The sequence below is a fragment of the Nomascus leucogenys genome, chromosome 3 (assembly GCF_006542625.1).
Source record: "Nomascus leucogenys isolate Asia chromosome 3, Asia_NLE_v1, whole genome shotgun sequence".
Lineage (NCBI taxonomy): Eukaryota > Metazoa > Chordata > Mammalia > Primates > Hylobatidae > Nomascus > Nomascus leucogenys.
This window is the reverse complement of record NC_044383.1, coordinates 134348696-134637053: the sequence shown is the minus strand read 5'-3', so window position 1 is coordinate 134637053 and position 288358 is coordinate 134348696. Positions and strand designations below refer to the sequence as shown.

General features: G+C 43.1%; 1 protein-coding gene and 1 pseudogene across 3 annotated transcripts; one reads left to right on the top strand and one right to left on the bottom strand.

Annotated features, from left to right (window-relative positions):
* Positions 1–33283: 33283 nt before the first annotated feature.
* LOC100593713 lies at positions 33284–33702 on the top strand (annotated as a pseudogene).
* Positions 33703–50403: 16701 nt separating this feature from the next.
* On the bottom strand, positions 50404–262833 carry SASH1 (SAM and SH3 domain containing 1). Of its 3 annotated transcripts, none has more exons than XM_003255856.3 (20): positions 262203–262833; positions 211714–211842; positions 161530–161580; positions 161353–161402; positions 133356–133396; positions 130429–130515; positions 127693–127805; positions 114195–114296; positions 87669–87801; positions 82287–82633; positions 76796–76870; positions 74565–74708; positions 70501–70636; positions 69196–69365; positions 68182–68391; positions 67269–67419; positions 61794–61907; positions 57614–58752; positions 56291–56422; positions 50404–54139 (listed from the first exon to the last, which is right to left on the bottom strand). In XM_003255856.3, exons 1-20 carry the CDS (start codon positions 262356–262358, stop codon positions 53876–53878), a joined length of 3744 nt encoding a protein of 1247 aa, XP_003255904.1. In that variant the 5' UTR covers positions 262359–262833; the 3' UTR covers positions 50404–53875. The 3 variants fall into 3 exon arrangements, with proteins under 3 accessions (XP_003255904.1, XP_030665670.1, XP_030665671.1); XM_030809810.1 differs by having other exon boundaries at positions 81798–82633; positions 262203–262648; XM_030809811.1 differs by lacking the exon at positions 161530–161580 and having other exon boundaries at positions 81798–82633; positions 262203–262648.
* Positions 262834–288358: the final 25525 nt, after the last annotated feature.

Below are 288358 nucleotides of genomic sequence, written 5' to 3'. Positions count from 1 at the left end.
GCTACAGGGTGCGGTCCTGGCTCTTGTGTAAGAATTCTGACCGCACTAACCATGCCTAGGAAGGAAAGGAGTTGTTGTTTTGTAAGGGATTGAGGTTTGGGAGATTAATCGGACACGATCAGCAGGGAAAGCACGTGTGTTTTTATGAGAATTATGCCGAGATAGGTAACAGATGAGGATGAAATTTGGGCTTGACTGAAGTAATGGGGGCTGTCTGTGAAGCCCTGCGGCAGTACAGCCCAGGTAGTTTGCTGAGCCTAATGGGTGTCGGGGTCAGTCTAAGTGAAAGCGAAGAGAGGCTGGGATGACGGGTGCAAAGGAATAGTAAAGAAAGCATGTTTGAGATCCAGAACAGAATAATGGATTGTGTAGGGAGGTACTGAGGATAGGAGAGTATATGGATTTGGCACCATGGGGTGGATAGGCAAAACAATTTGGTTGATAAGGCATAGATCCTGAACTAACTTGTAAGGCTTGTCTGGTTTTAGGAAAGGTAAAATGGGGGAATTGTTAGGAGAGTTTATAGGCTTTAAAAGGCCATGCTGTAGCAGGCGAGTGATAGCAGGCTTTAATCCTTTCAAAGCATGCTGTGGGATGGGATATTGGCATTGAGCGGGGTAAGGGTGATTAGGTTTTAATGAGATGGTAAGGGGTGCATGATCGGTTGCCAAGGAGGGAGTAGAGGTACCTTATAGTTGTGGGGTAAGGTGGGGGAATACAAGAGGAGGACGCAAAGGAGGCTTTGGATTGGGAAGAAGGGCAGCAATGAGATGCAGCTGTAATCCAGGAATAGTCAGGGAAGCAGATAATTTAGTTAAAGTGTCTCGGCCTAATAAGGGAACTGGGCAGGTGGGGATAATTAAAAGGAGTGCTTAAAAGAGTATTGTCTCAGTCGGCACCAGAGTCGGGGAGTTTTAAGAGGTTTAGAAAGCCTGGCTGTCAATACCCACAACAGTTATGGAGGCAAAGGAAACAGGCCCTTGAAAAGAAGGTAATGTGGAGTGGGTAGCCTCCGTATTGATTAAGAAGGGGACGGACTTACCTTCCACTGTGAGAGTTACTTGAAGCTCGGCGTCTGTGATGATCTAGGGGGCTTCCGAGGCGAACGGGCAGCGTCAGTCTTCAGCTGCTAAGCCAAGAAGATCTGGGAAGGAGTCAGAGAGCCTTGGGCCAGAGTTCCAGGGGCTCTGGGAGTGGCTGCCAGGTGAGTTGGACAGTCCGATTTCCAGTGGGGTCCCGCACAGATGGGACATGGCTTAGGAGGAATCCTGGGCTGCAGGCATTCCTTGGCCTGGTGGCCAGATTTCTGGCACTTGCAGCAAGCTCCTGGGGGAGGAGGTTCTGGAGGAACGCCTGGCCACTTCGGTTCAGGTGTTTGGAAGTTCTTGTGTGCTGGAGATGTGGCTGGGGTTTGTCTCACAGTGGAGGCAAGGAATTGCAACTTTTTTCTATTATTGTACACCTTGAAGGCGAGGTTAATTAAATCCTGTTGTGGGGTTTGAGGGCCGGAATTTAATTTTTGGAGTTTTATTTAATGACGGGAGCAGATTGGGTAATAAAATGTATTTTGAGAATAAGACGGCCTTCTGACCTTTTAGGATCTAGGGCTGTAAAGCGTCTCAGGGTTGCTGCTGAACGAGCCATGAACTGGGCTGGGTTTTTCATATTTGATGAAAGAGCCTAAACACTCACTGATTTGGGAGAGGTCTGATAAAGAAAAAGGAGCGTTAACCTTGACTATGCCTTTAGCTTCAGCCACCTTTTTAAGAGGAAATTGCTGGGCAGGTGGGGGAGGGCTGCTCACGGAATGAAACTGTAAACCAGACCCGGTGTGAGGAGGGGAGGTGATAAAAAGATTACAGGATGGAGGAGCGGAGGCTGAGGAAGAATTGGGACCTAGCTCGGCCTGGAGAGGAGCAGCCTGGGGAGGAGGGGAGAGGTCAGATGGGTCTGTAGAAAAGGAAGATAAGAAAGACTCAGCGATGCTTGGGGTTGGGACTGAGGGGACAGGTGGGAGGGAAAGAAGATTTGGGACGAGTTGCGCTGGGCACAGAGACTAGTGAGGGACTGATGTGTAAAAGAATGCCTGGACGTCAGGCACCTCAGACCGTTTGCCCATTTTACGACAAGAATTATTTAGATATTGTAGGATGGAAAAATTGAAAGTGCCATTTTCCGGCTATTTGGAACTACTGTCGAGTTTGTATTGGGGTCAAGCAGCATTGCAGAAGAAAATAAGATGCTTAGATTTTAGGTCAGGTGATAGTTGAAGAGGTTTTAAGTTCTTAAGAACACAGGCTAAGGGAGAAGGAGGAGGAATGGAGGGTGGAAGGTTGCCCATAGTGAAGGAGGCAAGCCCAAAGAAAAGAGGGAGTAGAGACACAGAGGGAAGGGGTTCGGGGGTTCTTACCCTCCAGAAAAGCGGGAAAGGGGTCGAGGCACAGAGAAACGAGGTTGGGGCATGGAAATATGAGATTGGGGTGCAGAGAGATAAGAGGTTGGGGCGCAGAAATAAGGGATCGGGGTGCAGAGATATAAGGCGTTGGGGTATTTTCCCCTCCCCCAGAAAAGCGGGACTTGCCGCTAAGGGGGAAGGAGAAGGGGTTGGGGGTTTCTTGCCCCCCAGAAAGGCGGAGAAGGGGTAGAAACACGGAGAGAAGGGGTTGGGGTACTTGCGCCTGCCCCAGAAGAGCGGGACTTGCCGCTAAGGGTGAAGGACCAAGGCAGGCGTCCCTGCGTGGTCTGACACCTCTGAAACCTGGGTGAATAATCAGAGAGGCGTCCCTGCAATGATTAAACACCAAGGGAAAGCTGCCTTCCCAGTCCGTGACCGGCGCCGGAGTTTTGGGTCCACGGAAAAAATGTGTCTCCTTTGTCTCTACCAGAAAATGAAAGGAATTGAAATTAAGAGAAGGGAGAGATTGAAGTGTGGCACCAAGATTGAAAGGAGAAAGAGGTTGAGGGATAGTGAGGGAGGTTGGAGAAGAGAGTAAAAAGAGGCCACTTACTGGATTTGAAATTGGTGAGATGTTTCTTGGGCTGGTGGGTCTGAGGACCTGAGGTCGTAGGTGGATCTGGGATTGATCTCCCCAGGGAGGTCCCCCGATCCGAGTCATGGCACCAAATTTCATGCGCGTCTGTGTGAAGAGACCACCAAACAGGCTTTGCGTGAGCAGCAAGGCTATTTCACCTGGGTGCAGGCGGGCTGAGTCTGAAAAGTGAGTCAGCAAAGGGAGATAGGGGTGGGGCCGTTTTATAGGATTTGGGTAGGTAAAGAAAAATTACAGTCAAAGGGGGCTTGTTCTCTGGCGGGCAGAGTGGGGGGTCACAAGGTGCTCAGTAGGGGAGCTTTTGAGCCAGGATGAGCCAGGAGAAGGAATTTCACAAGACAATGTCATCAGTTAAGGCAGGAACTGGCCATCTGGATGTGTACGTGCAGGTCACAGGGGATATGATGGCTTAGCTTGGGCTCAGAGGCCTGACAATTATTATACTTTAAATTTTGGGATACATGTGCAGAATGTGCAGGTTTGTTACATAGGTATACACATGCCATGGTGGTTTGCCGCACCCACCAACCTGTCATCTACATTAGGTATTTCTCCTAATGCTATCCCTCCCCTAGTCCCCCACCCCCCGACAGGCCCCGGTGTGTGATGTTCCCTGTGTCCATGTGTTCTCATGGTTCAACTCCCACTTATGAGTGAGAACATGCAGTGTTTGGTTTTCTGTTCCTGTGTTTGCTGAGAATGGTGGTTTCCAGCTTCATCCATGTCCCTGTCTGTTTTAACTGACTGTTACAGAGAATGTTTGCCTTCGTGGACCACTTGCTAGAGATAACAGTCTAACTTCCTACAAATCTGACTTGTAGATAACTGGCTGGTTTCCTGGGCTTGTTACTATAGATAATGAATTGATTTCTGAGGCTGGTTGCTCCAAGTTGTGGGTCAGAGTTCTATTTTTGTATATGGTCTGGCCATTGTCTGTATATTCAGTCTGTCGTGTTTCTATGACCTTATCCTGAATGTAAGCCCTAAGTCATCATCAGATATCTCAATCTCTTCTCCAGTTCTATCACCTTAATCTTCATAAGAAAAATTACTGGGGATCTTTTAGTCTGTCTCCATCTAAATGCCTGTGTCCTGGGGAGCACCCTGCCCTGTCCTCTGGGGGATGTCTTTCTCCCCTTTCCTGTGTGGGATCTCTTCATTCCTACTCTCCATGCCTTCCTCTATCTTGGTTCATTCTCCTATTTTGGTGGTACATATTAACTTTCGAGAAAAATTGCATGAGTGGTAAAACTGTGGGGAGTTTGCACTCCCAAAACTCACCTTAGCCCAACTTTGCTTATAAATAACATGGATAGGTAGAAATTCTTTTAGAAAATGTTTTTCTTCAGAAGATTTTCCTTCAGAATTTTAGGCATTGCTCCATTGCTTTTTTTTTTTTTTTTTTTTTTTTTTTTTTTTTTTTTTTTTTTTTTTTTACCTTCAAATGCTGCTGTCTTTTTATTTATTTATTTATTTTTGAGATAGAGTCTCGCTCTGTCACCAGGCTGGAGTACAGTGGCATGATCTCAGCTCACTGCAGCCTCCGCCTCCCAGATTCAAGCAATTCTCCTGCCTCAGCCTTCCGAGTAGCTGGGACTACAGGTGTGTGCCAGCATACCCTGCTAATTTTTGTATTTTTAGTAGAGATGAGGTTTCACCATGTTGGCTAGGATGGTCTTGATCTCCTGACCTTGTGATTCGCCTGCCTTGGCCCCCCAAAATGCTGGGATTACAGGCGTGAGCCACCGCACGGGCCCTGACTTTCCTTTTCTTAGAGCGCCTAGTTTAGAAAACTTGCAATTGTAAATTCTTTCTCTGCCCCCTTTGAGATGTAAATCTTCTCCCAGATCCTTGCCAGTTTTACAACCCAGGAATGTCTTTCTCAAGGACCTGTGAACCATCCCTTTGAAATGTAATCACTGAGAAAGATGGCCCTCTCTGTGGATGGGTAAGAGCCTGGCTTTGATAAACACAGGCTAGCAAACACAGATGCCCAATCACATTGACCCACCTCTCTCCACCCTCTAGTACTTTTCCACTGGCTCATTCCAGAGTTTAAAAACTCTCCCACCGTTTGTTTTTGTGGAATTGAGTTCAATCTCTTTCCCCTATTGCAACAATCTTGAATAAAGTCTTCCTTGACTGTTTAACTCTGGCTGGTGCAATTTTTCTTTTATGATATGTTTACATTTTTTGTTTTAAAAATTATTTGGATCAGTAACTAATAAAAGCAAATATTTTATCTGAAAAGAGATCACATTTTTGACACATCATCTAACTTAGTAAATGTTTCTTGAGCAGTTGTATTGTAATTGCATTATGCCAGGCATTGAAGACACAAAAATAAGCAATAAATTCAGAAAAAGGACAACTGCCTCCCAAAACATCTACTTACATCATTGAATTTGATTTGTTTACTTACAACTGAGACAAAGACTAGCTTTGAGACTTCAGACAAATCCAGACTCCTCACTGTACCTCTGTCCTGTTCTCAAAAAGCAATATTGGACTACATGGTTTCTAAATTTCCTGTTTGACTCCTGGATTCTGAGAAAGTTTTGAAATAACAACTTGTTTTTGGCAATAAAATTGCTAAAATAATTTAAAATTTTTTACTTTAAACAATTTTAAAGATGTTAATAGCTTATTTAAAATGTTGGTAGAATTGGATAAGAATAACATGGAATTAAACTAAGCATAGCTGAATACTGTGAGAGGTATTTACAAATCAATACCAGAGGCTTATCTGAAATCCTACCAATTTTTTTTTCATTGCAGGAGGTAGTTTCAAGGTCCAAAAATGTATCTCTGGAGAATATTACATTTTGGAGCCTGCTAAAAGTTTTTCTATAAATACTCCACCAAATGAAAGAAAACAAGCCATCAGCAATCACTCTGACAGATTTATCGAGCGGCACAGAGTGCCAGACTCAGTCCCAACTGTTGACAAGTTATAAAGGCAGCAGAGTCATCATTCAAATGGATTTAAGTGCCCGTTGTGTGTAAAGACCTTCCTTACCTCTCAAGGCTAACAAGTTAAGATGGATAACAGGAGTCTTTTAGCCTTAAAGGGTGCTTGGCATAGCAAAATACAAACATAAAAAAGATAACTTCACTCCAACTCCTGGCTGGGCTTATCCCAACAGTGCTGGTGAGGCTTTGGAGAACTAGAAGTAATCTGCAGGCTTAAATTCGTTTTTCAGTCTTTTCCCACTTACTGTTCGTGTGACCATGGGAAGGCTTACTTAACCCCTTTGAGTCTCATGGAGTTGTTGAAAGAACGAAATGACATAGATTATGTGACATGCTTAGCACAGTGCCTGGGATATAAAATGTGTTCCAAAAGTATTAGCTGAAATTGTTAATATTAAGTAAGAGCCAATATGAGAGATAGCAATAATATTAAAGTTGGGAGTGTAGTTCACTGTGTATTTATTGTAGGGAATCAGAATATGCCACCCCAAAATATGCCATTGGCATAAGGATTATTTTGAGCTCAAGACACTTGAAAAACAGCAGATGCAGGAAGAGCTTTCTGACCTTCCCCTTTCTATCTAAAAGTAGGACATAAAATTTCCCATGAGAAAGGTGCCCTTCCTGTACCAGGAAGAGCAGAATAACTTAATAATCAGATTCTTATCAGCCCAGAGATGAAATCTATATAACAAACCTTAGAAAAACAACTTGTCTTTCCCCGTATATTTACCTTCCCACCCCTGAAAGCCTAAGCCCCTTTTCCTTGTCACTTCTCTACAAGCTTATCATTCTTTGTTAACATGCTCTATAAGCTCCAAGTTCTAATCGCCCCTTTGAGAGACCAGTCACCAGATTTCTCTTGAATGTATTCATGCTGCATGTGTGAATAAACTGTGTTTTTCTCTTAGTCATCTGTCTTTTTTCAGTTTAATTTCCAGTGTCCCAGCCATAGAAGCTAAGTGAGGAGAGGAAGAGTTTTTTTAATCTCCCCTACATACGTGTGTATATGATAACTGTCTATTTAGAGGAATATTGATCTTATCTATTGATTCAGGAAGGCTCTATGGAGGAGGTAAAAAAAAAAAAAAGTCACAGGATTGATGGCTTACTAGATGAGGGTTAGTGGGCATGGGAGTGTAATTAAGTACTCTATTTTTACTTTTTTTTTTTCCTTTTCTTTCTGTGGCCCTTTGTCTTAACTTTTTACTAATGAAATAGTAACCTTTACTCTCCTTTCCACTAGGCACTTCCTTGCATTGCTGGTTTGTCTAATTATGTTTGCTTAGAAGTTCTGGAGACTGAATCTTGAGACAATCCAGGTGCCTATGGACTTCTCCTTGACCAGGAGATTACACTGCTGGCTTCAGAAAATAAAATCACTTTCCTTCTACAGCACCCCATCCTTGTTATGGTTTTGCAGGTGTCAAACAGCCAAACCTGTGTTCAGTTACATAGGAACTGTGAAATCTGGGGGCTCCTCTGGCAGGAGAGGGTTGAGCATCCAATGCTGTGTTGTGTTGAGATCTAGTCTTGCTCAAGTGAGGTTTCTCACCTGAACCACAGAACACAGAAAGTGATCCCAGTGACTATCTCCTGACTTTTCCAAGGATGTTGCATTCTAGTAACATTCTAGAGACCTAGGAAGGAAGTTAATTCATGACATACAATGAATGCCTTAGGACACTGGGGCTTAATGCAGGTCTTGGACTTGATGTAATCGCATGGAAAGTGGTTCAATGGCCTTTAGGAGTCATTTTCAAACACAGCATTGTAAAATTCTATGCATCTGTTAAAAAAGATGAGGTGAGCTTGTACATAACATGGAAGAATATCCATGATTCATTGATAAATGCAAAAGGTAAAGTCTTGACTAACAAGCATAGAATACCCCATTTTATTTTTTAAAAATCCTACATGCAAATACGTAAATAAAAAACAAATCCTAGAAGATTCTATATCAAATTGGGGAAAAGATTGCCCCAATCTCTAAAATAAAATAAAATTACCTAAAATAAAATTTAAGTAAAAGTAGTGGGTGAGCAAAGATAAACTAGCACATTTTATTTTTATTGTTCAAATTTATTCAATGATCATCTACTTCTTTTTAAATTAGGAACAGTTTCTTTAATCCCCAGTTCAGATATGGTTTAAAAAAATTAACAATGTGAAAAGTGAAGGTTAACTTTAACAATGCGAATTGTGAGTGGCAGGGGAGTAGGGTGGTAAGAGACAGAAGTGGTGGAAATAAGTTTATAAGTGATTGCAGATGTGTGGGGCAGCAGTGGGTAATTGGGGCATTTGCAGGCTGAAATATTAGGGGCTGGCAAGGCTCCAAGGAGAGGCTGGGACTGGACGGGTCATCTGGGAGGATGAGCCGAGCGTCTTCAAAGGTTGCCCAGCACTGCACACGTAGAGCACCCATCTGCCTCTGTAGCTCTGTCCTCTGGAGGAGGTGCCACAACCAAGGTCTCCTGCCTCCCAAATCAGAGCTTATCTCACATTGGTGACTGTATCCAAGTTCCCCAAATACCAGTCATTCTCATAGTATCTTTATACTATCCTCTAATTTACTTATTTCTTTTAGCTGCATAAATTTGGCTGTTTTGACTTATTCATGAAATAATGAGTTTCAGTGTTAATTATATTTTCTACTTCACAGTATGGTCATGCATCACTTAGTAATGGGGATACATTCTGAGAAATGCATCATTGGGCGATTTCATTCTCATGCAATTTCCTCATCATGTGAACATCATAGAGTGTACTTAAGTGTACTTATGCAAACCTAGAAGGTAGAACCTAGTACACACCTAGCCTATTGCTCCATCCATGGTCATGTAGGCAGTCCGTCATTGACCAAAACATCATATAGGACACATGACTGTTTTGAATAATTTTAAGAAGCTTTAGTCTGTATCTCATCTAAAAGCATCAAAGCATATTTTGGGAAATAACAAATTACATTATATATTAGATAATTATTGAGATCATGCTATAAAGTAGAGGAAGGCAAGTGTATTAAGTATTTAGAAAGAAAGTATCCATATTTAAAATGCTGCTGATAATGCTGGAGAAATGATTATTAATTGGCAGGCTGAGTACAGGATACTTTTCATGTGTATGAATAAAAGTTCAATCAGGGAAGAGGAATGACAATGAGGATGATGGAAGGGGACTTTCTTACAGGGATTAAACCTTACACAAGTGTGGGAGGAGCTGGAAGTAAAGGTCTGACATGAGAGCTGGAGGTTCTGCGAAAATGCCTTATGCAGCACTCCTGAAGTACTGGGACAGATGGGCAAGTCAGGACTTGCAGGGATTCCAGGAAGCCAGCAGGTCCAGATGCCGGAGAGGAAGGACAGTGGAGTGCTGGTGGGGAAGTCCAGGCAAGATGTTGCTCCTACACCTGGTGGTGGACCACAGTCAATGCTGGTTAGCAGGGCCAGCTGGCAGGAGGAGGGGCTGAATGCAGAGCAAGGAAGCATGATGACCACTGGCAGTAACTGGCATCTCAGCATCTTTTCGTTGAGCATGCTTTGGCCAACTTTCTTTTGGCCAATTCTAACTCAGAACCATACTGGGAAGGGAATTCTGTGAAACATAATTCTAACCAGCCTAAGTTAACACAGTATAAAGCCACTGTAGCATAAGATAAAGTTAAGAAATAGGAATAAGATGGGAACTACTCTCCTCAAGCAAGAATAATGGCCAGAGGTATAACTGTCACTCCACGGTTGAAACAATTAACGCAGATATGAACTCTCCTGCTAAGGCGAGTCAGGCTTATTTGGACCTTTTTGTTGGGCCTACATGGGTTTTTTAAAGGCCACAAATCCAGGCATCAGTAGGCCTGGCCACAATACAAACAGCTGAGAGCCAATACCTTCCACCACTTCTCTGCATGCCTCTGCAAGCTTGCGAGTTTGTAACTGTGCAGATGCACGAGTAACAGTTAAGGTCACCTAGTCATTCGTTCAGCGTGGATTCATGGAGTATCAATGTGCCAAGCACTGTTCCAGAACCTGCAGATATGGTAGTGAACGCAGTAGACCCGGTTTCTGCTCCATGTCTGTGAAGGGGATGGGAGACAGGCAATCGTCGATATTTGTCCATATTCTATGTGGGATGAAGGTAAGAGCCATAAATACAAAGAAAGGCTCATGTTGATTTTTTATTATTTGTGCAAATTTATGGGGTACATGTGAAATTTTGTTACATGTATATAATGTATAGTGATCAAATTAGGGTGTCCATCTCCTGGGTGCAATACATTTTTGTTTAACTATAGTCACCCTGTTCTGCCATCAAACATTGAATTTATTCCTTCTACGTAACTGTATGTTGGCAGGGCACAATTTTAGAAAGGGATCGGTGATGCTGTTTTAGACACGGCAATCAAGGAAGGCCTTTTTGAGGAGGCAGTTGATGAAGAATGGAGCTCCATGGCTCTCTGGGAGGAAGGTCACAGGAACAGATGTGCAAAGGCTCAGACAGTGGAAAATACTTCACATGCCTGAGGAACTCCAGACAAGAGTGACTGGAGCAGCAAGGGTCAGGAGGAGACGGACAGGATATGAGGTCAGAGACCATGGTTAAGACTTAAAATTTCATCTCAGCGCAAGTGAAAGTCCCCTAGGCATTTCAGCAGCCACGTGGCCTCCTCTGGATGCAAGGGAAATGGAGCCACTCCTGCCCAGTCAGAGTTAACTGGAGTTTTATGTACAGCTTACACTTGTACCGCTAAGTAGAGGTACAGAGGGAGAATTTGGGCGATAATTTAACTTTTGACTGGATGAAGGCACGGGGGTGTCAGAATGGCTCATTTTTTCCCTAGATAATTTAGTTTCACAACCATGCCTTGTAACTGGCTGAGGGCCTTATCTGTCAGAAACTTAGCCATTCGACTTTACAAATGAAATCTCATGAGCTCTCACTCCTCATCTGGAGCCTGGACCCCTCAATGGGGCCCGAGGCAGCAGGGCAACAGCATCATGTCAGCATCATGTCAGCGTCCTGCCACCTCCCTCCATGCAGCAGAAGCAGATGGGAGAAAGGGCGGCGACTCCTGTAGAGAGGGGGCTTAACCCGTGAGCATGAGAGGCAGTGGTGGAAGTCACTTGCTAACTCAGAAGAGGCCCAAACATAGAGAAAAGATCATGTGAGTATAATTTCAACTTTCACTTCCATTTCACGGCTACTTGCCACTTCTGGTAGTCATAACAATGTTAAAACTGGAACAAAATAATCGTTTAGGGAACTTCAAGTCCTATAAATGATCAAACTGTGCTGAGCAGTGCTAGGATTCCACAGAGGTGACTCAGGGACACTCTGGAGAATGTCACTGGATGTGAGGAGAAGCCCGTGGGTGGACAGAGGGTCTCCTCCCTTCAAAGCCCTACCCTCTGCTTCCATCTTTGCTGGATTGCCTATTTATCTAAGATTTTGCTTCAAGGAAGAGTTTTGGCGCCAAAAGAAAACAACAACAACAACAACAAAAAAAAAACAGGTTCAGAGATTAATTAGGACTAACTATGTGCCAGGCACTCCACTGAAGTTTTTTACAAACATTATGTCATTAATCCTCCAATAACCCTATGAAGTAGCTATTATAGTCTTATTAATGAGAAAATTAAGACTTAATGGAGTTAAGTAAATTTTTCATGTCTCACAGCTACTGCAAAGCCAAGATTTGAACCCAGGCCAACTTAATCTGACACCTCAACCTCAACTCCTAACTTCTATGCCATCCTGAAAAAAGAAAACCTATCAACCAAGGTTATTCTCATTATCATTCACGGAAATGTCTTAAAATGTTTAGAATAGCCATTGTGTTCATCTGCTTGGGCTGCCAGAACAAAGTATCACAGACTGCATGTCTTAAACAACAGAAATTTATTTTCTCACAGTTGTAGAGGCTAAGAAGTCCAAGATCAAGGTGCTGACAGATTTCATGTCTGGTGAGGACTCTCCTCCTGGATTGCAGACGGCACCTTCTTGCAATGTCCTTTCATGACCTTCCTTGGCGCACACGTGTGCAGAGAAAGAGTGCTGGTATATTTTCCTCTTCTTAAAAGAGTACCAGGCCGGGCGCGGTGGCTCACGCCTGTAATCCCAGTACTCTGGGAGGCCAATGCGGGAGGATCACGAGGTCAGGAGATGGAGACCATCCTGGCTAACATGGTGAAACCCTGTCTCTACAAAAAATACAAAAAATTAGCTGGGTGTGGTGGCACGTGCCTGTAGTCCCAGCTACTTGGGAGGCTGAGGCAGGAGAATCGCTTGAGCCTGGGAGGCAGAGGTTGCAGTGAGCCGAGATCATGTCCTTGCACTCCAGCCTGGGCAACAGAGCGAGACTCCATCAAAAAAAATTAATATAAAAAAAAAAAAGAAAAAAAAAAGGTACCAGACCTATCAGATTAGGGACCCATATGTGTGACCTCATTTAATTTTATTACCTTCTCATAGTTGCTTCTCCAAGTATTGTCACATTGAGGATTAAGATTTCAACATAAGAATTTTGAGGATACACAAATATTCAATCCTTAACAGCCATAAAGGCTAATATAATACTGACACTTATAGAGCTTTCCCTATTTAATATATCCTTAGGTAGTGCTTACTCTAAGCAGAGCCCTATTCTAAGTGTGAAAATATTGACTCATTTAGTACTTCCAATAGCCCCAAGAGGTAGTTGCTATCAATATTTTCAGATAAGGAAAAAACTGAGGCACAGAAAAAATGATTAACTTGTTCCCTAGTGGTGAGCAGTGATGTAAACCTGTCAGATACTTCACAGAAAAAAAAAAAAAGTATAATCATCCCTCAGCCTCCCTGAGGGATTGGTTCCAGAACTCTGCAGATACCAAAATCCCTGGATGCTCAAGTCCCTGATACAAAATGGCATAGTATTTGCATATAACCTATGCACATCCTTCTGTATACTTTAAATCATCTCTAGATTACTTATAATACTTAACACAGGCCAGTGCAATGGCTCACACCTGTAATCCTAACATGTTGGGAGGCTGAGGTGGGAAGATGGCCTGAGCCCCAGAGTTTGAGGTGACAGTAAGCTATGATTGTGCTACTGCACTCCAGCCTGGGCAACATAGTGAGACCCCAACTCTAAAAAAAAAATTTAAAGTAAATAATATAATGTAAATGATGTGTAAATAGCTGTTACTCTATACTGTTTCCTATTTGTATTATTTTTTATTGTTATATTGTTATTTTTGTTGTTGTTGTTTCAAATATTTTCAAGTCAGCATTGGTTGGATCCGAGGATGTGGAACCCACAGATTTGGAGGGCTGACTGTAACTGAGGGATCAGGCTCCTTTCCCACCCATGGCTCCACCTTCTTCAATGGATGCTTCCAATGTCACCGTGGCAGGGAAAATAACGTGAGAGGTTCTATGCGTCAGCTCTGGCTTCCTCTCACATTCCATTGGCTAGAACTCAGTCATGTGACCACACCTACCTGTGAGAGAGGCTGGGAAATGCAATCCAGTTGTGTGCCCATGACGAAAAGGAAAACGTTAGGTGAACAACTCACAATGCCTTCTACTATAAAGACACAATAAGTAATATAAAATATTCTTAATTTATTTGGAGGAAATAACCCAATTTCTGTATTTGATTTTTTTAAATTACATATCCAGGAGGGCTAAATGGCAATAGATGATAGATATATATATATTTTTTCTTTTTTAGCAAATGAAATTTTCAGAATAGAGTAGCCGCATGTCCCAAGACAGAATCCACATCATTTACTGCCTGTTCCAGTGCCATGGCTAGGCAATCTGTGAAAGTTTCCCCTTTGTTTTTCTTCTTTTTCCTGTGTGCACCCCTATTCTTTCCCTCTGAACCTCATTTTCTCCACCCCACCAGTTTCATTTTCACTTTTGTGTGGTTCCATTCTCACCTGTTTTGGGCGTGAATGGACAGGGGCACCACAGACATCACCAGCCCCCCTCACTTTGGTGGCTCTTGAGCTGAAGGAGGAAAAAAAGCTGTTTAGTGGAGCTGAGAGGGGGCTGGGCCCAGATAGTGCCTGGTTTGTCCCAGCCCCAACACTTTCCAGCTCTAGTTGACCCAGGACAACTTTGCTGCTCATTTTTCCCACTGGTTAAGGTCCAGGTGTATACAGGAATACGCTGGAGATATTGTGGGTCCTGTTCAAACCACTGCAATAAAGGGAATGTCACAAAAATGCACGTCACAAAAATTTTTTGGTTTTCCCAGTATATCTAAAAGTTATGTTTACACTATACTGCAGTTTATTGTGTGCAAAATCATTATGTCTAAGAAAACAATTTACATACCTTAATTTAAAAATACTTGATTGCTAAAAAATGCAATCATCTGAGCCTTTGACACATTGTAAGCTTTGCCAGAGGAGGTTCTTGCCACAGTGTTGATGGTGGTAATTGTTGCTGAAGTTTAGGTGGCTGTGAGGCAATTTCTTTTTTTTTTTTATTTTTTATTTTATTATTATTATACTTTAAGTTTTAGGGTACATGTGCACAATGTACAGGTTTGTTACATATGTATGCATGTGCCACGTTGGTGTGCTGCACCCATTAACTCATCATTTAGCATTAGGTATATCTCCTAATGCTATCCCTCCCCTCTCCCCCGCCCCACAACAGTACCTGGAGTGTGATGTTGCCCTTCCTGTGTCCCTGTGTTCTCATTGTTCAATTCCCACCTATGAGTGAGAACATGCGGTGTTTGGTTTTTTGTCTTTGCGATAGTTTACTGAGAATGATGATTTCCAGTTTCATCCATGTCCCTACAAAGGACATGAACTCATCATTTTTCATGGCTGCATAGTATTCCACGGTGTGTATGTGCCACATTTTCTTAATCCAGTCTATTGTTGTTGGACATTTGGGTTGGTTCCAAGTCTTTGCTATTGTGAATAGTGCCACAGTAAATATACATGTGCATGTGTCTTTATAGCAGCATGATTTATAGTCCTTTGGGTATATACCCAGTAATGGGATGGCTGGGTCAAATGGTATTTCTAGTTCTAGATCCCTGAGGAATCACCACACTGACTTCCACAATGGTTGAACTAGTTTACAGTCCCACCAACAGTGTAAAAGTGTTCCTATTTCTCCACATCCTGTCCAGCACCTGTTGTTTCGTGACTTTTTAATGATGGCCATTCTAACAGGTGTGAAATGGTATCTCGTTGTGGTTTTGATTTGCATTTCTCTGATGGCCAGTGATGATGAGCACTTTTTCATGTGTTTTTTGGCTGCATAAATGTCTTCTTTTGAGAAGTGTCTGTTCATGTCCTTCGCCCACTTTTCGATGGGGTTGTTTGTTTTTTTCTTGTAAATTTGAGTTCATTGTAGATTCTGGATATTAGCCCTTTGTCAGATGGGTAGATAGTAAAAATTTTCTCCCATTTTGTAGGTTGCCTGTTCAGTCTGATGGTAGTTTCTTTTGCTGTGCAGAAGCTCTTGAGTTTAATTAGATCCCATTTGTCAATTTTGGCTTTTGTTGCCATTGCTTTTGGTGTTTTAGACATGAAGTCCTTGCCCATGCCTGTGTCCTGAATGGTAATGCCTAGGCTTTCTTCTAGGGTTTTTATGGTTTTGGGTCTAACATGTAAGTCTTTAATCCATCTTGAATTAATTGTTGTATAAGGTGTAAGGAAGGGATCCAGTTTCAGTTTTCTACATATGGCTAGCCAGTTTTCCCAGCACCATTTATTAAATAGGGAATCCTTTCCCCATTTCTTGTTTTTGTCAGGTTTGTCAAAGATCAGATAGTTGTAGATATGTGGCATTATTTCTGAGGGCTCTGTTCTGTTCCATTGATCTATATCTCTGTTTTGGTACCAGTACCATGCTGTTTTGGCTACTGTAGACTTGTAGTATAGTTTGAAGTCAGGTAGCATGATGCCTCCAGCTTTGTTCTTTTGGCTTAGGATTGACTTGGCGATGTGGGCTCTTTTTTGCTTCTATATGAACTTTAAAGTAGTTTTTTCCAATTCTGTGAAGAAAGTCATTGGTAGCTTGATGGGGATGGCATTGAATCTATAAATTACCTTGGGCAGTATGGCCATTTTCCCGATATTGATTCTTCCAACCCATGAGCATGGAATGTTCTTCCATGTGTTTGTATCCTCTTTTATTTCATTGAACAGTGGTTTGTAGTTCTCCTTGAAGAGGTCCTTCACATCCCTTGTAAGTTGGATTCCTAGGTATTTAATTGTCTTTGAAGCAATTGTGAATGGGAGTTCACTCATGATTTGGCTCTTTGTTTGTCTGTGATTGGTGTACAAGAATGCTTGTGATTTTTGTACATTGATTTTGTATCCTGAGACTTTGCTGAAGTTGCTTATCAGCTTAAGGAGATTTTGGGCTGAGACAATGGGGTTTTCTAGATATACAATCATGCCATCTGCAAACAGGGACAATTTGACTTCCTCTTTTCCTAATTGAATACCCTTTACTTCCTTCTCCCGCCGGATTGCCCTGGCCACAACTTCCAACACTATGTTGAATAGGAGTGGTGAGAGAGGGCATCCCTGTCTTGTGCCCATTTTCAAAGGGAATGCTTCCAGTTTTTTGCCCATTCAGTATGATATTGGCTGTGGGTTTGTCATAGATAGCTCTTATTATTTTGAGATACACCCCATCAATAATTTATTGAGAGTTTTTAGCATGAGGGGTTGTTGAATTTTGTCAAAGGCCTTTTCTGCATCTATTGATATAATCATGTGGTTTTTGTCTTTGGTTCTGTTTATATGCTGGATTACATTTATTGATTTGCATATGTTGAACCAGCCTTGCATCCCAGGGATGAAGCCCACTTCGTTATGGTGGATAAGCTCTTTGATGTGCTGCTGGATTTGGTTTGCCAGTATTTTATTGAGGATTTTTGCATCAATGTTCACCAAGGATATTGGTCTAAAATTCTCTTTTTTGGTTGTGTCTCTGCCAGGCTTTGGTATCAGGACGATGCTGGCCTCATAAAATGAGTTAGGGAGGATTCCCTCTTTTTCTATTGATTGGAGTAGTTTCAGAAGGAATGGTACCAGTTCCCCCTTGTGCCCCTGGTAGAATTCGGCTGTGAATCCATCTGGTCCTGGACTCGTTTTGCTTGGTAAGCTATTGATTATTGCCACAATTTCAGAGCCTGTTATTGGTCTATTCAGAGATTCAACTTCTTCCTGGTTTAGTCTTGGGAGGGTGTATGTGTCGAGGAATGTATCCATTTCTTCTAGATTTTCTAGTTTATTTGCATAGAGGTGTTTGTAGTATTCTCTGATGGTAGTTTGTATTTCTGTGGGATCAGTGGTGATATCCCCTTTATCATTTTTTATTGCGTCTATTTGATTCTTCTCTCTTTTCTTCTTTATTAGTCTTGCTAGCAGTCTATCAATTTTGTTGATCATTTCAAAAAACCAGCTTCTGGATTCATTAATTTTTTGAAGGGTTTTTTGTGCCTCTATTTCCTTCAGTTCTGCTCTGATCTTAGTTATTTCCTGCCTTCTGCTAGCTTTTGAATGTGTTTGCTCTTGCTTTTCTAGTTCTTTTAATTGTGATGTTAGGGTGTCAATTTTGGATCTTTCCTACTTTCTCTTGTGGGCATTTAGCGCTATAAATTTCCCTCTACACACTGCTTTGAATGTGTCCCAGAGATTCTGGTATGTTGTGTGTTTGTTCTCGTTGGTTTCAAAGAACATCTTTATTTCTGCCTTCATTTCATTATGTACCCAGTAGTCATTCAGGAGCAGGTTGTTCAGTTTCCATGTAGTTTAGCAGTTTTGAGTGAGTTTCTTAATCCTGAGTTCTAGTTTGATTGCACTGTGGTCTGAGAGACAGTTTGTTATAATTTCTGTTCTTTTACATTTGCTGAGGAGAGCTTTACTTCCAACTATGTGGTCAGTTTTGGAATAGGTGTGGTGTGGTACTGAAAAGAATGTATATTCTGTTGATTTGGGGGGGAGAGTTCTGTAGATGTCTGCACCACTTGGTGCAGAGCTGAGTTCAATTCCTGAGTATCCTTTATAACTTTCTGTCTCGTTGGTCTGTCTAATGTTGACAGTGGGGTGTTAAAGTCTCCCATTATTATTGTGTGGGAGTCTAAGTCTCTTTGTAGGTCACTCAGGACTTGCTTTATGAATCTGGGTGCTCCTGTATTGGGTGCATATATATTCAGGATAGTTAGCTCTTCTTGTTGAATTGATCCCTTTACCATTATGTAATGGCCTTCTTTGTCTCTTTTGATCTTTGTTGGTTTAAAGTCTGTTTTATCAGAGACTAGGATTGAAACCCATGCCTTTTTTTGTTTTCCATTTGCTTGGTAGATCTTCCTCCATCCTTTTATTTTGAGCCTATGTGTGTCTCTGCACATGAGATGGGTTTCCTGAATACAGCACACTGATGGGTCCTGACTCCTTATCCAGTTTGCCAGTCTGTGTCTTTTAATTGGAGCATTTAGTCCATTTACATTTAAAGTTAATATTGTTATGTGAGAATTTGATCCTGTCATTATGATGTTAGCTGGTTATTTTGCTCGTTAGTTGATGCAGTTTCTTCCTAGCCTCGATGGTCTTTACAATTTGGCATGATTTTGCAGTGGCTGTTACCGTGTTTTAGTACTAGTGCATGGCTGGTACCATGGTACTGGTTTCCATGTTTAGTGCTTCCTTCAGGAGCTCTTTAAGGGCAGGCCTGGTGGTGACAAAATCTCTCAGCATTTGCTTGTCTGTAAAGTATTTTATTTCTCCTTCACTTATGAAGCTTAGTTTGGCTGGATATGAAATTCTGGGTTGAAAATTCTTTTATTTAAGAATGTTGAATATTGGCCCTCACTGTCTTGTGGTTTGTAGAGTTTCTGCCGAGAGATCCGCTGTTAGTCTGATGGGCTTCCCTTTGTGGGTAACCCGACCTTTCTCTCTGGCTGCTCTTAACATTTTTTCCTTCATTTCAACTTTGGTGAATCTGACAATTATGTGTCTTGGAGTTGCTCTTCTCGAGGAGTATCTTTGTGGCATTCTCTGTATTTCCTGAATCTGAATGTTGGCCTGCCTTGCTAGATTGGGGAAGTTCTCCTGGATAATATCCTGCAGAGTGTTTTCCAACTTGGTTCCATTCTCCCCATCACTTTCAGGTACACCAATCAGGCGTAGATTTGGTCTTTTCACATAGTCCCATATTTCTTGGAGGCTTTGTTCGTTTCTTTTTATTCTTTTTTCTCTAAACTTCCCTTCTCGCTTCATTTCATTCATTTCATCTTCCATCACTGATACCCTTTCTTCCAGTTGATCGCATCGGCTCCTGAGGCTTCTGCATTCTTCATGTAGTTCTTGAGCCTTGGCTTTCAGCTCCATCAACTCCTTTAAGCACTTCTCTGTATTGGTTATTCTAGTTATACATTCGTCTAAATTTTTTTCAAAGGTTTTAACTTCTTTGCCTTTGGTTTGAATTTCCTCCTGTAGCTTGGAGTAGTTTGATCATCTGAAGCCTTCTTCTCTCAACTCGTCAAAGTCGTTCTCCGTCCAGCTTTGTTCTGTTGCTGGTGAGGAACTCTGTTCCTTTGGAGGAAGAGAGGCGCTCTGCTTTTTAGAATTTCCAGTTTTTCTGCTCTGTTTTTTCCCCATCTTTGTGGTTTTATCTACTTTTGGTCTTTGATGATGGTGATATACAGATGGGTTTTTGGTGTGGATGTCCTTTCTGTTTGTTAGTTTTCCTTCTAACAGACAGGACCCTCAGCTGCAGGTCTGTTGGAGTTTGCCAGAGGTCCACTCCAGACCCTGTTTGCCTGGGTATCAGCAGCGGAGGCTGCAGAACAGCAGATTTTTGTGAACCACGAATGCTGCTGCCTGATTGTTCCTCTGGAAGTTTTGTCTCAGAGGAGTACCTGGCCATGTGAGGTGTCAGTCTGCCCCTACTTGGGGGTGCCTCCCAGTTAGGCTGCTCGGGGGTCAGGAGTCAGGGACCCACTTGTGGAGGCAGTCTGCCCATTCTCAGATCTCCAGCTGCGTGCAGGGAGAACCACTACTCTCTTCAAAGCTGTCAGACAGGGACATTTAAGTCTACAGAGGTTCCTGCTGTCTTTTTGTTTGTCTGTGCCCTGCCTCCAGAGGTGGAGCCTATAGAGGCAGGCAGGCCTCTTTGAGCTGTGGTGGGCTCCACCCACTTCGAGCTTCCCAGCTGCTTTGTTTACCTAAGCAAGCCTTCAATTGGTGAAAAATGCAGTATGTGTGAAGTGCAACAAAGCACACAGCAATAAAATGAGGTGTGCCTGTCCTTGATGATCTTATCAAGTTTGAGGAGTAAGCTCCCTGGCTTAGTCAGGGAACCACACGTGGAGGGTTACAAGCTATTTCAAAGGACTAGGGGATAAAAACCAAGCACAGTACACATGGTTTTTAAGAGCTTGCCTCATTCAGGAAGTTGCCAGAGGAAGTGAGGACTTAAGGATAAGGAAATATTAATGGGGCTGGCATAAAAACAGACACACAGACCAGTAGAACAGAATAGAGAGGCCAGAAATCAATCCAACGTATATGGTCTACTAATTTTCCACAAGGGCACCAAGAGGATATTTGCCTCTTCAATAAATGGTGCTAAGGAAACTGGATTTCTACATGCAAATAAATAAAATTGGGACTTTATCTTACACCATACATATAAATTAACTCAAAACATATAAAACACCTGCATGTAAGACCTGAAACCATAAAATTTTTAGAAAAAAACATAGGAGACAAGCTCCTAGACATTGGTTTTAGAAATGATTTTTTTTTTTTTGAGATGGAGTCTTGCACTGTTGCCCAGGCTGGAGTGCAGTGGTGCGATCTTGGCTCACTGCAAGCTCTGCCTCCCGGGTTCACGCCATTCTTCTGCGTCAGCCTCCCGAGTACCTGGGACTATAGGAGCCGACCACCACTCCCAGCTAATTTTTTGTACTTTTTTAGTAGAGATGGGGTTTCACCGTGTTAGCCAGGATGGTCTCGATCTCCTGACCTCATGATCCGCCCGCCTCAGCCTCCCATGATTTTTTAAATATTACACCAAAAGCTCAGGCTACTAAAGCAAAAATAAATAAATAAATGGGACTACATCAAACTAAAAGGCTCCTGCACAACAAAGGAAACAACCAACAAAATGAAAAGGCAACCTACAGACTGGGAAAAAATATTTGCCAACCACGTATCTAATAAGGGGTTAATGCCCAAAATGTATAAGGAACTCTTACAACTCAATAGCAGAAAAACAAGTAATCCAATTAAAAATGGGCAAAAGACTTGAACAGAATTTTCTCCAAAGAAGACATAAAAATGGCCAACAGGTATATGAAAAAGTGCTCAACATCACAAACTATGAGGGAAATGCAAATTAAAACCACTATGAGAATGTCTCACACCTGTTAGGGTGGCTGTTATCAAGTAGATGACAGACAACAAATGTTGATGGGAGTGTGGAGAAAACAAAACCCTCGTACATTGCTGGTGGGAATGAAGATTGGAACATCATAAAAAACAGCATGGAAGTTCCTAAAAACATTAAAAATAAAACTATGACATGATCCAGCAGTTCCTCTTCTGGGGATATACCCAAAAGAGATGAAATCACCGCCTTGTAAAGATATCTACACTCCCATGTTAATTGCAGCATTATTCATCATAATTAAGAGATGGAAACAACTTAAGTGTCCATTGGAGGATAAATGGATAAAGAAAATGTGGCATATGTGTATCAGTGGAGAGTAACCACTATACTATCTATACGTGTCTCATAACATCATGTTGTAAACCTCAAATATACCAAATACAATTTATTTTTACTAAAAGGATAAGCAAATCATAGAGAAGTGGTTGAATTCCTCCCCCAAAAAGCACACGTACAGACACTCCAAGGCAGACCAAAGCACACAGCCTGGGCAGAGAAAGGGACGGGGTCCCTAAGGGAAGACGTTGGGACAAGAGCCACTTACTCTAATCCTGTGGTGTCCAAGCAGAACCCACATATGCCAGGCTGGCCAGTGGGGTCCACAGAAACTGAGGAGCACACGTCTAGTCCAGCCCCACAGCTGCCCTGCAAGAATTTGGGGTGGCTGTTGCCAGATTTACCTATTTTTCAATAGAAATGGAAACACTGGACTCTTTTCATTCTAGAATGTTGGTATTTAATGTTTACAGAACGTAACACTACAAGTGAAACAAAACATGTGCATGGGGCCAAATTGACTTCAGGTGGACAATCTATGACTCGGGACTATGTCCACATGGCACAGTCGCCTTCAGAGAATTGTCTGTGTCAAATCAGAGTCCAGCAGCTGCCACTCAGGACACTTTTCTATGCATGTACAGATATTCTTTACTTGTGAGCTGGGAGGGCTGATGCCCTGGATCTCAACAAACATTAACCAAAACAGATGAAGGTGACATGGTGATGGATTACTGCTGGGACTGTCTTCATCATGAGATGACGTCCTCATTCTTCCCTAAGGCAGGCAGAGCTCAAACAAAGTCGCTGCCTCATTTCCACAGAACTCCTTGCTGCTTGGAGGGCCGCTGCCTCCTTCACACTGTCCCCAGGAGCAGTGCTGTGGAGCTGCCCCGTGTCACTCGAAGGGCGTCAGCACCACGGTGTGGTTCAGGCTTCATAGCTCCGCACAGGCTGCTGGAATAAACCAGAACCCAGAAAATGTGATTTTCTTAAGTTGCATTGATGACAACTGAATTGAATTGGATTAAAAATACAATTAGCTTGATATGTATACAAATTTGGTGGGAAACCCTTTTGTAGATTCAAAGAATCTTTTGGGGAAGTAGGTAACCCATGCCCCAGCCTGAATTTCTAAATTCTTGTATACATTCAGAATGATGAGTACCAGGTTTTCTGAATCACAAAGCTGAACGTGGGAGCAGGAGGTCCGAGGGCACCCATTTATACTTTGCTTCAGGAGTGGGAATTCCCCTCACCAATAACTGCAGGAATCTCAGGGCAGAGTTGGGGGAAGAAAGTTAAGAACCATATACAAATAAAAAGAATGAGCTTATTAAGGAAAAAAATTTACTTTACTTTAAAAATTATTATTTTAAATTATTAATTATTTAAAATTATTTGATTAAAATTATTAAATATTACATATATTAAAAATATAAATATGAAATATCAATTTCTGTTTAAATTAATTAAAACATTAAATGTAATATGTATCAATTTTCATAATTATTAAAATATTCTTTAATTGTTTAAAATGAATAATTAACAACAGAAAAAACTTCATAAATATCAAAGACAACAGATTTCTTCTATAATAATATAGATCATTGTATAGATGTGTTCAAGAAGAAGGGGAACAAAAGAACTGGGGGTGAAATGAGAAAGAAAGACAAGGAGTTTTGGGGGACAAAGATAAAACTGTCTATGGTTAAAGACTCCACTCCTCCAAGCTGTTGAAGCTGCCAACCAGATGGAATTCTCAGTGAGCCATTAAGCCTCTTTTAGTCCCAGCTTTTCTACAAAAATGGGAATTACAGAGCTGACCCTATCTATCTACCAAATATGCTGTCAAAAGGCTTAATAGGATTTTTGTGAAAGCATTGGAAAATTATAAAGTATATAAGGCAGTACGGTATTTACGATAATATAACTTTAGTAATATACATGGAAAAAAGCATAGAAGAGGACAAAAGTAGGTTGAGGGGGCCAAAGAGTGGCATGGGTGGCTCTTCTGGTTTTGCCTGCTGTGATGTGGCCATCAGATCAAGTTTTCTCCAGCTATCTCTTGCCTTTAAAATTCAAGTTGTCTCAGTAGTCTTTTAAATGGTCCTGATCAGCTTTATTTCCGACTTTATAGTTTACATTTTACTTTTATTTTTCTGAGTCTCACTGTTGCCCAGGCTGGAGTACAGTGATGTGATCACAGCTCACTGCAGCCTCCACCTGCTGGGCTTAAGTGATCCTCCCACCTCAGCCTCCCAAGTAGCTGGGACTACAGGCACACGCCACCACGCTTGGCTAATTTATTAATTTTTTTGTAGAGATGAGGTCTCACTATGTTTTCCAGGCTGTTTTCAAAATCAAGCTCAAATGATCCACCTGCTTCAGCCCTCCAAAGTGCTGGGATTACAGGTGTGCGCCACTGCCCCTGGTCCAAAGTTGACATTTTAAATAATGCTTATTCTGACATGGAGTGTTGAAAAGTGTTACATGTATGAAGAAATTTAGACATTTACATTGACTTGAACTTTGAATTTCTGTAACATTGAAGAGTCCTTATCCATTATTTTTTATCAGAGATTGTTTTTCTCCCATTATAAGTGCCTAAGAGTTAGATTCAGGATCAGCATTTGCTTAGTTACTCTACCTCATTGCTTGTATAGCTTAAACGTATGTATGGCGGTTCTAAGGAAGAACAGTGCGTAGGTAAAAGCAGCCTGAAACCATGAACTTCAGGATAGACACAGCCTCCTTGACCCACAGTTACTCTGGTACAATGACACCGTCAAACACTAATTTCATCTTATCACTTCTTATGGTTCTCCAGTGACTTAAAGGAATCCAAACTCTTTGTGGCAAACCAACCTCTCGACGGTCTTGCTCCAACCCACTTTTCCATCTAGTTCTGCAATCAGCCTAGGATAATACAGGATAACACTGTGTAGCAGCCTAGAAAGCAAATGGTTTAGACTGTATGTGGAGAATGGGCACGACAGGGGGTTCTTTAGAGAAATATAAACAATAAAAAAAGATAGACCATCTGATATTCTTCAGCATTTAAAAAAAATCCATTGATAAATAATCCAAAGCAGAAAAAAAAATTAAGTCTCAGTATGTAGAAAGGAAAACCATGATAATTTCAGGAAAACAAAACATTTTGCAAGAATGAAAACATGATAATAGTAGATTACTTAGGTTTTGCAATGAATGTTATTTACAGGAACATACTAATGTGAATTACCTGTACCTTTATTGATTTGGCTGAAAGTGGGATATAACTACTGTGGGGATGGCAAGAAAGGAAGAAAAGGTAGGGAACAGAGAAGTACTAAATTTCCATCTAGCATAACAGAAAATCAATAGATAATGTTCCAGTTAACAAAAATAGTTCTGTAAGTATACTATTTAGAAATCTAGAAATAAATGTCATCTCCTTCATTATACCAATTATAAAGGTCTATTTTCATATTCTAGATACTCAATTTGAAAATGTCTTGCTTTTCCAGGAAGTTTTACACAGCCAATAGCCAATTTCTCAAGGCACCCTATACACTTAGATTAAGGTTCTTTGTTTCAGAAAATGGATCTGAGTGCCTATTTTGAGTCTTTTCTTGATACTTTTGAATTCTTTAGACCAACTTCTTATAAAATATAAATGGTCTTTTTTCTACCATATCATTATAGAGTTGACAAATCACTGTGGGACCACTTGTCCATGGTGTCACTTTCTGGTTGGTTGGTCATTGGGCTTGCATGATTAGTGTTGACTTGTGTATTCCATGAGGATCTTTTCAGTGAAATTCGGCAATATAATCTTGAAAACCACTTCCGTGTTCACACAGAAACAGCAATGCCTTGGAAACTCACCAGAGAACAAATGAATGAGGGACATTTTCACCCCCCGCCCTGCGATGTCGTGGAACTCTTTCCTTGGGGTTGGCAGTGACATGAGGCAACTGACCTAATGATAGTGTCAGTGGTGACCCCTACATATAACAGTAGTCACGATTCGTTTATTTTTAATATAAAGATTAAATATGCACGGAAGTTCTCTATTTTCACCCTTCATTCTAGTGAATTGCCTTTCATACCCCACTCTGGCTTGCAAGGTGTGCCTTTAAAGGGCCAACCTCCATGCTCTGCTTCTCAGCATTTTCCAAAATGTCCCTGAGTCAGAAGGGAGGGAGCATGGGCCACTGAGGTCTCTAAAGGAAAAAAGGAGCTTTGGCCAGGGTGGAGCAAGGGAGTCATTTCCTTGAGTTCTTTTGCTTTACCTTAAGATTTTATGCAGTTTGTTTTCTATTTATGAACGTTATACCTATGTATGCATTAAGCAAACACACTTGCATTAAACTCAAAGTGATAATTCAGGCAGAAGCCTGCTTGTTGTTCTAGTATCTCATTTTTGAAGCGTATCTGTAGGATAAAGGAATAAGGGTGATTTGAAATTATCACTAAGGAAAGCCAGCTATTGACCAAATTCATTCAAATGTTCTCCAGGAAATAGTTTTTATTTGAATCACAGTGGCAGTTTCTTACATTTGCTTCGCCCTCAGCCTATTCCCCCATTTTTCTGGCACCTTTATCAGGAGCTTCCTGTGGTAGTCAGCCTCCCATGGCCCCCAAAGATCCTCAATCCTGGATGTCTGTGCCTTGCTCAGACCCCTGCCATACTGAGCCAGGGCTGCACTGGGTGGTGCATTGAATACAGGGAAGGTGATGATGCGTAACTGCAGAGGTGAGGCCATGGGGGCACCGCAGCACCTGCCTGCTTCTTCCAATAACTTGCTTGCTCTGTGGAAGTGAAACAGAATATTTGATGGCTAAGGGAGTACAAAGGTTCATATGTCCGTATACGTCAATCTATTTGGGAGATGCAAAGACACCCACCAGAGAAGTTTTAATTTCCATTTTGCACTGAGTTAATACCATTAGATTGGATGAACATTGAACACATGAATGCACCCTAATTTTCTATGTATTTATTCATTTCTTGGCGAGTCTAGGGACATAGGAAGTCATTGTATTGCCCTCAGGCACCATTTGGCCCTGCTAAGCCCTTGTGATCGTAATGTAGGAAGCCCAGCCAATGGTGTGCTTCTATTTGCATCTTTGTGAGGGATCAACTTCTGCCACTAATGCCATTGAAACCAAGCACACAAATAAACCCTTGATCACAGAATCACAAAATGTAAATCAAGATTTTCAGAAACAATGCATCTATATATAATTAGAGCCCTTTCAAGAAAAATGGCATTTTTATTTGGTAATACATCAAGGGCTTTTGGTACCATTAATAAAGTAAAACAATATATTTTCATTATTGTTTATTTTGTCTTCATCTCATACTTTCAAATCTTGTTTGTTTCATAACAGGTATTAGTATAGTAATACACTTAAACAAAATTTGTCAATAAATAAATGCACCTATATCTGTGGTATGTATTCAAAGCTTTGTAATGCATGTAAGGTCAAAAAAGTTTGGGGAGCACTGACAAAAGCTATCATTGTTTCGGGGTTTTTTTTTAGACAGTGCCTCACTCTGTTGCCGATGCTAAAATGCAGTGGTGCAGTCATAGCTCACTGCAGCCTCAAACTCCCAAACTCAAGCGACCCTTCTGCCACAGCTTCTCAAGTAGCTGGGACTACAGGCACACACCACCATACCCAGCTATTTAATTTTTTTTCTTTTTAGTAGAGATGAGGACTACATTACTGAGATGAGGTCTCACCATGTTGTCTAGGCTGGTCTCCAACTCCAGAGCTCAAGTGATCCTCCTGCCTCAAGCCTTGCAAAGTGCTGGGATTACAATTGTGAGCCACCACGCCCAGCCACTTTTCAGTGTTTTCATAGGAAATTCTTGGACTAGGGATTGCTCTGTCTAGGATGGCCTAGAAGGAGCCACATTGTACCTTAATTCTCTTTGTTCACAGTTACGGTCTTAGTATCAAACGTGAACTTTACACAGTTTATCTCCTATAGTTCCATGAGGTAATAATTAGCCCTGTTTTAGAGATGAGGAAATTGAGAGTCTCTAGGTTTAGTAACTGGGGCTATATTTAACTGTAAGTGAACCCAGGTCATACTGACTCCAAAGCACATGTTCTTAATATTACCCTGCCTTGAGTTTCCATTAGAGTAGGCCTTCTTACAATCAATTTTTCATTCCATGCATATTCTGCTTTACTATCCCTAAGATGTATAGTTTTTTGACACTTGAAAATCTCAGAAGTCAGGCCGCATCTTATAACTGAGGGGGTCCCAGCCCTGCTCCTGCCCGAGTGGCAGTCCTAATGCAGGAGTCGCTGTCTGTACACATGACCTGTGCACACTTTCTGACATTCTGGGAGCGTGAACGGTCTACTGTAACTGCACATGGTTTCAGCCCACAGGCAATTTAAGGACATGGGAATCCTGCATGTTGAGAAACATGATCTTTTTTCTAGGTTTAACACCGTTGCTTCCTTTAACCATTTCTAATGGGGTTTTCCTAGCAAACCATGCCCAGTTTATTTCATGTCTTTGTTCCATTTCTTTCATCTGTATAGAATGTTCTTCCCTCATTCTCTTCCTGGTTTGTTCTCCTCCAAGACTCAGAGTTCAAGAGTCAGATTTAAGAGTTACCTTCACACTGGGCATGGTGGTTCATGAGCTTGAATCCAGGAGTTTGAGACCACCCTGGGCAATACAATGAGACCTTGTCTTTACAAACTTTTTTTTTTTTTTGAGACAGGGTCTCGCTGTGTCGCCCAGGCTGGAGTGCAGTGGTGCAATCATGGCTCACTGTGGCTTCAACCCCGCTGGGCTCAAGCAATCCTCCTATCTCAGCCTCTGGAGTAGCTGGGATCACAGGCGCATGTCACCACATTCAGCTAATTTTTTAAATTTGTAGTAGAGACAAGGTCTCACCATGTTGCCCAGGCTGCTCTCAAACTCCCAGACTCAAGCAATCTACCCACCTCAGCCTCCCAAAGTGCTGGGGTTACAGGTGTGAGACATCACATCTGGCCCCCCAAAAATTAAAAAATCAGCTGAGTGTGGTGCTGTGAGCCTGTAGTCCCAGTTACTGGGGAGGCTGATGTGGGAGGATTTCTTGAGACTTCAAGGCAGAGGCTGCAGTGAGTCGAGACTGTGCCACTGCACTACAGCTTGGGCGACAGAGTGAGACTGTCTCAAAAAAAAAAGAGTCACCTTCTCGGTAAAGCAGTCCCACAGCACTTAACTAACACATGTTTCTCCCCTCTCAGTGTCCACTATCACACTTTCAGCTCTTAGAGAGGGGGCCTCAGCCATCGCTATGCCCCTGAACATATAGAACATGTGTAGGTACCACCCTGGACCCTCATAAAGCCTTCATCCCACACATCCCAATCTCTCTCTCTCGTGCCCCACCCACTGGTTGAGCTTGCATGTCATGGACGGAACCCCTTTCTTCCTGTTGGCCTTGCAGTATGCCCTTCAGTGTGCCCTGCAGGGCAGCGTGCCACTGCCCTGTTTTGTCTGGGATCTGTATGTGATGAACTGCTTCTGTTTCTTCATGGGCTCTGTGCAACTGCCTCTTCTGTGTCTCCCCTGACTTGTCTCCTGCTCAGGGCTCTCCCAGAGCGCGGCCATCTTGGTGGGAATAAACTGCACACAGGTCAGACAAGAGCCACAAGGGGACCTGCCAGTATCAGCAGGTGTTCTGTGAGGGGGACTCCTGGCCATGGGTCACACATTTAAGCATTAGGCTGTCTGCCAGAATAAAGAGGTACTCCACGAAAGGCTCACTATAAACATCCATGATGAAGTTCCCTGGAGTGCCTCAAGGGCAGGGCTAAAGTTTGTGGCCACTCTCCTGAGAGAGACCGCAAGACCAAACTAGAGTAAAACACAACACCTACTGACCACCGTGTCAGTGGTGAAGGGGTCAAAAACACCGCTAAAGAATAGCCTAAGGCTGAGAGTCCTGAAGGAAGAAACACACTTCAAAGGGGGGCCGATTTGTGTCCCCCAGAATACATGCACTGAAGTTCTACTGAGAAGGTGACCTTATTTGGAAGTGAAGCCATCACAGATATAATTAAGTTAGGATAAGGTCATGTGGGAACAGAGTGTGCCCCTAATCCAATATGATTCGTGTCCCCCTAATCCAATATGATTCGTGTCCCCTATGGAAGAAGGAAATGTGGACACAGACGTGCACACAGGGAGAAGAACACCATGTGCAGATGAAGGCAGTGATCAGGATGTTTCTACAAGCCAAGGAATGCAAAGATTGCCAGCAAAGCCCCAGAAGCAGGAGCAGAATCTCTCCCCCAGTCCTCTGAAGGAACCAACGCTGCCCATACCTCCTCCTTAGTTATGCGGCCTCCAGAATGGGAAGACAATGCATTTTTGTTGTTTAAGCCACCCAGTCCGTGGTACTTTGTTACACCAGCCCTACAAAACAACTGCAGAAGCCTCCTTCCCCAAAACTGCTAGTCAGGCCTCACTGGGAAGGTGTGGCTGCTACCTGATGGATGATACATTAGTTTCCTGAACTGGCCCAGGTCAGAATTGGTCCAAGCCACAGGGCTGATCTGGCAGAGGAAGCTTCCTAAAGCCTCCTGCTGGTGCCTGTGGGCTGTGGCTGGTGGGCAGGAAAGGGCAACATGGAACTAAGAACTGTAGGGTGCCACTGAAGCTTGGTTGGGGGAATACCGGTGGATGCCCCCCTCCTATATCACTGGTAGCCACGCAGGAGGAGCGATGAGAAAGGAAAGGAAGCGTGCTGGGTGCTAGGAAGAGAAGCCCCTTTCTCCTCCATTGGTCCCCCCAGTGCCTTATGCACACGCAAAGGAGAAACTCACAGTGCTCGGCTTCAGGGTGGGTAAGCGACAAACAGTCCATTTAGAGCAGAGGGGCCATAAATTGGTAGCCAGCTCACCCCTTCTTCCCTTCAATGTATTTAAAGAATATAAAATAGAATATACGATTTTGAGAAGGATTTGTTTCCACCAAGGAAGTGGCCAAACAAGGGCTGGGGGGCCACATGGCAAAGCTGTTCTCCATGGGGGTTCTTAAGATTTTTTTGGTGCCATGAGCTTCTTTGTCTGATGAAGCCTGTGTATCTTTTCTCAAAATAATGTTTTTAATATGCATAATCTAAAATACATAGAATTACAAAGAAACCAATGAAATCAAAACAAAGTAATATATTTTTTTAAAAAAACAAATTTGTGGCCAGTTGCTTTGGCTCACGCCTGTTATCTCAGCACTTTGGGAAGCCATGGCAGGAGGATCACTTGAGGCCAGGAGTTCAAGACCGTCCTCGACAACATTGCAAGACCTCGTCTCTACAAATTTTTTTAAAAAATTAGCCAGGCATGGTGTGCACACATATAGTCCTAGCTGCTTGGGAGGCTGAGACGGTAGGATCACTTCAGCCCAGAAGTTTGAGGCTGCAGTGAGCTATGATTATGCCACTGCACTCCAGCCTGGGTGGCAGACTGAGAGACCCTGTCTCAAAAAAACAAAACAAAACAAAACAAACAAAAAGCAAAACCAAATTTGTGATATAGTTTGATGATTAATTCTGTGTGTGAACTTTATGGCATCATGGGGAGCCCAGAGAGCTGGCTAAACATGATTTCTGGGTATGTCTGTGAGGGTGTTTCCAGATGAGGTTAGAATTGAATGGTATCCTCAGTAAAGCATTGTGGATGGGCATCAGCCAATCTATTGAGGGACTGAATACAACAAAAAGCTGGAGGAAAGGGGAATTTGCTCGCTGTGCCTGACTGTTTAGCACTGACATTCGTCTTCACCCTTCAGTGGAAACTTATAGCATTGGTCCCCTGGTTCTCAGAACTGTACCACCAGGCTCCCCAAGTCTCTAGCTTGAAGATGGCAGGTTGTGGGACTTCTTGACCTCCACGATTCTGATAGACAATACCTTATTTTTTATATACAGACACAGACACACACAAACACAAATACACACGCACATATATATGTGTATAGGATAAAATTCCTGAAAAGGAAAGTAGCCTAAAGTTTAGACAGGGTTTCATTTTAATATTAAAGCATTTTGCGTGTTTTTTTTTAAGTGGAGTCCTTATTTAATGGGAGGAATGGGCCCTCCTAGCTCCCTGCTTCCACAGCCCCGGGATAGACTTCGCCGCCTGTGGAGTCATCACACCACGCTGTCATTACTGCCCACGTCAATGTTCTCCTCCCTGGACTGAGCTCCCAGGGAGCGAGAATGGGCATGCTGCATCATTTCTACCCCACCAACCAGCGCAGCGCCTCCTCCGTGCCAGGGCTCCACAGGTATTTGTTGGATGAAGAGTACACAACAAGAAAGTTAACGCCAGCACCTTTTTTTTTTTTCCTTTTTCAGGAGGCTACCCCAAAGGAGAGTGGAACTGAACAAAAAAGGAATGTGTAGCCTGGGGGCTTTAGGTCTGTGCTCCAGCCTGTGCCTGCCAGCCTTGGCCACTCTGCCCTAACTTCTAGTTCTGCCTTCTGGGATGTTGCTTTACATAAGCAGGATAGGGCAGGTATATATATATACACATATATATTATATTTATAGTAATATTATATGTTATATAATATATATTATATATGTTATATTATATGTTATATAATATATAAATGTTATATTAATTATTATATAATATAATATATAATAAAATTATATAATATATAACATAATCATATAATTAATATGTTTACATTGTATATATTATATATGCACACATGCATATAAAATATAAAATATAAGTATATTATAGGTAATATAATTATATATAACATAAAATTTTATATATATAAAATATGTGTGTATATATGCATATATGCATATATATGTATATATTATACGTATGTTGTATATATGCACATATGTATACGTATATATATACACACATATATGTATATATGTATATATACATATATATACGTATATATACATATATATACACACACATATATATATATGTATATATACACACAGATTTTTTTACCCCCTCTGGAGAACTGTAATACACAAGTGCTTCTTTATTACCACGCTAAAAACCAAGATCTAGCAGTGGGTTCAATAGCTACATCATTTCTAAGTAGTGATAAGTACAAATAACATCGTGAGCTATCTGTAGCCACTCTGAAATGATATGAAAATTTCAGTGTTTTGAACACTTCCGCTTCTGGTTTATTTATTTATTTTTGAGACAGAGTCTCACTCTGTTGCTCAGGTTGGAGTGCCATGGCATGATCTCAGCTCACTGCAGACTCTGCCTCCTGGGTTCAAACTATCCTCCCATCTCAGCCTCTCAAGTAGCTGTGTAGCTGGGATTACAGGCATGAACCATCACAACCAGCTATTTTTTGTATTTTAGTAGAGAGGGGGTTTTGCCATGTTGGCCAGGCAGGTCTCGAACCCCTGGCCTCAAGCCATCTGCCTGCCTCGGCCTCCTATAGTGCTGAGATTACAGGTGTGAGCCACCATGCCCAGCCCATTTTCGGTTCTTTATTCCAGAAGTTGCTGGCTGAGGTAGCGTGTGGGTCAGTGTGCTTTCTGTGGGATTCCACCATGGTGTACCACGGCCAGGGCCAGAAAGTGCAGAAGGTTATGGTGCAGCCCATCAACCTCATCTTCAGATACTTACAAAATAGACCCTGGATTCAGGTGTGGGTCTATGAGCAAGTGAATCTGTGGACAGGAAGCTTTATCATTGGTTTTGATGAGTGTAAGAACCTTGTATTAGATGATGCAGAAGAGATTCATTCTAAAACAAAGTCAAGGAAACAACTGGGTCGGATCATGCTAAAAGGAGATACTATTACTCTGCTACAAAGTGTCTCCAACTTGAGATGATCAATTAAGTGAGAAATTGTTGAGAAAGATACACTTTGTTTTTTAGATATCCTTTATCTGATATGAACATTTATTCCCATTGTTTTGATTACCCTTTTATCATTACAAGATGACAATAAATGCTGTAGGATTGTTTGAATTGAAAAGAAAGAAAGAGAGAAAGAAGGAAAGGAAGAAAGGAGGAAAGAAGAAAGAAGAAAGAAAGGAAGGAAGAGAAAGAGGGAGGAAAGAAAGAAAGAAAGAAAAGAAAGGAAAGAAAGAAAAACCTGTGGTTTGTATGGGTGATGTCACAGATAGTGCTAATACTGGCAATTGTTGCTTACATTCAGAATTAAAGAAAATGCTAAATTGCAGTCAGAAGTTAGTTGGAAGGAAAAAACATGATAAAATTCTTCTATTCACGTTTGTGGACCCCTGAGTTAAGAATCTCTGTGCAAGAGGCAGTTCCAGCATTAGCAAAGAGGTTGACCAAGATTTCACCACATATCAGGCTGGTATTTTTGAGGTTCGCACCAGGGAAACTAATTACCTAAACACAAGTGTCAGCCATTTCTATGTCCTTTATATGCATCAAATACTGTTCTGGAACAGAGGCACCTTTAGATGCCTCTCTAGATGACCCACTGAAAGGCCTCTGCCACTCCTCTTGTTTCTCCCCTGCCATAATTGCTGCCTCCTGCATGAGGAAGCAAACAAAACACAAATGCATGTGGTCTGAAATGTGAGGAAGAGGAAGGTTCCTGGCTTTACAATGCTTGCTCACATGAAAACACAATCATGTACTTCATAATTCTTGGTGGAAGGGTCGTGTGGTTCTGCCCACGCCTTCGCCAAGTGAGTCAGTCAAAGAGGAAATGCTTGTGCATTTGCATGGGTGGTGCTGGGCAGGATAACTGACCCACTGACCACTGGTGAGGATAAAGACATGGCTGACTTCCTTCACTGTGTTGCACAGCTTGTAAAGCAACGTCCCAGAAGACAGAACTAGAAGTTAGGGCAGAGTGGCCAAGGCTGGCAGACACAGGCTGGAGCACACACCTGAAGTCCCCAGGCTGCACATTCCTTTTTTGCTCAATTCCGCTCTCCTTTGGGGTAGCCTCCTGGAAAAGGAAAAAAAAAAAAGAAAAAAGGTGCTGGCTTACTTTCTTGTTGTGTACTCTTCATCCAACAAATACCTGTGGAGCCCTGGCACGGAGGAGGCGCTGCGCTGGTTTGTGGGGTAGAAATGATGCAGCATGCTAATTCTCCCTCCCTGGGAGCTCAGTCCAGTGGGGAGAACATCGACATGGGTAGTAATGACAGTGTGGTGTGATGACTCCATAGATTGCAAAGTCTATCCCGGGGCTGTGGAAGCAGGGAGCTAGGAGGGCCCATTCCTCCCATTAAATAAGGACTCTGCTTTTTAAAAAATGACATGCAAAATGCTTTAATATTAAAATGAAACCCTGTCTAAACTTTGAGTTATTTTTCTTTTTAGGAATTTTATCTTGTACAGAAACATAACCAACAAATACTTAGCCAGGAAGAAAGAAAGGAGACACAGAATGACCTGTCATCACCCTGGAGAAAGCACTCAGTTTCCACCGCCTCTCACTTCCAAGACACCTTTTTGTCCAGCCCCACTCCCTGCCAAAGTCAATAAAAACACCAAGAAGTCAAAAATAAGGATAAAACAGTCTATAAAATTCCATAAAGCAACTAAATTTGAAGACAAATTCTGGTTGCCATCCCTTAGAAGTGAGTGAGTTAGTATCTGGCGATGAATGAAGGAAACCGTGACAGAAGCTCAGACCTCTGAGACGGCACTCAGCACAGCCTCTGCCCGCATGGTTTAGCAAGTGCTAGAAGCAGGGCCAAGGCCAGTGTGGCTTAGCATTCTGCTCCCTGGGGAAAGAAATCAGGCCGAGAGAGATCGCAGGGCTCAGCGTTTGGGTGAAATGTGGAGATCTTTCCACTAAGGTTGATGGAGGGACAGCCTCTTACATGTCTTCTCCATGACCACCCATTGTTTTTTCTGGGTGGAAAAATAGGGGAGGGAAGCTTGAGTTGATAACCTGGACGCTAGCACAAGTGGCCACCTGCATGGCAACCAAGTAGTTATCACATTTCTGAGAGCAGCTTTGGGAAAGTAACGGGTGCTAGCAACGCCACCTCTCTTTTTCTCTGCCAAATATGAGAGTAAATTAATTGTCCAATTTGTACATTTTTAGAGTGTTATGATAGAAACCAGTCCATCCAGTTTTCCACCATTGGGCATATATTTGGCCTCATCTGGCTGTGCCTGAAGAAAAAGTTTGATTTCTTGGTTTGTGAAAATCATTCTTTACATACCTTTTGAAAAGATTCCCACAAGGAACGCTATGCATTTTCTCCAATTTTGGAGGGGAAAAATATCTGCAAGGAAAATTTGAGTATTTGTAACATCCTCCACGATCTGACCAGCATGAACCCCTCATCAAACATTCTTTTGTGGGCTACTCCCTTAAACCTCAAAGCCAGCAGGGGAGGAACCCTAGGGAGGGAGAATGGGAGGTCCCCAATGGCTCGGGCAACCACAGTCTCCATCTGTCCTGACAGCGCAGAGAAATACTACCATGGGCCTCAGCAAAGCCCAATTCCATACGTTTGGATCTGGGACTAACTAGGAAGTGCCTAGGTGCCAGAGTAAATGAGCTTCCTCCCTGGGGTGGTGCCAAGGCCTGAATTTAGACCACAGCTGAAAGGGCCCTTGGAAAACTTGTGGAAAGCTCCCCTAGGAAGATGGAAGAACGCACACACTGTCTCTGTGTCCAGCACTGAATCTGCTCTGCAAATCACTGCCGGGCATTGCAAGAGCTGCAGCCGTCTCATGTGGAGCCTTCTTCTGGTCCCTAGGTGGACTCTGGCAGCCACTGGGGCCCTTGCAGAGGTAGTGAACCGTTCTGCAGAGACGAACTCAAACCAAGAGAAAGGATAACTTGTTTTTGGTCCAAGCTTCAGGTCCCAGATCTGGGGCAACTTAGAATGTCTCCCTCTTTATCCACCTTTCCTCCAAACCTACCATTACCCACTGCTTTTTTTTCCTTCACCTTTTAAGTTCAGGGGTACATGTGCAGGATGTGCAGTTCTGTTACACAGGTAAATGTGTGTCATGCGTGTTTCCTGCACAGGTCGCCCTTCACCTCGGTATTAAGCCCAGCGTCCATTAGTTATTCTTCCTGATGCTCTCCCTCCCCCCATTCCCCACTCTGACGGGCCTCAGTGTGTGTTCCTCCCCACCATGTGTCCATGTGTTCTCATCATTCAGCTCCCACTTTTAAGCGAGAAACACGTGGTGTTTGGTTTTCTGTTCCTGCATTAGTTTGCTGAGGATGATAATAGTTTTCAACTCCATCCGTGTCCCTGCAAAGGACATGATCTCATTCCTTTTTATGGCTGCATAGTATTCCATGGCGTACATGTATCGTATTTTCTTTACTCAGTCTATCATTGATGAGCATTGGGTTGATTCCACATCTTTTCTATTGTGAATAGTGCTGCCATGAACATACGCATGCATGTATCTTTATAACAGAATGATGTATATTCCTTTGGGTATATGCTCAGTAATGGGATTGCTTGGTCAAATGGTGTTTCTACCTCTAGATCTTTGAGGAATTGCCACAGCGTCTTCCACAATAGTTGAACTAATTACACTCCTGCCAATACCCACTGCTTCTAAAACAATCCCTTGAAATAGATTTTCACCTTGGCACATGGGATAGAAGCCAAGAGGAGCCTTATTGAGCTAGAAGAGGACTGGAATTAGCCAATGGGGAAGTGGGTGAAATGAATCTCAGAAGAGCTATTCCAGAGGACAAAGGGACAGTGAGGTCCCATCTTCTGATGTGTCCTAATGACCTTGGTGTGGAAACGCCAAACCCTATCCCTCTACCTGTCAAGAAGTGGGAGAGGTCAGCCTCCAGCCTGCCTCAGCTGTCCTGGGCTTGCCCAGGTGCCTACATGGTCTTCAGAGAGAGAGGCCTTGTCTTTCTGAGGAAGACATTCCCAGGTCTGCCGTCCCAGGCAGCTGCATGAGACAGATGGCATCCAGGCTACGATGGAAGGGAGGGGAGAGGCCAGGACCAGCGCAAAGTCCCTGACTTCCCCTGCATGGCTTCACTGAGTTCTGACCAGAGTTCCCACGGTGGGGGGAGCTTGAGCCCTTTCCGAGCTTAGAGTGTGAACTCCAACCAGCCTGGCTAAGCAGGACTTGAAGAAGCTGCCAAATGAAAAAGATCTGCTAGTTCTCCGCCTAGGTGGACACCCAGTCACCCCTGTGTAGTTTCAGGGGACCCTCCCAGTGACTCCCTTTTAAGGCAAGTAGTCACTAATTACCTGGGGACATTGTTGGTCAAGCAGATCAAAGAGGTTAGTTGTTTTCAGAGATGGGACAAACTGGAAGCTCTCAGCATTCTCTTACCTCTATTACAGGACCTTTAGACTAATGACATATTTAATTAAACAGGAGCATGTATGAGAGATAGCAACATGTCCTCCAACAGAATTTCAGCCAATCTGTCACTTTCAAATGTGGTTTTACATTGATTTGTTAGGAATGGATGGTTTAGGAAAAGGCAAAGGAAGAAATGAGATGCTTTGCAGGTTTAAACTGCTGGATGGGCCCCCCTCCTCTGGGATCTTCTGTGATTCTGAGATCCGATGCCTTAGCTAAGGGCGTTCTGGGCTGTCAGGAAGGGGTGGTGTTGACTGGAGTTACTTGACTCTTGCTGAAGGAGGCTTGACTTCAGATGGTAAAATTCAGACAGACAGAGAAAGAAGAATGTGGGGAGGACTCTAGGATGGGAAGAAAATTCAAGCACAGATGAAATAGGAGTCACCATGCGATATTCAGGAGACCTTGAGGCGACAGGGCACATTTGGTTGGGATGGGGCATGGCTGCACCATGGAAGGCCTTGAATGCTCCTTTCAGGATGAATTGTTATTTACTGAAGGAGCCTGTGGTAAATAAGAGGTTTTTCTCTATGCAGAGGCACTAGAGCCAGGGGAATCCACATTCAGCTAGATCACTGAGTTCTGAATCGTCCCTTTCCAAAATCCCTGTTAGCTCCACACATTCCAAAGCTCTGAAATGAGACAGCTACAGAATCTTTCTCTCCCTTTCCGTGCCTTGACTACTGCCAATCAGGGCAGGCATTCTTGCAAATACTTTATAATTGCAGGAGGAAAACGGTGCCCTGGCTCCAAAGTGGCATCAAGGACCCAAACTATGTCTAGTTTCTGATTTTCCTCCCTGGTGGGTGGGTGTGTGTTATTGATGTGGTCCATGTGGCTGCTGCCCCACCCTCATCTTACTGCTGCCTGGGAGGTGGCAGGAGAGTCTTCTATGAGTGAGGGAAATATCACCCTTTGCCTGTGCCTCATTGGATACAATTGGGTCCTGTGGCCACTGCTGGCTGCAAGGGAAGCTGGCAAAGGGGGCTCGGGAGGGAGGGGCCGACGTTGCTGCGACTGGTTTGAGCCAATTACGATTCATGCCCTGAGACTGGAAATAATGAGCCCAAACAGAGCAGAGATTCTGCCATCAGACAGCAGAGGGGTGGCTTTTGGAGAAAGGTCAGTGGGGCAGGCAGGTCTTTTCCCAGCACCCGCTATTTGCACAAATAATGACAATGAGGCTGAGCAGTGAAAGGACCTGCCTGGGGTCACAGAGCAAGCACAACTCCAGAGCACACTGCCTTCAGGCTGGGCACTGTCTTTTCTCCTGTGACCCCAGCACAGTAGACAAAGTGCTGGTGGCTCAATGTAAATTTCAAGGCCCCAGGAACACTTCACTGAAGATACTCATAGTTTTTAACCCTTACTACGCATTAGAATAACCTGTGGAACTTGCAAAAACTCATGAATGTCCAGACTTCATTCCCTGAAGTTCAGATTCAGTTGGTCTGCAGTAGGTCTCAGGCAGCCTCCTTTGCAAAGCTTCCCAGGTATAATGGTGTTCTACTCTCCCCAGTTATTCAATGAAACACAAACTTAGGTGTTTCTATGAAGGTATTTTGTAGATGAGATTAAAGCCCCAAATCAGCTGTGACTTTAAGTAAGGGAGAGTATCCTAGACCAGCAGTCCCCAACCGTTTTGGCACCGGTCACCAGTTCCATGCAAGAAAATTTTTCCATAGATGGGGCGGGGTGTGGTGGGATGGTTTCAGGATGATTCAAGCACATTTCATTTATTGTGCATCTTTCTGTTATTATTACATACTCACCATAATGTAGAATCAGTGGGAGCCCTGAGCTTGTCTTCCTGCAACTAGATGGTCCCTTCTGGGGGTGATAGGAGGCAGCGACAGATCATCAGGCATTAGATTCTCATAAGGAGCATGATCCCTCGCATGTGTAGTTCACAGTAGGGTTTGCGCTTCTGTGAGAATCCAATGCCACTGATCTGATAGGCAATCAGATCCTAACAGACCATGGACTGGTACCAGTCTGTGGCCCAGGGGCTGGGGACCCTGTCCTAGACAATCTAGATGGGCTTGATTCAATGTATCAGAAGGCCTTAGAAGCAAAGCTGAGGCGTCCTTGATGAAGAAGAAATGTCAGGACAGCAGCGTCAGCTGGTGTCCATGAGTTCGAGCCTGTCCTTCCTGATGATCAGCCTGCCCTATGGATTTCAGACTTGCCTCGTCACACCTCGCAATTAAGCCAATTCCATGCAAAAAATCTCTAATTATACATCTCTCACGGGTTCTGCTGAGAACCAGAGAATTATTCAGTAGTTGTTAAGCCAAAGGGCATCAGAATAAAATAACCCAAGGTCAAATCTCATCTCTTCTCCCTGCGACCTTCGTGGCTGCAGTTCCTTCAGCTATTAAGTGGGGTTCTCGGTGTTCAGTGCACAGGCATCCTGTGAAGGGTAACTGCTCTCAGGCATGTGTACGTACACTGCACATCAGGACTGAGTGATGGCCGCTGCTCTTATACTGCTGGGCTTTTCTGGGCCACGAGCAAATAAATGTTCAGACAAAAAATGCGGCTGGTGTTCCCTCACCATTGCTTGACATCTAAAGTTTAGGGCCTTGGAGTGACCTAATTCGGCTTCCGCCAGCTTGCTCCCGCAGTAGGCAAGAGGGCGCCTGCGCACACACAGACACGTGGACGCTGCACCCCAGCAGGTGCAGGACACCGAGGCGGCCATCCAGCTCCGGTCATGAAAGCAGCCAGGAGTTCCATCGGTCACCCATCATCACTCACGGGAGTTTTAATAGGTGTTTTGGTTACAGGACTCCAGGTCTCGCTGCTCACTTGGTGAGTCGTGGCGGTCCTGCCGGCCCTGCTGCCGCCGCACTCGATTTCAGGGCTGCCTCTCCGCTCCGCACAGCGCGGCGTGGACGCGCTCCTCCCGGGGGCTCCGGCCCCTCCCACCCACGCCTCCAGGCGGGCCGTCTAGGCCTCCAGCCTGATGAAGCAGTGCCCTCTGGCGGCCACGCACTGCAGCAGCGGCTCGCTCGGCAAGACGGAGGCCGAAACCTGAAACCGGCTCTGGGCCCTGATTTCTTTCTAAGCCACTGTTTTTTGACTTGGAAATCCATAAGAAATCCAAAATTGTATGTTTTTCTCTTTTTTTATGAAAGAATTTTTGTATTTTCCACAGACAATAAATTAGATGTTTCTATTCCTGGTAGTGCACAATGTGAGGATGGATACATTTAGCACCTGCACATGTGAAGGTGACCCGACATGAAAAGTAGGGAAACTCCGTGTGGATTTCGGTGATGAGCTCCACGTGCACAAAACCACCCTTCTTAGTCATTTCCACAACTTCCAGTCGTGAGAACTGGTCACTCCAGCAGGTTTAAGGTAATAATCTGTGGATCAAATTTAAGCCTTGGATGGGCAGAGAGGAGCCGCCTCTTTGTCTATTTACCCTGTCACTAGCCATCCGCGTATGGACCTCAGCCCCTCGTGTCACTCCTCTGGGTCTCCGTCTCCTAACCTAGGAAAGAAGAGCGTTAAAATAGAGCCTTTTCAGCTTTCGCATTTAGGATCCAAGGGCTAGTCATTCTGGGATAGTCTTTCATTCAGCAAATACCATGTGTCAAGTGGAGAGGGTTCAGGTTCACTAGGGAGCAAACCTGTGCATTCCTGGATCTTAAATCGTAGCAAGGGAGAAAGGTACTAAGCAATAAACCTAAAGATGACACAGTGTGTTAGAAGGTGAGAATGAAGGCCAGGTGGAAACTGGCACAGGTGTGGGACTTGAGAGTGGTCGCCCAGGGAAAGGCTGAAGGAGGGGCAGTTTCAGATGACGGAGTCAGGCCAGGACTCTGAAAAGTGTCCTTTGAGCAAAGACCTGTAGGAGAAGGGCATGAGAAAACCATAGGGTCTTTCTGAAGAAGAGCCTTCCAGGCGGAGGGAAGCCTGCAGAGGCCCGAGAGGAGAGCGGTCCGATAAACTTGCGGACCAAGGAGAGAGCCTGTGTGGCTGAATCAGAGTGGCTGAAGAGTAGCGATGGCCGGGGAGGCTAGGAGGTCACAAGAGATGGTTACACAGAACCTGCTGGGCCACTGCAAAGGATTTGCCCTTGACTCTGAAAGAAACCGGGCCATTGGAGGTTTTGAAAAGAGGAGCGGCACGATCTGCCTGATGTTTTCACAGGGTCTGTCTTGGACTGCTCAGGCTGCCATACATAACAAAATGCCATAGACTGGGTAACTTACACAGCAGACATTTCCTCACAGCTCTGGAGGCTAGAAAGTCCAAGAAAGTCTGGTGAGGAGGCTGGGCGCTGTGACTCACGCCTGTAACCCCAGCACTTTGGGAGGCTGGGGCAGGCGGATCACTAGGTCAGGAGTTCGAGACCAGCCTGGCCAATATAGTGAAACCCTATGTCTACTAAAAATACAATAATTAGCCAGGTGTGGTGGCACGTGCCTGTAGTCCCAGCTACTCGGGAGGCTGAGGCAGGAAAATCGCTTGAACCCAGGAGGTGGAGGTTGCAGTGAGCCGAGATCGCGCCATTGCATTCTAGCCTGGCGACAGACTGAGACTCCATCTCAAAAAAAAAAAAAAAAAAAAAAAAAAATCAAAAAGGCCTCCATCTCAAAAGCAACAACAAAAAAACAAAAGAAAGTCTGGTGAGGGTCCTCTTTCTGGCTTGCACACAGCTGGCCACCTGCCCACTGTGTCTTCACATGGTAGAGAGAGGAAGCAATGCCTGGTGTCTTCTTCCTCTTCCCATAAGAGCACTAATCCCATCATGCGCTCCACCTGTGTGACCTCATCCAAATCTAAAAATCTCCCACAGGCCCCACCTGCAAATACCATCACACTGGAGGTTGGGGCTTCAACATACGAATTTGGGGGCGATTCAAGTGTTCAGCCCTTAACAAGGTCACCCAGGCTACTGTATGAGCTAGATCACAAGGGTGGGCGGAGATGGGGGCAGGAAAAGCAGGAAACCATAGTGAACATCGAGGTAAGGGTGGTGGCTGTGGCTTGGGCTGGTTTGGTAGTTGTGGAGACGGTGAGGAATAGTCAGATTCTGGAGAGACTTTGAAAGCAGAGCCCACAGGATTTCCTAACAGGTTGAATGCAGAATGTGAAAGGAAAAAGAAGTAAAGGATGATTAAGTACTGAAAGAAGTAACTGGAAGCTGTTATTAAGAGAGGGGAAATTGACATGGCTTGGGCAGAGATCTGCAGCGGGGCCAGACATTTCATTTGGGACGGTTGATAAAGTTTAAGACATCTGTTTGTGAAGAGAGAGAAGTGAATGTGCAAAGTTCAGGAGGTTCGGGGGAGAGTTGTTGCTGGAGATAATTATCAGCCTATAAAGAACATGGGTTCTAGAGTCAGATGGATTTGTGTTCAAATATCAGTCCTGTTACTGGCTATGTCAGTGTGAAACAATGTCTTAGCTTCTCTGAACCTTGTTATTCAATATTTATTTTTTCAGCTCCTCATGTGTCAGGAACTGTACCAGGTACTGGGATTGAAAAAATAAACAAAGCAAAGTCCCTGTGCTCATGGACTCTACACTGGTCAAACAGGGATGAGAATAAATGTCCACTTAGTGTTCATTGAATGAATAAAGTGTATAAGTTGCCTCAGGCACTCAGTATAGTGATTTGCCCAGTAAATAGCTGATCTCACCACCCTTTCCTTGCTTTCTACCCATTGGAGGACAATTTGTGTTGCATACTTGGACTGACCAGTAAAGGTCTAGAGGACATTTTGGGCGGCAACTTTCAGTGCCACGGAAACTATAGAACTGATTCCCCAAGACTAGAAGGTGGTCCTGAATACCAGGAATTATAGAATAATATGTTGCCTGCACAGCAGAATACAGCCTCTGATTTTTCTTGTTTGGAATTATTCTGGAGACCAGATACTAAACCCAGCTCAGGGACACTGCAACAATGACCAAAATTGAGCTGGTGCTTGAGGATGCATGGCTAGTCTAACAAGCAAATAGCTGGGGCAGCATCTTACCACGAGGGTTGTTCTCATTGTAATCAGCATCCTCTTAGATAGAAGCACTACATTTCTTCTTAAGTGGCAAATTTCTGGGATTGCGTCTTTTACTCTAAGCTAACTCTTGGAGATAAAAAGTCAGCCACAGAGAGGAGATCACCAAGGGCGAGAAGAGGCCCTGGGATGGAAGTCTGAGGCCCCTGAACATTCAAAGGGTGGTCAGAGAAAGAGGCTGCCAAGGGTGCTGAGAGGCAGTGGCTGTTGAGATGGTAGAGGGCAAGAGGGGAGCGGGGAAGATCAAGAATGAGAGGTGGGAGCAAAGGGCAGCCGCATGCAATGCTGCAGGGAAGACAAGGAAGTGGAAGCTGGGGAGGCCGCACTGGATTTAGCAATGTTGCTTCCGTCTGTGGCCTTAGTTGCATCCAGGGAGCAGTGGGCTGAGGAATATATGGAGGATAAGGAAGAAGAGACAATGGACGGAAACATCATTCAAGATATTTGGCTGTGAAAAGCAAGAGATGGGATTATCTAGGCAAGGAAAATGTGAGTTTGAGAGAGAGTTTTTCAAAGGAAAGAATGGTGAACACTGTTCTAGCCTGGCATGCGTTGTGCTCTGCTTGGAGGAGGATGGGGACACATGGTGGGAAAGTGGTGCCAGGAACAACTTGAGATGTGGAGAGTGCAGTCTTCCCCAAGGGAGAGTGCAAATATCAAAATAGAGGACTACGGGCTGGCCTGAAGAGCACAGCACCACCTGCCGCAAGCATGTTCCAGGGGAAGGTACAGAGAAACGAGGGAGTGAATGAGGGGCTGGGAGTCCCAGGACAGCATCCTGAGCTCAGGTAGGGTTAGATGAATGGAGAAACACCTCCTTGGTCATGGCAGGAGCCATGAGGAAAGACGAGAAGAGGATGCCGGGGAGTTTGCAAGTAAGGCCCAGTAGATGATTTCCATTGTTCTATGAAGTGGGAAGAGACTCAGTCAGGCTGAGGGCCAGGTGGATCAGGAGTTTGGAGACACAGAGGATATTAGTTAATTATTTTCTTGTTGTTTCCAAGACTTTTGTATTTCTAATCAAGTCTGATGCTTAGAACATGGCACACTGTTATCCATAGAACCACCTCCTCTGGCCCTCTGTCTCCCCAGGCTGAATCCATCCTCCCTCTAGTTCCCACAGCCCTTTGTACACATCTCTCTTATGGTTCCAACCGTATTCATTACCCAAGTTTTGGGGAAAGTCCATTGAGGATGAATGGGGATGGTAGTAAAATCCAACCAGATTAGTCTTAACTGCTGTGGCTCTCACACAAGTACCCTGGGATCCTTCCAGATTGAACTCAAACTCAGTTTGGTTGGGGTCTTCCGGTGTTTTTGTTACAGTGTGCAGGTGACAGCTAATACCCTTTTCAGAGCATTCTTCTCTGAGGTCGTGTGGGAGGGGTGCTGTATTGGAAATTGGAATATTTCCAAATAATGGTTCCCATGGTTCTCTGATGAGTGGTCCAGACCTAGACCTGAATGAGCATTCATCTTCTCTTCCTCTCTCCCTCCTCCCTTTCTCTCTCTCTCACAGACACAGACACACTCACACTCTAAGTTCTAGGAAGTACAGTGTACATAGTTTGCTCTGAGAGGGTCCTCATAGCTAAGAGTAAAGACAGCCACAATTCTAAGGGTTCCAAAACGAATTGTGTGGTTGAACAGTGACAACCAACCCCCTCTCTTTTCTTCTTTCCCTAATCAACTTAATGTTCTTTATAAGTGAATGTATCATAGGTGTCTACACACGAAGAGAGATTACAGGAAACACCAAGACTCTGGCAAGGGTTTCCTAGAAATCATGAGAAAAAGAGCATCTTCTTTGAACTATTGAATCTTAGGAGTTAGCAGGGGATTGGGAAGATTTGAGGTTTATGGTTAGTTCTTTAAAATGATGCAGCAGTCAGGAGAACACCCACTCCTAGGAGACATGAAATATCCCCGTTCACAAAATGGACTGGAGGAGTTGGGAGTAAGATGATTTAAAAGTGGGCCAGGCGCGGTGGCTCATGCCTGTAATCCCAGCACTTTGGGAGGCCCAAGGCAGGCGGATCACCTGAAGTCGGGAGTTCGAGACCAGCCTGACTAACACGGAGAAACCCCGTCTCTACTAAAAATACAAAAAAAAAAAAAAAAAATTAGCTGGGTGTGGTGGTGCATGCCTGTAATACCAGCTACTCAGGAGGCTGAGGCAGGAGGATTGCTTGAACCCGGGAGGCGGAGGTTGCGGTGAGCTGAGATCATGCCATTGCACTCCAGCCTGGGCAACAAGAGCAAAATTCCACCTCAAGGAAAGAAAAAAAAAAAAAAAAAGTGAAACCTACATTAAGCTTCAATGAAATCCACCTTATTCTATCAAGATTTAAAACACACACATAACTTTAATACAGCAATTCCATATGCTAAGTGATATGGGTATAGGGATATCCACAATAGTTTTTTCTTCTATGACACCAGAAGGTTGCACTTTCATAGAGTACTGGTTAAACCTGCATAACAGAATACTATACAGCCTTTAAGGAAATGGGAGAATGTTGACATGGGAGGACTTCCGAGATGTGTTAATTTAAAAGTATGGTGAATAGCATGAAAAATCTGCTGTCATTTCTGTATGGAGAAATACATATGCAATTACATTTATAAATACAGAAGAGTTTCTCTGAAAAGATGGACCAACACTGGTTATAGCAGCTCACCTGTAGTGAGGAATGAGATGGCTAGGGGGAAGGAGGGTAATTTTTTTTTTTTTTGCAGTTTTTTCTAAATTTTATTATTATACTTTAAGTTTTAGGGTACATGTGCACAACATGCAGGTTTGTTACATATGTATACATGTGCCATGTTGGTGTGCTGCACCCATTAACTCGTCATTTAGCATTAGGTATATCTCCTAATGCTGTCCCTCCCCCCTCCCCCCACCCCACAACAGTCCCCGGTGTGTGATGTTCCCCTTCCTGTGTCCATGTATTCTCATTGTTCAATTCTCACCTATGAGTGAGAACATGCAGTATTTGGTTTTTTGTTCTTGTGATAGTTTACTGATAATGATGGTTTCCAGTTTCATCCATGTCCCTACAAAGGACATGAACTCATCATTTTTTATGGCTGCATAGTATTCCATGGTGTATATATGTGCCACATTTTCTTAATCCAGTCTATCGTTGTTGGACATTTGGGTTGGTTCCAAGTCTTTGCTATTGTGAATAGTGCCCCAATAAACATACATGTGCATGTGTGATTTATAATCCTTTGGGTATATACCCAGTAATGGGATGGCTGGGTCAAATGGTATTTCTAGTTCTAGATCCCTGAGGAAATCACCACACTGACTTCCACAATGGATGAACTAGTTTACAGTCCCACCAACAGTGTAAAAGTGTTCCTATTTCTCCACATCCTCTCCAGCACCTGTTGTTTCCTGACTTTTTAATGATGGCCATTCTAACTGGTGTGAGATGGTATCTCACTGTGGTTTTGATTTGCATTTCTCTGATGGCCAGTGATGATGAGCATTTTTTCATGTGTTGTTTGGCTGCAAAAATGTCTTCTTTTGAGAATTGTCTGTTCATGTCCTTTGCCCACTTTTTGATGGGGTTGTTTGTTTTTTTCTTGTAAATTTGTTTGAGTTCATTGTAGATTCTGGATATTAGCCCTTTGTCAGATGAGTAGGTTGCAAAAATTTTCTCCCATTTTGTAGGTTGCCTGTTCACTCTGATGACAGTTTCTTTTGCTGTGCAGAAGCTCTTTAGTTTAATTAGATCCCATTTGTCAATTTTGGCTTTTGTTGCCATTGCTTTTGGTGTTTTAGACATGAAGTCCTTGCCCATGTCTATTTCCTGAATGGTATTGCCTAGGTTTTCTTCTAGGGTTTTTATGGTTTTAGGTCTAACATTTAAGTCTTTAATCTATCTTGAATTAATTTTTGTATAAGGTGTAAGGAAGGGATCCAGTTTCAGCTTTCTACATATGGCTAGCCAATTTTCCCAGCACCATTTATTAAATAGGGAATCCTTTCCTCATTGCTTGTTTTTGTCAGGTTTGTCTAAGGTCAGATGGTTTTAGATATGCAGCATTATTTCTGAGGGCTCTGTTGTGTTCCATTGATCTATATCTCTGTTTTGGTACCAGTACCATGCTGTTTTGGTTACTGTAGACTTGTAGTATAGTTTGAAGTCAGGTAGCATGATGCCTCCGGCTTTGTTCTTTTGGCTTAGGACTGACTTGGCGATGTGGGCTCTTTTTTTGGTTCCATATGAACTTTAAAGTAGTTTTTTCCAATTCTGTGAAGAAAGTCATCAGTAGCTTGATGGGGATGGCATTGAATCTATAAATTACCTTGGGCAGTATGGCCATTTTCCCAATATTGATTCTTCCAACCCATGAGCATGGAATGTTCTTCCATTTGTTTGTATCCTCTTTTGTTTTGTTGAGCAGTGGTTTGTAGTTCTCCTTGAAGAGGTCCTTCACATCCCTTGTAAGTTGGATTCCTAGGTATTTTATTCTCTTTGAAGCAATTGTGAATGGGAGTTCACTCATGATTTGGATCTCTGTTTGTCTGTTATTGGTGTATAAGAATGCTTGTGATTTTTGTACATTGATTTTGTATCCTGAGACTTTGCTGAAGTTGCTTATCAGCTTAAGGAGATTTTGGGCTGAGACAATGGGGTTTTCTAAATATACAATCATGTCATCTGCAAACAGGGACAATTTGACTTCCTCTTTTCCTAATTGAATACCCTTTATTTCCTTCTCCTGCCTGATTGCCCTGGCCAGAACTTCCAACACTATGTTGAATAGGAGTGGTGAGAGAGGGCATCCCTGTCTCGTGCCCGTTTTCAAAGGGAATGCTTCCAGTTTTTGCCCATTCAGTATGATATTGGCTGTGGGTTTGTCATAGATAGCTCTTATTTTGAGATACGTCCCATCAATACCTAATTTATTGAAAGTTTTTAGCATGAAGGGTTGTTGAATTTTGTCAAAGGCCTTTTCTGCATCTATTGAGATAATCATGTGGTTTTCGTCTTTGGTTCTGTTTATATGTTGGATTACATTTATTGATTTGCATATGTTGAACCAGCCTTGCATCCCAGGGATGAAACCCACTTGATCATGGTGGATAAGCTTTTTGATGTGCTGCTGGATTCAGTTTGCCAGTATTTTATTGAAGGTTTTTGCATCAATGTTCATCAAGGATATTGGTCTAAAATTCTCTTTTTTGGTTGTGTCTCTGCCAGGCTTTAGTGTCAGGATGATGCTGGCCTCATAAAATGAGTTAGGGAGGATTCCCTCTTTTTCTATTGATTGGAATAGTTTCAGAAGGAATGGTACCAGCTCCTCCTTGTACCTCTGGTAGAATTCGGCTGTGAATCCATCTGGTCTTGGACTTTTTTTGCTTGGTAAGCTATTGATTATTGCCACAATTTCAGGGCCTGTTATTGGTCTATTCAGAGATTCAGCTTCTTCCTGGTTTAGTCTTGGGAGGGTGTATGTGTCGAGGAATGTATCCATTTCTTCTAGATTTTCTAGTTTATTTGCATAGAGGTGTTTGTAGTATTCTCTGATGGTAGTTTGTATTTCTGTGGGATCAGTGGTGATATCCCCTTTATCATTTTTTATTGCGTCTATTTGATTCTTCTCTCTTTTCTTATTAGTCTTGCTAGTGGTCTATCAATTTTGTTGATCTTTTCAAAAAACCAGCTCCTGGATTCATTAATTTTTTGAAGGGTTTTTTTGTGTCTCTATTTCCTTCAGTTCTGCTCTGATTTTAGTTATTTCTTGCCTTCTGCTAGCTTTTCAATGTGTTAATTTTTTTAACAGTTTCTCAAATGCATACATTACCTCAAAATTTTTTATTACAAACAAACACCCTCTTCTCCCTATTAAAAATGTGTCTTTGTATCTATTGTGGTACACTGAAATTAAAAACCTGTTATTGTCAAATTGATTAATTTCTAGACTATCCAGATCTAGATTTGTTTTTTCTCTCTTTCTCAGTAGAAGATATGGGTGGTGGTGTCATTTAGCTGTATAATACTGAGCAAGTCAATCATCCATGTGGACTCAGATTCTTCATTTGAAAATGATGATCTTAGACTCAAGATGACTTCCAAAAAATATCTTGCTGGTCTAAGGTGCTATATGACTCGATTATGCATATCTGAAAATAAAGCTGTAAAGTGGCAAAGGGAATCTGGGTGGATGTCAGAGGGTGAGTTCTGGTGATGGCAGAATTGCAGACAACTACAATTTTCCCAATATAGTTCATTATTTGACCACTTTATAAATTCCTTTTCATTTCTACTCCATTCATCTTTAAAATACCCAAGAAACAACAAAAGAGGCATATTCAACTGAAGAAATTTATTTACTTTTTTTCTAGGTACATAGATGACATAATTATAGACAAGTTTTGATACATAGGAAAACCCTTCTGTCCACCTCTCTTTATGCTAAATGAATCATCACAATAATTTTTACAATTTTTAAAACAATACACAGCTTTCTTGGGCTGAAGCAATTGCAAGAACATATTGGTACTGGTATATTACAGCTACTTACAATGTTTTTAACAACAGCAATGGAGAAAAATAAGTTATTTAAATATTGATTTCATATACAGAAAGTGCAATGTTGTTAGTTGTTATATAACTTGCTCGACAGTTTCTTTTCTCTATCAATTTTAAATCAAGATAACTTGGACTCAGACTATTATATTTTTTTCTGAAAATAATACAGTACACACATGGCAGCGGTGGCTTGGCAAGTTGACCTTTTTTGCTGCAGTTATGAAAGCAAACTTTACTATGTCAGGAACTGATTTCCAATAGATTAGTAATTTCCAATTTCACCCATACCTGGGGGTTCAGGACAGAGAAAAGGGCCTCTAAGGCAAGGCCATGAAACAATATCTTAGTTATCTGGGTACATAAATAGTACTAGTTGGAGCTGACTGCATTTCCTTCCAGACAGCTTTGAAGTGAAAATCATACACAATGTTATGTGTAGCTACCTGAGCCGAACTGCCTTTCCAGGTTTCTTTTGTGCTTTCCAAAGACAACAATTTTCACCATTACTCAAAATTCTGTACCAAATGCAACTGATTAAAACTGGATATTGCTGAAGCCTACCACCTGTTCACTAATGTCCACGGGCAGCCCCAATCCACCTCAGTGAAACATCACACCCAAACATTCAGCTTTTCTCAGACCAAATCAAATGTTTAAAGAAAAAAAAAAAAAGACCAAACAAACACTAAAGATATTTTTAAAATATTTAAACAACACAATAAAGTAAAAACAACCTCAGACCCCTCAGACCAGACATTCCCACTGAAAGTTCTTTGTGATCCCTGAATTTGATTTTCTATGCAAAGGCATTGATTTCCAAAGAAGTGTGATAAAAATATGGTTTGGCATTCTCAAAAACTCCAGAAAGTTCCCTCTTCTGCTGCGACTTTCACTTAAATGAAAATCCTTCATGGAGAACGAATTAAAACAACTTGGAAATTCACATGAGATTTCTCTCTCTCCTTTGTTATCTCTTACACAAATTTTGTGTGGTTTTTTGCTCAGCTTAAACAATGACAGGATCTGTCCGAATGTCAAGCCGAGGTATTTTGAGAGCAGGAAGAGAAGAAGCCTGTCTACAGCACCCACATCCACCACAGCAAGTGAAAAGCATTGAACGCTTTAGCTATACAAGAACCCTGCAGCTTCATTACATTGCAAATAGGCTAGGCCACAACCCCAGAGGACAAACATGAGCTGTTGTCTTTAAGAGTTCAATAGAAATTTGGCAGCTTTAGCTTTTTATTCTACATTTCCACAACTTCTTCACATGGCATCTTATAGAAGATGAAAATTATTAAAGAAACATGCATTATTTTTTAAAAATGCACACTAATGCATGAAAAAAATACATCACCTGAGAATGTCTTTTTCCTCAGAAACATGGATCCAGACATAAGCGATATGCTAAAGATGGCTTTCTAATTTATGAAATCACTTCCCCTCCAACCCAAGGGAAATTATTTGTTTTAATAAGTAGATGAAATATTATAAAACTTTCAATCAAGGGCTTGTGGTCAAGGTGTTTCTATTATAAATGATTGCCCTTTATATTTTAGATGATTGCATTTGATGCTTATAATAGTGTTCATGATAAGAATGTAAAGGAAAATCATTTTGTAAGCAATGGAAACCATAATAGTTTACTTGTTTAAATTTACTGTTTGCTAGAAAACCAGACCAAAGAGGATAGAGGCCAGGTGCGGTGGCTGACACCTGTAATCCCAGCACTTTGGGAGGCTGAGGCGGGTGGACCACCTGAGGTCAGGAGTTTGAGACCAGCCTGGCCAACATGGTGAAACCCCATCTCTACTAATAATACAAAAATTAGCTGGGCGTGGTGGTGGGTGCCTATAATCCCAGCTACTCGGGAGGCTAAGGCAGGAGAATCACTTGAACATGGGAGACTGAGGTTGCAGTGAGCCAAGATCGTGCCATTGCACTCCAGTCTGGGTGACAAGAGTGAAACTCCATTTCAAAAAAAATAAATAAAGAGGATAGAATGTACTGAAATCAGTTGTAAAACAATTTAAAGTAGCAAATACTTAAAACATGGCTAATGTGGTTTGTCTGGCTCCACACTGAACCTTTGTTTAAATTAAAAGAATTATCTAAATAAAAAAAAGAAGGATAATAGTATTAGTTGTAATACTGAAAAGACTTTTAGAAAACATCTTATACATGACTTCCCTTTTTAAGGACATCTTTCTGAAATATGCAACCTCACAGTGACCTTTTGTAAAGATGATCCGTTTACTGAGGACTGAATTTTGGGATGGACATGGTCAGGATTCCAAGTCAAGTCAATACTGCAGTGCGACGACCCACACAGTAACGATCCTAAACTGGTTAAAACCAAAAGCACTTACTATGAATACAGACACACACGCACGCACGCACACACACACGATATCTTTGTGAATTTCAGATAGCTTTTCACTAGATTTGTAGTTAGCTTAAAAACCAAAAACCAACATGAAGTATGTGGCTGATGAATACCTCTACAAAATAAGCCATGTTACAATGAGACGATTAGAAAAGCCCACTTTTGCTGAAAACCTCCCAGAGAGGTTAGATGTCCGCCTAAGCTGAAGATGTGGAACTATGGTTACAGGGTTGTGGACGCTAGTTAGATAACTGCTTAAAAGCTTATATTAAGGCAAATAAAAGCTGATTGCTAGAAAGCAATTATGAAAATGTCTCTTGTTTATCTAAAGAAGAACAGGACTTTTTTTTTTTTTCTTTTTCCTGGTGCAGCCAGATGTTCTAACTAACTTTTGAACAAATGAGCATGGTCAGTAATGTACAATAACTTTTGAGTCTGTTACTTTGGCCTAGCTAAGCCCGTCTGGCCCTTGGGCATCCTGCAAGATGACAGACAGAAGGGCAAGGGCACTATCAGAAATGGAACAGGCTGCCCCCTACTCCTCCCAGCCTCTACCAGTACACAGAGACAGACTGGAGACAGAGCATTCGCAGCCAGTTGGCATCTTGGTTCGTCTTCTGAAAATAAAAATAAGTGCTTGTCTTGTCTTTGGAGGTCAAAGAGAACCGCACTAATTTCCTCAAGGGGGCTTTTCTGGAGGAGAGGATCCTCAGTCCTGTGCCAAGGTTTCACGCTGTTTGGGCACACGCCAGGCCTTTCTTCTGGATCTGGTCTGCACGTCCAGAGATGGAGAAATTGCATCAGCATCATATGCACAGTGAAAGGGTGGCTCTTGTCCAGAGAGGCCCATTCCGGGCCTGGCTACATGGCCTCAGGGCCTGGTGGCAGTTTGAAGAGTCTGGCTGCAGATAGGAGCTTTCTTATGTGTCTCTCCTCTGTGATGCCGGCCTCCTGAAGGCAAGTGTGGGACAGAGAAGGCACTTGGCTCAGTGTGCTGAAGCCCGCGGTGGAGAGGGTGCTGGCATACATGGGCAGACCGATGGAAATGAGCCAATCTGACACAGACGAAATGCATCCAGGAGAGACGGGCTTTCGGCAGATTTCTGTGAGTCCACCACTTGGAATCTGGATAAATTAAGAAAGCGATATGATGATAGAAACGCTCCCTGTGTCAAAGAGGACTACTTCGCGTATGTCTAAAAGGAACAGCACTGAAATACTGCATTGCTAGACTATTATCAGAAAGCGACAATGCAATGAGTGTCAGAGATCAAGACTAGCAGGAAAAATTCTTCTCTAAGATGAAACAAATCTTTAAGGAAGTGTTCCACAAGGTTCTCGAAGGTGTTTGGAATGAGGTCAAATCCATTTATGTGTCCAGGTCTCCAAACTATAAGCATTTACATATTCTGCTATTTTGTTTCACTGTGGATATGCTCTTGACAAGAGCCCTAAGGTAGTTTGAAGGGACAAATCTGGGTGATCGTGTGAAAAGTAGCACTCAGTGGGTAGGGTTTTTTATAAAAGAGACTTTCCACTGTATTTTGAATCTATGTTAACAACCAGAAAATTATATATTTAGTCAATACAGTTATGAAGAATTTAAAATACAATAATATCAAGGGTTGGCTGGAACAGGGAAATGGGTGTTTAACCTTGACTACTGGGTATATAAAGGGCCTGCACCTTTCAGAAAGGTGATTTGCTAACGAGTGTGAAAATCTTTGGGATTTTGTACAGTTTTGATGATGGTATATATTTCCTCTTCCAGGAATATATACTCAGAAATCAACCTTTAAAGTCTACAAAGATTTATTAACAAGGATGTTCTTCATTACATTATTTAAAATAAAAGGTTGGAAAAATCTAAATGTTTTAACTATGAGACTCACTACTGGAGTAGATTGACCTACTAGAATACTTTGAAATACAATAGCCACCCCCCCTTATCCACGGTTTTGCTTTCTACAGCCTGAAAATATTAAATGGGAAATTCCAGAAATAAACAATTCATAAGGCTTATATTGCATGCCATTCTGAGTAGTCTGAAGAAATCTCACACCACCCAGCTCTGTCCCACCTGACAATCATCCCTTTGCCTAACAAATCCATACTGTCTACACTACCAGTCCCGCAGTCACTTAGTAGCCCGTAGTCATCAGATCAACTGTTGCAGTACTGCAGTACTTGCATTCAAGTCACTCTTATTTGACCTTATAATGGCCCCCAAGTGCAAGAGTAATGATGCTGGCCATTTGGACATGGCAAAGAGAAGCCATTAAGTGCTTCCTTTAAGTAAAAAGGTGAGAGTTCTTGACTTAATAAGAAAAGAAAAAAAATTGTATGCTGAGGTTCCTAAGATCTACAGTGAAAACGAATCTTCTATCCATGAAATTGTGAAGGAAAAAGAAATTTGTGTATAATATATACAGGGTTTGGTACTCAGCAAGCTTTCAAGAGATCCACTTGGAGGTCTTGGACCGTATCCCTCATGGATACAGGGAGACTACTGTATTGATAATATCAATTTTTTTTTTTTTTTTTAAGTAACAGGGAAACAGATTCATGATCTGATAATAGCCAACAATCAGGTTTCGGTACTATACCTTTACTATTATGCATGTGCAGACAAATGATTAGACAGAGTTTTAATGGACAAGTAAAACTTGTGTATATTTATGGTGTAAAACGTGGTGTTTTGATAAATGTACACATTGTGGAATGGCTAAATCAAGCTATTTAACATATGCATTACCTCACATACTATATTTTGTGGTGAGAACACTCAAGATCTGCTGTCCTAGCAATTTTCAAATATACATTGTTATTAACCGTAGTCACCATGTTGAACAATAGATCTCCTGAAGTTATGCTTGTAACTGAAACTGTGTCATTCAGACGGATTTTATTTTATTTCTTAAGAGATGGGGTCTCACTATGTTGCCCAGGCCGGCATCAAAATTCTGGGCTCAAGCAATCCTCCTGCTTCTGCCTCCCAAGTAACTAGGATTACAGGTGTGCACCATCACACCCAGCACTAGACAGATCTTTAAGAAGTTTTTCACAGTGTTGGGATTACGGATAATTTTCATTTGTTTTTCTTTCTGAAAGTGTATTTTTAAACATTTCTAGGCTGACCATGTATTACTTTCTCCCCAGCTGTCTCCTTTCCATAGCTATGGAAGCCCTTGCCTATTTGGCAGTTGTTAGTATGCTCATCACTAAGCGTGATCACTAAATGTGCCTCAGGAAGCTGGAAAACTGTGGGCTGCTCACCGCCATGCGGTGCTGCTTCCGAAGCTGCTTCACCCGGATCTGGTCCATGTTGGTGGCGACGTCCCTCTCGGGCTGATCCAAGTCCTCTGCATATCTCTGCACCAGGGCTTCAGGAATCCCACAGCGGCCATGCTGCCAGGGAGAACAGGAATGTGACATCAAGAGTTGTAAGGATTTTTTCTTTCCCTAAGATACACCACATATAATGTAGGGTCTCACTGTCACTTAGACTGGAGTGCAGTGGTGTGATTGATCATGGCTCACTGCAGCCTCAAACTCCTGGGCTCAAGCGATCTTCTTGCCTTGGCCTCCCAAAGCGTTGGGATTCCAGGCGTAAGCCACCGCGCCCGACCCAAAAGTTTTACTTTGAAGTGAATATATTTTCTTTACTGGTCAGGAATGAATGCTTCAGAGAGAATACTTTTACATCTTTATCTTTAAGTACTGATGAGCTCTAGGAAAATGGTCTGAAGCATAGTTAAGGCAGAACACAATTATTCTACATTTTTCAGGCCAATGCCTTCACCTCAATCGGATCATTTTGCAAAATACAACTCCTCTAATGTTATTGAAGAGAGTCTTCTAAACTGCAGGAGAGAAGGGCTAGTTTTAAAGATATTCAACTGTTTGCGCTTCATCTGCTACAAAAGTTATACCACCAGCTCGCTAGGCCAGCATTTACTGTATGGTCATTCTCACTACTTTTTATTTAAAGATATGCACTCAGGAAATATCGAGGAGGGTCAGGGAGGTGGAGGAGGATCTTATTCTAAGGCATTCCTTGTCATGAGAATTTTATAATAAAGGACTCTCAGGAATGCATCCTAATAGGACCTTATTTCCAGGAGTAAAGTACTGCCGTATCTGTTAGCGTTGCTTTGTCTTTGGAGTCACTTAGTATTGGTAGATCTCATTTTTTTGAATGAGAAATAATTTTTCATTATAGAGCTAAATGTTTTTGGTACAATGGGGGATTTTATATTATCTTTTTCCCATTACCCGTACAGATAACTGTATAATACAATTATCACATCTGAGTAGGGTTCTTTTGTCCACATTTATTTTATTTGCTCCTAGTAAGCCCTCTAAGAGGTCTTCATGCAGGTTATTTTTAACCTCGGTTTACCTACGGAGAAATGAAATGGGGAGGTGTCAATATCTGAACACATGCACGTCAAGTAAGCTGTGGACATGTGGATTCAGGTGTCTCCTGTCCACTGGGCTGGCTACCGGGCTGGCTTCAGATGTGGGTTCATCTCACCTGGCTGCCTGACTTCTACAAACAAAGGCCTGTGAACGCGGTGGGCCCAGGACCTTTGATACCTTATCAGAATACGGCTCCTCCGTGAGATCGATGCCTTCGGCGTGCAGCTTGTTTTCAGTGAGCGTTTCTAGATCCACTCCCCGGGCACAGGAGACCTTCCTGGTCAAAGCTGGGCCCAGCTTCACACCGTGCTCCTGGAGGCTTGTGTTCTCGGGGAGCTCTGAGAGCCAGGGGGGCGGCCTTGTGCTTGGTGGGCTGCCAGGCGCCTGCCCTGAGAGAGGCCTGGGAGCCAGTGCTGGGGGACAGTTGCTAGGGCTGGTGGGGCTGGCAGGGCTGCCCTTTTTCGCTGGCAGGCATGGCGCATCGGGGCTGGGGAGGGTCCCACTGGGGCCCATGGGAACAGGGTGGAGTCCGTTAGCAAGGCGTTCTCTGCTCTTTTTGGCAGGAACAGGTGGAGGCTGTGATGGAATTTTGGGCTGCATTCTCTGCTCAGCATCTACCCCTTCTTTGGTGCCCAGGGGATGGTGTGTTCCTTCAAACTCGTGTCCTTTTCTGTGGCCCTCCAGAGGTGTCCTTGCTAAACCGTGTTTAGCTCCAGGAGGCTGAGCATCATAGTTTCTGGGCAGACACTGAAGGGGTGACAGGCCGCGACCAGAGGCTGCGATTGAGCCCTCCAGTTTCTTAGTTGTCAATTTCTGAGGTTCAGAAAATCTCTTGCTTTGGGTCAGTAGCAATGCATTGTCGACAGCAGAGTCTCGCTCCAGGGGCTGGGCCTTCGTGGAAGAGGCAGTCGTCTTCTGTGGCACTTCGGGTACAATCTGAGGGGGCGGTTCTGTCACCTCAGGAGGCACGTCTTGCTCAGCACCAGGCTCCGCTTGAAGGTCATCCAGGGAATGGGATCGGGGCCAGGTGTCCACAGTCTGGGGGCCCTCCAGGGTCTCACAGCTCCGGCAGATGGAAACTGGGAGGCTTCTTCGGTTTTTATTCAAACCAGTCACACCAGGTGGGTCACAGCTCTTGGGCGTGTCTGGGGCGAGGCCACCACCCAGCCTGCCCTCCTCCTGTCCCTGCTTCAGTGCATCCCCTGATTTCATTAAAGGCAATGTTGGGTAATTGCCCAACTGGTTTCTGCTAAAAGATTTCAAGCTGGGCTCGGTGGATGACTTGGCAGATAGGAGGCTAGCTTTCCGAGTCTTGCCTGTGAGACAAGGGAACACTTTACAATCACATTTTAAAAGCAAGTCAATCAAACGGATGCATAAAGTTGTGCTAACATAATTGAAATTTCCAACTCCCACATCCTATTGTTCAATTACATTAAAAACATAAAATCACCATTTATGACATTGGGTGATAGAGGGTTATTATGGTTCCATTTTTATTTTTAGAAAGAATTCTTAGTCTTATTAAAGGAGTCATGAAGACTGAAATTAATTGGGTTACATGGGAAAGAAATATGCTGTGTCAAGCAGTAAAATAAATCTTGGCTTAAGTCTGTGCCCCGCTGCAATCAATGTGGAAAGAGGCTGATCATCATACCCGCATATTGATGGGATTTGTTGGGTGAGTACAATTTCTCAAGGTCATGATGGAAAAGGAGAGCTGGACTGAATTTCAGAACAGGTTCTATAAATGGTATCCCCTACAGAGTGATCAGTGAATACTCAAATCGCACCTTCCTTGAAGCCCCTCCTTCTAATAAATTTATCCTAGAAACAATCAACCGACCTGGACACAGACCGGTAGACTTATGTGAGTACTTTGCCAAAGAAAATCTACAAAATACTGATAAAGTTTTAGGTCCCAGCAAAGCAACCGTCCTAGTTACAACTGTCAGACTGATAACTGAACTATCAACCAGACAAAATCTACTTATCTGACGACTGGTAATTGATACTAAACTGCTGCTGTTGAATAAGCTTTGCCAAGAACTTACAATTCATGGGCCAGGCAATGTGCTGAATGCTTTGTTCTCATCAGTATTTACATACACACACACACACACACACACACACACGGATTAACTGTCCCTTGTTACATTTTTGTCCACCTGTATGTTCCACACTGATAAACACCAACATGCTATGCATTTGTAGGATATTATTGTTGTTACATAAAGATCATCAGCCTAGTGCTACTACTGAAGATACTGACCATGGTCTACTTTTCATTATTAGAAAAATCATCACAACTTTAGGAGGCCAAGGCAGGCGGATCACGAGGTCAGATCGAGACCATCCTGGCTAACACGGTGAAACCCCGTCTCTACTAAAAAATACAAAAAATTAGCCGGGCATGGTGGCAGGTGCCTGTAGTCCCAGCTACTCGGGAGGCTGAGGCAGGAGAATGGCGTGAACCCAGGAGGTGCAGCTTGCAGTGAGCCAAGATTGCGCCACTGCACTCTGCCTCAAAAAAAAAAAGAAAAGAAAAATCATCACAGATAAATGAAGAAATACCTCTTCAGAAAAAAAAAAAAAAACGCATCAAATTTTAAAAGTAGATTGAAATAGAAAATTATTAGAACCTCTTTAGCATAAATTTTAGAAATATGACTTTCTTTTCCCTTAACTCCCAATATAAAACTATACATAAAAGTTCCATTTTTGCATTCTGCATTATATTAGAAAGATCCCTGAACTTACTTTGAGTTCAAAGTATGGTTCGCTAGCAATCTAGTTCTTCAGCAGGTACACCTGAATTCGTTTGGGCATGAAAAATTCTGCCAGTGATATCTGTGAGATCCTTACCAATCACCAACAGTTGGGGGAATTAATTTCCTGAAAAGTTTTGGATATGAAAAGGTTATTAAGAGAAAAAAAAATTCTTCAGAACCTACATGAGCTACATAAGGATTCTGATGCTTACTGAAACTGAGGATGTACTGGGATGCTAGGTGGGTTTTGCATCCTGTCTTGACCGAGGCTGTCTGAATATTATATATAGTTTGGGGAGAACTATTATCTTCCCAAGTTGATAGAAAACCTTGAGTAGCAGGGGGTCATGGCTCAAATTCTGAGGTCCCCAAGATGCTTCTTAGAATTGGAATTAGAGTGAGGCAAACAAGGTGCCCAGAGGACAAACTCTAAGGAGGTGAATGCCCAGAGTCTGGTACCCGAGAGTGAGCACCTGCTTAGGGTTTGCATCCTGGACACCCACTTTCCTGTCCTTAGCCCTAGTTTTGGTGCCCACAATGGCGCTCAAACTATTTTTTCCCATGACTCCCAGTAAGAAATACATTTTACATTCGACATGTAGTACACAGAGACACACATGCACGTACACAAGCGCAAACACACAGACATAACTGAAACAAGGATTACAAGTGACAGTGCTAACAATGCTAACCTTTATCTTAGGGGATGCTCTCTGATATTTTGTATTCTATTTTGTCTTACAAAACTGCTGTCCATGACCCACTAAACTGCTTTCATGACCCACTAATAAAGTACAACCTGTAGTTTCAAAAAAGTTTGCTTTAGTAGGTGCTCAGTAAATATCTTAACACATGGGCTACTAGATAGTATTCCAATGGCTGCTAAAAACTATCAAACCTGGGCATTTTTTATGATGGCCTTCGAGAGTTTGACAGAGATTTACGTCACTGTGGCAGTGTGAGCCTCTTACTACTGTTTCTCATCTCGCTACAAGGGAATTCTGGGGTCACAACAGGAAACCACAAAGCCATCCATGGAACGTTTAGCCCACCTGACCCCATACCACTTAAGACTACTCTTCTGTTTGAGACAAGCACGTTTTCTGAAATTTCATACGGATTACTTCCTGACTGGCTGTACAGAGAAGCCACAAACAAGACATGTGGCCATCCAATCCTTCTCTCCTGCAGTAACTGCGTCGACACTCAGGCCATGCAGCCGAGGCATTTAAGACACTGCTGCTGGTGTGACCCTGATGGATGGTCTACCTAGTAAATTGTTTTCCTTATGGACCTAATAGCTCCCAACACTCAAATGTTGGTTTTTATTGCATAAAGAAAAGGGCATAGGAGACACACAATTTAGGTTTTACAGCTGCAGGTATTTTACACGGAATTTATTAACTTCACCCAGCAGCTAGGAGAATAGCTAGGGAGGCTAACTTGGACTAGAAGGGTGTAGAGGTCAGAAAGGAAACGATGATTGCTGAGTTCATGATAGGAATAGAATCGTCCTTTTGCAGAAAACTCTGCTTTGAAATCAGTACTTGTCAAAGCAGTTTCCCAGCGACTCATGCTGACATTACCGTTTTCCAGGTTCTCACTGCTTTCGTAGCATCCTGAGTCTCGGGGTGAGCATCCACTCAGGCCCTGGCTGTCAACGAGCAGCTTCTCCTGGGATCCTGACTGGTCACTGTTACCTAGAGGAGAGAACACACCATGAAATCAACAAGGGGAATGAAAAGCACAGGTTTCAGAGTCAACAGAGCTCGACTTTATCCTCAGTTACTGCCCTGAGCTTTTGGAAGAGAACAATTTATCTTAAAATAGATGAGATCAAAATGAACTAGTGTGATCACAACTTTTCTTCCAATAAGGTATTCATCGCACAAAGATAAGTATGGAGAGAGCACACAGTTGGAGTATGTTGACACCTTTTAAGTTATGCGAACAGAAGCTGACTCCGGCCTTGGGGCTATGGGGAAAGGAGAAAGGTAGAGTGTTGTTTCGGCAGTGGGGCTCCCAGTCCCTTCTGAGTGATGGCACCATCAAGGAGAAGCAAAGAGAGAATAAATGCCCCATTCACAAGGTGAGATTGGGTCATACGTTTTTCGGAGATCTGTAAGACTTGTGCTTGAAGATAGTTATGTTGCCAACTTTCCAAATTTGGGAGCTAATATTAAAGTGTCAAATGAAATAAATTTTTTTAGCATTTAGGAGCATTCTTAGCCCTCAGGGACACGCGCTGAGGGCTCTTGTATTAGCTCAGCAAGAGTAAGGCTGGCAAGACGAGGTACAAACCCCAAAACTGAGGAGAGGCCAGTGGCAAATCTTCTTCTGTTTTTGTTGTTTGGGATGAGTTAGAGGTTGTTTTTTCTGCTTCTCCCTTTGTCTTGTGCCAGCATATTTTTCCTCCTGCATATAAGTAAAAGCTGGGGAAAGCTTAGGAAACCCTCGAACTTGGAAGCTGAGTAACAGATACATGCTTGCTGGTATAGATAAATGGATGACTGAAAGCTGAATGTCCTCATTCTGAGTGGATAAAGAAAATGCAGTACCTATACACCATGGAATACTACTCGGCCATGAAAAGGAATGAAATAATGTCTTTGCAGTAATTTGGATGGACCTGGAGGCCATTATTCTAAGTGAAGTAACACAGGAGTAGAAAACCATAATCCACACGGTCTCACTTGTAAGTAGGAGCTAAGCTAATAAGCACATAAAGGCATACAAAGGATACAATGGACTTCAGAGAGTCAGAAGGGGGAGGGTGGGAGGAGTCTAGGGATAAAAAAACTACATATTAGGTACAATGTATACTACTCAGGTGATGGGTGCACTAAAATCTCTCTCAGAATTCACCAGTATATAATTCATCCATGTAACCTAAAACCACTTATACCCCAAAGCTATTGAAATAAATAAAAAATAAAGAAAAAAAAGGAAGACCTCATTTTGAGAAAGGCTTTTAAAGAGAAGCATCATTATTTGTCAACTGTGCCTCAACAAAGCTGGAGGGGAAAAAAAAAAAATCAAGAGCAGCATCAGACGCTTCTGTTGAGTGAATCTGCCCCAAGGAAATCACGTGGAAAGCCACGAGGGCCTTCAACACCCCAGCAGCATCACCCGGCATGTTGTAGAAGGGGCACGTGGAGCCTTACATGGGACAATGAGGTTACACGCAGAACATCTTTGCATTATTATGCAGAGTAAGTGCTTGGTCACACAAGACAGAAACCAAGAAAACATTTTCTATACAAAATAGCTAGTTGCAATGATGAATGGCTTTATTTTCATCCCCCACCAACTTCCCCACTCGAACCACATACACAGAAAAAAAGAAATCAATAAGCCAGAAATGTGATGCCTTTTCTCAGGTCATCAAAATAAAAATGCAGGAAGGCAGAAGGCTCTGGCAGCTCTCCGGCTGTCCACCACTTCCTGCTTGCATTTCTCACGGGGAAAGCATTTTACAGCCCCAACTACAGCAGAGATCGTGGCAGCGTAAGTCCCTCAATTAGAATCCCAAATTAAGAGTGCTACTTTTAAAATGACTAATGAAAAATTAACTAATTGGAAGCACAAGAGCAAATACTGTCCCCCTGACCACCTAAAAGTGGAACATTCTAGAGCAGTGTCCTCACTGTGTAGAAGAGCCTGTGGCTTTGCAGTGGCCTTTGTTCTAGCCTAGCATGTTATTTAGAAAAATGATACTTATAAAATGAGGGCTTTGTGCTATCCATTACAACCCAGGGAGAGGAGTCAGAGTACTCTGTCCCTAGTGACATGGTTCAGTGCACCACAGTGGCCAAAACAGACTCCAGAGTGCGGGGTGGGAGTAACACAGAAGACCTGCTCCTGCTGCAGCATGGAAATATGTGCTGTGCCTGCATCTTTGGGGACCCCAGCCTCACCAAATACAGCAGGATGCCTGAAATTATTTTGGAGAGGGAGGGGAGCAATTCTGTCACCTGAAAACCACAGTTCTATTTATAGACTCATGAGGCATAAGGAAGGGGGCTAGAATCGCTGTCTTCATTAGGGAGAAGAGAAAAAGAGGTGAGGTGCCTCTCCTCTGTAGTACAGAATCAAGACCATGACCTTTTCCCACACTTGTCAGCATTGGTGCCAAGGTACAAAAGATAAGAAAGATGAGCTAGAACCCTGAAAATTCTCACAGTCAAATCACAGCAAAGTGCTAGGTTGTGAGGCTGAAACCCCATTTGAGCATGACCTGAACTTTGACCTAAAGGGACTCTGCTTGGGCTAAGCTCTCTCTGCCTCCAGCCTCACCAACCACACACACACCACACCACACCACACACACACACACACACACAGAATATGCTAAGACACCTATGAATATTCCAACATCAAAAGGTAGTGGTACCCAAGGGCACATACCATTGCCTGGGGAGCAGTTACCTTGGGAAAGAAGAGAAGGGAATGGGATTCTTTGAAAGCAGGACTTTCCATGGGCTTACACCATATTTCTTAAGATGTAAGAAATGAAGAAAATATGGCAAAACATTAACTTAAACATGTGCATGCATATGTTTGTTTTCTTTTCCTCTGTACTTTTCTGCATGTTTGAAATAATTCCTGATTAGAATTCTTATACAAGTTATTGTTTATACTTAGAAATGGCTAAGACAGAAAACTTTAGATTATCTGTATTTTACCACAAGTAAAAATTCTTTTAGCAATTTGTAAGAGGCTTTCATTTGTCAGACCTAAGATAGTGGGTCTGGGCTTGGTGTAAGGAATAGCCATCTGACAATTAGAGTCTTTTCCCAGTGGAACCCTAAAAGGCTGGCATTTTCCCACGCTTCGAGGGAGGCTGGACGGGTCTGACTTCCAAGTAGTGCTGGAAATGTACTTTTTGCTCTCAGTTATGGCTAAGCTAGAAACCTTTCAAGATCCCTACATATCTTCAAGGATCTCAATAGACCTCTGCATCTCCCTAGTGTATAGAAATCTGGTTTGACAGAAACCTATCATGATCTAAGTTATCAGTTAGAGGCACTACTTCTTAGCCACGATGACTTTAACTGTATTGGATGTAAAATCCTATAATGCTAGGAAAAGTCTGGACCCTGACTCTTGGCACTAATGGGTACCTCTGGGACCTTGAAGCCTTTGTTTTAGAACCAATAAAAGGAAGTACAACTTTATATATCAGGGAGGTTCTAAACACCAGAGCAGAATAGATCCATAATGGAATGTTTGAAGAGGCAAAGAGGTCTTCTTCACCTTCCAGGTTAGCAACCTGATGGATAGCGATACCCTCCTACAAAATGCTCCTTGGTACAAAAATCTCAGGACGTGATCCCAGGAGGAATGATGGGTCTCAGCCAACGTGGCATGGAACAGTCTAAGCACAGATTGCTGCCTTACACTCAGGAGTTAGCTTTTTTCCTCCAAAGCTGTGGATGATAAAGGAAATGTAATGGAGAGTATATATAAAGCATCTGTGGGTTGGATGCAGTGGCTCACACCTGTAATCCCAGCACTTTGGGAGGCCAAGGTGGGTGGATCACCTGAGGTCAGGGGTTTGAGGCCAGCCTGGCCATCATGGTGAAACCCCATCTCCACTAAAAATATACAAATTAGCCATGCGTAGTGGTGCATGCCTGTAATCCCAGCTACTCGGGAGGCTGAGGCAGGAGAATTGCTTGAACCCGGGAGGTGGAGGTTGTGGTGAACCAAGATCGCACCACTGCACTCCAGCTTGGGCAACGAGAGTGAAATTCTGTCTCTAAAACAAAACAAAACAAAAAAAAACCCCAGCTATTCTTGGTGACTGACTGAGGAAGAGCAAGTGAGCTGTTTCTGGGCCGATGTGGTTCGGGACAATAGATGATTTAATACTGATTCATACTAATTGAGCTGGTAGGCTACACCAGTTACTGTGTAGTCTCTTTACACACAACCTGGCCACAGACCCCAACGTGTCTCTTGGGCAATCAAATACTTAAAAGACCTCGTTATAAAGTGATATTAACTACGAGTCACAATTGCCTCCAAATCTATCCCTAAAGGCAGCCTGTTTATCTTAGGCTCAGACATCTATCTGATGGTGTGTGTTTCTCTAGCTTATCAGTTCCTTTAGAGGGAATGCCTATTTAGCAGAAGTGAATTTCACCTAATGACGCTTGCTTCCATGTTTCTCAGGCCTGATACATTTCAGTAATGTATAATTCTTTTTTCCACCATTAACCATGGTTTTGGTGTGTCTTTCAGCAACAGAAATGCTATTAGCTACTGATATCCCTGAAGCAGAGTCCTTGAAGGAAAATGCGTTTGAATTCAGTAACTGGAAAGGATACTCCTTTAAGATGAATGATTTCAGGAATATTTCTGATGGCAGATTGAAGAATACAGAGCAAGATAAGATTGAGTTAATGGAGCAAAGGATATGGTGTATTCAAATAGACTTCATAAAAGCTGTGAGCTCACTGATGATTCTGCTCACAGGCTGTAAAAATAAGCTGTCATTTAGGTTGGGAATTTGAAAGCCAATCGATATGGAATTCTCTGCTCTACATATTCACTGCGGAGAGACGTCTCCTCCTTTAACGAAAGCTGATGAATTTCATTTATTCACTAACCAGTCTATTCAATAAGAACACAACTCCTCGTGTGCTCTGAAAAGTAATCAAGCCTTAGCTGAGCAAAAGCCTCCCAGCTGGTCACAGTCACTGTTGTGCTCAGCTGTCACAACGGCCTGCGGGAGGCCGCACATCTCAAAAGTACCGAAAGCGGAGTCTACCCATTTTTTTTGGGAAAACTGTAATTCCATTCTTGCAGACACTTACTGCAGAATCCTCTTCAACTATCACCTAGAAACATGCCCAGAAAGGTGGCGGCGGCACATGAGGTTTTCTTTTGTTCCCATGTCTGTACTGGGAATTTATGATTTGTGCTGTTTGACCTTGGCTTGGGAAAGAACAGGACAGAATAAGTGACTCCAGGGACCTAAGCACATACCGGCAGCGTACGTGGGGCCTGCCGTGGCGGACCTCACAGGGAACACCTCTGTGCATACAGGGACTTACTGTCATACTCTTGTAACAGCTCCACTGCTGTCAAGAGAACAGCTCTGTGTTCCGGGTCCCTGATATTTAACTCATCCAAGTCTTCCTCCTCCAGCAGCTTAAAGGTGTCCAAATCTTCATATCCATTAAACAGGAAAGTGGGCATGTGCTCCTGTGAGAGGGAGAAGGAAGACAGAAGGGAGTCAGCCAGCCCAGACACATGATACCACCACCACCAACTAGCCTGCAACCCACACACTGTTCCCATAGTCACCTTCAGGCTAATCAAAAGATTAGTAAGTATCATTTGCAATAGATCCTGTACATCCCAGTCCTCTGGCTTAGTAGGCAAGCAGGGTGTTTTATTAATCATGGGTTAGGAAGATGTACATTGCAGGCTGTGATGGATTCCGCTGGCTTGCACTATAATTGTACTCTTGATAAGAGCTAATTCCTTTACCTCCACAGAGCCCACAACAGAGGAGACTCCTCCTCCATTTACAGAGCTATTAAAACCCAGCTTTTAATTCCTCAGGATCAAGAGTTTTGCAAAGAGGAAACATAATCTCTCATTGCAGACTCACGCTAGTAGACGCTTGGAGTGACGGTGGGAGAGAGGTGGGCACGGAGTTTCCTCGTGGCCCCTGTGGAGCTAGCTGCGATCAAGGTGCCAGGAGTTTCTGCCTACAGCTTTTCCAGCAGCAAGGTTTGACCCGGGGCTTATGCTATCACCCATAGCTGAGGTCAAGGGCAGTGCTGGAAAACTGGTAACTCTTTCTGTAGAATAATGGATGCTCATCATAGTAACGAGCTGCCCTTATTGGACCACACAGATCAGCCCCAACCCTACCCTAAAAATGCCCTCACTTGCTTAGTGTAGGAGAGAAAAAGGCAGTGAGGGAGTAGTGTGTGACAAGAATCAGAAGCGACTGACTTTCAGGTTAATCCGATCCAGGAGATCCTCCACAGACTTGGGCTGGGGTGGTCGTCCTTTCCGCCGCCTCCTGGTGGGGCGTTTGGGTTTCTCCTCGTCCTCACTGAGCACGTCCACGTAGATGAACTTGAACGTGCCGACTTTGTTGTTCAGCAGGCCCATCCAGGTCCCCATGGGTGGCTTGCTGATTATATCAATGATATCTCCTTTCTGTGGCCCAGGGAGCAAAGATCTTTCCATTAGGTACATTCCATGAACGTACAAATCCTGAATCTGCCAGATACACAGGTCATGCAGAAGTGAAGATGCCACAAAGGCCAGAATCGGGGTCCCACAAGTCACCCCTCTGAGTGACCTGCATAGGATGTGACTGTGAGCTCGGCAGAGGCCAGACAGGTGTCTCTGACTGTACGCAATTCCACGCAGGCCCCCGGTCACAGCTCCTCCACCCTCCTGCCCTGCAGAACCAGGGGTGCCTGGGGTGCCCCTGGTGCTCTCAGTCAGGCTGCCCACCCGGCACTCTGAACGCCTTCCCTCCTCAGAGGGCTCCCGCTTCTTAGAGAAGGCACTTCCCACCTGTCCTAACCAGTGGCGATTCCGGCCCTGTCATGGCTGCACACACTTTGTGGAACCCCATCTGTCCCATAAAGGTATCTCTGAGCACACAGAAGGCAGAAATCTTTCTTCAGATGGAGGAAACACAGAAGCCAGGTGTGTGGAGCAGGAGCCAGGTGGGGAGAGGGAGGGTGTGCAATAGGAATTCTAGAGGGAAGCTGAGGTCAGAGGGGTGAAGTGATGATAACCCAGGGATCAACACGAGACCCTCCCTCTGCCTCGAGGGCTGGCTGGTTCTTGTTCTGCTTTTCACTACAGAGGAGACCAGTGATGGAGGTAGCCAAGATACTGTCCAGTCTGTACCATAGTAGCCCAGCATTCAACAGTAAGGAGGAAAGAAAGCCTCCTAGAGAAATGGAAGAGCCCAGTTAGCTACTCTGAGGCCAGGGAAAGAGATACCTTGAGCTTCAGCGAGTCTGTGTCATAGGGACTGGGGGTGAAGTCGGTGTGCACCCTGGCACGCCCGCAGAACGGGCCTCGGTAAGGCGGCTCTTCATCATCCCCATCTTCCGACTTGACGCTTTCCCGGTTGCTGGCTGAGGAATCGGTGGTGCTCACTGTTTGACCACCTGTACAGGAAACACAGGAAGAACACGGGTAGATCCAGATTTCCCACCCAGCAAAGCAGAAAGGTATTGAAGGTATGGCAGATTAGGAAACAAAGGCCCACAGAAAGGAAGCCTTGAGCCACAACCCTCTGACAGGACCAGGGCAGGGCCCAGTTATGAATTCTCTGAGTGTTATCCCTCATCTCCTCACCGGACAGGGGACTCACAGCAAGTTACCCTCATGACCTGGGAATCCATCTGGCACGGAGGATCCCGCGTGGAGGACACTGCAGGACCAGGCACTAGACTCTGCTCTTAACATTCGTGACCTCTCAGTGGTAATGCACACCCTCTCTAACCATTTTACAGATGAGGAAACAAATTCAGAGCAGTCATGTCATTTGCCCAAAAGGGTAAGAACTTAAAGTGGTAGGTTTAAACCTGATCTCGGGGCACGGTGGCTCATGCCTATAATCCCAGCACTTTAGGAGGCCGGGGTGGGCAGATCGCTTGAGTCCAGGAGTTCCATCCGCCTGGGCTACATGGCAAAACCCCGTCTCTACAACAAAATTAGCCGGGTGTGGTGGCATGCCCCTGTAGTGCAGCTACTCAGGAGGCTGAGGCAGGACGATCCCTTGAGCCAGGGAGGCGAAGGTTGCAGTGAGCTGAGATCACAACACTGCACTCCAGCCTGGGAGACAGGGAGACACCATCTCAAAAATAAAAATTAAAACAAAATAAAAAGTTGATCTTTTCCTTCATACCATTCAGCCAACTCCAACTACCATTGGCCCGAATTTATCAGTCACATATAAAATTCCCCTCCCTTCCCCACTCCCATTATTTTGCTGGTCATCTTCATGTGCTTGTCTCCCTGGCTTATTCCCCCTGCTCTCTAGATCCTTCTTCTGAGATGCTTTCCCTATTGTCTCCAATCAAAATTCATCACCTCCTCTTTTGGGCTGCTGCTGCTGCTGCATGTCTACTAATAAACAAACACGACTCTGAGTCCAGAGAGTTTGCTGGTCTGATTCTCTAATAGCACCTGAAGGGCAGGACTTGGTCTTATTCCCCTTGAAATTGCCTGAACCTAGTGCTCAGTATATGTCAGATATTAACGCCAAAGAAAATAATCACAATGACAAACTAGACTTACTCATGGAGCTCTGCCCACTCAGAGAACTGCGAAGACTTTCTACAGAACCCCCGGCCTTGAGCTTGGGCTTGTCCAAGTGTTCGGGGTCAGGCTGTGAAGGCGGAGGGGAGCCAGGCATTCCATCAAGGCCCGAGTCCTGCCATGGGTTTCAACAAAATGAAGAAGTTCATCAGAGTGGACAGGTGTTGTTTTGTAATTCTCAGCGACTTGGCCTTCAATGAAATCAATCAAATCAATCTATACCCATATTTGATTCTATAACCAATATTCTCCTCCTTTGAAACTGACATCCTTGCTTACTTTTAAAGTCGTGGCCAATGCTACTATTTATTAAGCACTCAAATATTATTTCTCATTCTCGAATAGATATTCTTGGAATCTCCAAGAAAAAAAAATCTGTCTACCACACAGACAAAATACTTAAAGGTTTAGAGACTCAGCATACCCAAAAGCCCAGTAGCAAGGCTGGACTTCAAATGTAGATCAAGTACAATCCATGATTAATAGAATGCCTGGAAGTGCAGTCAGAGAATATTTAATCTAGTTGGATAGGAAACATTTGCACTTTTAAAAAAGTGTATTCCTTGAAAAAACAAACATTGGCTAGATTCTTATATTTCTATTTATACAAATTATTGGCATTGGCTAAAGAAACATGAATTTAAAACCCAAATATACAGCAAACATACTATTTTCCAGTCTACAATAAAATTTCCATATGTCACTCTAAAGTTGTAGCTTCTTTCACTTTTCTAAAGTGTTGTCAGTAAAAAGCTGGGAAGTCTTTTTCACACCAGGATCCTGATGGGAGTGACTCAGCAGTACTTTCTGCATTTTGAGTAGCTAAGTATTACCCTCTCAGCAGCTCCTCATTTGCACATTTGAGTATAGCATGCTTATTTGATTCGTGGTGCTATATCAATAGACGATATCGCACTTCAGAAAGTTTGCAGTGAGAATTATTTACTTGCCAAAATAGAAAAGTCTCTGGCATATTACATATGGCCACAGCCACGTGAGCACAAAACCAGCTAAATGAAACCTGCTGTTTGCATGCTGCCGAATCATCAGAAGGGCCTTAACACAGCTCCGCAGGCCCTGCAAACATCTGAGGACATCGGCAACAGCAGCTTCTGATCCAACACACATTAGTGCTTTCAGTGTGAGGAAAGTCAGCAAGCGACCTCAAAAACAACAAAGAAAACTAGAGCTGACATTATTAGGAAGTTACTGAAGCTCCAAAGTATGAATTCCTTTTAAAAAAAAATTCATTCCTCCTTTCTGCGTCATAAAATAAGTGATTTTTTTCCCATTAAAGTCTTCTGTAATGCTTCTGAAAAAAGCACGCAGTTTGAAAAACAGCAATAGTAAATGTGGGTCTCTGATATATTTTCAAATGCTTTAAAAAGTTATTAATTTATTCATCACATGTTTATTAATTACCTACAATAACAGGCACTAATCCAGGTATTGGGCATATAGCAGTAACAGAGAAAACAAATATCCCTACCATAATGGTTGGTATATTTACTAAAAAGTTTTTTTTAAAAAAACACACAAGGTGGGCACGGTGGCTCATGCCTGTAATCCCAGCACTTTGGGAAGCTGAAGTGAGTGGCTCACGAGGTCAGGTGTTCGAGACCAGCCTGGCCAACGTAGTGCAACCCCATCTCTACTAAAAATACAATAATTAGCCGGGTATGGTGGCACGTGCCTATAGTCCCAGCTACTCGAGAGGCTGAGGTGGGAGAATCGCTTGAACCCAGGAGGCGGAGGTTGCAGTAAGCCGAGACCACACCATTGCACTTCAGCCTGAGTGACAGAGTGACACTCCGTCTCAAAACAAAAACAAAAACAAAAAAACCAACCACACAAAACCTGCCATTATTTTTGCTTTACAGAAAATTTACAATGATCAGTTATTTCTCTTATTCCTTAACTTACGTGAAATGGCAGCTTTAAAAAAATAGAACTAAGCACATAAGATTGCTATATGGTAAAATTATTGAAAAATGCCAAATTGACATTAAAATTCTATGCTTATGATTCATAAAGCAGAAAACCTCTTTGAACATGAGCTTAAGAGTTTTAGTGGCTGTTTCAATTTTGGGGAAAAGCAAACTTAATAAAATGCTTTAAATTAGTAGCATGCTTTCACTAGCATGCTGACTGCTTCATTGCTGGGAAGAAATACAGAATCACTATCACTCCGTCACCCACAGGGACAAGAGAATGAAAAGAATAAAGAAAAAAAAAATCATGGATAAGACCTATTGAAGGCAGTCCAGACATCTCCTGCAGGTCTAATAGGCCACGGTTTCTCAGCCTGAGCACTGATCATTTTGATGGACAGTTCTTTGCTGTGGGGACTGTCCTGTGCATGCTAAGATGTTTGGCAGCGTCCCTGGCCTCTATCCTCTAGATCAGCATTCTCCAACTCCCGGGCCACGGACCAGAACCTGTCTGTGGCCTGTTAAGAAATGGGCCGTACAGCAGGAGGTGAGTGGCGGGTGAGCAGGCCAAGCTTCATCTGTTTTTACAGCCACTCTCCATTACTCACATTACTGTCTGAGCTCCACCTCCTGTCAGATCAGCGGCGGCATCAGATTCTCGTAGGAGCACAAATCCTATTGTGAATTGTGCACACGAGGCATCTAGGTTGCATGCTGTTTATGAGAATCTAATGCCTGATGATCTGTCACTGTCTCCCATCATCCCCAGATGGGATCATCTAGTTGCAGGAAAACAAGCTCAGGGCTCCCACTGATTCTACATTATGGTGAGTTGTATAATTATTTCATTATATATTACAATGTAATAACAATAGAAATGAAGGGAACAATAAATGTAATGCACGTGAATCATCCTGAAACCACCATCCACCCCAGCTCCGTGGAAAAATTGCCTTCCACGAAACCAGTCCCTGGTGCAAAAAGATTGGGCACTGCTGCTCTAGATGCCAGCAATATCCACTCCACTTCACTTCAACACAGTCTGACCATTGAAAGACATTGCCCTGGAGTCCATGGGGGAGCAAAATGATAGCCTCTCACCCTATCCCCGTGAGAACCACTGTAATCAGCTGAAGCTGCTGTGCAGGCTTTGTTTGAATCAAGTGAGGTGGGTGGCAGGCTGGTGGTGTTCAGTCATTCGCACAGGGGTGATGCTTGGTTTTAGCTCACTGTGCCCACCAGAGAGCAGCAGCTGAGCAAAAATGTCTGCTTTCCTTGCTGTTTTTATGTGGTAGATAAAGTGTATTACCTACATATTTCAAGCAGACAACCAGCTCATACACAGGAACTTCAACAGGCTACAAAATGAGTGCTATACATGTGCCAGAGGAGAGTGTCTTGAAAATTGAATGGTCATAATTACCTGGAGGCCCAGCTCTCCAACTGTCTTTACTCCCTCCACCCATGCAATTAAGACAGCAACAGTCATTTCTCTAGCAATGAAATTATAGATCCAGGGGGGAAAAATCAATTCTGTGATACCTTCCTTCATGGCTACAGACAGGGCAAATGAGGGAAAATACCCCTCTCTGAAACATTATTACCAAAGCCTGGTACCCAGGAAGAACTTTGAGTTTATTTCTTAGACTGGCTATGTGCTTCTAGAACAACTTATGCTATGATTGACAAGTCTGCTGTCCAAAAAAAAAAAAAAAAAAAAAAAAACAAGAAGTTTTAGGTTTGATTCAGGTAACATCCATTTTGTAGCAAGGCATAGTTTAGAAAATAAAATCCTTCCTTTGTATTCAAATTTACAACGCTTATTGCACTGAAGAATAACCATTTCTTTACATGCCTGTCTCTCTTGTCTGTACACAGAAGGCAAGTCCTGTATTTTGTATTCCCAGCACCAAGCACGGTGCTGAACAGCCCAGAGTGCTTAATAAACGTGTGTTGAATTCAGTGTTTCTCTACGTAAATAAAGCACGGACTTGGAGCAGGTTAATCCCAAGGAATATGTGTATTTAGCACCATTTAAAATCTCAGAAGGGCCATCCTCAGCTTTTCTTGTCAGGAAGAACCAAGGGAACATTCCACCAGGTAGCTGCCTACCTGCTCAGAGACAGAGCTGCTATATTTTTTAGACATTCTCTTTCTCATCGTCTCTTTCACTGATTTCACCTTTTTCCCAAGAGAGATGCGAGAGGCAGTAGGTGATTTGATGACTTCTTTGTACACAAAGTCTCCTTCTTTACCCTGTAAAACAAAATGTTGCAAGTATTGTTGGTCGCAGAAAATGAAGAACAGGTTTTATTATTTAAAACATTAACGTCCTAGCTCTCAGAAATATTGGCATTCCTCAGGATCTTGAAGTTTTTCTTGTGTTAAGTCAGTGCTATTATTTATCACTTTGATTAAAAATGAAAGCTTATTGACTATAGGGCTTTTTGTTTGCTTAAAGTGGGATGTGAGTCACTTTTTATTTTACTTACTTTTAGTACATTCTTATCAGGTTACATTTTTTCCGCTATTTTTAACACCCAAGGGGACTGCATTTCATCAGTAAAGAGTGATTTACCTTTGGGAGGTCGAGGCAGGTGGATCGCAAGGTCAGGAGATCGAGACCATCCTGACTAACACTGTGAAACCCCGTCTCTATTAAAAATACAAAAAATTAGCCGGGCGTGGTGGCGGGCGCCTGTAGTCCCAGCTACTCAGGAAGCTGAGGCAGGAGAATGGTGTGAACCCGGGAGGTGGAGCTTGCAGTGAGCCGAGATCGCGTCACTGCACTCCAGCCTGGGCAACACAGCAAGACTCCCTCTCAGAAAAAAAAAAAAAAGTGATTTACATGAACCAATGTTCATGTAATCCCAGCAATGGGGGAGAAGAGAGGGATAATACTACCAAATTGCCCCGAGAAACAGGTTAGAACAAATGGTGACAGCTCAGTCGTTAGAAGAGCAACATCTGATTGGCTTTCGATCACTATAGCACTCAGTGTGTAAATTTCTCTCTTAAAAAGCTAGATTGTGGTCATCTCTCATTCTAGTTTGCATTTTTTTAAAAAAACAAACTTTTCCCTGAAAAAGAAAAAAATCATATTTTCTCTCATTTCTAAAAAAGATTGACAGCAGAAAACTATTGGCTTAAGAATCAATATAATTTGATAACCAAATAAAATTGTTTAATTCTCTTCCAGGAAATTTTCAAAACATTTCATATATATAAAATCCCAGGTGGGTATTTTAGCTGACCCATGATCATAACAAATATGAAACATGAAATCTTCATTTTACAGTTTTATGACACAATGCAAATGACAAGCTAAACTACATATAAGACTCACCAAAGGCCAGGTGCGGTGGCTCACACCTGTAATCCCAGCTCTTTGGGAGGCCAAGATGGGCGAATCACAAGGTCAGGAGTTCAAGACCAGCCTGGCCAGCATGGAGAAACCCCATCTCTACTAAAAATACAGAAATTATCTGGGCATGGTGGTGTGCACCTGTAATCCTAGCCAGTCGGGAGGCTGAGGCAGGAGAATTGCTTAACTGGGACCTGGGAGGCGGAAGTTGCAGTGAGGAAAGATTGTAGCACTGCACTCCAGTCTGGGCTACAGAGCGAGACTCTGTCTCAAAAAAAAAAAAAAAAAAAAAAAAAAAGACTCACCTTCACCCTTGGGGTCTGAGAAAGCACATTTCAGGAAATAAAACTTGTGTGCCACTGTGGTGGGCTGTCCCTAGACTATGACCCCAAAGCAGGTCTGAGAGGGCAGACACCTGGGCCTGACAGCAGACTCCTGAGGAATCTGGTCTGTTTTGGTCCCACAGAGACTGGGTTCATTCCAGGACACCCCAGACCATAAAACCCTAGGCTTAGTATAGGCCATGCGGGGCCAGGTACTGGGCCCGTAATAAGACTGGTGTTCCAAAATGCCAGCACATACTCTTGGGGACCAAATCACAGGGCTCCACTTCGTGGCACGATGTGCGTACAGTAGTTACGTGCTTGCGACTAGCATGAAGAAAAGGCCATGTGCAAAATGACTTAGACCACAGAGGCCAGACTTATCTGGATTTGTTACTTGAAGAAAACCGGAAGCAAAGGCATTAAAGGAACTGTGCTACTCAAGGAAGGAGATGGCAGTGAGAGTGGTCATCATTCATTCCACGTGCAACAGTGGAGTCTGTAAGGTGAGTGAAATAGAGCTTTGTTCCAAACGTGACTCAAGATTACCAAGGAAAACAGTACCCAGGATCAATTCTCAAAGATGCTCAATGGTCAACTATTGTCAACCTCATCGCCTGAATCCATATTTTTTGCTTTCCTCTGACGCTACTCACCATTGGGTCAGAATTATTACTGCCAACGTGCAGAGAGCGATTCGTCAAGTCAAATCCTCCAAAACTGCAGGTTCTCTGTGGAAAAGAGGGCAGGGCAGAAAAACTCCAGTTACGCTTAAGCCAGCCGGCAGTGCACCAACCCAGCAGTCCCCGTTTGCAGGACATCTCTGAATCACAAATACGTGGACAGGATGAAAGTAGAAAACGAGAAATGATGAGAAAAAAACACATGAGTCATGTCGTAAGGAAACTTCACTCATTTTTCCCTTTCACAGGCCACTGGAACTCTGCCTATCCCAGAGGTCTAGAATCCCCTTAACATGCAAAAACCAACCATTATAAAAAAAAAAAGCCTAAAAAACAACAACAAAAACCCTTCCATGAGTCCAGTGCTGTGAGATTCCCTGTTTCCGGCACAGAACTTCCCCTAACATCAGCTACATTCAGTAGAGATAATGAAGGGATAAGTGTTAGAGGATCCATGTACTCAGGCATCCTGAAAACCCAGGTCTGAAATCCCGTGGCTCTGACACCAACAGCAAGCTTTTCAAACAGACTTTCGTTTTGTTTAGTTTTAAATCGCTGAGAAGAGGAGGGGAAAAGGTTATGTTTACAGTTGTCCAATCAGGCCAAGAGAATTACTCACTCATTGCTTCCCCATCCTAGCCAAAGACGCTGGTAACTTTCCCATCGAACTGCCCAAGTTAATTCATGGTGACCATTTTCTCTCAGTGAATGAAGATGCCACATTTGCCCAGAAAGAAAACGGTTGATTCAGTGACTGTCTTTGACCACACTCTTTAATTTCAGTAGGAAAAATGCTGATGTTATAAAGAATGAAAACTTTATTATTCTTTTAGGTGGTTGCAAACTTCACGGAACTGCTTATATCTTAGTGATTTTTGTATCTGCAGAACTTGGTTCAAATTCACTGTTGTTTTTCTAGTAAAAGCCACTGAGTGACTGCCCCACGCCACGCAACGCACATTAATGTTACAACTAATTATCTTTTTTAAAAATCAGTAATCAAAGTTTAATTGTAGATTTGGACTTCAATATTTTGTATTACCAGCTTCTCAGAGAAGTCTAATGAACAGCTATTAAATGGAAGAAATGAACAGAAAAGTACAATGTATTAGGTTGGTGCAAAAATAATCGCAGTTTTGCCATTATTTTCAATGGCAAAAACTGTGATTACTTTTGCACCAACCTAATATACTACAAGCATTGCTTATTTATTAAAAAAAAAAAAAAAATATATATATATATATATATATATATATAAAATTAACTGAATTGATAAAGTAGAAACATCCTAGAAGGAAAATGCCTACGTTTTTGAAATCACAGAAATCTAGACGCAAATCCTGGTTCTGCCACTTACTTGCTGTGTGATCTCAGGTAAAGTACTTACACTCTCTGAGCTTTAGATTCTTCATTATTAAAATAATACTTATATCATATTTGAAGCCTTCTAGCACACTGCCTGGCACAAGGCAGACACTCTATGAATGCTGGTTTCTTCCACTACTTTTCATTAAGGCTGTACTGAAAATGTGGTAGTTATCCTGACAGCTGTTATATTGAAGTTGAGGCTTAGTTAACATTACAAATATGCAAATGCAGGGCTGGAGCTTTGTTCTGGGCCTTACAATCTAATCTGGGAGTTCAACTATAAAATCAGAGCATACCAGGAATGGGCCACAAAGTGAGAGACGGCCATTAGGCTACAGGGGAGGGCCAGGAGATAAGGAAAGCATTTCATGACAACTGACATCAGGATGTCTCAGAGCTGTTCTTATTCACCAATGCTGCTGCTGCTGCTGCTACTACTGCCTTGTTTTCTAATAGACATTATCCTAATTCTACATTAAATATCAGTGGGCAATCTGATTTATTTTATCATCAACTTAACTGGACCTATATCTATTCTATAGAAAGAGAAAAACCTTTCTACACAAATATATTCACCAAATCACCTAACTGGGTAAGCAATGTTATGACCACCTCTCAAGGCTAATTTTTAACATTAACTTTCTCTTTCCAGCTTATAATGCCATGTACATTTCCTCCTCCTTGCAAAGGCAGTGATTTCATTCTAGTTCCTTTCCTGTGACTCAGGGCTTCACAGACACGGTATGGCGCCCAGATGCCTCATCATTGTATGGCTTTTGCATGTCCCTGCTTTAAACTACAGCATCTACTGCAATGTTGGAGCCCAAGTTATTTCTGATACATATGAAATAACTGACAAAGAATTTATGTGGAAATTATGACTGCAATAAATTAGAATCTCATTTAAGTTTTCATATGCCTATTGTAAGCATTTATTTCTAAAATGAAAAACTTAAAGAATGGACCAGTTTTCTTAACTACCAACTAAAACCTCTTTCAGTGATAGGCTAAGATATCTGGAATTGATTCTTTTTTACAGTGGAGGAGTGACAAAGAATATAACAATAAAGATTGCTTGAATTAATTTCTAACTTCTATAAGATTAAGTAGTTCTTTAAACAGCATTCCTTCAAAAGAGAAAATGGACTGTAAAGAGACTCATAAAAAATAAATCAATACATCAACCAGCCTTTGACGTTGATGACCTAAATAAATGAAGCCTACGTGAAGTATTTTTAGTTCATACACCTCCTGTACTGAAAATTATAAAAACACTTTAGATAGATGCTTGGGATGAGGAGGGCTAGTCAATGGAATGGCCATGCAGTTGGAAACACATGTTTTGGGGTTGAATTCAAAAATGGACAAAATTGCAAATGTCATGCATGTCTGTTCTCTCAAACGAAAATTGAATGACCAAATAAAATACGAGACGAGTGACCACTTCCAGTGGATACAAAGCATTATCATTTCCCTGAGGCTTCATCAAGCAAATATGGCATTTTTGAAAGACAAAGAGATTGAGGTTGAAGAATAAAGGAAACTTTTAGATAAAATGAAAGAAGTATGACAAGGAGAGTGGAAAATAACCTTTTAAATAAATCTAGCAAAGAAATAAGACTAATCCCTTTTAAAAAAGTTCTTTCTATTGTAAGATAGAACACTTATTTACATTCTCTGGATAATTAGAAAGTTAAATTTGTTTGATTGTGCAACTGTACTACAAGAAAAGGAATATGCAAATATAGAACTTCCTACTGAACACGTATTTTTGCAAGTGTTGAAACTGCCCATTAGTGTCTCAAGCTCACAGTATTTTAAAAATACTCAGCCTCAGACTGACACTTGGGATAGGGATTACACAGCAGCACATTAGGTGGGGGTGGTGCCTGGAAATGAGCTTGCCCAGATGTCCATACTCAATGTCAATGAAGAATTAATCACTGGCCCACAACACTAACTAGCACAAATCCCAGAAATATAACTTCTAGAGACAAAGCCTTCATGGAGTTATGGTATTAATCTGACAATAAATACCATGAGAGGCACATCAACAATTCAAGGTGCTCGAATTGGGAAAATTCTCAGTATTACATGGTGTAAACTCACAGAGGTGAGTCATCAATTAACAGAAGAAGTGCGTCTGTTCTATCAAGGTCATGTCAAAAGTACAAGAGCAGATGAACTGGGTGGAACACTTCTGAAAGTAAAAAATAAATACATAAAACTAAGACTGGTTATTTTTCAAAATATCTGTGAGTCAGAGCAAACCAGAGGCTGAATGAGTGAGAAAGAGAATTGTTATTTTAAAACCAAAATTCAACCAATGAAAAACTGTTGCCATGATACAGAAAGAGCCAGAAGAGAAGTTCCTGCTACATACTAGTAGTATTAAAAGTGCTGCAAGAGTTATGTGAATATGAAAGGACAAAAAATAAGATCTAGGAAGAAAGTCAACATGTGGAAATATTTGGAAAACCCAGGGGCTAGGAAGGACCTAAGAATTCTTTTACAACAGAGAAGGTTGTTTTAAGAATGGCATTGACCAATCCGTCTTCCCTTTCACAAAAGCAGAACCCGACTGAATGAATTTAAATTACACTAATCGTCTGGGGAAGAACATCCTGTTCATGAACGGGAAGGCCCCCTGGGAAAACCACTATTGAAGGACACTCTATTCTTTCAGGTCTTTAAAAGGGCCCACAGCCAACTGTCCTGAGCAGATCAAGCAAGGTGCCAGGTGACAGAGGGCCAAGAAATCTACTTCCTCATTTTGCACCATTTTATATGCGCCACTGTGCAAAGTAAAAGTTAGGTGGGAATTTCAGAAGGAAAAATATCTATATTCTGAAGTTCAAAGTAAGTCATGCCTTGAAAATAAATCTTACTAGGTCTCTGATCATCCAGTGTTAAAAGTGAAAAACATCCTACTATTTGAAAGTGAGTACTTCATTCCTTGCTGAGTACAGAAGAATCTATACGCTAGGGGAAGGCATTTCCAAATGTTGATTTGTTTATAAAGATAAGAACATGGAATAGATTTAAGTAAAACAAAAAAGCTCCAAATTTTGTTGTTAGATTTACGAACTTTCTGCTTGCCTCTACTAATAAAATAAATGTGCTTTATAATGTTTTCAAATCACCGAATTGGTGACTGTGATGACGGCAGTTTTTCCATGAGCCTGCTCCTGTTGTTTTAATTTTAAAACCAAGAGCAAGCATCTCTTTCAAGGGCGAAATGCCCTTCTGTTTTGAATCAGCTTCTTTGAGGTCAAGTGACACAATGGCCGAGAATCAAGACAGCCACTCCTGGAGGCGGCCAAACCCCACCCCTGTACCCTGGAAGCCCCTCTCTGGATTAGCTTCAATGCTTATTTTAATGGGCACTCAAACAGCTTCATCTGACAAGAGGAGAAATGGAAGAGAAGGTGAAAGCTGCCTGGAAGTGAAAGCAGGATTTGAAATTGAAGGTGATGGTGGGATGTGCCCTGACGTCATGAGCAGGAGAGAGGGGAGGAAGCCGGTCCCCGCAGAAGAAAGGCCATAATGCTTGACTGCACATCACAGAAATGACAAGGCCGTCCTCGGGACCATCTTTGTGACTCACAGACTTCTGGTGGATTCTCAAGAGAACCCTTTTAGTACAGCGGTCGACCGTGGCGGCCCACTTCCTCTTTGCCTCCTCATCCTCCTCCAGCAGGCACCGCCTCAGGTCCTGTCTCTCAGCCTTGCTCAGGGTCCTGTCTGAGGCTGGCCGCACTAGCTGGGTCAGGTTCAGGTGGCTGTACAGGCTCCGCTCCACCACGTAGGTGATATTGAACTCGCTGACCGAGGTGCGCCTGCGCACCCTCCTGCCGGGGAAGCCGCAGCTCCCGCCCCCTTTGCCTTTCTGCCGGAGCAGCTGCAGGTCACAGGTGGTGCTGGTGACTCCTTTTCTGGAGGGACGCTGGCAGAGAAAAGCTCTGGAACAGGAATAATTAGTATCCGTTTTCTTCAAGCGGATTTGCTTCCGGACACTCTGAAACTCCTCCAGGGACACCAGAAGGTGGTGCCTGCGACGGTGGTTGTCATAGAAGCAAACACCATCCGTACTTACCCCGTGGCTTAGGGACCCGAGACCCTTCTTCATCTCCCCCTCGGTGAGGGAGCGGGACACTTTCTGGGCCTTTTCTTCTTCTGGGTAGGAGAAGAATGTCCCCATCTTCTTGGGGGGCTTAATCAGGCCCCGACTCTCTCCTTTGCTGAAGGTTTTGACCAACTTCCGGCCGGCCCCCCAGGTGTCCAGGCTGCTGGAGGATGGAGACGTGGTGAGAGAGTCTGAGTCATCTTCGGGAGGTTTCTCAGGAGAGCCATCAAAGAAAAGGGGCTTCTTGTGCACGCCAGAGTAGAGGGCGGACCGTTCATCCAGGACCGGCGAATTCTCGAACACGTGCTCCTCCCCACCTGGAGGGAAACCAACAGAGTCTCTTGTGAACACAACTTTGCATTCTTGCATACATCCTTCTTTACATTCACCACCTTTCTCCGTATCATGACCCTCTTTATAAACCCAGCTCCCACTTACATATGTACAGAAAAATGAAAATAGACTGTGCAAATACATGGTTTCACACGAGCTTAATGTTAAAAGGTTTCAGATGTGTTTTCTTCTTTAAATATCTTTGTAGACCTAACACCTTCACAGACGTATTTAAAATGCCGTTTGCAAAATCTAAGCTAGCCATAAGCACAATATGCCTTAGCATTTCGAGATAATGCCCTCTGCAGTTTGTAAATGCAACCCTCTGAAACCAGGAATCAGGATCTTTCCCCCTTCCGAAAGCCACTCCTTTATGTTGGCTCTGGTCGCTTTTTATAGTTGGAGTGTGATAAATGTCATGTGGCTGACAGTGACTGTTTTATTGGTACATATGACATTTGAGTGATTAAATCTCCAAGGAAGTTTTGGTGGGGAGAAACACTCTAAAGGGTTGTATCTTGCAAATGTGACTGACAAATCGTCTCCAGCTGACAGGCCAAATGCAAAAAGTTAGGAAACTCGGTGATCCAGGCCAGATAATCCCATCAACTCAGGCCTCGCTAGGAAGCAGCAAGGGCGTTTAAGGGCCCTGACACGCAGGCAGCTCCAGGGTCCCACTGGTCTCAGGGATTCCAGCTCTTGAAGCCCTCACTGGAGCCAGGTGGCAAGCCAAACCCTCCGGAGCCCAGTGGAAAGGTCTGGACTTGCTGGCAGGAAAACCGAGTTCTTTTCCGCATGTGTTATATGAACAGATGTGAGAAAAGAAGTAGGTCAAACTGTGGGTGTAGCGATCCCAACTGGCTGTGTCCCTTTAATTATAGGGAAACTTTGAGCTCTGCAGCTTTCCACCCGCTGAATTGTGAAGAGGAAAAAAGGAAAAGTTCCTTGGAACAGAAGGATGGCACTAAATATACCAGCTGGGATGAGGGTGCCAGTGTGTGGTTAAATGTCAGAGAAAAAGGGGAGCTATGCTCAGTTCAGAGCAAAACTCAGAGGGGAAAAGAATAGCAGCTGTCCTTTAAAATTCTAAAAATGGCTTACTTTCCCAATTGATGGGATTTATAGGTAGAAATCTAACAACAACAACAAAAAAGAACAGCTGCTATTAAATACAACCCAAGGTCAACTTTACATTCATGTCCAGCAGACGGTGGTGGGGAAGGTGGGAAGTGGGAAAGAAGATGTAAAACTCTGCCTAGCCCACAGTCCGCTGAAGAATTGTTCAGGGATCTTTCAGGGGGACTTTAAAGGCAGGATTCGGGGTTCCCACAGAAATTCACCAGCCCAGAGGCAGGGTACAAATATCCTGGAAGTTTCCCGCTCCTTCCTCAGGACACCTGACTGACAAGGTGTGGAGACCAAGGGTTCTTATGCTGTTGGAAATACAAATAGCAACCTCTTCTAGTTAGAGTCTACCCTCCACTTCCAAGAAGAAGCGACTGAGCCAAGACTAGAGGCACAGCCTGTGGCAGGGGCAGCCCAACCATGGACTTCTCTATTAAAGAAGCTGAGCATGGCTGTGGCTTCATCATCTGCCCAGTTGTCCATGCAGATGTGCGAAGGCCCTTCTCCACCCCCAGTCCTAAGGGGTTTCAGGGAAGTCAGGTGAGTCCACCCTGCGTATCCTAAGGATCTGTCACTCAGCAGTTGTTTTGGACATTTTCTGGGCTCTGTGCTTAGGATTGTCGTCAGAGATTCCAATACTTCGGTGTCACATCTGAGTCTGGAACCAGCTGGCGCACGCATGTCCATGATGAATGTAGCTCTATTCTCGGGTTCAGGAAGTCAGCATCTGGTAAGGGGTTGTGAGGGAAATGTAGCAAACGCTTCCCAAGAGGCTGCATCTGCCGGTGCTGAGGGCAGGCCTCCTGTACTGCGGGCTTTTCCGTCTGAGCCTGACCAGTGGCCTGGAATCCCAACCTTGACCTGGACGGCTTGAAGTTGGAGCATCGCTTCTCCCATCCTTCTCTGACTTGAGCATACAACTCTCCTACTGGAAGAGTGACCATCAAGATGAGCTCACTCCATCACATTTGCTGTGATTTGCTTCACATGAAGGCCTCCATCTATCTTATTCAGCTGAGACCGGCTTACCAAAGGCCAAGGTGACTTTGGCAGGAGGAGAGAGGTAGGCTGTGGGCTGACTTAATGCCAGGAACTCAGGGGTATGCTCTGCATCCAGCCCGGCTCTGCCACTCACAGCTCCATGACCTTGGGCAATTACTTCCTGGCTCTGAGCCTCTGTTTCCTCATCTGTAATAATGCCTACCTATCTTTCCATAATATCCCTGGCAAGGCTGTTGTGATGATAACAGTAAACATTATCCTTATAAAAGAGTTACGTGAAAGTGCTGTATGAACTGAAAGGCTTTCTGCAAAACTGGCGATTCATTACTGGAGAGAACTGAGTGGGAGCAATGAGGGAAGGAAGGGTGTCCATTCTGCGGCAAAGACACAGAAATGGGCAGATAAAGGGCACCGATGTAACTTAGATTAAAGATTGGCCAGGGTTGTCCATGACAGGATAAGGACTTGAAACTCAGGGTGCAAGGGTGAGAATAGGTGAAGAACTGATCTCTCTCCTGGCTTTCTGAGGACTCCAGAGCTGGTGGGGGAGAGAGGTGGCAGCGGAGTGAGAACACTGTGCTGGGCCTTCTGCTGGCTAGCTGAGTGGCCAGGAGTCAATTACTTAGCCTCTTTGAGTCTCAGTTCCCTTGTATGTGAACTGAGGATGGTGTAAGTGCTTACTTCTGGTAGCTATTCTGAGGATGACATTAAAGAGAACATAAAATCTAAAGTGTTAAGGAAAGTGCCTGGCACATGGTGTGCCCTCAATACATGATAATTATCATGCAGACAACTTGGTATTAGCACAGGCATGCAGGAAGTCAAAGGATCAACCCTTTGTAAGTCCAAGGGCGGGGGAGGGGGAAGGAGGGGCCTACTGGAGTATGAATCCTTTCTGCTCTGCAAGATGGACAGGGGCCAAGATAGCCTCTCCCAAGTACCACTGCCAGTAGGACCCTCAGAGAGTTCTCTATTGTGCAGGGGTTGGAGGAAGTTCCAGTTTAGCAGGGAATTGGGGGCAGCCCAAAGCAGGCGCCTTGAGCTACACACACACCTGGGGCCTCTCCTGAGAAGATGGGTGAGCTTGGCCAACGGCAACTCAGCACCCTGACTCATCAGATGCCAGAGCGTACCTTAGGATTTGAGCTCACTAAATCCATCTTCCATCTGTGAAGCCTGATTTGTGCCCAGATAAATTGAAGTTCAGAGCCAGAATTCCATATGGCTATTACTTTTTACTCTAGAGTTATCCCTTTTGGTATATTTTTCCTTTTCAATTGATGCCTCTCAAAGATAGTTGGATTGATTTATTCTGAAATAAATTTGCAAATTACAATGTCTGTATTTTTAATCATGTTATTCTAGTGGAAAGGCTGCTTTAACACGCCACTATCATGTGTGAAGGGCCCACTGGGGAACAGGCTCAGGACTAGGCACTTTGTCCATGTTATCTCAGTTACGGATGAACCCCACCCATCTATGTGTTATATTTGAGGCTTGATTTTGGCCGAGTGTTCATGAGATTTGTTACCAAATGTGCCCTTAAAGTTGAATGTTGGCAATCCCATATGGTTTCCCCTAACAGTACCAACTGACCCTGTCTGCGATTTCGGTAAGGGCTGCCACAGGGTACATTCAATACTGTGGAATTCACAACCGGCGGGCAGGTATTAAAACACCCAAATGTAAAATCAGCATTGCATCCAAATGTAAACAGAATTACTACGCGAAAAGATACCCTAATGAAACCCCAGAATTGAAAACAACTCTAGTTTATGAAATTGGCCATAAAGCTGATTTCTCTCCTCATGTTTTTCTTTTCCCTTCTAATCCCCATTCTCTCACAGTTACCCACTTAGTTTCAGTATTATTCTAAGGGATTTAAACCCATAAATAATAACAAACACAAATTAAAAGCAGCAATAAAAACAAAAAACCCTTATCTTTGCAAATAAGGGGAAATTCATTTCTTTCCACGGCTTGATTTTATTTCTATATAACAAAAATGCCTCTATAAAAATAATTTCAAAACCTACATGTTAAGATTTTGAAATTCCTCACAATGTAGATATGACATGTTAACAAGTAAGGTGTTTTTTAAAAAGCATAGTCTTTCCAGTATTTTTATCCAATTCAATTATTTTCATTTTTCAAACAGAAAAATCTTATTCTTTTATTTTACCTTTTTGGGGAGAATTTGTAAGATGCTGCAAATGCACATTACTAACAAGAGAGCTGAATCAGGTTGAGATTTGAACTGTCATAATTATATGTCAAAGGATAACTCTCCACTTCAATAAATCCAAGCTGATGTCACTTTTGACATTACTGTTTCACCTGGCTAACCCCAGCAATACAACTCTTAAAAGATTCTCTTAGAATCCTAGGTCCTTAAAGCCCCCATTTGAATTGAGACTTGAGACTCTCTACAGGAAGAACAAACCATCCCTGAGAAATTTAAAGGGATATTAGGTGCCCTGATTGTCAGGCATTTCTTCAAAATGTATGTATATCAAATCTGAACTAAATTCACTGAGCAAGAACCATAGTCCTTTTTGGGATTGGAGGCTCATGTGAAAAAGTTAGAAAGTTGACATAAAATGGTATAAGCTCATACATAAAGCTATACTACACTTCGAGAAAATTTCCATTTCCCATCTTTTAAATTTAAATGACTAAGCACCCCAAACGCCTGACTCCAGGACCCCTTCATTCCATCACATCATTGCATCTGAGCATCACGCTTCTGGCAGGCACAGTCCTGCCAGATTCAGCCAGAGCTCAATGCATTTTCCACTTGAAATCGTATCCCTTTTCTACTGAGAATCTGACCCCAAATGATTTCTTTTGGAATAACCAGGGTGGAGTTTGCCTTTTTTTTTTTTTTTTTACCTTCAGTGCTGGGTTTTTTCATTTCTTCCACCCTAATTAGTTTCTTTCTGACTCTGCGAGTGGAGTTTACCAGCTTGTGTAACCTCTTAAACTTCACCGACTCCTCAGTCTCATCATCCGATTGTTCTCTTGACTGGCAAAGAAACAAAGAAAAGTTAATCAGGTAATTGCTCCAAGCTTTGCCCGTGCGGCTGGATGTAGCCGGCCTTGCTGCCAGTCTGAACCTCGGCAGCTCTGTCGCTGAACTTGGGGAACCAACAAATTTGCCCAAGAGGTTTACAAAGTGCCACATACCATCTTAAGATCTAAATCGGCGTAGAATTAGGTCCTAGGCACGGAAACACATATCCTTGCCCTCAACTGGCCTGTGGGGGCATCTGTCTCAACTACTTCCTTGTCCTCTTTTAGGAGGACTCCGGCAGGACTCTCCCTCCGACGCTGGCCCTGTAATTCCAGTTTCACTGCGTGGTTTGGGCCAGTCTCTCATCTGTCTGGCCCATCAGGGCTTGCTGTTTAACGTGGTCATCAACTACTTCTCCAAACCAAAATTCTCTTGGCTTTTTCCAGCCCTCCCCCAAAAATCAAAAACAGCAGGGCAGGAAAGGGAAAGAGATGCAAACAGCCTCTTCCATCCCATTGGCTAAGACTGTCTGCCACATTGCAGCCAGCCCTTCCGCCTCTCCCGGCTCTTTCTAAGGGCTCACAAGGCGAATGTGAGGACAGACCCTGCATTCCTCCAAGAGAGACAAGGGAAAAAGCTGACCTTTCAGCCATACAGTACAGTCCATATTCCCCAGCAGCCCATTGCACTTTGCAGGGAGTCAGCATGCTCGGGCCCAGCTGTTTTCCCTCAAGTATCAAACATTACAGAGAGAGGGAAAAAAATCTCTCTCTGCAGCAATGACCCAGGCTAAAAACAATCCTTTCCTTGTGAACAAAATGAGGGTTTCATTTCTAAGTCAGCTCCAACATCCAATATGCAGCTTCCTCTGTTGTATCTGTTCAAAATGTGAAACAGCAAAAGAGATCTCCGGCTAAATGAGCGTGCAGCACGGGTGCATGGGCATGCCTGGGAGCAGCCACCTCGGCACACCCTGTGCAGCGGGTGAGCAATTCCAGCTCACGTCGCACGCCCTGACAACAACCTTCTCTCCATTTCCTCCAACCCAGTTCATGGAATAGAAGGAAGACAAATGCCTCAAATGAACACACAAAACAAAAACAAGCCTCATCTCTGAACACGAGTCTAATGTAGACTTTTCTCCCGAAGAAAAGCTCTCACTAATCCCCGTGTTACAGACAGTAAAACAGATAAGCAAGAGTTGCAGAGAATACCTCAGGAGAAGAAGAGGTAGAGTTTCTGTGCATTATTTAGGCATAAAAATGGTGCACGTTGTGAGTCCTCTTTGCACTATGGCACAAACGTTAGTACAAGGATAGTGAGGGATATAAACAACTAATGTCCTGGCCTCTGTCCTCACCCTGGAACTCAAGGCATGGGGCCATGGTACTTTCTCCCTGTATGACTATCAGCAAACCGTTTACCCACTTATGGTTAACTATAAACCTAACATCAGCAAGTCATCAGGGCAGAAGTGTTTCTCAGACTTCTCTTCTGTAAAGTGTGTCAATATCTATGTCCACTGTCTCTAAAATTACTAGATAAAATGTTGCCTGCAAGTGTCAGAATTAAAGCTAAGTACTGGTTACCTGGCAATAAAGAATGGGAACTGGACTCCCAGGTAACAGTGGGGAGAGGCTACACTGGATGCTGGCAATTAGGCTTAAAACTGAAAATATAAAAAATTAAAATAGAATAGTAAGTGTAGTTCATAATACAGAATGGTATTGTCTGGTTTGAGTTTCATTTCTACTTGGTTGGATTGTTGACATGTGATGAAATGGTTGGAGTGGTCAACCAGAGGAATGAGAACTTGGTTAACCCTCATTCTGGGTAACCAGCACCTGAAAAACCCACAGTTCATGGAATTACATATAAACATTTAAAAACATTCTGCTCTCTTGATGTAGCTCAAAAGCCAAGCAATTCTAATAGAAGAAGAATCAACATTATGTTATAGAAAGTCTCTATAACTATCAATGGGACAAACTTAGAATATGTCTCTAACCCTCACATTTAAAAATTTTGAAATCAGCACTTTGGGAGGCTGAGGTGGGAGGATCACGAGGTCAGGTGATTGAGATCATCCTGGCTAACACGGTGAAACCCCGTCTCTACTAAAAATACAAAAAATTAGCCGGGCGTTGTGGCGGGTGCCTGTAGTCCCAGCTACTCAGGAGGTTGAGGCAGGAGAATGGCGTGAACCCAGGAGGCGGAGCTTGCAGTGAGCCGAGATCGCGCCACTGCACTCCAGCCTGGGCGACAGAGCGAAACTCCGTCTAAAAACAAATAAAAATAAAAATGTTGAAATCAAATGAAAATGAAATAGGTACAGATTGTTTGTAGTCAAAATATAAGAAGCTGTGTTATAGGATGAAAATTACTGATGTGTATACCTCATACCTAGTTTGCTGGTTGTTGGTGGTGGTGTGGGTGTGTGTATGCATGGGATAGTGGGCAGTAAGGAGAGAAATGGGGTATAGAAATAAGTAATACAAAAATTTTAGTCCACAAAGACACAAATCATTATACGTACTAGAGTGAACTTTCCAAGGAGAAATCAAAATAGTTAAACCAGGACGGTAGATTTAAAGGCAGTGCCTTCCTCATAAAGTCCTACTTTCCTCTGCCCAGATTCACTGTGGCAAAAAATAACATATTCCAGGTACTTATTTAATTGTTTTCACATGTTCCATTTATTTTTGAGAAACATACCTTTGAATTATACTTCTTTGTACCTTTGAATTAATGCTATTTTTATTTTTCTAGAAAAATCAAGATTTGGAGGTGTTTGTCATTGACAAATCACAAACCATGGCAACCAAGTCCTTCTTTTCCATGATCATATTTTGGACACTAGACAAGATAGATGAGGCACAATTTATATGAAGACAAATGCAACATAAAACCCAAGTCATCCAAGGTGTGTGTGTGTGTGTGTGTGTGTGTGTGTGTGCATGTGTGTTAAATAGAAAATTACCTAGAAGACAGGCTAGAAGTTACTTGAGTTCAACAACCTATCCCAAGAATGTATTGCTGCACCCATGATATTGATGGAGAGGTGTTGACTTCTCACTTCCTACTCAGTCCAGAGGAAAAAAGGGTTGTGAAATATTTGCCTTTAAAAAATTCTCTCCAGCTGTTTTAACACAAAAACGGTGTAAAAGGCTTGCATTTCTTCTAAACTGGAGAGTAAATCTTGAATTCCTCATGTCATATTTCTCTTTTTAAGTATATTCCACTTCCCAAATGCTGAAAATAACATAGCATGTCTTTCTTTTTTTTTTTTTTGAGATGGAGTCTCGCTCTGTCTCCCAGGCTAGAGTGCAATGGTGCGATCTCAGCTCACTGCAACCTCCGCCTCCTGAGTTCAAGCGATTCTCCAGCCTCAGCCTCCCGAGTAGCTGGGATTACAGGCACACACCACCATACCCAGCTAATTTTTGTATTTTTGTAGAGATGGGGTTTTGCCATGTTGGCCAGGCTGGTCTTGAACTCCTGACCCTCAGGTGATCTGCCCGCCTCGGCCTCTCAAAGTGCTGGGATTACAGGCGTGAACCACCATGGCTGGCCAGCATGTCTTTTTATTCAGGAAATACACTACCAGGGATGGGGGCTTGAGAATTTTTATATTTATAAACATAAAAAATATATAATTTTTAAATTCAAATACTATGTATATTTTAAAAGAAATCTTCCTATATGAAGAACTTTGTAGAAGATAGAGGAAATCTGCATTGTATATAAAATAAATGATTGATTCTAAGAAATAGGCTCAGCACTATTATAGAACAGGTTTTAAACTAAAGTTAAAAAATAAAAGTATATATTCACACACATTCAAACATGAGATAGTGTGGCCTCCCCTCCCTTGTCCCACCCTGGGTCAGAGTTAAACAGATCATCTTCTCAGTGAGAAGGTGAACTCAATCATCTGTATGACAGCTCCTCACCAGAAAACCTTCAAGAGAAAAAGGCAACTTATCCCACCAAAAATTGTGGAAAAGTGGATTTCCAATATTGTAAACAGAAACATTTGATTTCCAGCCTTTCCTCTGCAGATTTTTTCCAGCAGAAAGCCCATATGGCTCAACTTTTAATTACTTTGGCTAATGCTATATGTAGTAATTCTGTGGTGAATGCTTAAGTGTTTCATTTCTGGTTTCCATAGCAACATTACATCAGATTGCAGACAGCTGGCTCCACAGTTTTAAACCATAACAAATTGACCAAGCCAAGACACAAAACTATAGCTGCTTTAAAGAGATAGCACACAATTCGCCGGCCAGGCCGCTGAATGAGGAACCTATGGGGCCCGTTTGGCACCCAGAGGAGGGTGGAGCCTCCTTCCTTCCCAGCTTCTTTTGGAACAAGTGCATCCTTGACACATCTGCAATGTTCTAATAGGAAAGACATGGAGCCAGCATGGAGAACTTTTTATAACACAGCTACACGCTGGATGATCAGAAAAGAGGAACAAAATGAATAGCATCTGTAAGTACAAACATTTGTGTGCTGGAGCTCACTGAATGCATCCTCTCCCTGCTCCAAGTAAACCTGTCACTGCTGGTAGGTAACAGATACTTCACCGGACCCTGTAACAAACAGTTCTCGGGACTGCAGTGTGCAGAGCAAATCCTTTCCAAAAGCCATACGGCACAGTTGTGCAGGCACAATGGCGATATGCTGTAATAAAGGTTGAAACAAACTTGCAAGGAGAAACTAGACCCTTTGGAGGACCGCTTGAGACCACCACGCTGATCACAGGATTACAACTGTGCCCTTTGCAGAAGCACTTTCACTCAGCCTGTTTCCCTAGCTCGAAACACACGACACACTGTCACAATTAACACCCAGACTAAGCCCACTTATCTCCCCCAGCGCCACATAACACCGAGAGATATTTAAACATTTCTGAAAAGCAATTTGAAACTGGAAATGTACTTGCCTGTGAAATTCACACACTGGTCTCTCTAACCTAGTGCATGATCAGACATACATGCTTCAGCTTTCTAGGTCGGCTGTGTCACAGCATTAATCTTAAAGTTAAGAGAAGGAAGCCAATCAGATATAAGCTTATGAAAAGCAATGTGCAACACTGTCTGAATTCAAGTCCTCCCCAGGAAAAGCCTCCACAATTCACAGCTGAGCCATATATGCTCGTTGTCTTAAATTCTCAAAATAATATTCACTATTCTCTAAAAGTTACGCATTTTCACTGGTGAAAATGCCAGGCAAGAATGCTCAGGGTTACCAGGTAGGGAAGTAAACAGAGGAAGAAGGACAAATCTAGAGGAATTTAAGAAGAAAAGAGAGAGAAACATCATAGGCAGGAGCAGCAAAAACTTTTACTTGAAGCAACAGAAAACACATTCTTCCTTTCCCATTGAACGCATTCAGTGACTTACCGGCTTCGGCATTTAGCAAGCCTAAGGGGCAATTCTGAAGACGTCCGGTACCTCCCACCCCCCTCCCCACTCGGAGAGCGTCTTCACTCTTGTGGCATCAACTCCGCAATCTCAAAATTAAGATTAGGCACTCCTGGAACATGTCTCTCTGGAGTTACATGATCAGGCAGGCTCCACCGTCACAGCTCAGTATCCGAAGGAGAAAGGGGAAGACACTGGATTCAATTAGCTTCTTTCTGCTTGCTGACTGATTCCCCAGTCGCTTGCTAACTGCATAACTTGCAAGAAAGGCATAAGTCATCAGCTCTAAGCAAATCTCCTATTCACCACAAGGAAAAAAGGGAGTGTTGTGCATGGCCAACAATCCCTGTTTTCACTGAGGAAGGCTCCCTGACCTCCTGCTGGCCCCCAGTTCCTTAATTACTGTCTATGGAATTCCAGAGACAGAAAAAAGAACGCGAGAATCTGAGCAAATCCAGGACAAGGAGGACAAGGACTAACGCTTAAAAGTGACTGAACTTAAAAAAAGATCTCTTTTGCAGACATTCTTCTGAACACCCCCTTAAGGGAGTAGTCTCAATTGAAAATAGACACCTTCCAATGGCTATTTTTGAAATCACTGAATTAAAACTTATGATTGTGGTTTTCTCCTAGAGTTGTCACTTTCTCTCTCTCTCCCCATTCCTTTTTAAAATTTTAACAACCAGAGTAAATGTAGGATATTTCCCCTTCATTGGTGCTTCTAAAACTCTCTTAACAAATTGTTTTAATGCCCATTTCAGAGCATCTGAGTTCTCCTGCATTCTAGAAATGTGAGCATGAGGACTGTGTCACAAGATGATCATTTAATTTTCTCAAGGATCTCAGGGGAGCCACTAGGCACATGCTGTTACTTAAACAGAACATCGTCTAAACAACACAGGACTAAAAACCCATACAAAGTCTCCATGACGTGGGCTGCAAGTCACATTTGTCTTTTCAGGGCTAAGTTCATTCATTTGGGTAAGTCATTTATTCTCACAGCACAGTTTGAGCTACTTGTTTCTAGATGTCCCTCCTATTGGGTGAGTCTTTATGTATAATGCTTGAGCCCATCGCTTTATAGGACATCACACGACATAAAATACCTAGCTACACAGGACTCAGGGATGCGTAGGAACCACTGTCCCTCCTTAAAATGACAGAAATTTAGAGTTGGACAGGATTCAGACGTTACCTAAACTAAAAACGGCCAAACACAGTGGCTCACGCCTGTAATTCCAACTGAGGCGGGCAGATCACTTGAGGCCAGGAGTTCGAGACCAGCCTGGGCAACATGGTGAAAACCCATCTCTACTAAAACTACAAAAATTAGTCAGGCGTGGTGGCATACACTGGTAATCCCAGCTACTCAGGAGGCTGGGATAGGAGGACAGGTTGAGTCCAGGAGGCAGAGGCTGCCGTGAGCCAAGATCGCCTGACTGCACTCCAGCTTGGGCGACACAGCGAGACTCCGTCTCAAACAACAACAACAACAACAAAAGGGAATTGGAATACGACGCTCCCAAGTGGAGGGTCATGTTTTACCATGCACACGTTGCAGATTCTGCATCAGATCACCAGAGCTCCATCCCCTTTTCCTCGGCTCTTGTCCTGCTCTTCTTCCCTGGGCGGGCTGGTGTCTCTCACTCCTTGCCAAGAATTAAACTCTCTTCTCCCACTCTGTCTTCTGCTCAGAAGTATCTCCTCCGAACCTTTATTGAATTTCCTCTTCTTTCTCCTGCAAGGGCTCACCACACCTTCCCTACACTGGCCAGTTCCCCATTTCACAAACTGATTCTCCCACAAACTCCCCCTCCCCTGCCACCACCTGATGGACCAGGTGCTTTTGCGATGCCGTACTTCCAACACTTGTATTTGTCCAAAGCTTACCATTCCCAGGCACTGTGTGAACATTGGCATACATGATCCCATTTCACAGCAATGGCAGGGGCAGAATCTGAGACTGTATACTTTTGCTCCTGTGCCACTACCCTACCTCAACAAGGCCTTTCTTCATCCAAGACTGACAACTATGCTGTGAAGTTATGCTCACAGTTCCTTAAAACTGAGTGTAGACATTTTCCACCAAATTCCTTCGTTACAGGATAAAAACGAAGAAAATGAGAGTGCCCCAGTGAGACTGGGGTAAAGGGAAGAGGATTAGCCCAAGGCCTCAGGGGTTAGAACAACCTGCGTTTAATTACCAAGTTCTCTAGCAAATCACTTTACTTTTATGGGTCTTAATATTCCTGCACATAAGTTTGGTATAGTAACATTTTTCTTACAGTGTGTTGTATTAAATACTGCGTATATGAAATCCTTACTGAACTGGAGTTCAATAAGGACTTAATATTTTTACTATTATTATTAATATTATTATTTGAGATGGAGTTTTGCTCTGTTGCCCAGGCTGGAGTGCAATGGCTTGGTCTCAGCTCACTGCAATCTCCACCTCCCGGTTTCAAGCAATCCTCCTGCCTCAGTCTCCCAAGCAGCTGGGATTACAGGCACCCGCCACTATGCCCAGCTAATTTTTGTATTTTTAGTAGAGATGGAGTTTCACCATGTTGGCCAGGCTAGTCTCAACCTCCTGACCTCAGATGATCTGCCCGCCTTGGCCTCCCAAAGTGCTGAGACTACAGGCGTGAGCCACCACACCCAGCCTTATTATTAACTCTGCAGTCTTCTATTCATAACTCACTGGAGTTCAAACAACACCTAGTTTTCACAAACTGCTCTTTTAGGTGCTGTGTAAATAGCAAAGACCACTTAAAAACCCAACAACCAGGCCGGGCGCGGTGGCTCATGCCTGTAATCCCAGCACTTTGGGAGGCTGAGGCAGGCGGATCATGAGGTCAGGAGATCGAGACCATCCTGGCTAACACGGTGAAACCCCGTCTCTACTAAAAATACAGAAATTAGCTGGGCGTGGTGGCACACGCCTGTAATCCCAGCTACTCAGGGGGCTGAAGCAGGAGAATTGCTTGAACCTGGGAGGCAGAGGTTGCAGTGAGCTGAGATCATGCCACTGCACTCTGGCCTGGGTGACAGAGCGACACTCTGTCTCCAAAAAACAAACAAACAAACAAACAAAAAACCAAAAAACCAACAACCAGGCAGGCACAGTGGCTCATGCCTGTAATCCCAGCACTTTGGGAGGCCAAGGCAGGCAGATCACTTGAGGCCAGGAGTTCAAGACCAGCCTGGCCAACATGGTGAAACCCGGTCTCTACTAAAAATACAAAAATTAGTCAGGCATAGTGCACATCTGTAATCCCAGCTACTCAGGAGGCTGAGGCACAAGAATTGCTTGAACCTGGGAGGCAGAGGCTGCAGTGAGCCGAAATCGTGCCACTGCACTCCAGCCTGGGTGACAGAGCAAGACTGTCTCAAAAAACAAAAACAGAAAAAACCAACAACCTTTCTACGTGTGAAAGCTCGTCATATGGCCAGCATCTGAGGCTAGTTCTGGACAGGCTGTTCAGATATGGAGAAGACTCTGAGACAACGCAGGTTCAGATCCCCTCTGTGCCACATGGGAAGAGCGTGTGGCTGTGGGCATGTTTCTTCTCTCATTTCTAAGATAGGCAGTGAGAAGCCTCCTAGGGCTCTCCAGAGTATAAAACGAGACCTCGAATGTGAAGCCTAGAGCTTGGCAGGTAAGGAAGTCCTCGTTCCACGTGAAATACACATGAAGTTCGTGCACTGATTTATTCAGATACTTTGGGGAGGGTGGTGGGAAGGATACATCCCCAGTACTTCCCCCGAGCGGCCTCTCCTCACAGCACAGGACTTAGAGAGCGTCCTAAGAGGATGGGAGAGAGAGCCGACCTTGTCCACCCCTTTTTAACCTCACTGCCACGCCTCTCAGGGAGTCATTCAGGTATTTATCAAGATAATCGATGTTGGGCCCTTTGTGAGGACGTACCATGGCTTGACTTTCAGAAAACAGGAGGCTCCCCGGGCCAGGAGCCTTGTCTGATCTCCTGCTCCTTGCATTCCTAGTGCCCACCCATAGTAGACTCCCCACAAATATTGGTGCGATCACTGTGGAATGAAGAAGTTGAGACTCCCCAGCCCTGTGGCTCTCAGCCCTGGCCATGTGTCAGAGTAAACTGTGGGATACTTGAAAGATTAGGCTGAGCCAGGCCACCCTAGAAAGCTCCCTGGTGAGGGATGGGTTGGGGGATAGACTCTGTGAGGGAAGGCCACTGCTGGTCCTGTTCTCTGGGTGGCGGGCTTGAACACAGTAGATGTGCAAATTTGCTGAGAAGGGATTTCAGTATTTGACTCCTATGATGAGGAATTCTTTCTCATTAGCTCCTTGGAACAAGGTCCAAAGGCCTTATAGTGAAATATGTGACTGTGTGTGGTCAGATTCAGTTTCTGGTACATTGTGCTCCACTTTTCAGATACCATGTGGTAGAAAGGGCATCAGAGCACCTGGTCCTCACCCCCTACTTCCTCGCAGCATCTCAAACACCCCATGCCCATCACTGCCCTGATGGCTCCTCTTCTGCAAACAGCTCTGCTGGTTGCATCCACACCCCTAACTCCTATGCATCCTTCAAGTTTCAGTCTGCATATTGCCTCCTCTGGAAAGCCCTCCTGGCTTTGCTCCTCATCTACCTTAGACTAAATATACTTTATCCAAGGACTTCGCACATATATTGGCATTGCTAGATTCCCTAGCCCATCACTAACTGTCATGCAGACAATGTACATGACCATATTCATTTCCACATCTATATGTTAGTAGCATTTATTGTTTCTGACTACACATGACATATATTATTAAAAATTTGGAGAATGCAAAAATGCACAAAGTAGTAAGAGAAATGACATATCATCATCCCATACTCAGAAAACTTGGTAATATTTTGGTTTATGCTTTCTCACTTTTTCCCCATACACACACATATGCACATGCACACACAAAATACACTCTGATGTTTCTGTATCTTTTTTTTTTTTTTACAAGAAGGCGTGATCTTTGATCTTTACCTTCTCCAACTCTTCTAGTCACTATCAGTGTCCCCAAATCCTCCCTCAAAGGCACACGCACAGTCTAAGTAGAAATAACACATCTGCCTGTAAGTGGGGACCCTCTCTGGGCCACGGCTGCCTCAAAAGATTTTCCTTTAGAGAAACCCCAGGCCCCTGGTGTATACCGTAGCCACACTGTTTCATAGCCCATTTTTAAAAGCTGTATCTTTTGAACATTTTTGCATGTCAACAAATATTCAATACAATGTATTAATGATACAGTAGTATTTAGCCATCAAAGTATACCATAATTTACTGATATCATGGCCCCCATAATTAGACATTTGCCTGTTTCCAATTTTTCAAATAACCCTTGGATGCACACTTTGTGGTAAAATTTCTAACATGTCTAACACATTCTTTTTTTTTTTTAGAAAGATGATTCGATTGTAGAATTGATGGGTAAAAGGGTGTGTCTTTAAGACTTTTGATACATATTAACAACTTGCTCTGAAGAAAGGTTGTATCGTTTTAAAATCTCAGGAGCAGTTACCAACACTGAGAATTACAATATTCTTTTCCACTTAGATAAATAAATATCTATGTTTGTGCTAAACAGATATTTCCTGATTGAAATGAATGAATGAATGCACTGATGATTCAAGGCATTAGGAAAGGCAAGGAATAGCAATACGAGGAAGCCAGCATTCCCTGGGTTTATAAAGGTTATCATCTAGAAGTCTGAGGGTAGAGAGAGCCCCAAGAGAAGTTCAGAAATATGATTAATGTTAAGGTCAACCATGACAACCGCATGAGAAAAACACAGAGATACAGGAATTCCGATGTGGGGAGACTCATCTCTGGGTAAGGAAATTGAGGCACACTTCCATGAAGGGAAGAGGAACCTGCCATGGGTTTAGGGACATTTCCATGTCCCTACATAAGCCTAGTCCAGTATTTACGTGGTCCTGGGGCCCTACTTCTCCCACCCACCCCGGCCCAACCTTAGATGCCCTCCTATCTAGACAAAGAAGAGCTCAGCTGATGTTGTTGCTTTTATAAACAGCATGTGACACCAGTCAACAGGAGCTTCCCGGCCCTCCTCTTCCCCAAGCTTGATTTCATAATCTCTCCAACTGCCTGATCTCCCTCCACGGTCCAAAAAGTGAAGCACTGAAAGTCCCTCCCTACCTCAGGGGCACTCCACTGACTCCGGGGCCATGGCCGAGGCCTTTTGGTCACAGTCATGAGGTTAATGTGTTATTCTTCGTGTTTAGAAAAAAGTTAGTCTCACTGTTCGAATAAGTTAGAATTACTTAAAAGTGTGTTTATGAGTTGCTAGAAGTAACAGTAGAAAATATGAAACACATTGTGGGTAAGTTTTTTTTCTTTTATCACAAAGGAGTCAGGGGAGGACTCATCTGTTTAGTAAGAAATACTTTGCTCATTAGCTGGTGACATCATTGCCCTCTGAAATTAGGAGATTTTGGTTAGCATATGGAAAAAAAAGATGAGATTCCATTCTTCTCCCAGAGGTGCAGTGGAACACTGAAATAATCTCTCTGGCAGTTTCAAAATTAACTAGTTGTTGCCAGATTTGAAGAAAGAGATGGAGGAGGAGGCGGCGGTGGAGAGAAGAAGATAATTACATGATAGTTTTATTTGGAAAAAGTATGTGAGAATTTGAGGTAATATTACCATTCCTTAGGGGCAAAGGCTTGTCAGCACTTAATTCACTTAAGAAACTGCTTTAAAATGTAACCATAAAACCAAAGGAGCAGCAAATGGATGTTATGTTCCCTAATCAACTGTAATCTATTTTTTAAACTCATGAAATCGTTTTTCATCGCCCCCATGAGGAGAAGGGAGAAAAATACAAAATCTCAGGAGTCCTACAGCCAGATCTAGGGAGACTTAAAACAAAAGTGAATCCTCCCACCCCAATTCTGCAGGTTGCCACAGAGCAGAGAATGCCTTTCCTCCTGAATGGGTGGGGGAAGACAGTGCTAAGTAGAGGCAAGAGGACTGGCTTCTCCTTGACTCTGTAAATCTTTGGAAGACATTTCTGCCTGGGGCTTTGTCACCTTGACCATAGGTCAGAGAAACGCGTTGTTTCATATTAAATAGGTGAGTTAGGAAACAAAGTGTTGGGAAGGTAATCCACAGCTCTACAGGTCCCTCTGTTCAGAGTGGGGTAGCGTTATCCAGAGCAAATCTATGGGATCAGACACGCTGAAGACTAAAGGAAAACACCGAACCCACTCATTCCCAAGGGCATCCAATTCTCACATGCCATGGAAAAAGGATGATTCAGAACGGGACTGCCAAGTAGGGCAATTACATATGCGTTTAAGGCGCTAGTTTCTGGAGCTGATGAAAGTGTTCACCCCAGAAGCCGTAAGTCTCCTAAGGGATTGGGTGGTGTTTGCAAAGTCACATTACTTTTATGGCATCTTAGGCTGAATGACTCATGGATCAGGCATGATGACTTCTCCAACAGGGCTGCCAAACAACCTTGTCCAGGCAAATGGCAATGTAGAAATACAGAGAACTGATGGAGCCAAATGGAAATGGAGGGAAGGTGGGACCACCAAGACCATTCCTCCAAGCCAAACTTATGCCACCAGGTCAGTGGCCATCTGTCGAAGCTGGAGGCGGGAGGGTCCAATGTTATCTCCGAGACTGACGATCTACAACCTTAACGTTAATCTCCTTATGTTTGCAGAATAAATAAGCAAATTTACTTCAAGTTCCAAACTGAAGAAATCTAGACTAAATACCTTCAGAGAGGAATTATTTAGAGCTAGAAAGGTTGTTTGTGGTCATCCAATTGGCAAAACTATCAAGTCATGAACTCTGCTGAACACTGAATCACAGAATATTTTTCTCACGACTAACAAAATGCACAAAAGCCCCCCAAGAAGAAAAAACAAACAAACAATAAAACACTAAAAACTAGCAAAAATATTGCGCCAAGAGCAACCAAAGAGAGAAAGCTACATAATCTAATGTACTAAACCCCATGACCAAGGTAAGAAACAAATTTCTGAGGCCCACGGAAAAGGCCCACAACTTCTACAAAAGCCAGGCTGGCAGGAATCCACAGAATCCTTTCATGTGACTCCAAATCTGGAAGGAAACTGTGTGACCTCTTTATCTTTTTCTGACCTAAGAGCAGTGGAAATGGCTACAGAAGAGCAATGAGTGAAACGATGGAAACTCAAGTGAGGCTGTTCTTGACTGAAATACAGTCTCTAAAATTCAAAAAATGAAGGAAAGGCAGAATGGCTATATTCCACCAATTACCCCAGCTATGAACCAGGTGGCATAAATTATGATACGGCACATTCAACACAGTTTCAGGAGAGAAAAGGCAGAGTCCAGCTATCCTAATGAAGACCACATTTCACCATGTATCATGGCCAGGTTGTAGCAACGACAAACATAAATGGACCACAAAATGAAGCCCTCAACTGTGTCTTGAAAGGAGAAAAAAAAATCTATTGTCAGATAGCATGGCAAACAGGTCAAAACATAACCCTCAATATCAGCACAAATGGAGAATGTGATCAGAGCCACCCAAACAGGACCAAGGTGAAAAAAAAAAAATGCATGACAACTATACAAACAAACTATGGCAAAGAGAGGGGGAAAAAGAAGAAGCATAGATAAAAACAAAAAGCCAATCTTTTGCTCTCATCACTTCATCATCTCAACTCAAGGAACAGGAAGAAATTCCTAATAGTTGCTTCTCTCTATAAAATAATTTAATAAGAACATGAATTCAATTAAATGAGACCTCAAAGACAAGATAAAAAAATAAATGATATAAATTTACAGTTTGCAGAAATAAGGAAACAACCTATTACAGAACCAATTCATAAATAAAAATAAGCAAACAGAATCTATACCATAGAAGTCAAAATACTAAGAGAGAGAAATGCTTCATATTACTTGACCCAATTTTCTCATATTACCCAAATTTTCCGATTTACTCGGCTCTTCATCTAGACCTCTGACTTTGCTGCTCCCTCTCCTGACACACATTTCTCCTTCTCCTGGAAAGCTCTTCCTCAGTGTCAACCACCTTCTCTGGGAAGGCTTCCCAGACCCTCCTTGCTGGGGCTTGCTGGACTTTCTGTGTGCACCTATCACAATAGGCAGGAAAATCTCAATGAAGTCCACAACCACGCCATCTATTAATCTGGCTCCTTTTCTCAAACCCAAGCTCCCTGTGTACAAGGACTGGCACATAGTGGGTACTCAATAAATGCTTGCACGTAAATAAATGAAAGAATGCTCAAGATGGCATTCTTTCAACCTACGCTTTGGGTCAAATGCGCAGTGTAAGAAGTGATCTGCATCCTTTTATAAACTATTTATATGATGCTATTAGCATAATACTAATAATAAATAGTAGAGTGAACATTGGAAAGTTAGGAGTGTGGTGTGGTACAAAGAGGGAGATGAATGGGATAGAGAAGAGAATAAAAGGATATTTTGATAGAAATTATACTGTAAAAAAATTTGGTTGTGTTAAAATATTGCTTTCTAAATGATTTGTCTGATGACTGACTATGGTTCTAAGAATTTTGTTGCAGTGAGCCGAGATGGCGCCACTGCACTCCAGCCTGGGCGACAGAGTGAGACTCCATCTCAAAAAAAAAAAAAAAAAAAAAAAAAAAGAATTTTGATACAATGGGTACTTGTGACAACATTCAAATGGACTCAAAACCAGTGATGGGCAACCTATGATTCTAATAAGCAGGCTTAGGTTGGAGATGGCCCGCAGTCTAAATTCTACTTACGAACAACAATAGTGCCTGGGTATCTCCCCAACCCATCCATTAAATAAAGACTGGCACTAGGGCAAATGATGTAACAAGGAATTGACATGTAATGAATCAATAACATTGAACAAGTAATGGAAATCCTCTTATCCCTAACTTCCCCAGCGTTGTTCCCAAAAGCACAATAAGAAACTGGGATTGCAAACTGAAATGCCAATCTCTAAACCGAATTAGATTACAAATATCTGTACTGAAATATAATCAGCTAGCAGGGGAAATGTGGCATATCCTCTTTGGTATGTATGTATTAGGTTGGACAAAGGAAATCACCACTTTTATAGGTCAAACGCTGTCTAGTATCTCTAGTTCCACAAGGTTCAACCAAATGAAAGAAACAACAGACCAAATTGTATCCATAATCTATCTTAAATTAATTTTTTTAAAATAGGTATCCTCGTATTATATAATATCTGGGTTATTTTGTCATTCGTTTTTATCAATGTGGCCCTTGATATGTTTTTTTCTTTTTTTTTTTTTTTTCTCTTCTTTAGAGACAGGTTCTTGCTCTGTCATCCAAGCTGGAGTGCAGTGGCATGAACACAGCTCACTACAGCCTCGTTCAGGCAATCCTCCCGCCTCAGCCTCCCAAGTAGCTGGGACTACAGGTGCACACTACCACGCCCAGCTAAATTTTTTTTTTTTTTTTTTTTTTTTGTAGAGATGAGGTTTCACAATGTTGCGCAGGCTGGTCTAGAACTCCTGAGCTCAGACAATCCGCCCACCTTGGCCTCCCAAAAAGCTGGGATTACAGTTGTGAGCCACCACGCCCGGCCAGCCCTTGATACGTCGAGGAAGGCCTCCAAGCAGCAAGCACCCTCAACTTCCTGAAACTGTAGAAATCAGTAATGATAAAGATGTGCCTGGTTAGTTCCCAAAGTCAAAGAGCCAAATGGGCCTGCCATGAGAGTGCATTCCAATGTAACAGGTATGGAACCCGAACCCACACCCACACACTGCATGAGACCACGTCATCAGCACTGTAGGGCCCTAGATTATTTCAGTACAATAACTACTTACACTTCACAGACGGTACTCCTAAGTCCAAACATGCTTACTAAAATCATACCAGACCCACCCTTAAACCCACTTACACAATAATACCTTCTGAAATAGAAAACAAGTTGATTATGTGTTTGGTAAAAGTGTAACCAAGTAAACATGCACTTTTACATTAAGCTTGTTCTGACAATTCTAGCCTATCTGCTGATACATGAATATAAGCCATTACTACCATGTTAATGGCGTGTACAAAAATAGCACTTTTATGGGAACTCAAGTATTTTAAGAATGGCAGTTGATGGGAAGGGCAGAAGATCTTCACATCAAATAACAAAGAGATGAAGTGCCTGGCCACAGATGCAGAGCTAATAGGTGGGAGATTTGAATCTGAGCCCAAGGTCTGACTCAAGTCTGAGCTTAACCAGTCTCCTCTCTTGCCCACGCAGGGCGAAGGCCTGGTTTCCAGGGACTAGTAGAGGCAACAGCTTCCTTCTTGTGTAACTTTGTGGAAACATGGTGATCTAAAGGGACTCAACAAATACATGCCTGAAAACTTTGGCCCCTGTCCCAGAGAAAAGACTGGGAATGGGAGGGCAGAAGAGAAGAAGTGACAAGAAGCCACCTAAGCAATGGCTCCTGAGCAGCTTATAACCAGATGGAACAAAATGGGCATTTCTCAAAACCTCTCACTATGTATATTTTTCCAATGGATTGATTTTTCCTTTAGTCTCACCCTAAGCTGTAGATTAAAGGAATTATTACTTTTACTGTTTTAATAAGAACTTCAATATATACTTATTTTACTATTATTTTAGTTTCAGAATCATGGTTTTATTAAAATACAGAGTAATACTTCCTCCTATAATCTCCTACCCAGTAAAATAAAATGAAAATTTATAAGAATTATCCATAAAAATCAGAATAATCATATGAAGGTCTCAAACACATTAAAACACTAAGATCAGTATACATTATTTTATATTTTTAAAAATTTTTTTATTTTTTTGTTTTCTTTTTTTTTGAGACAGGGTCCCACTCTGTCACCTAGGCTGGAGTGCAGTGGTACAATCATAGCTCACTGCAGTTTCAGCCTCTTGCGCTCAAGAAATCCTCCCAACTCAGCCTTTTGAGTAGCTGGGACTACAGGCGTGTGCCACCATGCCCGGCTAACTTTTTTATTTTATGTAGAGCCCATGCTGGTCTTGAACTTCTGGCCTCAAGTGATCCTCCTGCCTCAGCCTCCCACAGTGCTGGCATTACAGGCATGGGCCACCACACCCAGCCAATAAAAGTTAATTTTAACATAGTTACATGTAGAAAGATTTTTGCAAAGGGTTCATCTACACAAGGTAATACTGCATGCATGGTATACAGAACTGCTGATACCTGTCCCAAGGATACAGGGCATAAATGCCTTCTGATAAATTATTGCTATGTTTTGTTTCTTCTTTCTCCTGGTCATATTACAAGTCAACCAAGCAAACTCTTCTTCTGTGTGAGAAATAAAGAACTGAAGAACATGAGCCTAAGACAACCATTAGTGCTTCAATAAGTAGAACCATTTTCTAGCTGTAAACCAAAAAGCATCTTGCCAATTAGAACGCTTTTAAATTTAAACCCACACACTCAGAGTTATGAAAAGATCCCTTAGGAAAAGAGATGCAGTGGAAAAAAAAAGCAAACACCATTAAAAAGCAAAACCCTTATTCAGAAATGAAAGTTATTTTTATACTTGGAATCTATCCTCTCTTAAACTTCCTTATCAAACACGCCTGTAATTCCAGCACTTTGGGAGGCCGAGGCAGGTGGATCACCTGAGGTCAGGAGTTTGAGAACAGCCTGGCCAACATGGTGAAACCCTGTCTCTACTAAAAAATACAAAAAAAAAAAAAAAATTAGCCGGGCGTGATGGCGTGCGCCTGTAATCCCAGCTACTCTGGAGGCTGAGGCAGGAGAATCACGTGAACCTGGGAGGTGAAGGTTGCAGAGGGCTGAGATCGCGCCACTGCACTCTAGCCCGGGTGACAGAGCGAGACTCCTCAAAAAATAAATGAATAATTACAAGAAGAGAAAGACAGTAGAAATAAAATCCATGATTTTCTTGGGGATACTTTCACCGTACCTACAACGCCGACTCACTCGGTATGTGTCTCTCTTCACATAATTTATGCATCTAATCAATATTCACTGCCATCCAAGTCAGCAAAACTATAAAAATTGTACACATGTTTTTAGATTGCTGAGATTATTTATAGGTGGGAACAGATTTTGTAAATTCATCATATGCTGCCATTAAAGAAATCATCTTTGCGGTCAGACTTTTGCATATGATGAAGCTAATGATACCAGTTTATATGTTAACACCTTTGAAATGTAAAAATAAAACTTCTGGTAAATTTTAACCTAAAGATAGTGTCTAAAAGTTACTCTAGTAAAAAAAAAAAAAAAAAACATTCAAAATAAACACAGCAAGAATAGTCAACCTTTAAAATTTTGAGTTGAGCTCAGAATAGCAGATTCTAAAAAAGAGGACAGTGGTCATACAAGTAGAAGGATGCTGCCACTCTGCTCCAGAAAGCAGTGAAATCACAACTGCTCAGGCTACCTTATAAGTGTGTGCACTGTTCTTCCGCCATATTCTATAAAAAGGGATTACACTGTTAACCTTTTCTTGTGTCATAATGGAAATTAAGCCATTTACCACAAGAACCACTTAAAAGGAACTTCTGCCAGTGCCCTGGCTTTCGGCGCATACCAGAATTGTTATTAATAAATTATCTTTCAGAATGTTCTATTTTGACTAGGGCTGTGACTACCTTTCCTTCCAAAACTTTGAAACTGAATCCTCTGGCTTGAAGACAATGTCTTCAAGGTGAAAGGACATTGAAAACTCTAAGTAAAACCTGGCCACTGGGGAGGCACATGTTTATGGTTTACAATTTTAGAAAGTCCCAAAAAGATTTAAAAGGTGCCAACTAAAAGATCTTATAATCTGGGGATATTTTAGTTGAGACCTTGGAAGTCCTCAATCGAGGAAACATTGAAAATAGCTCCATGGCGTTCTGTCTGTTGCCCAAAGTTTTGGACACAGTTCAACCACATGGCTCTCTCTACCTCAAACCAAATTCGTGACAAAAATGTACGTATGGTTGAATGGAAGGCTATGAAGAGTGCACACATGGAGGTAAGGTGGTGTTATAAGGCCACAAGGCCACGGTTATAACATTCTTGTTTGTTTTTGTTTTTTATCTTTTTGAGACAAAGTCTTGCTCTGTCGCCAGGCTGGAGAGCAGTGGCGTGATCTCGGCTCACTGCAACATCCACCTCCCGGGTTCAAGCAATTCTCCTGTCTCAGCCTCCTGCACAACATTCTTTGCACAAATATTTCCCAACTCTTAAAACTCCCCAAAAGCAAAAGTGATCAGTTATGAAACGATGACTTGCTTTACTCACTCAAAACATTTCCCTAGAGGTCCTCCATTCTGGTAAGGAACTCCAGCTACAGAAACACAATTCCAGCTTTTCCTGGAACACATTTTGCTACGAAGTGAAAAATCTACTGAACGGTAAAGATGACTCTAGCCCATCTTGTGCTTTGTTGCCGTGGTTGTTGCTTTCATTTTTCTTCATACATTATATATATTCTTAAAACATTTTAAATAAGATTGCCATCAAATGACCTTTCATTTGGAAAGATCTTTCACAGCAAACATTTTTATTAATATTCAAGTACCAGGTATAGATCACTAACTCTTACCCACCAGCTTTCTAAAAACAGAAAAACCATGATTTACAACTTACGTTAGTAAAAAGCTAGAAAACCCAGTAAAACAGAGATCATAATTTCTTTAAATGTCTTCTTAACTAAAAAGTAAACTGAACCTTAGGGCACAAAGCTTGAGAACTCTTACAATCATCCCTCCTTGCAGGAGGCAAAGGAAAAAATAAACTTACCAAACTAAATTAAAATGAAAAATAATAAAATAAATGTGCAGACATTTAATAAGAAATCGAGCTAAGCTCTCAACCAAAAATCTCTTTTAAAACTTTTAGCACTCCCAACAGAAGTTTATTATTAATGGAAAACAGCACAAAACAGATTCTTCTCTGGCAAAGGGAAAGCTATTTTTCACTTCCCCTGGTAACTATCTTTAGTACTTTACACTCTTGGAAACTAGGAATGTGCATATGGATTTATTGTGAGGCAACACGCGATTATCTAATTTCAGCGATGGGGGTGGGGAAGCCTATGAAATCAATGCAAATGAAATCCTAAGGCATGACAGGCATCAATATAGGCATTGAGGTCTGGTGACAAAGGCCTTGTGATCCCTAAAACTTTCATGGCCTGGGCATTCCTGATTCGAGCCAGTGGGCTATTCACATCTCTGTATTCTAGAAAGGAATCGATAGAAAACAGAAAAGCTCCGGCTCTTGCACAAAAATATTCAAAGCGCCTATAACCCGTGGTGGCTGAATTCTGAAATTAACTGCTCTGCCACAGAGGAAAATCTAAAATAATGAGAATGAATATTTTGGATGGGGTTTCTGGCCAACTCTTCATAAAAATGCAGAACAGGCTAAAGCCAGAGTAAGAGGGGCAAGGGTCATATATGTACCTTAGGATTACAATCAAGTTCAAGCAAACTTCAGTGGTGATGGTGGTGGGTTGTAGCTCTGAACAGCATGACCAGAGGTGGGCATGGGTGTTGGCAGAAAGTCAGCTAGCAAAATACACACAGTAAATCAACTGCTTCAAAAAACTGCATTGCTGACTAGCCTATCATCACCTACGCCTCTCAGCCAAAAGAGAAGTCACTCTTCAGAACTTCTGGAAGACTGTGCTCTGAGAGGAGGAAGCATATGGTATTTCTGGCCCTAGGTCTAACTAAGACAGGCTGAATTTATTTGCGAGCCATCTATGAAGAAATAGTTTGGTAAGAAGTTAGTAACGCAAATGTGTATATGGCATCTCAAATCTGTGTGCACACACGAGTGTGATTTTATTTTATTTATTTATATATATTTTATGAGACAGAGTCTTGCTCTATTGCCCAGGCTGGAGTGCAGTCTTGCAATCTTGGCTCACTGCAACCTCTGCCTCCTGGGTTCAAAAGATTTTCTTGCCTCAGCCTCCCAAGTAGCTGGGACTATAGGCACAGGCCACCACATCTGGCTAATTTTTGATTGTATTTTTGTAGAGACGGGGTTTCACCATGTTGGCCTGGATGGTCTCGAACTCCTGACCTCAGGTAATCCGCCTGCCTCAGCCTCCCAAAGTGCTGGGATTACAGGCGTGAACCACTGTGCCCGGCCACAAGGGTGTGATTTTAACCTCTGCTCTAAAGCATAAACTGTCAGAAAAGGACCTTTCTCTTTCTCCTTTACTTTTATAACTCAAACATCTAGCACAATGCCTGCTATATAGCAAGGGCTCCATAAATGCCTCCCAAATGAATAAAGAAATGCTGAAGAGAATGAAATGTTCCAACTATTAAGAAGAACCCATTTCATTCTCACAATTTATATCTAGGTAATGGTTCTGACCAGCCCTCTGAAAGGGGTCTCATAAACCAATGCTTAATAATGCTTTCTTAGCAGCTTATTCTAAATGCTTGATAATACTTATATTAACTTTTTCCTAAACAAAACGAGCTTCTCTCTTTGAAGTCTAAGTGTGTGAGGTTTTACTACAGTCCTGTTTCTCTGAATGGACAAAGTCTTCTAACCTCTCCCTTGACTCAGATGCTATTAATCAGGGCAGTATACAGTTGGTCTGATACTAAGGGACCCAGTATGGACAACTGGGTCTTTGTTTTCTCCTCCAAGTTGGGTTTGAATCAGTCCTGAGTTACTGTATTTATTCCTCATGATCCTTTAGGTTCATGATTTACATCTATATTATGTTAGACTTTAGGACTTGAGGATTAGAGACCCAAAAAGGCACACTGATAACCATGGACACGGCTCTTTTGATTACCTCATCGTCCCGGGACACACTGCTGGCTGGCCTATGACACATTTATTATTATAAACGGTAATGTCTCAGTCACTTACACACAAAAGTAAACCAGGCAGGGCTTTCAAATTCATAATCCTTTGTTTTTTAGCTGCAGTGGAAATCTGGTGCTTGATTCAGGAAATTGGGAGATGATGGGAGGATTATATTTATTTCTGATAAACTGCCATTTGTTGCTTAGATACAAAAAAAGGTAAAGACTGAATCTGTAGTTGCAAGACATAAAACATGCTCTTAAGGCAGCCAGGAAGAATGAATGTTCAGGCCAGGTGCGGTGGCTCACGCCTGTAATCCCAGTACTTTGGTAGGCCGAGGCGGGTGAATCACCTGAGGTCAGAGGTTCGAGACCAGCCTGGTCAACATGGCGAAACCCCATCTCTACTAAAAATAGAAAAATTAGCTTGGCATCGTGGCGCATGCCTATAATCCCAGCTAATCGGGACACTGAGGCAGGACAATTGCTTGAACCCAGGAGGCGGAAGTTGCAGTGAGCTGAGAAGTTGCAGTGAGCCGAGATCATGCTGCTGCACTCCAGCCTGAGCGACAGAGTGAGACTCCTTCTCAACAACAACAACAAAAAAGAATGAATGTTCAAATACAATGCTCTTCTTGAAATATTTCTATAGGAGCTGGACATCGGAGAGACAAAGAATACAGTCTTTCTTGCCCAAGGGGGTCACTATTTCCAAGGAGGCTGAAATTTGTACAATCAATTTCGATATTCTAGGATAATTGTTTAGGTTTGATCTATAAAGTCAGTTTAACAAAGCACATAATAGGAAGCAATAAATACGCTTGAGGACGGGAAGGAAAGTTTCAGAGAGGAAGGAACAGTTGGACTTCACCTTGAAAAACTCAGATTTTCACCAGGAAAATTTTGGAGGAAAACATTTTAGATAAAGAAAATTATGTGAGTTAAAGCGCAGAAGAATGAAAAGCACAAAGTTTGTTCAGTCACGCATATGGGGTCCAGTATGTCTGGTGTAGAGGGTATTGGGTGTGGAGATAGAATATGAGATTTAAGAAATTGATTAAAGCCAGATCACATAGAATTTTAAGTGTGCCAAGAAGGGTGGAATTTATCTTATAGAAATGGAAAACCATCAGCCTTTTCAAAACATAACTGCAAGAAAAGAGGGGTGTTTTAGAAAGATGACTGGTTGTATGGAACATAGATAGGAAAAGACAAGAGACTGAAGACAGGGAGATGGGGTTGTTTCCAAATTTTAACAATGAGATAACCTAAAAAACAAAACACAACTATATAATACATGAAAAGAGGTAATTCCTTCTGTTTCTGCTCCACACATTGTGAAGATGGCACCCTAAAATGTTTGTATGAGGCCAGGTGCAGTGGCTCACGCCTGTAATCTCAGCACTTTGGGAGCCTGAGGTGGGTGGATCACAAGGTCAGGAGTTCGAGACCAGCCTGGCCAATATGGTGAAACCCTGTCTCTACTAAAAAATACAAAACTTAGCTGAGTGTGGGAGTGCGCACCTTGAGTCCTAACTACTCGGGAGGCTGAGGCAGGAGAATTGCTGGAACCTGGGAGGTGGAGGTTGCAGTGAGCCGAGATTACGCCACTGTACTCCAGCCTGGGTGACAGAGCAAGACTCTATCAAAAAAAAAAAAAAAAAAAAAGCCTATATTCTGGAGCCTTCATTCCTGTCATCCCTATGGAACTTGTAGAATAAGAAGCACTGTTTTGGTCATATTGAAACAGTGTGAATAATATAAGGTATGTAAGATGGAAAGGAAAAAGTTAAATTATTATTATTATTATTATTATTATTTTGCAGAAGACATGACCTTGTTTTCTTTCTTTTTTTTTTTTGTTTGTGTTTTTTAAGACAGGATGGAGTGCAGTGGTACAATCATAGCTTACTGCCGCCTTGGCCTTCTGGGCTCAAGCAATCCTCCCACCTCAGCCTCCTGAAGACATGATCTTATATATAGAAAACCCTAACACTATACACACACACACACACACCACACACACACAGCCTATATAGCTAATAAATTCAGCAAAGTGACAGGATAGAATATCAATGCATGAAAATCCACTGCATTTTTATACACTAGCAACGAACAATTTGAAAAAAATTTTAAAAGCATTGTCATTTACAATAACATCAAAAAGAATAAAATACTTAGAAATAAATTTAATTAAGGAAGCAAGACTTATATACTGAAAACTGCAAAACACTGCTGAAAGAAATTAATGAAGACATAAATAAATGGAAAGATACCCTATGTTCATTGACTGGAAGATTTCATATAGTTAAAATGATATTACCCAAGTCAATCTAAAGATTCAATGCAATCCCTATCAATACCCCAATGATATATTTTTCAAAAATAGAAAAACTCAAACTAAGATTAATGTGGAATCTCAAGGAAGCTTTAAATAGCCAAAACAACCTTAAAAAACAGGAACAAAATTGGAGGTGTCATACTTCCTAATTTCAAAACTTACTATAAAGCTATGGTAATCAAAACAGCATGGTACTAGCAAAATGACAGAGGTAGGCCAATGGAATAAAACAGAGAGCCCAGAAATACATAATCACATATATGATCAATTAATTTTCAAAAAGTATGCCATGACCATAAAATGAGGAAAGGATAGTCTTTTCAACAAATAGTTCTGGGAAAACTGGATATCCACATGCAAATGAATGAAGTTGGACTCATACATTTCATCATATACGAATATTAACTCAAAACAGGTCAAAAACCTAAACTTAAAGGCTAAAACTATGAAACCCTCAGAAAAAAACAGAGGGCAACATCTTCAAGATATTAGATTTGGCAATGATTTTTTGGATATGACACCAAAAGCACAGGCATTAAAAAAACAAATAGACACACTAGATTTCAAAATTTAAAAGTGTGTGCATCAAGGACACTATCAAGAGAGTCAAAAGGCAACCCACAGAGTGGGAGGAAATATTTACAAATCACATATCCGATAAGGGATTCATATCCAGAAAACAGGAAGAACCCCTGCAAGTTAACAACAGCAGCAAAACAACATAACTGAAGACCAGGCAAAAGACTTAGACATTTCTACAAAGATGATACACAAATGGCCAATGAACATATGAAAGATGCTTGAGGGAAATGCAAATCAAAATCACGATGAGATACCATTTCACACCATTAGGATAATTATTATCAAAGAAGTATAATAACAAGTGTTGATGAGAAAGGCGAGAATTTGGAACTTTTGTACATTGTTGGCAGGAAGGTAAAACAGCTACTGTGAAAAAAAAATGGCAGTTCCTCAAAAAGGTAAATACAGAATTACTATATGATCCAGAAATTCTACCCCTAGGTATGTGCTAGGTATGTGCAAAAGAACTGAAAGCAGAGACTCAGAGATATCTGTACACCAGTGTTCAGAGCAGCATTGTTCATAATGGCTAAAAGCTGGAAGCAACCTAAGTGTCCATTAACAGATGAATGGATAAACAAAATGTGGTATACACATATAGTGGAATATTATTTATCCGTAAAAAGGGATGAAGTTCTGATACATGCTGCAGCATGGATGAACCTTGAAAGAATTAAGCTAGGTGAAATAAACCAGACACACAAAGACAAATATTGTATAATTCCACTTATATAAGCTACTGAGAGTAGTCAAATTCACAGGGGCAGAAAGTAGAACGGTGGCTGCCAGGGGCAGGGTGTGTGTGGAGGTGGGTGAGGCGGAGGTGTAGGGAGAGTTATTGTTTAATCGGAACAGAGTTTCGGTTTGAAATGATGAAAAACTTCTGGAAGTAAATTATGATGCTGGTTGCACAGCAATGTGAATGTACTTAATGATCAATATCATTAACAGTATCAGTATCACCAAACACTTTAAAATAGCTGATATGGTAAATGTCATCTTATGTATACTTTACTGCAATAAAAAAATAAAAAACAAAACCCCAGCATGATAACACTATTTTGACTGTAGATGAGTGTCTCTGTCAGGTAGAGAAAATAAGCAATCTATATGAACCGACACCTCTTTGCAGACCCAGGTACGAGTCAGAAGTTGCAAAAAGAAATCCAAAGACTGTCCCTTATCAGCGTAGGTGATCAAGATGTCAAAGACATGATAAACTCACATTGCAGTTTGATGAGCCATCAAATGTTGGGTAAGAACCATCTGGCCAGTCAGCAGGGTCCAGGGCAGCCGACTGCCGGTGCTGGGCCTCGTATTCCTTGAGCTGTAACAAGAAGAAATGGATATTGAAATGGAAAGAATGGCCAGACACTGGCCAGACCTTTTACAGGGAAATGACTCAAATAATACATCTAGGTTCCTGGTTCATAATCTTGTGCTCAAGCAGCAGAGAGATCACTTTGGGTACCTTCTTCATGCCAGTGTTGGTAACTAAGCACCAGCCAAAGACACCTTTCCCAAAACCAAGAGGAAGATAAGTACCCTGCCCTGTGGGTTTTCATCTAAGTCAAATCAACGGGCAAAATGGACTCTTTGTATCCTGTGTTCCAGAAAGAATTTTCACTTTCCCCCTCCAACATCAAAACTTCTGTTTCCTCAGCTTGATTATAAAGAAATTGTCTGTAGTTTGGCCTCTGAATTACCTTTCCAAGTGTGTAAGTCAAAAACACGCATGTCCTTCTTAGGAAGAGAAAATGACGGACTACAGACATTTTAGTGAAATGGGGTCAAACCCTGAAACATATATATACATATATATATATGTATATATATGTATATGTGTGTGTGTGTATATATATGTGTGTATATATATTTATATATGTGTATATACATATTTGTTGTTTTACATATATATATAAAACATATATATATATATATATATATATATATATATATATTTGTTGTTGTTGTTGAGACAGGGTCTCACTGTGTCACCCAGGCTACAGTGCAGTGGTGCAATCACGGCTCACTGCAGATTTGACCTCCCAGGCTCAAGCGATCCCACCCCAGCATCCTGGGTAGCTTGGACTACAGGCATGCATCACCATGCCCACCTAATTTTTGTATTTTTTTTTTTTTTTGTAGAGATGGGGTTTCGCCATGTTGCCCAAGCTGGTCTCAAAATCCTGAGCTCAAGTGTTCCACCCCCTCAGCCTCCCAAAATGCTGGGGTTACAGGTGTGAGCCACCACAACCGACCCTGAAACAGATTTTTAAAAATCACATGTTTGTCTTGTTCAAAATGGCTTCAAGTTGCTAGTCCCATGTTATCACCTAACAAACGTTATGGGGTTACTGGAGATCTTTGAGGATGGTCTGTCTACTGAGATCTTAGAGATATTAAAAGTTTAGGTTCAGAAACAAGGTTTCTAGTTTTTGAAAAACACAGAAAGACAACTGAAATCCTATAGCAGGCCAGGCACAGTAGCTCACACCTGTAATCCCAGAACTTTGGGAGGCTGAGACAGGTGGATCACCTGAGGTCAGGAGTTCGAGACCAGCCTGGCCAAGATGGTGAAACCCCATCTTTACTAAAACACAAAAATTAGCTGGGCATGGTGGCATATGCCTGTAATCCCAGCTACTCAGGAGGCTGAGGCAGGAGAATCGCTTGAACCTGGGAGGCGGAGGTTGCAGTGAGACGAGATCATGCCACTGCACTCCAGCCTGGGAGACAAGAGCGAAACTCTGAGGAAAGAAAGGAAAGAAAGAAAAGAAAGAAAGGCTATAGCAAAATGAGCAGATTTACTTTAAAAAATTTTTTATAACGTCTTTTACTATACTTCCCAAATAAGTGAGCAAATTTAACTTAGCAAGATGAGATCTTTCAGGATGGCATATGTGAGAGAGTGTTACACAGAAATTGAGCTCTGGGGTTCAAAACAATTGTCACTGCATTCAAACCCTATTACAGAGCAGTGTACACATATGAATTTCAGACAGTGATCAAATCATGTTCTATGTGCCAAGCAACTTAAAAACAGAAATAATCGAACCTCCCAGCCCACGTGATGGTGACTGGACAATCCCGAAGCCCTGGAGCTTGAGGATGTGGTAGCGCCACTACAATGACAGATATTCCTCTAGGAAAAAGCCACTTTCACAACTGTGATTTCAACCTGTGAAATTCTTTTCTGCATATATGTGGGAGGAGGTAGGCAGTATTGATTATTGAGTAAGAGCTTGAATGCAGAACCAAATACCAGCTGGGAGGCCTGAGGACAAATTATTTAACCCCTCTGTGTTTCGGTTCCACCACCTGGAAAACAGGTGTGACAATAAATCTGTCTTACAGAGCTGTTGCCAGAATTAACTATGATAATGCAGCAAAACTCTCAGCACACTGTATCAAAGCAATAGAGTTATTCTAATCCTATTATTATTACCATTGTGCTTTCAGAGAACAGAAAGCTCAAAGTTCACATTAACTTGACATGTTTAAACTTTTGGGTATTAGGGGTATTAATCATTTTAATCTTTCCATTACATTAGGGACACTTAGATTGTTCCAGTCTTTACATTATGTTATACACTAGGATGTTCTCTCCATTTTGATATATTGGCTTGTGAAATGCTACATTCTGCCTGTATGATTGAGAGTATCTGCCCGTTGGAAAATGGGATTATCATGAGATTATCAGGTCTCCAGGTCTCTAGTCCATGTTTATACCCAACCTTAGCTGCATCTCCTAGGAGCCACTAAATAACTTTCAGCTTTAAGGAAAACAGGTACAAATTTCTAACTAGTCAATCATATATGATGATTTTTTTTTTCCTGCTGTATGCTCATCTCTGCTATCTACTTTGGGGCCTAAAAGTATGTGTGCTCTTCTGATAGAGATTTTAATTCTGTGCCCTACCCAAACATTGCAACTTAACTGGTTTTTTGGTCTGTTTTCTGTAACAGGGTCTCACTCTGTTGCTCAGGCTGGAGTGCAGTAGTGCAATCATGGCTCATTGCAACCTTGATCTCCCTGATTCAAGCAATCCTCCCATCTCAGCCTCCTGAGTAGCTCAGACTACAGGGGCATGGCACCACATCCAGCTAATTTTTTTGTATTTTTTGTAGAGATGAGGTTTCATCATGATGCCCAGGTTGGTGTCAAACTCCTGGGCTCAAGTGATCCACCTGCCTTGGCCTCTCAAAGTGCTGAGATTAGAGGCGTGAGCCGCCGCACCTGGCAACTGTTTTTTTAATTATCCTAATTACACAACTCTAAGTGTTTTAAAGTTACAAAAAAGCTCTCTATTTTTTTTTTAAGTGCACTGCACAGGAGAAAAAAAAAAACCCATGTAATTACACAGGTTATTACATGGATAATTACCTGTTATAATTACATTTTTATATTCCACTTTGTTTTGAGAAGTTTTGGTTTAATTATAATTTCATGAAGGCGTGACCATTTGTAATTTCATTAAAGAATGTATACCTTTTAAAGCAAATCTGTAGTGTTTTACATTAATTCCAGGAGTTATAAAATAATGACATTTTAAGGGGTGTGTGTGTGTGTGTGTGTGTGTGTGTCTTACAAAAACATTCCCTCACATCCTGTGTTCCCAAATCTCATTGTTTTCTCACAGTTGAAGTCCATGACATGATTTTTTAGAATGATGGCCATCTTTAAAAGAGTAATGCTTATTCCATCCTGGAGACCTTTAGGGAGAGATAAATCATAATGTTCCAATTTCTACTAGTACTTACTATAAAGAGCATTTACATTATATTAAACCGAAATCCACTCCAGCTGCTTTTTAAATTCATTTCTTTCTAATCTGTCCTCAGTAGAGATTTTAAAAACAAACAAACAATCAAACATTCTCCAGGACATCCGAAAGATGTACTCTTTAACAACCCTCGGGCACTTGAAGACTGTGATTAAGTTCTTTACTGCTTCTTTTGAGATAAATCATTTCCAACTTCTCCCCATGGGATCAATTTTTTAAAAACCTCCTATGGACTCTATATGTGTCCAAATCTCTGTGATTTGATGCACAATCGCTTTTATAAGGAAATGACTCAACGATACATCTAGGTTCCTGGTTCATAATCTTGTGCTCTGGTATACCAGATGCCCAGATTACCTTAATGACTTTACAAGAATGTCCTATAGGTATAAATTCACATACCCTGCTCTAGAGAACATGACTAAAAGAAGCTGTCTCCACAAAGATATCTAGATGGCTGCTCCCCATCCCCAATCAGCTTTCAGACATCTCATCCCTGGCATGACAAACTCTACAATGCCATTCACCCTCCAGGGCTCCCCACTCCCTTTGGAATCAGGCTGAGTGAGGCTAGACTCTTCCTGAAATCACATCTCTGTCCAACTTCATCCTTCTCCCTCACTTAGAGGTTTCTCTTAAAAGCCTTCTTTCAATAAGCCACTTGCACAATGCTATATATAGTTTGGATGTCTCTTTCCCCAAACCTCATACTGAAATCGAATTCCAATATTGGGGATGGGGGCCTAAAGAGAGGTGTTTGGGGCCATGAGGGAGGATCCCTTAAGAATAGTTTAATACCCTGGGGAGGGGTGGGGAAGGTGATTTCTCACTCTTTTTGTTCCCCAAAGAGCAGTTGTTATAAAAGCGCCAGGCATCTCCCCTCTCCCTTGTTTCTTCTCACCTAGTGATCTCTGCACACACACTGCCTTCCACCATAAGTGGAAGCAGCCTGAGGTTTTCACTAGATGACCAATCTCTGGGCAGTAGAATCATGAGCCAAATAAACCTCTTTTCTTTATAAGTTACCCTGTCTTAGGTCTTCCTTTACAGCAACACTAAATAGACTAAGATACACAAGAGTCTCTATCTCAGGCTGTGCTTCCAGGGAATCAGATGTATGACACCCGGAATTAAGAAAAGTTTGGACCAGGCACGGTGGCTCACGCCTGCAATCCCACCACTTTGGGAGGCCGAGGCAGGTGGATCACTTGAGGTCAGGAGTTTGAGACCAGCCTGGCCAACATGGTGAAACCCCGTCTCTACTAAAAATACAAAAATTAGCTGGGCGTGGTGGCACGTGCCTGTAGTCCCAGCTACTTGGGAGGCTGAGGCAGGAGAATTGCTTGAACCTGGAAGGTGAAGGTTGCAGTGAGCCAAGATCGTGCCACTGCACTCTAGCCTGGGGGACAGAGCAAGAATCTGTCTCAAAAAAAAAAAAAAAAAAAAATTAGCCAGGTGTGGTGGCACATGCCTAGAGTTTCAGCTACTAAGGAATCTGAGGCATGAGAACTGCTTGAGCCTGGAAGGTCGAGGCTGCAGTGAACCATTATCACGCCACTGCACTCTAGCCTGGGCTACAGAGCAAGACCCTATCTCAAAAAAAAAAAAAAAAGAAAAGTTCACCATGCCAAAACATCAGTGATAGTCAATGACAAACATTAAGTGCTCTTTGCTTAATCTCCAAAGGACTTTATTTCTGACTTTCACACGGATATGGTCTTGTTGGAATCACATACATACATTATCAGATCAATGTGTAATACTTAATGATTAGATCACATTGACTTGAGCAGTCTTTAGTATAAATAATTATTTTTAAGGAAATGTGATTATTAAATCACGGTCATAGATCTCTCTCAATTTCATATAGACAGTGCTTCCAGTTAAAATGGCAAAGGACATATTTTTCTACAATATCGCTCATTAATGCTGAGTATTATCATTCCAATAAATTTACTACTATTCTCTTTTATCCAAGGCTTTAAATGTGAGTGTATTCCCTTCCCTCTTATCTTCACCCCCCAACAAACAAATTACTCACATAAATGAATAACCTATAGCTTCCAAGTATGGGCTTTCTACATCTTATGGAATTAGTAAAAGATTTGAATGTCCTGAACCTACTTGCCAAGAGCTATGTAAGCCCTTAAAATTGGTACAGGCACAACTCATTTTACTGAGCTAGACTTCACTGCACATCACAGAAACTGCGTTTTACAAATTGAAGGTTTGTGGCAGCCCTGCATTGAACGAGTTTATCAGTGCCATTTTTCTAACAGCACGGGCTCACTCTGAGTCCCTGTTGTCACATTTTGGCAACTCCTACAGTATTTCAAACTTTTTCATTCTTATTACATCTGTTATGATGACCTGTGATCCGTGACCTTGGATGTTAATATTGTAATTGTTTTGGGGAGCCACAAACCCAAACATATAAGATAGTGAACTTAATGGATAAATGTGTGTGTTCTGACGGCTCCACTGACCGGTCATTCTCCCATCTCTCTCCCTCCTGCTCAAGCCTCCCTATTTCCCGAGACACAACATATTTAAATTAGGCCAATTAATAAGCCTGCAATTGCCTCTGTGCATTTAATTGGAAGGAAGAGTAGCATGCTTCTCACTTTAAATCAAAAGCTAGGAATGATTAAGCTTAGTGAGGAAGGCATGTTGAAAGCCAGGGTAAGCTAAAAGCGAGGCCTTTTGCATCAAACAGTTAAGTTGGGAATGCAAAGGAAAAGTTCTTGAAGGAAATGAAAAGTGCTACTCCACTGAACACACAAATGATAAGAAAATGGAACAGCCTTATTGCTGACATGGAGAAAGTTTGAGTGGTCTGTGTAGAAGATCAGAACAGCCACAACACTCTCGTAAGCCAACGCCGAATCCAGAGCAAGGCCCTAACTCTTTTCAGTTCTATGAAGAGATAAGGTGGTGCGTCTTATATTAAATCCAGAAACTATTTTTTTGAGAACACCAACAAATTTATGTGACTCACTTTACTGCAACATTCCCTTTACTGCAGTGGTCTGATGCCAAACCTGCAATACCTCAGAGGTGTCCCGGTACACAGAAATTGTTATTTAAAATCTGCTGATGACCTAGATCTCCCTAAGCAACTTTTTTACCAATGAGCTTGACTTCCTTAAAGCACATGTGTTAATTATCCATCATAAAGCTATTAGAAAATGTCTGTTAATGCCATTAGATGAGATGAAAGCATTCAGTAAATAAAATATTGAAATCCTAAGTTAGGCTATCTTTTAAAATTACACTAAAAAAGACAGTACGCTGAGGTTTGTTTTGTAAGTTTCATTCTTTTCCAATGATTTTTCAGCTTACAGTAATGTTTCACATATTAGTTCTTTGTAGCCTTTCTCATCTTGATCTTCATTTGTATGTGATAACTGGGTTTTTAGGGGTGTGATGAATCATGGTTTTATAATTTACAGTGGGAAAATATCCATCAATGAAATCAAATTCATACAAATGAAACAGAGTGGACCAAACTATCTTGATCTGAACATGGGCAAAAGTTTTCCCAATATGATGACGCCCACCTCCAAATGGCACATAGACAATCTTCTCTCCTGTTGAGATGTCCTGTAATCACTGATCAGGATCCACAAGCTCCACCCAATTGTCTTGAAATCCTTGATTGACAGTGGGAGATAAACCCATTTGGTGGCCTGGAGGAATGGCACGTCCTATCACACCCTCTGAGGCAGTTTAGCCATTCTCAGTATAGTCAATACAGGAAGTTTAAGTCTGAAGTTTCTCTGTACAGTGATTAAATAAGTTTCAATCTTTTTTTTTTTTTTAAGATGGAGTTTTGCTCTTTTTGCCCAGGCTGGAGTGCAAAGGTGCAATTTCGGCTCACTGCAACCTCTGCCTGCGCGATTCTCCTGCCTTAGCCTCCCATATAGCTGGGATTACATGCGTGTGCCACCACGCCCGGCTAATTTTGTATTTTTATTAGAGACGGGGTTTCACCATGTTGGCCAGACTGGTCTTGAACTCCTGACCTCATCAGGCAATCCGCCTGCCTCGGCCTCCCAAAGTGCTGGGGAGTTTCAATCTTGAGCAGGTCATAAGTTAAAGAAGGTAGATCCTCTCTACGGACAGTTTTCTGCTTCAAATAACATTTTTCATGAAGTGATTCATCTCTATAAAGCAGCTCATTTAGGCACCAGCAGTTGAGGATGTATGCTGCCCTGAGAACAGTCTAATAAGCAGCCCTGTGACTTCCTCATCTGCCAATAGATGCTCACCCTTGTCTGTAGAATCCAGTAAAGTTTGGAGAATGCCTTGGATTTTTTCTTCTGGTTTCTGTGTTTCTGGGTTGCCTTACAGACAATAGTCGTGCTCTCAATGAGCTTTGTACCTGCTTCTGCAATCACGCAGAGGTGGCCAAGGTGGCCAGCCACAGCCAGGCCAAAGGCTTAAAGCCGCCACTCACAGCTGCACACAGCTGTGCCACCTCTCGCTGAGTTGACTTCTGATTTCCTTTCCATGTAAACCATGGCTAGCTATCAAATTATGAGCTCAGAAAGAGCTTCACATGATTTTTTTTTCTGCTTTCTCCCCAACTTGAAAGTATTCCTTTTTCACTTATAGAAACTTGCTGTCTAAAGTGGGCTACATTAAGGCTACTTTTTAACATTTTCTCTTGCCCCAAGAATACTGGATTAGGCATGTCATATTCAACTCCCTTCCCAAACACAGGTGTCCTGAGATGACTGCAGACATCTTCTGCATCTTTGGTTTTACTATTAAAAAGTGGTACAGTCGGCTGGACGCAGTGGCTCAGGCCTGTAATCCTAGCACTTTGGGAGACCGAGGCAGGTGGATCAAATGAGATCACATTGAGACCACCCTGGCCAACATGGTAAAACACCATCTCTACTAAAAATACAAAAATTAGCCGGGCGTTGTGGCAGGCACCTATAATCCCGGCTACTCAGGAGGCTGAGGCAGGAGAATCGCTTGAACCCAGGAGGTGGAGGTTGTAGTGAGCCAAGATCATGCTGCTTCACTCCAGCCTGGCTGAAAGGGCAAAACTCCGTCTCAAAAAAAATAGTGGTGCAGTCTCATCTCTCTCCAGGAGTAAATGTCTTGCTCACCATAGGAAAACTAAATACAGGTCCATATTTCTCATATGTCCATACTTCTCATATGCACTTTCTAGAAATTCAATTGAACTTTTCCGAAATGTATGGCATGCCCAAGGAATGGAATGGGAGAGAAAACATATGATGAGCATTTTGCACCAGCCAGCAGCTGGGCCAGGTGGTTACGATTGTGGCAAAGCAGACCAGGCTGAGAATGAAGGCGCAGGAGATGAGCAGCATGGACAGGAGGCTGTCACTTTCACCTGCCACCCACTCCGCCACCTGCCCCAGCACCGACCTGCTCATCTGCACTAAGCCCAGCATTCCAATTATAATCTTTTAGTTATTTTGAAATGTACAATAAATTATCGTTGACTGTAGTCACCCTGTTGTGCTAGCAAATCCTAGATGTTATTCATTCTTTCTAACTCTACTTTCGTACCCATTAACCACCCATACTTCCCCTCACCTCCTACCATCACCTCCTACCTACCTACCATCACCTCCTACCTCCTACCTCACCTCACTACCATCCCCAGGCTCTGGTAACCATCATTCTACTCTATCTCCATCAGTTCAATTGTTTTACTTTTTACCTCCCACAAATGAGTGAGAACTTGTGCAGTTTGACTTTCTGTGCCTGGATTATTTCACTTAATATAATGTCCTCCAGTTCCATCCATGTTGCTGTAAATGACAGAAACTCATTCTTTTTTATGGCTGGGTAGTGCTCCACTGTGTACATGTACCACATTTTCTTTATCTATTCATCTGCTGATGGACACTTAAGTTGCTTCCAAGTCTCGGCTATTGTCAACAGCACTGCAATAAACATAAGAGTGCAGATAGCTCTATGCTTACTTCCCTTCTTTTAGGTAGATACTAGCAGCGGGATTGCTGCATCATATGGTAGTTCTATTTTTTTGCATTGTGAGGAACCTCCATACTGTTCTCCATAGTGGCTGTAATAATTTACATTCCCTTCAACAATATACGAGGGTCCCCCTTTCTCCATATCCTTAACAGCATTGGTTATTGCCTGTCTTTTGGATAAAAGCCATTTTAGGCCAGGCACAGTGACTCATGCCTGTAATCACAACACTTTGGGAGGCCGAGGCGGGTGGATCACCTGAGGTCAGGAGTTTGAGACCAGCCTGGCCAACATGGTGAAACACTGTCTCTACTAAAAATACAAAAATTAGCCAGGCGTGGTGGTGGGCACCTGTAATCCCAGCTACTCGGGAGGCTGAGGCAGGAGAATTGCCGGAACCTGGGAGGTGGAGGTTGCACTGAGCCAAGATTGCGCCACTGCACTCCAACCTGGGCAACAGAGCGAGACTCCATCTCAAAAAAAAAAAAAAAAGTTAGCCAGGTGTGGTGGCAGGTACCTGTGATCCCAGCTATTCAGGAGGCTGATGCAGGAGAATCACTTGAACCCAGGAGGCGGAGGTCGCAGTGAGCCAAGATCTCGCCACTGCACTCCAGCCTGGGTGACAGAGTGAGACTCCATCCCACAAAGCCATTTTAATTGGGGTGAGATGATATCTTACTGTAGTTTTGATTTGCATTTCTCTGACGACCAATAATGTTGAGCACCTTTTCACATGTCTGTTTTCCCTTTGTATGTCTTCTTCTGAGAAATGTCTATTCAGATATTTTCTCCATTTTTTAAATTAGATTGGATTTTTTTTCCTATTGAGTTCCACATATATTATTAATCCTTTGTCAGACAGGTAGTTTGCAAATATTTTCTCCCAGTATGTGGGTTGTCTTTTTACTTTGCTGATTGCTTTGTTTGCTGTGCAGAAACATTTTAACATGATGTGATCCCATTTGTCCATTTTTGTTTTAGCTGCCTGTACTTTTAGGATATCACTCAAGAAATTTTTGCCCAGTCCAACGTCCTGGAGAATTTCCTCAATGTTTTCTTTTGCTAGTTTCATAGTTGAGTCTTAAAGATTTGTCTTTAATCCATTTTGATTAGATTTTTCTACATGGCAAGAGAGAGGGGTCTAGTTTTATTCTTCTGCATATGAATATCCAATTTTCCCAGCACCATTTATTGAAGAGATTGTTCTTTCCCCATTGTATATTCTTGGCACCTTTGTTGAAAGTAAGTTCACTGCAGATGTATGGGTTTATTTCCGGGCTGTCTATTCTATTCCATTGGTCTATATGTCTGTTTTTATGCCAGTAACATGCTGTTTTGGTTACTACAGCTCCATAGTATAGATTTGAAGTCAGTTAATGTCATTCCCCCAGTTTTGTTCTTTTTGCTCAGGGTAGCTTTGGCTATTCTAGGTATTCTGTGGTTCAATACAAATTTTAAGATTATTTTTTCTTCTTTCCTTTTTTTGGAGTCGGGGGAGATGGATTCTCACTCTCTCCCAGGCTGGAGTTCAATGGCACGATCTCTCGGCTTACTGCAACCTCTGCCTCCCTGATTCAAGCTATTCTTCTGCTTCAGCCTCCCAAGTAGCTTGCTACAGACACGTGCCACCACGCCTGGCTAATTTTTGTATTTTTAGTGGAGACGAGGTTTCACCATGTTGGCCAGGTTGGTTCCGAACTCCTGATCTCAAGTGATCTGTCCGCCTCGGCCTCCCAAAGTGTAAGATTATTTCTTCTAATTCTGTGAAGCATGTCATTGGTATTTTGATATGGATTGCACTGAATCTGTAGATTGCTTTGGGTAGTATAGCCATTTTAATGATATTGATTCTTCTAATCCATGAACATGGAATAGCTTTCCTTTTTTTTTGGGGGGGGTCCTTTTCTTGCATCAGTGTTTTATTGTTTTCATTATAGAGAGCTTTCACTTCTTTGGTTGAGTTTATTCTTAGGTATTTTATTAGTAGCTACTATAAATGGGATTACTTTCCTGATTTATTTTCAGATTATTTGTTGCTGGCATATAGAAATGCTACTGATTTGTATGTGTTGATTTTGTAGCCTGCAACTTTACTTAATTTATCAGTTCTAACAGTTTTTCAGTGGAATCTTTGGTTGTCTTTTATTTCTTTCTCTTGCCTGATTGCTATAGCTAGGACTTTCAGTACTATGTTGAATAACAGTAGTGAAAATGGACATCTTTGTCACATAACTTTTATTATAGGATATTGTTATAATTGTTCTATTTTATTTTTATTGTTGTTAATTTCTTATTATATCTAATTTATAGATTAAACTCTATCACGGATATGTATGCATAGGAACATAAGAAAAAACATACATAGTGTGTATAGGGTTTGGTACCATCTGCAGTTTCAGGCATCTACTGGGGGTCTCAGAACATATCCCTTGCATGTAAGAGGGAACTACTGTATATTAAACTAAACTGAGTATATGTGTGCCACTGTTTCAAGGTTTCAGACCTTTAAGATTCTACTCAATGGTTGCTATAGGTTGAATGTTATGGTTTCTATGTGTTGAATGTTTGTCTCTCCCCAAGTTCATGGTGAGAATTCGGTAGCTGTTGTGGCGGTGTTAAGAGGTGAAACTTTGGGAGGTGATAGGGTAGTATTGCTGTCATTATCAAAGGGCAAGTTTGCTCCCTTTAGCTTCTTGGCATTCCTCCTTCTGGCTTATAAGCATCTAGCCTTCCTCCCTTGCAGATGATGTGGTGTACAAGGTGTCATCTTAGAAGAGCACAGTCTCACCAGACACCAAACCTGCTGGGGCCCCTTGACATTAGATTTCCAAGCCTCCAGAACTGTGCCCCAATAAATTCCTGTTCTTGATGAATTACCCAGTCTGTGGTATTCTGTTACAGCAGCACAAAATGGACCAAGACAACGGTAAACTCATTCAATGGTTCCTTGGTGATTTGAAGGTTTTTGTCAATTTCTAAACCTGTTTATTTGGGAGTTACCTGCACAGTACTGAACCAACTGTTCAAAGTGAAAATTCAAGAATCAATGGGTTCGTTGCTCAACAACAAAGCAGGGAATCTCTTAATAAATTGCTGCCTTACTATCATAAATGCTGCTCTAGTATCCTAAAGGTTAATTAGGCTTCTTGTAGTGCCTAACTTAACTCAGGGGGAAATAATAAAAACAAAAAACAAACATAATAAATTGCGATTAATATTTACTTAGATATGAAAGTAAGTATAACCTTTAGATTATTCAAAATTCAGTTTGTGAAGGCATCTTATAGAACTGCCATTTGTAGGCCACATGCACTTGCTTATGCCTGTAATTCCAACATGTTGGGAGGCCAAGGTGAGAGGATCACTTGAGCCCACGGGTTTGAGACCAGCCTGGGCAACATGAGGAGACCCTGTCTCTGTAAAAAATTTAAAAACTAGCTAGGTGTAATGTCACACACCTGTGGTCCCAACTACTCAGGAGGCTGACATGGGAGGATTGCTTGGGCCCAGGAGGTTGAGGCTGCAGGGAGTTGTGATTGCACCACTGCACTACAGTCTGGGCAACATAGTGAGACCCTACCTCAGAAAAACAAAAAATCCTGATGTTTACAATGTTTTTAGTACATTTGATTTTTATTTAATAATTGATCTTTTATTACTGATTACATTCTTTTCAAAAGGCTTGTGAATTTTGCAGCTGCATTCAGAAGGCCATTTTCCTCATTAATGTGGTCCACAGATCAAAAATATCTGCCATTCATTCATTCATTCATTCATGTTTTCATTGACTATAGAAGTTTCACCTCACAAAGTGGAATGTTTGTATCAAGTAAACAGAATCAATATTTTATCTGACAACATGGGTACCTGATATACCCCTTGTTGGCCGCAAACATTTTTACACTTCAGAAAGTCAAGTCCTCTCAAACATAAACCAGGTATCTGCATGCTTACCCTAGCAAGTGCTTCCTCAATTGTGATCATCTTTTCTTTGACCATCATCATTAGCTGAATCCGCTCCTCATCGCTCATCGTTATTTCACTGGCAACATAACCAACGTCTTCTCCTGGAGATTGAGGACAAAGAGTAACGGAGTGAAAACAAGAATGACGAAACAGAATGTCAATGCTGAACATCTGCTGTCTCGGGCTAGGGAAGAATGTTGCTCAGGACACTATGTATGTTGAACGTTACTGATGAAGCAAAGGATGGCAAAAATATGCTGCTTTTTAAGAAGCCAATAAGCACCTCTGATTAAGAAACAGGCTTGCAGAACACGTGGGTGTCACCACAGAAACAAATCCTTCAAGATGGTAGAGCCTTCGAGATATAGAGCACCCAGTGGGCAGGTTTTGGAGGAAAGTGAGAGAGAGCTCCTCGCTATAGGTGGAGTAAAGATCTAATTTACACACCCAACTGGATCATACAAGCATTCCAAGGCTCCTTCAGCTGTGGGTTCTCTGTGTCCTTTCATTAGAAATACAAATGAGAAGAAAATATTTTTGCAAAGAAGTGGGAAAGAATCCTAGGTCATGACAGAGGAAGGAAGGTCACAGAGTCCAGACCCACAGCCTGGCAAAACCTTCCATTCCTACTAAGCTATTTCACTGTTATTATTCCTCAAAACTGAGTGCACCCGGGCGCAGTGGCTCATGCTTGTAATCCCAGCACTTTGGGAGGCCAAGGCAGGTGGATCACTTGAGGTCAGGAGTTCGAGACCAGCCTGGCCAACAAGGTGAAACCCCGTCTCCACTAAAAATACAGAAATTAGCCGGGTGTGGTGGCAGGCACCTGTAATCCCAGACACTCAGGAGATTGAAGCAGGAGAATTGCTTTGAACCTGGGAGGTGAAGGTTGCAGTGAGCCGAGATCACACGACTGCACTCCAGCCTAGGTGACAGAGCAAAACTCCATCTGAAGACCAAAAAAAAAAAAAAAAAAAAAAGCTAAGTGCAAATCACAGACATGAAGCATGTTGAGTTAATCAGAAGAAGGGTGCCATATAGGTCTGTATCTGAAAGTATTATTGTCATAAATTGGTTTCCAAACTGATGGAAAATCAACTCCCAACTCACACCTGAAGGCAGCTAGAACTGCAGAGAAGAGAATGTCTCATTAGATTCCAAAGATTTTCCTACAGAGCAAACAGACTGCTATTGCCTCTAGTATATCTGAGCCACATTGGGCAATGGTGCCTCTGGTCAGTGTGTGGGGAAGGACGTGTTACTGAACATGAGCTTTAACATCCCCACTCCAGTCCCACACGCTGCTCTCCTCCCCAGCTTTCTCATTCATACTATTTACCAGCTTCCAATATCGTTAGGATGCCCCTGGCTGTGGCTTAATTTGCCTTTGGTGTAAGAGACAGAGGGGAAGAGTCTGCCTGTAGACTTGTAGGCAACCATTTCAGGCACGGCTGACTTTGGAATTTATGTTGCCCTGTATTTCCATCTCACTTCCATTTTGTAATCAATCAATCCAAAAATACTCCTCAAGTTCCCTTTGCTACTTGCACAGGGAGAATAATAGTGTGTGCTGGGTGAAGAGAGAAGCCTGTTGGTTTGATTCATTTTACTATCTGTGTCACCTCAAATGGCAGAGAGGGTGATGGGGAGTTGGTTGGGTTCTTTAAAAATCCACGTTAGCTGGTAAACTGTTGGCTTCCTCCTTCCCTCCCTCTCCCTCTGTACCTCTCCCTTTCTCCTTAGCTTTCTTTCTAAATTAGACTTTTTTTTTTTTTTTTTTTTAGAATCCAAGGTTTATTTTAAATCACAAGTGATGCTGGGTGAATACAAAAAACTGGGAATGCTTAAAAGTAGGACAACTTGAAAAAAGAACCAAGTGGAGTGTTGCCAAGGAACCCAGGTGTGCTGTGACGTGTCTGCTGTTCACATCCGTTTTTCTCATTTCCATGTGTACTGATAATTAGACAAACGTTCCACACAGCACAGGACACTAAGATTTTGTAAAGGAAAACAAGCAGTGTCACTGGTGATCAAGGAAAACTTTTTAATCTACTGATAGCCTCATTCAGCTGGACTGGAATCTGGAAGTGAATTTGCTCTGGTTTCTTCTGTGAATACTGGGGAAACATAAATTATGTAACTGAGCCTCAAAGGGATGATATATTTACTTACTATATAAACAACAACAAAAGACACAGCCAAGAGTAGGGCAGAACTCCCTCCACAAAGCCGCCCGGGCAAATTCCCATGATGTCATACCACCGGAGTTTCCAGGGGCAACACCCCATAACCGTCCCGCTGCAGAAGAGCATCAGAAGTTCAGAAGAATGCAAAGGATCTCAGTGGGAACGTGGACAGGAGAGCCCCAGACCAACACATGCTAGGGCTCTCTAGGCCCTTTCAGGCTAGATCTTGACAAGAGAAGAGTAAAGATTTTTCTGAGGTTGGTGCGACTGAGAAAACTAAAGATTCGGACTCTGCTGTCAGATCTATGAAAGGAAAGAACTGTGAACTTGTCCCCTTTTGTTTTCTTTGACTTAAAAAAAAAGAAAATCACTGGGACAAAGTCTTAATGTAATAACAGGAATGTCAGAAAAGTTGAACATTTTATGGGCACATGTGGTGAGTTACGCTAACTTATAGCATCCGCTGAGATTAGCAGCACAGGATTCTTCACATGTTAGAGCTAAAAGGACCTACTGTCCGCCAGCTGCATTGCAGTACCTTTTGAAGTCTGTCTCATTATTCCTTTCTGGTTCTTTCGGAAGTTCTGCCAGAAATACTTATTTTTCTTCTTCCAGTCTCCTTTTCCTTAAAAGGAAAAAAAAAGGAAGAAAAAGTACAAGCAATAAATTCATTAATAACAAAAGTAGCCTCTTCCTTATAATTCAAACTCGGTAAGAATACTTTGATTTCACAAAAGGACATTTTTTTCTTTCAGTTAGTGAAAGAATGGGAGATGCCTATAAAGTTGTTTAAGAGAAATGCAAATTTCCTAGTAGCAAGAAATGGTGCAGTGAGGTTAAGATGAGAAACAGAAACATCAAAAAGGAAGGCAAAAGATGCATTTTTGCGTTTACTTTGATGTTTGTTTAATTAGTATGCCTAATTTGGCCTCGTCTTGCAGTATATTTCCCCCCTTTGGTCTTAGCCACAATTATTTCAACTACACCACAAATAGGGTATTTTAAGAAGTTCACTTTGTTTTGTTGTTATTTCTGTTGTTGATCTACCCTTGGTTTATTTCTGTTATTCCAGATTTAACGACAAGAAGAGAATGGTTGGTATGTCCTGGGCCCACAGGTCAGGGGAGTTGGTCCCCTGGGTCTCTGGGTCTGGCCCCCAGTGTTACTCTCAGAAGTGTGGTCTGCATGGGTCTCGCTATGGCATGCATATGGCACTCCCTGGCATTCAGGCTACCTGGTGACCCACCTACAGCTTACCCAGGGCACAAAGACAAGAAAGACTGCAATCCGGCTGTGTCATCTCCCAAATGGGTGTCCCTCTACCCACCCCACCCCCCATCCTTTCCAGATGACTGTGGTGACTTTCAAGTGAAAACAAATTTGCTGCTATAGCTAGACATTTTTAATATGTGGTGGGGTTCCGATCATCAATAATATGTAACACCTTTTTAAAAGCAAAGCGAAAGGGGAGAGTAAGTAAAGTGAGTGGGTAGAACAGTCCTTCATTCTTTACAAATAAAGAGCAGCAGCAGCGGTGTCTGCCATCGTGCTGATGTGGCACATTCAAAATAGCAGCTGTGGCACATTCAAAATAGCAGCTCTGTCACCACTTGTTGTCTGTCTGGTTGCTCCATGGCCACTGGAAACAGGGCCCAGCGAACCCGGCGAAGTGATGGGTTTCCCCAGTCTAGACTGGTGGTGCCAAGCAATGAAGCAGATGTGTGGGAACCATGTCTATGGTGCTCCCAGGCTAGAAAGGGCGTCGTCTGTCAAAACAGGATGCCCACACATTTAAGTTTTCACAGCCCCCAGAGCTGTGGGAATGAAACCAGAGCCTTTCCGCCAAAGACAGAGCTTCATGGCAAGTTTTGTATCACCCACTGCCTTTGGGCTTAACACTGAAGCAAATGTCAGACATGCAGGGTTAAAGCAGACTAATTATTATTAACTCAGCCTTGCTCTTGGACAGTTCGGGAATATTTATTTTCTTTCTTTTTTCTTTTTCTGTCTTTTTTTTTTGTGTATGTGTGTGAGACAAGAGTCTTGCTCTGTCGCCCAGGCTGGAGTGCAGCAGTGCAGTCTTGGCTCACTACAACCTCTGCTTCCTGGGTTCAGGTGATTCTCCTGCCTCAGCCTCCTGAGTAGCTGAGATTACAGGCACGAGCCACCACGCCTGGCTAATTTTTGTATTTTTAGTAGAGATGGGGTTTCAACATATTGGCCAGGCTGGTCTCGAACTGCTGACCTCGTGATCCACCCGCCTCGGCCTCCCACAGTGCTGGGATTACAGATGTGAGCCACCACGTCCGGCCTATTTATTTTCTTTTTAAGAGACATGATCTCTTCGTCCAAGCTGGAGTGCAGTGGTGCAATCACAGCTCACTGTAGCCTCAAACTCTTGGGCTCAAGGGATCTGCCCACTTCAGCCTCCCAAGTAGCTGGGACTACAGGTGCATGATGCCATGCCCACCTAATTTTTAAATTTTTGGTAGAGAGTGCATCTTGCTATGTTGCCCAGGTCAGTCTCGAACCCCTGGGCTCAAGTAATTCTCCATCCTTGGCCTCCCAAATTGCTGGGATAAGAGAAGTGAGCCACTGCACAGGCTGAGAGTATATTTCTTTGACTATAAATAAGCTATATTCCCTTCTCCCATTTTCATGTTTCTGAAACAGAGATGCAGCCTAATAAATGGCAATAGCTAACATTTATTCAGCTACTATATCCAGGCACTTTGCTATCTAATGGCAAATTTCATTTAATACTCAATTATATGACACATCACTGTTCCCACCTAGCAGATGAGAAAACTGAGGCTCGGTGCAAGTGAGCTGCACAAGGTGATAGCTATTGAGTCGGCGGATTCAAAGCCAGGCAGCCAGGTTTGATTGAGTACTTATGTTCCTAATTACTATCAGCCACCCACCCTCTGATCCAAACAGAATAGCTGTTACTAAACAGTGAATTTTATAATCAAGAATATATAAAACATACAATGCCTTAATTATGCATAATCTTGGATCCAAAAAAATTCCAAATTGAAGGATTTATCCTAAGGACATTATTAGGGACACAGACCCCAGGATATTTACAGCAGCAGTAAATTTTTAAGTCTGCATAATATTCCACCATATTGGATGTGCCCTAAGTTAATTAACCAATTCGTTCTTTGCTGGATATTTAGGTTGCTTCTAATTTTTTCTCTATTAACGTAGAGAATATTCAGTCATGGGAAAATGCTCATAACATATTCAACTTAAAAACTATAAAACAGTATGCAGAATATGATCACAATTATGTTTTTTTGAAATCCCCTAGAAAAAGGAGAATAAGGTTGTACATCAAAATCTTAACAGTGTTTATTTCTGAGTAGAAGGATTATTGTGGGTTTTGTATTTTCACATGTTCGTGTTTTCTATGAAGTATTAAAATAATGACATAGGTAAAACAAGAAAAGTAGTACTGACCTACAGAGCTGTCTTCTGAGTTTGATTTATGAAGAGGGTTCCTAGAAAAAAAAAAAACAAATCAGATTACCAGGGAGCCTTGCTTTCATGGGACAACTGAAAATCCCCCTAACTAGTTTGAACCAGCATCAATACTACTTAATACAGCCAGGGAAATTGTTATAGGCTATTTACCACTGGCTTTTTCTACCCGTCTGCTGACTCCCTAGAAATAGACTCGTGTGCCATTTGTCGACATTTATTAAAGACTCACTCGAAGGTGAGACCTGTAATATTAAATGAAGAAGACAGACTTCACTACATGATCGCTGAAGTACCTTTCATTCTGTGAACTATTAATACAAGTGAAGTTACTGCCATTGGGAAGTCTCTTGTGTAAAAGAGAAAGCAAATAATAATGAAAACATAAACTCAGCACCACAAATGCCACTTGGGCCCGCAGATGAGTACAGTGGTCGGCTCTAGGAAAACAAAGGGGGCAGGGAGGCGGGTGAGAGACCCACAACAGGATATTGAGTGTCCTTAATAGAGGGGGCGGCCAGTACGTAGTTCCTCCAGTTGGTTGCTGCCAGTTGGCAAGTGCAATGTCCATCCTGCTGAATCTTCCAATGTTCAAAGAGAAGCCAGAAATCGGCATTTTTTTTTTTTTTTTGAGACAGCGTCTTGCTCTGTTGCCCAGGCTGGAGTATAGTGGCATGATCTCGGCTCACTGCAACCTCCGCCTCCTGGGTTCAAGCGATTCTCCTGTCTCAGTCTCCCAAGTAGCTAAGATTACAGGTGTGCGCCATCACGCCTGGCTAATTTTTGTATTTTTAGTAGAGATGGGGTTTCAACATGTTGGCCAGGCTGGTCTGGAACTCCTGACCTCATGCAATCCTCCTGCCTCGGCCCCCCAAAGTGCTGGGATTACAGGTGTGAGCCACTGTGCCCAGCCAGAAATCTGTATTTTTATACGAGAGCTCTAACATTTTTAAGTGATGGCAAATAAACCAATGTTTTTTAAAATGTGTCCAAATTAATCAATATATGTCTGGGCATCGAATTTGCCCCCCACCCCAACACCTTTGGCTGCCAGTTTGTGAAGGCAGATACAGATTAACCCAAATAATCTGAAAAGTGTACACAGCCCAAAACCAGTTCATTAAGCCTTCCTCCAGAAAAAAACTTAGACAAACAAAATTTAAAGAAAGAAAGCGGGAAAACCAAAGAAAGCTAGAATTGGTTGTATCAAAAAGGGAACGAGGTGGGCGAATCACTTGAGGTCAGGAGTTTGAGACCAGACTGGACAACATGGCAAAGCCCCGTCTCTACTAAAAATACAAAAATTAGCTAGGCGTGGTGGCACAGGCCTGTAATCCCAGCTACTCGGGAGGCTGAGGCAGGAGAATTGCTTGAATCTGGGAGGCAGAGGTCGAAGTGAGCCAAGATCGCACCATTGCACTCTAGACTGGGTGACAGAGTGAAACTGTGTCTCAAAAAAAAAAAAAAAAGGGAACAGTAGAGAGTGTGGAGCAAAATCTTTCATTAGGTGTGTCCAAATCCCAGAAGGAAAATACAGTATCCTTGGGCTTGCAGCCAAGGGAAACCAGAAAGAAGGCATCTGCATCAGAACAGACACAGACACTTGGGGGATTTAAACCTGAATCTTCACTACAAGTTCACCACCAGGAAGGAAGATGGAAGAGGTGATTTCTGCATCTGAAGGCTAGGGAAGACAAGAAAGTGGGAGGCCAGGTATGAGTTACACTGAAAAAATTAGAGCAAAGGCTGAGGCAGGAGGAGAGCAGCCTGGGCAACATAGTGAGACACCGTCTGTTTAAAAAAAAAAAAAAAACTTTAAAAAAGTTTTAACTGGGCATGGTGACATGCATCTATAGTTCTAGTTCTAGCTACTCAGGAGGCTGCAGCAGGAGGACTACTTGAGCTCAGGAGTCCGAGGTTGTAGTGAGCTATGATCACACCACTGACCTCCAAACTGGGTGACTGAATGAGACTCTGTCTCATTCAGAGGAAGAAGAATTGAATATCCTAATCACTTACAGTGATTTTCTGCCTACCTTTTGGATAAAAGGACCTTGAGAATCTAAGGTGACCAGAGAGAGGGGAGGGAGGCTTTTTCATGCAGAGCCACTTTTAATAAGTCACCACCCTTTGGTGTAGCTGCACTGGTGTGGGCTGACCACTGGGTGCCATTTCTGAGTGGCAGGCCCATGCCCTGCAAGCACCACCATTCTCCACGTCTGAGTGCAGAGAACTGTTGATGACCAGCATAAAAATCTGAATGCTTTCTATTGTAAACTAAGGGAGAGTCGGAGCTAAGAACAGAATCAGGGGAGAAACCGCTAGAGAGGACAAGAGCTAGTTTTGAATTCTAGTTATTTCCCGTTACTCCTGTGCTGTGAATACAGAACATGTAAGGAAAATCTCACTTATCACCAAATTGTGCCAAAACATGGCTCGGACCTACTCTCCTTCCTCCTGTCCACACAAAAATGAAAATACCTGTATTTACCTGCAAGGCTTTTAGGAGGTAGCCATTTCAAAATTTAAATCATTCAGCCAAAATGTACTGAACAACAGCACAAATAAGGTACATGGATGAACACGAAGAAAGGGGAGCCACAGGTTAGGGACGGAGGGAGACAGGAACAAAAAAGCATAAGAAATGATGAGGGGGGAGGGGAGGAGAAGAATGAGGAAGAGAAGCAGTAAACGTAACGTGCTCAGGGCCACGGGAGAAGTGGGAGCAAAATAAAAGCGAGCTAGTTGGCTGGGGACTGAGGCAGGAAATCCTTCAGAAAGTAAGAAGGGTTCCTGCTAAGTTTAGATTCTTAATATTTTTTTTAATCTTACTGTGCTGCACTTTGCACTTCAAGTCATGGGACTGTGCAGCTGCCCACCTTACTTCAGCGGGCTGGGGTCTGCAACTGGTTAAACATGTTTTCTGTAAGGGGCCACCAGAGGCACAGGGAGCCCCATATGTATTTTCGTCCTCACCCTAAGGACTAGGGATGTCTTTTTTTTTTTTTTAGAGACAGAGTCTCACGCTGCTGCCCAGGCTGGAGTGCACTGGTGCGACCTCAGCTCACTGCAACCTCCACCCCCAGGTTCAAGCGATTCTCCTGCCTCAGCCTCCTGGGACTACAGGCATATGACACTATGCCTGGCTAATTTTTGTATTTTTAGTAGACACGGGGTTTCACCATGTTGGCCAGGATGGACTTGAACTCCTGACCTCAGGTGATTTGCCCGCCTCGGCCTCCCAAAGTGCTGGGATTGCAGGCGTGAGCCACCATGCCCGGCCAGGACTAGAGAAGTCTTGACCTAACTGCTATGGACCAAATATCCCTACCTCAGGATAAAACTGATTATGTAATAAGTGAAAACATAAATTGCGAATTTTTACTTTCCCTAAAAGTCATCAAAATACTTCAAAAAGTACACTGCAGAAAAATGTACACTCCCACTGCTACACCATTATCACAAAGCGTGATTGCATTTTCTCTCTGAAATGATGACTGACAATATTTTCATTATTTTTAATCTACTGTCTTCAAACTATCACACACTTTGAATAATTTTATCCTCCGGTTTGGACTTGGCCCAGGCATTGCTTGAATTTCCCCAGGATGCCAGCAGATGGCACTGTAGTTTCTTTATTCATCTTGCTGTGGTGAGTGGGATTTTGTTTTTAAAATTTCACAAGTTCACCACCTAGATGCTGGCCAAAGAATAACAAGCCCATGTTTCATAAGCATGAGGCTCCCCAACTTATCAAATTTACAAAGGAGGAAAATGACAACATATGAATTTGGATGCAGTGACTTTTTCCCTGCAAACAGAAGCTGGCATAGAAGCAGTGCAAAATGCCATCTCCTTTCTCCTTGAGAACGATTATTAAAATTCATCCAGCAGGAGCAAAAATCAATGATATAACCCAAGTCCAAATGTGGATGGCAGCAGGTGGAAGGGGTCATTTACTAATCTCCTGGTGGAAGAAATTAATGCTCAGACGTCAGCTCCAAAGAGGCCTCCTGGTAGTAGCACCTCCTTCCTCCAGCCAGAAGCCCCAGGCCTGAGGATGGTGGGCGCTGGAGGTGGATCTACTCTTTGGACTCATCTTTCATTGTCAATGGGTAAAAAGTATGGTAACTTCAGCATGGATTTTGATGACCAAAAAGCAATAATTAATATTCTGCTGCGCTTTAAAAATCCATTTAAACATTTAATTATCATCAAGTATTGGATTTAAAGTCTCAGAACTGAAACTTAGCAAATACTTGTTCATCAATAACTCCTACTATTAAGACCTCAAACCTGCTTAAGTGTCAACATTTTTCCTCAAGATCCCTAAACTGCTTTAGCTGTTCCTGAAGGCAAAATTCACTTAAGAAAATTCCTTCATTAAGGAATTTATCAATCCCATTTAAAAAAATAATAATTTAAGAGACAGTATCCCCAGAACTGAACTAGTTTCTTTCCTCCTACCACTGTCTTTAACAAATTCTTTGTTAAATTGCTTTGTGTATTCATTTTCACTCATTCTTTCATTCAGTATTTATTTATTCACCTCTCAGTAGGAGTCAGGCATCCTCTGAGGTCCTGAGAACATAGCAATAAACAAGACAGATTCAAGGAGGGCGACTGCAGAGTCAAGGAGTGAGGAGAAGTTGAGGTGATGGGACAGAGAAGGCTTCTCTGAGCAGAAACCTAAATAATGAAATAACATTCACTTCCCCAGATGGGGAAAGCTGGGCAGGGGAACAGCAGGGGAGGGAACAAGAGGTCCCCTTTGGACATGGTAAGTGTGCGGTGCTTATTACACATCCCTGTGGAGACAGTAAAGAAACAGTTTGATATGTGAGTCTAGAGCTGCAGAGAAGAATTTGTAAGTGACTTGCATACTCTAAGCTCTGAGACTGGCTGAACACTACGAAGAGAAACATTATGAAGACTGAGCTCTGGGGCAACCCGATTTTTAGGGGTCAGAAAGAGAAAGTGAGGCCCAGCAATGAGACTTAGGACAAGCAGCCAGTGGGAGAAAGAAAAGCAGGCAGAGTGCTCCTTTACCTTTCTGGTTGGAATATTATTAAACTCCATTTTACAAAAATTACATTGCAGCTGGGTGCGGTGTCTGACACCTGTAATCCCAGCACTTTGTGGCCGAGATGGGCGGATCACCTGAGGTCAGGAGTTTGAGTCCAGCCTGGACAACATGGTGAAACCCCATGTCTACTAAAAATACAATTAGCCGGGCGTGGTGGAGAGCACCTATAATCGCAGCTACACAGAAGGCTGAGGCAGGAGAATCGCTTGAACCCTGGAGGTGGAGGTTGCAGTGAGCTGAGATTGCGCCACTGCACTCCAGCCTGGGTGACAAAGTGAGACTCCATCTTAAAAAAAAAAAAAAAAATTTTATATTGCAGTCTCACACTCCACACAGCGGAAACTCTAGGTTGCTATATTTTCTTTTCCAGTGAGTCTACTGCTTTACAGTGGAGATCCTCGTTAAGACCATAGAGTAGGAGGAGGAACACACACAGGTCAACATGAAATTCTTTACATTGTATAGAGTTCCACCTCTCAAATGCAATACTCTCATTATCCCCCATCACAGAATAGGACTATCACTGAGATGGGAGTGATGACATGCCTGGGGCCCAGTCTTGCTGGGCAAGGGCATAACTGGGCTTGGTGGCCACGTCTCTGACTCCTGAGTTCAACACCTCACTCTCTTCCCCAGACTCCTCCTCATTTGTATAACAGAATTCCAAGTTGTATACATTCTTTAACAGGATGCCTCTTTTCTATTATTTAAGGGATAGACAGAAAGGGGATACCATTATATACTGGCCCAGCTCTCGAGTAAATTGCTAAAATGATACTGAGAAGAACCTGCAAAAACAGAAAGTTTTCAACACCAAATCTGACCATGGTCTATAGAAGTATCAGAACTAAATATTCCAAGAACACTTTCCAGGAATTGACTATCTGGCTATTGCAAGACCCCCCTATCTGCTTCTAGAAGGAAAGGAGGCCAAATACTATGGCTCAAACTCATTTTTCTTCTTCTGTTTATATACAAATAGTCTAAGCTACATCCAGACAAAGACAACTCTATCTCGTTTCTACATACTGAGTCCAGCACGCCAGAAAAGTGCAATGAATGGCCAAGCATAAACAAATTCCTAAAATACACTTCATGTTTTGGTTTGGTGAGCTGTCCAGAAACTTCATTATAACCAAGGAAAAAAAAAAGAAAAGGAAAGGAAAGGAAAGTGGTTATAATCTAATTTCCAAGAAAGGAACATACGCTATATGTTACTGGAAAACCTGTACTTAAGGGATTTTCAAAGTTCCTTAATCTTGAGTCTCAGGAAATCAACTTCTCCATTAGTTGATTTCCTGCTGAATTTGAAATCTGGGGTTTTGCTGTGTCTGGGTCTTTTCCTGCATCATCCCAGGCCTGCCAAGGCAGTCCCGAAAGCCAGTAGCAGCCTTTTCTCCACCATTTAAAAAAAAAAGCCTGACACATCTGTGCTACTGAATTGTGCATGTACAGGGGGAGGCAGGGGAAGGTTAAAAGGTTGAAGGGCTTACATTAAGTAGTTAAGATTTTCATTTTCTTTATGTCCTACTTAAGTATGGATAACTCTGTACCTTCATATTTTGCTCCTTTCATGACAAATCATTTAATGTTAAAGAAGTAATTCCTCAATTTAATATTTCTTTCTATCCTTTGAGTATCAAAGATATTTTTATCATACAAACCTATCTCCTCTGTTTAAGAGAAGTAGATATGAAACAAAATTCAATTCATACTATCCACTAGTTGCCATAAAAACTCAAGAGTCACCCTTTCTCCAGCCACAGGGCCAGGACTTGGATGATGCCAGAGAGACACGGATAGCCCAAGCTGTAAGAGGTCACTTCTTACAGATTTGGTGTTGATTTGGTGTAAGATTCACTCTCAGAATCCGGCAGGTGCAGGGAGTGAGTTGCCTCCTTAAATTCCACGCCCTATGCACCTCTCTTGCTTGGCCCCATGATTTAGCTTGTGAATTCACTGGCTGAGACAGAAAAGCAATTCTATTGCCAAAATCTGGCATATTGTTAGAACTCCAGGAATATTCAGTATCAATGACAACATGGGTGACATTTTGTCAGGCCGGTCAAAACAATCCCCATACAGGTTTTTTCTTTCATTTCACAGTCTATTCCCAGCCTGGACTTGCTGGCTTTTTGTTATAAGGTCCCCTTTACAAATGAACAAGGCAGGTGTCTGCAGTACCAAAACCAAGACAATGGCCTGACCCAGCACACACATTCAGGAGTCAGGCAGAACTAGGGGTAAGTAACAGCGCTGCCACTAATCTAAGCCTTGACTGTCTTTCTAAGTGCAGGTGTGATGATAAAAACAGTACCCCTTAATGGACTGTTAAGAGGATCACATGAGACAGTGAATGTTAAGAGCTTTGCACAGTGTCTGGCACTGGGGAAGCTCCAAGGAAATGTTACTTCTTGTAACTATTCACAGAGCAGTCCCAAACTGACGAACTGTCTTAGTCTTCTCCAGCGGACTCGCTGTTCTCATTCCACCAAGTATTGCCATGACGTATCTCCTATTCTAGATTCTAAGTTTCCAAATCACTAAGGTTCCTCCTTGTAAATTATTTTATCATTAACCTCTCTCAAATAATTGAGATGGACACAAGGATTTCTCTTCTACTTCCTACTTTATAAAAGCAATTTGTATGTTTTTTAGAATTACAAAAAACAACACGCATAATGATTGAGCATGACGTCAAAATCTCTTTATCCAATGGATTTTCAGCATATTATTTCCATTATTCCCATGTTATTATATCCTACTGTCTTCCTTAAGCAGTATTTAGCTTATTGTGTATGGCACATTGTCTACTAAATAATTTTTCACTAATGTTGCATAGCTTTTCAATATAGGCACTTAGATCAAGGGAAATGGCTTGGGTCCATCAATTACCTCAATGATCATTAACTCTCCGAAAGAAATGGCAGGATTTTCAGGTATGAAGTGTGGATGTTGTCTCTAAACAGTAATGCCATCTAAACTTTAATTCTGGTTCAAAGAGGACTTTTTGCCCCACAATCCAAATTCTCACACTTGGAGGTGCTAAAAGGACATTGAAAGATCTAAATTTTCCAACTGTGAGTTGTAGAATTTTTAATTTTTCTACCCCACCCTCTTTGTATATCTTTGATTTACAACTGCCATCAGAACCACTTTAAGTCAGCCTATTCCTTACATATAAGATGTCTCAAAAGGGCATCTTGCTCAGAAAAATAAGGAGAAAGATACAGCTAATTTAGACATGCAGTGTTAGTTCTAATGACAATCACCTTTGTTATCTTCCAATCCCCTGCTAATTGTATTAGACATATGGAAGTTGTAGGTAACTAAACATTATCTTTCCTGCTGCAAATCAAGCCTGCCTCCTTTTGTTGTGTCTGTGGTGGAGATCATGAGCAGCTGACTGGTACCTCCACGTGAAGGATGTCTCAAATGCTGTCGTAAGGCCACTACCCAGGAAGTGGCACCGCACAATGAATGGCTCAGAACGTGGGTTCAGTAGTCCAAATGCCAGTGTTCAAAGCCAAGCTCTACCTGCTACTGATTACTAACTCTGGGCATGTTACTTAGTCCCACTGATTCCCAGTTTCCTGCTATGCAAAATAGAGACAAAATGTTACCGATCACATAGAATTTTTAGAGTTTTCAGTGAGTTGTGACTTTTACTGTACTTACTACACGCCTGCACATGCTAAGCACTACAAAAATTAAAATAATTAGCAGCCTTTTTTTTTTTTCAACCGCTCTACATATGAACCAAGTCATCCTCAGTCCTTCTTCAAATGTACTTCCATTTCTTAACTTGTAAGGGGCTGGTTCTCTGGCACCTCGGGAATGGCCAACAGGCCTTCCAGGCCGAGGACAGGTCCCACTCCTGTTGACTCTAAAAATCCCTCACAACGGTGCAGTTAAAGAGATCTGTGTCCTTTCATTCACCAACGGGTGACTTGTACCGAAAGTTAATGATGTGCGTCACTGGCAGAAACTTAAAGAGTTTCACGTCTGAAAAGCAGCCAAATGCCATCTCTCCACAGGGGAGGCCCATGGCCTGGTTGTATCTGGGCCACGGCCTCACTAAGGCCAGGACTATCCAAGTGCAGGAGTGATGTGGGCTCGAAGGAGGGAGAATCAGATCTGGGATAGGATTCAGCCATCCTCTGAGGTTTCCAGAACCCCCTCAGTGGGTCTTCTCTTTTCCATCTGGGCCATATTTTTCTTCATTTGTGGCTTCATGGGCACATGTGGCAACATAAGAAATTGAGATAAAATTGCTCCATGAATGCCAGCTTTGATACTAACAACACTATTGACAGTAACAGCATCTATTCCAGCACTGTAAAGTTATAAATCCCTTCTCAATTCCTTCAAAGTTAATAACTAATGTTCAGAATGTCCCCATGACATATGCTACAGGGTGTGTGTATATGTGTGTGTGTGTGTGTGTGTGTGTGTGTGTGTGTAATTTTTTTTTTTTTTTTTTTTTGAGACAGGTTCTTGCTCTATCACCCAGGCTAGAGTACAGTGGCACAATCGTGGCTCACTGCAGCCTCTACCTCTTGGAGTCAAGCAATCTTCCTGCTTTGGCCTTCCACGTAGCTGGGACTCCAGTCGCATGCCATCATGCCCGACTAATCTTTTGATTTTTTTGTTTTTTGTACAGACATCTCATTATGTAGCCCAGGCTGGTCTTGAACTCCTGGCCTCAAGCAATTCTCCCACCTTGGCCTCCCTAAGTGCTGGGATTACAGGCGTGAGCCCCCATGCGTCAGCCCACATAGTATTTTTTACAATGAGAGGTCATATAAAAAGGAATCAGCAACTGACAAGTTTCATATACAATCAGTGATTTATTGTTTGCTTGGTATAGATAATAAAGCTCTATGCCACTGGATGAGTAAACTGCACACAACATGGTGCATACCTTCCAGGAGTTTACAAAACTCAAGAAGATCTTCCTGTAACATAAAAATAGTCAAGCTAGTTGCCTCCCATGTCAATATCCAGTTCATTTTCTTTCTTATTTACAGAGTCCCGATTTTGTTTGGGGTAGCAGTATACCTTGTTAAAAACTCACTTCCCCAGACTCCCTTGCAGTTAGTTGAGGCCAAGTGTCAGTGTCTGGCAGAGAAGAAATACTAGAACTTCATAGTGAGATGTTTCTAAGAAAGCTAGTGTTTCTGTGACAAAAGATTTACTCCATCTACATGCCGTTTGCCCGGTTCTTCCCATTATCCCTCCTGGAACAGGCATCATTTTATCATAAGGAAGAAAGTTCCATACTAAGGATGGTAGAGTAGGAGAGGGAATAATTCCCTAAGCAGCTGCTCAAGCCTTGGAAAGCCCAACTCCAGACTCCCTGCTATATGAGAAGATGTCCCCATTGTCTAAACATTGAAGTCAGGCGTCAGTTACATGCAGGTGAATATAATCGTAACAGTTTGATATCGTTTGGCTCTGTGTCCCCCACAGGGGTGGGACCTGGTGGGAGGTAATTTAATCATGGGGGCGGTTACCCTCGTGCTGTTCTCGCGATAGTGACTGAGTTCTCATGAGAGCTGATGGTTTTATAAGGGGCTTCCCCCTTCGCTGGCACACATTCTTCTCCCTCTTGTCATCATGTGAAGAAGGACGTGTTTGTTTCCTCTTCCGCCATGATTGCAAGTTTCCTGAGGTTTCCCCAGCCCTGTTGAACTGTGAGTCAATTAAACTTCTTTCCTTTATAAATTACTCAGTCTTGGGTATGTCTTTATTAGTAGCGTGAGGATGGATGAATACACAGTTAGTGGCTAAGAAACGAAAATGACTAACTTCCACAAAGCATTGGTCTGGCTTACCAAAGTAGATTCATATATCTCATCGTATTTCAGGCTCACAGAAACCCTCAAAAAAAACTAGCCTTGCTGTATGTATGAAGAGATTCTGGCCTAGAGTCTTTACATAAGTGACTTCTCCAAGGTCACTCAATTAGTCACTATAAGTCACAGAGCTGGAGATTAAACTCAGCTCTTCCGACACCCAAACCAATGTTTTTCCCACTAAAACTTGAGCTTCATGGAGTCAAGGGGTTCACTAGTCTTACTGATCACAGTATTCACAGTACCTGGTGCAATACTGTGAGCCGAAAGCCAAAACCACATTGTCTCTAATTACCGGTATTGAAAGTGCAATTTAAGTTTGTAATGCTGCCCCTGGAGTCTGCGGCTTCAGGTCAAATTCTGACTTTTGATGGTTCTTCAGTAGGCATACAAATTAAGGTGTAAAAAAAGGGGGGGAGGGGGCCTTGAAATTCTGCTTTTTATTCTGGTTTTGATCTAACCAGTAAAAACAAATGCCTTCATTTTATGGCCTCACTGTGAATTTTAAATTTTACTTAGGTTTTTTTTTTTCCATCTTAAGAATTACTAAATTATTGTCAAAAGCAAAATAAAATAAAACAGGGCTGTAGCACATTATTTTCACCACAAAAGCTAGTTATTATAAAAATGAGCGAAAAGTAATTTCTTATGAGCTTAACCAGCCTACTAAAAAGAAAGTGCATTTGTTTACATTAGATGATGATGATGATGATGATGATGATGATGATGATGATGAGACACTCTGGGTCTCACTCTGTTGGCCAGGCTGGAATGAAGTGATGTGATTACAGCTCACTGCAGCCTCAACCTCCCCAGGCTCAGGTGATTCTCCCACCTCCTCAGCCCCCAAATAGCTGGGACTACAGGCGCGCACCACCACGTCCAGCTAATTTTTGTGTTTGTTTTTGTAGAGACAGGATTTCGCCATGTTGCCCAGGCTGGTCTCGAACTCCTGGGCTCAAGCAATCCACCAGCCTCTGCCTCCCAAAGTGCTTGGAGCCACTGCGCCTGGACTATTTACATTATTAAATGGCTCCCAATTATTTTGTAAATGGGGCAAAATTATTCGTTTGCTCTATTTCCTTTATTAAAATTTCCTGCATATGTGTAATAAATATGGGGTCCCAGAGAGGCTTTTCTGCGGGGAAGTGTGGCTGAGGCTGGCGGGGGCCCCTCTGGAAGGCCCTCTCTGGCTCTCTGTTTGCGTGAGGCAGGCCCAGGTTAAGAGCTGCTGTGAGAATGGGCCGCCACACGCTGGGGCGGCGTGGAGATGGGGTCACTGATCCCTACAGAGGCGGGCAGGGAGGGCCCCCGGCTTTATTTTTACCAAATGCGCAGGAACCTGGGGGAAAGCGAGGCAGCAGGGGGCTGGCCCTTACCAGCCTCAGCCTGGGGTGGGGAAGGGAGTGGGGCAGATGGGGAGGAAAGAGGCTCCATTCAAGGACCTCCTCCTTGCGTTTCCATGGCAATGGCTCCGGAAGCAGGTCAGGACTTTCTCAGTGGAAACAAACAGTGGCTCCCATTCACCATCCTCGAGGCCTGCTGGCCACGCAGGCTGTTGTGCAGCCTGGACACAGAGGACCCCGGAGGGATGTGGGGCCTGGGGCTGCCGCTTTTCTTCTGCCAGCTGCCCTGGGGGTAGCAGGGGAGTCCAGAGGAAGCAGCACTGAAGGCCAAGGCTGGAAGCACTGCGGGCATGGAGGGCCCTTCCTCTCGCTGCCAGAGCACAGTGACCAGCAACCCCTCCAGACCACTGCTGTGGGAGCCGCCCACCTGCCCTACTTCTCCCAACAGGCAGCATGGACACGCGGCAGCCCTGAATCTGTGTCCGGCCAACAGCAACAACTTCAGCCTTCCCCTGCCCCACTTCTAATTCATTCACAGACGTGGCTGATGGAAAATTTTTATATGTTATAAATACTGTGAAAATGGAAACTCAAGTTTTCCTGTCTTCTCAGATCTCATTTTTAAATTCCCAAGCATCTCTGTCACTTCCATGCGCCCTCCACACCTGGACACACTCCAAGTGGGCCCTGTCCTCTCATTCTTGATCACTCTGCTCGCTGATCTCACCCTGCCCTCAGATTACTTCACGTCCTTCCCCTTCTGATGCTGTGAGCACACCAGCACCTGCTGGAAATGATTCAGACACCGGGAAGCTTTCCAAGGTCACCGTGATGATGAAATGACCTCTACTGACATCAGCTGAACAGCCCCCAACTCGACCTGTGTTTACGATGCGGAGTAGAAGCCAAGAGCTTAAAGCTGACAAGACACTGATCTGGGTGGCAATGAATAAAGCCAAGCTGGCTGCTTAAGAGTCTCCTGGGAAACTTCTTAGAAGCCTCCAGGGTTCCACATCTGGAGATTGAATGCATTAGGTCTGGGCAAGGCCAGAGGATCTGTCTCTCCAACAAGCTCTCCAGGTAATTGTGATGTGCAGATATGCTTGGAACAACTGGCTTAGCCTAGCAGAGGCCAGGGATCACAGTGCCCATCTTCATTCTCCATTCCCTCCTTGTATCCAACACCTCCAAAATAAAATTAGCAATACTGCAAGTGAGATGTTCAGAAAATAATACAGAGTAATACGATAAAACAAGTGGCCAATACTTTTCAAGCATTATCCTGACTTGTAAGGTTTTATTTAGGCAAAGCTTTTAGATGAGAGGTTGGGGACTGCGTTGTCTCGACCACCAAACATTCCTGACATGAAGGAGACACTCCCTAAAGATTCGACAAAGTAATGAATCAGCTGGTGGATAAAATAATTTAGAAAGTAGAAGCAGAATAAAGAAAGGCTTGACAAGGCCTTTAGACCTTCCAGATCTCTCCCTCCCTTCACGGTTCTCCCTGCCTCCTGGGATGCACACAGCCCACCTCCTCACCCTGACAGTGACCCGTCTAATATACAAAGCCCATCACCAGGAAATACCTGAGCTGGCTCTGAAGGCCTTCCACCAGCCAGGCCTGGGGCTCCACCACCCCTGCCCACAAGATGCTGTGCTCCCATGGTTTTGCACACCCTTTCTTCCACCAGGAACTTCCTTCCTCTCTGCTTTTGCCTAAGAGAACCCCCAGTCAGCCCTGAGGTGCTCACTCCTATGGGAACCTGTGGCGATTTTGAGTCTTGACAATTTAGAACAGCTGGATTACATTTCTCAGAATTCTCTTTCCTGCATAGCTCCAGGAACACAAGAGAGATTTTACAGGAAATGCAGAAAGTAGCTGTTTTCTTTCCGTGCTTCACGGTCAGTGTGGGCACGGGGCCCTGCTATAGCTGTTATTGTTGGTCCTCTGGGTCAGGGGGTGGCATGGGGCAGCAGCTGGGCCCACAGCGCTCACATTCCTGCTGGGTCTCCTCCTCAGCTTCTCAGTCCTGGGCCTGTGATGTGTGGAGCTCCTGAGGAAGGATGTCAACAACTCATGCAGGCCCTCTGCACCCGCGAAGCTGAAGCCTCGCTTGGAGACGGTAACTGATGGCATGGGTGTCAGCCGGCCCTGGCAGGGTGGACTTTGTCCTTGCTCTCTTCGCTTTGCAGACATTGTTTTTGTTGAACTGCCTGCCCTGCTGACTTCAGGCTGTACCACCTGACATAGAAGGAACAGCCTCACCTGGCCTGCGCAGCCAGCACCGGCTGTGATGCATGAGGTCAAAAGCACATAACAAAGTCCTTATTCTATCTGAACATTCTACTTCTCAAATAGAACCCTGACTGATGCCAAAATACAAGATCTGCAACACCATGTCTATCCCCCAAGCGGGGTTCCCCATCCCTCCTTCTGCAGTTCCCCTGTCCTGATGGTTTTCCTTCAGATTGTAAGAGGACAGCTACCCTTCCTATCTTACTCATCTTTCCAGGGCTTACTGCTGGATAAATGCTTATTAAATTAAACTTCCTGAGCTGCCTGGCCCATCACTGGTCTCTCCGAGCACACCAGTCTTTGATTATCCCTGTAGGTGGGTGGATGAGAAGAAGTCTGGCCCTTGCAGATAAACAGAGCTGGATTCAGAATCCAGCTCTGCCTTACCCAAGGTCTGTGATCTTGCTAAGTCACTGACCTTTCTAAACCTTGGTTCCCTTAACTGTAGAATACCATCTGCATTATAGATTTGGTGGGAGAATTAATAAGATATGCAGAGACCACTCACTAAGCTGGAGGTGTGAGTCTCCCCATCTTCCTGCAAGTATAGGAATGATATTTATTTACTGATAGCCTCCCATCATCACCCTATCCTTGGCTTAATATTCTGTTTCTTCTTATGCAGGAGAGAGAATAAACAGCAGCCACCTCCGTACATTAAACAATTCCTGGCAGCAGCACCTGTCCCCAGCCATCCCAGCAAGAACACACAGAGCCTGCCACCGGCAAAGGACACAGGGAAGACGTGCGGACTCAAGCTGTGTCCGGGTCGGCTGGTGGCTCACTCGCCAGACAGAGGGAAGGGCAACAGAGGTTCCAGTTGGGAACAGCTGAGGAGGAGGATTCTGGACCAGCTGCTCCTACCCCAAGCTAATGCATTCTGGAATGCTGAGCCCTTCAAATATGCTGTGCAATGGTGCATGCGTGCACACACACGTGTGGACACAGTTATGCCTGCACAAACGCATACTTCAGCGCATTGCTACCGCACAGGCTCTATGAAAATAGCTGTTGTTTCCTAGCCGCCCCCATTGCAGGCATCACAAAAGAAACTAAAGGTCATGTGGGAAGGGCATATTTTAGGGGACCATGGCCACTGATAAGCTCTGTGTGTATGACACCATCTAATGAGCCTGAGAAGAGACACCACAGACTCACTGCCCTCACCAGGGGCAGCACTGCACATTACAGAGGGGGTGAGGGAGGGAACAGCAGAACGTGAGCACCTATCGCGTGCCAGGCAGTGTGCTGGGCATTTCACAGCACCACCCTTGAAAAGAGCTGTTTTTGTGCATGCTTTATTGAATAGAAACCTGAGGCGTAAAGAATTCAAATAACTTGTTCCCAGTTCGACAACTAGCGGAGCTTAAACTCACGCTCAGATTCTGTCCAGCTCCAGAGCCTACGCCAGCTACAACATAGTGGGATATGCAGAGTCCAAGCTCAATTGATCAGTGCAGGGTATGCTTTAGACTGGAGCAGAAAACGAAAGATGGCCTGAGCTAGAAGGACCCCGGAGACCACCTGACTCACACTCCTCACCATGCCCACGAGGGAGCTGAAGCCCAGAGGATGAAGTGGCAGAGAGGACAAGTCACAGATGGACGAGCCTCCTGGCCAGTGACCTGGCCCTCATGCCCTCAGCCTCTACTGATTAAGGCAGAAGAGTACCTAATATCATAATAACACCTGGCTCTTGGGCCAGTCCATTTATTTTCTGAAACCTAAGTTTGCCGTTTTGCCTATGCTTCCCACCCTAGTGCGCCTGAAAAAACAAATAATGGTGGCCCCAGTTGCCTTTGGTTATCTTAGGGATGCTCTAACAGCCCATGGGGACTGGGAAGATGCCGGGCACAGAGCGAGGGCGCATCCACCTCCGTGGGGCAGAAGCGCCCTGTGATCCACTCTGAAGGGCATGCCTCTGCGTGACGTCCTCACTCCCATACACACAGGCCCCAGGCGCAGGGCGCGCACACATGCTCCCCAGGGGAAAACATGGGTGTCCCCACCCTACACCACAGCCCCGCCACAAACAGGATGTGGAGGCAGGATGCATTCATGTCAGCACCAGGGAACGTGGCTTGACCTGGATTTCCCAGCAAACTCACAGACCTCATCAGCCCTTTTCACCGAATCTGGTCTACTTCCAAAGGAGGACTGATAATTCCACAGCATGATTTTCTAAATCACAATATTATGTATGAGTCTCTTGATATTGTACCTTCATCTGAAGGTATTATGTAGTCTGTTGTTTCTTTCTTCCTTCCTTTCTTTTTTTAAGAGACAGGGTCTTGCTGTGTTGCACAGGCCAGTCTCGAACTCCTGAGCTCAAGCAATCTTCCTGCATCAGCCTCCTGAGTAGCTAGGACTATAGGCGCATGTCACCGTGCCCAGCAGTTGTTTCTATTTTAGAAGAGGAAAATCTAGGGAGACTTGAACCAGACTATGAAACAGAATCTGGTAAGAAAAGGGGGGCAACCCTTAGAAAAAGATTTGGCAATTTATGGAAGCTACTATGTTAAAATGTTTATTTACAGGTGTCTTTATAACATTAATATTTACAAGCAGAAAGCACTTTTTATTCATGCCATCAGTCTGGGAAGACACTGACACATGTTGGGTAACAAGTAAGCCCAAGGTAGCTTCTCTGAAATTCTAGTTCTGGGAACAATCCATTTGTAGCCCTATTTCAAACAACTAGGAGCATTCAATGAATTCAATGCAAGTACTAAATGAGCACTTGCTCTGTGCAAACCATTATTCTGGACACTGAAGAAAATCAGAAGAGTGAGCTCTCAGCCTCAGGGCTCATGACTATGTTGGTTCTTCTGGGATTAGGGAAGTATACAAGTGGCTCAAGCCACAGGCAAAGGCATGAACGTGGGCCAGACAAGACAGATAACAGACAAGATTATCAAGCACTTACTATGCTCTTGACGGCTTACTAAGTGAGGTAAGCACTATAAGGATCATCTTCCTTTTATAATTGTGGAAACTATAGATAGAAAGGTCAAGTGACTTGCCCAAGAGTTGCAGAGCTGGTAAGAAAGACAACCTGGATTTGAACCCAGAGAGTCCGGCATCAGGCAGGGCATCTTAATTCCAAGGCTATAATGACACTCAGAATGGATTGAGACGTTTGTCTCTAGCTCCGGAAATTAAAGCAAGCTAATGAGTCTCAAATATAATATATACCTCAATGAGTTTATACAAAAAAAAAAAAAAGATAACATATAATAAGAGATTCACACGTACCCAGTACATAGACATCATCCGAGAAGCCATGTTATGATGATGTTGACAACAATGATGATATGATACGTGTTAAAGTACATTAAGGGACATCAGATCCATGGAAAATGCTACTAGAGTCCAAGGAGAGGAGAGGATACAGACAGTGAAGAGACTGAGAAAGCACACAAGGAGAAGCAGTCCTTCAAACAGGACTTGAAGGAAGGGAATGCTTCCCAAGCATGAAATTCAGACAGCCAAGGGAGCATTTGGGTAATCATAATATCCAGGTGGGCTGGAGTTGGGATTATATGGAGGGATGAGGTTATTGCTGGGGAGACTGAGCAATAAAGAAGGGCCAGGGATGTATGTAGGGGGCACTGATTACCAAGGTGAAAACCTAGACAGGTTCTAATTTATAGATGTCACTGGGGAGAGCTGAGCATCCCCTCAATGAGATGTGACCTGAGTGTATTTTAGGGAGACAAATCCAAAAGCAATTTCTTGAAAGCTCTTTAGTTCATGAAAAGAGCATTAAGGGTCTCACTTGGAACAATAAAGATTAAAAATAAACAGAGAGTGCTATAGTTTGGGTATGGTCTTTCTGTCCCCACTGAAACTCATGATGTAATTTGATTTCCAGTGTGGTGATGTTGAGAGGTGGGGCCTAACAGGAGGTGTTGGGTCACGGGAGCAGATCCCTCATGAATGCTCTGCTGCCATGCTTGTGGTAGTCAGTGAGTTCTCCCTCTCGAGGGCATGGATTAATTCCCATGGAAATGGATCAGTTCCTGAGAGAGTGGGCTGTTATAAAGCGAGGTTACTCTCGTTTGGTCCTGACTCTTCACATGTGTTCACTTCCCCTTTGGCCTTTTTCATCACGTTATGACCCCACAGGAAGGCCCTCCCCGGAAGCCAGGGCCATGCTCTTGAACTTCCCAGGCTGCAGAACCCTGAGCTAAATAAACATTTTTTCTTTAGAAATTAGCCAGTCTTGGGCCGGGCACGGTGGCTCACACCTGTAATCCCGGCACTTTGGGAGGCCGAGGCGGGTGGATCACCTGAGGTCGGGAGTTCAAGACCAGGCTGACCAACATGGAGAAACCCCGTCTCTGCTAAAAATACAAAATTAGCCGGACAGGGTGGCACATGCCTGTAATCCCAGCTACTCGGGAGGCTGAGGCAGGAGAATCACTTAAACTCAGTGGGTGGAGGTTGCAGTGAGCCGAGATCACACCATTGCACTCCAGCCTGGGCAACAAGAGCGAAACTCCGTCTCAGAAAAAAAAAAAAGAAATTAGCCAGTCTTGGCCAGGCATGGTGGCTCACACCTGTAATCCTAGCACTTCGGGGGCTGAGGCAAGTGGATCACTTGAGATCAGGAGTTCATAACAAGCCTGGCCAACATGGTGAAACCGTCTCTACTAAAAATACAAAAATTAGTTGGGCGTGGTGGCACATGCCTGTAGTCCCAGCTACTCAAGAGGCTGAGGCAGGAGAATCACTTGAACCCAGAAGGTGGAGGTTGCAGTGAGCCAAGATTGCACCACTGCCCTCCAGCCTGGGTGAGACTCTGTCTCCAAAAAAAAAAAAAAGAAAGAAAGAAAGAAATGAAATTAGCCAGTCTCGGGTATTCTATTATAGCAACACAAAATGGACTAAAACAGAGGGAAACAATGGAAAAATTATAGAAGTGAAAAACAGGATTTGGCAATTGACAGTCAGGCATCAAGGAAAAAAAGCAGGACATCAAGATGAAAAAGCCTGGGTAAAGGGCAGAAAAGTTTCTCAAGGATAGAGAGAGGGAAGTGTGGACAAAGAGCAGGTAGTTCGAGAAGGGTCAAGAGGAAGTGGTGAATTATGTTATATGAATGGGCAGTTTGGGTGGCTGAGATATTAGTGAGCAGGCATTTTTCAGCAAGAGGCTGTAATAGGCAGGCCACCAGATTGCAAAGGTCAGAGCTAGACAGTTAAATCTACAATGAGTACCTAAAGAGCTCAAAGCCATGGGCACAGGTAAGAGCCTTGGGAGAGCTCACAGGCTGGGTAAAAAGCCTGGGGGGCACTCACAGTAAGGTGTGGGCAGAGCTGCACAGAGTGCACATAAAGGAGAAGAAACTCGAAACTTGGTGGCAAAGCCGCAGCCACCAAGGGAGATGAGAGAAGTGTGACCCGAGGAAAAGTCAGCAGGACCCAATGCAACAGGGACTCATGTGGGGAGAGGCCTCTGGTTAGGTTCCTATGAAGCCACTGACCTCCGAAATAACATTTCATCAGGGAATGAAGACAGGAGCCAGGCTTCATGGGAAAAGTTTAGCAATTAGGGAAAGAGAGAAAAAGAAACATAGTCTGGAAGAATGGCAAGAAGATTTTTCTAGAGTAAAGAAGACCTAAGCATGTTTGTGCATGCTCACTCACTCAATCGATTTATTCAACATTACGGAATATCTTCCGTGTGCCAGGAGAGAAGCAAAAGATCTAGGGCTCAAGGAGTTCAGGGTGGAAGGTGACAACACACACACATACACACACACGCACGCATTCCACCGCAACAGAAGCAGGTGAGTCCAGGGGGTATAGAGGCCAAGTAGCAAGCCACTTCACCTCAAGTCTGTGGATTAGGGGAGAATTCTGGGAGAGGCCAGCCCCAGAGCTGAGGTTTTAAGATTGAATGGAGCTTGCCCAGGGAAAGGTCGGGGGGCAGGCGGTGGGGGTAATGGTGAGAGTGGGAGACAGAGTATCCCGCTGAAGGAGCAGCATGTCCGAGGCTCGGCACGCCCTGGGAGAATAGGGCCTGTCTGAGAAACTGCAGCAGCTTTTGCTCTGCCTAGAGAGCACATAGCAAGGGTTAAGGTGGCCAGGTAGGTGGACAGCAGACCACAGAGGAAGAGGAGGACGAGGAGGAGGAGGAGGAGGCGGGGGGAGGAAGAAGAAGAGGAAGAAGAGGAGGAGTAGGAGGAGGAAAAGGAGGAGGAGGAGGACGACAAGATCAGATCGGTGGTGCAAGCAATCCAGAGAGCAGCAGATGATCCACAGCAGGGAGTTGGAGGGACTGCAACAGGCATGTGTGTGCTGGGGCGTCTTCCCTGCAGTCAGAGGAAAGAGGGTGAAGACAAAGATCTTTGAGAGGGAGAAAAGGAAAGCTGACATAATCAAAAGAGTAATCAGCTTGCCAGATAAAACATACCTGAGAGCGAAGCATTGTCCAAAGAGAATAAGTGTCTGCAGAGAACATTTATAAACTATATTCGATCCTCTTTATTTAACCACAGAACACTGCTCTATTGGCCTTCTCTCCTTTTATTTACCTTCCTTTTCCATCATGCTATATATTTTTGGACTTTTTCACCACAAAATAGTTCAAGTGTAGCCACAGATAATGAAAAAAAGTGAAACGAAATCAGTGAATGTTCAACTCCAGTGGAAGACTTAGTAGAAAAGAAGTTATAAATATTGGCTTAGGTGAAGTTTTGAGATTTATTTTGGACCTTCCTGCCTCTACAGATAAACAACTGGGACTTAGCTTATATCTGGATGAGGGTAGAATTTGCTCCTATTTTCAAGGGAGCCCTGAAGTGTAGGTTTTAACTGCTGCTATTTATTTGATGCTAACAAACACGATTTGCCACTAGCCTCTGTATTTGCATAAGCAATGCATTCTAAGGACTTTGGAATTATAGCTCTGTGGTTAGGGTTATGGGTTCTTAACTGGGATCAAATCTGTATACTGCTCCTCAGTAAGTGTGTGGCCCTGGGCAACTTACCTCTGTCCTTTAGTTTTGCATTTGTAAATGGGAATCATACCATTTGTCATCTCGTAGGGTTTTTGAATTAAGTGAGTCAATGTTAAGTGCTTAGCTCAGTTCCTGGCACATAATAAGAACTCAATAAACATCACCTACTATTACCTGTTTATATCTTTTCAATTTTTAGTCTATATAAACCACCCCATGAAAATTTCCTCCATAAACATTATTACAAAATAGCCAGGTGGCCATCCCTACAGTTGGCTTCCTTGAATGTAATGACACTAAAGAATCTTGACACACAGCTTATTTGTCAGACATCCAGGTAATTTTCAGATTCCTTTGTTTACATGCATACAAATAAAAGTTTAACTTTTCATAGAAAATACTGCTAGTCTCCCACGCAATGTCTATTCACCCTCTTTCCTTAAGAAAAGAACCCTGGCCGGGCGCGGTGGCTCACGCCTGTCATCCCAGCACTTTGGGAGGCCGAGGCGGGCAGATCATGAGGTCAGGAGATCAAGACCATCCTGGCTAACACGGCTAAACCCCATCTCTACTAAAAATACAAAAAATTAGCCGGGCGTGGTGGCGGGCACCTGTAGTCCCAGCTACTTGAGAGGCTGAGGCAGGAGAATAGCGTGAACCCGGGAGGCAGAGCTTGCAGTGAGCTGAGATCGCGCCACTGCACTCCAGCCTGGGCGACAGACCAAGACTCTGTCTCAAAAAACAAACAAACAAACAAACAAAAAAAGAACCCTATGTTGTTCAGGATAGCAATGTGCTCTGTTAAAAATGCTCACTTCTCCAAACTCCCTCATAGCTATGGTGCTCAAGTGACCCAATTCTGGGTCCCCTTTCTTTGCTTTATTTTTCTCCATACCATGACTTTAAACATGTAATTTTTGTTCTAGTTTATCCCCCTGCCTTCAAACGTAAGCTGCACGTAAGCTCGTGACAGCTCTGTCCATCACTATATCCTGGGCCCCCTGAAGGGAGCCTTCCACAACAGGTAGCTGGTCAGCAAACAGCTGCTGCATGAGGAAATGAGCAGCACACACTGGAATGTGGTGGACAGGGTTTCTAGGAAAGCTCTGCAAAGCACAAGGTTCAGTCTTGGGACCTATTGCCTTCTTCCCTCCCTTCGCCCTGCTTTTTCTTCCCACCTAGAAGATGCAGCAGCCACTTTGAGGCTATGACGGGAAAGAAAAAGAAAGAAGAAAAAAGAAAGCAGTCCGCCCATTTGGGTTTCTGAAGGCCAACTTGAGTCATGGAGCCAGCCCTGGACCCATTCATGGAACTCGGATGTGTCTAAGGAATCACTATTTGTCAGGTTTTCCACGACTCGTAGCTAAACTCATTTGTTGTAGTTATAAAGCTATTTCCCAGCCCTCTCAAGAAAAGCCTTACTCTCTAAATACTCTTGAAAGTGTCTGATAATAGAAAATTAGTTAATTTCACCTGTTCAGCCAGTTGACACAACTCCGAGACTGAGCAATAAAGCAGGTATGTCAGAGGCATTTGAACCAGAGCGTCTCCACCTTGAACTGGGGCTGGGTAAAATAAAGCTGAGACCTGCTGGGCTGCATTCCCAGAAGGCTAGGCATTCTTAGTGACAGGATGAGATAGGAGGTTGGCAGGACTGGTATCACAAGACACAGGTCAAAGATCCTGCCGATAAAACAGGATGTAGTAAAGAAGGTGGCCAAAACCCACCAAATCCAAGATGGCGATGAAAGTGACCTCTGGTCATCCTCACTGCTCATTATATGTGAATTATAATGCGATAGCATGCCAAAAGACACTCCTACCAGCACCATGACAGTTTACAGGTGCCGTGGCAACATCTGGAAGTTACCCTATGTGGTCTAAAAAGGGAGGGACCCTCAGTTCTGGGAACTGCCTGCCCCTTCCCCAGAAAACTCATAAATAATTCACCCCTTGTTTAGCATATAATCAAAAATCAGCTGTAAGTCTATTCAGTTGCGCAGCCCATACCACTGATCTGCCTATGGAGTAGCCATTCTTTGGTTTCTTTACTTCTCTAATGAACTTGCTTTCAGTTTACTCTGTGGACTTGCCCTGAATTCTTTCTTGCATGAGGTCCAAGAACCCTCTCTCGGGGTCTAGATCAGGACCCCTTTCCAGTAACAGATAGTCTCACCAATAAGCAATGTAGACAGATATAAACAGAAGAGGCTCAAATGAAAGCTCCCTTGGCCTTCTTTATTAAACTTCCAGTGAAAGCACATGGAGAGACCAGATAGTGTAAGAAAATAAGGATGAATGGGGACCCCACCAAACTCATGACGGGGTAGGGAGGGTCTGTTCTTTCTTTCCACCCACCTACTTACCTATCACCTACCTATCAACCTACCTCTTGTATATGCAGGTCAAGCACATCTAGATGCCAGCAGCCCCACTTGGCAGGGGCATCTACAACAGATGCTGAGATGCCAGGTATGTCGGAAATCTCACTGCTTGTCTCTCTCCCTCCCCCTCTTCTGGTCAGAGCTAACTTCCTGTGACTTGAGACTTTAAACCCTGTTAAATGCTAAATACTACTGACAGAAATGATGTCATTTTTTAGAAACAGACATTTGAAGCATAATTAAGGCCAGATACCTCCCTTGGAATAGGTTTTAGCTGGGCGAGGAGGACGGAGGCGTGCACAGGAGGTCCCTGAGACAAGCTGGGAGATTGGATCTGTGAGGCAGGAGTCGCAGGAGCAGTGCCCAGCTTCCATGCTGCCTCCTTCTCCGCATTTCTGCTTCTAAGGGTGGGCCCTGGCAGGTCTTGCCCACATGTGTTTTCTAAGTTCTCTTGTTTTTGGAATAAAAAGCAGGGAAAACTTCTGCCCATAGAACACCACTCTGACGCAGAATGATATTTCGGTTGGCACAGACTTTTGCAGACACCAACCAGACACAGCCAACTGGTTCGCCAGGTCACCCTTTGAGGCTCCTGTACTCAACAGCAAGGCTCCCAGCAAGCATTTTGATGTAAGGGACTAGTGAGATTGTCTGTTTGCATCTTCAAATACAATTAATAATTATTCTATAGAGACAATGTATCAAACCTATTCAAATTATAATCTGACTTAGGATTTTCAGAGTGATACATCTTTAAAAGCAAATGAAATTTAAACACAAAACCTCTTGGGAGATTTTATACAAAATAATCATCAACGCAAGAATAAGTATCACCCTTTTGCAACCATCACAGCAACACTGATTCAGGCAAGAATCATGGAAAGAATCTAAAACCAATAGGTAAAAGTTTGATGAGAAACATGATAGTTTCACGGTCTCAGATGATCACCTCACAATATATATATATATATATATATATATATATTCACTACAAAGAAGAAATTGTAACTTCTCAGAGAAAACCTGGCAGATACCACCTTAAGTGAATGACCAAAATTAATATCACTAATAGTGAAACAAACGGACATCACAGCCCCCCGATGTAATGCACTGTAGAGCAAAAAAAAAAGCAAAAACAAACCCTAAACAACAAATACTTCATCAAACAACTAGCTTACACCCTGAAAAATGTCATTATTGCAAAGATAAAGGAAGGCTAAGAAATCCTTTCAGATTAAATGTGACAAAAGACGTGATACCAACATGCCGTGAGTGATATTTTTTTTTTCTAAAAAGTGCTGGATTGGAAAAACAGTGCTATAAGAGACATTATTAGGACAATTAGTAAAACAAATACAGCTGGCACGGTGGCTCATCCCTGTAATCCCAGCACTTTGGGAGGCCGAGTCGGGCAGATCATTTGAGGTCGGGAGTTCGAGAACAGTCTGACCAACATGGTGAACCCCTGTCCCTACTAAAATACAAAAAAAAAAGTAGCCGGGTATGGTGGCAGGTGCCTGTAATCTCACCTACTCGAGAGGCTAAGGCAGGAGAATAGCTTGAACCCAAGAGGTGGAGGTTGCAGTGAGCCAAGATGACGCCACTGCACTCCAGCCTGGGCGACAGAGCAAAACTCCCTCTCAAAAATAAATAAATAAATAAAAAAGAAAAGAAAAGAAAAAGAAAAACTTGAGTAGAAACTGTGTATTAGAAAAAGTTATTAAGTTTCCTGTATTTGGTCATTATACTATATTATTCTGTAACAGGATGTCATTGTCCTTAGGAAGTATTTGCTTAAGCATTTAGGGGTGACAGTCATGATGTCTACCATTTATTCTCAAACAGGCCAGCAGTAATAATAATTAATGGTGGTGTGTGTGTGTGGGTGGGTGGGTGTGTGTGTGACAGAGAGAGAGGGAGAGAAAGCTCAGGAGTGTGTAAATGTCAACAACTGGTGGCCTATGTGAAGATTACATGAACATTCACTGCACAATTCTCAATCCTTGAAACTTTACTGTAAGTTTAAATTTATTTTATTATTTTTTTCTTTTGAGATGGGGTCTTGTTCTATCACCCAAGCATGATCACAGCTCACTGCAGCCTTAACTTCCTGGGCTCAGGGGACCCACCTGCCTCAGCTTCACGAGTAGCTGGGACTACAGGTGAGCACCACCACACCTGGCTAATTTTGGGGGGGCTGGGGGCGGGGGGGGGGGGGTGCTGGATCAGACAGGGTCTTACTATATTGCCCAGGCTGATCTCAAACTCCTGGCCTCAAGTGATCCTCCCACCTCAGCCTCCCAAAGTGCTGGAATTACAGGCCTGAGCCACTGCACCCAGCCATAAAAGTTTTCAAAAGAAAGTGTTTTTAAGTTAAAAGCAAAGGGTAGCATAGTTTTCAAAAGCCATTAACAGAGAAATAAAGCACAAAATGTTTTTAAACTTTCAAATTGTTTAGAAACACATTAAGTTTGAACCACTTAAAATTACAGAGGCAAAACGACAATATTACAAATGGAGAGAGTGGGCGTGTGTTTAAAATTTTTCGTTAACCTCAGAGGAGGCCATCAGTCTCTCTCGGCCACAAAAGGCATGCCACATTTTACTAAGTAAATGATATAAACATGGAAAGAATGACTCTCCACAATTGAGGGGAAGAAGTACTACCCAGCCTAACTAAGGTTAGTACAAATTTGGTGAGTCACTTCCTCTTAGGAGGAAGAGCAAACATTTCTCGTTTCCTGAAGGATTCAGAGATTCTGAGGGAACATCTGAGCTCTCAGCCTGAATCATGCTACGTAAGTAATAAACTAGGGCAGGAAAAGCTACGGCCCATTCACTCAATGCTTCTACCCCACCACAGTACCTCCAAGTTCAAAGTCAATGTCAACTTGAGCCTTTTTTGTCTATTTCAGCCTCCATATTACTAGGTTCCTGGGAGGAGGCAAGGCAAGCAAAACAAAAAGTTGATGGGATGTGCACAGTTATCTTCTCACCCTGAGTGGGCAGTGGCCTTGGTTTGCTATGGCACATCACCCACAATGTTCCTCAGACCAGAACAAAACCCACAAAGCCTCTTAAGTTTAGAATTATAGCTTTCTGGCAAAGCAGCCCTCCTCCCAGAACCGCCTGTGCCAGCAGCACACACACGTGGATGGATTAGACAAAGCTGTGCTCTAAAGCACACACACGCTCTCCCCAACGTGTGCTTTGCATTCCAGAAATACTTGATGCCTAAACCACTTCTATGCCTCTGTTGGCATGAACGTACGAGTGGCTCCGTGCCAAAGGAAGCGTCTGTTTAGAGATGTGGACTTTCTTTAAATTTTTTTACCATGGAAGATCACAAATAGAACATTCTAGTATAATGATGAAGCAATAAAGTAGAAAAAGAAAAGGTTTTAGAGAAAAGATTCTCTTGTTTTTATCTTATTTATGTTGCTTAAAAGAAATACTGAAAATATAACATGAAACATAAAATTAGCTTTCATGAGAGCAGAAATTAAAGGGTCCAAGTTGGGTCAAGGAAGCAAAAATATTACCTTTAACAGGAAACGCTAGGGATCATTTGCCATTTTTTTACACACACATTCATTGTTGTTTTAAGGTCACCTACCAAAATGAGGTGCAGAAGATGGGTTTTTAATCATTGATTTATTCTAGAATACAGTATATTTTATTTTTGTTTCTTGCTTCTTGATAACTTTCATCCTATATTAAAAATTAATGTAAAAGATGAAAATCCATCTTGGTTAATGCACCTATCCTTTCCCTTTCTATTTCTGGAGATTTATTTAGGGTTTATTCACAATAAGTGTAAAATCAGTAACTCTTTACAAAATCCTTAGACATCACCAATTGCATTACAAAACACACTCTTAGCCACCTAGATACACACACATGCATGCAACATGTTAAGGAAAATGACATCAAACTCCATAGTACATACGCACACAATCGCCTGTTTGATTTCCGTCAGCATGGACCTAAAAGACACCTTCTTGGAAAGTGGTCCTTGGCAGAGGCAGAAAGACTTACTTTCTTTCCACTTCTGGTGTTGACACGGCGCTACAGAAGCCAAGCGACTCCTACGAGAGAAGATTCGTATAGTCAGTGTGGTCAGAGCAGCAGGCTTCATCTGATTTGTATAGAGTGTCACTTAAAAAAAAAAAAAAGGCAGAAGCAAAACTAGATGATTAAAGTCACTGTGCTTACTTCGATCTGGGACCGCAGCTGAAGTGACGTGGGGCTAGCATCGGGTTTCTCCTAAAACAGAACAGATGCCGGTTTAACGGGACTTCCAAACATGTCACACACGAGAAAGACAAATAGACATGTAAGAAGAGAGGGGAGGATTCGGGAAAGGTTAGGGTATAGAGTGGGAGGAGATGGCAGAGATAAACAGATTTTCTGGGAAAACTAAAATACTTTTAAAATGAGAGCTCTGGTCCCCTAAGATTGAACTATTTTCCAAACTTTGCTGCCAGACTCTGCTGACAATTTTATTGAAGAAGAAAAAAAGCACAATTTCAGTCAAGGGGACTGACAGTTCATGGTGAAATAATTCCGTGGATATACTTAGTTGGTCACTAAGACACTGAATTTACTGCAACCCATTTGAGTTTAGCTGTTTTCCAATGACACTAGAGTTCCAATCCAATTTTCTTTTTTTTTTTTTTTTTTGAGACGGAGTCTAGCTCTGTCACCAGGCTGGAGTGCAGTGGCATGACCTCAGCTCACTGCAACCTCTGCCTTCCGGGTTCAAGTGGTTCTCCTGCCTCAGCCTCCCAAGCAGCTGGGACTACAGGCATGCGCCACCACACCCAGCTAATTTTTGTATTTTTAGTAGAGATGGGATTTCACCATGTTGGCCAGGGTGGTCTCGATCTCTTGACCTCGTGATCCACCTACCTCGGCTTCCCAAAGTGCTGGGATTACAGACATGAGCCACCGCGCCCAGCCCCAATCCAATTTTAAAGTTCTAAACGTATTCAGAGTACTTAATAGCTTAGGAGAAGTTGTTAATGTCTTTAGGAAGCTGGGAAGCTAACCAAATGTTATCTTGCAGCCTTAAAAATCACTATACTTCCCTAATGCAAATGAACTGACCTATCTGGAAATTTAAAAACAAACACTCTTGGGATCAAGTGGATAAATGAAATATAAATACTTGATATTAAGAATGCACTGAAACATCATTAAATTGTGAGAGGCAGAAGAATCAAAGAATATTATAGATAAAACCATATAGTATAACACCCTCATTTCACACTTCAAGGAGGCTGTATCTCCTTTGAAAGTAAAAGAAAATGAAGAGTATTTAGATAAACATATTACCTGTGATAAAAATAAATTATGTAAATTATGCATTTTCACATGCATCTAATTGTTCAATTGCCCTTTTCATCATTAACACGATTATAAAACTACACCAATACCGAAAAACTTTTGTTGAAGTATAAAAGTAGCAATAAAGTATGAAAGTAAGTATAACTCAGAACAAAGTTATACTTTTAAATAAGGAACAGGAATCCAGCACGAATATAGAGTATCAGAATGAATTCACTTGTATGCAGGGTTGTGGGGGAGTGTTCTGGGAATCTGTTGCTCAACAATGTGCATGTGGCTGACAACGCTGCACCGCACACTTGGGGAAACTGTTGGGAGTGTGAATTTGATGTTATGTGTTTTTTTTGTTTGTTTTGTTTTTTTGCCACAGTGAAAAAAGAAAGAATGTGCTGGGATGAGTACATCTGAGAATGGGATGACTGTAGACAAGTGGCCAGAAAGAGAAATGGGTTTTAATGGACAAGAATTTAATGAACTGGCAACTCACTCATCCCCTAATCTCAGGCCCTTGTTTGTCATAAAAAGTTATCACAGTGGCGTAAAAGCTCCATAGAACTCTCATTAACATCCTCCTGGTTTTTATTGCTGCCGTTGTTCATAACAGAAGTATTTCTGTACCAAACTTGACACACCATTTCTACCAAACAGTATATGGACAATGTTTTGAGTTATATATTCCAAGTGTGAATGGTAGGATGTCAGGCTCAGGTGCAGTTAACGAAGGGGATATATACTTTCGGACATTTCTGGTGCTTACAGACCAATCACAATTTCCCAGGAGCTAACCTTTCAGCCTCACATAGAGAAATTTACAAACTTACATAGCAGGAGGTAAGCAAAAGTATCATTAGCATTGTTTTAATCCCTAATCTTCCTTCCTATTCAGGAATTGGTACAGAGAACTCAGAGCGATGATGAAACTAAACTGTTAAGTTTCTCTGAAATTTTCTCTGAAATTGCCCCTTTAACACCCAATTGCAGCCCATGACCTTCTATAACCATCAGCAAAAGTGACTGATTCAATTCACCTCCCCTCCTCCACTTTTACCTTTTCTTCAAGCTCTAAGTTTCTACCTCACTAGTAATAGTAATAATCATCCTAGGAAATGATCTTCTTTTGTTGTATCTGTTTATCTGCATTTTTTGGATAGATTTTATTTGCTAAGTGCATCATTTGCCATGTCATATCACAAATGTAACATATATGGTACATTATGCAAAATGTACCTGTCCCTGCATACAAAGTAGTTGCTTATTAACAACCACATTAAATGTTTGATGATAAGGAAGCAAAATTTTAATCATTTCATCTTAGCATGTTCATTTGTTACTTATAATAGGCATTTGATTCTTTTAGCTATTTAAACAAATTTTTTTTTCTCTTTTTTTTTAAAGAAACAGCGTCTTGCTATGTCACCCACACTGGAGTGTAGTGGCTATTCACGGGCGTGATCATCACGCAATGCCATCTTGTGCCCAGAGCTCAAGCCATTCTTCAGCCTCCCAAGTACCTAGAACTATAGTTCATGACCACACCCAGCTTGTTTAGCTACTTTTCAGAAAATTGATTGGGGCTGTAGTTTGACACATAATGTTAAAATCATGGAGACAGGTAACGTTTTCATGCAGAAAGTTTGTTTTATCAAGGGCAGCTTACTGATGTTGAGCAGGAGATCTTGTATAGTGATATTTCTAGTGACTTGTTTTTTTTTTAAGACCAAGCAAGAGAATAATTTTTTCAGGATGTCTTATTGATTTTATCCCCCAAGGATAAGAGATTACAGTCATCATTTAGACGCATGTCTTACAGCAAACACATTCTAAAGTAAAAATATTGCACAACTGAGGAGAAGCTTGTAAAGTTATCCACTAAGTTAAGGACCTATAAATGCTTGGAGAGAGAAAAATGGAATAAACTATTGGCAAAATTCCATTATTATAACACTGATGAGTGTCACATGATGTCAATGACAAAAGAGCAGAAGAGTAATTACTATAATGTGCCATGTGCCATGCACCTGACTGCTCAGCCACAACCCCTTTATTCAGAGAATAGCTGATGGTTTACACTACAGCTCCTGATCTGGATGTCACAACGTAGACAGAAATAGTAAACACTGTGAACCTCATCAAAACAATCATTGATTATATGTATAAATATGTATAACTTTTGGGCATGTTGTACACTGAGAAATAAGACCCTTCTCTCCTCCCCTAACATACGCCGACTGTTTCATTTACTACTGCCGTGTAACAAATCATCCCAAATGTAGTGGCATAAACCAACAAGCATCTTATGATGTTCACAGGTTCTGTGAATATGAATTCAGAAAGGCAATAGCAGAAAAGGCTTGCTCTGCTCCACAGTGTTTGGAGCCTCAGCTGGGAACATGCAAAAGCTGGGGATGACTTGATGGGAGGGCTGAAATCACTGGGAAACTTGCTCACTCCCATGTCTGGAAGCTGATGCTAGGGCTGCATGGGTTGCTGAGGCTTCCTCACAGCAGGATGCTGGGTTGCAAGAGTAAGCATATGGAGAAAGGCAGGCAGCAGCTGTATTGCCCCTTTGGTTTTTTGGGTTTTTTTATTTTTATTTTTATTTTTGAGACAGGGTCTCATTCTGTTGCCCAGGCTGGAATTCAGTGGTGAGATCATGGCTCACTGCAGCCTTGACCTTCCAGGCTCAACGGATCCTTCCACCTCAGCCTCCAGGTAGCTGGGAGGCACATGCCTCTAGGTGGCACATGCCACCATGCCCGGCTACTTTTTTTGTACTTTGTGTAGAGATGGGGTTTCAACATGTTGCCCAGGCTGGTCTCGAACTTCTGGGCTCAAGCAATCTGCCCACCTTGGCCTCCCAAAGTGCTGAGATTTGTATTGCCTCCTATAACAGCCTCCTATGGTAAGATATCTGCCAGAATCACAAGCCCTCCCAGGGTTCACAGCTACCTCTCAGCTGGCAGAGTGCCAAAGCCACACCGCAAGAGCAACACTGGATGGCAGACATCGCTGTGGCCAGCTTTGGGAATTACAGTCTGCCATGCTGACTGCCAAGGAAATGGGCCTGCTCATGAGTTTTCAAAATGAGGAATGGGGTGCAACCATTTATTCATGACCATATCCGGAAGGATTATCTTGTGGCTTTTACAACATTTACTCAAGTATATCTTTGCAACAGTCAGCCTGAATTATCACTTAAGGTCAAAATATTGCACTGTATTAGGCTGCAATGATCATGTCTCTTATTTCAAACCCATTATTATAGAAAATTTTAAATATACAAAAGTAAAGAGAAGAGGATAAGAAACTCCCCAATTCCTACTACCCAGCTCCAACAATCAGCAGTTCAGAGTTGATTTTGTTTCCTGTATACCTTCACCCTTACTTCATGTTCATCTCATTTTACTTTGAAGAAAATCCCAGACATCAAATCATGAAATATTACCATTTTTAAGTTAAGAATTAGCTATCAGAGCTCCTTAATGTTGCTCAGTCTTGAGCATGTGGCTGATTCACCAGGAATTTGACTCTTTCCTAGCACTGGAAGACTTTCTTTGGTCGTAAGGAAAAATCATATTTATGAAATTTAGATACTCCATCTAAATGTTGCAAAGGGACATGAAGAAATGCATTCTGAAGTTGAATGTAACTTTAGAGTTTATTTAAAAAGTATTCACTATTGTTTCCTAAGTGTCAATATATTATCTTTTTTTTTTTTTAAGTCAGAGTCTGGCTCTGTCTCCCAGGCTAGAGTGCAATGGCACGATCTTCGGCTCACTGCAACCTCTGCCTCCCAGGTTCAAGTGATTCTCCTGCCTCAGCCTCCCAAGTAGCTGGGATTACAGGTACCCACCACCACGCCTGGATAATTTTTGTATTTTTAGTAGAGACGGGGTTTCACCATATTGGCCAGGCTGGTCTCTTGGCCAGACTGGTCTCCAACTCCCGACCTCGTGCTCCATCCACTTTGGCCTCCCAAAGTGCTAGGATTACAGGCATGAGCCACCATGCCCGGCAATGCTTTTAATATTTTTTTCTTATTTCCTCTCCCCTCCAATAGAGACAAGTCTCATTATGTTGGCCAGGCTGGTCTCGAACTCCTGGCCTCAAGCAATCCTTCCACCTCAGCCTCTAAAAGTGCTGGGATTACAGGCATGAGCCACTGCACCTGGCTACATCCTTTAAAATTTCTGAATATGATATGCTCACAAACTTTGGTTGGAAAAAGCATATTCTAAGCAGAATTTAATGAGAAATTACTGCTCAGAATAACCTGGGAGAGCCACACAACACTGGTGGCTGAACTTGAACCTTAAGTTAGGGCATTATAACTTAGTTTGAAATGTTTTAAATACATTAAAAAAAGAAAGTGAATTGTGAATTTTTTCTGTGGCTGGTGAGGTGAGAAGATTTGGAAATTTGACCTATAGATTTAATTGTTCATCATTAAGTCACATATGGATACCTTAGTTAAGAATGACAAATCTTATTAACATTACAAACTCTTAAAGAAACCCTCCCAAGTTAAGTGTAACGGTGAAAACTAAACACAAATACAAATATATCCCAACATGAACGCATGCATGTTTGTACATATATGTATGTGTGCACACAGAGGAAAAAAAACGCTGAGAGTATATCTCACTGAATTTTTTTATAAGCATGTAGTCTTGCATTACTTTTTTCTAAAGATGAAAGATCAGCTTAAAAATACAATCTCCAGGCCAGGCGCAGTGGCTCACGCCTGTAATCCCAGCACTTTGGGAGGCTGAGGTGGGCAGATCACGAGGTCAGGAGATCCAGACCATCCTGGCTAACACGGTGAAACCCTGTCTCTACTAAAAATACAAAAAATTAGCCAGGCATGGTGGCGGGCACCTGTAGTCCCAGCTACTCGGGAGGCTGAGGCAGGAGAATGGTGTGAACTCAGGAGGCAGAGCTTGCAGTGAGGCAAGATTGCACCACTGCACTCCAGCCTGGGTGACAGTATGAGGCTCTGTCTTTAAAAAAAAAAAAAAAAAAAAAAAATCTCCAGTTCCCCTATGTTTTTAAATTATCTACATATGTATGTCTATAAATGCAGGAGAAAATATCTAAAAGAATTCTACACACCAATGGTTACTTCTCAATTTATAACCTTTTTCAATCACTTTAATATATTTTTAAAACACAAAGATAAATATAACAAATCCCTTCTGTAATAAAAAGTATACATATACAAATTATTCGTATATTTTTTAAAACATAATAAAAGTCCCCAAAGTTAACTTTGATAACAATTTAAGAATGACAAATCTCATTAACATCACAAACTCTTAAAGAAACCCTCCCAAGTTAAGTGTAACAATTAAGTCCAACAATTAAGCTAAAAAGCTACCTAAGAAATGTTAAAACAGGCTGGGCATGGTGGCTCACTAGCACTTTGGGAAGCCAAGGCAGGCGGATCAGGAGATCAGTAGTTCGAGATCAGCCTGGCCAACATACTGAAACCCTGTCTCTACTAAAAATACAAAAATAAGCCAGGTGTGAAGGCACGCACCTGTAGTCCCAGCTACTCAGGAGACTGAGGCATGAGAACGGCTTGAACTGGGAGGCAGGGATTGCAGTGAGCAGAGATCGTGCCACACTCCAGCCTGGGCAACAAAGAGAGATTCTGCGCCCCGCAAAAAAAAAAGAAACAAAAGTATTAATACTTTATTTCTCTAGTTAGGTCATGGGTAGTATTAAAATATTTTCTCGATGTGTTAAAATTTGTATATTTTATTATTAAGAGAGAAGGACCATGCTGAAATGATTTCATATTCATCGTTTGACTAAAAGAGGCTCCACTATAGTATGGTATAGTTAAAAAGAAAAATGAATCAGGTGATCAAAAATCTTACTGGGGAGAAAAACCTCAAATGCATTTATTGTCAGATTGGACAATTTGTAGAAAAAATAGTTCCGCAAATTTTTATTGTATCTAACACAGAAGCTAAATAAATAAATAAGTCCAACAACAAAAGCAAAACCCAAGTATTGCAAGATGAAATCAGTAGTTTGTCAAAACCAAAACCAAAACAAATGTCTACCTGTGTGTGCTTTCACCTGCTTGTGTATGTATACACACATACATCTACAGTCACACTAAGAGGGACTAGGTCAAATACAAAACTAAGTCTCTGACCCTAAATGATGACATTCTGGCTTTAGGAGCTACATCCCATTGTGCAAAATACCAGACTCAAAAACCCACCCAGGGCAGAATTAGATCCAGGAAAACAAAGATCATGCCCTCATCCCCACTCCCACTTTGTCTCCACCTTCTTGTGGAAATCCACACATTCCTCCTCCCTTAATGCTGCCAAGGTTCCAAGCCAAATGAACTTCACAGCTGGAAAAGCAGGAGGGACAAATCCCCCTTCTGTTCCAAAAACGGAGAGGAAGAATACCAGGCGCCCACCAGCTCAGCTCAGTGCCAAGTTCTCCTCCTCCACACTAGGTACAGGAAGGAGGAGGTGGAAAAAGCCAGAGGCGATCGGATGCTTAGCCACATGCAGCTAAAAGTAAAATGCCACATGCTACTACTGATGCATGCAATTAATGGAGGGACCCAAGCTCTGAACTGCTGTGGAAAGTTGCTGCTGGTCATAGATTTACGTGGTTTTTATCACTTTACAAGAAGGCTGTAGAGTTGTGGTATCTCCCAGTTGGCAAACTATATTATATGTGTTTTTCACAGGAGAGATCCTTACCAAGTAACAGATAAACTAGATGAACAGAAACTTCCAGGTAAATTCTACTTAAAAATGTATATATTGGCCAGGCGTGGTGGCTCACGCCTGTAATCCCAGCACTTTGGGAGGCTGAGGCAGGCAGATCACCTGAGGTCAGGAGTTTGAGACCAGCCTAACCAACATGGAGAAACCCTATTTCTACTAAAAACACAAAATTAGCCCAGCGTGGTGGTGCAGGCCTGTAATCTCAGCTGCTTGGGAGGCTGAGGCATGAGAATCGCTTGAACCCAGGAGGCAGACATTGCAGTGAGCCCAGATTGCGTCACTGGACTCCACCTGGGCAACAAGAGCGAAATTCAGTCTCAAGAAAAAAAAAAAAATTATATTACCTTGTACACTATCTAGTCTTGGCTTTCATTTGGTTTGCCCGCTTACTACAAATGGGTCTGCATGATCAGATTCTAGTAGGTTATTTCTCACCTTTTAAAGGAGGCCCCTTTCTCCATGTTTTAAACCTCAAAATACCATTACATCTTTATTTTTATTGAAAAATCAAAGAGACTAACTATTTGCAAAGTTCTGGGAGTCCAAGCTTTGACTCCATGACCTGCTGGCTGCTGTTTAACCTCTCAGTCCTGGCTGACCTATCTCAGACGAACCAGCCATCCCACTAGATGAGCTACAGCAGTCAACACACGGACTAGTGCAGGGCAGTCAGGCATGTAGATCCCAGGGCAACCTGAAAGTCAACATTCTCACCTTTGCCAGGAAATCATTCCACTCTTGTCTGACTTCTCTATTCCAGTCAATTCAAGGAACATGTGTCGATTTTACCAGGACTTAAAATTCAACACTGTTGGCCAGGCATGATGGCTCACACCTATAATCCAGCACTTTGGGAGGTTGAGGTAGTCGGATCATCTGAGGTCATGAGTTTGAAACCAGCCTGGCCAACATGGTGAAACTCTGTCTTTACTAAAAATATAATAATTAGCCGGGCGTGGAGGCAGGCATCTGTAGTCCCAGCCACTAGGGAGGCTAAGGCAGAAGAATGGCTTGAACCCAGGAGGTGGAGATTGCAGTGAGCCGAGACCGCGCCACTGCACCCAAGCCTGGGCGACAGAGTGACTCCGTCTCAAAAAAATAAAAATAAAAAATCTATTGTCTTAGGAGTCTTCTCTTCTCACTCCCCACTAAATCAACCATCCAAAGCTATTGCTTTTCTCTTCCCAAGGTTTCTTGCATCCATCTAGTGAATCCATTCCACTTGTAGTCCTTTGCCTCACAGCTACCTGGGCTACCAGCATATGGTTGCATGGAAAGTACTGTCAGCTGGGAGACTGGAGTCCAGTTCTGCTCCCCGCTGTAGCGCAACCTTTAGAACCTGTTTTATTTTGTTTGGTTTGGTTTTTCCAATGGCAACAAAAGGCAAATGGACCACTTGATAATCTTTAGGGTCCTTTTTTACTCTAAAAGGGCTATGAAAAGTGGTGTCATGCCCCTCTAATCACTATTGTCAACTCCATCTTCTGGAAATAGTACTCTGTGTCTCTGCTATTCAAAATGTGATTTGTGGACCATCTGCATCAGTATCACCTGGGATCCTGCTATACATCCAGTCGTGGTCCCATCCCAGACCTCCTGAATCAAAATCTGCAATTTGCCAAAATTCCCCAGTGATGTATACTGTTTGAGAAACTCACTGCTTCTGTGTCACTTCTCTCTTCCAAATCTTTCATGGAGGCCGGGTGCAGTGGCTCACACCTGTAATCCTAACACTCTGGGAGGCTGAGGCAGGTGGATTGCTTGAGGTCAGGAGTTCGAGACCAGCCTGGCCAACAGGGTGAAACCTCATCTCTACTAAAAATACAAAGATTAGCCGGGCATGGTGGCAAGTGCCTATAATCCCAGCTACTTGGGAGGCTGAGGCAGGAGAATTGCTTGAACCCAGGAGGTGAAGGTTGCAGCGAGCTGAGACGGCGCCACTGCCCTCCAGCCTGGGTGACAGAGCGAGACTCTGACTAAAAACAAAACAAAACGAAATCCACAAAATCTTTCATGGAAACGTAATACTGACAGATGAAGTCCACGTTTCGGAAGAAGAAGCCCCTTCACCAAATAGCCTGATCATAAACCCTCTTAGTGAAGTTACCATGTCCTCTGCTCCCTGAGTGTAGACTGAGCCTGGGTTCTCACTTCCGCTTATGCTACCTAGAATGTTTCTCCTTTCTATCCACCCAAATCCTACTCATCTTTCAGTTCCAATTCCAATAGGCTCTCCTATTTAACCTTCTCTGCCCACTTGTGCCTTAAATGATACGCCTGAGTAAGGGCACACCAATGACTAGCCACATCACGTATTCATTAAATGTACCTATGGGTAGCAACTCTTCTACTCACTTACTGGTTTTCCTCAACTAGACTGCAAATGGCCTTCCAATGAATTCCTGTTGAAATTCATTGTGTGCCGCCACAATCCATCAAAACCTATTTACTTAGTATTTATTATGTGCCAGGACATCCCCTTGAGAATGCTACTTTCTACAGCCTTGCACAGGCTCCCTGTACAAGAGAGTACTACTGGGAATCTATTGGTTTGTTTTAGTTTTTTGTTTTTTGTTTTTTTTTTTAAAGAGATGGGATCTTGCTCTGTTGCCCAGGCTGGAGTACAGTGGTGTGACCATAGCTCACTACAGCCTTGACCTCCTAAGCTCAGATGATCCTCCTGCCTCAGGCTCCCAAGTAGCTGGGGCTGTGGGTACACACCACCATGCCTAATTTATTTTTTTTAGAGATGGAGTCTTGCTATGTTGGCCAGGCTGGTCTCAAACTCCTGGCCTCAAGCAAACCTCCCATCTCAGCCTCCCAAAGTGATGGGATTAGAAGTGTGAACAACCGTCCTAGGCCTGGTTTGTTTAAACTGGATCACTTTGCCAATAAGCCTGACTCTTTTTTCCTTCCTCTTCTTTTTTTTATTTTTTTTTAAGAGACAGGGTCTTGCTCTGTCACCCAGGCCTAGGTTGGAGTGCAGTCATAGTTCACTGCAGCCTTGACCTCCCAGGCTCAAGCAATCCTCCTGCCTCAGCCTCCTGGATAGCTGGGACTACAGGTATGTGCTACCATGCCCAGCTTCCTTCTTTGAATTTGTGTTTGCAATTTTACTGCATGGGATGTGTATTTTCATGTTTTTATTTAAGATTTACTTTTGGATTGCAGAGTTACACTAGGAAGTAAAAACAATTCAACAAATATTTAAGATCTACAACTTAGATACATAAGAACTTAAAAGAGAATGTTGTAATGTTTAATCACTTTTAGGTAAAAATCAGTAGTGGCCTGTCAGTTTCTTCATCCATACCTAACTCTTCAGCTTTTCATGTCTCATTTCACCCATATTGCTCAAGGTATAAGAGGAGATGTTAGTCATTGTTCTGGACCCCATAAGCTCTTGGCCTGGTATAAGAAATTTTCTTCTGAGTGAAACTAAAGGAAAAGTACTCTCATCCCATCATATCAAAGAAGAAAGGTTCTAAGGGGGAAATTTGTATTTCACAGCTGAAGAATTCTATTCCACTAACTGCAACCTTAAAGTCTCACCATAATTAAGGGATCAGTGAATTTCTGCAAGCTTTCATAAGAAAGAAACCTGAAGTGGCAATTTCCACCCAGCCATTAATGCTCTCTGTTAAAATAATTGAGTCTTTTGCTGTATTAGTTTATATTCTCTTTTTTTTTTTTTTTTTTTTGAGATACAGTTTCACTCTTGTGGCTCTGGCTGGAGTGCAGTGGCACCATCTCAGCTCACTGCAACCTCCGCCTCTCAGGTTCAAACAATTCTGCTGCCTCAGCCTCCCGAGTAGCTGGGATTACAGATGTGTACCACCACACCCGGCTAATTTTTGTATTTTTAGTAGAGACAGTTTCACCATGTTGGCCAGGCTGTCGCGAACTCTTAACCTCAAGTTAAGATCCGCCTGCCTCGGCCTCCCAAAGTGCTGGGATTACAGGCATGAGCCACCGCAGCCGGCCTGATAGTTTATATTCTGCAGTTATTAGTTACTTATTTATTTAAGCCTTACCACGTTCCAAAAAATGACTTAAGATGGCTAAGTAACTTAGTTCAGTGTTACATGATAAAAGTAAAAAGGTAAGGAGCTAATTAATTTATATGATACAAATAGCAGAGGGAACAAAACTATAAAGTAGAGTAGGCCCAGGGATTCGGTTAGTTCATAAAAGGTGAGCCATGGGATGCTACAGTACAGACGGACCACATGATCAGTTATGAGATGGATGTTACTATACTTTTATGTCTTAAGGTAGCCATAGGAAAATGGCTCTTTCTCTGAGTAAAATTTCTCCTCTGACTTCTGGCCGAGATAACACACTATTGTTCTGAAAGATATCACATGCAAAATTCCTGAAGAAGTCACCTTGCTCTGGAAAAGCTTTTACACTGGGCAAAGCTGAAATTAGGTCTGAGATCCCCGAGTGAAACCGGAGGAGCATACTAAGGGGGCCTCCCTGAGGTCCACACTGCCGTACCCATTCGGAGGAGTCAAGAAGCACCCAGGGAAGGAGTAGAAGTCAGTTTGGGAGGACAGGAGGGTAAGTTCCACCATCTTGAAGCATGGCTGTGCTAAAATACATCAGAGTTGAATTGGTTAAATTCAGGAGTAATTTGAATCTAAGAGGGCCAAGCTTGGTGCTCCCACACCTCATGTCAAACAAGGTGTATACTTCTTTAATGTCTAAACTGTCTTTGTTTAAAACTATGTACTAGATTGTTTAAGCTACAACTTTACCAGTGTTGAGTACATACCACATACCAAGCATTTTGCGTGGAGATAAGAATAAGATCCACACACCACAATGTGGCAATGGATCACTTCAATAAGATGTGAGTGTTGTGTTAGAAGAATGTACCTTTTACAGTGTATAAAACACCAGAGTGTCATGCCATATAAATGTAATCATTAAAAGACACAGTGTCCATGAAGACATGTTAGTTATCCTAAAAAACGAATCCAACAAGTTCTATAATTCAATTTTTCATTCTAGTAGCAGGACTTGGCATATCCCCACTATAACCCACCCCCTGGGTGAATTTCCCAGGGGTAGAGACCATGATATCTGGCCATTCTAGATGGTAGTGGCTATCCCCAGAATCCTCTCACCCTCCCTGTTCTCATCCCATGCTCACTAAGTGATCTTCTTTGCTTTTTTGAGACAGTCTCACTCTGTTGCCCAAGCTGGAGTGCAGTGTGCAGTGGCACAATCTCAGCTCACTGCAACCTCTGCCTCCTGGGTTCAAGTGATTCTCCTGCCTCAGCCACCCGAGTAGCTGAGATTATAGGCACGTGCCACCCACACTGAGCATGTATATATATCGTATTTTTAATAGAGATGGGGTTTTGCCATGTTGACCAGGCTGGTCTCAAACTCCTGGCCTCAAGTGACCAGCCTGCCTCGGCCTCCCAAAGTGCTGGGATTACTGGCGTGAGCCACCGTGCCCGACCACTAAGTGATCTGAGTACATCCGGTTGCTCACTGGGATTGACTAACGTAAGACAAAAGTGACAGGAAGCACTACATAAGCCCATTTCCTTTTGCTTTCTCTGTTTTTTTTCCATCTCCTCTTTCATCTAATCATTCCATAATTTTAAAAATAGTTACTGAGCCCATAAGTCAACGAGGATAAAACAGTGAAAGAGACATGCACCGCTTCAGTGGGGTTTCCATCTAGTGAATTCTGAAGTCACTCACTTTGCATTTCAACTCTAAGCCACAGGTGCAACACTCCTTCTGTTCTGGCACCAGGTATATGACATCTGGGTAACTCTGCTCAGCTCTGAATGCCACATTTCCTGGGGACAATGGAAACCAGAGCACCTTCACTAGAATGGTGTCTGGAAATGGTATCAAATACTCAGGATCAATTGGAGGAAGCAGGGCTGTTTACACAGAGAAGGGAAGAAAAATATAAACATGGGAAAGCCTTCCAGGGAGCAGGGAACTGCCCAGTGCAGAGCTGCCCAACCTCTTTCCCCACAGCGATCCCCTGACAATGATAGCACACTGCATGCTAAGAGAAACTGAGAAAATTTTAAATGGAAAAAAAAATTATTTTATTTATATTTATTTATTTATTTATTTATTTATTTATTTATTTATTTTGAGATGGAGCTTCACTCTTGTTGCCCAGGCTAAAAAAGTGCAGTGGCACGATCTCGGCTCACTGCAACCTCCGCCTCCTGGGTTCAAGCCATTCTCCTGCCTCAGCCTCCCCAGTAGCTGGGATTAGAGGTGCCCGCCACCACACCCAGCTAATTTTTGTATTTTTAATAGAGATGGGGTTTCACCATGTCGGCCAGGCTAGTCAAGAACTCCTGACATCAGGTGATCTGCCCGCCTCAGCCTCCCAAAGTGCTGGGATTAGAGGTATGCGCCACCGCGCCTGGCCAAAAGTATTCTTTTAAAATAATACCTAATAACCATCGAGAAAATAAAATCAGGCCAGACACGGTGGCTCACAGAGGCTGAGGCAGGAGAATCACTTGAACTTGGGAGGCGGAGGTTGCAGTGAGCCAAGATTGTGCCATTGCACTCCAGCCTGGGGGACACAGGGAGACTGGGGGGGGGAGGGGGAGGGAAGGAAGAGGGGGAGGGAAGGGGAGAGGGGGATGAGAGGGGAGAGGGGGAGGGGAGGGGAGGGAAAAGAGAAAAAATCAGAGTATTACTGAAGATATTAAATACTGAATTGACATAATACTTTCAAATAAAATATTTTCCAATTTTTTCAAGAAACTTGAGCTACTTCTTTGAAAATAACTGTCTTTGAAATAACTGTCTATATGCTTGAAAGAACTATATGCCATTCCAGATCAAGATGTTTAATAATGATCTCTTGATGTTCTTGTTGGTTATTAGTAACAAGAAGTTTTACTCAAACTAAGAGGTAAAAATTGTTTTAACCTTTTTTCAACCATTTTAAATTTATTAAGCATTTTACAGCCAACAGAAACATGGCAATTTCTATTTCAAGAATGTAAAAGCACCTTATTTCATTAACAGACATAGTGAAATCTCTTATGAAAACATAACAGATTTTAAATCTAGTTTAATTTTTCAATTAGGTACTAAAATATACTGACAAAGTTCTTGCGTGCAGCCTTGTGCATGCAGTGCTCATCCTGAAGCTAGCTTGGCCACACTGGTCCAGAGCTGCCTCCCATCACATCTGACCACTGCACCTTGGACTCCATGTCTGAAGCTTCAATTCGTCTCTTCCATGAGCTTCAGGGACCCTTGACCATGATGACCACGTATGCCGCTGAAGTGCATATCATCCATCCTGTGTACTGCTCATGGGAATCACTTACACCACTCTTCCCTGGGACCATGCTCCAATAAGCCCTGTCAGTGGTTCTCAAACTTAGTGCCTTGCAATCCCTGGAGGGCTTCTTAAACACAGATTGCTGGGTCCTACCCAAGAGTTTCATCTGCATTTTTACCAAGTTCCCAGGTGACGCTGATGCTACAGGCTGGAGAACCACACTTTGAGAACTACTGGTCCAAAGAAGGCTGCTCAGAGCCGCTTCTAGTCAGATTCAGTGGCCTGCAGGTGAAGGGGTATGTATATCTGGAGCCCCACCTGAAGTCTGGCCTGGTTTTCAGTGCTCTAAAAGGGATGATAAGACTAAGGATTTTAAAGTTAAGAGGAGGCTGGATTCAGTGGCTCACACCAGTAATCCCAGTGCTTTGGGAGGCCCAGGCAGGAAGATCCTTACAGGCCAGGAGTTAGAGGTTACAGTCAGTTACGATTGCACCACCGCACTCCAGCCTGTGCAAACAGAACAAGCCCCACCTGGCTGGACATGGTGGCTCATGCTTGTAACCCCAGAACTTTGGGAGGCCGAGGCAGGTGGACAACTTGAGGTCAGGAGTTTGAGACCAGCATGCCAACATGGTAAAACCCCATCTCTACTAAAAATATAAAAATTAATCAGGCATGGTAGCACATGCCTGTAATACTAAGTACTCGGGAGGCTGAGGCAGGAGAATCACTTGAACCCGGGAGATGGAGGCGGCAGTGAGCTGAGATTGTGCCACTGCACTCCAGCCTGGGTGACAGAGCGAGACCCTGTCCCAAAAAAAAAAAAAAGAAGACGAAGAACAAGACACCGTCCCTAAAAGAAAAAAAAAATTTTAAAAGACAAAGATGGACTCACCACCATTTTATTAAAAAGGATGGGGGAGGAGGGCAAGCACAGCCAGGTGTCCAACAATAGAATAAATTACTTACAACATGTGGAAAGCACATCAATGGAGCATTCAAGCTTGACTGCAGGATTGTCTGCTGTCTGGGGTGGGGATTTTTTTTTTTTTTTTTTTTCCAGAAACTGGTCAGACCTCTGACCGACTACTATAATTCCACTACTTGATTGGAGTGTAATCATTGGAAATGAAATTAAGTTATTGTGGTATAATTTATCTTTTACATGAATTTTTTTTAATGGGAGAAGGAACTACAAGTTCTAGCCCAATGACTCAAACATTTGAAACAAGACGACCTTCAGAAGTTGGCAACAGCCTACAACTGAAAAAACATTTATGTCTTCATCTATTCAACGAGCGTTTCCTGACCAGTTTGTACTCAGTTGACGTGCTGGGTACTGGCAGTATAAAAATATAGTCACTGACCTTCAGGAGCTTGCAGTTAAGTAAGAGAAACAGTAACTGAGAATATAAAAAACTAAAGGCTTTCATGTTACCATATAAATAACGTCGGAACTGATTAGTATGCAGATTGGGTGACTGAATAGGGGATTTACAAAATTATGTAGCCTGATCAAACAGGAGGTGCTAAATTTGAATGGTTCCTCTAATAGATCAGCTCACATTTTGTCCTAATGAAGTGTCACTATTATTGTTGTCTTTGCTATTGTAAAATCATGTGGTGCTATCATGACATTTAACCACTTTCCTTTCTCATTCTCTGAACCATATTTTCGAACCATCTTTAAATATTGTGTAACCATCTTTAAAAAGCTCCAGAATCAATTGCAAGCCAATACGTTCTGAAATCATCAGCCACAAATCTGCTTTTAAAATAAATAAACTTTTGAATTAGTCATGTTGTATAATGATGTAACACATTAAAAACACATGGGACTGGGCGCAGTGGCTCACGCCTGTAATCCCAACAGGATTTGGGAGGCCGAGGCAGGCGCATCACAAGGTCAAGAGATAGAGACCATCCTGGCCAACATGGTGAAACCCTGTCTCTAATAAAAATACAAAAATTAGCTGGGCGTGGTGGCATGCGCCTGTAGTCCCACCTACTCAGGAGGCTGAAGCAGCAGAATTGCTTGAACCCGGGAGGCAGAGGTCGCAGTGAGCCGAGATCACACCACTGCACTCCAGCCTGGCGACAGAGTAAGACTCCATCTTAAAAACAAAACAAACAAAAAAAAAAACACCACACACACACGGATAGATAATCATATTATTTGAGAAAGAAAATAATTATATAAAAATTGGAATCTCAGGAACAAATGGCAAACTTTAGCCCAGGGCAAACTTTTTATTGGTCTATTATAAATGTTTGCAAAATCAGGTTTATAATGGCAACACAGGCAGACAAAGTCCCAATGTAATATACATAAATGACATGTTTCTGTTCTTGTATAGTGATTTTCCTCCCTTCTGAGCATTAATCTTTGAATGACTTACTCCATAAATTATGAAACTTAGTTCAAAAGCAAATGAAATTTAAAATACTCATTTATTGAATGGCAAAAGTGCCATGTTGAAATTACTGTGATTTATCTGTGTCTGTAATGGTTACTATAGCAAACATACTTCATTGCTCAAAATTATTACCTGGTTGCATAGTTTACTCTGGTTTAAACATAAATTTATCCCGCTGTTCAGAACAGCAGCTGTTTGTCAGGGTCATGTTCATTCATCCACAGCCACAAGGCCCAACTTTTTCTTTCTACAACTCGAAAGTGGCACACTGACGTATACACATAACACTCACTTTCTGGAAACCAATTAAATTCACACGGATCACTGACTACTAATATGGGAGGAGGGGACAAGGTGGAGTACTGTTTATCCAGAAGAGAGTTCATCTCCATGCTCACATGCCTATTTGGACCCCGCATGGTTCTGGCAGCTCAGGCAGAAAGCATAGATTGGCACTATAAAAGCAGCCCTGTCTGCAAAACAAATGGGATTCTTGGGCATTGGTGCTTGTGGGCACTGCCATCACAGTGACTGAGTCATTGCTGCTGTGCCTAGAAGAGAGATTCTGGTTGAAAAACCAACCTTTCCTCTATACCAAGAGGAGGGCCCTCTCCTTTCCCTCCTTGTCATTTACCTGGTAGAGAAGTTGGGCAAAAATGCATATTCTCCACCTGGGGGAAAATGTGCCACATTCATGATAATGGACTAAATGGCTCACTATATAAAAAGTGCTGATAAATAAACAAGAAAGACATTACTTTAAATAGGAAAATGAGCAAATGACTTTAAGAGATGAGTCAGACAAATAAGGATAGAAAAATATGTGTGTTCTTATAAATAACGAGAGAAATATAGTTTAAAAGCACAATAAGATTACTTTTCAAACTGGTAACTTTTTCTCCCTAAATACTGGGAAGTATAAGATAAGAACAGGGCAGGAGTGCCGCTGGTGGGAGTGCAGACTGTAGAATATTTCCAGGAGGCCAACAGTGTTTCAAGAGTCTTTCAGATGTTCCTACTTTTCAGCCTGCTACACTTATATCTAATAATTGGCCCTGGCTGGGCACAGTGGCTCATGCCCGTAATCCCAGCACTTTGGGAGGCTGATGTGGGCAGATCACCTGAGGTCAGGAGTTCGAGACCGGCCTGGCCAACATGGTCAAACCCCGTCTCTACTAAAAATACAAAAATTAGCTGGGCGTGGTGGCGGGCACCTGTAGTCTCAGCTACTTGGGAGGCTAAGGCAGGAGAATTGCTTGAACCCGGGAGGCAGAGAATGCAGTGAGCTGAGATCGTACCACTGCACTCCAGCCCAGGTAACAGAGCGAGACTCTGTCTCAGAAAAAATAATAAATAAATAAAAATAATTGGCCCTAGGGAGACAGTGAACTCTTAAGGTAAAGATACATATTTAAAGATGTTCATAGTCACTTCTTTCTTTCTTTCTTTTCATTTTTTTGGAGACAGGGTCTCACTCTGTCACCCAGACTGGAGTGTGCAGTGGCGCAATCTCGGCTCATCATAAACTCCGCCTCCGAGATTCAAGTGATTCTCCTGCCTCAGCCACCCTGAGTAGCTGGGATTACAGGCATGCGCCAACACGCCCAGCTAATTTTTTTGTATTTTTAGTAGAGACGGGGTTTTGCCATGTTGGCCAGGCTGGTCTCGAACTCCTGACCTCAAATGATCCACCCACCTCAGCCTCCCAAAGTGCTGGGATTACAGATGTGAGCCACCGTGCCCGGCCACTTATTTCTATGATAAGAAAAATTGGAAATTGCCTAAACAGTTCAAACTGGGGGACATAAATTATGGTATACTCAAAGGGTATGTAACGATTTAAAAAATATGGAACAATAATTCATAAGGGAAAGGTATTCCTTAGCGAAGGCTAAGGAATATGAACAAGCACACCATATATACAGCTTGAAGTCATTGTATATTTTGGTGTATGGTGTACATATATAAACAGAGGCATGTAAACTCCCTGGGGAAGGAAATTTTGTGTGTTTTCTTCACTGGTGTATCTTCAGGACCCAGCAGAGTGTCTGGCACTTAATAGATACTCAACATTTATGGAACAGATATATATGTCAGACAAAAGCATGTGGTTATATCTGAGTTGCAAGTGTGAATAGAGGACTTAAGTATCATCCTTTTTTTTTTAGGCCTTCTGAATTTTCTACAACGTATATATACAAATTTTACAGTCGAAAGCAGAACAAAAATGCTTCAGCTTAAAATCTGTTTTTCTTAATGTTATTCCTTCTATAGACCCAGAGTCAGATTTGATCTAAAATTTACATACACACACGCACACTATCAAGATTCTATACCACAAATGGGATATAGAAGGTCCATGACATAGAAGATCTATGTTAACTTTTAAAAATCATATACAACAAACTTCTTTTCTACACATAGATCTTTGCAGGGCACTTGTCATTTAAAGATACATTATTCACGGAGAGGCTGAGGCAGGAGAATGGCATGAACCCGGGAGGCGGAGCTTGCAGTGAGCCGAGATTGCGCCACTGCACTCCAGCGCCTGGGCGACAGGGCGAGACTCTGTCTCAAAAAAAAAAAAAAAAAAAAAAAGATACATTATTCAATACGCACACACTTTTTTTTTACTGTATTATATTAATAAGGATTTTTGAAACATCAATAATGCAGAATTTTTCTCACAGAAATTTTGCTTCACTTTCCCTTTTTCTTAAAACACCTTGTTGAACTCTCCTTTCCTGTAGCATGAAAAGGAAGAATTAAAGTATTTTCTTGTTGTCTCTTAACTGGCCTCAATCAGCTAAATACCACCAGGGTGTTAATTACAAAACAGTTATTTCATATAAGGTTATGCCTATTACTGCACAGAAAATCTCCATGTACACAAACTAAGCCAATTTCCCCCTAGCACATAGCATGTGTTTTTCTCAGGAAAAGCAAACAAGCAAAAACCCACAAGAGTACAAACAGGAAACCTATTAGGACCTGCTCTCCAAGGGCAGAAAACAGATGGATGGTCCTTTCCTAGCATCTGTAGCAAAGCAGATAAAAGCAGTGAGTCTGAACACAATGACTGATGTGGCTGAGAAACAGGACAGGAGGGCGGACTGCATCCCCAATACTACATGGTCATCTAAAAAGGATGACATGAACCTAGAGATATGATTGTTATTTAAAGAACAGAGACAATAAAGAGTCTTACATGAGTACCATCAGATCTGTTTTTTAAAGAGCCATAATCCCTATAGTGATATGGCATCAACTTCAAAGTCATCCACATTTTCTCTGTCAAGCCCTAAAACAACGTATGCAAATTCAAAGCACTAACACTTGAATTTTTCATTCATTGTATAAAACATAAAGTGAATCCGAAGAGGGTGCTCACCTTTGCCACAAAACCCCAAGCTAGAATGAGAAACCATTAGCATCCCAATACAGATTTTAAATACTCTACCTATATGTTTTGAAAGTTGCTATGAAGACTCTCTTTGAATATTCCAAATTTTAATCACCAGACAAATGGCCTTCACAACTCATGTAAATGCTTATTACCTGAAAGAGAAAATGATCTTTGGAAATGGAGAGGATTTGTCTGTTTTTGCCATAAATTATTCACAGAGCAACAAGAAAACCACTCAAATTTCACCAAAAATATTATAAAGTTGGGATGAGCAATATGCCATGTGACAATGCCAGAATGGAAAGGAGAGGGGAGGGGAGTAAGTTTCAAGGAAGATTCAATGTTGGGGAAAGGACTGGCTGCATCGAAACTGCAGAGGGCTTTCAAAGTTATGATCTGAGGGTGGAAGAAGGGTTATGATTTGGGGTCTGGAGATTAAGGTGTATTCTTCACAGAACTTTAGAGAAATTAAAGATGCTGCCTCTTCCTGGGCCTTCCCTGATCCCCTAAGACTGGATCAGGTGCTTCCATTGGAATACTGCATCACGCTATCTGTGTACTCAGACTTCAGTGTACCCTGGGCACAGGCTATGGGTTGCTCACCATTAACATCTCAAGACCTAGCAAAGTGCCTGGTTCAGACTAAGTATCTAATAAATATCTGTATCGTGAATTCAAAAAGGAATAGAGTAGGGAAGACTGGAAGCGAAGACACCATCACACATAAAGCCCAGTGCCTTACTATGGAAGTCATTTAAAGTCCTACTGCGTTTTTAGTTGCTGGTTACTAACATTGTATAATTTGACTGACAAAGCATGAGAAAGACAGTATGTTCAACACTGAAGCAAAACAATGAAAGAAACATGTTCATGGAAGGACACAAACCATGTTAGGCACTATATATAACTTCTACCACATGTGTCAAGGGTTTTGTCAGGGATCATGTAGACTGCCATTTGTCCTCGTTTATCCTGAGTAGACAGCCAGGGAAAAGCTGAATGGTGTGGTAAGGAAATATATAAAAGTAAATTAACTATTTTCTTGAAAATTCCCTCTTAAATAACTATATGCAAGTGGTAAGCAAAAAATTGAAATGATAGCTGATTCGGTTATTTACACCTAGATGTTGTCAAAATTAACTATAGAAAGAACGGTGACAAACACCTTTGGAGCTACCAAACATCTATATACCTCATAAGCCCCAAGTATTCACCAAGTACCCACTAGGACCACTGGGTTTGTTTTCAGATTGCATCCCACTTCCCCACCTTTTGTCAATCACAACATCTCCACCTATAAATTAAGTACATGTGCCAGGGCCAATCTTGGAGCTTCAGGTGCTTCTGTAGCGCTTTCTGGTTCATCATAACCATCATCATCATCAAAGTTATCATCATCGACGTGATTATCACCATCTTCATCTTCTTTGCTTCATTCCCATCATTGCCAACATTTATCTAATGCTAACTGGGTGCCATACACCATTCTAAGTACTTTTTTTTCCCATTTAATCTGAAAAAAAACTTATAAGGTAGGAACTTTGCCTATTTCCATTTTTTTTTAACCAATGAGGAAACTGAGGCATGAAGAGATTAAGTTATCTCGCCCAAGACCATGTCTGAAGGTGGCAGGCTCTATGGAGTCTATCTGATTTGACTACAGGATACACACACTTTTTTTTTTTTTTTTTTTTTTTTTTTTGACAGAGTCTCGCTCTGTTGCCAGGAAGGAGTGCAGTGGTGCAATCTTAGCTCACTGCAATCTCCGCCTCCTGGGTTCAAGCGATTCTCCTGCCTCAGCCTCCCGAGTAGCTGGGGCTACAGGTGTGCACCACCACACCCAGCTATTTTTTGTATTTTTAGTAGAGACGGGGTTTCACCATGTTGGCCAGGATGGTCTCAATCTCTTGACCTTGTGATCCGCCCACCTCAGCCTCCCAAAGTGCTGGGATTACAGGCGTGAGCCACCATGCCCGACCAGGGATACACACTCTTAACTGCTACCGTAAAATCTACTGGCCCTCCTAGTCAGTGCTCCAGGGCTGACAACAGGCTTCCTTTAGCTTCCTGAGTCTCTGCCCTCCTCCCCTACTCTCCAGCCTGTACCCAAGTGTGTTTTCATTTCTTCCTTGCAAGGCCTTGTTCTGGTAACTGCACAATAACCCTCGCCTTCTCCCAGCACAGGGGTTCTGCCCCACCCATGTTCAGTGACTGAGTCTCTTCTACCTACTCACAGACCTAGCTATGAGCAGACACACAAATATGGGCTGTTCTCAGTTTCCCAGGGCCAGCCCTACCCCATTATCTTGTCTTGAGGGTTCCCATCACCTGCTGCTTGCCCAGACTTCAGCTACCTACTGGAGGACTGAGTCTCTCCAGTAAATCCCCACAATGAGGTCTCCCTCAGTGGCTGGGTCTAAATTCAGGCTGGTCTCTCCTGCAAATTTCTGCTCAACTAACCATAACCGGTCTTGTGTGGCAAAAACCCAAGGTTGCGAAGAATGGTAATGAATCTCACTTAATGATTCCCCATGTTCCAGGGCAGATCTTGGGTTATTTATCTGTTTCTGTTGCAATCCAATGAAGTCACATACTCTCTAGAGGCAACACAACCCCAAGACACAGAGCCACTGTTCTGAGCTGGTGGCTTGTGTGCAGGAGCCCCCTCTTCCTGCAGGCCTCTGAGGGGTCTGCCACCTGTCAGACATTGTGCAGTTAATAAGGTAACACTTGTGAAGGGTTTTGCAACACATAGCACACATGTTGTCCAGGATCTCACACATGGTGCTCCACGTTGCAAAACTCAAGAGCTATTTTTAAACTGTATCTAACAGTTGAGCAAAACTTACGAGTGTCTCCCATTGCAGACCACTTTAAACTCATTACTCTTCCACTGAAAATTCCTCAAAAAGAGCATACAACTGGTGGGGATTATTAAATAGGATACAAAGGACACTTTAGGAAAAAAAAGAAAAGAAAAAAAAACCTTGTTACAATCCATGCCAAGTTTTCAGGGAAACCTCAAAGACTTTGCTTTTGTTTCATCTATTCTTTTGAAAACAAGCAATTCAAGAGAAGCAGGAGGGAACAAATTGCATCTTGTCTGCCCAGATGTCATGTCCATATAGGTGAGTGAGTCACGGCGCTGGTGGGCCATCTGAGGGTACACTGAAGAGGCATTTGTGATGCCCGTAACCTGCTAAGACAAAGGCCAGCTTTTCTGAAGCCCTGGCCAGACCTGCTTGGGCAGTTAACCAAATACCTTGATGGATGTAGGCTTGAAGTGTGGGATCTCCTTTACCTCCCCACACTATAATTACACAAAGCTTTTCTGGCTTAGGGAAAAATAAAAGGTTTATTTTTAATTAATGAGGGCAGGTCCCTAATTCTCTCTTTAAAAGAGCTTCCTTTTGCCAAAGGGAATCCTCTGAATGAGTGGGTAGGTTTAATGGACTGCCTTTGGCTAACAGGTTTGTGGGTAGTTTCCCCAAAGAGTTAAACTCCAATGACAGAGCCATGGATGTGGGCTTCCTCTTCTATGGCACTCCATATCATGATGGCTCTGCGGTGACCTTTGTTCTGCTGGCTCTCAGGCGATTGCTATCAATCTTTAAATTCTTGAAGTTTGCAAGGGCAGGTGCTAGCATGTGTTCAAACCTATTTGTATTTATCTTTCAGATATTTGTGCTCCCAGACAACATTAATGATCATACCAAGTTACTTAGTCAAACCTGAAGAGTGATCTTCCTCTGATTTAAGTGGTTTTCATTTTTTAAAGAAAACGGTCCTACAAAATTAATTTATGTATATTTCCTACAAAATTAATATTAAGTATTGCTTTATCAATCTTGTCTTCACCCCAGATGTGTGACATAATCCAGGGACCCTTTAAAGAAAAGGTTGTGTCAAGCAAATGTCAGAAAAGTGATATTATTTCCTCGTGCTCACCATTTAATAGGAAGGAAAGGAAGCAGCACAAATACATGAAAATCAGTGCCCAGGCCCCTTTAGAGTAATCAGAACTTCCTAGACAAACAAATAATTATCACTAATATCAGTATGTAAATTGTTCGGCTGGCATGCACACACCAATAGCACTAATTAATTTCTTTTCTCAAATTAAAAATACTCAATACAAAGTTCTAAACTCATTTGTAATGGAAGCCCTACCCATTTGTCATCATAAAAATAAGAAAATAGTGTGCACTCTGTGAAGTCGATGGTGGTGACTCACGTTGATTAAATGCACAGTCAGGCATTATACTTGGCACTTTAAAAATATTCCCTGTTGAGAAATGTATTAACTTTTCCTGGGCTCAGTAGAACATAAGCACAAAGAGGCTGGATGCAGTGGTTTGATGCTTGTATTCCCAGCACTTTGGGAGGCCAAGGCCAATGGATCACTTAAGGTCAGGAGTTCAAGACCAGCCTCGCCAAGAAAATACAAAAAATTAGCCCAGCATGGTGGCAGGCATCTGTAAACCCAGTTACTTGGGAGGTTGGGGCAAGAGAATAGCTTGAACCCAGGAGGCGGAGGTTGCGGTATGCCGAAATTGCACCACCGCACTCCAGCATGGGCGACAGAGCAAGACCCTGTCTCCAAAAAAAAAAAAAAAAGAAAAAAAGAATGTAAGCTCCACAAGAGCAGACACTTCACCCACTTCCCTCACTGCTGCAGCTCCAGGACCTAGACCAGTGCCTGGCACATTGTAGGCATTCAATAAATATGTGTTGGATAAACTTTTTAATATTATTTCCCATAGTTCTCACTGCAGCCTCCAAAGGTAGGTATGGTGTTTATCTCCTTCTTACAGAAGGAGAACCTGAAACTCAGAGAGACTAAATCACTTGCTCATAATCACATAGCTAATAAGTGGCAAAGCCAGGATTTCTATCCCAGTCTACCTTCTTCCTGCATTCACCCTCGCCCTCACCCTGAACCATTCTGCTTGACTCCCTAAGAGTCTCCTACATTCAATTCTCTGCTAAAGACATTTGCATCCACAGAAGTGTCCGCATGAATATACACATAGGAACATGCTAGAAATTCTTCCCATTATATTCTTTCTGACTGTGCCTTAAGACCTAATACTCAGCATGCCTTGGTTCTAGAACCTAACTATTTTAGTGCTTCCTTTATTTCCTTACATAATTATTTTTGTTTTTAGTAAATATCGTACTGACAAAAGTACAGACATAAATTTTGTAGGACAACTTGCCCCTGCTGTAAATATTACTGATGTGCTCCTGGCTAAGGAGGGTCCCAGAAGTGACCCAAGCTTCCAGTGTTTTCCATTCTCCAAAGAGGGACGGTTACCATTCTTCAATGGTTTTTACACAGACTTCATAAAAAGGAGGAGCGATTCCACATATATTTATTCTTTCTCTTTTTTTTTTATGCTTCATCATCATTCTTTTCTCTTCCCTTTGGCATGTTCATACAACCAGGTTCAACTCTCCCCATAGGAAGAAGAGGGGAGCAGAAGGAGAGGCCCGGGGAAGGAATGGGAGGGGTAAGGGGAGAAGAGGGAGGAAGGAAGGTAGGGCAGTTCATTCTCTTATCATTGCATCCATTCCTTCAGAGCCAAACGCGCAAACTTCTTGAATAAATGTTCTACATCTACGGCCTCCATTCACCTGGCATTGATTATTTCAGGTCACGCATCAAGCTAGGTGCTAAGAGCACAATGACTAATGAGCCTTGGATGCATTTATCTCGCTCCCGCTGCTTCTCTTGAGCCCCCATTCCACAAGAATGTCCCAACAGCACCTCAACTACATATCATAAAGTGAGCTCCTGATCTTTCTTGCATATTCTCCTTCCTCCTCCTCTCTCTCCCGTTAACAGCCACACTCCCCTCCCAGCATCTTCCATTAGCCCTATCCATTCCAATTTAGGTCAATCAAGACCTAAATTCCTCCAACAAAATATTTCTTCTGTTCACTTCCTCATTTCCATTTCTACACTTAGTGTCTTTGCTCAGGCAGTAGCAATACCCTTTGGACTGCTCTTCCTCCTCCCAAGAGCATAATCCTTGGGTCATTCTCCCAATCAAAAGTTTTCCTATGTCCCCTCTTAACAAGAGAACAATGTCAAACTATTAAACTGGCATTTAAAGCTTCCACATTATGGATGGAACCTATTCTCCAAGTCACTTAGTCTCACTAATGTAACTGAGCTTCTCTAAGTTCCCTTGAGCATCCTAAACAAGATTCAAACTAATCAAATACCAAAGTAGCTCAAATTACTAAATTAAAAGTAAAGAACTGTGCATTCGACAATAAATCAACACAAACAACAGGTTTACAGTTTCCAAAATGGTAAATATTTCCCTACAGTCTCATCATTAAAACTTCAGCAATATTCTGATACACTGAGTTGCTTTAAGGAACACTACTTTTCTTTTTTCAACAGTAATGATTTTCCTATGACCCTTTCCCTGTATTCTTTATGACCTAGCATCCTAGTGATACAGTTTGGATGTCTGTCCCCTCCAAATCTCATTGAAATGTGATCCCCAGTGGTGGAGGTGGGGCCTGGTGGGGGGTGTTTGGGTCATGGCGGCAGATCCCTCATGAAGAACTTGGTGCCCTCCCCATGGTAATGACTGGGTTCTTGCTCTATTAGTTCGCCAGAAGCCAAGCAGATGCTGGTGTTGTGCTTGTACGGCCTGAAGAACCCTGAGCCAAATACACTTTTCTTTAGAAATTATCCAGCCTCAGGTATTGCTTTATAGCAATGTGAGGCGGACTGATACGCATAGCTTTTAGGGAACTCATTGCAAACTGAAGTAACTATGGTACAAATTCTAAGTTGAAAAACGAAACACTAAATGCTTCATCAAATCACTTTACATCATTTTTAAAGCAACTTTTTCTTTCATTCATGGATGCGGTAGGTGTAACTATAATTTGTTAAATAATTATTCTCTCAAAACCCCACTGCCCATTTACATACCTGCTACTATTACCAGGAATAGAATGAGGTACAAATTGAAATGTATGTGAAAAACAAACATTAAGTGCTAAATAAATGTAAAATAAAATAAAAATTAAAATGATTTAAGTGAACTGTAAATTTCTCAATCCTTATATCAAAATCTAGCCAAAATAATGTTCTCATTTGCAAAAAAAATGGAACCATCTTAAACATCTTCAAACACATATATATATTCCTTCAACATCTCAACTACAAGTTACAACGAGTCATGAGTGGCAACATTCAGTGTGGCTTCAGGCCATGAAAGGGTTATGCAACAACATAAATTATATCAAAATGGAGATTAAGTATTTGAAAAACTGATGAAAAATCTATCAAGAGTGAAACCTCCATAGAGACTTGGGTGAATATTCCCATTATGGTCTTTGGGAATAAATTTTCAAACAACTGAGAATTTCAAGGGGGATTTTATGATTCATATTAATTTCATCAAGTTGGCTGAGCACAGTGGCTCATGCCTGTAATCTCAGCACTTTGGGAGGCTGAGGCAGGCAGATCTCTTGAGGTCAGGAGTTCAAGACCAGCCCGGACAACATGGTGAAACTGCATCTCTACTAAAAGTACAAAAATTAACTGGAAGTAGTGGTGTATGCCTATAATCCCAGCTACTTGGGAGGCCAAGGCACAAGAATCGCTTGAACCTGGCAGGCAAAGGTTTCAGTGAGTCAGTATCACACCATTGCACTCCAGCCTGGGCAATAGAATAAAACTCTATCTCAAAAAATAATAATAATAATAATAAATAAAATAAAAATAAAAATTCATCAAATTTTACAAAGACAATTACTAAAAGGCCAAATGGCATTTCCGTTTTCTTTTATAAAGTTTAGATACAGCCTTGTACATGCTGAGGATTCAATATATGTTGACTGGATATAATTGCATAAGACTGAACTCCATAAATCTTGTCTCCTATGTTATGTGCATATGTTTACTGGGGAAATATTTTTATATTGTATTTCTCTTGGTCCCTAGGGTACCTGTAAGGCTCAATCAATATTTAGTGACTGATTGAATCACAGAATTATATATGTAACTAGAACTAATGAAGTAGATAAAACAAAAATACAGACCTGGAAGGCCTTTTTTTTTTTTTTTTTTTTTTTGGAGACGGAGTTTCGCTCTTGTTGCAGGCACCCAGGCTGGAATGCAATGGTGCGATCTCAGCTCACCTCAATCTCTGCCTCCCGGGTTCAAGCAATTCTCCTGCCTCAGCCTCGCGCGTAGCTAGGACTACAGGCATGCGCCACCATACCCAGCTAATTTTGTATTTTTAGTAGAGATAGGGTTTCGCCATGTTGGTCAGGCTGGTCTCGAACTCCTGACTTCAGGTGATCCGCCTGTCTCAGCCTCCCAAAGTGCTGGGATTACAGGCGTGAGCCACTGTGCCCGGCCACCTTTTATGTCTATCACAGATGTGTGAGCAAAGTTTTTATATTCTACTACTGGGTAGCTTGCGGCACTACAGCGTGTTAGTTCACAGTGAGGTCCTCCTTACAACTAACCCACCTTACATTGTACACTCATATCTAATGCAGCATGGTTGTTTATTTCCTTATGAAGTTTCTGTTTACTACGGAATGTCACTTTAAGTGCAACTTATAATTAGGCTTGTCCTATAGGAAAATGTAATCCTAAAAATTATGATTCATTGGTTTACAGGAAAACATGGCTCTTGTCTCAAGAAAACTAATTCTGAGAACTTTAAGAACTTTCTGGGATAAGAAACATCTGCTCTAGATTACTAGTAATCTCTTTTGAGATTTGAATATGCAACCATTAAATGTATCGCTGTGAAGTACTGCCTTCCACAAATGTTACCTTTTCCTTATAACAAAAACATACAGCCACCCCAACATTTCAGCAGTTTCTTACGGGGAGGGCTCAACAGGACTGCTCTGGAAAACACCCTAGTTAAATGTCCCTCTTGCACAGGTACCCTCACACCTTCTATTTTAAGAAGAATTCAAATTTGTGTCAAGATAAGAGCATGTTCCCTCATAGTCTGGGGTGAAAGTTATTCTCCTTTTTTGTTGTTTGTTTGTTTGAGATGGAGTCTTGCTCTGTTGCCCAGGCTGGAGTGCAGTGGTGCAATCTCGGCTCACTGCAGCCTCGCCTCTGCCTCCCCAGTTCAAGCGATCTGCCTGACTCAGCCTTCTGAGTAGCTGGGATTACAGACACGTGCCACCACATGCCACCACGCTCTGCTAATATTTGCATTTTTAGTAGAGATGGGGTTTCACCCTGTTGGCCAGGCTGGTCTCGAACTCCTGACCTCGTGATCTGCCCACCTAGGCCTCCCCGAATGCTGGGATTAGAGGTGTGAACCACCACACCCAGAATTGGTCACTTGATACATGCTTTGTGACTGCCTCCAGCCGTTCACGTTTATCAAAAACACAAGAAAATCTCCTTCTGTTGTCTGACTTAAAATATGCATTGCAGTTTTTAATGACAATCTTGAAGTCACTCAGGTAAGAAATTTCTTACATAGCCCTGAGGTGGTACTGGTATAAAACAGCCTCTCCTCTCTTGCCTTAGCGACATGGATGGCAGTTTTCAGAGTATTTCAGACACTTTCAAGAAAACAAAACTGAATTTGAGAGTTGATTTACGCAGGAACTGAATCTACTTCTACATTTAATATTGTTAATCATATAATACCATCTATTTACGACTCTTTATAATTGGATATCCAGTTAGTATCTGTTGAGCTTCTGCAAAATACAAGTCACCGTGAGGCACAAGGCACTATAGCATATGGTTTGAAGGACACAGAGATGCAACTTAAACCCAGCCATCCAGATGCTTAGAATTTGGCAGAAGAGATGAGACAAGCACATGAATAATAATGCATGGTAGGAAAGCACAGACACGACATGAGAAGTATCATAAAACTGCAATGCAGATACATAAGGGCAAGAGCCACTTAGCTTGGGGAACCAAGAAGAGACTGCAGAGAAAGTGGCATTACAGCAGGGTGGAGTGACAAGCATAGCAGGTGAATGTAGCCGAGTGACAAGTGTAGCGGGCAAAAAAGGTGGTGGGAAGGAGGCAGGGGCTGTTTATCTCCATAGCAAATCACTTCAATTTATGTGACAATGTATAAACTGCAAGATAATGAAAATAAGGGGGCACCTTACACCATATGCAAATATTAACTCAAAATGGATCAAAGGCCTAAACGTAAGACGTAAAAGTATAAAACTCTTAGAAGACAACATAGTGAGAAAGGCTCACAACACTGGGTTTGGCAATGATTTCAGTGGATATGACACCAAAAGCATAGGCAACAAAGAAAGAATAAAGTGAACTCCATCAGAATTATGAAAACATTTGTGCATCAAAGGACACGATCAACAGTGAAAGGCAACCCAGAGAAGGGAAGAAAATATTTGCAAATCGTGTATCTGATAAGATATTCATATCCAGAATGTATAAAGAACTTTATACACGGAGTTGGATTGAAATAAACTTCTTTTATCCATTGAGTTGGATTGAAATAAACAATCGAACTCATAAACGGGGAAAGACTTGTACAGACATTTCTCCAAAGAAAATACACAAATGGCTAATAAGTATATGAAAAGATGTGCTGGGCGTGGTGGCTCACGCCTGTAATCCCAGCACTCTGGGAGGCCGAGGCAGGAGGATCGCAAGGTCAGGAGTTCAAGACCAACCTGGCCAAAATAGGGAAACCACATCTCTACTAAAAATACAAAAATTAGCCAGGCATGGTGGCAGGCACCTGTAGTCCCTGCTACTTGGGAGGCTGAGGCAGGAGAATTGCTTGAACCCAGGAGTCGGAGGTTGCAGCGACACAGCGAGATTCTGTCTCAAAAAAAAAAAAAAAAAAAGAAAGAAAAAAGACGCCCAACATCACTAATATTAGGAAAATGCAAATCAAAACCATAATGAGATACCATTTTATGTCCATTAGGATAGTTATTATCGAAAAGGAAAAAAAAAGTGTTAGCAAGGATGACGAGAAATTAGAACCCCTGTTCCCTACTGGTAGGAATGTAAAATGGCATAGCCAGTATGGAGGTTCCTCAAAAAATTAAAAGTAGCAGGTGCAGTGACTCACGCCTGTAATCCCAGCACTTTGGGAGGCCAAGGCGGGTGGATCACCCGAGGTGGGGAGTTTGAGACCAGCCTGGCTAACATGGTGAAACCCCATCTCTACCAAAAATACAAAAATTAGCCGGGTGTGGTGGTGCACGCCTGTAGTCCCAACTACTCGGGAGGTTGAGACAAGAGAATTGCTTCAACTCAGGCGGCAGAGGTTGCAGTGAGCCGAGATTGCGCCACTGCACTCCAGCCAGAGTGACAGAGCAAGACTCCGTCTCAAAACAAAAACAAAAACAAAAAAATTAAAAGTAGAACTGCCAGATCATCCAGCAGTTCCACCTCTAGGCATATTCCCAAAAGAAATGAAAGCAGGGATTTGAAGAGATATTTGTACACTCATGTTCAAAGCAGCATTACTCACAATAGAAAAATGATGGAAGCAACCCAACTGGCTGTTGGTGGATAAATAAACAAAATGTGGTATATGAGACAAGGACATATTATTCAGCCTCAAAAGGGAAGAAGATTCTGCCACATGCTACAAGACAGATGGATGCTGAGGGCATAATGCTAAGTGGAAAAAAAACAGTCACAAAAGGACAAATACTGTATAATTCCACTTATAGGAGGTATTGCGAATGGCCAAATTCATAGAGACAAAAGTAGAATGGTGGCTGCCAGGAGATGTGAGGAGGGGAAATAGGGAGTCGTTTAATAGGTACAGGGTTTCAGCTTTGCAGGACGGAAAGAGTTCTGTGGATGGTTGGTGGTGATGGTGGAACAACATGTGATTATACTGTCACTGAACTGTAACTCAAAATCAGTTAGGATGGTAAATTTTATGTAATGTATATTTTACTATAATTTTTTAAAATAATTTTTTTAAAAAACTAAAATAATAAAAGATAAACTCAACTTAAAAAGTTCCACCCTCCTCCATACCACTCCTGCCATGGACAAGGCCTTCCTAGACCCTTGGAGAGCCTGATTCTCCCTGCTCCTCTCTTGGAGAGCCTGATTCTCTCTGCTCCTCCCTTAGAGCACCTGATTCTCTCTGCTCCTCCCTTGGAGCGCCTGATTCTCTCTGCTCCTCCTTTGGAGCGCCTGATTCTCTCTGCTCCTCCCTTGGAGAGCCTGATTCTCTCTGCTCCTCCCTGCATTCACTGTCATCCCTGTACTTGGCACTTTGCTTCACCTGTCTCTTGGGGCCAGACCCTGTCTTGCTTACCTGGATCCCCAAGCCCAGCATTCTGCATCTACGCTCCATGATCCCCCACAGGCTGTTGTAGAAGGTGATAGGCATATGTTGGCTGTCTTTTCTGCTGGGTGCTGATGGAGAGGACACTGTTCTAAGTTTGAACACTGGCAGTTAGGAATCTGTATGCAAACTGTAACACTATTTCACATAATGCAACAGATTAAAATAACATTAAACATATGCCAACTGCTTTTATCTATGACTTTTTTTTTTTTTAATCTCTTGCAGCTCAGAAATAGATTTCACTCGTATCAGCAATGTTCACACTGGGCCCCCAAATGAAGTCCTTCAGAGGTATTCTTTGAGATTCCTGTGACCAGCCAAAACAAACAAGCAAAAACAAAAACAAGCAGATTGCTGAATAAATTCAAATCTGACTAAAATGCTGGCTTGTGTTCAAAATTGTCATCTCCTGGGGTCAGGGCAGGTGACTGGCACCCAGCAATGAGAAGAATGCCCATCTGACCTGTTCTACAGCCCTGCCCTGCCCAATTCTGAAATCAGTATGGCATAGGCACAGGGCACATCTCTGCCTGCAGAAAATGTCTCTAAGTTTTATTTTACCATGGAAGCCACTTCCAGCACAAGAATTGGAGTCCAAAGATTACATTGTCGATTTCTGATTTTTTTTTTCTAAGTACCAAATTGCACTTTAAAGTTAGCAAAAGAAGACACATTCCTAGGTCAAACCAGTAAGTGCAGCTTTTCTCATGATGTGCTGGGATACAGAAGTACAGAACTTACCCACCAGGCATAACAAGTTTCTATGGGAAAATGGAGTCGGGGTCCAGCTGGGGTTTCTAAGATGAATCCACTTCACAGAGGGAAAGAGTGAGTGCATGCGGCCTCAGCCTAGAGTCGTTACTAGTGGCCATTTTCATCTGGGTGGTAGAGGCGGTGAGGACCCAAGAGTGAGGATGGGCTCTAGGTGGATGGAGAGCCAGGCAATATGAGGAGGGAACAAAGGCCAGAGGTAGCAAGGAAGAAGGCTCGCAGGAGTGAGGTAGGGCTGTGCAGAGGAACAGATGGAAAGGGAGAAGGAGCAGGCTGCCAGCGTAGTTCCTTGGTATCTTCATTCTCAGCCCTGCTAATCTGAGCCTGGAGTAGAATGCAGTGGGAACAGGGCAGAACTTTCTGTTTTCTTCTGCGCCTTTCAACAAAACCCCCCTAGTCAAGGAGGGAAGGAAGAAGGGACAAGGGTCGGAGGGGAGCTTTCTATTCTCCTTTCTTCCTGCTCCTCCTTCTCTCTCTTTTCCACTTCTCCTGGCAACTATTATTTGCTAATATTCTCACTGGCACACACATACATGCATACAGAGGTGATCACAGGCAGGAGGGGATGCCTAGGTGGGCAGAGCTGGGAGAGAGTCAGGCCTAAGAAAGGCACAGAATCACCCCATGTCCAGGGTGTGGAGTAGGAAGAGGAAATGGAAGAGGGAAGCAGAGGCAAGAGGCAGAAGGCAGGAGCACCGCCGGTTTGAGCAGTAAGTTCTAGCTTTCAGTCAAGCCGCTCTGCGAGCAGAATCAACAATCTCTTCCTAGACTGTGATGAGCTAGCTTGGTTCCACTCTGCTTCCAACACTGCATTATTATTTTTTCCTCTCTGCTATTCTGCAGCTCCTTGCCACTACACAATACACTCAGCTGTGTTAAACAAAAACACAAAAGTTGCTGCTGTCTTGGACAGTTCCCTATCAGATGAACAGAAAGGCCAACTGAGCAGAAAGTACCAGCAACCATAGCCTGGGCTGGGGCTGGGGTGGGGTGTTGGAAGGGGACTGGGGACTGGGATGAGGGTGAGGCTGGGGTGGGGCATGGGCTGGGAGAGGGGAATGGTGGGGCTGGGGCAGGGGACTGGGCTTGGGGGGAGTGGGTGGTGGGAGTGGGGCTGGGGTTGGGATGAGGGTATGATATGGCTGGGATGGAACTGGGACAGGGGTGAGGGTGTGGGAGGCTGTGGTGCTGGGCTGGGGGTGGGGCAGGTGGTAGGGGTTGGGGTGGAGCAGGGATGGGCTGGGGGGGGGGGGGGGGGGGGGGGGGGGGGGGGGGGGGGGGGGGGGGGGGGGGGGGGGGGGGTGGGGCAGGTGGTAGGGGTTGGGGCGGAGCAGGGATGGGCTGGGGGTGGGGCAGGTGGTAGGGGTTGGGCGGAGCAGGGATGGGCTGGGGGTGGGTGGTAAGTCAGTTTAGAAAGGAGTGAAGTGCCAAGCACATTTTTTTTTCTATTGTACTGGTTTTTATGTAGTTTATCCTCAGTGGATCCTGGACGTTTACATTTGTATACCCATTTTAAGACAACAGCCTATCCCTTAGAACCATATTTTAAAAATAGGTTTACATAAGCAAACTTTACAGCATGAAAGACTTTTGTCTTATCAAATACACTTTAATTGGGAGCCTTTCCTCCTCTAATTAGAAGTCTGAACTTGTTAACATATTTTATGTTTTTATTAGCCAGCAGGTTCATTCTGTAATAAAGGCATTTCTTTTCCAGAATTATACTTTCAAAACTTTCTTGCTTAAAAGATTTTTCTTATTAAATATTTATGCTTATTTTTAAAACCCAAGAGTGTAATAAGAAAGCCTCACTTTATGAGTCTAGGAATGCAAATATCCCCAGAATGCATAGGTACTGTCATTCATTCATCCCACAAAAATTTATTCCTCCTCTACTATATTCAGGGGATTGTTCTGGCCATAGAGATACAGTAATGGACAACATACTCACTATAGAAAGGTGTAACAGCATTCAAAGTACTATGGAATTTTGGAATTAGGAATAAAGGTACTAAAAATCACTGAATTGTACACTTAAAAGGGTGAAAATTATGGTATATGAATTATATCCCAATTAAAAAACTCATTTTAAAAAAACACTATGGGAAGGCGGGCTGCGGTGGCTCACGCCTGTAATCCCAGCACTTTGGGAGGTCGAGGCGGGTGGATCACCTGTGGTCAGGAGTTCAAGACCGGCCTGGCCAACATAGCAAAGCCCCATCTCTACTAAAAATACAAAAATCAGCCAGGCATGGTGGCAGGCACCTGGCATCCCAGCTACTTAGGAGGCTGAGGCAGGGAGAATCACTTGCACCCAGGAGGAAGAGGTTGTGGTGAGCTGAGATTGAGCCATTGCACTCCAGCCTAGGCAACAAGAGCAAAACTTTGTCTCAAAACAAAACAAAAATCCAGCTGTTAACAATTGTTATCTTTGGGAACTGGGTATTAAGAGACGTTACAATTCTACTTTGGAATTTTTATTCAATTTTTTTTACAATGAATGCATGTTGTAATTGTATAGCAAAAATTACTTTTGGCTGGGCACAGTGGCTCATGCCTGTAATCCCAGCACTTTGGGAGGCCTAGGTAGGAGGATCACTTGAGGCCAAGAGTTTGAGGCCAGACCAGGCAAAATAGTGAGACCTCATCTCTTAAAATATATATATATATTTTTTATATTAATACTCTATATTATATCATGCTTTATAATATTGCATTTTGATATTATATTACTCAAGGACATAAACTAATCTGTAAATCAAGTCAACACAAACTGATTCTTCCAGAAGGCTCTGAGGAGACTCTAGAGAAGAAAATGCAAAGTTAGGGAGTGGCCGGGGAGGATTGGGCATTGGCCTCCTGGTTTTAAATCTCATCTCTGATACTTACTAGATGTCCAACTTTTAACAAGTGCTAACTTTATAATGAATATCTCTACTATAAATAATAATATCTATGATAAGTATTCATTGAGCTCTAGCATGTACCCAGGAACTACGCCAAGTGCTACATATAGGAACGTTATCTTATTCAGCCTAGACAACAACTGAACAGAGGGCATCGTCTTCCCCATCGGTCAGTCTTGGAACTGTGGCACCTCTCAGTGGGGTCCAGGCTGGAGTGTGGCGCAGCCTGGGTCTTCCCCACACCTCAGCGGGGTCCAGGCTGGAGTGTGGCACAGCCTGGGTCTTCCCCACACCTCAGCGGGTCCAAGCTGGAGTGTGGCGCAGCCTGGGTCTTCCCCACCAGGTGGTACTTTCAGAGAACTGGTTTCTGCCTCTGCCCAACCTAATCACCAGATAACTAATATCCACCTCACACGGTTATTACAACAACTAAACAGGATAATAGATGTAGATGTCTCATCAACTCTAATGTGCTTTTTAAAATGTCATTTTTGGGCTGGGTGCGGTGGCTCACATCTGTAATCCCAGCATTTTGGGAGGCCGAGACAGGCAGATCACGAAGCCAGGAGATCTAGACCATCCTGGCTAACACGGTGAAACCCCATCTCTACTAAAAAATAGAAAAAATTAGCCAGGCGTGGTGGCGGTGCCTGTAGTCCCAGCTACTCTGGAGGCAGGGGAATGGTGTGAACCCAGGAGGCAGAGCTTGCAGTGAGCCAAGATCGTGCCACTGCATTCCAGCCTGGGTGACAGAGCGAGACTCTGTCTCAAAAAAAAAAAAAAAAAAAAAGTCATTTTTGGCTGGCCACAGTGCTCATCCCTGTAATCCCAGCACTTTGGGAGGCCAAGGCAGGTGGATCATTTGAGGTCAGATGTTTGAGACCAGCCTGGCCAAAATGACAAAACCCTGTCTCTACTAAAAATACAAAAAAAGTAGGGCATGGTGACACACGCCTGTAATCCTAGCTACTTGGGAGGCTGAGGCAGGAGAATCGCTTAAACCCAGGAGGCAGAGGTTGCAGTGAGCTGAGATCGCACCACTGCACTCCAGCCTGGGTGACAGCAAGACTCTTAAACAAAAAAACAAACAAACAAAGTCATTTTTGTGATAATTATCAGCATGGTTGTTATTACCGCCTTCCCATACTTTGGTTTTTCCTCTTTAGTTCTTGGCAGTACTTTAGGTAGCAAGGCAGATAAAGTACCCTGAGGTTTAGACGTGTGAAGTGAAACTGACGATCAATGATGCAGAATTGCTTAATTGATAATTATCACATCACTGGCATTGAAAAGATTCAAAAAAATATTAAATAGTAAAACTTCCCTTCAGTTAAAATTCTCCTTTAGAAGGAAATGTTTAATCTTCATGAATCAAGTGACTGACTCCAGTGAAGAATTCAGATAAAATACCCAAACAGATCCCAAAAGATGAGAGATCAAAGGAATATCTTGGAGAAAAGAAACCCACACCCTAGGGAGAAAGGACATACACATACAAACAAAGATACCCTTTGAAATCACAGATGAAAATCTGTCTTCCTTTTGGCATCTTTGTTAAGAAATCATGTCTCTGCTGTTGCACACATTAAAAAAATAACATACACTCCCCACACACACATCCAGATGTTCAGGAATATTCATGATGTGCTTCCAATTTGGTTTGGACTTGCTCTTGATTTATTTTTGATTAAGTTTCATCAGCTTCTGCTGGGGCCCATGAGATGGAGGGCATTGCTGTAGCACAAATTTAGAACATCTTCATATTCTAAATAATTGCTCCAGTCTCTCAAACTATCCCTTATACATAAATTACTTATGTGCAGGTCTCAGAATGGCCAGAGACAGGAGCGGTGGCTTACTCTTGAACCTAGATTCTTTTTTTTTTTTTTCACTTTTTTTTTTTTTTTTAGTATACTTCAGGTTTTAGGGTACATGTGCACAATGTGCAGGTTTGTTACATATGTATCCATGTGCCATGTTGTTTTGCTGCACCCATTAACTCGTCATTTAGCATTAGGTATATCTCCTAATGCTGTCCCTCCCCACCCCCCCCCACCCCACAACAGTCCCCGGAGTGTGATGTTCCCCTTCCTGTGTCCATGAGTTCTCATTGTTCAATTCCCACCTATGAGTGAGAACATGCGGTGTTTGGTTTTTTGTCCTTGCGATAGTTTACCGAGAATGATGTTTTCCAGTTTCATCCATGTCCCTACAAAGGACACGAACTCATCATTTTTTATGGCTGCATAGTATTCCATGGTGTATATGTGCCACATTTTCTTAATCCAGTCTATTGTTGTTGGACATTTGGGTTGTGAACCTAGATTCTTAATACCATTCTAGAGGTGGTAAATTAAGCCTCCATTTCTAATACACAGATTGACCTATCAAGGGAGAAAAAAAAGCAACAACCTAATTTTCTTTTTTGAGAAGTGCAGTGAAACACTAAAGGAAAGGCATGAGCTGTGCTCTGGGGTATATTGAGATGTATTTTCCAAAGTTACCCCATGAGCGAGTTTGTGTCCTTCCTGATAGTGAATAGTTGAAATGTCAGGATAACTGATGTGACCACATCAATTTTTTTTTTTTTGAGACAGGGTCTCACTCTGTTGCCCAGGTTGAATTGCAGTGGTGCAGTCTCGGCTCACTGCAACCTCTGCCTCCTAAGCTTGAGCCATCCTCCCACCTTAACCTCTGAAGTAGCTGTGACTACAGGCATGCACCACCATTCCCAGCTGGTTTTGGTTTCTTGGGTGTTTGTGGTAGAGGTGGGATTTCACCATGTTGCCCAGGCCATTCTCAAACTCCTAAGCTCAAGCGATCCACCAGCCTTGGCCTCCCAAAGTGCTGGGATTACAGTCATGAGCCACCACGCCTGGCCATCACCAGACAAATTTGCTCAACATTTTACCATCTTGTTTTCTTCAACTTAAAATTCTTAAAACTTCCAAACCTAAAGAAAAGACAATCCCAAATGCAAACATACTGCTGGAATAGGGGCAGTGGCCTTCCAATGAGAGGGAACGAGAGAAACCTCCCACTGATATACACGGTGATCCAGAGCTCAGAGCTTAATTCTCTTTTGTTTTCCCCCAGACAAAGTCTCACTGTGTCGCCCAGGCTGCCGTGTAGTGGCGCTATCGTGGCTCACTGCGGCCTCAACTTCCCGCGTTTAAGTGATCCTCCCACTTCAGCCTTCCCAGTGGCTGGGACAACAGATGTGTGCCACCACGCCCTGTTTATTTTTGTATTTTTTTTTGTAGAGACAGGGTTTTGCCATGTTACCCAGGCTGGTCTCAAACTCCTAGACTCAAAGGATCCACCTGCCTCTGCCTCCCAAAGTGCTGGGATTACAGGCATGAGCCACCACGCCCAGCCCAGAGCTCAGTTCTTTCTACTGTTAGTCATTTCGGTGCACAGGAGCTGTGGTGAGAGATCAGTCTAAAATATGACTGCACGCGTCAGGAGGACAACGTCAGGTGTGGTGTGTGATAACACCAGCATAGGCTCGGGGCCCTGCCTCAGCTGACTTCCAGGCTGGGCCCTGTAGGTGTCTGGCTAATTCCATTCCAGATACCAACCTGCCTCAGGCCCCATGCAGGGTTCTACAGAATAGGTGGGCCACTTGGCTTGGACCACTCAGTCATCTCCTACCGTCTCAAATGTAAACTGTTGACATCATCGCTAAATGACATAGATACAGCTACAGAAACCCACTCTGAGGGCCTGGAAATAAGCAAACATTCACTGCACTCCTTTACATTTTGTCTCACTTCAAGATCATACTGCCTCTAGTGTGCTACAAATTAATATTTTTAAATAGCCTATAATTAGCTTCTGATTAGCCTAAATAAATTACACTGTAATCTTCCATGTTAAAAATGTATATAATTGTCAAATGTAAAGACTGAGATCACACTACAATTTTGGCATCCTGGTTTTAATATTCCAGGCTCCAAAAAGGCACCCGGCCTGGGCCTCATTCACCCCCTGAATGGTCCTGACTCCAAAAACAGGGATACTCCTTTCCCTCCCAAGCCCTGGCCAAGCCCTGGCTACCTGCTAGGTTCTGCCATCAAAGTGGCCACTTTTACCTGAGTTCCTAACTTCTTCCCAGTTAGTGTCAATTTCCTTAACATTTAGGAATGCTGTCTGTTGTACGCAAATGGAAACAACAAAGCTCAGACTTTTTCCTTTTTGGCAAGTACTAGTATTTAAGTAGTATGCTAGTTTGGTGTTTAATCCCTTGGGGGTACTACTTTTTATTAAAGCAAGCAAACAAAAAACCATTTCTAAATGTTCAGGAGCAAGAGAAAAAGAAGCTGAAATTCTGTAATCCTAGCACTTTGGGAGGCTGAGGCGGGTGGCTCACCTGAGGTCAGGAGTTCGAGACCAGCCTAGCCAACATGGTGAAACCTCATCTCTACTAAAAATACAAAAATTAGCCGGGTTTGGTGGCGGGCACCTGTAATCCCAACTACTTGGGAGACTGAGGCAGGAGAATCACTTGAACCCAGGAGGTGGAGGTTCCAGTGAGCCGAGATCACGCCACTGAACACCAGCCTGGCAGACAAGAGTGAAACTCAAAAAAAAAAAAAAAAAAGCTGAAATTGTTGATGCACATTTGAAAAATCTGAAGCCCTCTCTACTCTTAGACTGTCATGCACAACACAGCCAAGCCGGCAGTTTCCATAAGTGCACAAACAGTCTGCAAAGGTGTCTAGTGCCTAAGTGTAAGGTTGGAAACACCTGAACTGACTGCAGGGTTAATAAAAAAACCTTCTTAATTACCAAAGGTATAGAATGCCAAGATCAAATCTGGCACCAAGAGCTCTGTTGATGTCCACGTTCACACAGTGCCATGTGCAAAAAATGCTGACTAAATTGGAATGGGGCATTTGATTACAAATGTGACTTTGTCTGAGAGAGGCCAGAGCACAGAACTGTATTACCATCTGGCTTAAGATATAATGCCTCAGTGTATTTGACATCAAGTGTGTGAATCCCACAGCAGAATGGAGTTCAGACTCACCATCTAATGCCCACAGATACTGATCACAATCTTCAAATCAACTGTAGCCCAAAGCTAGCAAATAATGTAAGCGAAGACAAAAGGAAACAGAACAAAAACAAATGCCATTTAGAGAAACAACGGGGCTTCAGCAGGATAACTCAGGATAGTGTGCGGCACAGTTCTCATTCTTATCCTATGGGGATGAGAATAAGAATTCAGGGACGACATAAGTCTTCTGTGTTTCTATGCTCTGGGGGCAGACCTGTGTTCCTTAAAAACAATGGTGACCTTGTAGACTGAGCTGGGCAGAATCTCACTTTCCTGGTCATTTTCTTGAATATCCAGGAAGCTCAAATGTACAACAGGAAACCTGTTTCCCACATGCTTTGCTGTCTGTAGCAAATAACAAAAGAAGAGCAGTCAATGAAACCAAACAAAAACCCACAAGACCGGACTATGTGCACATGTCTGCGTGAAGCTAGATGCAAAGCAAGAACAAATTCACCTTGGCCCAGCGGTCAACGATTGCAAAATGGCAATTTATTCTGTTTCGCCCTGTGAATAGCAATGAATCGGAATATTCTACTTTATCTTTTATGTCATTAATAATCCAAGGACCTGTGAAAGAACAGCCTGCCTCTGTTTTTCCCTCACATCGTTTATACCATAGTTTCTAGCCACATTTACCCCTCCCTCCATTTTTGGCCTTGGATGAAACTGTGACCTCTCTCTGAAGTAACTCCCCACGGTCCACACCTCCCTCAACCAGGTCAGTCTTTCCTGTGCCTTCTGATTGGGAAGCCTGGGTCATCACTTCCTCTAAGGAGTCGTCAGGGACCCTCGTCTGTGCTCCTGCACAGCACGGTAAGAGTAGTTACTTGCCCCACACCCCTACTAACTGTGGCCTCTTTGTGGGCAGGGAATACATATTTTGTCTGTGATTCTGGAAAGGCAAAATCCCACGTAACAGACTCAATGCTCATTAAATATTTCAAATATATTTAAATGCTCAGTTAAATATTTACACACATGAATGAATTCAACAAATACTTATTGGGCACCTATTATGTGCCATGCACTGTTCTCTACGCAAGGGTACAGTAGTGACCAAAACAGACCCACAAAAATCCCTGCCCTCAAACCAGGCAGGACCCACTGGAAGGGACAGGAAGCAACTCTGCAGGTGCTGAATGTGTTCTCTGTCATGCTGGGCTGTGGGTGACGTGGGTACATTCATTGGATGAAGTTACACAACTGACATTTGTGCGTTTAGATGTATATAAGTTATACCTCAAAACAAATTTTTTTTTTTGAGACGGAGTCTCACTCTGTCACCCAGGCTGGAGCGCAGTGGTGCGATCTCGGCTCACTGCAACCTCCACCTCCAGTGTTCAAGCGATTCTCCTGCTTCAGCCTCCCAAGTAGCTGGGACTACAGGTGCCCGCCACCACACCTGGCTAAATTTTTTTTTGTATTTTTAGTAGAGACAGGGTTTCACCATGTTGGACAAGCTGGTTTCAAACTCCTGACCTCAGGTGATCCATGTGCCTCAGCCTCCCAAAGTGCTGGGATTACAGACACGAGCCACCATGCCAGGCCAAAACAAACTTTTAAAAAACATAGTAATCATGAAGTGTGAGTGGGGTGTGAAGATGAAACGATGGCAGGATGCTGCTGGCTGTGGATGCCGGGAAACAGGCCCAGGATGTTCACGATATTATGATCTTTATAGATGTTCACATTTCCAACATAAAAAGCTATAAAAAAGTCCCTGCACTCACTTGAATAAATATTAATGAAGTACAAGTAATGGATACTCTTCAGCATTACTGCAGGGATTTTTCAACTCGGAATAGAAAGGAACAGAAAGAAATCAACAGTTACAGTCACTTATGAGGACAGCAATTTTTTTCATTTAAGCCGCTAATAACTTTGAGATACTTTACTCTCATTTTATAAATTGGGAAACTGAGGCCAGGAGAGGTCACCCCACTTGCCAGGTAAGTAAAAGAGCCAGAATTTGAACCAAGTCTGTGACTCCCTCAGCCTCTTCCCATCAATGTTTCTTACACCCTGTTGCTTACTGCAACAAGCCCGGGTAAGGGCTCTTGCTCCAGCTTGGAGAGGGGGTGGTACAGTCAAAGGAGGCTCTGACAATTAGCACTGGTCACAATGGACACTACTCTTACTGCCTCTGTCTTAATCCAGAACTATATTTGGAAGGTTTAAGTTATTGAAATTCCAAGAAATGATAAGTCATTCCTACACCATTAACAATGGTTCTCTTTTTTTTTTTTTTTTTTTGAGATGAAGTCTCGCTCTGGCACCCAGGCTGGAGTAAAGTGCCACTGCATGATCTCGACTCACTGCAACCTCGCCTCCGAGGTTCAAGTGAAGCTCCTTTCTCAGCCTCCCAAGTAGCTGGGATTATAGGTGCACACCACCAGATCTGGCTAATTTTGTATTTTTGGTAGAGATGGGGTTTCACCACGTTAGCCAGGCTGGTCTTGAACTCTTGACCTCAAGTGATCTGCCCGCCTTGGCCTCCCAAAGTGCTGGGATTACAGGTGTGAGCCACTGCACCCGTCCAGCAATGGTCCTACTATGACCTTTCACAGTTACAATATGCAATATTTTTATTGACATTCCCGGTCCTTAAAGACCTCAGTGCATCTCCACCTGGGCTCCCTTTTCCTTGTATTCATACAGTCATGACAACAAATTGGCACAGAAGCTGGGCCAGGCTTCAGTTGCTGATGAGTATGTCATCATCAACAGAGTGCTGCTGGGGGTAGGGACTTCTCTGTCAGCTCCGTGCCACATCAACAACTGCACAAACTTGTTTTCTGCCAATACCCACACAGATCCCACCTCAAAGATGCTGAGGAAGCTGATACTGCCAGTAATAAGAGGCCACCTTGAATGTGTTCCTTTCCTGACCACAGTGTCACTTTGACAGATGTCAGACTTAGCATCATTCGGGTTGGGCCATTATGGACTTGGAAAGCTACTAGCATTTCTGATTGCAGCTTCTCCCAGCCAAAAAAACACATGGTGCCCAGGGATTTTGCCAAATGTGGAGAGATATGGGCAACTTCCCTGCTGTTCACAAGCACTAATGTCCCAATCCCCAGCAGAGGGAAAGGCTATGGTCCAAACACACCATTCCTGAAGGGCCCATTTGGTGCTAAATAAAAACTCTCACCATAGTTATAAATGTGAGTCATAATCTCTGTTTATATTGTTGAATTTTTACCCATCTGTACTCTCTGTTGTCTTCACCAAAACTAACTGGCCCCAAAGACACTTTATCAAATGCATTATTCCAGTCAGGATCCGGGTGATTAAGTCCTAGAGAAAGAGCTTGACATCCAGTCCAGAAAGTTAATTACTAACATAATTATCAAAACCTTTTATTTTTCAGGGTTAAGTCAAGCAACTCTGTGGGCTGAGTGTCCTTTTGTTTTGTTTGTTCTCCAGTTGATACATAATTAGCTCTTAAGGACAATGCATTTTTTGACTTTTTAAAGCCAAACACAAATATCTAAGTATTCTATCTGTAGACTATTTCTTCAATCTCCAAAATTCACCCAGAAGATTTAGAATGAAACAAAGCCATAAACCAATTCAACCCATCACCCAAAATTCTCCGTCCTCAAGGCGGTCTTCTAAAATGACTTTTTCTAGAGCAGACACAACAAATCTAATGCTACTTTTTCCCTATAAAATGTTTGAGGCTTCTAATATGTTACTGCGTATTTCCTCTTCTGCTTTTAACAGATTATTTCGTCTCAAAGCCATCTTGCATTCAGCTTTGACAGGGCTGCTGACAAACAGAAAGAAACTGGCCAGTCGCAGTGGCTCATGCCTATAATCCCAGCTCTTTGGGAAGCCGAGGCGGGTAGATCACCTGAGATCAGGAATTTGAGACCAGCCTGACCAACATGGGGAAACCCCGACTCTACTAAACACAAAAAATTAGCTGGGGAGTGGTGGCACACACCTGTAATTCCAGCTATTTGGGAGGCTAATGCAAGAGAATCGCTTGAATCCAGGAGGCGTTAAGTTGCAGTGACCTGAGATTGCGCCAATGCACACCAGCCTGGACAACAAAAGCGAAACTCCATCTCAAAAAAGAAAGAAAGAAAGAGAGAGAAAGAGAGAAAGAAAGAAAAAAATTATTAAGCTGCAGGTCCTCAGACCTGAAGTTGTGCCAACCAAGCAGCCAGGAGGCAAGGCATATTGTTTACTTGTCTGAAGGCAGAATTGAAAGATTAGAAATATATGTAAAATTCTGATGCAATAAAAGGGAACATGACAGACTGGAAGTCACAGCTTTTCAAGGAAATGAGTTCCCATCAGGAGTCAAAACTGTTAAGCACTGTGAGAGGGAACTTTCAGTAGGTTAACAGTGTTGTGTCATAGCCTAAATGATGACTAGCCTCAAAACACATCTAACATGGACATCTAGACTTTGGAGCCATGTGAGTGACACAGGAAACATCCAGCACCTAAACCCGATCCTTGCCAGTTTTAGAATTTCCCTTTTCCACTGCAACTTGTCTGGAATTTCATAGAAAGAGAATCTGAAGGCTGAGCGCAGTGACTCACGCCTGTAATCCCAGCACTTTGGGAGGCCAAGGCGGGTGGATCATCTGAGGTCGGGAGTTCGAGGCCACCCTAGCCAACATGGTAAAACCCTATCTCTACTAAAAATATAAAAACTAGCCAGGCATGGTAGCGGGCACCTGTAATCCCAGCTGCTTGGGAGGATGAGGCAAGAGAACTGCTTAAACCCGGGAGGCAGAGGTTGCAGTGAGCTGAGACCATGACATTGCACTCCACCCTGGGCAACAAGAGCAAAACTCTGTCTCAAAAAAAAAAAAAAGGAGAGAAAGAGAGAATCTGAATATGCCAATTTGGGGTCTTACTTGCTAACTACAATTTAAAGAATGAACAGTCATGCTTCCAGCCTGGCTTGAATCAGCTCCCATCAATTTTACCCACCACCAAATTCTTGCACCTTTGATGGGAACTAATTAAGCTCATGTGGTGTTTTTTTCCCCCCAGACTGTCTTCTGCTGTTTTAGAACAGAGCACGCCAAATTAGCCCCATCTGTTTGAATGAGAAAGAGGTTATTTATCCCACTGATGGGCAGCTGCCTTCCAAAGTTCCTAAACACCATGGGATGATGATGGTAACCCCAACTCCTAACCAGCTAGAATCCTGAGAAGAGCAGTTTAGTGTTGTCAGTGGTCTGTCTTCACCAGTTCACAGCAATCATTTCCTCAAGCACAGTAAAATGTCTGAGGAGGCCACGGAGTCCTACCAGACTATCATTTGAGGCAAGAATTGCAACATTCTGGCCGGATGCGGTGGCTCACACCTGTAATCCCAGCACTTTGGGAGGCCGACGTGGGCAGATCACCCAAGGTCAGGAGTTTGAGACCAGCCTGACCAACATGGAGAAACCCTGTCTCTATTAAAAAAAAAAAAAAAAAAAAAATACAAAATTAGCCGGGCATGGTGGTGGGCGCCTGTAATCCCAGCTACTCAGAAGGCTGAGGCAGAAGAATCACTTGAACCCAGGAGGCGGAGGTTGCAGTGAGCCGAGATCATGCCACGGCACTCCAGCCTGGGCAACAGGAGGGAAACTCCATCTCAAAAAAAAAAAAAAAAAAATTGAAACATTCAAGAATTCAGGGCATTATGCAATATTTAAGTTGTCCTGTGGTAATCTTGCCAAAATGAAAGTATTTTTTCATTAACTATGCTCCAACAGGAGAGCCTAATGAATTTTAAGAGTGTGGGAGTCTTTTGACACATAAAGTTACTTTCTTCAAAAGGAGGAAATAACCCCAGCATTCACACATGTCAAGGAACAAAGTTAAAAGAAAGAAGCCCTTGACAACACTGCCGCCCACCTGGGCCAAGGCGTCAGGCTCCCGTGGTGATGGCTGTCAGCCCCTGGATGACACTTCTCAGCCTCAGTCAACTTTAACTCCCATCCCTGCCACTACTAAATTGGTGAACATAAAAAAAAGAGAATCAATTAATATTTGGCAGTCATGATACAATGTTACGCCTGATCCAAGGAATCTTTACTTGGTTAAGAAAAGAAGTAAGAGTAATAAGAACACCATAGTCTTACCGTGGAAACAGATTACATTCAGTTACAGAATATAGGGCAGTGGTACCCAACCACTTGCTGGGTCCCTTATATGAGAGGAATCACAGAACCCTTGTATGTAACATAAAAATAATTATTAACAAAAGAATTCTCTGTTCCTAATTAGTTCTAAATTAGTTACTTAATTATTTTTTTGTGTGTGCTCACCCTAAGTAGATAAACAGGAGGTGGTAGGAAGATAAATAAGGATTCAATTGAATCAGCAGTTTTCAAATTTTTTTTTTTTTTTTTTTGAGACAGAGTTTCACTCTTGTTGCCCAGGCTGTAGTACAATGGCACGATCTCGGCTCACCGCCACCTCCGCCTCCCAGTTTCAAACGATTCTCCTGCCTCAGCCTCCCAAGTAGCCGGGATTAGAGGCATCTGCCACTACGCCCGGCTTATTTTATATTTTTTTAGTAGAGACGAGGCTTCTCCATGTTGGTCAGGCTGGTCTCAAACTCCCGACCTCAAGTGATCCACCTGCCTCGGCCTCCCAAAGTGCTGGGATTACAGGTGTGAGCCACCGCTCCCGGCTGTTTTCAAATATTTTTTTAAAGGCAGAGGAACTCTGTTACTTAAAACATATCCATGCAGCCCCCACCATATGAGATGGCTCAAAAGGAACAGGTCTGGATGAGGAGATACAGAGGGCTGAACATTTTCTTCTGCCTCAACCCCACTTCTTGAGGAGGTCCTGAGGTTGGCATAATGAAATAAAACTATTTGAAAGGCACGGAACTAAAGTGAATCCAATAGTAAGATATTTAAACTGAGAAATGCAGATGCTTTCATGATATTTTATAGCAAATATACAATTTTGAACTACTGGTATACATACAAATTTTATATGTAGCACCTATGCTATTTAGTTACTGTTTATCACATACAAGTCCAAATGTGCCACTGATTATACACATAAAGGTTTCCACAAACAGCCAAATTTATTTCAATGCACCTGAGAGGAGAATATAGCCATGAAAGATGGTGATGACAAAGAAGTCTCAAGGACAGGGAATATGACTACAATAAAATGTTAAGTAATAAACGAAGAAGTTTTTTTTAAATATATAGATACAGCATTGTTTCACTCATTTTTTTTTTTTTTTTTTTTATGAAAGTGTCTTTAGGCCAGGCGCAGTAGCTCACGCCTGTAATCCCAACACTCTGGGAGGCCAACGTGGGTGGATCACCTGAGGTTGGGAGTTCGAGACCGGCCTGACCAACATGGAGAAACCCCGTCTCTACTAAAAATACAAAATTAGCTGGGCTTGGTGGCACATGCTTGTAATCTCAGCCACTCGGGAGGCTGAGGCAGGACAATCACTTGAACCCGGGAGATGGAAGTTGCGGTGAGCCAAGATCACACCATTGCACTCCAGCCTGGGGGACAAGAGCAAAACTCCATCTCAAAAAAAAAAAAAAAAAAAAGAAAGAGTGTCTTTAGTGGTGGACTAGTTTTGCTGATTTTTAAATGCCCACAAAAACACTGGAAGGATACCTGCTAAAACACCAATGTGATTATTGCTAGATGAGAGACTATGGGTGATTTATTGTTCCTTTAAATTTTATGTTGCTTTCCAAAAGAAGAAAAGAAAAAGAGAAGAAAAGAAAAAAGGAACGAAAGGTGGAAAAAAAATTAGCCTAGACACCCTTTGGGCTTAGAGTCAATAAAAAATGTAGTATACACTGGTGAATAGTAAAAACATACTTTTCCCTTAAGTAAACAAATAAAAATAAAAATCTATTCTTTTAATGAATGCAAAGGTTCGATCCTATTGCTCCAGCCAACACCCACTCAGTTTGATATCTGTGGCAGAACCGGGCCAGTCTTTTAGGGACCTGAACTTTCTACCCCACACTGGTGCAGCAGCCTACAGATTGATACCCCAGGAAGCGCTAGCAGTGGTACAAGGACCAAGGAGAAGCCCAAATTGGAGCAGCTCTTCTCACAGAAGCATATTCCCAGGACCCCCACTCACCACTTCCAGGTCCTGGGAAACCCGCCGTTTCCGTAGCTCCTCCATCCTCTCGCACACGTCGGAGAAACAGGTGTTGTAATAATCTGCATACTGCTGTGCCAGGTCATCGATGTTTCCCAGTGAACCGTCCTGAAGGGGTGGAAAAACAAAGGCGGTCAGGTCAGTCCACCCTGGAAAAGCCCACAGCCATTGGACCCCCCTCTGTGCAGAGTTTATGGTAATAAAGGCCGGTATTTAAGCGGGAAACATCAAGTGCCAGTTTGTTTTACATGCAGAATCTCCTGCTCCTCAGGACAGCCCTCTGACAGGGGCCTGTTTTTTCCCCACTTATATTGATGGGTAAACAGGAGCTCAAAGAAGTTCAGCGACTGCCCACAAATCCTGGGACTAAGAAGCACAGAAGCCAGGTGTCCAACCTGGGATGGTCTGGTGCCAACGCCAGAGTCTTCAACCCCCATCTCTCTGCCTGCCTAGCAGGGCTAAGACAGGAACCACCAAGGAAGCACCTTCAGCAAAGGCACCGTGTGAGGAAGAGGCTCCTAATGCCCAGTGTGGCCCCTGGCCTGCACCACCACCTCCTGGGAAGCTCATAAAAGAGATGTCAGGACCCCTCTCCCAGGGATTCTGATGGGAGCCTGAGAATTCAGGAACTGACAGAGAACTGCATCTGGGACAAATCTCACTGCACCTCTCAGGAGACCCTCAGAAAAGTGGAAAATCTTTTTATTCATTAGTCATTAGTGTTCATTAATATTCATTATTATGGTCATTAATATTCATATTATTCATTAGACTCATTATGCACTAGGCATTCCAAGTCCAGGTGCAAGAGTACATGTTACAAATTCACCTGCATAAATAAGTAAACATGTCACTTGTTTCTTCCCCAAGGCAAGTGCCACGTAATTGCTCTAGAGCTCATTCTGAGTTTCCACCCAGCTCCATAGTGCCTGGTACTGGTTAAGTGGCCTTAGGCACGTCTCTTAACCTCCAAGGAACACTGAATAATCACAGTACCTACTTCAGTGAGGACTACTGGAGTAACACGTGTGAAGCGCTTAGACCTTAGCCGGCTCATGTAGTCCACCCGGCAGGTAGTAAGTGCTAAAAATTTCTCGCAGTGTAACACTCGCTGCAAGATCATGTTCCACACTATAGTCTTCTTTTAGAGCAATGGGTTCCTAAATACACACCTGAATACATACAGGGAGAATGACAGAAATGCCTTGTACATTTGTAAATTATGCCATTTCTTCTATCCGTTCATTCAGAAAGACCTCTCCTCCAGGCTCTTTTTTTTAACCTCCCAACATTCTGCTCTTTGGTATAAATAAATGACTTTACCAAGACAACCAGGGAAAATACGACTTTTAGACCACCTAAAGCCACACACACATTTTCCACTTTACAGACTGCTAGCCAACCCCTTCAGTTATTTAATGTTGGTGCACTGCCCATAGCAACACACACCTAACACTGCAAAGCAGGCTTAGATGCAAGCGGGGCTTGGGAGTTGGATTTCTCCCAAAGCCTTTCTGCTAAAGACCTACACCCTGGTCAGGAGGCTGGGGCAGAGCAAGGATCATCTCTACCCTGCTTCTGCATTCACTGATTTTACAGAACCAAGGGAGAGGAGAAACAGAAACGGGAAAAAAATGACGCTTCAGAAAGGCTCCTTGCTTCCCCACCAATAACATGTTCTGTATTTGAGCTGATGGCCTCGAAGTTCCTAGCACAGTGTGGAGACAAGAAGGACTCTTCTAAGGCCAATGAGATCTTTGAATGTGTCTGGACAAAAGTCACTCCTTCAGTACAATCAGTCTTGTCTGTCTGAGCCCACAGCCTGGATTGACACAGCAGGCAAGTTATGGGAGACCCCCTCCTCTTCAAAATGTTGTCTATTGTCAAGTGTCCAGTGGAAAAATAACAAAGGTCAAGACGGAATCTGCTGATGCCCCTCTGAGGACATGCACCGTGGTGCTCAGCCTCCTGGCCTCTGCTGTACTGCCTCCAGGAAAGAAAACTGCCTGAAAACAGAACCTGGGCTGGGCACGGTGGCTCACGCCTGTAATCCCAGCACTTTGGGAGGCCAAGGGCAGTGGGGCGGTTGGGGGGGGGTGGATCACCTGAGGTCAGGAGTTTGAGACCAGCCTGGCCAACATGGTGAAACCCCATCTCTACTAAAAACACAAAAATAAGCTGGGCATGGTGGCGCACGCCTGTAATTCCAACTACTCAGGAGGCTGAAGCACAAGAATTGCCTGAAATCAGGAGGCAGTGGTTGCAGTGGGCTGAGATTGCACCACTGTACTTCAACCTGGATGACAGAGTGAGACTCCATCTCAAACACAAAACAAAAACCCAGAATCTGTCTTGAAAGAAGAGGGAGCCAGGACAGAATATATTAAGGTGGGGTTCCTAAAATGCGGCATGATAAACTGATATTAGGATCCCAAGGATCCTCCGACACACTGCAACTCAACCACACATGCCCCAGGGTCACAACTTGACCAATTCCATCTACAGCCTCCGGATGGCCCAACCTTGCCCAACCTGCCACCCAAATGACCTTGCTAAAAGATCTGATGGAGTCTCTCGCACTGAGATCCTTCCATGCCCCATCACCCATCCTACAATATAAACCCCAAATGTACCAGCCTTTCAGTCCCCTTTACCTGCGGTCTCCACATCCTCCATGCAGTAGGGGCCTGAGAGGACCCAGAGAGCAACAAGCAGTTCCTCCTGGAGGCACGAAGCAGGCCTTCTCCCATGCATCCCCGGTAACCCCATCAACACACACCCCCAAGAGAACTGAGGGAACTCCTGGAGGAAACTTTAAGATAGAAGGAGGGCAGAAGAGCAGCTCCCATGGGGGCATGGGTTCTGACCACCAGCTCCTGACAGCTGTGACTAGGAGAGCAAAGCGCCATCCCCTGGGAGGCAAGGGCTCGATGCCACAGCTGCCTCAGCTATTCAAGCACCTGGGGCCAGGTGCCTGGCTCACACCTGTAATGCCAGCACTCTGGAAGGCCAAGGCAGGCAGATAATTTGAGGACAGGAGTTCGAAACCAGCCTGGCCAACATGGTGAAACCCCGCCCCTTCTAAAAACAGAGCCAGGCGCAGTGGCTCACGCCTGTAATCCTAGTACTTTGGGAGGCTGAGGCGGGCGGATCACCTGTGGTCAGGAGTTCGAGACCAGCCTCACCAATATGGAGAAACCCTGTCTCTACTAAAAATACAAAATTAGCTGGGCGTGGTGGTGCATGCCTGTAATCCCAGCTACTCGGGAGGCTGAGGCAGGAGAATCACTTGAACCCGGGAGTTGGAAGTTGTGTTGAGCCAAGATTGTGCCATTGCACTCCAGCCTGGGCAACAAGAGTGAAACTCTGTCTCAAAAAAAAAAAAAAAAAAAAAAAAAAAAAAAAATTAGCAGGGCGTGTTAGTGAGCGCCTATAATCCCAGCTACTCAGGAGGCTGAAGCAGGAGAATCACCTGAGCCTGGGAGGCAAAGGTTGCAGTGAGCAGAGATCGCACTATTGCACTCCAACCTGGCCAGGGCAGCAGAGTGAAACTCTGTCAAAGAAAGAAAGAAAAGAAAAGAAAGAATGGAAAGAAAAGAAATAATTTACTAAGGATGCCGAAGGAAGAAGGAAGGAAGGAAGGAAGGAAGGAGAGAGAAAGAAGGACAGGAGAGGAAGGAGAGGAGAGGAGAGGGAAGGAAGAGAAGGAAGAGAAGGAAGAGAAGAGAAGGAAGGGAAGGGAAGGGAAGGAAGGGAAGGAAGGGAAGGGAAGGGAGGAAGGGAAGAGAAGAGAAGAGAAGAGAAGAGAAGAGAAGAGAAGAGAAGAGAAGAGAAGAAAGGAGGGCTGCGTGCGGTGGCTCACGCCTGTAATCCCAGCACTTTGGGAGGCAGGTGGATCATGAGGTCAGCAGTTTGAGACCAGCCTGACCAACATGGTGAAACTCCGTCTCTACTAAAAATACAAAAAAAATTAGCTGGACGTGCTGGCGGGTGCCTGTAGTCCCAGCTACTTTGGAGCCTGAGGCAGGAGAATCGCTTAAAACCGGAAGGCGGAGGTTGCAGTGAGCCGAGATTGCGCCACTGCACTCTAGCCTGGGCAACGAGAGCAAAATTCCATCTCAAAAAAAAAAAAAGAAAGAAAGGAGAGAGAGAGAAAGCAAGCAAGAAAGAGAGAGAGCAAGCAAGCAAGCACCCAGGTAGTTCCCAGGACAGAGGGAGCTGGGCTATCTTCAGCACCAGGGCATCCTCCCTGATTTACCTAGGGATGTTTGTTTGCCGATACTTCAAAGAAACAAAGTGCTCACCATCCCTGTTCACCGTGAAGCCTCTCCTAGTTCCTTAGCTCCTTTCCCCAGCCTATACTGACAAAGACAAAGGAGCTCCCTTTTGTGTGTCAGTTTGAGGGCAAAGGGGAGCAACTTAACCTGAAAGCCCATTTTTATGAGTTATAGGCCTGATCCCTATCACAACCGGGGCCCCTGGAAGATCCTGGGCTCTTTGGAGTTGTCTTGGTCTCAGGAATGTGATGCTATCCACATCCAGAAACTTCTGCCTTCATCCAGCCAGGAAACAAAACACACCTGCCACTTGGACCAAATAGAAAGTCCGTGTCTCCCAACAGCCAAGTGCACTTGTCAAGGGGGTTACAGCTTACACACTGCCCTGTGGCTTTCTGGTCTGGAATAGAAATCCATCACTCCCTCTGTCTCCTATACACAGAGGTCCACACTGAGGTATTCCAACATGGAATACTGGTTTCTCTCTAAAACAACCAGCTTTCACATTTGTGAACTGTCCAACTTATCCCAACCAACCGTCGTCTTGGACTAACCAAGACCACTGGGAAAAAAAATTATTTATATATTATTTATGTAATTATTAATATAGCTTTGTCCAAACTACTTTCTTCCCCTTTTTCTCTTCTCTCTCATATATCCTAAGAATATTCCGATGATGTAGAAAAACCAAACTCAATGTCTTCTACAGCCTCACAACAGAGATCACTTCTGACACCACATATGGTTGGGCAGGGGAGGTGGTTCCCCTTCCTCCACACTCCAAAGCAGCAGCAAGTTCTGCAGTGGACACTAGCTGAGTGTTTTCCAGTTCAAATCCGACACTACCAAACTGGAGACAGCCTCATAACCCACAGGCTGAAGGCTCAGTCCCACAAGACTGCTCTTCACTTCTGATGCCAGAAGCAAGCTCCAGTTTCTTTTACCTGCTACAAATTAGGGTTCCCATGACCCCCTTTTGGGGCTCAATTAATTTGCTGGAGTGGCTCAGAAAACTTGAGGAAAGACTATACTTACATTTACTGACTTATTTTAAAAGAATTCACAAAGGATACCAATGAATACCAGATGAAGAGATGCACAGGGAGGAGTACTGGGGAAGGGTGTCGGAGCTTCCCTGCCCTTTCCAGAGGCTCCACCCTACGCAAACTTCTACGTGTTCAGCTATCCAGAAGCTCCCAGAACCCAGTCTTTTGGGGTTTTTACGGAAGCTTCATTATGCAGGCATGACTGATTAAATCAAAGGCCATTGACTATCAGCTCAACCTTCAGCCCCTCTCCCCTCCCCACAGGTGGGTAGGTGGGGCTAAACTTCCCAACTCTCTAATCCAGCCAGGGTCTTTCCTGTGACCAGCTTCCATTCTGAAGCTACCTAGAGTGGCCATCAGTCAACTCATTAACATACAAAAAATACACTTATCACTTTGGAGGTTCCAAGGGTTTTAGGAGTTTGCCAGAAAACAAGAGATTAAGACCAAATATGTATTTCACAATATCATCAAACCAACAACAAGCCAACTCTTCACTTCAGTTCTGTTTTCCCTACAAGTGAAATTCTCTATCCCATTCCCAATCACTCGAAACTCCCCCAATAACTTGGGGACCTGAAAAATATATTTGTTGCTCCTGAGGAAAAGAGCAGCTGTTCAACTCAACTCAGGCCAAAGAAAGCCAGCATTTCACACCCTACAACATGCCGTAATAGCCACTCCTCACTCCAGATAATAATTAGAACAGGGTGGCACAGCTGCTTTTACATCTTCCCAAATTACTTTCCAGATGTGCAGTAAGTCCCCATAATTACCACTTTCATCAGTCCTGATTATTTAAATGCCAAGAAAGGCAACAGAATAGAAGAATGTATATGTGTGTTTTTAAGAGTGGGTCTTGTCTGCCATCCCACAAAAAGAATCTTTTACATTCCAATCAATGAAACCAACCAATTACCTGATGATTATCTTTACCCACTCAAAATTCAGGCTTTAAAAAATGAAATAATAAGAATAATCACCATGTCTATGTTATACGGGGGTGGGAGGAAACTCTGGGAATGATGGATATGTTTATGACGTGGATTGTAGTGGCATATACTTATTCCCAAACTCATCGAATTGTACACATTCAATATGCACAGCTTTTTGCTTATCAAGCATACCTCAATAAAGCAGTTTTTAAAAAGCCATGCTCTTTCAGGACTGTCTGACAATGTTTGCATTATTTTTATTCAGCTTGTTCCTTGAGATAGCTACAGACCTACTCCATAAAAATATTTAATTTTACTAAAAATACTTGCAACATGAGTCTGCAGGAAATTTAAATAATGCGGCTGAGCTTTCCATAGGACCACACGCTGCATCTTTACAGAAACACAAAATCTATGTCTGACTCAAGATCCCACCATACTAATGTCAAGCACTGATGCTGCAAAATAAACTTGTAACTATAATAAGACTTTAAATCATCTCTACATTTATTATAACAAATATCATGAGTAAAACACTGAAACGGATTCTTTAATAAGACTTTAAATCATCTCTACATTTATTATAATAAATATCATGATTAAAACACTGAAACGGATTCTTTAATAAGACTTTAAATCATCTCTACATTTATTATAATAAATATCATGATTAAAACACTGAAACGGATTCTTTTTTAAACCTTTTAAGGTGTTCAAAAGTTTCTGGTCTGGAGTTTATTGCTTGCCTCATCTGTTTCACTTCTTTCTTATTTTCCCTCTTTGGTTCTCTGGCATTAAACTTAAGCAATATTAGTTCAAGTTTAGGAACATGGGAAAACTTTATTTCCTCAAAATAATTTTTTGAGAAAATTGTGAAATTTTGAGTCACGCGATCTTTTTATAAGAATTTTCCCGCCCCTGTCTTTGAAAACAGGAAAAGAGATACATGCAGATTCAAGTTCTCTTTCCTTTTCTTCTCATAGAACCTGGTCACAGCATCTGTCCATATATATGACAATCCATTTCACTTGCTGCAGATTTAAATTAAATCTGTGGAGTCATCACTCGTGTCAGCTCAACGGACAACAAACTTGTATAATCCTCCCCCAAAGCCACAGAGCACCTTTGTCCCAAACACCCGTCTTTCATACAACTAACGTAAAAATACAGAGATAAGGGGCATTGTACCGAGCAGTTCAGATCGGGTGGGCTGCTGTTGCAATTAAGGAGAAAAGACACAGAGCACTGTTCCCTCAACAATTGGTTTCACAGTATTTCTGAGATTTATCCCAATTCACTTCTGTCTCTGGAAAATGGAAACCCTAAAACTACTACGAAAACAAAAGGCATTTGTATCATTACTTTTGTTATTTCTGCTCTTCTTTCCCCAGATGTCACTTCCAGTTTAGAATAAGTTGACAGACTCGGGAGAGGAAAAAAATAAAAAGAAAAAAAAGCATCTGAAAACATCAGGAGATACAATGTGATCTGTTGCATGCAGATTGTATGCAAACGAATGTGTGATCCTCCTATTTTATGTATCTATAAAGTTCTCCCCAAAGGAAAACTCACAGTGTGTTGCTCTAACTCCCCAAAGTTGAGAGGAAGACAGACTGCTGACTCCTTTATTGTTTCTTTACCTCTTCCGTCCTTAATAATAAGTACATATATATTTTATATAATATAAATTCTGTTATATTTACATTGCTCCTTGTTTGAAGAGGGATGGATGGAGATATATACATCCCCTCTAAGCTAAATCCATTAAAAAAAGAAATCACTATGGTACAATGAAACCTGATTTTTTGAATGACTTCACAAGGTGTTTTCACTCTTAATTAGCTTGTTTAAAGATTTTAAGGCGATAGACACTTTTAGCAACCTTTCAGGTGAAATTGCTACAACCATAAAAATGCCTTTAATTCTGGTTTTCTTGTTCGGCCTCATTGAATCCCTGTAATGTTACTGTTCTCGCCAGCTCTGTCATCACTTCCTGCCATGTCGTCGTCGTTCTGGAGACATTCACTGACTGTAATAACTGATCTCGAATACTTTTCTGAGATATCATTCCCAGTGTTTCCACAGATGCGTTGGGCTGGAAGTATAGTTTGTCTGAAGAAAAAGTTTTAACATGTAACAACATATGCCAGAGGGACGTATTAGGTCATGCAAATGGCAAGTGAAGCCCCCAGGGGCACACCCATAGGGCAGGTGGCTGGAGTGAGGCTTATTTCATACCTTCCATCCCCTCTCTCCAAAAACACCCAGAACCTGCCAGCACCCATGTTAAATCCTGGCTTTGGCATATATGGTCATGGTGATGCTACTGCACCCAGGTGGATCCCGGTTACCATAGATCCCCTCCTGAAGAATAAATGGCCTCCCAGAAGGCAGGATTGACAAACCCTCCTTCTCAGAACTCTCTCAGCACCTGCTTCTAGGTCTCCAAAAGTCTAAGGAAAAAAATATTGGGAGGCCAGGCACGGTGGCTCGTGCCTGTAATCCCAGCACTTTGGGAGGCCAAGGCGGGTGGATCACCTGAGGTCGGGAATTTGAGACCAGCCTGACCAACATGGAGAAACCCCGTCTCTACTAAAAATACAAAATTAGCCAGGCGTGGTGGTGCATGCCTGTAATCCCAGCTACTCGGGAGGCTGAGGCAGGAGAATTGCTTGAACCTGGGAGGCGGAGGTTGCAGTGAGCTGAGATCATGCCATTGCATTCCAGCCTGGGCAAGAAGAGCAAAACTCCATCTCAAAAAAAAAAAAAAAAAAAAATATTGGGGCATAGAATCCCCCTCAATATATGTATATTTATTTATGAATATACATTACAGCTATGTACAACCAGAAGCACTTATTAATATCAATTATATCTATGTATACCTACAATTATTTATGTTAAAAATATACACAGGGCCGGTCGCAGTGACTCATGCCTGCAATCCCAGCACTTTGGGAGACCGAGGCAGGCAGATCACCTGAGGTCAGGAGTTTGAGACCAGCCTGGTCAACATGGTGAAACCCTGTCTCTACTAAAAATTACAAAAATTAGTCAGGCGTGGTGGTGGGCACTTGTAATCCCAGCTACTCAGGAGGCTGACACTGGAGAATCACTTGAACCCAGGAGGCGGAGGTTGCAGTGAGCCGAGATGGCACCGCTGCACTCCAGCCTGGGTGACAGAGCGAGACTTCATCTCAAAACAAAACAAAACAAAAATGGGCATTTCAAATGATTTAAAAAAGGAAAAATTAAAAGTACCAAGTTCTTTCCTGTGCCCAAATGGATAAGCAACTGCAGTGTCATTCACCCTGCAGATCATGACCCATTAGGGGCTGCACGGGTCAAGGGTGGATCAGAGAAGCACAGCCGCTATGGGCGATGTGTGAGCTGGTGAAGCAGCCAGTACTGCCTGCTGCCTCTGTACCTAGTACTGACTCACTCTAGGTCAGCCAGGCTGGCAGTTATGAAGGAAGCTGGATGTGAATGAGAGCAAGGACAAAAGAGAGCCCATGACACCATTGGAGCCATGAAGACAACCGGAGTCCACATGTGTTTCTCATCAACTCCAACCTTGATGCCATGGGTGACCCACAGAGAAGCTAACACTCTTCACAATGGACCTGCACACGCGGCCGAGGACACAGAAGGCGGAGATCTGGCGGGCTCTGGAGCTGTTGTGGGTTCAGATGCTGTCTCATGCCAGCAAGGTAAGCCAGCAGATCAGTGACACCATGTGGAAGCTGCCACAATGCCTGGCATCCTACACCAACCTTCAGAGTCTAAAAAATATGCTGCTGATTCACTTCCAGCTCCCAAATCTCACACAAGGTGTCTTTTGTGAAGGTCACTAACCCAGAATCATACCGGAAAGGGTGAACACAGTACAAGCCCCCACAGAGTCTTTGGATAAATTTAAACATTTGAGACTTGCATTTGTTTAAAGGATATCACATAGCATATCAGAAGAGCACAGAAGAGGCTGGGCACAGTGGCTCACACCTGTAATTCCAGCACTTTGGGGAGGCCGAGGTGGGTGGATCACTTGAGGTCAGGAGTTTGAGACCGGCCTGGCCAACCAAAATGGTGAAACCTCATCTCTACTAAAAAAATTACAAAACTTAGCTGGGCATGGTGGTGCATGCCTGTAATCCCAGCTACTCAGGGGGCCGAGGCGAGAGAATCACTTGAACCCAGGAGGCAGAGACTGCAGTGAGCCGAGATCGTGCCATTGCACTCTAGCCTGGGCGACAGGGCAAGACTCCATCTCAAAAAACAAAACCAAAAAAACCAACCCTGTCTCTACTAAAAATACAAAAATTAGCTGGGCATGGTGGCAGGTGCCTGTAATCCCAGCTACTCCGGAAGATGAGGAAGGAGAATTGCTTGAACCTGGGAGGCGGAAGTTGCAGTGAGCTGAGCTCGCGCCACTGCCCTCCAGCTTGGGTAATAGAGTGAGACTCTGTCTTTAAAAAAACAAAAAACAAAAAAGCACAGAACAGAATGGAAAATGTTGAAACACATCTCATGAAGCTTTGTGTATATAGTACTGCATTTGACCACAATGTAAAATATATCCCTTCCGGTGAATCTCTGACAAAAGTTTGAAAGTCACTGATGGAAGGCCAGGCACGGTACTTCACACCTATAACCCCGAGACTTTGGGAGGCCAAGGCCGGTGGATAGCTTGAGACCAGGAGTTCGAGAAAACCTGGGCAACACAGTGAAACTCCATCTCTACAAAAATTAGCCAGCTGTGGTGGCACACGCCTGTAATCCCAGCTATTCAGGAGGCTGAGGCAGGAGAATCACTTGAGCCCAGGAGGTAGAGGCTGCAGTGAGCCGAGATTGTGCCACTGCACTCCAGCCTCGGCAGCAGAGCAAGACTCTGTCTCAAAAAAAAAAAAAAAGAAAGGAAGTAAGAAAGTCACTGATGGAGTTCGCTTCCTAGGCGACAGCCATGGGGGCCCACACTGTCTGTATTTTAGAACCCCACTGCCTGTGGGTTTCCCTGTCACTATCCACCCGTCCTCCTCAGCACACCCTTAAATGCAATGATTCCCCCAAGGTCCTCTGCATTTTTCTCTTCTTACACTCCCTGCTCCCTTGGGGAACTGTCCTCTGTGGTAGGATGGAGTTAAAGCCGCGGCAGAAACACTTTCCCCTCCTCTACTTCCAACAGGCCCAGTGCAGCCCGCTTGACCCTAGGATTCGGCAGGCTTGAGACTGGTAGCAAAAATGTTATTACCAAAATCTTATGCATGAACTAGTCATCCCCAACTACCTACTGGGAAGAAATCTGAAAAGTTTAGTCTAAATATGAACAAACTCAGTTTCCTGGCCAGGCAGAGGAGCAGCTCTAATAAAAGAGATGAAGAAGGCCTACTCCACATCCCTCATGCAGAGTATATGCCAGCACCTCTGCACAGCACATTGATTGTCACATATGATGAAGAAACTGAGGAAAGCTGTAACATTTGCTTGTGTTTACGCCCTTCAATCATCAACAGTTTATAGGATATTTCATTAATTCAAATAATATTTACTAAACATCTACTATATTCCGAGTGTTGTGCTAGGTGTTAAGTATGCAATATAAAATCAAAAAACATAAATGTTTATTTCTACTGCACAGAAGAGCAAAGTGTGGCCATTAGTTTATTTTAATGCAGTCATATGGTTAAGTCATGAGAACTTGTTGAAGGGATTTACTAAGCTGTGTGCTTAATATTAGATCTCTTTGGAATGAAAGGCTCTGAAAAATCCAATCTGCTGGCTATCAGTGGCTCAAAAGAGTATTACACAAAAACCCTAAGAACTTGAAAATGCGGAGAAAATAATGGGAACATTGATCATTGGTTTTTAAAAAGCACAAGCCTAGATTCAGACTCAAAATGGACATTTGGATTTAGCAGATGGCAGTTTTAGACTGAACTCATTTTCCATTTTTAATCTGCCCTGAGCTTAATAGAATCACAGATTTGAAAAGCAGCACAGCTAATTGTGTGGGAGTGAAGTCACAATTTTAGACCACATTCACAGATCTCGATGAGCATGAATCACACTGAGTTTTCTCTGGCCGCCTTTTTTGGCACACAAACGTGAGGATGTGAACATTTTCAAGCATTTGACCAACAAGATCTGAATGTAATATGACCAGAATTTTAGAAATGAAAATATTGATCTCAGAAGAATCTGAAATTTCTAGTACTGTGGTTAAATGATGTAAAATATTTGAGTTTTTGTGTTTTAGAAAAATTATAATCTGCCACAGCTTGACTAGAGAGCCTCGCGGTGTGACCGTCTGTGGTATGAGACTGAGCTTGACTGGCTGATTTCCTCACACAGCTCCTCGGTGCAACCGGTAAGTGAGACGCAGGAGTCCAGACAACTCGATCAAAACTGACTGACAACAGGCATCACACTGGTAACCATTTGCTTTTATACAACTAAAGTTGAAGCAACTGTTTCTTGGTGCTATTGCCAAAATTCCACATTTTTAAGAACTGACAGGTAACAACTAAAAAATACTCTTTGCGTGGCACCTACGTTTCGCATCTCACAAATGGCTGCACACGATATCCAGGACTTGCTTTAAAATCCTGGGTCTGGGAGGGGTGGTGAGTGCAGATACAGATGGAACAAGATCAGCGGTGATGGAACATGGCAGCTCTTTAACATATGCTCCCTACTTGGTATACATCTGAAATTTCCCACTCTAAGGAGTTTTTAAAAGGTGGCTTATTTACGTGTTTGTTGTTACCAGGCAACTTTAGAGTTTATGAAAGCTGGGAATGGATCTTATTCATTTTTATAACCTCAGTATCTAACATTATTGCAACGCCCAACACTTAGCAGTTATGTAATAAATACTTATCAAATGAATGAACAGATGGATGGATGGATGGATGGATGGATGGATGGACGGCCGGACGGATGGCAGTAGAGTTGATCCCTCTCTTTCCTGAGAGTGCCATAAAATTCACTCAGTAACTAGGAATTGACAGACTGCCCGCGAAACCAGCATTTTTGTATATAATGGTGAGCTTCTAGTCACAATTCTTGTCCCTACTGACCTCACAAGAGTAATACAGTCTAACGAGACATTGATACATGAAATACATCATTAGAAACAATAACAAATGAAGATCTGAGGGAAGGGGGTAGGAAGAAGTTCCAGACAGACGGAATATCAAATGTAATTCCTCTGAGTCCAGAAAGAGAGCTTAACATGTTCCAAGAGGTAAAGCTACCCTGGGTAACTAAAAGGTCAGAATGCAGGGGTGTGGCAGGACAGGGGACTGGAGAGACAGGAAGAAACCCAGGTTTGGTGATTCCTCATGAATTCAATAGCCATAGATATTTAAGCAGGAATATAAAGGGCATGCAGTTTGCTTTAAATAAAGTATGAAATTCGCTGTCATACACTCCAGTGAAAACCAAACCACAGAGATTTTGAAAACTGTGACCCTGATTTCACTAACTTTGCATCCACACAAAAAGCTCTCAACAGAACATACAGTTGGCACCTGTGAATTGATAGTGCCTTGTCCCTCACCAGCTAGAAAACCAAACTAACAAATGGGGATATAATCCTAGAAGCTCATCCAGCCCTTGGCCAACTCTGTTTCATTATATTTTTGTCCAGCTGTGAATCTTAACACTGCTGACACCAATAAAGTGAATCATTAGCATGGTGTCTGCCTCTGTGATCCTTGGCAGCAGACCCAGTCCCACCTCTGTCATGGAAGAGACTGAACAGTGCAGACAAGATCTAAATCCACTGGGATGTTATTCCTCTTTTCAGGTATGGCCACAGTCCAACAGGGAGAGAAAAGCTTCACAGAATAAGGGTGGCCTACATGAGAAAGAATCATTAACCAGGCACGGTGGCTCATGCTGATAATCACAGCACTTTAAGGCAGGTGGATCACTTGAGCCCAGGAGTTTGAGACCAACCTGAGCATCATGGTCAAACCCCAGTTTTACCAAGAAAAATATATAAAAATTAGCGGGGCATCGGCCGCCCCATCTGGGATGTGGGGAGCGCCTCTGCCCGGCCGCCCCATCTGGGAGGTCTACCACGGAGGCCAGAAGCAATGTGGGGGCTGGACGTGGTGGCTCACACCTGTGGTCCCGGCGCTCTGGGAGGCCGAGGCGGGTTGATCACTTCAGGCTAGGAGCTCGAGACCAGCCTGGCCAACATGGCGAAACATATGAAAAATACAACAGACAAACCAACCAACCAACCCAGCAACAACAGAACAGGTCTACCCTGGAGTCATACTCTAATTTTTTCTATTTTCCTCCCTTTCTGATCCTTTATCCCACTTTCTTTTTCTTCCTCTTCCTTCTTCTTTGTCAAATAGAGGATTGAGTTATTATAATTGATCCATAGAAAGTCCCTCTCTCATTTATTTTCTTTAATTCCCACTCCCCATTTCTATTCCCTGTCTTCCAACGTGCAACCTTCCTAATATGTTTGATATGCATCTTTTTGTTTGTATATATTTTCAGAAAATGTTTATTGTTTTGTGTGCAAAAAAAAATTAAAAAAAAAAATTAGCGGGGCATGATGGCACATGCCTGTGGCCCCAGCTACTCAGGAAGCTGAGGTGGGAGGTTCAATTAAGCCAGGGAGGCAGAGGCTGCAGTGAGCCAACATCGTGCCACTGCACTCCAGCCTGGGCAACAGAGTGAGGCCCTGTCTCAAAAAAAAAAAAAATTGTGGCCGGGCTCGGTGGCTCATGCCTGTAATCCCAGGACTTTGGGAGGCTGAGGCAGGTGGATCACCTGAAGTCAGGAGTTTGAGACTAGCCTGGCCAACATGGTGAAACCCCACCTTTACTAAAAATACAAAAAAAATTAGCCAGGCATGGTGGCACATGCCTGTAATCCCAGCTACTCAGGAGGCTGAGGCAGGAGAATTGCTTGAACCTGGTAGGCGGAGGCTGCAGTGAGCCAAGATTGCACCACTGCACTCCAGCCGGGATGACAAAAGCAAAACTCCGTGAAAAAAAAAAAAAAAAAAAAAAATTGTGGGTGACTGAGAACTCCAGTCAATGGATCAGGAAGTTTGGCATCTGAACCCTTCTCTCTTTCGCTGCTACTTACTGACCCAGAGTAAGGTAGTTAAATGTGTACATCTGTAAAATGGTAATTACAAAGCTACCCCATAGGCTGTAATAGGATTAAATAAAATACTTGTAAACCCTTGACAGATTATCTGGCATTCAATAAGCACTCATGAAATAGAAGTCCTCACTCCTCCAACAGGAAGGTTAAAATTTCTCCTATTATTTGATGGGACCAAGTTATATCACATGAGTGGGCACAGAATTCCAACCTATCATAAACATAAAGATCTAGAATTTCAATACAGGGATGGGCCTGAAATATGATCTCATTTGATAACTTTATTTCAAAGATGAATTAAGAGTAACCAAAGACCACAGGGTGTTGAGTGACTTGTCCCAAAAGACAAGAAACCAAGCCTCCTAAATCAGAGTACAGGAATTATTGATTTCTAATTATTTACATTTATTGCTGATAATTTTTAACATGTTGAGGGTCAAAGATCTTCCTGCATCCAAAGATATTTCCCACACCAAAAGGAATAAAGGGAAAGTTCCTCGGTTCAATGGGCTTAATTAAAGTCTCACAATCTTTTCATCTCCTGACAGAAAAAAAGCAACTAAGATTTTGAAATAAAGAGAGCCCACCTAGAAGGACACTGAATACACAAGGAGCTTATCCAGAAAATCCTCAGCATTTTACTACCATCAGGGAGACTAGGAGGAATGCCACTGGTTCCCTCTACAGGTTTGAGTTTCATCTTTTGCTTTTAAAAACAGGATCTCACTCTGTCACCCAGGCTGAAATGCAGTGCTGCAACCACAGTTCACTGCAACCTCAAATTCCTGGGCTCAAGTGATCCTCCCTCCAAAGGCAGCCTCCTGAGTAGCTGGGACTACAGGTCACGCTACCAGGCCCAGCTAATTTTTTGTATTTTTTTGTAGATGGGAGTTTCACCATGTTGCCCAAGGTGGTCTTGAACTCCTGGGCTCAACATGATGTTCTTGCCTCGGCCTCCCAAAGTGCTAGGATTACAGGCATGAGGCACCATACATGGCCTGGTTCGGGTGTTGTAAGAAAACAAATACAAGAGCAATGCTGTAGCCACGGAAAACATGCGTATATTCCTTTTGTGGTGATGAGCACTTACAATAAGCCCCACCGAGAAGCTAAAGGAAAACCTGTTTCTATTTACTAGAAACTATTTTAGAGCCCTTCAAATGACACCAATTGGATAGTGTCTTTCCGAAGTCAGAAAGACGCAGGAGGCACTGTGGCTCAATCCTCTAATCCTAGCACTTTGGGAGGCCCAGGTGGGTGAATCACTTGAGGTCAGGAGTTCAAGACCAGCCTGGCCAACATGGTGAAACCCCATCTCTACTAAAAATACAAAAAAATTAGCTAGGCATGGTGGCACACGCCTGTAATCCTAGCTACTTGGGAGGATGAGGTGGGAGGATTGCTTGAACCCAGGAGGCAGAGGCTGAAGTGAGGTTGGAGACTGCACCACTGCACTCCAGCCTGGGTGACAGAGCAAGACTGTCTCAAAACAAAAACAAAAACAAAATCAGAAGAAAACCAGTTTACCCCCACTGTCTGGAAAAATGCCATGCAATCCCCAGACAACTCTTCACAATACACCTAACCCTCTCCAAGTACAGTGCATGAGTTAGCTTCTGGCATCTACCCTTCTGATGGCTCCTTGATCTCCAGGCCAATCACACCACACAGCTCAGTGCACTAAGGATGCGTTCGGGGACTCAGAGGCCAGCTTGTGACTGTCAGGTATAGGGGAACTCTGTTGCGTTCATCCTGTACCACACTCTGATCTGTAACATACAGGAAAAATCCAATTTAGAGAATGTCAGCCCTACAAAGTAACTTTTCTTGTTCCGGCACATGTGTATTATCTGTATCCATATCTATGCATCTGCCCATCTATCCAGGTAACTATATAAAATATTATATATGACATGATGGCCATACTTTCATTTCCGTTTTGTGGGGGAGAAAAGTTTTCCTAACTACATCATTTCCCCTCAAGATGATCTCAATTTTCATCATAAAAGGCTTTTACTTTTGCCAAGAAAATAATGTGAAAGTACTCTGAAAAAGCATCTGAAGCACATGAATCTGTTCTTATTCATAGATTTAAAACATCTTGGAAGTTAATGAAATTGTCTTCTGTTAGAGATTTCTGTTAAGTAAGTAGATTTTAGCTGTTCTTGTCACCAAAAAAAAAAAAAAAAAAAGTTAACTATGTGAGATAATAGGTGTGTTAACCTCTTCACTACACTATCTAAATGTATCCCTATGTCTCTGTGTATCCCACAACATCATGTTGTGGCCAGGTGTGGTGGCTCATGCCTGTAATTCCAGCACTTTGGGAGGACAAGGCAGGCAGATCACTTGAGGCCACGTGATTGAAACCAGCCTGGCCAACATGGCGAAACCCCGTCTCTACTAAAAATACAAAAATTAGCCAGGCATGGTGGCAAGCACCTGTAATCCCAGGTACTCAAGAGGCTGAGGCAGGAGATTGCTTGAACCCGGGAGACGGAGGTTGCAGTGAGCTGAGATCGCACCACTGCACTCCAGCCTGGGTGACAAGAGTGAGACTCCATTTCCCAAAAAAAAAAAAAAAAAAAAAAGTTGTAAACCTCAAATACACACAATAAAATTTATGTTTGAAAATAACAATATCTTGGAAGTTAAGAGTGAGAGTGGAGATTATTTGCTTTGTGTCACATTCTACACATGTAGACTTGACAATCATTTCTGCTTAAGAGAACTAAAAAAGCTGCAACAAATTCACATCCTTCCCCTAAGCCAATTACTGTGAGAATGAAAATACCCATTTTCTCAGTTTGCTCACAAGGTGAGAATTTATTAACATCACCACTGGCTTTTTCACTGACATCTAATACGTAATTTTTTGAAAGAACAATTCATTTCATTGAAGAATTAACATTTTTATCAGTTCATCTTGGCTAACAGTTTTACTGGTCAATGTTTGCCTGGACATTCATACTCCCCTCCTTCCCATTCATATTCCTGGATTTACAATGAAACAATCCCTTAAAAGGAAATGAACTAGTTAAGGCATGCCTACCACCTACCCAAACTTGTTTATGCTTCTCAATTGCCCTATAAAAAGGGGTGATTTCACTTTCTTCTCTGCGATGTGGATACAAGTATTTTTATTTTAACTGTTTGACACATTATGGGAAGAAAGCCTGCAAAAAATTCAATGTACTATCAAGACACCTAGTTTTGAAGGAAAAAGTGTTGATTCTGTCAGGATGGACTGTATGTTTCCATTCTCAGAGCACAGCAGTTCAACTGTTTGTTGTTGTTGCTGTTTTTGAGACGGAGTCTCACTCTGTCACCCAGGCTGGAGTGCAGAGTACAACAGCACGATCTCAGCTTAGTGCAACCTCCACCTCCCAGGGTTCAAGCAATTCTCCTGCCTCAGCCACCCAGGTAGCTGCGATTACAGGTGCACACCATCATGCTCAACTAATTTTTTTGTATTTTTAGTGGAGATGGGGGTTTCACCATTTTGGCTAGGCTGGTCTCGAACTCCTGACCTCAAGTGATCCCCCTGGCCTTGGCCTCCCAAAGTGCTGGGATTACGGGTGTGAGCCACTGCGCCTGGCCCGGTTCAACTGTATTTTATACTGGGAAATAAAATTCTGGGCTCCCCACTGTACCCTCAAGCACCCTCTAAACACAACAGTTGGAAAGATCCTGCTATCCTGTTGGAAACTAAGTCAGATCATGTCCCTCTGCTCAGAAACCTTACTCGGGCTCCTGTTTCTTTCAGAGAAAAGGCCACAGCCCCCAGGATGACACAGAAGGCTCCTCACAACTATACACCCCTACATCTTTCCTGTTTCAATGTGTGCCTCTCCCAGCCTCACTGCCCCAGCCACACTGGCCACCTTGCTACTCCTCCAACCCACCAGAGCCACTCCACCTTGGCCAGGCCTTTGAACTTGCTCCTCTCTCGGCCTGCTCAGCTCTTCCCACAATTACCTACCCTCATCCTCTGCGGATATTACTCAAATACCCTCTTCTCAAGAATATCATGTCTAAACTTGCAGCTCCCTGACCTGTCCACATTGCCTCTGCCTTATATTTCTTCTTTTTTTTTTTTGAGACGGAGTTTTCACTCTTGTTGCCCAGGCTGGAGTGCAATGGTGCGATCTTGGCTCACCGCAACCTCCACCTCCTAGGTTCAAGCAATTCTCCTGCCTCAGCATCCTGAGTAGCTGGGATTACAGGCATGCACCACAACGCCTGGTTAATTTTATATTTGTAGTAGAGACAGGGTTTCTCCATGTTGAGGCTGGTCTCGAACTCCTGACCTCAGGTGATCCGCCCAACTCATCCTCCCAAAGTGCTGGGATTACAGGCGTGAGCCACTGCACCCGGCCCCTTATATTTCTCCTTATCATTTTTTCACCATCTGAAATAGTTTGCATATTATTCGTGTAGGTTTTTATTGTTTCCCTCCCCCAACTAAGGTGTCAAGTCCAGGAGGGCAAAGATTTTTCTAAGTTTTCTTTTTTGTGCTTAGGACAGTGTCTAGAAGGCTCTCAACATAAATGCACTGAATGAATGAATGAACGAACAAATGGAATAAATGAAATGATCAATCAACACGTACCATGCCAGGCACTAAGCTCAGGCCCTTGGGGAGATGAACATAAACAATTTATATATTGCTTTATGCTTTAATTTTTTTCCCTTCTAAGTAGCATATCTACTTTTCAGTCCTCAGACCTTAAAAGTAACTAGCAAGTTTTAACTTGTAAAACATCCATGACTTCATTATAATTTTTAAAGCCAGTAAGGCACTATGCTGGTGCCTTATGTATGTATATCATCCTGTTCTCTTTGTATGATTTCAAAAGAAACAAATGGAATATAGTTCAAGGTGTTAATTACATAAGCTTATTAAAAACAAACTCCTAAGAGGCGTCAGTTCTAACACTTGGCACGTCTATGTTTATGTAGTTTATTAGTTTTATATATGTGAGAAAGTAAAATGTAGAAGCATAATATTGCAAAACACCCACTACCAAAGGAAAATTATTTCATTCCATTAACAAGCCTTATAAAGCACTAGCTCTAGTGTAAGTCTGAAAGGGAAAGAGCGTGGCAGCAGAAACGGGTTTTTACGTGCTAGTGTTTCTGGATTCATGGGAGGGTGGTACTGTGCTTCCTTATGTAACTGCAATCTAAACAATTTTGCATAATCAGAAAATAAGTGTTTGCATTATCCCATTTTATAAAAATGAGTGAAGACCTTTTCCAGGCATTTTGCATAGCCAGGTCATAAATGATCTACATTAAGAACTCTGGACAATTTTTTTGCAATTTGTAAGTGAATAACTACTGCTGGGGGAAATGGTTCTGTTAGTAAACATCCCAGAATAAGGCCCATGACCTCCAGGAGCAAACTCGGGCCACAAATACAGGAAATAAAGATTCTCAGTAGGCTATTAGAATTAACTGTCCTCCAAGAACTGGCAGGTACTTCACCATCCTCCTGGGTCAAGGGGAGGCAGGTGTATGGAGGGGCCTGAGTGCAGGAGGTTCCCTGCCCCCACTCTGCCTTTCCTTATTCAGGACCACCACGAACCCAGAGGACATCCTGGCTCTGACCTAAACTCAAGTCAGATCCGTACCCACTTCCCTACAGACAAGAGTGGCAGTGGGGACCTGACATGACTCTCATGCGAAACTGTAGAAGGGCCAACTAAGGCGGCTGGGTGCAGTGGCTCCTGCCTGTAATCCCAGCACTTTGGGAGGCCAAGGCAGGCGGATCACCTGAGGTCTGGAGTTCGAGATCAGCCTGGCCAACATGGTGAAATCCCATCTCTACTAAAAATACAAAAAAAAAAATAAAAATAAAATTTAGCTAGGCGTACTGGCGGGTGCCCGTAATCCCAGCTACTCAGGAGGCTGAGGCAGGAGAATCACTTGAACCTAGGAGGCAGAGGTTGCAGTGAGCTGAGATTGTGCCACTGCACTCCAGCCTGGATAAAAAAAAAAAAAAAAAAAAAAAAAGAATAGCCAACTAGGTGCTCCATAGATATAATTCAGAAAATGCCCAAAAAGAGATCAGTCAGTTAATTTCTACTTAACTTCATTTTCTCTTAAATATTAGCCCAGTGACATTGGTCTCTTCTCTCCCCATCCTCCTCTGTGGCAACAAAGACCTTAGAAGGTAAAACATGGAGGAAGGAGGGGAGATTGGCCACTCCTGAAACACACTTCTGCGAGGCTGGTATTCTGACAGCAACATTCAAGGAGATCGCCAAGAGAATGACAGTAATCACAAGGCACTGGGTAAGATCCTTCACCAATTGTGTTTTCATGACAGCGTTTCACTTCTTATGTAAAAAACATGTATTAGTCCTCATTTGAGAATACCTTATAAAGTCAGTACATATTTTTGAAAAAATATGAGACCCTTATTAGGTCAGAATATATTTTTGTGGTTTTTTTTTTTGTTTTGTCTTTTGTTTTTTTGAGACAGAGTCTCACTCGGTAGCCCAGGTTGAAGTACAGTGGCGTGATCTCGGCTCACTGCAAGCTCCGCCTCCCAGGTTCACGCCATTCTCCTGCCTTAGCCTCCTGAGTAGCTGGGACTACAGGCGCCCGCCACCATGCCCAGCTAGTTTTTTGTATTTTTAGTAGACATGGGGTTTCACTGTGTTAGCCAGGATGGTCTCGATCTCCTGACTTCGTGATCTGCCCGCCTTGGCTTCCCAAAGTGCTAAGATTACAGGTGTGAGCCACCCACTGTGCCTGGCCAGGTCAGAATATATTTTTGAAAAAGCATGAGACTCCAAAGCAAAGAGAGAATTTAATAGGAGAAAACCAAGATGGCACTGTTAAGAGACAAGAAGAGGAAAAACCTGAAATTGAGATATTTCAACCTAGTGTGTTAACATAGGGATGACTGAAGGACTAGATGCTGGGACCAGTATTTCAAAACTTTCCACACACCAGTTCTGTGTAAATTTCCTCCTGATTCCAAATCTTGCCAACCATCTTTAAATCTCCAATGACAGTTAATCACCTACTTGTTTTTTAGAGTTGTCTTGGGTTTTGTCTATATATCACAATTTGTTTTTTAATAAAAGATGTACAGATAGACTTAAAAGGCCACAGAATACTTTGCATAGACAGGGACATTCGAGAGGTCACTCACTTGATCTATCCTTCTATCTTTCCTCATCTCTGCCTTCCACTTACAAAAGAGAAAAATGCTATTTTTTATTAACAAATTATCTATTTTGAGAATTTTTTTTTGAGGAGGTGGTTGGATTTTTGTTTTTGTTGGTTTGGGTTGGGTTTTTCTTTCCTTTTTTTTTTTTTTTGTTTTTCTTTTTTTTTGAGACAGTCTCGCTGTGTTGCTCAGGCTGCAGTGCGGCGGTGTGATCTCGGCTCGTTGCAGCCTCCGCCTCTCTGGTTCAAGCGATTCTCACATGCCTCAGCCTCCTGAGTGGGTGGGATTACAGGCACATACCACCACACCCAGCTAATTTTTGTATTTTTAGTAGAGACAGGGTTTCGCCATGCTGGCCAGGCTGGTCTCAAACTCCTGATCTCAAATGATCCTCCCGCCTTGGCCTCCCAAAGTGCTGGGATTGCAGGCATGAGTCACCACGTCCGGCCAGGTTGGGTTTTTCATCATGGAAAGGGAACAGCCAGTATGGTGGAGTGGTTAAGATGCCAGGCTCTGACCTTAAGAAAGTTACTAAATTTTTTTGTGTCTTGGAGAGAGGTATCTGCCTCAGGTATTATTTTCATTGCTGCCAAATAAATACATAATCCGTGTAGAACACTCAGAACAGCGTCTGATACTCGGAACTCCATAATGATTACTCTCATCATTAACAATGGCCACTGTTGCTTATCATTTTAATAGACTATGACGACCAACTCTCAAACTATCTTCAAAAAACTTTCCTGCATCATAATGAAATCACCTTTGCCTAGTAGAAACAGTTTCAACATGTGAAGCAGATGTGACTACAGATAAAAACAGTCTGCAGAAGTCCCAGAGACTCATGACAAACCCAGCTTCCAAAACAGCTTTTTCCCCTCTCATAGCAGGGTGTGCCACTAAAGACAGATTCCCGGAACACGCAGCCAGTCTCTCTACCTTGCACACGTTGATTTCTAGTTGTTTCACTTAAGCACATCCAGGTACTCTCCCCAACACGTACAGCTCTGCCAGGCCAATGCACGTGTCTGTTTCCTTCATAACTCTTTGCAGCTCCACCACAATGTTGCACAAGGCAGGCATTTACTAAAAGCTTCACAAGTGAATGGATCTGTATCTTCCAGAGTAAGAGACAGCATGCAACTTCCTACATCATATGGATGCCTTGAAAATTATTTGTTTTTGTTCCATTTGATCAAGTTTGTAAAACAAGCTAAATGCCTTCTATTGACTTCCTGATATTTGTGGTTTCAGAGCCCAGGAAGATTCTTGTATCTATATCAGACAACAAATAGAACCCCGTGTGTGTGTGTGTGTGTGTGTGTGTGTGTGTGTGTATGTGTGTATGTGTGTGTGTATGTGTGTGTATATGTGTGTGCATCTGGGGGAGGTTGGAAGGATGAGAATTAAGGTAAAAATTTCCATTTATTGAGCATCTGTATACCTATACTACATTGTCGTATTCTTGTAAGTCATTTCAATTAATGCACAACACCAATGAGGACATCAAAGCAGGAAGGTTCCATGTCCACTGCCACATGGCTAACAAAAGAGCTGGTCCTAGCTGGGAGCGGTGGCTCACACCCGTAATCCCAACACTATGGGAGGCTGAGGCAGGTGGATCACTTGAGGTCAGGAGTTTGAGACCAGCCTGGCCAACATGGTGAAAACCCATCTCTACTAAAAATACAAAAATTAGCTGAGTGTGGTGGCTTGCGCCTGTAATCCCAGCCACTCAGGGGGCTGAGGCAGGAGAATCACTGAACCTGGGAGGCAGAGGTTACAGTGAGTCGAGATCATGCCACTGCACTCCAACCTGGGCAACAGACTCCATCTAAAAAACAAAAAAGAAAAAAGAGAGCAGATCCTGGCTTCAAATCCATTCCTGTCTACTCCAAAATCTGCGTTCACCACCAGAGAAGTACGGGCTTACTGCAGTTGGGCACACACAAGCTTAAGCTAAACTTACTGCTTATTTAAACTATAAAGCCATCTACTGAGGCCTTCCACAGAAAGTAATCCCCACCCCATTATATTTTAAAATAAAACTTAGTTAATGGTACTCCTGAGATGCCTACAGTGTACAGTTGAATAATTCACTTAACCTAAATTGAGGAAACATATGGCTGGGTGCTTGGCCAGGCCAAATAGCCACATCCTCCACTCCATCATTTCTTCCCGAGGCGGGGCTTGTGGTAGACCTCGAAGCCCTGAATGACCCCACCCACAGGCCCCATGGGAAAAGCTGTGACTGAAATGCTGGCACAGCCACTGCCACTCAGGCACTCGAGGCCTCCGAGTGGTGTCCCCCTCCTGGGCTTTTCACCCCAGCACTGCAGATAAGAAAATGAAATGGAAGCAAGGAGCCAGGGGGAAGCGGGCAGCAGCCCGGTCCGTCCCCATCAACTCCACCACCCTGATCTGGAGCAGGAGACCTGGACTTGTAACTCACAGACTGGGAAGCATAGGCCAGATACAGATAGGGGCTTGACTTCAGCTGGCTGCAGAGGGCAGGAGGGCTGCGTGTCATCACATCCTGCTTCACCCTGGTCCACCCTCCCCAAGGAAAGCTTCCTGAGGAAATCCTGACTGCTACAGAGAAATGGGTGGTTCAGCCCGAGGACGTAAACAGGAGCGATGTGTTTTGTTCTGTTTCCCTGCAGACCTGCGCAGGGCCTCTGGCTAAACAATTCTTTGGCAGCCATGCAACTAAAAAACCAAGCTAAGCGGTGGCTCAGACAACTACAACTTATAAGTAAGAATGAGCATGGTCAGACTCAACTGAGGATTGCTAAAAGGACTGAGGTGTGTTCTCACCCAAGTTTTTAGCTTAAGGAAGCATAATTATAAACTGCAATTACTTTTGCACCTACCTAATACAATAACAAAAAGATACACTGTGGCCAGGCACAGTGGCTCACGCCTGTAATCCCCGCACTTTGGGAGGCCGAGGAGGGTGGATCACCTGAGGTCAGGAGTTTGAGACCAGCCTGGCCAATGTGGTGAAACCCTGCCTCCACTAAAAATACAAAAATTAGCCAGGTATGGTGGCAGGCACCTGGGAGGCAGAGGTTGCAGTGAGCATAGATCACGCCATTGCACTCCAGCCTGGGCGACAGAGCAAGACTCCGTCTTAAAAAAAAAAAAAAAAAAAAAAGAGCTACCCACTAGTTACAGAATCCATCAGAACCCAAAGATGATGAGAAGGAAGGGAAATTACTTGCAGAAGTGTATCCAAATGGAATCCTTGGCGGGGCGCGGTGGCTTATGCCTGTAATCCCAGCACTTTGGGAGGCCGACGGGCAGATCAGGAGGTCAGGAGTTTGAGACCAGCCTGACCAATATGGTGAAACCCCATCTCTGCCAAAAATACAAAAATTACGCGGGCTTGGTGGCCCATACCTGTAATCCCAGCTGCTCAGGAGGCTGAGGCAGGAGAATCGCTTGAACCTGGGAGGCAGAAGTTGCAGTGAGCTGAGATCGCACCATTGCACTCCAGCCTGGGCAACAAGAACAATACTCCATCTCAAACAAACAAACAAAACAAATGGAATCCCTATTTTCTTTTAGTTTTACAAACGACAAAATTCAGGCCCAAACCTAAATACTTGCCGAGCTTATACTCAGGATCCAGACATTGCAAGTCAGACACCAGAAATGCACCATCGCCCCACCAAGTCCAGACAAGACTTTAAATGAAGTTCTTCTTGTTCTGTCGTCTGTTCGTTTCCTTCCAAGTATCCAATATTTTCTTGTGTCTATATCTTAGCAACTAAGTTCCTTGGCACAGTGTCTACCTTTCTTAAACTTCTTCTCAAAAATGATCTCTATGGGTTTTGGTTTGTGTTTTTGAGACAGGCTCTCCCTCTTTTGCCCAGGCTGGACTGCAGTGGCACGAACACAGCTCACTGCTGCCGCAATGTCCCAGGCTCAAGCAATCTTCCCACCTCAGCCCTCCAAGTAGTTGCAAATACAGGCAGCGCTACCATGCCTGGCTAATTTTTTTTTTCTTTTCTTTTTTGAGACAGAGTTTCGCTCTATCCCCAGGCTGGAGTGCAGTGGTGCCATCTCGGCTCACTGCAACCTCTGCCTCCCAGGTTCAAGCAATTCTCCTGTCTCAGCCTCCCGAGTAGCTGGGATTACAGGCACGCGCCACCACGCCTGGCTAATTTTTGTGTTTTTAGTAGAGACGAGGTTTCACCATTTTGGCCAGGCTGGCCTCAAACTCCTGACCTCAGGTGATCTGCCCGCCTTAGCCTCCCAAAGTGCTTGGATTACAGGCACAAGCTACCCTGCCCAGCTAATTTTTGTATTTTTTTTTGTAGACATGGGGTTTCGCCATGTTGTCCAAGCTGGTCTTGAACTCCTGAGCTCAACGATCCACCCACCTCAGCCACCCAAAGGGCTGGGATTATAGGAATGAGCCACTACACCCAGGCAAAAATGATCTTTATATTCCTAGCTCCATCTCTCCTTCAGTTAAAGCTCCCATTATGTGAGCCATTTCAGCAAGGGAGAGCAAGACATCAAAGGTGCTTAAGGATCGATCATGGAGGATGCATCATTTGACTTCTTAAAGGGAAATATGGTCATGAGGTGGGCAAGAATGAGATGTACTTCAGTATGACCCCCTCCTCATCACCTCTACCAGGAGAACCAACAATATCTTTGTAGAGAACTCTGTGCCCTGCAAGATGTCTCAGTTAAAAAAAAAAAAGATAGTAAAAGAGTTTGATCCAACAAAACAAAAAATGGCCATCAGGCTTCCTAAAGACTGTAAATGTCAAATGACTGATACAAATAGTAGGTGCTAAAGAATGTGCAAAGAAGAGAAATACTGATTTTGCAATGTCAACAGACCATGATTTAAAAAAGCAATCATGGGTTGTAAATCATATGATAATGAGGCATGACAGCTGGGAGCTAGCTTGATCACAAAGTACCTGACACAGTAAAATACTTGAAGGGAAAATTTTCTTTTTCCTTTTCTTTCTTTTTTTTTTTTTTATTGAGACAGAGTCTCACTTTGGTGCCCAAGCTGGAGTGCAGTGGCACGATCTCAGCTCACTGCAACCTCCGCCTCCCAGGTTCAAGCGATTCTTCTGCCTCAGCCTCTCAAGTAGCTGGGATTACAGGCACATACCACCATGCCTGGCTAATTTTTGTATTTTTGGTAGACATGGGGTTTCACCATGTTGGCCAGGCTGGTCTCCAACTCCTGACCTCAGGTGATCTGCCCTCTTCAGCCTCCCAAACTGCTGAGATTACAGGCATGAAGCACCGTGCCCGGCCAGAGGGAAAATTTTTGTTAATCATGGAATGTTCTTAATTTTTTAATATTGGTATCTTTGACTCCATGCTCATTTGTACTATTTTGCAATGTTTCCTATGGTCAGAACCCTTGGGGATGATGCAGACTCTATCCTTGTGTTCTTCCCATTTCCCATGGCAGAACTTATTCTCATCTTGACCTTGTATCTACAGAAACCTTCCTTTTGGACTTGAGTCATTTCCTGTCCCAACTATAGCAACTGCTAGTCTTACGTTCTTCTTGAATATTGAATTGTAAACTCTAAACGTGCTCAGGACAGGCAACTTTCACGTTTCAACTTCCACCCTACATTAGTTAGGAGTCTACACTCTTGCTTTTGTAATCCATCGCTGAGCTTGATTCAAAATTACTGATTCCACTGTCATTCTTTTAAGTGAGTATGGTCCTCGCCACACACCCCATCGACTTCCCGCAGCTAATGGTGAGTGTGTGTGTCCCCAAAGGAAAGCGGAGCAGTGGTGAGCCATCTCTCAAGACTTCAGGGGACCTTTCCCTTCGTGACCGTGAATCATCTTCCTTCTCAATCTCAACGTAAAAACTTTCCTTTTCCTCTGCTAATGAGAAGTTTCTTAATAGGATGTCTGCTGGGCTGTGTAATAATCTCCAAAGGGAAGTGATGGAGGTTTTGGCATGAGTCACTGAAGTGGAGCTGAAGGAAGTAATCGGCAGTAATGGACCAGAGGGAGCAGTCCTTTACCAACAGGATGGGCTGCAGATGAGCTGGGAAATTTTATTTTTCTAACTCTCCATTTTTATATTACTTGGTGAGGACATTACTCTCAACGCATTTACTCTGAATGAATGGTGGGCATTAAAATTAATTTATTCAGGGATCAGAACTTTTTGGAACATATGTCCCATTAGAGTTTAATTAAAATGTCCAGTGTAGAATCCACAGGGAATAAGATATCCTATAAGTGGTTTCCATTTTCTCCATATCCTCTTTAACTTTCATTGCTAACCCTCAGCAATCCAGTAAGGAGTGATTTCTGACTCTCCAAATCTTGTAAGATGCCTGCACATCCTACACAGCCTCAAAGACCAGGGAGTGAAGTGGTACCAGGAGGGGTCTCAAGCAGAGCTTAGTTAAGAAGAGCCTCAATCACTCCTTCCCTAACACCGTCCACCGCCATGTCCTCCAGAACACCGTGATTCATCTGATGTTGCATTCAAAGGATTGAGGACAGGGAATTCAAAGGGTGAGGCCAAGGTGTGAGGCAGGGCAGCCCTGCGTTTATGGATATCACCACCAAGGTTCCTTTGCAGCCATGCAGCCCATGCCCAAAACCCTTGGCCAGGGACCCTGCCCCACATCAGCATATCTGCCCAGACCTAAGAAGCCACTTCAGGAATCTCTGTACCAATAAGACTTCTATGCGGCACTACAACTTTCTCTCCACACCCTTTCTCCCAGCTCTGTCTTGGGTGGCAGTTGGGATAGGTAGCAGTTGAGATGCGAAGAGGAAAACAAAGAGGTATTATCTTCTTTCTATGTATGTATTTTTGAGGCAAGGTCTTGCTCTGTTTCCCGGGCTGGAGTGCAGTGGCACAATCATGGCTCACTGCAGCCTTGACCTCCTGGGCTAAGGTGATCCTCCTGCTTCATCCTTCCAAGTAGCTGGGACTACAGGCACACGCCACCACACCTGACAAATTTTTTATTTTTTGTAGAGAAGTCGTCTCACTATGTTACCCAGGCTCAATTCCACTATTTTAAAACAGAGATGGAAAGCGTTCCTAAGCCTCCATTTCCTCATAACCACCACACCCTCACCCTCACCTCACTTTCAAAAAAAAAAAAAAAAATAATAGTAAAAATGGCAAGCAGGAAAGGGGAGAAAACCAGGGGCATTAGACTGAGGCCTTGTATGGGAGGGAAGATGGGGCACATACATTGCAACCTCTTCCTCACTGCTCAGTCCACCTCACTGCTTATCTCATAGAACCTAGTAAGAAATACTGGACATTTGGCCAGGCGTGGTGGCACATGCCTGTAATCCCAGCTACTTGGGAGGCTGAGGCAGGAGAATCTCTTGAACCAGGGAGGCAGAGGTTGCAGTGAGCCGAGATGGCGCCACTGCACTCCAGCCTGAGCAACAGAGCAAGACTCCATCTCAAAAAAAAAAAAAAAAAAAAAAAAAAGAGGCCAGGCACGGTGGCTCATGCCTGTAATCCCAGCACTTTGGGAGGCTGAGGCGGGTGGATCCCGAGGTCAGGAGATCGAGACCATCGGAGACTCTGTCTCAAAAAAAAAGAAAAAAGAAAAAAGAAATGCTGGACATTTATCAAGGAAACCATGCTTCCCTCTGTGTCTCTCTTGTTGCTCACTAAGCACCTTGAAGGAGGCACCTGTCTTCTTCATCCACAGTGGTCCAACCTATACCTGATAAATGTTTCCTGAGTAGGTTTCTATACTGCCATGGCCAGGGTCTTATTGAGGCTCTCTGCTTATCTATCTTCTCAATGTTCTTTTTCTACTGGCCAAGGTGTAGGGCTGTGTAAGGTAGGAAACCTGGAAAAAGTTCTGCTGTCTTCTTTTTTCCTTTTTCTTTTTTTTTTTTTTGAGACAGGTTTCACTCTCGTTGCCCAGGCTGGAGTGCAATGGCACTATCTCAGCTCACCGCAACCTTTGCCTCCCGGGTTCGAGTGATTCTCCGGCCTCAGCCTCCCGAGTAGCTGGGACTACAGGCATGCACCACCACACCTGGCTAATTTTGTATTTTTAATAGAGACAGGGTTTCTCCATGTTGGTCAGGCTGGTCTTAAACTCCCGACCTCAGGTGATCCACCCGCCTTGCCTTCCCAAAGTGCTGGGATTACAGGCATGAGCCACCGTGTCTGGCCTTGCTGTCTTTATATTTTCCTCTTTCTCCCAACAGCTCAAAGCTGCTACCCTGTGGTAACAGAGAAGCCATCTGTATTAGTTTCCCAGGGGCTGCCATAACAAAGCACCAACAATTGGGTGGCTTAAAACTATAGAAATGTATTGTCTCCCAGTTCTAGAGGCTGGAGGTCCTCGCCACTTCCTAGCTGCTGGGGGCTGCCAGCGATCTTCGGCATTCCTTGGCCTGCAGGTGCATCACTGCAATTCTCTACCATCACATGCTGTTCTCTGTGGGTGTCTTTACTTCATCTTCCCTCTGTGCACATCTGTGTCTGTGTCCCAATAAGGACATCAATTATGTTGGACTAGGGCCCACCCTAATGACCTCAACTTAACTTGGCTAAATCTGAAAAGAAGCCATTTCCAAACAAAGTCACACTCAGATACCAGGGATTAGGACTTCGGAGTATCCTTTTTTGTGGGAAAAAAATCAACCCACAACCACACCTCACAGGGTCACTGTAACAATTAAACGAGTTAAGGTATGGAGAGAGCTTAGCATAGTGTTTAACACATAGTCCATACTCCATAAATAACTGCAGCTAATATCAATATTATCCTTATTCTGATGACTAGGTCATCCATTCTTTCTGCCCCCCAGCATCTTTGTTAAAAAGGCTTTAAAGCCTGGGGGTGGTGGCTCATGCCTGTAATCCCAACACTGGGGGGCCAAGGTAGCAGATCACTTGCAGTCAGGAGTTTGAGACCAGCCTGGTCAACCAAAATGGTGAAACCCTGTCTCTACTAAAAATACAAAAATTAACTGGACATGGTGGCACACGCCTGTAATCCCAGCTATTCAGGAGACTGAGGCAAGAGAATCGCTTGAACCCAGGAGGTGGAGGTTGCAGTGAGCCAAGATCATGCTTCTGCATTCCAGTCAGGGCAACAGAGCAAGACTCCATCTCGGAAAAAAAAACAAAAACAAAAACAAAGGCTTTAAAAGCAACTCCTGTGGCAGCCAAGTTTCAAAGAATATTCCAGCTATCACACAAAAATACAACCCCCAATCCAACTCCTTGGGAAAAAATCAATTACAATGATTGACTAGATTAAAGAAAAAAATGAAGGATGCCCCTTGTTCTGTCCACTGAGCTCTGAGGCATCAAGGAAGCATGGAATGCAGAGCGATGTAGGAATCAGTAAAGGAAGTCCTCCAAAGAAGCAGGTGACAACCAAATTTGTAGTTCCTTTGGTTTGTAAAGAAAGAAAAAAAAAGTTCAATTCTACCTTGCATACTCTCCCCATGGTACCAAAAGGAATAGAGACAAACCTTGGTGATACTGTGGGGTTAGTTCCAGACCACTACCAAAAGGCACATATCACAATAAAGCCAGTCACATACGTTTTTTGGTTTCCCAGTGTATATAAGAGTTATGTTGACACTATACTGTAGTCTATTAAGTGTCTAATAACACTATGTCTAATATATATATATATATACACACACACACACACACGCACACACAGACCTTAATTTTAAAATATTGCTAAAAAATGCTAACAATTGGCCAAGTGCAGTGGTTCATGCCTATAATCTCAGCACTTTGGGAGGCCAAGGCACATGGCTTACATGAGCTCAGGAGGTTGAAACCAGCCTGGTCAACATGGCAAAACCTCTCTAGTAAAAATACAAAAATTAGCCAGGTGTGGTGGCACATGCCTGTAATCCCAGCTACTCAGTAGGCTGAGGCAGGAGAATCGCTTGAACCCCAGGAGGTGGAGGTTGCAGTGAGCCAAGATCGTGCCACTGTACTCCAGCCTGGGTGACAGAGTGAGACTCTGTCTCCAAAAAAAAAAAAAAAAAAAAAAAAAAAGCTAACAATTATCTGAGCCCTCAGCAAGTTGGAATCTTTTTGCTGGTGGAGGGGGTTACCTCAATGTTGACGGCTGTTGACTGATCATGGCAGTGGCTGCTGAAGGTTGGGGTGGCTGTGGTAGTTTTAAAAAATAAGACAGGCTAGGAGTCGTGGCTCATGCCTATAATCCCAGCATTTTGGAAGGCCGAGGCGGGCAGATCACTTGCAATCAGGAGTTCAAGACCAGCCTGACTAACATGGTGAAACCCCGTCTCTACTAAAAATACAAAAATTAGCTGGGTGTGGTGGCGGGAGCCTGTAATCCCAGCTACACGGGAGGCTGAGGCAGGAGATTCACTTGAATCCTGGAGGCAAAGGTAGCAGTGAGCTGGGATTGCACCACTGGACTCCAGCCTTGGCGACAGAGTGAGACTCTATCTCAGAAAAATAAATAAAATAAATTAATTAAATAAAATAAAGAAATCTGCTGCATCAAGGGACTCTTCCTTTCATGAAAGATTTCTCCTTAGCATACTACACTGTGTGATAGCACTTTACCCACAGCAGAACCTCTTTCAAAATTGGGATCAATCCTCTTAAACCCTGATGCTGCTTTATCAACTAAGTTTATGGACTATCCAAAATCCTTTGTTGTCATTTTAACAACGTTCACATCATCTTCACCAGGAGTAGTCTGCAGCTCAAGAAACCACTTTCTTTACTGATCCATAAGAAGCAACTCCACATTTGTTCAGGTTTAATCATGAGATTGCAGCAATTCAGCCTCAAAATGTGACGCAGGGACTCAAAATGAGTGTGTGGTATTGGAAAAATGGCACCAAAAATCTGGCTCAACACAGGGTTGCCACAAACCTTCAATTTGTTAAAAAAAAAAAAAAAAAAAACAAAAAACAAAAAAACAGGCCAGGCACAATGGCTCATGCCTGTAATCCCAGCTACTCTGGAGGCCGAGGCAGGAGAATCACTTGAGCCCGGGAGGCGGAGGTTGCAGTGAGCTGAGAAGGCGCAGCTGCACTTCAGCTTGGACGACAGAGCAAGACACCATCTTAAGAAAAACAAAAACAAAAACAGAAACAAGCCGTAACTGCAAAGTGCATAAAATGAAGTATGCCTATATATACATACTTGTATATATTTTTTATTTTTAAATAAAAATTCCAAGGATCATAGATGTTTAAACATGGCATTAGGGCTGGGCGTGGTGGCTCACGCCTGTAATCCCTGCACTTTGGGAGGCCGAGGCAGGCGGATCATGAAGTCAGGAGATGGGGACCATCCTGGCTAACATGGTGAAACCCCGTCTCTACTAAAACTACAAAAAATTGGCCAGGCGTGGTGACGGGCACCCGTAGTCCTAGCTACTCGGGAGGCTGAGGCAGGAGAATGGCATGAAACCGGGAGGCAGAGCTTGCAGTGAGCCGGGATCGTGCCACTGCACGCCAGCCTGGGCAACAGAGCCAGACTCCGTCTCAAAAAAACAAAAACAAAAACAAAAACAAAAAACTTGGCATTAGAAAACAGGAAACCAAAGAACCAAGCAAGCATCTTAGGAGGAGTGATTTAAATTTAAAGCAAAACAACAAAAGTAATCACCTCTAGTTTTAAGATATTTAAGAGTCTGGCCATATCCCTAGTTGTACAATAGTGACTATCTGTCACAACCAAGGCACTGGTACAATATCAGTGTGCTTCTCTCTGCCTTCATAAAACTTGTTTTGCAAGAGACCCTTCTGGGACCCCAGAAGGTAGTGTGTCACTATTCCCTCCCCTCATTCATTCTGCTAAGTCGTTTTTCTGCCAAAACAACACTCCGAGCCGCTTCAATCCTCCCTGCCAACTGCATTGCATAATTCAGTGCTTACTTCTCTTGAGCCAACCAGCAAATGCAGGATTCAAACCAATCTGCTTTCACTTGCTCATTGGTCTCTGGCTGATCCTTGGGAGCCATCGGTGACCTACAGTCCTTGAGCAACTCTCGCCCTGGATTATCTTCTTTATACATCAAGACTTGAAATAGAACATACTCAAACTTGTCTGCAAGTCTGTCTGCAGGTGTACAAATAACAGGTTTATGTGTCTTCAAATATTGATTTTTTTTTAAAGTCAAACCTAATATAAAACCTAACTGCTGGGCAGCTTGAAATTTTTTTTTTTTTTTTGAGACGGAGTTTTGCTCTTGTTGCCCAGTCTGGAGTGCAGCGGTGCAACCTCAGCTCACTGCAACCTCCGCCTCCCAGGTTCAAGCGATTCTTCTGTCTCACCCTCCCGAGTAGCTGGGATTACAGGCACATGCCACCACCCGGCTAATTTTTGTATTTTTAGTAGAGACGGGGTTTAATCATATTGGTCAGGTTGGTCTCGAATGCCTGACCTCAGGTGATCCATCCACCTCAGTCTCCCAAAGTGCTGGGATCACACGTGTGAGCCACTGTGCCTGGCCGAAAATCTTTTAGGTGACAACAGGAGGCTATCTTTCCCAATGTCGTGTAAGTAGGCCTTTCTATTTTCTACAATAGAAGAACAAAGTGGATAGTCATGGGTGCTGTTCTGGAGCCTGTCTCAAGCTGGTTACAATGAGGAGTAGGTGTCTGTGCTTCTCTCCATCTCCTTGGAATTGATGGACCTGCAAATGCAAAGCCTTAGGTGTTTGCCACACTGACCCACACTGGCATCCAAGACACCAGGATCCAGGGAGCCGGGGTGGAAACTAGGAAAACCCAGACTGCGGGAGACTTTCTGGCTTTACCATCAAACTCTGCTCAAAGAGCAGAGGCCAAATCCATCTGGGTCTGGTCCACCCCGGGGGGCAGTGTGCAAAGATATATAAGCTCAGTATTTTACCTGTTTTACAGGTAAAACAGATGAATTTGGAAGTCTAAAATCTGCAGAAGCCAAAGTCAGCCAGCAATTGTTGAATTATGGGTATTGAATAAAATGTGGGTGTGTTTAAAAGGAAACCAGGAACCCTAGATTATTCACACGGCCAAAGGATGCCAACAACAGGAAGTTTCTAGTAGCTCTGAGGGCATAAAACCAATCAGCATATGTGCACAGCAAAATAAATAATCAGCAGACTAAACAGACAACCCACAGAGTGGGAGAAAATTTTCGCAAACTATGCACCCAACAAAGAACTAATACCCAGAATCTACAAGGAACTCAAACAAATCAGCAAAAAAAACAAATAACCCCATCAAAAAGTGGGCTAAGAACATGAATAGACAATTCTCAAAAGAAGATATACAAACAGCCAACAAACAAAGGAAAAAAATGCTCAACATTACTATCAGGGAAATACAAATTAAAACCCCAATGTAATCACTACTTTACTCCTGCAAGAATGGCCATAATCAAAAAATAATGGATGTGGTGAAAAGGGAAAACACTTTTATGCTGCTGGTGGGAATGTAAACTAGTACAACCACTGTGGAGATTCGTTAAACAACTAAAAGTAGGCCAGGCGTGGTGGCTCACGCTGTAATCCTAGCACTTTGGGAGGCCAAGGTGGGAGGATCACCTGAGGCCAGGAGCTCGAGACCAGCCTGGCCTGTCTTTACTAAAAATACAAAAATTAGCTGGGTGTGGTGGTGGGTGCCTGTAATCCCAGCTACTTGGGAGGTTGAGGCAGGAGAATCACTTGAACCCAGGAGGCAGAGTTTGAGGTGAGCCAAGACAAGAGCAAAACCCAGTCTCAAAAAAAATAAATAAATAAAAGAACTAAAAGTAGATCTACCATTCGATGCAGCAATCCCACTCCTGGGTATCTACCCAGAGGAAAAGAAGTCATTATATGAAAAAGACACTTGCATAGGCATCCTCATGGGCTGTGTGTGGTGGCTCATGCCTGTAATCCCAGCACTTTGGGAGGCTGAGGCAGGCGGATGACCTAAGGTCAGGAGTTCGAGACCAGCCTGGCCAACGTGATGAAACTCTGTCTCTACTAAAAATACAAAAATTAGCCAGGTATGGTGGTGTGTGCCTGTAATCCCAGCTATCCAGGAGGCTGAGGCAGGAGGATCACTGGAACCTGGGAGGCAGAGGCTGCAGTGAGCAGAGATCATGCCACTGCACTCCAGCCTGGGGGATAGAGCAAGACTCCATCTCAAAAAAGAAAAGAAAAAAACAACAGAATGATACAATGGACTTTGGGGACTTGGGGGTAAGCGTGGAAGAGGGTGAGGTATAAAAGACTGAACACTGAGTGCTGTGTACACTACTCAAGTGATGGGTTTACTAAAATCTCAGAAATTACCACTAAAGAACTTACTCATGTAACCAAATACTACCTGACCTGTTCCCCAAAAACTATTGAAATTTTTTTAACCTGTATTCAAAAATAAAATAAAACCAATCAGCATATGTAAAAGTACATAGGAAGTGCAAGAAATCATACCAATGTAAATATGATCATTCTAATCTCTAGAGCAGCACTTCTTAGATTAAGGGATGTGACCTGGTAACCTTCTCTCGAGGTTTAAGGAAAGTGTTCATTCTATTCGCCTCCCCTCCTGGTCTCTATGGTAGCTCTTCCACTATAGAAGGCATGCTGCTTTCTAAAGCTCCAGACTCAGAATATGCAGCCACTCTCAGGGGCACGACAAACCAAACAGTTCTTGATACAAAATATTAATGTGGGGTAACTAGGTGACATTTTCTTCCATTGAAAAAGCAGACAGTTCTTTGATAATGCTAAAGTTACATAATGAAGATTTTATAGTATCTTCTACATATCATTTAGGAATCATTTGACACCTATTTAATGCTCATCATGAAGTCTCAGTTTCACAATCCCCTAATCAAGGCAAATTGCTACTACACATCAGTGTTATGACGCTCTTCCAGTAAATCATCACCTGGGCGTCACATGTTAGGTGAGTTACATCAACATGTTGCAGAAGACAGTAATGACCATACCCCAGTAGACTGTGCCATACATTCTGAGAAGGTTTTTTTAAAAAACTGTAATTCACAATAAAAATGAGCCTTAAAAATAAAATGTTTTACCTTTTCAGAATAAATGTTTATGGTCTTTACAGACTTTCCCAAAGATTTCAAATTCCTGTAGGCTCTCTTTAGATTCATAACTAAATTATCCCAAAATAACAATTTAGGTAAGTGGCAAGTTTGGCTGGGTGTCATGGCTCACGCCTGTAATCCCAGCACTTTGGGAGGCAGAGGTGGGTGGATTACCTGAGGTCAGGAGTTCGAGACCAGCCTGGCCAACATGGTGAAACCCCATCTTTACTAAAAATACAAAAATCAGATGGGGGTGGTGGCACATGCCCCTAATCCCAGCTACTTGGGAGGCTGAGGCAGGAGAATTGCTTGAATGCGGGAGGCAGAGGTTGCAGTGAGCCGAGACTGCACCACTGCACTCCAGCCTGGGTGACAGAGCAAGACTCCATCTCGGGGAAAAATAAAATAAAAAAAGTGGCAGGTTTATTCATTACAGGCTTATAGTTCTTACTCAAGCCACAGTGAGTCCCACTTTCTGCCATATTCACACTGAAATGTGTGGTCAAGTTTTTCATAAGTCTGGTGGGGCCACCGTTATATGATGGCTCTATAAATTCTTCACTGGAAACCTAAGACTCTTAATTAAAGCTCAAAGATCCAGAATGAGTGATTTGCAGAAAATAGCTCACAAAAAATAGCTGCTAACTGAAGGAAACCCTGGGAAAACAGTCTACAAAACAAAAAAAAATAATAAAACAAAATCAGGATTATAAAAACCAATTTAGTACATTCATAAATCCATCACTCAAAAAATGAAATCATTAGTGAATGCTTTTAATATTTTACATGTTTCTAAATAAGTAAACTATTCAAAAGCTCTCTTATATTATTGTGCCACTTAGACAGATACATGAAAAAACTAAAAATAGCAATGTGGGTACCATTTAAACAGAAAATATATTTTTATTACAAGCATTTTCTTGTTTTCAGAAAATCTTGACTATTCAAAAGCATTCATATTTTCTCTTTTTTTTCTTTTTTGTTCTGTTTTGTTTTGTTTTGACACAATGTCTTGCTCCATCACCCAGGCTGGAGTGCAATGGTGCCATCACAGCTCACTGCAGCCTCGACCTCATGGGCTCAAGGGATCCTCCTGACTCAGCCTCCCAAGTAGCTGGGACTATGGGTCCATGCCTGGTTAATTTAAAAAATTTTTTTTTGTAGAGGTGTGGTCTTTCCATCTTGCTCAGGCCAGTCTTGAACTCCTGGCCTCAAGCAATTCTCCTGCCTTGGCCTCCCAAAGCACTGGGATTACAGGAGTGAACCACTGTACCCAGCCTTTTTCTCTTGTGAGTATAGGAAATATTTTAAACACATATTTCTCAATATGTAATCTGAAGGTTAATACCTTGAAGCAATTTATGTACTTATTTTTAAGCCACATATTAAAAAGGGCATATTACCTCAATCAAATCAATAGTTAAGATCAACTGGCCAGGTGCAATGGCTCACGCCTGTAATCCCAGCACTTCGGGAGGCCGAGGCGGATGGATCACCTGAGGTCAGGAGTTCGAGACCAGCCTGGCCAACATGGCAAAACCCCATCTCTACTAAAAATACAAAAATTTGCCGGGTGTGGTGGCACATGCCTGTAATCCCAGCTACTCAGGAGGCTGAGGCAGCAGAATCACTTGAACCTGGGAGGCACAGGTTGCAGTGAGCCGAGATCGCGCCACTGCACTCCAGCCTGGGAGACAGCAAGACTCTGTCAAAAAAAAAAAAAAAAAAAAATCAATCTTAAATTGAACATGTAGAATCAGAACATCATCCCTTCACTTAAAAATGAAAAATTAGTAACACAGTGGTTCACACTTGTAATCCCATCACTTTAGGAAGTTAAGATGGGAGGACTGCTTGAGGCCAAGAGTTCAAGACCAGCCTGTGCAACAAATGCTAGAAAAAATAAGAAAAATATAATAAGCTGAGCGTGGTAATGCGCGCCTATAGTCTCAGCTACTGGGAGGCTGAGGTAGGTGAATCCCTTGAGCACAGGAAGGTGAGGCAGCAGTGAGTCTTGATTACACCACTGCACTCCAGCCTGCGTGACACAGGGAGACCCTGCCTCTGAAAAATAAAAAATTAAAAATTAAAAAGACTAAAATAAAGATATATTAATTCATATTCTAAGTAAAGAAATTCAACTATTGTTAGTAGTTAATAATAACTCAGTTTTTTTTTTCTTTTGAGACAGAGACTCGCTCTGTCACCCAGGCAGGCGTACAGTGGCACAATCTCAGCTCACTGCAACCTCCATCTCCTAGGTTCAAGCAATTCTCCCTGCCTCAGCCTCCCAAGTAGCTGGGATTACAAGTGCCCACTACCACGCATGGCTAATTTTTGTATTTTTAGTAGAGACGGGGTTTCACCATGTTGGCCAGGCCGGTCTTGAACTCCTGACAGGTGATCCACCTGCCTCGGCCTCCCAAAGTGCTGGAATTACAGGCGTGAGCCACTGCACCCAGCCAAGAACTCACATTTATGAACTGCTCATCATATGTCATGCATAGTTCTATTTATTTATTTATTTATTTATTTATGAGAAGGAGTCTCACTCTGTCTCCCAGGCTAGAGTATGGTGGTGTGATCTTGGCTCACTGCAACCTCCACCTCCTGGGTTCAAGCAGTTCTCCTGCATCAGCCTCCTCAGTAGCTGGGAATACAGGCGCCCGCCACTATGCCTGGCTAATTTTTGTATTTTTGGTAGAGATGGGGTTTCACTATGTTGGCCAGGGTGGTCTCGAGCTCCTGACTTCACGTGATCCACCGCCTTGGCCTCCCAAAATGCTGGGATTACAGGCGTAAGCCACCAAGCCTGGCCTTTGTTCTCATTATTTAAATAATCCTCATGAGAACCCAATGATGTTGGTGACTGTCAACCTCATTTTACAGATAAGGAAACTGAGGTACAGAATAATTAAATAACTCACCCAGGTCACATGTCCAGTAAGTGTTAAAGCCACAATTTGAACTCAAACAATCTAAAATAGTTCCTTTGCTCTTAACTACTTTACTATTCTACCTATCAGCTTTCTAAGAGATGTTCAATTAACTTTGAGACGGAGTCTCGCTCTGTCACCCAGGCTGGAGTGCAGTGGCGCGATCTCGGCTCACTGCAAGCTCCGCCTCCCGGGTTCACGCCATTCTCCTGTCTCAGCCTCCGGAGTGGCTGGGACTACAGGCGCCTGCCACCGCGCCTGGCTAATTTTTTGTATTTTTAGTAGAGACGGGGTTTCACCGTGGTCTCGATCTCCTGACCTCCTGATCCACCCGCCTCGGCCTCCCAAAGTGCTAGGATTACAGGCGTGAGCCATCGCGCCCGGCCTTCAATTAACTTTTGTTTGTTTGTTTCTAAATGTTTTAACTCACAGATTAAGGTTGTTACTCTTCTCTTTCAAAACTTTTTTTTTAAAGACTGGGCATTTCCAAACAAGGAATGCTACAAAGTTGTTAATGGTTTATTTTACAAAGGAGGTCTTTAAAATCCTATGAAAACAGACAAAGACAAACTCGTATAGCAAAGATACATATTCTTGAACTAGAGTATTCCTTTCCTCTACAAATAATTTAATGATACATATTCTTGAACTAGAGTATTCCTTTCCTCTACAAATAATTTAATGTTGAAACACTATATTTTTAAAGCACACACACACACACACACACACAAACACATAAACATGTTTTAGCTCTAGGTTAAAAACAATTGTTGGCTGACAGCAAGACCAATACAAAATTATTATTAAAGTCAACAAAGTCAAGGGTGCTTAGGATACATTTTAAAGGAAACTAGGTCCTAATAGATTAAGGGCAGTTCAAAAAAAAAAAACGCGGGGGGTAACTAGGGCTCAGGGCATATCCCAAGATCTTTTATTCTGCTCCTCAATGGCTCTTTACTTAAAAATCATGTGATTCTTATAATGCTTTTATTTTCTTTCTTACTACCTCATGCTAGGAGAAAGAAGGAAGCCACAACCAGGCAGAGTGATGGGTGGACACATGGAAACTTCCTCACTCACTACTTGCTGCAAAACGAAACTAGCAAATAGTGAATGAAACATCAAAATCAACCACGAATGGAACTTGCATCAGACACCCAAGGAGAACTGCAACGTATCTCTGTGAACACAGAGAATCTTAGTCTGAAGAGCAAACATAAATACAAATATATTTCCATTTTCATCAATCATCTTGAAAAACAAACATAAATACAAATATATTTCCATTTTCACCAATCATCTTGAAAGCCATAGAAGAGCCTTTCAGAAAAGAAAAACTACTATTGCATAAAGGAAATACTAGCCCTTTCTCAAGCATTTGTCTTCTGAGTGTCAGAGTTACCATAATGCCTGGATACCCAGTCTCCAGGATGGAGATGTCTGTATTACATGACTTGACATGGCAGGAAAGATACAAGATAGGTTATCTCTATGAAGCATCTCTGTCATAAAGAATTAATGCTGCCCAGTGAAACACTTCAGAGAACAAAAGAAGGGACGTTTGACATCTGGCTAGGAGCAAAGCTAATGAGGAACATACCTACCATTTTCAGGTCTTCTTACAAAAGTGAATTAATAAATAGATGAGCATATCATTTGAAAAATGACAATTTATGTAGTCACAAAAATACATTTTATCTCAAAATTAGTCTGAAGGTTTAATTAATTCTTGTAGTCTCAGTCTGTACTCACAGGTATTAAATGGTATCACTGATAATGAGAGTCAGTCTCTATCCATTTAGATTCACTCTTTTGAGACCAATTTCATTTTTACTAATGACAAGAATGCGTGTCAACCACAGGCAGGCACATCATCCATTACAGTGGGATTATGACAATCAAGTCTTAGACAGGAAACAATCAGGTAGCACCACAGCACTCTTAAAAAGGATACATTAGATAAACGATAGTTTTTCCTCTTACACCCTTTGTAAAATTGAGCTACGGATTTGCAAATGAATCAATTTGCATTGAACTATGTATTTCCCACTATTTCACTGTACTCTACAATTAGCTTTTTTTTTTTTTTGAGACAGAGTCTCACTCTGTCGCCCACGCTGGAGTGCAGTGGCGCAATCTCAGCTCACTGCAAGCTCCGCCTCCCGGGTTCACGCCATTCTCCTGCCTCAGCCTCCCAAGTAGCTGGGACTACAGGCGTCCGCTACCACGCCTGGCTAATTTTTTGTATTTTTTTTTTTTTAGTAGAGACAGGGTTTCACCATGTTAGCCAGGATGGTCTCAATCTCCTGACCTCATGATCCACCCCTCGGCCTCCCAAAGTGCTGGGATTACAGGAGTGAGCCACCGCGCCCGGCCTCTACAATTAGCTTTTAAAAGAATGATTTAAAGATCTTTCAGTGGTGTGCATATTGTTATAAATAATAATTCCCCTTTTAAGGAACCACATTCTACCAGTATAGAGAGACAGGTATATAAATATTTATACATATATACATGGATAGATACTTTTTTTTTCTTTAATAAGAATTACAGATGAGGTCTCGCTATGTTACCCAGGCTGGTCTAACTCCTGGCCTCATGCGATCCTCCAGCCTTGGCCTCCCAAAGTGGTGGGATTACAGGTGTGAGGCGCTGTGCCTGGCCGCCTTTTCCTTTAGAAAGAAAGAAAATCGGCCGGGCACGGTGGCTCACAGCTGTAATCTCAACACTTTGGGAGGCCGAGGCGGGCGGATCACGAGGTCAGGAGATCGAGACCAACCTGGCTAACATGGTGAAACCCGTCTCTACTAAAAATATAAAAAATTAGCTGGGCGTGGTGGCAGGCGCCTGTAGTCCCAGCTGCTTGGGAGGCTGAGGCAGGAGAACGGCGTGAACCCGGGAGGAGGAGCTTGCAGTGAGTCAAGATCATGCCACTGCACTCCAGCCTGGGCGACAGAGTCAGTGAGACTCCATCTCAAAAAAAAAAAAAAAAAAAAAAGAAAGAAAGAAAATCACAAGGCATACGACTTCTTTAAAATGTCTTGCATTAACTCAGCCCACTCTTGAGTGTAAAAGAATTATCAAAAGAAAGTTACCATGGAGCAGTCTTGATTACTTTAGAGACTGCACAAAGTGTTGGGCCTCAGGAAGCCAGAGGACAGGTAATGATGTGACACATAAACATCTGGTTGGGGCTCTCACTATCCCTGCCTGGGTCACTAAAGTAGTCTCCTTCCCTCCAACCTCATTGCCACCCCATCGCCTATAGAAGTTACTTTTCCGGCCAGCGGGCATGGTGGCTCATGCCTGTAATCCCAGCACTTTGGGAGGCCGAGGCAGGCAGATCACCTTAGGTCAGGAGTCCAAGATCAGCCTGGACAACATGGTGAAAACCCATCTCTACTAAAAATACAAAAATTAGCTGGGCATGGTGGCGGATGCCTGTAATCCCAGCCACTTGGGAGGCTGAGGCAGGAGAATCGCTTGAACCTGGAAGGCGGAAGTTGCAGTGAGCCGAGATTGCGCCACTGTAACTCCAGCCTGGGCAACAGAGTTTGACTCACTCAAAAAAAAAAAAAAAAAAAAAAAAAGAAAGAAAGAAAAAAGTTACTTTTCCAAAACACAGAAGCAATTAGGTCCCATGCCCGATGGCCTCTTTCACCGGTGTCCACAAACCCACAAACCTTATCCAGCCACATCAGCACCCAGATCTGGGAGATCTGTGCCCTTCCACCTTTGTCCCTCTTTGCTCTGCGGAGAAGGGCTCACCTCGCACCTTCCTTTTTATTCCTCTCACTAGAAAAGACCTCTCTGGGAACTCCTACTTATCCCTCAGGGCCCAAATCCAAAGGTGTGTCTGGAAGTGGCCGCCCAGATGCTCCTGGGTTGCTGATCCTGAGTGAAGGGATCCTACCGCCTTCGGGGTGCTCTGCCCACCGCCCTGTGAGGTTGGGTATGTACTCAGCAACCGTGGGGCTGAGGCTTTTGCAGCAAAACTAACCCTTTGTAGAAGTCAAGGGCAAGTATCGCTAATAGCTCAATAGCTTAAACAAACAAAAAATAGCAGCCAATAAACGTCTGAATAAGATGTGTGAAAGAATGAACTATATACAGTTGCAAATGGAAGTCAGTTTCAGGGAAATACATGATCCAACTCTCAGCCTCCCCATCTACTATCTGCATGACTTAGGACACAGACGTTTACATCTGAACTGTAAAATGAGGACAAGAATACTCACTGACCACACCTCCTACGAGGATCAAGTAAGGAAATGTATGCGCAAGATCCAGCACAGCCCCAGCTCTCTACACAGGAGCACTGCCTCCCACTCTGTCCCCATAGAGCTGCATGCAAAGGACCTGAGTAAGAAGCCAGGTGGCAGAGGGAAGGGTTATATGGTTGAGCAAAAGAAAGACAAGGTAGAGAACAGCAAATAAAGGCAGAAAGGCAGGAGAAGGGAATCATGAAAGAAGGTCACTTAAGCTTAAGGGGTCTCCTTTAGCAGGAAAAGATTCGGCAACCCCAACCAAAATTATCAAAGCCGGCCAGGCGCAGTGGCTCACGCCTGTAATTCCAGCACTTTGGGAGACCGAGGTGGGTGGATGACTTGTGGCCAGGGATTCGAGACCAGCCTAAACCCTGTCTCTACTAAAAATACAAAAATTAGCCAGGCGTGGTGGCGGACGCCTGTAATCCCAGCTACTTGGGAGGCTGAGGCAGGAGAATCGCTTGAACTCGGGAGGCAGAGGTTGCAGTGACCAGAGATTACACCACTGCACTCCAGCCTGGGAGACAGAGTGAGACTCCTTCTCAAAAATAAATAAATAAATAAAATTATGAAAGCCATTGACTTAGTCTTTGGCAAAGAAGTGAACATCCAGACGCCTGAGTTCTGCCTCCTCTCTGTTACCCTGAGCAAGTCTTTTACACCTGGCAGCCCTCCAAACCCTTCTAAGTGAGAGTTGCGGGTGCATTTCCAAGGGTGCTTCAGTCCCTTCCACTATATAACCTTGCAACTTCTCCACGTAGAGAGGCCACAAGGCTTTCTTCGGTGGGCTAAAAGGAACATCATAAAATTAAGATGAAGTCAGAATATTTGAAATGGGCTTGACTCTCAAATTCCAAGACGTAAAATTAATTAAGTCATTAGCTGATAGGCACAACTCAAGACACCTCCCAGGAGAACATGTAAATTAACTGCTTTCAAAGGAGTTAGCATTCTAAAAACCCCCTCAGGATCTCACTAACATCTCCCCTCCCCCACACTTGGCCTAAAACGACAAAGGAAAAGAGGGAGACATTTTGTTTGTTTGTTTTAGAGGTTTTCTTGTTAATTTTTTAGGAATGGAGTGAATAGTAAGATAGGATGAATATAACAGTTTCTGTGGACTGATGCCTGCCATTCTGTAGCTTGCACAGGAATTAGAGTAGGGGAAGGTTCGGAGTATCTCTATACAATGGATATTTTTTAAGCATGCTGGGAAATGGGTGTAAATTGTAGAAACAGTGCAAAAACAGAGGAAATTTCAGGTTTGGGGGAGGTGCATCTTGCCGGATCCTGCAAACAATAGGCACTTACTAACCCCCTTCCCAGTTAACAAGTAGATTTACAGGCTGGGCTTCGCCTTAGAAGTCCTCAAATCCTGTAGGCAGAAGCTGAAGAACCATCACAATTTACCAAATGGATAAATTAGTCCTGAAAAAAGATCTACCACACCAAACTGTATCAACAACCTTAGCAATTCCCGCTCTTAAAAATAACTTCCCTCCCCTACCTAAAAAAAGGAATGCTGTGTCTGCCAACTATGGAGTAAAGAAAAAAGGGTAAAATTCCACAAGATTCCAACTCAGTTTTGCACTTCTCAATAGAAGTCTACACATGTCATAGGGAGAGGTGACATGCTTTGAAAACCCTGGCCTACCACATGTGGTAGTGTTAGTGAACAGAATGGCACATTTCACAAGAACGCCAAGGTTTAATAGCTCAGGGCTTACAAACATGTTGCAATTTACCATTAGTTTCCAGTGGAAGCACCGGGATTTTAATTTGCATGATGAAACTGCCCAAAACGTAGTTTCAGCCAGAGCAGAATTCATTCACATCTTTATAAATGTACCCCATTATATTACAGCAGGCACATGTGTCTTGACAGAACAATGGTTTGATGTGACTCCCGCATTTAAGAAATACATACTTTTTTTTCCTTTTTCCTTCAACAAAGCTATGTTCTCAGCACCCAGTTAAGTCAGGAGCACTGGAGATAGAAAAATGAGTAAGACATTGACCCTGCCCTCCAGGCACTCACAATCTAGTAATTTTTTTTTTTTTTGCAAGCTTGTTTTCTGTTAATTCTATATCCATTTATATATTCACTTATTAGCATTTATTTATTCTAGCACTGCTCAAACATTTTCATGCCATAAATTATACTATTATTTCTTTTCTAAATGAGCACTTTGTTAACAATTATCTGAAAGCAACTATTTGGTGCTTAACTGTGCATGGACTGATTTAATCTAAATGCAAAATGTGTCCTAATGAACTCAAACAACCATCCTGTATTTACTGAGATCCATGACTCTGGGGCAATACTTTCACTGGGTTATAACCAACAACATCCCCTGGGGGACAACTGCTCAATAGCGCTCATTCACCCAAAAATGTTTTCACTTACTAAGCTGTGAGTTTTGTCATTTCAAATTTCCACACAGAGTATTGATAAGCTGTGTGGTTTGATTTCCACAATTAGAAGAATCTGAAAAAGCCAAGTAGAACTGTGTCTGAAATCTGTTAAGGATAATGTTCAGATGTGTAATTTCCCGACTACCTCTACTCTCCTCTTCATGTTCAGTATGGAAAAAGAATCTTGTAAGTCACATTTTACCTAAAACACACAGGATTTCTAAATGTACTGAATTACATTTCTACTGAATTCATCTGAGAGAGTTAACTGTGGAGCGTCGTGACATCAGGATCCCTACTGCTGAGGCCAGCAACCGGGGACAAGTCTAACATTGTCACTAACATGGTATGTGCCATTGGTCAAGTCACTTCACCTGTCTAAATTGACAGATGATTGCAAAATCTCATATTTTAAATAAAAAAGGAAGGAAATGTTGTCTCTTGTTTCAGTGAGAATGAAGCCAACTGTTAATTTTGTGTCTTGATGTATTTCCCCGAAGACTCAGTTTGTATAAACACTTGGATAACAGCTTTCCCTCCCTTTTAGCCTGGTGTCTCCCTGCAAGGCATCTACAAAGGAGCAGTAAGCCATGTCTTCCTCTGAATTTTACTAAGGAACAATCTCCATGCCTGTTTACCCCAGATAAACAAGGAGAAAACATGAGCAAACACAACCTGTCTGGGACAGGCTTTACGTTCTTCCCAGCCTGATACTGAAGGATTAGCTGAAGTACATATTTTCTTTGCTCCTGCATCTGCCCTTCAGGTTTGAGCTTCTGAAGCCCCATCCCATCTTTTTTTTTTTTTTTTTTTTGAGACGGAGTCTCGCTCTGTCGCCCAGGCTGGAGTGCAGTGGCGCAATCTCGGCTCACTGCAAGCTCCGCCTCCCGGGTTCACGCCATTCTCCTGCCTGGGCCTCTCCGAGTAGCTGGGACTACAGGCGCCTGCCACCATGCCCGGCTAATTTTTTGTATTTTTAGTAGAGATGGGGTTTCACCGTGGTCTCGATCTCCTGACCTCGGGATCCGCCCGCCTCGGCCTCCCAAAGCGCTGGGATTACAAGCGTGAGCCACCGCGCCCGGCCCCCACCCCATCTTTTAACTCAGCCAAAGAACACTCGACTACAACTGACCCAACAGTGCTGGAATCTGCCAGGGAAGGGAAAGCAAATCTGCAGAAAATGCCACCGGCCAACCCTCTTCCTGAAAAGAACCCTCAGCCCAAGTTTCATTTCAGCAGGCCCCCGACCCTCCCTGCCCCCAGCCCAAAGCCCTAGAGTAAGGGATACAATGGGATATTATCAAACCAATTTCCTCAGTAACTGAAAACTTAGAACTGGATCTAGACAAGAAATAATAGGATAACTTACAAACAGACTATTGGCCGGGCGCAGTGGCTCACGCCTGTAATCCCAGCACTTTGGGAGGCCGAGGTGGGCCGATCACAAGGTCAGGAGTTCGAGACCAGCCTGGCTGACATGGTGAAACCCCGTCTCTACTAAAAATACAAAAATTAGCTGGGTGTGGTGTTGCGCGCCTGTAATCCCAGCTACTCAGGAGGCTGAGGCAGGAGAATTGCTTGAACCCAGGAGGCGGAGGTTGCAGTGAGCTGAGCTCGTGCCACTGCACCCCAGCCTGGGCGACAGAGCAAGACTTTGTCTTTAAAAAAAAAAAAAAAAAAAAAGTTTATCACAACTTTAAAATGTCCATTAGGTTTTCTGGAACTTCAGTGAAGGATCACATTCATCTGTATACTTCAGAAAATGCAAAAACAAAACCTTTTAAATCTAAAATATATATTAGATTTAGGTATATTATATACCTATGCTATATATCGTATGTAAGTGTACATTGTATGCATATTTATATACATTTTTCAATACTGGAGAGTGACAAGAGCAGATAGAAATCTTTAACCAACCCTCGCTGGTTCTCTGCATACTAAGAATCATAAATACCAGTGGTCACCTGAAAATAGAGTAACTGGGCTTTTAGGATGTCTAGAAGGAAGAGACAGGAGACTGTTTGCAGGAAACAAACAAATAAAACCTGAAAGACAGCTACACTTACTGAGCCTCTACTATATGCTGGACAGTCTGCTGAGTACTTGATACACACACCAACCCAGCTAAATCTCAGAAACCCCAAGAAGCAAGTGTTCTTTCCTTCAATTTTCAGGTGATGAAATTGAGGATCAGAGAGGTTGAATAACTTGGCCAGGATCATTTGGTCAAGATCTCCAACAGTCAATTGGAGAGCTGGCATTTGACCTAGTATAACTTACTTTGAAGCCCAAGAGTTTAATCACTGTGCTAAAAACTGTACAGGGTTTATCATTCCCAAAGGAGAACTTCTTTCACTCCATCTCCTCCCATTCAAAAAATATAAGATCTCAAAGCAAATCTAGAGTCTTTTCTGACAATCTGCACATCTGGCCATTCCAAGTCTTTAAAGTTGTCTTTTACGTATGGATTAAGATGTCTGACTGTAATAACCCTCGCCCATCCGATTCCAGTGTACCTGCCTAACTACAGCTCCACCAAAGCAAATCTATTACTTCCCCAAGGTATTCAACTCTGAGCAGGTTAAAACTTCATCCTCCATACAGAAGAACTGCTTCCCAGAAACTATGCCAAATCCAGGGGCGCTTTTAGTCATTGGACATTTCAAAATACATGACAGCACAGATTTAGCAAAATAAGTCCTATTGTTTTAGCCCCAAACATATAAAATAAATATCCTGTAACTCCAAAAATTGAAAAACTGCAAAAAAAGTAGGCGATCATTTTGGCAGTTCTGAGTAAGGAAATGTTTGTTTTCCCTCTTGTGGTCACACAACAAATGGTGAAGAGATAAACATCAGTAACATCAGCCTTTTCCCAATCCTGCATCAACCAAATATTTATTTACATCTACTCTTTGAAGGCCTCTTTCTCGCCTTTTCCACACCAACATCTCAGCAGGTGTCCCAGATTAAACTGTTGAATACCATACCCGATTGTTTAAAAAACACCTATTGACAGGACCTGTGGCTAGTTATTTTTTAATTAGGGGTTGAAATCCTATACTGTGTGTATTTAGCCCCCTAAGAACTAGAGCCAGAGAAGGACGCCTCTGCGGAGTGGTTTGCCCAGTGGGTGGGCGAGAAGGGAGCCCCCGGTTTCAGAGGGGCTGCTGCGAACTGCACTTCCTGCGCCGCCCCCTCCCCAGGTAACTCACCAGGATACCCATCACGTCGGTCCAGAGTCGGGAGAACGCCTCGGATGTGCCAGCACCCGGCTCGGGCTCCGGTTCCGGCTCCGGCGCGGGCTCGGGCTCGGGCTCGGGCTCGGCCTCCGGCTCGGGCCCCGGGCCAGCTGCTCCCGCGTCCTCCATGGCCGTGTCCCGCGCGCGGGCCGTGCGTCCCAGTCCCCGCGGCGCCCTCGCCCCGCACCCGCGCGCAGCCTGCCCGGATGCCTGGTCCCCGCCCGCGGAGTCACCGAGCCGCGCCCCCGCGCTGCATGCCCCGGCAGCCCCGGCCTCCCCGCGGGGGCCCTTCGCAGGCGCCCGCACCTCAGCTCTAGGTGGCCACGGGCTGCGCGACTGACAACTCCAGAAACTTTCCCACCCCGCTCGGCGCAGCAACAGGGTAGCAGGAGGCAAAGTCCGCACCACTGAGTTGTACGACGGGGAATTCGCTCGGCCCAGAAGCAATTAAACCCACTGCAAAGGCGTTTCTTCCTGTGACGGGAACCAACTAACTAAGGCACGCGACTCGTTCCTTCTAGCAAGTCTTGGCAGGACCCGGCAGGGGTGGCCGCGGCGCCTCTAGATTTTGGAGGGAGCTCCCCGGGACCCCTCTCTTCAAAATGAGCTCTTCCAGCTCCACATGACTCTCTCCCCTCGAGGCTAAAGAAAGCGTTTAGCAACAAAAGGTGCTCTGATGTCAGGCTCTTTGCATGGAAATGAGCCTCGGATAGGAGAACAAATCGCCTGTTGAAAGAGCAGCCGCGCCGCGGTCTCCGGCCCGCAGAAGTTTCCAATCACGCTATTCACGGAAACGCTTTTGGTCACGGAAACCCGAGAAAGTTAATCTTTAAGCGACTCCCGCCCAAAGGCTTCACAAGTAGTCCGTGTCGCTACAATGCATACCTCGCCCCTCGTGAAGTCAAGCGACCCAAGGAATTACAATCCTGCCTCTGCCAGCCAAGACTTCTCTGCAAAACGAGTGTGAAAGCTTGGGCACGAGCCAATGTTTGGATCATTTTTTATGAGTGGGGGCATTTTGGCTCCTGAATGCCCACAATGCCATGCATTGCTAGGGCTTTCGGCTAATTAAGGGAAATGCGCTTTGGGTTTTAATTATTCCTTTACATTAGGGACACAGGGAAGGGCTATTTTCGAAACTAAATTCAAATGATTGTGTAGCCAGTCAGCCTACACACACTTGGGGCCCTGTGTGTGTTTTTCCAAGGGGAAGCTCCAGGACGGATTTATTTTATAAGGGAACTAGCCCCGGAGAGGTGATTTTCCCTTTTGTGATTCTATCTTTCAAAACCACTCAGAGTTTTCCTTGGAAGGTGACAATGCACGTCACATTCGATTTGGTGATTGATCACTTTTGAAACGGTTAAGAAACCACATGCAGTTTGCTCTTCTGTTAGGGCCTTGTGGTTTAAAAGGAAAAAATAAAACAAGTGAGATGCCCCAGGGAGAGAGCCCTGCTTGTTTTGAGGCCTCTCCTGTTACTTGTTGATTGTAGGGGTTTTTTTGGGTTTTTTGTTTTATTTTGTTTTGTTTTCCTTCTGAGTCCACTTGAAAGGGGATAAGAGCATGTCCTTGAATTCCCCTTGCTCAAGCATTAAGTGCTGCGAGCACCAATCAATGCAATGGGTGAATAGTCCTTACAGGAAAGTTCAAAATGTAAAAACATTTTCAAAAGTAACTACATTTATAAACACAATCCCCGATCATTTTTGTGTGTTTTTGGCGGGTGCGGGGGCTCGCGCCTGTAATCCCAGCACTTTGGGAGGCTGAGGCCAGCGAATCGCTTGAGGCCAGGATTTTGAGACCAGCCTGGTCAACACAGCAAAACTCTGTCTCTACTGAAAAAAAAATAAAAAATAAAAAATAAAAAAAAACAGCAAGAGTGTTGGAGCATGCCTGTAATCCCAGCTACTCAAGAGGCTGAGGCATAAGATAGCTTGAACCCAGGAGGTGAAGGTTACAGTGAGGTCCTGCCACTGCACTTCAGCCTGGGTGACAGGAAGACTCTCTGTCTCCAAAAAAAAAAAAAGAAAAAAAAATGTGCTTAAAAAATTTTTTTAGAGACAAGGTCCTGCTCTCTCACCCGGGCAGTGCAGTGGTGCAATCATAGCTCACTGCAGCCTTGAACTCCTGGGCTCAAGCAATCCTCCTGCCTCAACCACCTGAGTAGCAGAGACTACGGGCACACCGCTGCACCAGACTAATTTTTTAAATGTTTTATAGAGACAGGATCTCTTGCTGTTGCCCAAGGTGGTCTCAAACTCCTGGACTCAAGGGATCCCCCCTCCTTGGTCTCCTCAAGTGCTGGGATTATGGCATGAGCCAGTGCTCACAGTCCCTGATGATAATGTTTGTGAAAGGAAACCAAAAGAATTATTAAATTTCTCCTTAATAGCATTGAGGCATTGTGTTGAAGTAGAAAGAGCACTGAACTATGAGTCAATATAGCCAGGTCTTGTGCTCTCCTAGGCTGATGCCGGAGTTAGGCCAGATGGGTTTTCAAGGCTCCCTCGTGCTCTGTGATACTTTGAATAAAAATAAATTCAGTTAAGGCTAATAAGGTTTTTTTAAATTGTCATTTCTATAAAGAGATAAATATAAGTAAATGATAGGAAAAGATAAATAGACTTTATAGTTGACTGTATTGGTATATTTAAGAATTTCAATTTATTCACCACGTGATTTTTTTTTTTTTTTTGAGACAGAGTCTTGCTCTGTTGCCCTGTCGCCCAGGCTGGAGTGCAATGGCGTGATCTCGGCTCACTGCAACCTCTGCCTCCCAGGTTCAAGCGATTCTCCTGCCTAATCCTGAGTAGCTGGGATTACAGGCACGCACCACCACGCCTGGCTAATTTTTGTATTTTTAGTAGAGACGGGGTTTCACCGTGTTGGTCAGGCTGGTCTCGAACTCCTGACCTCATGATCCACCCGCCTTGGCCTCCCAAAGTGCTAGGATTACAGGCATGAGCCACTGTGCCTGGCCTGGTACTTTCTTAAATTTAAGAAGATGCAGAGGACTGTGCTGCTTCCAAGGGGCAGCCTGTTCTCTGCATAAACACTTTCCAGCAAATAACTCAGCAAGGAGCCGGGCAAGCCGGGCAGTGGGGGCTGGGGTTAGGATGAAGCCTGACTCCCCAGCACCAATCCAGAATCATTTTCTTCTTGACTGTCATATGACCTGGGGCAAAGCATTTGACCTGGTGCTAGTTTCCCCATCCAAGATGAGGCAAGGCCACACTAATTGCCACCTGCTTCTTCACAGGTTTTCAGGGTCATCTAAAGACATGTACAGTTTAGTGACAACACATACCCACATCAGTGTAATTAAACTGGCCAGGCATGGTGGCTCACGCCTGTAATCTCAGCACTTTGGGAGACTGAGGCAGGCACATCACTTGAGGCCAGGAGTTTGAGACCAGCCTGGCCAACATCACAAAACCCCATCTCTACTAAAAATACAAAACTTAGCCAGGCATGGTGGCACACACCTGTAGTCCCAGCTACTTGGGAGGCTGAGGCAGGAGAATCACTTAAACCTGGGAAGTGGAGGTTGCAGTGAGCCGAGATTGTGCCACTGCACTCAGCCTGGACGACAGAGTGAGACTCCATCTCAAAAAATACATCTATATAGATATTTATATAGGTATCTATATTTATAATTATATATCTATATATATATACACATATAATTAAACCTTAGCCAGCATTTTGGCACTTATAGAAATCAACCTATTCTAGATATTTAAGCTGTTTTTCCTGGTGCTTCTTAATCAATGGATAGGGAAATGAGATAATGTTTTGGGAGAAATGTTGATGCCTATACATAGAATGTGAAATTTGAGGCCAGGCATGGTTGCTCATTCCTGTAATCCCAGCACTTTGGGAGGCCGAGGCAGAAGGATCATCTGAGGTCAGCAGTTTGAGACCATCCTGGCCAACACAGCGAAACCTCGTCTCTACTAAAAATACAAAAATTAGCTGGGCATGGCAGCATGTGGCCTGTAGTCCCAGCTACTTTCTACTTATCAATTTCCATGTGTTAACTCAACATGATCTAATTACCACTCCCAAGATTGATGACTCTTTTCTCTTTTAGTTAATGTCACTTCTCACTCCTTTCTTCTAAAATTTCCTTTGGGGCTTTTTATCTCTCTCTCTCTCTCTTTTTTTTTTAAGACAGAGTCTCTCTCTGTTGCCCAGGCTGGAGTGCAGTGGCCCAATTTCAGCTCACTGCAATCTCCGCCTCCTGGGTTCAAGCAATTCTCCTGCCTCAGCCTCCCAAATAGCTGGGACTACAGGCACTTGCCACCACACCTGGTTAATTTTTGGATTTTTAGTAGAAATGGGGTTTCACCATGTTGGTCAGGCTGGCCTCAAACTCCTGACCTCAGGTAATCCACCTGCCTTGGCCTCCCAAAGCGCTGGGATTACAGACGTGAGCCAAGGCTCCTGGCCCTTCAGGGGCTTTTTAACAAAGTTGTCCTTTCCTTATAAAGAAATCACCATCATCATCATCATCATCACAACTTCAGAGTCATATAGGGTCTCATTTACCAAGAACGTTTTATATTAGAATTCTACCTCATGGAAATGGAAAAGGGCCTCGAAAAAGATCTAGGTCAAATCCTTCATTTTACAGATGAGGAAGTGGGCTCCAGACAACTTGAAATGATGAGTCCAAGTGAACACAGCTACATGGGGCAGAATCAAAGTAAGAACAAACTGATTTATATTATCATCTTTTTTTTTTTTTTTTTTTTTTTTTTGAGATGGAGTCTCTCTGTTGCCCAGGATGTAGTGCAATGGCGTGATCTTGGCTCACTGCAACCTCTGTCTCCCGGGTTCAAGTGATTCTTGTGCCTCAGTCTCCCCAGTAGCTAGGATTACAGGCACGTGCCACCACGCCAGGCTAATTTTTGTATTTTTAGTAGAGACAGGATTTCACCATATTGGCAAGGCTGGTCTCAAACTCCTGACCCCAAGTGATCCGCCCACCTTGGCCTCCCAAAGTGGTGGGATTACAGGCGTGAGCCACTGCACCAGACCCAAACTGATTATTTTAAAAGTCTTTTCATCTGTATCATACTCCATTTGATTCCCACAAAGTTCTTCAAGGCAGGGAAGTGTAGATACTCCATTGAAGATGGGTATACCGGAATCCTACTCCCCTTTTTCTCTTACCGTCAGGAATCTCATCCAACTCATTGAAATTGTCCTGCTGTGGGTGAGTGAATTCCAAGGGAAGTGACGTAGAAGATTTTTCTAGACTTCTAGTAGAGACCCAAAAGTTGATTACAGAATCAATTCTGTGGCTCATAATAAACATTTATTGTCACAAATGAGTGAAAACTATCACCATAATGCATTCATTGAGAATACTGATAATGTAGCAATCTCTGCTATTTATTGGAAATTAGTCTCCATCATATGGTTGCACAGATAAGTGTACAACACATATATACATATACACATGTATATACAGATAAATGTTTACACTGGCTTGCTTTGTAAAAACTTGTTCTTAGGGCCAGGCACGGTGGCTCATGTCTGTAATCCCGGCACTTTGAGAGGCCCAGGCAGGCGGATCACCTGAGGTCAGGAGTTCAAGACCAGTCTGGCCAACATGGTGAAACCTCGTCTCTATAAAAAAATACAAAAATTAGGGGCCAGGCATGGTGGCTCAAGCCTGTAATCCCAGCACTTTGGGAGGCCGAGGTGGGTGGATCACGAGGTCAGGAGATCGAGACCATCCTGGCTAACATGGTGAAACCCCGTCTCTACTAAAAATACAAAAAAATTTGCCAGGTGTGGTGGCAGGTGCCTGTAGTCCCAGCTACTCGGGAGGCTGAGGCAGGAGAATGGCATGAACCTGGGAGGCGGAGCTTGCAGTGAGCCGAGATTGAGCCATTGCACTGTAGCATGGGTGATAGATGTGAGACTCCATCTCAAAAAAAAAAAAAAATTAGCTGGATATAGTGGTGGGCACCTGTGGTCCCAGCTACAGGACGCTGAGGCAGGAAGATCGCTTGAGCCTGAGAGGTGGAGGTTGCAGTGAGCCGAGACTGCGCCAGAGCGAGACTCTGTCCCAAACAAAACAAAACAAACCAAAACAAAACAAAACAAAACAAAACAAAAGCTTGTTCTTAACTGTGGGCCAGAATGACAAAAGGTTTAAAAGCCATTAGTCTACAAGTTGTGGGGTATTTAGAGTATAGGTACAGCCCATTTAGGTCATTACGTCAACATACGAAACGTAACTAGTTTACTGCTGGGCAGGGTTAGAGTAAGGTAAAATAGAGATGAGGCCTGAAAAATCCCTGCGAAGACAAAACCACTTAGGCCTCATAAATGAACTCAACCTTTCTTGATTTGCAAACCTAAGGAAAACTTAACTTGAGCTAACTCTTACAAGTGCCTGTATTAAAGAAAAACACAACTTAAGCTCAACCAATCAGAAGTAGCCAACAACCTTTCATAATTAGGGACTTTCATAGGAGATCAATCAAATAAGGCAATTGTGTAATTGTATCCAATCAAATGTTTCCTTTGCTTTACTTCTGTTTCCGTTCTATAGAAGCCTCCCCATAGATTCCCTTGGTGAAGTTCCTGAACCACTTCTGGTTTAGAGCTTTCAAGTCCTTGAAATGTTGTTTGCTCAAATAAACTCTATTAAAATGTTTATTGTGCCTCAATTTACCTCTTTAGCAGCAGTAAAGATATAGTTTCAGGGCCGGGCATGGTGGCTCACGCCTGTAATCCCAGCACTTTGGGAGGCTGAGGCAGGCGGATCACCTGAGGTTGGGAGTTTGAGACCAGCCTGGCCAACATGGTAAAACCCCGTTTCTACTAAAAATACAAAAAAATTTAATGGGCGTGGTGGCAGGCACCTGTAATCCCAGCTACTCGGGAGGCTGAGGCAGGAGAATCTCTTGAACCAGGGAGGTAGAGCTCGCAGTGAGCCGAGATCTCGCCAATGCACTCCAGCCTGGGCAAGACTCTGTCTCAAAAAAAAAAAAAAAAAAAAAAAAAGATACAGTTTCATAATAGAAAGCACAAATGTAATGAGGTCAAGACAAAGCTAGGTTTTCCATTTTTACTCAAGTTTCCATAAGACATTGGGCGAGTTGTTTATCTTATCTGTGAAATGGGAAAATTCCACCTATTGATACAGTTGTGAGGTTATCTGTGATGACACAGGCACCTTGATAAATTAGAATTCATCATTATAACCTTTCTCTTTTCACCCTCTTTTTGCTTTTCCTTTCCCTACCACTCATCCAATGAGGTTATATCTATAAATAGGAAATTTCCTTGTTCATACCTACGTCTCTGTGACCATGAAGAAGAGTCAACTCTAGCTCTGGAATGCCATTGCTGAGTAATGGAGCTCGGAGTTTACCTTGGGTGGGGCGGGCTGATTAGGATGCTTCAGTTTTCATAGTAAAGGTAGTAATAGCAGCAATAACAATCGCTGTCATCATTTATGGAAAACTACTCTCTGCCAGGCATTGAGCTGAGGTTTACATGTATTTCAATGAAACTTTAACATTCCTCACATGGAATTTATGATTTCCCACCATGATCCAACCCTCCCTCCCTGCTCCTTGCTTGCTTCAGTCTTCGGATATATCCATTCATTTATTCAAACTACCAACTTCATCCTTCCCTTCCCTCACCATCACTGTGATCTAAACCACAGATGAGCCCTGCTGATTTGAATTCTTTGTTTTTTTTTGAGACAGAGTCTCATTCTGTTGCCCAGGCTGGAGTGCAATGGCACGATCTCAGCTCACCGCAACCTCTGCCTCCTGGGTTCAAGCAGTTCCCCCTGCCTCAGCCTCCTGAGTAGCAGGAATTACAGGTGACCGCTACCATGCCCGGCTAATTTTTTTTTTTCCCTGAGACGGAGTCTCGCTCTGTTGCCCAAGCTGGAGTGCAGTGGTGCGATCTCAGCTCACTGCAACCTCTGCTTCCCGGGTTCAAATGATTCTCCTGCCTCAGCCTCCCAAGTAGCTAGGATTACAGGCACATGCCACCGCACCTGGCTAATTTTTGTATTTTTAGTACAGACAGTGTTTCACCATGTTGGCCAGGCTGATCTCAAACTCCTGACCTCAGGTGATAGGTGATCCACCTGCCTCGGCCTCCCAAAGTGCTGGGATTACAAGTGTGAGCCACCATGCCCGGCCTCAAATTCTTTTTTTCTTTTCTTTTCTTTTTTCTTTTTTGAGATGGAGTCTCACTCTGTTGCCCAGGCTGGAGTACAGTGGTGTGATCTCGGCTCACTGCAACTCTGCCTCCCGGGTTCAAGTGATTGTCCCTACCTCAGCCTCCTGAGTAGCTGGAATTACAGGTGCCCGCTACCATGCCTGGCTAATTTTTTTTTTTTTTTTCCTGAGATGGAGTGTTGCTCTGTTGCCCAGGCTCACTGCAACCTCTGCTTCCCGGGTTCAAGTGACTCTCCTGCCTCAGCCTCCCGAGTAGCTAGGATTACGGGCGTGTGCCACGACACCTGGCTAATTTTTGTATTTTTAGTAGAGATGGGGTTTCAGCATGTTGGCCAGGCTGGTCTCGAACTCCTGACCTCAGGTGATCTGCCCGCCTCGGCCTCCCGAAGTGCTGGGATTACAGGTGTGAGCCATTGCACCTGGCCTCGAATTCTTAAATTAGGCCAAAGTCATCCGCTTCCCTTCAACTCCATTACCACCACTGGAGACCACACTGCTATCATCTCTTAAGATATTTTATTGCAGGTGGTTCACACCTGTAATCCCAGCACTTTGGGAGGCTGAGGCGGGCAGATCACGAGGTCAGCAGATTGAGACCTTCCTGGCTAACACGGTGAACCCCCGTCTCTACTAAAAATACAAAAAATTAGCTGGTTGTGGTGGTTGGCGCCTATAGTCCCAGCTACTCGAGAGGTTGAGGCAGGAGAATTGCTTGAACCCAAGAGGCGGAGCTTGCAGTGAGCTGAGATCACGCCACTGCACTCCAGCCTGGACGACAGGGCGTGACTCTGTCTAAAAAAAAAAAAAAAAAAAAAGGATATTTTATCTAGCCGGGCGCAGTGGCAGATCACCTGAGGTCAGGAGTTTGAGACCAGCCTGACCAACATGGAGAAACCCTGTCTCTACTAAAAATACAAAATTAGCCAGGTGTGGTGGCGCATGCCTGTAATCCCAGCTATTCGGAGGCTGAGGCAGGAGAATTGCTTAACCCCGGGAGGCAGAGATTGTGGTGAGCCGAGATTGCACCATTGCACTCCAGCCTGTGCGACAGAGTAAGACTCCATCTCAACAACAGTGACAAGGATATTTTATCTAGAGCAGTGCTTCTCAAAGTACACACCCACAACTCAATCATTAGCATCACCAAGGAATTTGTTACAAATGAAAATTTCCAGGCCCCACCTCAAGCCTTCTACTGAGTCACCCTGGGAGTGGTACCACCAATTCGTTTTTTGATTTTTTGTTTCAGACAGGGTCTCCCTCTGTCACCCAGTCTGGAGTGCAGTAGCTTGAACACCTGGGCTCAAGGGATCCTCCCACCTTAGCCTCCCAAGTAGCTGGAACTACAGGCATGCACCACCATGCCTGGCTAATTTTATTATTATTATTTTTTAATTTTTTTTTTTGTAGACACAGAGTCTCCCTATGTTGCCCAGGCTGGTCTCGAACTCCTTGGGCTAAAGCAAACCATCTGTTTTTTAACAAGTTCCCCAGAGGATAGTGACTAGTGCTCAAATTTAAAAGCCCCTGCAGACTATAGGTATGTCAGAGTAAGGAAGAGGAGCTGAGGAAATGGGAAGTTTTAAGATAGAATACAGTGTATTAGAAAATCTATACCAGCAGATTGTTTTTATTTTTATTTCTTCATGTATTTTTTGAGATGGAGTCTCGCTCTGTCACCTAGCCTGGAGTGCAGTGCCACGATCTCGGCTCACCGCAACCTCCACCTCCCGGGTTCAAGGGATTCTCCTGCCTCAGTGTCTTAAGTAATTGGGATTACAGGTGCACGCCACCAAGCCCAGCTAATTTTTTTTGTATTTTTAGTAGAGACGGGGTTTTACCATGTTGGTCTGGCTGGTCTCGAACTCCTGACCTTGGTGATCCACCCGCCTCAGCCTCCCAAAGCGCTGGAATTACATGCATGAGCCACCGTACCTGGCCAGTAGATTATTTTTTAAAACTCACTGGCAAAATAACTAACTTATCATGAGACAAGTGAATGAAGAAATCAGGTATTTGGAGATATTTGATTGTATCTTTTTTTTTTTTAAAGCTCTGTTGGATTTGAGATACTTGGTTTTAAAGGGCAGACAATTAAATATTGAAATTAAAATGCATTCTCCCTAAGAATAGCATATGTTTTAGGAACACAGATTCATTTAAATACTTGTTATTTGTTACAGACCACAACAACACATTTTCTGCTTATAGCAGAGATTAAATCTGAAAGATTATAAATAGTCCAATTTATTTTTTACCATACTGCCTGCTGCTGAAATTGAGCAATGAAAGTAGATAAGCTCATTTAATTTTTGCCTACAGTCAGCAATCCTTTCTGGCACTCCTACGTGGGGCATTCCACAATGCCTTGGGGGAACCGACTTCAAGGAAATACTGATATGTTAAAACATTTTCCCCATCACAAATCCACACCATTTTTTTTTATTCCCACAAATGCCTTACAGGTGGGCCAAATCCATGCTAAAGCATTACCTGTTAAAAAGCCCTTCATCAGGGAGTGTTTGGTCAAAGAAGTGGGAGAAGAGCTAAGAGCAAACTAAAGAGAAATTAAAACAAAGTGCAGACAGCAGAACAGGCTAGGGAGAGAAGGGAAATAAACAAAGTGAGGCTGCAGGGATGTAAATCCTTTTCTCTGGGCTGGGTAGGGCAGGGGGGTGCACACCTGTAATCCCAGCACTTTGGGAGGCTGAAGCAGGAGGATCACTTGAGCCTGGGAGTTCTAGACTAGCCTGGGCAACAAAGTGAGATCCTGTCTCTACAAAACATTAACCAGGCACTATAGCATGTCCCTGTAGTCCTAGCTACTGGGGAGGCTGAGGTGGGAGGATCACCTGAGCCTGAGAGGTCAAGGCTGCAATAAGCCATGATTGTACCACCGCAATTCAAGTTGGGCCACAAAGCGAGAAAATTTTTCTCTGAAATTTTTTATTCTACTCTGATAGGCAACAGCCAGTTAGGTTTTCATCTGTGTTGATGCTATGTAAAGACCAAGTTCTGGCCAGGTGCGGTGGCTGACACCTGTAATCCCAGCACTTTGGGAGGCTGAGGTGGGTAGGTCACGAGGTCAGGAGTTTGAGACCAGCCTGGCCAACATGGTGAAACCCTGTCTCTACTGAAAATACAAAAACTTAGTGGGGCGTGGTGGAAGGAACCTGTAATCCCAGCTATGTGGGAGGCTGAGGCAGGAGAATCGCTTGAACCCAGGAGGCGGAGCTTGCAGTGAGCCGAGACCTTGCCATTGCACCCCAGCCTGGGTGACAGAGTGAGACTCCGGTCTCAAATAAACAAACAAACAAACAAACAAAAAAACAAGTTCTGCCTGGGAATTATTCCATCAATAATATCAGAACAGGTATTTTATTATATACAGTGGGGTCAGACTAGATGATTTCTAAAGCCACTTGTAATTCTGAACTATGAAGATTCGGAAAAATTCGGTAACACATTATAGACAAGAAGCAAATTTCTGGCAAGATGTATACAGATGCCCATGAGGATCAAAAAAGTGGGCTATGTGAATTGCATCCCATACTGTTTAAGGCAGGAGCCAAGAGACTTCAACTCACCATCGAGTTACTTCTGAATTAAGATGAGAACAGCCTCTCCTACAGAGAACTGTAAGATTATACGAAAGCCACCTGACACTTAGGAGAAGAAAAAAAGGAAACACGGAGGGAAATGATCTTTAGAATCACACTTCCTGATATTTCTCTTTTTTGCTTAGGAGATACAAAAAATAAAAAAGGGGCCGGGCGCGGTAGCTCACGCCTGTAATCCCAGCACTTTGGGAGGCCGAGGCTGGCAGATCACCCGAGGTCAGGAATTCGAGACCAGCCTGGCCAACATGGCAAAACCCCGTCTTTGCTAAAAATAAAAAAATTAGCCGGTCGTGGTGGCAGGCGCCTCTAATCCTAGCTACTTGGGGGGCTGAGGCAGGAGAATCGCTTGAACCGGGGAAGTGGAGGTTGCAGTGAGCAGAGATCGTGCCATTGCACTACAGCCTGGGCAACAAGAGGGAAACTCTGTCTCAGAAAAAATAAAAAAGTAAAAATAAAAAGGAATGTGTTAATAAGAGACCAGAGATTGTTAACTGTTTCCAAGTTATGCAAGAAAAGACTTAAAAGTGCAGCTGGGAAGTATCCATCAACCAAATTGATTTATCAATCTTGTCTTCTAATAAACTTTACCCTATGAGGATGTCTAGTTGGCTGTCTCTCTTGCTCTTAAACATGGTTATGGAAAATATTTTTTTCCAATAAATTTTAAAGCTTCAGTTAAAACTCTTGCTCTGCTTCTTTGAGGTGCCATCATGTTATGTGCATAGAACAAAAGATTCTCAATCACATAATTAATCCCAGGAAACAGAGGATCATTGCAGTCTTATCCAGAGTTGATGTATGCTTGCACAATACTTTGGGTGAACAACAACACCACACGTGTGATTAATGACATTTGCATGAGTATTTTTAAAAAAGGCAGTGAGCTGAATATAACATTCTGGGAAAAGTATGTTGTTGAATCATTATAAAGCAAAGTTCGATATCCTTTTTTACTACTCATTTTTTAAGTCACAGATCTACCAGATAATTACTTGAGGAAGACCCATGAATGCCAGATGCATGGTGGAGCCCTGAGGTTAACCCTCTTTGTGTCTGTTCTCTGTCTTTCATGGAAATGCCAACATTTTTGTATCAGAGTAGCATGATTTTTATACTAGTAAAATTCATCTGCCAGCCCTTACAAAGAGACACTCCCATTCCTGTTCCTGAAAAAAAAAAGAAGGAAAACTCAACTTTTCCCTCAGCTGTAATATTCCATTGTTTCAGAATCTCAGAAACATGTATCTTTCTTCTCATGCCATCTAACTCTTCTCCTTACCAAGTATAGTAAGTCATAGGGACTCGCACCTGTTGTTGAAGGCCATGTTCCTCTCTAGAGTACTTTCCTTCTAATTGCATTTTTTGTGACACACACGGATGCACACACACACACACACACGCTTAGTTATCTCAGTTTTTCTGAGCTGCCTTATACAATGGAAGATATAAATAAATGAACTCTATGAAGAACTCATCAAAAGAGGTGGCACCGTGGCAATGTCTTCAATGAGTTTCTCACATATGGAGAGAGAAGCTTCAAGTGACAGGACATTGGGGTTATGGTTACTTCTTTAAATAGTGCCTTGGTCAAGCTTAGTGAAACAATTCCCTGTTAAGGGAAGTACATAGCATGCTCTGCTCCTATGGTTAGTGCTGGCCTGAATGAGGTTTGAAATCTAAAAGACCTATTAATATGGGTGAGCAGGCACCGGATTTTCTGCACCATTTCCCTCTCAGTGAACACAATTCTTTTTTAAATGGATTGTCTAGGCATAATTTTTTTCCTATGCCTTATAAATGAAACAACTAGGTGCTAGCTATCTAATGAATGTTCTCAAAAATCAGATGATGTTGATTCCAATAGCAAAGAGACACTTAACAAAGAAGCCTTGTTCTAGAAATGAGGTCATTTGGACAGTCTATCCATTAAGAAAAAGCCTATTTTGCTTTCAGAGGTCACCTATTGGGGCAGGAAATCCATCTTTCAGCCAGTGAACTAACATCTGGCCTAAGTCTTCTAAGCTGAAATGTCAATTTCCTGATCTGAATGGAACACACATGAAAGAAAAAAAGATGAAAAATACAGATCCTCATGTGCTGAAGAATTCTTCAGCAGCAGCATAGATAAAGATTCTCCAAAAAAGAGCTACTTTTTAGTGATCAAAACGAACAAAAACAGTAAAATGCTTGTATGAAATATTTTCTTCTGTAATAATGTAAAGATAAATGACAGCAAGGGGACAAATCAATCATTCACTGGTAAATCAAAAAATAAATCTACTTTAATTTAGACCAACTAATCACAATTTATGGTGGTTTATCCCAGGCTGGGTAAGTTTTACATTTGTGCTGAGAAATGGGAGTAGGAGGAAGCTTACCAGGTGCAAAAGTAATCACAGGTTTTGTCACTTTTTTTTTTTTTTTTTTTGAGACGGAGTCTTGCTCTGTCACCCAGGCTGGAGTGCAGCCTTGACTCACTGCAACCTCTGCCTCCCAGGTTCAAGCAATTCTCCTGCCTCAGCCTCCTGAGTATCTGGGATTACAGGTGCCCACCACTGCGCCTGGCTAATTTTTGTATTTTTAGTAGAGATGGGGTTTCACCATGTTGGCCAGGCTGGTCTCGAACTCCTGACCTTGTGATCTGCCTGCCTCTGCCAAAGTGCTGGGATTACAGGCATGAGCCACTGCACCCGGCTTCACTTTTTTTTTTTTTTTTTTTTTTTTTTTTTTGAGATGGAGTGTCACTGTGGCACCCAGGCTGGAGTACAGTGGCACGATCTCCACTCACTGCCACCTCTGCCTCCTGGGTTCAAGCAATTCTCCTGCCTCAGCCTCCTGAGTAGCTGGGACTACAGGCACCCACCACCACGCCTGGCTAATTTTTTGTATTTTTAGTGGAGGCGGGGTTTCACTGTGTTAGCCAGGATGGTCTCGATCTCCTGACCTCATGATCCACCCGCCTTGGCCTCCCAAAGTGCTGGGATTACAGGCGTGAACCACCGTGTCTGGCCCGGCCACACTATTTTTAACTAATAATTAAATTAATAGGATATAACTTGAAGAGAACTGAGAAGGTGTTTAACCTACATAAGAAAGTAATTTTTAAAAGCTGTTTGAAGTGCCATAAAATAGCCAGGCACAGCATGTCTGTATTCCCAACTACTTGGGAGGTTAAGGCTGGAGAATCACTTGAGGCCAACAGTTCAAGGCTGTAGTGTGCTCTAATCGCATGTGTGAGTAGTCACTGCACTTCAGCCTGGGCAACAAAGTAAGACCCCATCCCTTAAACAAAAAAGTGCCATAAAACACTTCACGTATAATTCTGTAATTTGCCACTCAGTTTACTTTTTGTGTTCTTTTGTCTCTTTTTTTTCTTTTTTTCTTTTTTTTTTTTGAGACAGAGTCTTGCTCTGTCACCCAGGCTGGAGTGCAGTGGTGCAATCTTGGCTCACTACAACCTCCACCTCCTGGGTTCAAGTGATTCTCCTGTTTCAGCCTCCAGAGTAGCTGGGATTACAGGCATGTGCCACCACCCCCAGCTAATTTTTGTATTTTTAGTACAGACGGGGTTTTGCCATGTTGGCCAGGCTGGTCTCGAACTCCTGACCTCAGGTGATCTGCCCACCTCAGCCTCCCAAAGTGTTGGGATTACAGGCGTGAGCCACTGCACCCGGCCACTTTTTGTGTGCTTTAAACATATTCTGTAATTTTGACTAATCTTTCTTCTACCAGTGTACATTATAGAAATTTCTATTGTATGTGTCATTCATTCATTCGTTCATTCCTCCATGTAACAAATACTGATTGAGGACGAATTATGTCTGACATGTGCCAGGTCTGGAGTTCAGGATCACTTAGTCTAGTAAGGGACATAGAAAAGTAAATAATAGGCATGTATACCCCATAAAGAGGTGCTCAGAAGAGAGAATGACCAATATTGGTGAGGAGCAAAAATTGTTCATGAAGGGGTTGAGCCCCCTACGAAGGGACTGAGGAGCACAAGATTCACCAGCCAGTAGGGGAAGTGAAAGGAAAGATTTTCAAGGCAAAAGGAAAAGTCTGGAGATGTTAAAGATTGTAAAGTCCTAGTGTGGAGGGCAGGATGTGACGGTGGAGGTAGGAAGCAGTAATGAGTGTGGCCCCGTATGCCAAGCTCAGAGGGAGGATTTTATTATGTATGCCCCATTTAGTGGCACGCATTGCTCTAACTCCACCCCCTTTTATCTTTCAAGCAAGAAAGCTGAGTAGTAATCCAAGTGAATGATAAAATCTCATTATGTTTTAACAGTTACTGTGATAAGAACAATATGGCAGCCAGGCGTGGTGGCTCATGCCTGTAATTCCACCACTTTGGAAGGCTGAGGCAGGCAGATCACCTGAGGTCAGGAGTTCAAGACCAGCCTGGCCAACATGGTGAAACCCCGTCTCTATTAAAAATACAACAATTAGCTGGCCATGGTGGCGCATGGCTGTAATCCCAGCTACTCAGAAGACCAAGGCATGAGAATTGCTTGAACCCGGGAGGCAGTGGTTGCAGTGAGCCGAGATCATGCCATTGCACTCTAGCCTGGGCAACAGAGTGAGACTCTGTCTCAAAAAAAAGAAAAGAAAAGAAAAGAAAAGAAAAGAAAATATATATATATATAGTGGCTCACTCCTGTAATCCCAGCACTTTGGGAGGCTGAGGCGAGTGGATCACCTGAGGTCAGGAGTTCGAGACCAGCATGGTCAGCATGGTGAAACCCCATCTCTACTAAAAATACAAAAATTATGCGGGCATGGTGGTGGGTGCCTGTAATCCCAGATACTTGGGAGGCTGAGGCAGGAGAATTGCTTGAACCCAGAAGGTGGAAATTGTAGTGAGTGGAGATCGTGCCACTGCACTCCAGCCTGGGTGACAGAATGAGACTCTGTCTCAAAAAAAAAAAAAGTTCAAGAGCAATATGGAGTCACTGAGGATTGTAAGTGGGGAAATGCTAACCTGCCTCATGTAGGTTCATTTAAAAATTAATGGCCATAAGGAGCCTAACCTAGAAGAAGATGAAATTTGAGACAAGACAATTTGCAAGAGTCATGCTACTAATCCAGGCAAGAGGTTACCATGGCATCGGGGCAAATACTGTGGATTGGCTCACCTAACACCCATTCTGACTCCTGTCTAGCATGTAGGGGCTAAAAAGTACATTTTTCAGGGTTTCCTTGCAACTGAGGTTGATATGGTTTGACTGTGTCCCCACCCAAATCTCATCTTGAATTGTAGTTCCCGTAATCCCCACGTGTCATGTGAGGGACCCAGTGGGAGATAATTGAATCATGGGGGTGGTTACCTCCGTGCTATTCTCATGATGGTGAGTTCTCATAAGAGCTGCTGGTTTTATAAGAGGCTTTTCCAGCCAGGCACGGTGGCTCACGCCTGTAATCCCAGCACTTTAGGAGGCTGAGGCGGGTGGATCACCTGAGGTCGGGAGTTCAACAGCAGCCTGGCCAGCTTGGTGAAACCCTGCTAAAAATATTTTAAAAATTAGCTGGGCATGGTGGCATGTACCTGTAAACCCAGTTACTTGGGAGGCTGAGGCAGGAGAATCACTTGAATCGGGGAGGCAGAGGTTTCAGTGAGCTGAAATTGCACCACTTGCACTCCAGCCCGGGTGACAGAGCAGGACTCTGTCTCAAAAAAAAAAAGAGGCTTTTCCCCTATTTCACTCTGCACTACTCATTCCTGGTATCATGTGAACAAGGAAGTGTTTCCTTCCCCTTCCGCCATCATTATAAGTCTCCTGAGGCCTCCCCAGCCATGCAGAACTGTGAGCCAATTAAACCTCTTTTCTTTATAAATTACCCAGTCTAGGGTAGTTCTTTATAGCAGAGTGAGAACGGACTAATACAGAGGTCAAGGATGGAATTGAGGTTCTACCAAGTTAACACAATTGCCTAAGGCTTTTGTTGGTAACTGGGTAGTTGCTCAGTGCACATGTGGCTGGCACAGATGGAAGCAGAAGCACCATGATCCCACAGCACTGGCTTCCTGATTTGGAGGCTGCCTGATGGTGGTGGAGGCATCGGTGGCCCAGTTCCGGGTGAGTTAGCAGACTTAGGGTGCCCAGCCATCCTGGTTTGACCAGAACTACCACAGTTTTAGCACTGGAAATCCCGCATTCTGAAAAGCCCTCATACTCAGGCTAACTAGGACTGTTAGTCATCCTATAAAATTGCATTATTCCTGAAAGCTCAGCCCAGAGTCTATTTCTTAAGTCTTCCCAACAATTCAAGCCATCTATGTATCTTAATAAATACCTTAAAAAAAACCCACTAAAGAATCTACTTTTTTCTGCAGCTAAGAACTTGGAGGAAGACAGCAAGAGCAACGGCTATAAGGCTGGAGTGGAGAAGAAGAATCTGAGAACATTCCCAGGCTGAATTGGAAGGACTGGGTGATTCATTGGATGGCAGAATTGGAGAAAGGGAAGGAATCAAGGCCAATGTCAGGTTTCTGGCTTGTGCAACCAGGCAAGGGACAGTGCTACTCACTGAGGCAGGGAACACAGATGTGGGAGCAGGTTTGAGAGGGAAAAGAATGAGTCCAGTTTGACTTGTGTGGAATTTTAACTGTTTTTGGAATAACCATGTCCACAGCTCATGGATAATCTAGAACTCAGGAGAGCAGTTTGGGCCAGAGATGTGTCCTGACTACAAAGCAATCTTTAAATGATTTTCTACCACTTTTCTCCTCAGTTCTTCATCACCTGATCCTTCCAGCCTGCTGCCCTCCCATTTGCCATTCTTGAGTTATACCTCACTTATGCTTTTTTTTTTTTTGAGACAGAGTCTTGCTCTGTCACCAGGCTGGCGTGCAGTGGCATGATCTCGGCTCGGCTCCCTGCAACCTCCACCTCCCAGGTTCAAGCGATTCTCCTGCCTCAGCCTCCTGAGTAGCTGGGACTACAGGCGTGTTCCGCCCAGCTAATTTTTGTATTTTTAGTAGAGACAGAGTTTCGTCATGTTGGCCACAATAGTCTCGATCTCTTGACCTCGTGATCCTCCTGCCTCAGCCTCCCAAAGTGCTGGGATTAAAGGCGTGAGCCACCGCGCCCTGCCATGCTTGTTTTTAATGGAGAGCCTCAGTCTTCTATTCATGTGGGTCACACATGTAGCCTCCATACATGTGGCTCATGTATGCCTGAGCAGTGCCTCCCTTTAATTGGTATCAACTTGCATGCATGTCATCCAGGAAGCTTTCCCTGGCCTTTCTCAGCCTCCTCTGCATCTCTGTAACACCCAGCTATTTTCCTGTCTCAGCAGTTATCCTACTTGTTTGTAATTGCTTACTGAGTTGGATCTCTCATGTTTAATTGCAAGCTCTGTGAAGGGAGGGGCCATGGAGTCTTACTCACTGCTAATACTCCAGTGACTAGCGTCAGCCTGGCCCATAGTAGAGATTCATATATTATGTATTTGATAAAGGAAATCACCAATGGAGACAAGACAGAGCAGTGACTATCAAATGAGGGTACACATTAAAATCAATGTGACACTTTAAAAAAGTACAGATGTCCAGGCCCCAGCTAGAACTATGTCAGAATCATTGGAGATGGGACTCAGGTATGTTTATTTTTTATTTTTTGAAAGAGCCACCATTGGCCAGGCATGGGGCTCACGCCTGTAATCTCAGTACTTTGGGAGGCCGAGGCGGGCAGATCAATTGAGGTCAGGAGTTCGAGACCAGCCTGGCCAATGCGGTGAAACTCCACCTCTACTAAAAGTACAAAAATTAGCTGGGCGTGGTGGTACATGCCTATAATCCCAGCTACTTGGGAGGCTAGGGCAGGAGAATCACTTAAACCTGGGAGGCAGAGGTTGCAGTGAGCTGAGATCCTAGGTGACAGAGCTAGACCCCTGTCTCAAGAAAGAGAGACAGAAAGAGAGAGAGAAAGAAAGAGAGAGGGAGGGAGGGAAGGAGGAAGAGAGGTAGGGAGGGAGGAAGGAAGGAAAGAAGGAAGGAAAAGAAAGAGAAAGAAAAAAGAAAGAAAGAAAAAGAGAGGGAAAGAAAGAAAAAGAAAGAAAGAAAAAAGAAACAAAGAAAGAAAGAAAAGAAAGAAAAGAAAGAAAGAAAGAAAGTTGATTTGGATGGGTGGTCAGGGATGAAATCCATCTGTGTAAGTGAGAATGGAAAACTGTGAAAGGCAAAAGATGGAGAACATCAGATTCAAGAGAATGAAGAAGAATGACACAATGTCTAAGAGACAGAGACTGGTTCTAGAAGTAGGAGAATTATCATGGCATGATGCCAAGGGAGGTGAGAATGACAGCGAGGAGTAAGGGATCCGCAGTGTCCAAAGCGAGAGAAGAGTCACAGCAGCAAGAAATGTCAGCTGAGCATGCATTTTGGAGTCAATGGTAACCCTACCCAGCCTCTGCAATTTCAGGGTCAGGGGAAGGAGTAGAAACTGGATTGCAGCAGACTGAAGGATGACTGGGAGAAAAATAGGTAAACAAATGTGAAGAAGTTTGAAGAAGATGGTTAAGAATGTGAAAGAGTTGAGCAAATTTATAAATTAAGCTGAAAAGAACTATGTAGAGAAGGAGAGATGGAAGATTTCTTTTTATTTTATTTTATTTTTTTATTTTATTTGAGACTGAGTCTTGCTCTATTGCCCAGGCTGGAGGGCAGTGGTGCAGTCTTGGCTCACTGCAATCTCCACTTCTTGGGTTCAAGTGATTCTCATGCCCTCAGCCTCCCAAGTAGCTGGGATTACAGGCACCCGCCACCATGCCTGGCTAATTGTTGTATTTTTAGTAGAGATGGAGTTTCACCATGTTGGCCAGGCTGGTCTCGAACTCCTGACCTCAGGTGATCTGCTTGCCTCGGCCTCCCAAAGTGCTAGGATTATAGGCATGGGCCACTGTGCCCAGCTGAGAGATGGAAGATTTAAGAGATGCTACTGTTAGACCAAGATTCCAGAGGAGATGAAGGTGGTAATATTATTATCACCATAATTTATACATATATTTGAATAAATGTATATGTATACCATTTATATATGAAAGTTAAAAATTTACACATAGAAGAAATTATCACTGTAGGACTTTTCTTTTTTAAAGGTCAAATAGACTCCTCCTTTCCTATTAACACATTTTTCTTACCCAATCATAACAACAGAATTGATCAGACCTTCTAAATAAGGAGGTAAGGACTGCATTCTGATTACATTTCCCTGATGCTATGCCCAGACCATCTTCAAAGGATTTCAGTTCAATAAATACTTACTAAGTGTCTATTTTGTACTAAGCATTGGGAATGTGAAAATAAGTTGTAAATCCTGATTTTGATGAGCTTAGTCTAGTGAGGGAGACAGACACATAAGTAGGTTGGTATAAACGTAACCACAGTTTTTGCCATTACTTTCAAAGAGTGCAGTCAGCCAGGTGCCATGTTTGATCATCATTATATTCCTGAAGGCAGAAATGGGAGTATTTTTAAGCACAGCAGTCTCAGGGGTTCCTCTATTTCAGTAGCTCATAGAATAAAGAGCTTCAGTTTGATCTTTCATGCACATATACCCATTTGCCATTATGTTTTGTTTTTTTTTTAAGACAGAGTTTCACTCTTGTTATCCAGGCTGGAGTGCAATGGTGCAATCTCAGCTCACTGCAACCTCCGTCTCTGGGTTCAAGCGATTCTCATGCCTCAGCTTCCCAAGTAGCTGGGATTACAGGCATGTGCCACCACGCCCGACTCATTTTTTGTATTTAGTAGAGACGGTGTTTCACCACGTTGGCTAGGCTGGTCTTGAACTCCCGACCTCAAGTGATCCGCCCGCCTTGGCCTCACAAGGCGTGGGATTACAAACGTGAGTCACCGTGTCCAGCCTGCCATTACTTTCAATGGTAAAAACCGTGATTATATTTGCACCAACCTAATACTATCAATCCTGTGTGATAAAGGAATGCACAAGGTGCTTTATGAACAAAGAGACGGGACAGTTAGTGCGGCCTCCAGGCATCATGGAAGACTTCTTGTAAGAGGCTTTATCTGAGTTAGTAAGAGGTACTGAAGGAAGAATCAAATTACCCAGCCATGTGGTGGCTAAACTGGACTCAGACTATGAGAACAACAGGAGCAAAAGCACAAAGACATAAAATGACATTATGTGTTGGAGGGACTTGAAGCTCTCTGTTTTAAAAAACACAAGTGAAGTCTGGGTACGGTGGCTCACGCCTGTAATACCAACACTTTGGGAGACTGGAGGAGGAGAATCCCTTGAGCCCAGGAGTTCCAGACCAATACAAGTGGGAGAATGGCTGAACCCAAAGCTCAAGGCAGGTGGATGGTCAAACACTTTCCACCTTGTAGGCTGTAAGTGAAGGAGGTTGGTCTTAAAGACCTGAAAAAGCCCACCCTTTGTCTTTTGGTGCTTCCTAATTTCCTTTCTGGGGTGGTAATCTTCACTTTATTTTGAAGAGCACCATGTACCAGGGACAGTCCCTTGGCTGAGTAGATGATTCCAAAACCTGCTGTAACAGAATACACACATTAGGGAGAGAGGGAGTAAAATTTGGAACTCTTCACTAATGTGCAGGTCACACCTGCCCAAAGGCCAGCCAGAAGCGGTGCCGCTGTCAAGGGGGGCGGCCCATATACCAATAATGTACCTTGATATTTTCTAGCAGCGGCACCAATCAGCTCTTTTCAGAGGGTCTTGTCCAGATCTTTCCACCAGCTCTGTGATCTGAAGTAAAGAATTCTCTCTTTATTCTTAGGGGATAGATTCCCCGACCCCCAGTGAATTCCTGAAACCATGGATGGTACTGAACCCTATAGATACTGTGTTTTTTCTCATACATACATACTTATGATGAAGTTTAATTTATAACTTAGGTACAGTAATAAATTAACAACTAATGATAAAATAGAACAATTATAACCATATGCCAGCATCACTGCTCTTGTACTTTGGGGCCATTATGAGGCAAAATAAGGGTGACTTCAACAGCAATACGGTGATAGTCAATCTGATAACTGAGTCAGCTACTAAGCAACTACTGTGTAGACCACATAGGTACAAAGGACAGAGGGAGCAGTCACATCCTGGGAGGGATGTTGCTGGACAGCACAATATTTCATTGTGTTCCTCAGAATGGCATGCAATTTAAAATTTATACATCGGGCCTGGTGCGGTGGCTCATGCCTGTAATCCCAGCACTTTGGGAGGCCAAGACGGGCAGATCACCTGAGATTGGGAATTCGAGACCAGCCTAACCAACATGGAGAAATCCTGTCTCTACCAAAAATACAAAATTAGTTGGGAGTGGTGGCACATGCCTGCAATCCCAGCTACTCGGGAGGCTGAGGCTGGGAATTGCTTGAACCCAGGAGGGGAGGTTGTGGTGAGCTGAGGTCATGCCATTGCTCTCCAGCCTGGGCAACAAGAGTGAAACTCCATCTCAAAAAAAAAACAAACAAATAAACAAAAATCATATACATTGCTTATTTATTGACTTTTCCGTTTAATATTTTAGGACCGAGTTTGACGGTGAGTAACTAAAATCGAGGAAAAAGAAACCATGAATAATGGGGGGACTACAGTAATTCACAATCTCCCAGGTTCCTTAACTCCAAATTGAAGGGGGTAAAAAAAGATAAATGGGGCTTCTTCCATATTCCATAACAGAAGAATGGTCAAATAAATGATGATATGATGTCTTGAAGGAATAATATCTATAGATTAAACTGTTAATACTGTATAAAATATGTAACAGCATGGGAAAATATTCTCTGTGTGAAAAACTTTAAGAAATTAGTAGTATAGCTGGGAGCGGTGGCTCACGCCTGTAATCCCAGCACTTTGGGAGGCTGAGGCGGGAGGATCACAAGGTCAAGAGATCGAGACCATCCTGGCCAACATGGTGAAACGCCATCTCTATTAAAAGTATAAAAACTAGCTGAGCGTAGTGGCGGATGCCTGTAGTCCCAGCTACTCGGGAGGCTGAGGCAGGAGAATCGCTTGAACCCGGGAGGCGGAGGTTGCAGTGAGCCGAGATCACGCCATTGCACCCCAGCCTGGGAGACAGAGCAAGACGCTGTCTCAAAAAAAAAAAAAGAAATTAGTAGTATATATGCCCACAAAAGGTGAGAAAAGAAGCTGCCAGTGTTCTATGGCCGTGTTTGCAGTATAGTAAGGAGCTCAATAAATATTTTTTGAACAAACAAATAAATGAATGTCAAATGAAAGCTGTTGATGCATTCAGATGGTATGATTTTGAACTAAACTATCTGAAAATTTTTCTATACTGTTACTATGCTGTTTAATGATAAGCATAATGTTAATAACGAACATTGATTGTTTACTGTATACAGGTACTGCCCTGTATATTAAATATTTTGTAATGCTACCTATTTATTGCCTGGCAAAACATGCCTGCTGTTTGTCTATTTCCAGACTCAAGCATTCATGGAGACAAATTCAATGCCAGCCAGACACAGAAGTGCCCTAAAAATTGGTCTGGTGAATGAATGAATGAAGGAATGCCTCCATGAATGACAGTGGCAGAAACTGAGGGCCATGATACTAGTGCCTTAGACCAAAAGGTCTCTGTGTGATGCATGGGGATGAATTCTCAGCCTAAGTCCTGGGCTTTTAGATTCTTTATGTAAATAATTGCTAGTATTAGAATGACTGAGTTCCTGAAGCTGAGAGACAAAGGGTTGTTTTCTAAACAGTTTCAGAAAGCACAACCTTTTACATAACTTATGATAGTTCCTGAATGCCTCACTGTTAAATAATGGAATGCATTGCTAAAGGTTGACATATTATAGCATTTCCAAAAAGGCAGGAATGCACTATGGCAAATATTTCATGAATGGAACCTGAATGGATCCAGTATCCAACAAAAGCAAGCAGATGTTGGGAGTCCCATTAAAAATTTTTTTCCTCGGCTGGGCGTGGTGGCTCACGCCTGTAATCCCAGCACTTTGGGAGGCCGAGGCAGGTGGATCACGAGGTCAGGAGATTGAGACTATCCTGGCTAACATGGTGAAACCCCATCTCTACTAAAAATACAAAAAAAATAGCCGGATGTGGTGGCACATGCCTGTAATCCCAGCTACTTGGGAGGCTGAGGCAGGAGAATCGCTTGAACCCGGGAGGCAGAGGTTGCAGTGAGCCGAGATCGTGCCATTGCACTCCAGCCTTGGCAACAAGAGTGAAACTCCATCTCAAAAAAAAAAAAAATTTTTTTTTTCCTCAATATTTTCTCAAACCTCATAAACAATAACAAATATTCAGGAACCACTTCTTTTGATCCACCCACAGTGTTTAACTTTCCTGGTTTTCCAGGTTTCATGATAAACATGGTGTCACAGATGAACAAGAGCTCTTTATTGGACCAAATTTTATCACTGGCTTATGCATGCAAGGGTTCTGTAGAGACCATTGGAATTTCTTGTCTTCATCCAAGAGAAGTATTTAGCCTTTGGTCAGTAATATAAGCAATTTCACCCTTGATTTTTCTTGGATACAGAGTCTACCTTCTTTGCTATTCATCTCTAGATTTTCCAATGAAAGCCACTATTTTTGAAGTTGTTCTGTGCCGTTGGCTATTTCTCCTGATTCCTTCCCTTTCCAGCTAACTCAGAACGGAGTGCAAAGTCAGCCAGGTGCCATGTCTGATCACCATTATATTCCTCAAGGCAGAAATGGCAGTATTTTTAAGCACAGCAATCTCAGAGGTTCTTCTATTTCAGTAGCTCATATGACAAAGAGCTTCATTTTGATCTTTCATGCACATTTATACCCAAGATACACACCTTTCCTCATAATTCTATAACCCTTGACATACCAGAGCTGAGGCACCTCTGTAAAGCAATCATAAATACTACCTGCATCATCTCAACATATGGTGACTGATTTCTCTCAAAAACGTTTATAATCTATGAAGAAAAAACAGCAAAACATTTCATAAACCAATGGTGTCAAATGCCACTACTCTCTTGGTGTATAAAACAAAATGTCTAACTTTCAATGCCTAGGAGGAGAAAAATGGAGACTCCAGATAATGTGCTGCCCAGCATTTCCTGAGAGCTTTCTTCTAATCATAGATGCATTCTGGGCAAGCCAATTAATCTGGGCATGATGCCCCGAAGTGGGCCGTGTGCTGTTCGAAGTCAGTAACAGTGTGACGTATATCTATGCTCTGTACCCACTTAATTTGTCCCTGGCTGGAATACATGAACTTTTATTTGTGCTATTATCATCATATCCTGTCTAGACAGAAAACAGCTTCA

Bases quoted from the DNA above. Each gene is read 5' to 3' on its own strand.
- SASH1 (XM_030809810.1), bottom strand. From the start codon at position 262,358: ATGGAGGACGCGGGAGCAGCTGGCCCGGGGCCCGAGCCGGAGGCCGAG. The intron at 161,403-161,529 runs GTAAGCACAGTG...CTTCTCTCGTAG, and splicing joins AGCTGCGGTCCCAGATCGAA to GAGTCGCTTGGCTTCTGTAG. The intron at 76,871-81,797 runs GTGAGTCACAAA...TCTTTTCCACAG, and splicing joins TGAGAATCCACCAGAAGTCT to AGAACCTGCAGTTTTGGAGG.